The following is a 281,179-nucleotide window of genomic DNA, read 5'->3' on the forward strand; positions in this document are numbered from 1 at the left end:
TTTCGCACCAAAGTACGTTCATCTCTAGGAGACAGAAAGCGTCTACTCCAGAGCGGTATGACGGCTGCGTGGTCCCATGGTGTTAATACCTGCGTACTACTGTTTGTACAGATGAATGTAGTACCTTCAGGCGTTTGGAAATTACTCCCAAGGATGAACCAGACTTGTGGAGGTCGACAATTTGTTTTTCTGAGGTCTTGGCTGATTTCTTTTGATTTCCCCATGATGTCAAGCAAAGAGGCACTGAGTTTGAAGGTAGGCCTTGAAATACATCCACACTCAAATGATGTCAATTAGCCTATCAGAAGCTTCTAAAGCCATGACATAATTTTCTGGAATTTTCCAAGCTGTTTCAAGGCATAGTCAACTTAGTGTATGTAAACGTCTGACCCACTGGAATTGTGATACAGTGAATTATAAGTGAAATAATTTGCCTTTAAACAATTGTTGGAAAGATTACTTGTGTCATACACAAAGTAGATCTCCTAACCTACCTGCCAAAACGATAGTTTGTTTTAACAAGAAATTTGTGGAGTGGTTGAAAAACGAGTTTTAATGACTCCAACCTAAGTGTTTGTAAACTTTTGACTTCAACTCCAGGTTATGTTTCTTAATTTGTAGCATTGTGTGGCGATTTCCATTTATCCACATTGAAGAGATCAGCACAGCAGGGCCGCCGGCCAACATGTGGCAAGCTGGCATTTGTTTAGACTGATCTGTTCCCATCATAGACCACATATAGCCGTTTCTTACAGCTGATGTATTACTGTTATACCCCGAGTTTTACCTGTTTTGGTCTACCAGATCAGAACCCCCCCCCCACTCTGGGACCTATGGTGCCTCCTCTGAAATCACCACACAATGTTACAAATGACAAAATATATTCTATGTGTATGAACTACAAAGTTTTGACTTTACGTAGCTTGAATTCTCAAAACTTACACCACAATTTTTTATACTATCAACTTTTTTAAATATAAATTGGTGGTGCAGTGCAGCTGGCAGGCGGCTGCTACTACGAAAATTTCAGAATGTAGTCTAACAGGTAAAAACTCAAAACAAGTCTCAAATATAAGGAAAAAGTCTATACATTTCAGCGGATTCAAAAACATTGCTCTGCTATTACCATTTACTGTATACTGTAGGAGTGTTGAGCTCAACGAGACATTTTAGTTTACACTGCCCTAGCCCTCGAGACGTGAGCATTTCGCAAGTTCACACAACCGTATTGTTTCTCGAGAATCGATACCTCTCGAGAACCTCTCGAAAATGTCCCTTTGCTATCGTCAATGTGAAAACGGTTTTACATGAAGTGCTGCTCTCCTCTCTCTCCCCAGATAAACTCATTGTTAAGGGCTGTTCCACTTCTGTTCTCGACATGTAAAACACCTACAGTGCATTCGGAAAGTATTCAGACCCCTTGACTTTTACCACATTTTATTACGTTACAGCATTATTCAAAATGTTTTTTTTATCCTTATAAATCTACACACAAGACCCCATAATGTTTCCAAATGTATTAAAAATAAAAAACTGAAATATCACATTTACATAAGTATTCAGACCCTTTACTCAGTACTTTGTTTTAGCACCTTTGGCAGCGATTACATCCTAGAGTCTTCATGGGTATGACGCTACAAGCTTGGAACACCTGTATTTGGGGAGTTCGATTGGGTTGAAGTCCGGGCTCTGGCTGGGCCACTCAAGGACATTCAGAGACTTGTCCCAAAGCCACTCCAGCGTTGTTTGGCTGTGTGCTTAGGGTCGTTGTCCTGTTGGAAGGTGAACCTTCTCCCCAGTCTGAGTGCTCTGTACTTTGCTCTGTTCATTTTTCCCTCGATCCTGACTAGTCTCCCAGTCCCTACCGCTGAAAAACATCCCCACAGCATGATGCTGCCACCACCATGCTTCACCGTAGGGATGGCACCAGGTTTTCTCCAGACGTGATGCAAAGAGTATCTCATGGTCTGAGAGTCTTTAGGTGTCTTTTGGCAAACTCCAAGTGGCTGTCATGTGCCTTTTACTGTGGAGTGGCTTCCTTCTGGCCACTCTACCATAAAGGCCTGATTGGTGGGGTGCTGCAGAGATGGTTGTCCTTCTGGCATGTTCTCCCATCTCCCCTTAGGAACCCTGGAGCTCTGTCATTGGGTTCTTGGTCACCGCCCTGACCAGGGCCCTTCTCCCCCGGTTGCTCAGTTTGGCCAGGTGGCCAGCTCTAGGAAGAGTCTTGGTGGTTCCAAACTTCTTCCATTTAAGAATGAGGGAGGCCACTGTGTTCTTGGGGACTTTCAATGTTGCAGAATTATTTTTAAATTGAACATCTACACTGCAACTATTTCTGTTACCACCGCCCCCCTGCCAGTAATTATAGTAAGCTGCCGTTTAACTCCCTATACACCCTTACTGCACTGTACTTCACTGTACAGTACAGTGCAGTAAGAATATACATTGTCATCGGTACTTAATGTTTTCATTTAGTTCAAAGATGACTGTATATTATATTTATTCCTGCATCAAGGTCAATGTTAGACTGAGTTCATCTTCCGTTTATGTTTAACTATAGTGTTCCAACAAATAAGAGGAGGTGGAGTACCTGAGTTTGCACCAGGAAGAGGTTGATGTTTTTTGTTGTAGTTGTAGAGTTCTGGTGGAAGAGATACAGTATGCAGATAATTAGACGGAATGTTCCATGTTCCTGGAATGTTGTAACAAAGGACAAATTCTGAACATGTATCACAGGTAACACGGCACACATTGCGGTTAACAGGGGACCATTATACCATACTATAAAAAATAAGTTGAAATATAGAAGGCTTTCTCTAAAATTAACCAAATGATAAAATATGTGTCAGTACAGTATGGATGTGCTATAAATCTGAATTCAAGATCAGATTCCATGTGTTTTTTTGCTGCTTACACATTACGAAAAATATCAGATATCATTCATGGAAATAATTGGTAAATGATTGGAATCGTTTTTTTGCATTTGTCTAACAATAAGTTACGTCAGTTTGTTCATATGCCCCTAGCGGTGTAGGTGTAACAGAGTTAAGAATGTAAACTCACTCCACAGCTAGTTTGAAATGTTGCCGATGGAGCCATCCAAGAGGTATAACTTTTGTATGGCTCAATCGGTTTGCACATTGTCAAGGAGGGCGGTCAAGTGTGTTGCGAAGCAGAGGATCACTGGTTTGAGCCCAATATGCGTCAGGAAGCTAAGCTGAAGCGCAGCGCATTGACCCAGATTACACAGTTATATCTACTTTGCAGTGCATGCTTTTTAACCTGTGCTGCAGCACATAGAAAACATTTGAATCAGCTCAACTGTATTTCAGCTCAGTACATTTTGCATTAATTTAGGTCCTTCCCTCTTTGTTTATGTCTCCCTCCCTTTCCACAGAATGAGGCTATGCACTGTTGATAGATCGATAAACATGAATATAGATTATCATTCAGTAAGGTCAATTAATCAGTTATTAATTTACCAATTAGCATTAAAGCTACAGTCTGTTATAACAAAAAAAATGGCAACTTCACCACTTATTTTGGTATAAAGCTGAGGGATGGGGCGAGGGAAATGTGCCCCTCTTAAATGCATAGACGGCACTCCAGATGCAAGTACTGATCTTAGATTGAGTACACCTCACTTTTACATTTAACTATAGTGTTCCAACAAACAACAATCACCTGAGTTTGTAGTAGGTTAAGTAGCCTACATACATTTGTTTGTGTAATCTCAGCAAGCTTGCTTGCTCTTAGGCCAGGAACCCGGTAACTGGAGCACATGCATACAACACGGTCCACATCTTTTTGACTTATCATGTAAATACACAGTGTAGCAATTTCAGTAGTCTAGCTAACACTAAAGACATTCATTCATGCATTCATTTGTTAACTTCTCCCTCCCCACAGACTGAGGCAACTCTTTTGCCTATTTATATTAAATGTCAGAAGTAAAACTTGGAGTCAGCGATGCTATATTGTAGTAGGCTATTATTCCAACTACAATGTGGAGAAACAGTTTATTTATCTGCAGTTGAACTCTCCTTACTTATGGAGTACCACAAGGTAGGCTAGCTGTCTCGGGCCCCTTATGGTGCAATGCATCTGACATCTGTTAATTCAGTGGGTACATTTTTTTTATTGTATCAGTCAATTTTCAAACAAACGATTGAATAAATAATTGAGCGTTATCTTTATTATAATGCCCGCGGCTTTACCTGTTGTCAACTAGATGGGGAACTAAACTACCAGGATGGATTTTGACATGAAGAGGAATTGTAAATATTGTATGTTTCCATAATGACAATGTATTTGCAGACTGAGGTGAAGTGGCTGGCATTGAAACCTGCACCTGGAAATTGTATTGTTAACGCATAGAACATGATTTTAGACATGTTTGCTAATTATTTGAAAATTAAATACAGAAATATCTAATATACATAAGTATTCACACATGTCAATACATGCTAGAATCACTGTTGGCAGTGATTACAGCTGAGACTCTTTCTGGGTAAGTCTGTAAGAGCTTTGCACACCTGGACTGTACAATATTTAAACGTTATTTTAAAAATTCTTCCAGCTCTGTCAAGTTGGTTGTTGATCATTGCTAGACAGCCATTTTCGGGTCTTGCCATCTATGACTAAAGCCTGTGGACTTGTATGTCACTATTGCATTGCATTGGATATTGCATGGAATTGAATAAGGAGTTTCTTGTGTGCCCATGATTTGGTGCAATCATCTACATACAGTAAGTGACTCATTTGACTTGATATATGAGAGAGCGAGATGGGCACGTTCTACAAATGTACACTTTGGAATGAGCACTGCACGTGCCAAGAGATATCATTGAACAAATTATTAGTAGCTGACACTGTCTGAAAAGACCACTTGTCACCATGTTGTTAATTAGGTAAAATTAGTTTATATTGGATATTTGGTTATCTCGTGCCATGATAATGAAAATGACATATTCTAAATCAGGGGATGATGGACAAAAATCCACAGGTTTTATTTTTGGGAATGTTATTATATATATATTTTTTAGCTTTCAATATTTCAAGCAAAAAAAAGAGTTGGATTTTTGTTAATCCTCCCCTGATTCTGAATATATAATTTTGATAGTCATGGGACACTTTGTCTAAGAGCTATTGAACATTAAAAAACGAAATCATATTATAAAAATTAAAAAGGTGTGGCTTTTTCTCCATCCACCCCTGATTCAGAATACACCATCTTCATAGTCATGGCATGCTTGGTTCAATAGCTATTGAGAGAAAATCTAATGTTCCGAATATCCAATACAAAACCAATGTTACATTGGTCGAGTAGTTTACTTGTCCAGGCTAGTGTATGGTTTTCGGTGCGCAGCTGGTGACGTCCAGAAGAGGAGTGTTATTTATGTGGCGACCCCCACGTGCTGAAGGATGGTGATGATTAAAGTACAGTTAACCATGGGACCATCAACAGAATAGCGGCTTTGCTGGGCTGCAGCGATACCGCGGCCTCCAACCCGTTTCCATATTGGGCTCAATATAATTTGCCAAAGGGAGAAGTTGTGGGCGGAACAGCAGCACGTTAATTTAATGTTTTAATTTTTTCCCCCCTCCTGATGGATGAACAATGGAGAGTCCGTCAACAGAAATTTCTGGTGAACCTCCTCTTCGCCCCTGCGTTAGATCATTGTTGTTGATGCTGTTGTTGTGTAGGAGGCAGGGACGGACCTGATATTTTACAATTTCTCCTAGAAAAGACCGAGAACATCGGGTGTTCACGGCGACTCCGCGTTTTTCATCCCCTCTTAGTTCTGTAAGCAGCTGATGCTGGTTTTGCTGTCATCCAGCCGCTGATATGGTGAAATTCCCATCTCTAACCCCCTACTTCCCGCTCATCCGATTCCTGGTTCCTCTCGCTATCACTAACATAGCCATCGACCTCGGTGAACAGGCAAGTGTTACTATCATAGCTCTATTCTATGATTTTCTGATTGTCATGTCTGTGAATAACAATAGGTATAATAGTAATAAAACATTTCACAAAGACTCGTGTTTACATAGGCGGTGTGAATCCCACCTTGGTAGGCAATTTAACACCAGTCGCATTTCCAGTGCGCTTCGTTTTGAATTTTAGTCATTGGCAACCGGGACTGACATCCAGTGCTGTAAAGTACTTAAGTATAAATACTTGAGTAGTTTTTTGAGGTATCTGTACTTTACTTTACTATTTATATTATCGACAGTTTTTACTTTTACTTCACTACATTCCTGAAGAAAATGATATACTTTCTACTCCATACATTTTCCCTGACACCCAAAAGTACTCGTTTCATTTTGAATGCTTAGCAGGACAGGAAAATGGTCTAATTCACACACTTATCAAAAGAACATTCCTGGTCATCCCTACTGCCTCAGACCTGTCGGCTCACAGCTTCCTTTGTAAAATATGTCTGAGTGTTGGAGCATGCCCCTGGCTATCTGTAACTTAAAAAAATAAAATACATTGGTGCCTTCTGGTTTGCTTAATATAAGGAATTTGAAATGGTTCATACTTTTACTTTTGATACTTAAGTATATTTTAGCAATTACATTTACTTTTGATACTTAAGTATATTTAAAACCATATATTTTTAGACTTTTACTCAAGTATAATTTTAGTGGGTGACTTTCACTTTTACTTGAGTCATTTTCTATTAAGGTATCTTTTCTTTTACTCAAGTATGACAACTGGGTACTTTTTCCACCACAATGACATCTCCCTGTAGCCTAGTGGCAAAGCCATCAATTCCATACCATCAACCCCACAGTGTGTTTTCTGTCTTGAGGTGTAGCCTAACCTCATCATCTCTTGTGGCACCGTTTAGGTTGCTTGCCTACTAAGATGGGAACAGTCTCTGGGAAGCCATTGAAAATGGAGGGTTACACGAACAACGTTAGTTAGTGGATCACCTGTGTGCGTCAACAGCTGGCCATAGTATCAGCAAACATGTGTCAGGGCACATAAAAGAGTAGGACAATGCAAAACCAAAATGAGCTAGATGATTGTGCCGTTATGGATGGCCTGATTTGGCTACATGTGGCCTATAGTAGTAGTCACCCCCGAAGCGTACCTTGTTGAAACCCCCAAACTAATTTGGGAGATCAAAGTAGACAAGGCTCTAATTTCTTTTAAAGGGTCAATCTGTGATTGCTACATAAAAAAAAATTATCCATGATATATACCCATTGATTATTGAAGAATATAATTTAGCCTGGTTGAGGGCTGGATTTGGGAAACATTGCTCTACATAAGCTAGATCTTTTGCTTGTATGCCTACCATTTCTGTCTAGCAGCTTGTGCACAATACTAAAATGACAAAACAGGATATTTGAGGCAAGGGGCATTTCATGTGGAAATGGCTTAAGGACAACAAAGTCAATGTATTGGAGTGGCCATCACAAAGCCCTGACCTCAAACCTATAGAAAATTTGTGGGCAGAACTGAACAAGCGTGTGAGAGCAAGGAGGCCTACAAACCTGACTCAGTTACACCAGCTCTGTTAGGAGGAATGGGCCAAAATTCACCCAACTTATTGTGAATGTGATTAAATAAATATCGTTATATATTATAAAGTTGATGTCACAGTCATATAGCGGCACCTACATAAAGCTGTGTGACTCATTCATTCATTGCTTTGGATCAAAATAAATGAGTACCAACATTCTTTCTGATAGTCTTTAATAAAGAAATGTTTTGGTTAACCTGATCTGGACACCATGTACAGTATTATAATAGCCCATTACGTGACATGAGTCTCACTAGTGTTGAGTAATGTGCTGTTAAAAGTGTTGTAGGTCTTATTTATTTAAAGAGCATATTGAAGTTAGAAGCAATAGGATTTGAAGCATAAGCCTACAACTATTTCAGCACTGTTTCGCGCTGCTCTGAGACAAGCAAGGGGACTGGTCTTGATCAATCAATGAGATTTTTATTTTCACTTAATCTCCGTTTGGGTATTGGTTAGACTAAAATTATGGTGTAGAAAGGTTATGCTCTTACACGGAACCCAAGCCGGCTGCGCGCGTGTGCCATTGTGTGCCATTGTGTGCCATCGTGTGCCATCGTGCATAAATGTATTTTGTCCCCCCACACCAAACGCGATCACGACACGCAGGTTAAAATATCAAAACAAACTCTGAACCAATTACATTAATTTGGAGACAGGTGTCACGCCCTGACCAGTAATAGGGGTTATTTGTTATTGTTGTTTGGTCAGGACGTGGCAGGGGGTATTTGTTTTTTGTGGTTCAGGGTGTGTTTGTGTATGTGTTCATGTAGAGGGGGTATTTGGTTTATATGGTTCGGGGTGGTTGTTTATGTAGAGGGGTATTTGATTTATTAGTCCAGGGTTTTGGTTATTGTTCTATGTTAGTTTTTCTATGTTCTGTCTAGGTGTTTGTATTTCTATGTTTTGGTAATGGGGATTGGGGCCTTCAATTGGAGGCAGCTGTCTATCGTTGCCTCTGATTGAAGGTCCTATATTTAGGAGTGTTTTGTCATGGGATTTTGTGGGAGATTGTTGCTGTGTATAGCTTTGTGCCTTACCGGCCTGTTCTTTGTCGACGTGTTTTTTTGTATATGTGTTTGTTTTGGTTTTTCGTTCTTTATCCTTTAATAAAAGAAGATGAGTATACATTTTCCCGCTGCATCTTGGTCTAAACCCTACAACACCTGTGACAACAGGTCGAAAAGCATTAAGTATTTATGGCAGTTTAGCTAGCTAACTTGCACTTGCTAGCTAATTTGTCCTATTTAGATTGCTTGCTGTTGCTAGCTAATTTGTCCTGGGATATAAATATTGAGTTGTTATTTTACCTGAAATGCAAAAGAGAATCCCAATACCATGGGAACCGGAGGAGACTTAATAAGCAGGAATTGGATCGTCTCGCTGTGGTTCCCTGACACACGTATGTTGATAGGGGTGGTATTGTGGGTGACCCGGCTTATAGAGCACCCGTCCAACGCTCTAACGTCCATGGGAATGGAGAGGGGCTGAGTGTGGATGCCCAGCTCGGACGCCAGGGTAGTGTACATAAAGCTGTCATCTGTACCGGAGTCGATGAGTACCCCGAGAGATTTTGACTGGTTCCCCCACAGCAAGGTGGCATGAAAGGGGTGTGAGTAAGGGGAGAGAAAAAGTTATCTGTATGGCCCACCAGAGTATTCACTCCTACCGGTGAGCCTGGTCTTTTAGTGGACAGGTGGCCACTAGGTGCTCGATTCTCCATCGAAGCGTTCCGGGGGAGGTAAGCGGGGTTCCCGAGAAATCAGGGTGGCCGGTGAGGCGGCGCTGCTAAAAGCCGGGTTACTGAGGGGCTGGGAAGTTACCGTCGTGGTTGGCTGCCTGACAGACAACCCGCGGAATTGCTCCAGCAATGTGTTTAATGCTCGGTCATGGCATTCGGCCAAGGTCTGGAACCCGTCCATAAGACTATGAAGCAACTCCTCGTGCCTGCCAATGGTGGCTCCTTGGGAGGAGATGGCGTTGTGGATCTGGTCTGAGTCTGCTTGGTCAGTCAGGGCCAGTTCGTACTATCAAATTTCAGGAGAAGACCCAGATGTCTGCTTGGTCAGTCAGGGCCAGTTCGTACTATCACATTTCAGGAGAAGACCCAGATGCAGACCGTGTCAAAGTAACACAAGTTTATTACTATAACAGTGGGCAGGAAAAATGACAGGTCAAGGGCAGGCAGAGGTCAGTAGTCCAGATCAGAGTCCATAAGGTACAGAACGGCAGGCAGTCTCGGAATCAAGGCAGGCAGAGGTCAATAATTCAGGGTAGTGTGACAATGGTACAGAACGGCAGGCAGGGTCAGGGCAGGACGAATAGTCAGAACCGGGAAAACTAGAAAACAGAAAAAAACAGAAGCAAGAGGAAAAACGCTGGTAGGCTTGATGAACAAAACCAACTGGCAACAGACAAACAGAACACAGGTATAAATACACTGGGGATAATGGGGAAGAGCGACACATGGAGGGGCGTGGAGACGAGCACAAAGACAGGTGAAACAGATCAGGATGTGACATATTAGTGCACAATTGTTGCTTAAAATATCAAAGTGATGCAAAAGGGACTCATTTTGTGGAATGACCCAAGTATTAATCATGTTATTATGTGGATACGAATTAGAAACTGTTGTTGCTACCACTTTGGAATCACAAGTTTTTTTGTATTATATACAAAAGGAATTAGTAGTCATAAGCACTATAACAATGTAAATATGACTTTCAACCACTATTACGGATGAATAATAAAAACCCTAATGGAAAGGTTTGCTAAAAATAGTCTCACAATAAGCAATTATTGCCTTGATGGACTGGTTTTTCGTTTTGATCTTAATAGGTTCAGTTGTGCAATATATCGCTGGGGGTATTATAGTGTAAAATGTTACCTTGTCAATGCTCCTGTTATATAAAAAAGTTGTCTTTCAGTCTATGGGCTATTTTCTTCACTCTTTGGGATGAACTTGTCTTATTCATAGTTGGAAGGAGTCTACACCTAGCATGTCCTGTGAAGAGGTGTAGCAGTAATTAACATCACAAAAGCATCTTGTCTCTTACACCCATCACCATATCCCAAAATACAACATCCTAATTGGACACCTAGCAACCACGGACGTTATAGTTCATATTAATTAAACTCTCAGAAGAGAACAGCTGCTTTGATGGTGACACACACTGTTTGAGTCAACATTGTTTCCACATGTCAATGAAATTATGTTGAACAATGTGGAATAGACGTTGAATTGATGTCTGTGCCCAGCCGGTTAAATTCTTTCTTTGTGAACGGTGTTCACTCACTGCATTCAATTTGCTCACTCTAGGGAAAGTGTTCATGTTTGTTTGTCAGCACGTCAGTACTACATAGATTGGGCTCAGGTTATACCTTTTTCCCCGCCCAGTCATTTAGCTACACCGCTGCTAAATTGTTTCTGCCACTCAAAATAATTAAATAAACGTTTTTTTGTTGCTGACGTTCGCTCTGAGTTACAAGTTACACATCTTCCTGAAATGAACTTGTTCACAATTGTCCAATTTATCCATTGATACAGAGCATTCGGAAAGTTTTCAGACCCTTTCACTTTTTCCACATTTTGTTATGTTACAGCCTTATTCTAAAATTGATTAAATAGTTTTTTTCCCTCATCAATCTATACACAATACCCCATAATGAAAAGGCAAAAACAGGTTCAGACATTTTTGCAGATTTATTAAAAATACAAAACTGAAATAACATTTAAATAAGTATTCAGACCCTTTACTCAGTACTTTGTTGAAGGACCTTTGGCAGCGATTACAGCCTCAAGTCTTTTTGGGTAAGTAGTATGCCAAATAACCTTAATCATAGTTGCAGTTACTACAGGCACACAGACGACTTCCAAGTGAACCATCTCTTTCATTAACTGACAATGAAATACAGTAAGCACAACAACCAACATGCTTAACAGTCTTCAAGGACCAGAATAAGCAAATTCTTATTAGAATATGCCACCAAAGATCTAACTCTGCCTCCTTTGACTCCTATCCCAGGGGAGAACAGCAATCATCACTATTGCGATTTTGCCATGGTTCTGCCATTAGGTCACTATAAATTCAAACCACTGTAAATTCACATCTTGCTACTTCCTCTGTCTTTGCCAGTTGTCTAGAAAAGAGAAGTCACTCAATGACTTGAGATATTTCTGAAACAATGACATGCAGTTAATAGGGGGCACAACACACTTTACAAGAATAAAAAAGAGGAACAAAAGAAAGTAGAATAGGACGTATGTGGAGGGGCAATATCTACAACAGGATAAAAACAAACCAGCAGTTTTAGCAATTCTACATCTCAACTGTTAAAAAACCTAGATGTTTTGCGACTCTCTAAGCGCTGCTTGAGATTTGTTTTGCGAACATCCATGTTGTAACGTGTGAACCTGCAGACTTTAGGCATTTATAAAGGCTGTGAGTTATGAGCTGTTATAAATGCTTGGCCTGTCTAATGTACTATGGAGCGATTAAGGACACTTTAAGTGCATTCATAATGCATTATAAATAGTTAACTCAGAAGATGTGGAAAAAGTAGGGCCGGCACGCTAAATTGCTCCAACAATTTAGAGCGGGTTATGTTGATCCCTTTTTTACATTCAGCATCGCTACGTAGTATTCTTTCTAACAAAGATCTACATATATTTCTGGATGTTGTGTACTTTATCCCTGGAAATAATCAGAATTCATGTAAACATAAGTTTTCAAAACATAGCTTGTCCAAAAAAAGTGTTCTCTCTTGGCACAACTTGAGCATAGGGACAGGGTAAGTTGAGCCGCCTTGAGGTAAGTGCGTAATGGTGTTCTGTTACAGTGGGTGATGGTGCTGGTAGGCCAAAGTTTAATTCATGGAATTGGGGGTGTGGTATATTGTTTATCTTTAATGTATGCCTATATTCAGATTTAGATATCTCTGTTCAATATCACTTACCCTTCCATTTGTTGACCAGTTGTTTGGGACATTGATGTTGTTTCAGTGTGCCAATTCGTAAGCAGGTTCTCTGCATTTGAGACTACTATAAGCCCATGAAAATGATCTGTGAGATTCTTGATATGTTTGGCAAGCTCAGACTCCATATCATCAGATAAGACCTTATGTGCTTCTGCTATCATAGCCGCTCTCTTGCACAGGAACATCCCACATGAAAACAATACTACAATTTACTATAGAATACTACAATACTTAATATAGAATTAGGTAGTAAACAGTCTTATTGCTTGTGGGTAGAAGCTGTTAAGGAGCGTGATGGACATTTTTAAGTTTGTGCTTTTCTAAATAACCAATTTCTGTGTTCTATTCATGTGGTTGTCTAATAACCAATTTCTGTGTTCATGCAGGTGACGGATTGAACAAATCCTCACTATCAGTATCTGCAATTTGGCAGTAAGCCCAGCACCTTGTTTAGAGAAAGGGATATCTCAGTTTCAAGGTCTCAGCTTAGAGAGAAGAAGCATGGTGAGGTATTGGTGACCTGGTATTGGTCGGTCACATGAATGAAGCAAACGTATGTGATTAATTAATTATGAATCGATGAATAAGCTAAATCCGGCAAATATAACCTGTCTGTATATAAGAGAACTAACATGACTGCCCCAGGTGTAGCTCCTGATCAACATCTACTTGGTGCATTGAGTTTTCTTTAACCTTTATTTTACTAGGCAAGTCAGTTAAGAACAAATTCTTATTTTCAATGATGGCCTAGGAAACTGCCTTGTTCAGGGGCAGAACAACAGATTTTTACCTTGTCAGCTTGGAGATTCAATCTTGCAACCTTCCGGTTACTAGTCCAACGCTCTAATCACTAGGCTACGCTGGAACCTCTCCAGTGCGGATAATAAAGAATGGTTAATTTAACATTGAGTGTCTCTGTGTAGAATTTCCACGACAATTTGGCGTCAACGAACAGGATGATTTATTCTGCCTGGTGCATAGCAAGTAACGACGAGAATTGTTGATGATGCACATGGGGGAATAAGGGAGATTACCGTGTGTGTTCGGGAATAGTACTTAGTGAATGTGGATGTGAGAATTATGTGATTGTGAGATATGATGTATTAAGCTGATTTGAAATTTGGATTATAAATGGATTGAAATTATTACTATTAAGATTGAAATTTGCATAATAAGCTGATTGATTAAAATGTGGATATTAAGCTGATTGAAATTTGGATAACAAGAGACTGAAATATGTATAATAAGCTGATTGAAAATTGGATAATAAGAGATTGAAATTTTGCTATAACGTACTGAGTGAATTAGAGAGCCAGAAACAAAGACCTTTCTTCTGAAACTCGTCAGTCTATTCTTGTTCTGAGAAATGAAGGCTATTCCATGCGAAAGATTGCCAAGAAACTGAACATCTCGTACAACGCTATGTACTATTCCCTTCACAGAACAGTGCAAACTGGCTCTAACCAGAATAGATTGAGGAGTGGGAGGCCCTGGTGCACATCTGAGCAAGAGGACAAGTACATTAGAGTGTCTAGTTTGAGAAACAGATGCCTCACAAGTCCTCAACTGGCAGCTTCATTAAATAGTACCCGCAAAACACCAGTCTCAACGTCAACAGTGAAGAGGCGACTCTGGGATGCTGGCCTTCTAGGCAGAGTTCCTCTGTCCAGTGTCTGTGTTCTTTTGCCCATCTTAAACTTTTATTTTTATTGGCCAGTCTGAGATATGGCTTTTTCTTTGCAAGTCTCCCTAGAAGGCCAGCCAGCATCCTGGAGTCGCCTCGTCACTGTAATTTGAAGAAGTAAATGTTTCAATACAAGGTCAAATGATGAACAGAGGGATTGAGCATTAGGACTGATATTAAATTAGAGGCCGCCATCTGGTGTTTGGGTTAGAGATAAGCTTCCTGTGGAACAATAGATAGCCGCCAATGCTCACTAAACAAAAAACAGACTAAGGGACATAGTGGGGAAATTTGGGACAGAGGTATGAATATTAAGGGTAAGAGACGTTTTTGACAATTTCCAGTTATTATTACTCAATAGTTTGGGTAGCACCAGTGATTTAATAAGTAAGAATGTAATGTAATCTAAAACACTGATCTGTTTCCATTACGTGGAACTGTGTCCAGAATAAGTAGATCCAAGTAAACATTTAGGTACCGAATATTGAGCTGATAAGCTAGCACCAACTTTTTGAATTGTTCTGTGTCTCTCCCTTTGAGGGGCTTTGACAGGAGCCTTTTGTACCTCAACTTGGCGCTCTGGTACTGCTTGCCAATGCGGTAGCAGAGAGAACAGTCTATGACTTGGGTGACTGGAGTCTTTGACAATTTTTGTGGCCTTCCTCTGACACTGCCTAGTATAGAGGTCCTGAAAGGCAGGAAGCTTGGCCCCAGTGATGTACTGGGCCGTACGCACTACCCTCTCTAGGGCCTTATGGTCAGATGCTGAGCAGTTGCCATACCAGGTGATGATGCAACCGGTCAGGATGCTCTCGATAGTGCAGCTGTAGAACGTTGAGGATCTGGGGACCACATGTCAAATCTTTTCAGTCTTTCTGATTGGGAAAAGGTGTTGTCATGCCTTCTTCACAACTGTCTTGGTGTGTTTGGACACTTCTGAGGGGCCCCCGTGCGAGGGGATCAGCGTGGCAGATGTGTTGTTCCCTGCCCTTACCACCTCGGGGCGGCCAGTCAGGAAGTCCAGGACACAGTTGCAGAGGGAGGTGTTTAGTTCCAGGGTCCTTAGCTTAGTGATGAGCTTTGTGGACACTATGGTGTTGAACGCTGAGCTATAGTCAATGAACAGCATTCTCACGTAGGTGTTCATTTTGTCCAGTTGGGAAAGAGCAGTGTGGACTGCGAATTAGATTAATTCATCTGTGGTGCAGTATGCAAATTGGAGTAGGTCTTCTGGGATGATGGTGTTGATGTGAGCCATGACCAGCCTTTCAAAGCACTTCATGGCTACCCACGTGAGTGCTACGGGGCGGTAGTCATTTAGGCAGGTTACCTTTGCTTTTTTGGGCACAGGGACTATGTTGGTCTGCTTGAAACATGTAGGTACGACAGACTCGGTCAGGGAGAGGTTGAACATTTCAGTGAAGACACTTGCCAGTTGGTCCACGCATGCTCTGAGTAGACGTCCTGGTAATCTGTCTGGCCCTGCGGCCTCGTGAATGTTGACCTGTTTAAAGGTCTTACTCACATCGGCTATGGACAGCGTGATCACACAGTTGTCTGGAACAGCTGATGCTCTCATACATGCTTCAGTGTTGCTTGCATCGAAGCGAGCATAAAAGGTATTTAGCTTGTCTGGTAGGCTCGCGTCACTGGGCAGCTCTCGGCTGGGTTTCCCTTTGTAGTCCGTAATAGTTTTCAAGCCCTGCCACATCCGACGAGCGTCAGAGCTGGTGTAGTAGGATTCAATCTTAGTCCTGTATTGACGCCTTGCCTGTTTGATCGTTCGTCTGAGGGCATAGTGGGATTTCTTATAGCGTCCTGATGAGTGTTCTGCTCCTTGAAAGCGGCAGCTCTAGCCTTTGGCTTGGTGCGGATGTTGCCTATAATCCATAGCTTCTGGTTGGGATATGTACATACGGTCACTGTGTGGATGATGTTGCCGATGCCCTTATTGATGAAGCCGGTGACTGAGGTGGTATACTCCTTAATGCCATTGGTTGAATCCCGGAACATATTCCAGTCTGTGCTAGCAAAACAGTCCTGTAGCGTAGCATCCGCATCATCTGACCACTGCCTTATTGAGTCACTGGTACTTTCTGCTTTAGTTTTTGCTAATAAGCAGGAATCAGGAGGATGGATTTATGGTCCGGTTTGTGTGTGGAGTAAAGGTGGTCTATTGTTTTTTCCCTCTGGTTGCACATGAGACATGCTGGTAGAAATTAGGTAAAATTGATTTAAGTTTGCCTGCATTAGAGTCCCCGGCCACTAGGGATGAGAATTTTCCCGTTTGCTTATGGCTTTATACAGCTCGTTGAGTGAGGTCTTCGTGCCAGCATCAGTTTGTGGTGGTAAATAGACGGCTATGAAAAATAGATGAAAACTCTGTTGGTAGATAGTGTGGTCTACAGTACTTTATCTCAGATGAGCAATCCCTCGAGACTTCTTTAATATTAGACATCACGCACCAGCTGTTATTGACAAATAGACACACACCCCCTCCCCTCGTCTTACCAGATGTAGCTTTTCTGTCCTGCCGATGCACTGAAAGCCCAGCCAACTGCATATTATCCGTGTCGTCTGTCAGCCACGACTTGGTGAAACATAAGATTACAGTTTTAAATGTCCCGTTGGCAGGATAGTCTCGAACAGAGATCTTCAAGTTTATTCTCCAGTGATTGTATGTTGGCCAATAGAATGGATGGCTACCATTATCCAATAGAATTATATGGTCACTCCCACTAAGACCAACTTTGAATGGTTGATATCCCAGGCTTATACAGTGCCTTTGGGAAGTATTTAAACCCCTCAACCTTTTCCACATTTTGTTACATTACAGCCTTATTCTAAAATATATTAAATTGTTATTTTTCCTCATCAATCTACACACAATACACCATAATGACAAAGCAAAAATATATTTTTAAATTTTTCTGCTAATTAGTTACAAATAAAAACCTGAAATATCACTTTAACATAAGTATTCAGACCCTTTACTCAGAACTTTGTTGAAGCAACTTTGGCAGCGATTACAGCCTTGAGTCTTCTTGGGTATGACGCTACAAGCTTGGCACACCTGGAGTTTCTCCCATTCTTCTCTGCAGATCATCTCAAGATCTGTCAGGTTGGATGGGAGCGTTGCTGCACAGCTGTTTTCAGGTCTCTCCAGAGATGTTCAATTGGGTTAATTCCGGGCTCTGGCTGGGCCACAAAGACATTAAGAGAATTGTCCCGAAGACACTCCTGCATTGTCTTGGCTGTGTGCTTAGGGTCGTTGTCATGTTGGAAGGTGATCCTTTGCCCCAGTCAGGTTCTGAGCGCTCTGGAGCAAGTTTTCATCAAGGTTGTCTCTGTACTTTGAGAGAAAAGCACACTTGGGTACATTTGTAAACTATGCTTAGTTTAACCCTAACCTTGCCCCGAACTGCCGCTCTTATGGATCAGAATATAATGATGAAATTACGTGTCGAAAGTCTCCGATGGGGTCTCTGCTCATGGACCGAGTTCTGACTTCTCCTCTGATGGCGACACTTATTGTTACCGAGTATAATGGTAACAATCTCTGATTGTCCACACGATGCAAGTGTCCTTTCTCTTAGTGGTCTGTTTCCTCGCCTTTGTGCTGAAAGAGAGGTCTTCTGAGGACAGCTAATCAGCTGTGTAGATGGTTCCAGCGTGGGAATGAAAGCAGTGTAGCCACATGATTACTTGGAGAGTGGTAACCAGGTGGTCCTGCTTGAAATCACCCTCTTAGACACCGCTACTCATCCGTAGCATAGATTGTTAAAAGGTTCCTTTGTCTTCTTCAACCTCGTGTTGAGTTTTGGGTTTACAACTAACTGAGCCTTGGCTGCAGCTCGTGGTCACTTAGTCATAATGTTAATTCTTAACTCACATGTTTTATACCCTTGGGTCAGAAATGGGCATTTCCACCTTTAGGGCAAGTTCTCTGGGCGTAACTAGTTACGAGGCAAGGTCTGGATTTTACTCAGATCCAATTTAGACAACTAACTTCACATTTCATCTTTAAAAAAACATTCCCTTTGATCTGGACATTTTCCACACAACGTACAGCAAACATCATGTACATATTATGAAAACTCTTCAAGTTGATGTTTTCGTTATAACGTCGTCATTTAACTTTTAATAACATCACAAAAGTGACATTCATTTTCGTATTCCATCTATCGTCATTACTACCATTTTGGCTGACGAAACATATTGTCCCAAAGTCCATTTATTGCATGTTACTGTTCAGAGGTAGGTTCTCCATAGGCCCATCATACATTCCATTCCTCCACAGTGAGAGGACAAAGGGATTGTGTCTGTTGCTTTAAGATTTACAATGGGCGTGAGGTGTCATAAACCCCCCCACCTCCATACCTCTCGATCTCTCCCCCGCTGGTGGGTGTGAGAGATATCTCTGTAGGATTATGGTCCACGGTAACCTGACCCGCACAGGCCAGTCATGACAATATGGTATTGTGTGTAGATTGCTGAGGATTTTTTTATTGAATCAATTTTAGAATAAGGCTGTAATGTAACAAAATGTGGAAAAGGTCAAGGGGTCTGAATAACCTCCGACGGCATTGCATGTGCTGTGTGCGCAATAGCCTGGGGACGACATTACACCAAGAAACACTTACCTTGATGAAAGCCCCCAACGTGTTATTTGAACATGGCTTATTTCTGGTTGGGCCCAGTCTGGACTTTGACACATTCACCCTCTCCCCATCTGAAAGACCAGCCACAAAATGTTGGCACCATTGTAATAGATAGTAATCAAGCCCTGGTCTCCAACATGGGAACAGAAGAGGAATACCAATACTTAGTTTGAAGTGAGACACCTTAGGTCATTCAATACACATCCATAAAGACTATATATTGCATGACGTTGCACTTACTATAAAGTCAGACACCTTTGGTCATTCATAACACATACATTTCTTATCATATGACGCTGTACTTACTATGAAGTCAAACACCTTTGGTCATTCATAACACATACATAAATGCCTTGTATCATATGATGCTGTACTTACTATGAAGTCAAACACATTTGGTCATTCATAACACATCATTAAAGACTATCTCATGAATCTGTACTTCATTTAAAGTCAGACACCTTTGGTAATTGATAACGCATACATAAATGCCTTGTATCATATGAATCTGTATTTAATTTAAAGTTAGACATATTTGGTCATTCATAACACATACATAAAGGCTTAATGATGTTAACACAAATGTATTAACACTTAGGGAATTATCACTAACAGCTAAAACAAATAAACATTAAAGACATGTTTAAACCATCATTTCATTTTATTACATTTTTAAAACAATATACATGAAGTTTCAAAAAGTCCAGGAATGACATTACATTGAACACTACACAGGGCTGTGAACGACATAGCTTGTTCCTGAGCTGGCGGACTAATCGTTCTTGCCACTGCCTGCTGGAGGTACTGCATGTTGGTTCCAACCTTAAAGTAACAACAAAGAAAGTTAGCAGGCCTGTTAGGAAATGCCTTTGTCATACCATCTGAATAAGGGCATTTCTGTTCTGCACCAGAAATACTCTAAATGGGGAGATGGAAAACTCCATTCGATTAGTATTAGTATATTCCTCTTTCATTTACAAGTCTCATGACATGACTTTGAGATGTGGCTGTATTTATGGGGATTTTTATTTAGCTGAGCCTGCTAGCTAGCTAAATTTCGTTAGCTAGCTAGGAATTGCTGTGAAGTCACCGAAATTATTTGAAATAACAATTGAAATAGCTATGTAATCTAAATCAACATTTATGGCTTGATTCAAGCGGTCTCTGAACAGTTGACGTTGAGATGTGTCTGTAACATGAACTCTGTGAAGCATTTATTTGGGCTGCAATTTCTGAGGCTGGTAACTCTAATGAACTGATCCTCTGCAGCAGATGTAACTCTGGGTCTTCCTTTCCTGTGGCGGTCCTCATGACAGCCAGTTTCATCATAGCACTTGATGGTTTTTGCGACTGAACTTGTTCTGGATTTACTGACATTCATGTCTTAAAGTAATGATGGGCTGTTGTTTTTCCTTGCTTGTTTGAGCTGTTCTTGCCATAATATGGACTTTGTATTTTACCAAGTAGGGCTAATCTTCGGTATACCACCCCTACCATGTCACAACACAACTGATTGGCTCAAACGCATTAACAAGGAAAGAAACTCCACAAATTAACTTTTAACTTGAAATATTGTCTGATGAATTACATTTGATTATGTTTGATATAGAGGAAGTATATTACCATGTTAAATTACGATCTCTTTCCTAGCTTGATGACTGTGGTCATTTCTGCTGTTAGAATGAAAATAACTGGTTAGAAGGGTTGTGGGTCATGCTACATTATGTTGAAAATGCACGAAATTAGCTTTAAGTGGCAAGACACATTTTGGTGGGGGAGGACCCCAGACCCCCCGCCAGTTTCTGTCCCCCCCACCTCTTAAACCAAAGCTACGCCCCTGGTTACACAATCATTCATGCATAGTGACACACTATTAATGGCCATGCTCTTCTCTCTTTGGGATGTGTGTGGTGTCACGGCAACAGAATGGTGACAGTAGAGAAGCCTTATATCTAAACTGCACGAGATTGAATTTCACTCAACTTTATAGAATTTTCCCCGGTAGTTAACACTATCAATGTTTCCCTTTGCTGTGGTAATTGTGATTGAATCAATTATTAGCCACTTTCAATGCAACACACAGAGAAAAAAAAAACTATGTAAGACTTAGTATGCAAAACTAACTATGCAAGACATTTTGTTGTACGCTGAACGCATCAGAGTAGGATTCTATTGCATTGACAGGCAGGACTCAGGCCCATACTCTACACAGACCGGTGCCCCATAACCAATCAGCTGCAGTGTTGTATTTTGAGACAGGCTTGAATAAGCTAAGTAGCCAATAGGCAGAGCGTAGCATAGCATAGCATAATTTCTCTGATTCTCTTTAATAATGGTATGGGAATAATAATGCATTTTATTTTGTAAAGTGGTTTCTTGCATCAAACAACACAACAACATTTTCAGTCACCACCTCGTCTGAAGTACAAGTGGTGAAAAGATTCATGTCAAGCCCTGCATGTTTTGTTTTTTTAACTGTCATGGAATGTAGGGGCTCCCGAGTGGTGCAGCGGTCTAAGGCACTGCATCTCAGTGCTAGAGGCGTCACTACAGACCCTGCTTCTTCTTATTCTTTGGACTTCATATGGCGGTTGGCAACACACTTTAAGGTGCATTACCAACACCACCACCACCAGCTGGACGGGAGTGTGAACCACAGTTCTTCTTTCAATTACCCACGTGGGTATATGCTCCTAAAAACCAATGAGGAGATGGGAGAGGCAGGACTTTAGCGCCTGGCTACGCAGATACTCGTTGACACACGCGAGCAGTTTGGATGAAATTATTGAATAACATGTACGTGTACATTCATTTTCCAACTCTCGCTTACGTAACGCAAGTGGTGTGGTCAGCATGTCAGTGTTCACAGTAAACTTGCGGCGGAAGTTGCACAGAATATTCAAAGTTCAAGTTAGCTTTCAGCAGACCTGAAATTAGCTCAGTCCCTAATTTTCTTTTTGAGAAAACATTGTTTATATCCCTTTCATACTAAGACATTTTTCCGCCAATTTTAGCTAAAAGGTGTTGCCGGCATCAAAGCCAAAACTTGTATTTCCGCCTAACGACCTAGTAATATTTTTGGTAAAGTTCTGCCTGGATGATCATTTCAGCACCATTCTATTAGGACAGCTTTGATGTTTCTTTTCTCTTCACTGAATTTCCATTTGGTTAGGCTACAATTGGGCTGGGGAAATGTTAGCTAAGTTGAGGTGAGTGCTGCTCATGATCATCTTGTCTAGTTGGCTCATTTATTAGAACATTTTGCCTGCATGTTATGTAGTTTAACAAGTGGAGGGTAGGAAAGAGATGAAACGTGGATCAAGAAAGCATGGGTTATGTCTCAAAATATCACTGTTTTATATGACAGCGGTGACACAAGTTGTGTGGGAGAAATATTATTAGTATTTTATTCTATGTTTGTAAGGCCTGTTTGTAAGGGGGTAATATAAACATAGACCCATTTTTTTACAGGCAAAAAGCAGTATTAGTGTGACTGTGTGGTTCTGTGGTGTATGATATTCTATGGGGTGTAGTCTGTCTCATTTCAACATGTCACGTCCTGACCAGTAAAGGGGTTATTTGTTCTTATAGTTTGGTCAGTACGTGGCAGGGGGTATTTGTTTTATGTGGTTCTGGGTGTGTTTGTGTATGTGTTCATGTAGAGGGGTATTTGGTTTATATGGTTCGGGGTGGTTGTGTATGTAGAGGGGTATTTTATTTATTAGTCCAGGGTTTGGTTATTGTTCTATGTTAGTTTATTTCTATGTTCAGTCTAGTCGTTTGTATTTCTATGTTTAGCTAAATTGGTGTTAGGGCCTTCAGTTGGAGGCAGCTGTCTATCGTTGCCTCTGATTGAAGGTCCTATAAATAGGAATGTGTTTGTCATGGGATTTTGTGGGAGATTGTTTCTTGTTTTGCTGTATGCCTGATGAGACTGTCTAGTTAGTTTGTTTTTTGTATACGTTGTGGTTTCCTTCTTCACTAATAAAAAGAAGATGAGTATACATTTTCCTGCTGCGTTTTGGTCTCTTCCCTACGACACCCGTGACACATTTTAAATTTCGGACTGAATTGAGCTGAAATTAACCTCCCCTAACCCTGCAGAGTTGGACTTTATGGGAAATGTTCATGTGCTTATTAAACTCAAAAACATTGATTGTTTCTAATCTTAGTGTCACAACTCAGTTCTATACATCTGTAACCTGTTGATACTGATGAAGTACAGGTAAAGAGCTCAGAGTGACAGGGTGGTTTTGTCTTGACCTGTTAACAAAGAAATGTTTGGGCCAGTATCAGAAGAATGCTAATATTTGTCAGCAAGAGTTTAAGAAAAGCATGGGAAATAAACAGCCAAGGAAACAATTCAATCTCTGGTCCCATTTAACATTCAATGTACATACATGGTAGCGGCATAGAAATTGTAAATTAAATATACTTGTACATCTGAGGGTTCAAATCAAATGGTCCAATTATATTTAAAAGAAAAAAGCTACAATATACTGCATTTGCAAAGAATCACATTAATGCATTTCAAACATTTTAGCCTCACAGCCTTTGTCATAGCTCTGAGTTAGTCATGGTGGGGGCGATTTCAATACCTTGGTAACTGGAGCCTGTGGAATCCCTACTAATTCTGGTTTTGATATTAGGGTCTTTAGTTCTGGGCTGTGAGCCATGAAAGACATTTATTGTTCACTCAGAGACAGGTAGATGACGGAGGTTCTAATCCTGCAACAAAAACAAAACTGGCATTGTCTGAACTAGATTGCTTCCCCTGAAAAAGGCAGCAATAGTGTGGTGCATCACGACACTTGATAGGACCTGATATCTTTCAGCAAACAGACCGACGGCAATATACTATAAACCTATACTGTACCTGTAATCTTTGCCTATATAAGATTTGAAAACTGATAGTTGGCCACTGTAACACACTGTATGTGCTACACTGGGGCGTCACAAACTGCTTCACTGGAAGCAGAGCCCCAAGGTTTTTACATTTTTTATTAAACATATAAATACATTAATACTGGGATTGATACATACAATACGCTTTACAGACTTCAAACTGGAAATGACAAAGATTGTATACAAATAAAACAAAAATAAACTCTCTAACCAGATCAATAATAACCGTCCACAACCCGAGAGTCCTGCTTTGAGCTCTGTCGAGCCTCGCTGATGACGGTTCAAGTGAAGCAATAGACTGGAAGTTAGATAACCATGTACTCTTAAGGGGCAGATTGGGTGTAAACCCTGCATGTAATGGCAGCAAGCAAGAGCCTACAGTGAAGGACAGACAACTGAGTATCATCGTTTAAAATAAGAAGTGTAGGTGAAGCCATAATCTGAGTTCCAGTAATATTAGATGTCACAGGTGCCAGCTGCCTAAAAACTAAGAATGGGGGGACATTTCCAAGACATATGTAGTGTAGCATCTATTGAGTTGTTATTACATACAGTATATGACAAAAAGGATGATTAGATAAACGATTCCAAAGGAAGTTAAGAGGTGTGGTGTAAGTCCTATCTATGAGTTTGAAATGGAAGAGCTAGGTTTCTGAAGGAGAATAAAGTATTGTCCCATACCCTACACTCTTAGGGGAAAAAATGGTTCCAAAAGGGTTATTTCGGCTATCCCCATATGAGAACCTTTTTTGGCTCCTTCCATGTAGAACCCTCTGTGGAAAGTGTCTTACATCGAACCCAAAATGGTTCTAACTGGAACCAAAAAGGTTCCATCTGGGACCAAAAAGGGCTCTTCAAAGGGTTCTTCTATGGGGACAGCCGAAGAACCCTTTTAGGTTCTTAATAGCACCTGTTTTTCTAAAAGAGTATCCCACTGTCCCACAGCGCAGACACTGTAGGTCTGTCTGGTACTTACGTAATACATCTATTGTACAGATCTGATACCAAACCTTTAAACACAGACAGCCATTCAATAAAAGTGTGAGTACATAAGGGAGTATCTAAGGGAACTTTGCAGACACAAATTACTGAAGGGAGCTGCAGGTATAAATAATATGAAAAAGAGCGGTAAGATAGGTTTCCTTCAGGTCCTGGAAAGTACACAGACTACTATTGTCATAGATGTCACCCAGTATATGCACACTTTTAGAAGACCATCCTAGATTACGCAAAGGTTGACCTCCCAACATTTGGGCACGGTTGTTCCATTTAGGAGATGATGCTATATGTGATGGAAGGCAGGAACCCACAAAACACACACAATGTGTCATGTAGACCAATTTGGGTTTCCAATCTCTCCAAAAGAATGTGGTGATCGATGGTATCAAAAGCAGCACTAAGATATATGGAAGCAAAGATAAATGCAACCATCTGCACAAATAGGTCATTTTTAAAAATATATTCTATATTTTCTCTTCCACTCCTCTCATTCTCTCTCAACTCCTCTATTCTCTCTATCTTCCTCTCTCACAGGCTCTGAACAGGGGTATTGCAGCGGTCAAAGAGGATGCGGTTGAGATGCTGGCCAGCTACGGCTTGGCCTACTCCCTAATGAAGTTCTTCACAGGGCCTATGAGTGACTTCAAGAACGTGGGCCTGGTGTTTGTCAACAGCAAACGCGACCGCTCCAAAGCCGTGCTGTGCATGGTCACCGCCGGGATGATAGCGCTTATCTTTCACGTTCTCATTGGTGAGCTGATTTATCACAAGTTATAATAAGGCAAGACAGTTGTTCTAAGTTCATGAGGTGTATAATTCATATTTTTACTAAATCTATATATTTTATTAGTGAAATTACCAATGAGCTGCAGGGAATCTTTCATTTTTCCATGCTTATCTCTGCTTTCCTCTGTCTTTTACTGTATTTATTTACACAAAGTATCACGAGTCTGGATAAAATATAACCAAATATGGCATTCTGCATCTATATTCATATTTAGCAAGCTATACAAATGTTCTTAACACTAGAACCACTGGGCCTCAAGAGATCCCCCTTCAAGCTAATGAGCAGTCATTCTGTCTACAACAGTGTAATGAATACATTGCATATATGCTATCACAAAAATAATAATTTGTTTGTGTTTATGAAGGTAAGATTAGAATACGATTATTATAATTTTTTAATAACACAATAGCATTTTCTTTAGTTTGTTACTGTATGACATTTGTAAAAACAAACAAAAACACAAAACACCAACGTTCAATCAATGTTAATCTTCTAGTGCCTTCTTTACAACTATGAAGCAGAAAGCATATGTTTTGGAATACGGTAACAGCTTTTTTACAACTATGAAACAGAAAGCATATGTTTTGGAATACAGTAACAGCTTTTTTACAACTATGAAACAGAAAGCATATGTTTTGGAATACAGTAACAGCTTTTTTACAACTATGAAACAGAAAGCATATGTTTTGGAATACAGTAACAGCTTCTTTACAACTATGAAACAGAAAGCATATGTTTTGGAATACAGTAACAGCTTCTTTAAAAAAACATTTTTTTGTTTTAAATACCTCAACCACCAAGAAGCACAGTCTGCAAGAACCACGGTCAAATTATGAAAAGAACAACTATGAAACAGAAAGCATATGTTTTGGAATACAGTAACAGCTTCTTTACAACTATGAAACAGAAAGCATATGTTTTGGAATACAGTAACAGCTTCTTTACAACTATGAAACAGAAAGCATATGTTTTGGAATACAGTAACAGCTTCTTTTTATAACAAAATAAAAAAAAATACCTCAACCACCAAGAAGCACAGTCTGTAAGAACCACGGTCAAATGATGAAAAGAACAACTATGAAACAGAAAGCATATGTTTTGGAATACAGTAACAGCTTCTTTTTATAACAAAATAAAAAAAATACCTCAACCACCAAGTAGCACAGTCTGCAAGAACCACGGTCAAATGATGAAAAGATCAGTAGCCTTAACGTCACTATAAGTGCAAAGCGTGCTGATAGTCGGCCCGTAGCATTGTCACCGTCTTGTTCGAGCCAACCATGCTGTCCCTTCCTTGCTCCTGTTTCACACAGCAAAATCAATGGTGTACATTTATATTAACACAGATATTAAAAACAATCCTTAAAAAAATCTACCTACGGTCGAAATGCTGGGAAATATGCTAATGACCGTGTTTTTGATGGGACTGTTTTACTCTTCAAAGTGTAAAACAATAACTCTGGTTATTGACACCAATACTGTGGGTTAATATACACCACTGAGTGTTACTTTCACCCTTACATAGTGAATTTAACTCCTGAATCAGCACTAGGAATGTTAGACTGATGTCAATGGTGTGCGTACTGGGAGCGGAGTCAGGTGCAGGAGAGCAGAGAGTTGTGAGCAGGCGCACACTTTATTGAGGCAGGAGAAACCAACAGACGGACTCCACTGCGTCGAAACCTCCAGCCAATTGGCAACAGTGAAAAAAGCGCAAACAGTCACAATAATTATGTTCAAACAAATAAACATACCTCGTGATAAACACGGAACAAACGAATACCAGTCTAGCGCGTCAAAATTGACACGTAACACAAAACAATTTCACACAAAGACATGAGGAGGAAAATAGGAATAAATACATGTAGTGTGATTGGGGAATGAAAACCAGGTGTGAATGGAACAAGACAAAACAAATGGATAAATGAAAAATGGAGCGGCGATGGCTAGAAAGCCGGTGACTGTGACCGCCTTACGCCACCCGAACAAGGAGAGGAGCCGACTTCAGAGGAAGTCGTGACAACTGAATAATCAACACTGGCCAATTTGCTGTGCACTGTTTCATTTGGTGGTAGCCCAGTGGGCTTTTTTGCTCAATAGGCCTCAGGAGTAGGCTGGGGCTCAAAATCAGAAGAATAATCATCAGAGATGTCATAATTCATTTCTTCCCCACCATCTGAGTAGTTTTTATTCCGATTTTGTAAATTAAGCTCTCGCTGTGTACACCAAGTAGGCCAGAGTAGACTGATAAGTTAAAGAAATGGCATGCCCTCCTTAAACTGGTTATAACTACAGTTCTGTTTGTGATATTAAGATTCTAACAACGATGTTGTGCTATATAGACTTATTTAAGAAAAGTCAAGGACGGAGGGGGGTATGACTTAAATAATGGCAGAGTAATAAAATAAATACATTCATGAGCAGTCCAAATGACTGCTTTAGCCATTCTAGTGTTAAACTACTTTTCTCTCTGCATTACCAATGTTGGCATAACTTCACACTGAAAGAAACACTGTTGCAAATGCTCCAGACAGTACTCATCAAGCTTCTTTCTAGAGTCTCCATTATGTGAAAGAATGTTTCCCCATTGATAAGACTGAACACATTTTAATAGGAATGAAACCAGATGTGTCATAGGTTGTACTTTTCCTCCACAAACACAAACTCTGGTTATAAACACTCCACAGTGCGCAGAGTATGATATGAATGTACACCATGTTTACATTGAGATTCTTTCCACGTGACAATATTATTTGTTTCTTCTCATGGAAATGGGACATTTGCAATCACAAAACGAAAACATTAACAGAAAAAGATGCCTCTAATTCTAATGTGATTTTAACATTGAGCTCTCAGCAGTATTTTTTTTTTTAAACAACACTAATGTTTAAAATACCATGCCATCCTTCAAACTCAACTCTGGACCTCGACCTGTTTTTCATTTTTCCCCTCTAATCCGGGACTGATTTGGACCTGGGATACCAAATGTGTGTAATTAATTATCAGGTAGAACAGAAAACCAGTTGTCACGGTAGTCGTAGGATTGAGACCAAAACGCAGCGGGAAGATGTACACTCATCTTCTTTTATTGGGACAAAGAAGGAAAAACCCAAAACAAACACGTATACACAACACAATGACGAATAACAGGCCGGTAAGGCACAAAGCTATACACAGCACAATCTCCCACCAACTAACAGGTGAAAACAGGCGACCTAAGTATGACTCTCAATCAGCAACAACGAAGTACAGATGTTCCTGATTGAGAGTCATACCAGGCCAACACAGAAATACAAAACTAGAACAGCCCCTTAGAAATACAAACACAAGAACATACCCAACACCCCGGAACACATGAATCAAATACCCCTCTACAATACACACACACACACACACCGAACCACCTAAATCAACTACCCCCTCTACATCGACACTTACACCAATAAACCCCAGAAACTCTCTACACAAAATATCCCTCTATCTAAACACATACACAAAACCATGAAAACAAATACCCTCTGCCACGTCCTGACCAAACTACAATAACAAATAGACCCCTTTACTGGTCAGGACGTGACACCAGTAGGCTGGTGTCACGTCCTTCATATTCGTCGCCAAACCCACTGGCTCCAGGTCATCTATAAGCCTTTGCTAGGTAAAGCTCCGCCTTATCTCAGCTCACTGGTCACCATAGCAACACCCACCGGTAGCACGCACTCCAGCAGGTATATTTCACTGGTCATCCCCAAAGCCGACACCTACTTTGGCCGCCTTTCCTTCCTGTTCTCTGCTGCCAATGACTGGAACGAATTGCAAAAATCACCCTAGTTGGAGACTATATTATAGACTCCCTCACTAACTTTAAGCGTCAGCTGTCAGAGCAGCTTACCGATCGCTGCAGCTGTACACAGCCCATCTGTAAATAGCCCATCCAACCAACTACCTACCTCATCCCCATATTTGTTTTTGTTTTTCTGTTCTTTTGCACACCAGTATTTCTATTTGCACATCCCCATCTGCACATATATCACTCCAATGTAAATTGCTAAATTGTAATTACTTCGCCACTTTGGCCTATTTATTGCCTTACCTCCTTACTTCATTTGCACACACTGTATACAGATTTTTCTTTTGTGTTATTGACTGTACGTTTGTTTATCCCATGTGTAACTCTGTGTTGTTGTTTTTGTGGCACTTATCTTGGCCAGTTCGCAGTTGTAAATGAGAACTTGTTCTCAACTGGCCTACCTGGTTAAATAAAGGTGAAACAAATAAAAAAATATCCTAATATTACTTTGAAATTGTCCAGATAAAAATATTGTATTAATATTTAAGAATTATTAGATGATGCTTATCCAGACACACTTGTCTAAATTGACGGGTCATGTGAAAGAAATGCTATAACCACGTCAGCCACCTCTAGCTAAGTGGATGGGTCACTATTGTCTAGACATGTACACATGTTCATGAAACACAAAAGATGGCCGTAATCAACCCCAGACACAACTGGCTAAATAGATGGGACATGTAATCATTCTCTTGCAATGTGGAGTCTTTTGTTTAGACATGTAGCTAGCTAGCTAGCTAAACATTTAACCATAATCCCAACCCTTAGCTACAGTACAAACGGATTGTCATAGCTAGCCACCATGCAAGAAATGCAGCCTCCCTGTGGCTCAGTTGGTAGAGCATGGTGTTTGCAATGCCAGCATGGTGTGTGCAACGCCAGGGTTGTGTGTTCGATTCCCACGGGGGGCCCGTACAAAAAAAAGAAATGCATGAAATCAAATGTATGCATTCACTACTGTAAGTCGCTCTGGATAAGAGCGTCTGCTAAATGACTAAAATGTAAATGCTGGAGTATGAATCTGCAGGTAGCTAAAGCTAACCAACTAGGTTCAATGTTAGCTAGCTAATGTTAGGCTGTAACTAGCAATGCAAATGGATTTCTGCGATACGAATAATATTACCTCCAGGACAGCGGAGTCAATCACCACCTTCCGGAGACACCTGAAACCCCACCTCTTTAAGGAATACCTGGGATAGGATAAAGTAATCCTTCTAACCCCCCCCCCAAAAAAAGATTTAGATGCACTATTGTAAAGTGGTTGTTCCACTGGATATCATAAGGTGAATGCACCAATTTGTAAGTCGCTCTGGATAAGAGCGTCTGCTAAATGACGTAAATGTAAATTACTACACAGATCATGCACATAGCATTAGTTAGCGAGCCAGCAAGCTAACGTTCGCTAGCTAGCTAACAGTACATTTTAACTTGCAATGAAAACAACTTTTTGACTAAATTATAAACTTGTAATATATTACCCGTATAGATGGATTAACGCTTCACGGCAGTGTGTCTTGTCCATTTGGTTCGTAGCTAGCTTGTTTGGCCCGTTGTGTCAAGTCACTCTGGTTCACACTGACTGTGCAGAAAGTAGTCCATCACAACTTTTTCCCACTGATATTTGTTGATAGCGCCTGCTAAATTCAGGGCAGCAATGTAGTTGAGAGCAGGTGAAACACTTTTGCAGTTCTCCATGGCTAACGTTATATCTTTCAAAGAAGCTGCAATTGCTAGAATTATCTACACATACTGAAGAGCTCATGTTATAGACAGAAGTGGCAGACCAATCCGAACTCATCTCTCGGCATGTCCAGCCCATCCATTATTTCAGCCAATCATGGCTAGTGGGAAGGTTCCTGACTTTTTCCGTGGCTAAACAAACTATGCTGGTAATTTAACAATTTATTCACATTTACACAATATCTGACCTACCGGCTCGATTCGGTCTTGTGTAGAAACATTTGAAAGGGTGTTTTTTACATTGGATAAAAGTAGAGACTCAGAGATAGAAAATGGTTTAACATCCACTACAGTTGAGGAAAAATGGGAAAGTAATTCTGCTTTGAAAGTTGATAAACTCGTACCCCCACTTTTGAAAAAAATGACCCCTGAATGTTTGGTACACCTGCTGGAGATGTCTTCTTTGTCTACACCCATTCAGCATCGTTCACACCCTCTTAACTTAGCCCCATCCATCTCTTAAAGGATTCACGTGAGGCCATGTGCTAAACAGAGTGAGTAGTGTACTAAGGAAGGTTCCCGTGTTTTTTCGAGGCTAAACCAACTAGATTCATAATTTAACAATTGTATTTGTATTTACAGATGGCATACAAGTTTTTTAGTAAGGCATATGAATGTTCACATGTTCCAGAAGGCATTTCTGGAAAAAAAAAAACGCATTTTGATAAATAAAAAAAGTTTACGTTCAAATGGCTCTCCTGTGAAGTAGTGACGAGCGACCTACGCCCAGTTTCCTGAAACGAGTCACAAATGCAGAAAATCGCCAATCAAAATAAATGTCATACCACAGCGACCATGTTATTTTTATTTATTTATTTTTTATTTCACCTTTATTTAACCAGGTAGATAAAGTTGAGAACAAGTTCTCATTTACAATTGCGACCTGGCCAAGATAAAGCAAGCAGTTTTTTTTTTTTTAGCAAAATTAGCAAAATAATTTCACAACCTGTTTTCGCCTTGTCATTATGGAGTATTGTGTGTAGATTGTTTTAGGATATTTATTTTATTTGATCCATTTTAGAATAAGGCTGTAACGTAACAAAATGTGGAAAAAGTCAAGGGGTCTGAATACTTTCGTAAAGGCACTTTATGTCCGAACTCAAATCAAATAGGCTTCCCAAAAATTACATGGTTGCTGTGGTACAACGTTTATTTTGACTGGCGATTTTCTGTATTTATATAAAGTTTGTATGTGAAAACTATTTCTAAGATACATACCCACTTGGCACAGACGTCAAATTTAACATTTATTCCCAGTTTGTTCAATGTAATTTCCTTGAAATGACATGGAAACAACTTTGATTCAACCAGTGTGTCCAGGGGGTACTTTCAGTTTTTCCAAACCCACTTCACTCACGCATAAGAGGGAGGATTGCGCTGCTGGCACATGCACAGATCAAATATACCGTTGGAACTCCGACTAAGGTGATTAACTCCAATTAAACTGTCCTAATAATTTGAAATATTTCTCAGAAAACCAGGTGTTTTAATAGGTATATGCTTATTATGACCTTGCGCTGATTAAGAAGAGCAAGGTGTTTACATAACAAATACCATACTCTGCCTACTGCTATAATCAGTTCAATATCGAACAATTTTTTTATTTTTTATTTCACCTTTAATTAACCAGGTAGGCAAGTTGAGAACAAGTTCTCATTTACAATTGCGACCTGGCCAAGATAAAGCAAAGCAGTTCGACACTTACAACAACACAGAGTTACACATGGAGTAAAACAAACATACAGTCAATAATACAGTAGAAAAATAGGTCCATATACAATGTGAGCAAATGAGGTGAGATAAGGGAGGTAAAGGCAAAAAAGGCCATGGTGGCAAAGTAAATAAAATATAGCAAGTAAAACACTGGAATGGTAGATTTGTAGTGGAAGAAAGTGCAAAGTAGAAATAGAATTATGGGGTGCAAAGGAGCAAAATAAATAAATAAATACAGTAGGGGAAGAGGTAGTTGTTTGGGCTAAATTATAGATGGGCTATGTACATGTAACAGTGTAGGTTCCGTCCCTCTCTTCACCCCAACCCAGGCTCAAACCAGGGACCCTTGCACACATCAACAACTGACACCCACCGAAGCATCGTTACCCATCGCGCCACAAGAGCCACGGCCCTTGCAACGCAAGGGGAAACCCTACTTCAAGTCTCAGAGCGAGTGACGTCACTGATTGAAACGCTATTAGCGCGCACCACCGCTAACTAACTAGCCATTTCACATCGGTTACATACAGGTGCAGTGATCTGTGAGCTGCTCTGACAGCTGGTGCTTAAAGCTAGTGAGGGAGATAAGTGTTTCCAGTTTCAGAGATTTTTGTAGTTCGTTCCAGTCATTGGCAGCAGAGAACTGGAAGGAGAGACGGCCAAAGGAGGAATTGGCTTTGGGGGTGACCAGAGAGATATACCTGCTGGAGCGCGTGCTACGGGTGGGTGCTGCGATGGTGACCAGTGAGCTGAGATAAGGGGGGACTTTACCTAGCAGGGTCTTGTAGATGACCTGGAGCCAGTGGATTTGGCGACGAGTATGAAGCGAGGGCCAGCCAACGAGAGCGTACAGGTCGCAGTGGTGGGTAGTATATGGGGTTTTGGTGACAAAACGGATGGCACTGTGATAGACTGCATCCAGTTTATTGAGTAGGGTATTGGAGGCTATTTTGTAAATGACTTCGCCGAAGTCGAGGATCGGTAGGATGGTCAGTTTTACGAGGGTATGTTTGGCAGCATGAGTGAAGGATGCTTTGTTGCGAAATAGGAAGCCAATTCTAGATTTAACTTTGGATTGGAGATGTTTGATGTGAGTCTGGAAGGAGAGTTTACAGTCTAACCAGACACCTAGGTATTTGTATTTGTCCACATATTCTAAGTCAGAACCGTCCAGAGTAGTGATACTGGACGGGCGGGCAGGTGCAGGCAGCGATCGGTTGAAGAGCATGCATTTCGTTTTATTTATATTTAAGAGCAGTTGGAGGCCACGGAAGAAGAGTTGTATGGCATTGAAGCTCATCTGGAGGGTTGTTAACAGTGTCCAAAGAAAGGCCAGAAGTATACAGAATGGTGTCGTCTGCATGGAGGTGGATCAGAGACTCACCAGCAGCAAGAGCGACATCATTGATGTATACAGAGAAAAGAGTTGGCCCAAGAATTGAACCCTGTGGCACCCCCATAGAGACTGCCAGAGGCCCGGACAACAGGCCATCCGATTTGACACATTGAACTCTATCAGAGAAGTAGTTGGTGAACCAGGCGAGGCAATCATTTGAGAAACCAAGGCTATTGAGTCTGCCGATGTGCATGTACTGTAAATATACTCTATGTAATGTCTTATAGGTTATGGACAGGTGCAGTCAGGTGGCAGGAGGGGTGGAGTGCATGAACAGTCCATCCTGGATATGACAGAGTTTGCCTCAACCCATGGGTCCAGCAGGTAGAGTTCAATAACTACAGCCAGATGAGAGATGCAGGAGGATGGCACTCTTCTCATACCACTGTAGTGTATGCCAGGGTTTCTAAACACTTGTGATGTAGTGTTATTATATAGTAAATCACCTTTTGTCCCTTCGGAGGTGTTTGCCAACGCCTGAAGGGCATGGCAGCATAGATCAGCTACAGGCCCCTCTCGTCACAGATACTGGCCATTGACTTACAGATCTGACCAAGCTCCTATAACAAAGAAAGAGAGGGAGGGAGAGAGAGAAAGACTGCCACCATACAGTCATGGAAGCCAACAGTAAATAGACGGTTGAGCGTAGCTAATCAGAGATTATGATTCACAGCTAATTCACAAGGGGCATGTACCAGCATGGCACTGATTGGTTGACATTTCTCACTCAGGCCCAGGAGTAGACCATTGGCACTGTGGAAGGGGGCACCTCCTTACAACATACAAGACACAATATCAATGGTGGTTATGATAAGTGAATTCCAGGACAGACAAGTGATAGTATTTTCACCTTTGACCAGATCAAATATGACCAACCTGATTCAGGTGTCCTCCATTACTCTGAAACAGGACTGGTGTCTGGCCACTGCATCCTTGTCTAGTGATCGGCCATCATTATTTTTGCCCTAGAAAATACACAATAATGTCGTTGGAATGTTGTTTTGGGTTAGCTAAAGGCCTCAAATGCTAGGTAGCTAGCTACCACAGCTTCCTAATGCTAGCTTCTGTAGCTAGCTTGAAACATTATTGAAAACAACTTGGCTACATCGAACTTGTCGTCAGGTTTACTTGAATATTTGAGGTAGTTAGCTAGCAGGGATCTTACCTAGCCAGTTCGAGTTTAAACATTATTGAAAACAAGCTGGCTACATGAATCAAACATGTCATCAGTTTTGCTTGATTATTTAAGCTAGCTAGCTAACATTAGCTAGCCAGTTCGAGTTTAAACATTATCGATAGCAAGCTGGCTAACATTGCATCCTATCAAACCTGTCGTCAGGTGTAACATTAGCTATGCAAGTCTTCCTCTCTCTGACATATCACATTACACATTAGGGAGAGGCTATATATTTAGCTAGTTACATCACAGTATCATAGCTTGCCTGTCTCACTAGCATTATCAAATAATGTAGCTAACTAGCTAGCTATAACCAAAACGTACTCATTAACAACACACCAGTCTCAGCTTTGCTGGTTGACAGCCCGCAGAAGTAGTAGCTAGCGTCAGATGTAGACTAATCTCTATCCTGGCCATCTGCCAAAGATTATTGAACAACTTTATGAATGGCTATTTTTACTCGTATTTACAGAGTGGAATGCGCGTTGCACCACAATACTGCTGCTGTAGACTTGACAACATGATCCACATGGTTCTGAGCAGGGGGCATTAATACACCGTGTTGTCTGTGGGCAATTGACCATCATAGGTAAAAGCAGGCACGTAAGTAATCCATACCCAAACCCTCACAAAAACTGTTGTGAATCCTTCATTCTGTGACATAGTGTTGCCAACTCCTCAGTAAGGAAAGTAGCTATTGGCTGTCCTAAAAGTCGCTAGAAGTCGCTAAATGACATCACCTAATTTCCGTAATTGGCCATGTGCATGTAATTGTGATGGATGCTGTAGGAGAGAGTAATAACGTCGTAGGAGAGACAAAGAGTGACTAAAAAACACCCTAAATATGTTTAGAACTATAAATGAACTTTCTCTGTCGATTCTTGTTTTTTTTATGTCACAATTCCAACCCTCCTCCTTTATCCGGGCTTGGGACCGGCAAAGGTGACCCAAAAGAGACACTGGCGGAATTACTTCGTTTTTTATATTTTTTTAACATTTACATCAGCCATCAGCCAGCGAAGGCTTCCCGCATGCGCGATTCATTTGCAGTCTGGACACGAAGGGGTGAACATCTCCTGCTCTGACTGCAGCTGCGTGAGGACTGGGCCGCCTGTGAGTTGTTTGGGACGGGGGTGGGGCCCACGGCAGCACCCGTTGCTCGTTGAGAAGAGTAAGAACGATACCTGCTTTCACGTCAGAGTCTCCAAAAGTCTTCAATAACACCAGAAAAAGTCGCTAGATTTGTCGCTAGAGGGGTCTGAATACTTGCTAAATATAGCGACAAAGTCAAAAAGTTGGCAACACTGGACATACCCATATTTCTCATTATCTCAGTTTGGACGAAAATGACTTTGACTCAAAATATCCTATTTACACCTTGTAGTCAATTTTGACACTAGAATAAATGTTTCTGACTCATATTGATGCCACATAGGCCGTAGCTTTTTTGGTTCAGTCCCTTTAAAAAATATCAGATATTTATGTTCTGCATTTCAAGTACAGTGGGAAAGTGGAGAGGGTGGTAGCAGAAAGAAGAAGGCAACAGACAGGAAACTGGCAGAGGCAGGGCTCAAACTGCCGTGGCCAAGGGTGTAGCCTATACTGTGGTTCAGTCTGCAGTGCTACCACTAGACCAGACTCTGGCAAAACAGACACCTATATCTGACATAACTACAGACTGAAGAAAGTAAAGCCCTTAAAATAAACCAAATTATCTTAACTCTTGTGAACAAATAGATATAAGTGATTGTTTTCTCAAAATAGCTGTCATTGTAGGTTGATGAAGTGGGCAGAATAGTGCCTTGAGTTGCATGATTTGGCCTTTTGCCTCTATCTTAGTCATACTCACAAGAACTGACTGGGCAGAAAGTGTGTTATATGCAGGGTCACTTATAGTAAGGAAGGACTATTATCACATTTTCTCTTAATCATTCAACAGTGGTGCCCTGCTTTGAAGAATTGATAACGATTCAAGTTAAAAACAAGTTTTTAACCATGGTCCTTGTATGTCATTTATATTGTATATCAGTTAAAGTGCTAGATCTCAGTTTGAAGTGCTATGTATCATTATTACCAGCCTGTTCTGAGGAAATACAGTAAAGCACATAACCATAGAATTGCCAATTCCCTTACACCAAGCAAACTGTTACTTGAGTCATTTTAGTTCCGTATAGAACCATGACCCTTCCCTAAGAAACCTTGAGGAACCCTCTTTTCTTAGTGTATATCTGCAACGCTCACTATGTTGCACATTCCTGAATAACCTGTTTCCAGCTGACTGCAAACCATTCCTGGGGAACCTTTTTATTCCCCTAGTGACGATAAATCATCGGTCTGTTAATGACTGAAGCCCCTGAAGTGCTCTGACGTTTATCTCAATTTCCTTGTCCCATTAGCCTACACAGAATTGGGCTACTACATCATCAATAAGCTCCATCATGTGGACGATTCTGTCGGAAACAAGACCCGGCGGGCTTTCCTCTACTTGGCAGTGTTCCCGCTACTCGATGCCATGGTGAGTTGCGGCCTGCTGCCCGCTGGATTCTAGTTCCCTTTTAGCTTGGGAAATGCTTGACAGAGAGGCGGTGTTCTGACATTATGACCTATTACTCAGAATGCTCTGGGGTTTCCCCGAAGTACAGATCTAGGAACACCTTTCCTTCTCCCAATCCTAATCTTAATCATTAGTGGGTGAAATGCTAAACTGACCCAAGATCAGCGCCCAAGGGCAACTTCACCCTACTCGTTTAGTCTCTGGCTTGGGAAGTGCTTGACAGAAGTGGTGTTTTGTTTGACATTCTGACCTATCGCTGAGAACGTGCTACCTAGACAAAATATGCAATATATATACAATATATCTTAAAACCATGATGCTTTTAATTAGCATATCTGTGTTACATTGTATAGTGTGTGTAGTGTTTCTGGTGTAGTGTATCTAACAGCATTGTTGGTGTAGGATTACCTGTACTGTTATTTCCTATTTTTCCCAGTAGTATTAGTTATTTACTAACAGTTTGTGAGTATATTGCTGTTTTTCTTTAACCTTGGATGAAGTGTTCTGGTTTGTGTGCGACCCTGTAAAAATCTTTTTTGTAAATGTCACGGTATTACTGTTTAATCAAAAGTAACATACTGTATAAACTGAATACAGTAGAATACAAATTATATTGTATTGTGGGAAAAAAATGTAACGGGCTGGAAATATTTGATGTATTTTGGACATTATGTGAAACACAGTAACAGTTTACTTACTGTATTTGTGAATATTCAAAATAGAATGCCACACTTAAAGAACACAGGCAACAAAATCATAGCACATCCTCTGAAGCAAGAGAGAAAATGTTTTTGCAAATTGGTTCATTTGTTCCTGTTTTGTTATTTATATGCATTGCTTTGTTTGTGGGTGTGCTGTTTTATATTATAGAAAAATTATACAGTCAGAAAGGCACATCATACAAATAAATAATTTTCCACTGTTAAAGGCCCACTCAGTGTTTTATATACACTGAGTGTACAGAACATTAGGAACACCTTTTAGTGTAAGAGCTGTTTGAAAAAAACACCTGAGATTTCAGCCTGTTTTTGTGGGATGGAGTTTTGGCCTGCCTGGTGACATTTCCGCTCCCAGACAGCCCTAATTCCTTGAGAAATTGCTTGTTTAAATGGAAACCAATCACAGTAAGGTACTTAATTGTTACCCAGAAATGATTTGATATTGCGATAAAAACAGCTGCATTGGACCATTTAAGGTAAACCAAGCACACACACAAAATAGGAGCTACATGTAAAACGCAGGCCCTTTGTGGAAATGACTTACCCTCACTTAGCCTAAATTCAAACAACAGCCCCTATGTTTTGAGTGTTTTTAGCTGACTAGAAATGAAGTTATTGTTGAAGCAAGCAAGTGCCTTATGATGAGCCAGTTTGAAAAGAGTCTAGTTGTCTTGCATTGTTTGTGGACCACTTAGTGAATATCGGCTCCTACAGCTATTCGTTGACTACTTGTTGTAAATAATACAATGTTTGTCATTGTTGTTACAGTATGTAATAATGCATCAAATGAATTGTATCTGTCCCTATTGAAATAGATAACGATGAATCAAAAAAATTATCCATGGTCTGTTTGTCCTCTGTTTCAGGCCTGGACACATGCCGGTATTCTACTGAAGCACAAACACAGCCTATTAGTGGGCTGTGCCTCTGTCTCTGATGTCATAGCTCAGGTAAGAATCAGTTATCAATGGGTCTATTGATGAATTGTATTTAATATACATATTGTCATAGTGATTAAGGAGGGTTCAAAGCAGAGTATAGGGAGAAGTATGGACATTAGTTAATTTTGTACTGCATTATGCAATCTAGTAGCATTTGTTTTTACTATTTGCATTTGCTTGACTGTGTGCCTCAAGTATAAAAATCCTTATTTTATCATTGCAACTTAAAACAAGGACTTATATTAGCAGATCCTTCTACTTGAGATGGCTTTGAGAAGTTGTACAGTGATCAAAAGTGAATGTGTCATTCTGATTATCTGGTTAGGACATGTCAACATGTCTGCCTCTCTCTTTGTCTTCCTCTTACACCCACACCAACATTTTATCTGCCTCTTCTTTCTGCCATCCTCCCTCTCTCTCTCTCTCTCGCCAGATTGTCTTTGTGGCCATCTTGCTTCACAGTCATTTGGAGTGTCTGGAGCCTATGTTGATCCCTATCTTGTCCCTCTACATGGGGGCCCTGGTGCGCTTCACTATTGTAGGACTGGGCTACTACCGCAACATCCACGACAACATCCCAGAGTCCAGCGGGCCTGAAGTGGGGGTAGGTTATCTCAGGTCAGATGGGGTCAGGATGGGGTCAGGAGATTAACTGTGTATTTCTACAGTGGTCTGTTTGGATGTTAGAAATGCTTTGTGTAGAACATATATGATTATCCGTTATGTAGAATGGTGAATTGTGTCAACTCTATGTAGTACATTTCAATCTAAAACATTCTGAACGTTTCACCTCACTGAACACACCCCAGGTGTCAAAGTTAACAGTGTGGAGCTTCTGTATAAATTAACTACCTGAGGATGCATGATCTGTTAAAAATCGTTACAGTAAGTCACATTGCATGTCAATGCTCTATGGGTGTGATTGAAGGCAGAGACACATTATAAACAGTGGGTCATTCAGTTCATTGACTGTTGGTTCATCAGTGATATAATTAGTAGAATATCCAATTCATTTCAATATGACTTTTATAATCCCCAAGGTAAATTAAAATGTAAGGATAGAATAGAATATAATTGTAAAAAAGGCCATCCTGCTCCTCTCTACCCAACTTCCCCTCTCAGTCCCTTCAGTTTCCCTTAAGTCTCGTTAATTTGGCTGCTCATCCTACCTTAATTATTGCTCACCCATCATAGCCCTGCCATTCCCAACCAATCAGAGCGCTTGGAAATGCGCATCTGGACACTGCACCCGCCCACTCAGGTCAGAGTGTTATCGTCGTCTGAAGGGAGAATACGCCATGTTTCTGAGGACTTTTATTGTCGACAGTAACACGAATGTCCAAATGATGTGGGTGTATCTAAATAACCACAAGAATAAGATTCCAAGTCATTCGGATTACCAAAATCATATAAACATCTTCAAAGGAAACAGCTCCGAGGGCCCTCATCTCCTTCCTTTAGGCTGTCTCGTTGTTGTTGGTAATCAAGCCTATTACTGTTGTGTCGTCTGCAAACTTGATGATTGAGTTGAAGGCGTGCATGGCCAGGCAGTCATGGGTGAACAGGGAGTACAGGAGGGGGCTGAGCACACATCCTTGTGGGGCCCCAGTGTTGAGGATCAGCGAAGTGGAGATGTTGTTTCATACCTTCTCCACCTTGGGGAGGCCCGCCAGGAAGTCCAGGACCCAATTGCACAGGGCGGGGTTGAGACCCAGGGCCTCAAGCTTAATGATGAGCTTGGAGGGTGCTATGGTGTTGAATGTTGAGCTGTAGTCAATGAACAGCATTCTTATATAGGTATTCCTCTTGTCCAGATGGGATAGGGCAGTGTGCAGTGTGATGGCGATTGCATCGTCTGTGGACCTATTGGGGCAGTAAGCAAGTTGAAGTGGGTCTAGGGTGACAGGTAAGGTGGAGGTGATATGATCCTTGACTAGTCTCTCAAAGCACTTCATGATGACAGAAGTGAGTGCTACGGGGCGATAGTCATTTAGTTCAGTTACCTTTGCCTTCTTGGGTACAGGAACAATGGTGGCCATCTTGAAGCATGTGGGGACAACAGGCTGGGATAGGGAGAGATTGAATATGTCTGTAAACACACCAGCCAGCTGGTCTGTGCATGCTCTGAGGACGCGGCTAGGGATGATGTCTGGGCCAGCAGCCTTGCGAGGGTTAACACGTTTAAATGTCTTACTCACGTTGGCCACGGAGAAGGAGAGCCCGCAGGTTTTGGTAGCGGGCCGCGTCGGTGGCACTGTATTGTCCTCAAAGCAGGCAAAGATACTGTTCAATTTGTTTGGAAGCAAGACGTCGGTGTCCGTGACTTGGCTGGTTTTCCTTTTGTAGTCTTTGTAGACCCTGCCACATACAGTGGATGTTCCACTAAAAGTTTTGCGATTATGCTGCGGGACTTAGAGGTAATTTGTTGTTTAGTACGGTACCCTGCGTCACCACTTCATTGCTCCAGAACAGCGCAAGGGGGAGTTAGAGCACTGATTATACTTTTGGGTCCTACTGTGTCTCTAACTGACAATGAATGGCCGACCTAAACCTACATAGAAACTGATAATTGTGGACGACTTCAGTATTACTTACTAAACTGTTGTTACACTAAGGTTTTTATTATTTTATTTTGTTAGGATTATTTTGCTATTACTGTAGTACTGTAGGCCCCTCCCGACCAGTCACATTGTACAGCGCCCGAGTGGCGCAATGGTCTAAGACACTGCATAGCAGTGCAAGCTGTGTTGCTACAGATGCCCGTGTTGCTACAGATGCCCGTGCTGTCCTTGACTGGGAGACCTATGAGATGACTGTAGGTTTTTGGTTTCTCTCCCTCTAAAAACAGAAATAAATAATTCTAAAAAACAAACTGGCTTTATTTACAAATTAGTAACAATGTCTCACCCCATGTTCAAGAATGGCTTTTTCTCAGGCAACACTTTAAGGGGCATTGCACTAATTGCACTAATAATGGAGCTGACTAGGGAAACGTTCCCGCTGTTCTGTTCTTAGTGCCAGTCTGCACGTTCAAACTAAAACAATGTAACTAACAATGGCATCTTTATGCTTTCGTTAATAAAATAATGATAAAAATACTCGATGTTTATTTAGTTATGGATCCATAACAAATTACTATGGGAATAAATATCACTGAATTACAGAAATATCCTCCAATCCTCTATATGTAATTATTGGCGGAGAGTCATGTCATATTTTTCGATATATTGTTGGCCTACCGTATGTGACATGAGTCTCACTAGTGTTGAGTAATGTGATGTTAAAAGTGGTGTAGGTTTTATTTATTTTAAGAGCATATAAGCAATAGCAATAGCAATAAGCAATAGCCTACAACTATTTTAGCACCATTTCCCGCTGCTCTGAGACAAGCATGGAGACAGGTCTTGATAAATCAATGAGATTTTTATTTTCACTGAATCTCTGTTTGGGTATTGGTTAGACTAGAATTAGAAAATTAGGGTGTAGAAATGTTATGCTCTTAGTGTAACCTTTAACTAGGCAAGTCAGTTAAAACGTGTTTGGGCTACCCCCCCACTTCTCTCAATTTCCGCCTGAAGACATAACCAAATCTAACTGTCTGTAGCTCAGGCCCAGTAGCAAGGATATGCATTTTCTTGGTTTCATTTGAAAGGAAACACTCTGAAGTTTGTGGAAATGTGAATTGAATGTAGGAGAATATAACACAATAGATCTGGTAGAAGAAAATACAAGGAAACAAACATACGTTTTCTGGTTTTTATTGTTGTTGCACCATCTTTCAACTGAACAGGAACAGCCAAACATTCAGATAGGATGCTGGGGAGAATTTATATGCAGAACATAAGAGGGCAACAGTATCTGAGAAAAGTTTCAGACACATATCTTCAGGAATGAGCGAGCTACATGACATTGAGCATGAAGTCACCCAGGTGTCCCACACAAATGTACCCAAGTGGCCAAATTGGTACAGTGATACATTTTGATGTAAAAAACGATATACAAAATACAAAAATTATATTCTAACACACCCCTCAAAAAAAAGTAATTTTTTTTTTATAAAGATGACATTTTGAATTTTTTTAATAACAAGGGTAACTATTTACAGACATTCAATGTACAATATTGTGAGGACCCTCAGTCCTCTACACAAAACTGTGCTGCTGGTGCCATGGCCCATAGCAGTCTCTTTCTGCTGTAAAGCATAGAGTTACTGAGCAGGTGGTACATGTGATGGGGCATTTCCTGTGACAAAGGGCACAGCGTCGCCTCCCCACTGTGCCCTTTTTGCCCTGAGGCACATTCATGCCTGCAGAGATGAATTTGGGCAGGTGAACACCACTGGTTGAAGGAGCAGAAGAGGTAGAGGGGACAGAGGTAGAGGGGACAGAGGTAGAGGGGACAGAAGGTGCTGCAGTGGACTTGCTGTAGCCAGCAAGCTCCTGGATGAGCAGCTCTCGGAAGGCTAGCTGTGAGATGGGGGGCTTTCCACAGCTCTTGGCCATTTCCTTCTGTATGATGAAGGAATTCGCAATATCAATGAAATGATAGAAAAAAGTATTGTACCATTTCATGGTCTTGTGGAGCACATTATAGTAGCCTATCAGCGCATCTGACAGGTCTACACCCCCCATGCTCTTGTTGTAGTCCTTAATAGCTCCAGGAATGGGGACATTTTTGGCTGTCCATGCCCCAGTAGCGCCCTTCACACGCCTGATGACGTGATCTCCACTAAAGGACTTGTGGATACTGGAGCACATGACCACCTCTCTGGTATCCATCCACTTCACAAAGAGCAGGCCATCTTGGCAAATCCATCGCATGCTACCCCGCTCAGCCCGCTTAGGCATGTCGTTCTCCTTGGTTTTTGGAAAGCCCACTCTGTTGGGCCGAATGGTGCCACAAGCCCACACATCCAGCTTCTTCAGGTCTGTGAACAGGGTAGGGATTGTGTAGAAATTGTCCACAAAAAGTTTGTAGCCCTTCCCCAGCAGTTGAAAATCTAATAATGCCATGACAGAATCATAGCTGAGTCCCTTACCGGTCGCAAAACTGCTCTTCCCCTCATAAACAAAAAAATTGCACGTGTATGCACACGCAGAATCAGCCAAAACAAACAGTTTGTAACCCCATTTAGTTGGTTTGTTACGCATGTACTGTTTTTAGGCTGATTCTGGCCTTTGAGGCTACCATCCTCTCATCGATGGAAAGGTTCTGGGCGGGATGACAATAGGTCTTGCAGGCCTCAACCACACTGTGGTAGAGAGGTTTAATTTTGCAGAGCCTATCATACCCTGCTGTGTCTCGCTTCTTGTCGTTGTCCTCGTCAACTTCTGGGTCACTGATATGAAGCGCCCGTGAGATTGTCAGAAACCTTTTGCACGACATGACAGTGCAGGGGAAAGGCAGTTGATAGAGGGGTGCAGTTTTCCAATACTGTTTCAGAGTTTTCAGCTTCATTAGACCCATGTATATGACCATTGATAAATAACAAAAAAATATCTGACATGGAAATAGCCTCTTTTTTGCCTGCCTGCTTCTTAGCACCATATTTATTATTGTTGAAGACAAGGGAATCAATAACTGAAGATGTAAAAAACAGTTGAAAAAGTTGCATGGGGGTGTAGTTGGAGGTCATGTCCAGCTGAGCTCCTGGTGGCCTTTTCGGTCTGAATATTGGAGGTGGTGGGCCCACATCCTCCTCAAGCATAGAGTGCCAATGACCCTCCTCCTCTCTGATTGCTGGTTTATCTTTTCCCCACCTCCGCTTCTTTGTCACAGACTTCACACCTGGCCGGGCGGGGGTAGGTGTGGAGCCGGAGACAGCAGGGGTCCGGCTAGATGAACCAGCTCCTGTGGGGGATGGGCACCTTGGCAGTGGAGGCTCCCAGTCAGAATCGGAGGGACTGTGAAGACACAGACACACAGATTATATATAGAGTTGTGAACCCCATGTCTAGATAAAATACATGTAAAAATATCTTATATATACACAAACAGACACACATATTATATATAGAGTTGTGAACCCCATGTTTAGATAAAATACATGGAAAACATATATTAGATATTTTTTTTACATGTTTCTAATATATACAGACACACACTCATAATGTTTAGCCATGTATATGTATATATATATATATATATATATATATATATATATATATATATACTGCTCAAAAAAATAAAGGGAACACTTAAACAACACAATGTAACTCCAAGTCAATCACACTTCTGTGAAATCAAACTGTCCACTTAGGAAGTAACACTGATTGACAATAAATTTCACATGCTGTTGTGCAAATGGAATAGACAACAGGTGGAAATTATAGGCAATAAGCAAGACACCCCTAATAACGGAGTGGTTCAGCAGGTGGTGACCAAATCAAATCAAAATCAAATCAAATGTATTTATATAGCCCTTCGTACATCAGCTGAAATCTCAAAGTGCTGTACAGAAACCCAGCCTAAAACCCCAAACAGCAAGCAATGCATGTGAAAGAAGCACGGTGGCTGGGAAAAACTCCCTAGGAAAAACTCCTGAGAAAGGCCAAAAACCTAGGAAGAAACCTAGAGAGGAACCAGGCTATGAGGGGTGGCCAGTCCTCTTCTGGCTGTGCCGGGTGGATATTATAACAGAACATAGTCAAGATGTTAAAATGTTCGTAAATGACCAGCATGGTCAAATAATAATAATCATAGTAATTGTCGAGGGTGCAACAAGCACGTCCGGTGAACAGGTCAGGGTTCCGTAGCCGCAGGCAGAACAGTTGAAACTGGAGCAGCAGCATGGCCAGGTGGACTGGGGACAGCAAGGAGTCATCATGCCAGGTAGTCCTAGGGCTCAGGTCCTCCGAGAGAAAGAAAGAAAGAGAGAATTAGAGAGAGCATATTTACATTCACACAGGACACCGGATAAGACAAGAGAATACTCCAGATGTAACAGACTGACCCTAGCCCCCCGACACATAAACTACTGCAGCATAAATACTGGAGGCTGAGACAGGAGGGATCAGAAGACACTGTGGCCCCATCCGATGATACCCCCGGACAGGGCCAAACAGGCAGGATATAACCCCACCCACTTTGCCAAAGCACAGCCCCCCACACCACTAGAGGGATATCTACAACCACCAACTTACCGTCCGAAGACAAGGCCGAGTATAGCCCACAAAGATGTCCGCCACGGCACAACCCAAGGGGGGGGCGCCAACCCAGACAGGAAGACCACGTCAGTGGCTCAACCTACTCAAGTGACGCACCCCTCCCATGGACGGCATGGAAGAACACCAGTAAGTCAGTGACTCAGCCCCTGTAAAAGGGTTAGAGGCAGACCACAGACCACTTCTCAGTTCCTATGCTTCCTGGCTTATGTTTTGGTCACTTTTGAATGCTGGCGGTGCTTTCACTCTAGTGGTAGCATGAGACGGAGTCTACAACCCACACAAGTGGCTCAGGTAGTGCAGCTCATCCAGGATGGCACATCAATGTGAGCTGTGGCAAGAAGGTTTGCTGTGTCTGTCAGCGTAGTGTCCAGAGTAGTGCGCAGAGCATGGAGGCGCTACCAGGAGACAGGCCAGTACATCAGGAGACGTGGAGGAGGCCGTAGGAGGGCAACAACCCAGCAGCAGGACCGCTACCTCAGAAACAGACTCCATGAGGGTGGTATGAGGGCCCGACGTCCACAGGTGGGGGTTGTGCTTACAGCCCAACACCGTTTGGCATTTGCCAGAGAACACCAAGATTGGTAAATTCGCCACTGGCGCCCTGTGCTCTTCACAGATGAAAGCAGGTTCACACTGAGCACGTGACAGACGTGACAGAGTCTGGAGACGCCGTGGAGAACGTTCTGCTGCCTGCAACATCCTCCAGCATGACCGGTTTGGCGGTGGATCAGTCATGGTGTGGGGTGGCATTTCTTTGGGGGGCCGCACAGCCCTCCATGTGCTCGCCAGAGGTAGCCTGACTGCCATTACGTACCGAGATGAGATCCTCAGACCCCTTGTGAGACCATATGCTGGTGCGGTTGGCCCTGGGTTCCTCCTAATGCAAGACAATGCTAGACCTCATGTGGCTGGAGTGTGTCAGCAGTTCCTGCAAGAGGAAGGCATTGATGCTATGGACTGGCCCGCCCGTTCCCCAGACCTGAATCCAATTGAGCACATCTGGGACATCATGTCTCGCTCCATCCACCAACGCCACGTTGCACCACAGACTGTCCAGGAGTTGGCGGATGCTTTAGTCCAGGTCTAGGAGGAGATCCCTCAGGAGACCATCCGCCACCTCATCAGGAGCATGCCCAGGCGTTGTAGGGAGGTCATACAGGCACGTGGAGGCCACACACACTACAGAGCCTCATTTTGACTTGTTTTAAGGACATTACATTAAAGTTGGATCAGCCTGTAGTGTGGTTTTCCACTTTAATTTTGAGTGTGACTCCAAATCCAGACCTCCATGGGTTGATAAATTGGATTTCCATTGATTATTTTTGTGTGATTTTGTTGTCAGCACATTCAACTATGTAAAGAAAAAAGTATTTAATAAGATTATTTCTTTCAATCAGATCTAGGATGTGTTGTTTAAGTGTTCCCTTTATTTTTTTGAGCAGTGTATATATGTCATAAAATTAAAAAATATATATATAAAAAAATATATATATATATATATATATATATATATATATATATATATCTCCAAACAAATAATATTTGATATTATTAATTTCAAACAACGGCATGAGAGGTACTCACCAGTCCAAAATCGCGTCCTCTCCATGTAAAAACATTTCCTCAAACTGGGAGTCCAAACTTGACTCACAATCCGACTGCTTTTCAAGTAATTCTGTGTCACTATCTCTATCTATTTCATCAATTATGTCATGTACATCTGTATACCTGGACTTAGCCTTTGATTTTCCAGATTTACTCGCCATAATTTTATTGATGAAATAGCTGAAAATTATCTCGACTCAAAACTGCTACGCGCAAAACTGCTACGCGCAAACAAATGTGGCTCCTGCAGGTAGAAGTTTCAATGGCGAATGGCTGTGTTACGCTCGACTTTCGTTCAAGAGCTGGTCATCCCGGATATAACCATTAGATATTGCCGGTTACCTTAGCTCATTGGCTATCTACCAAGCTAGATTTCAAGACAATCAGTGGTCATTGGTCCGAAATACAGTCAATCAACGAAGCACTGGTCATATCATTGGCGCGCAATGAGGTCATTGTTTGGTGTTTTCAAATCAGTTCTTTTCGGTCAATACGTCCCGCAAAAAGTATGGCTGTGTTACTAACAAACAGAGGATTGCAATGAAACCAACCATGACTGGATAAACGTGTGTTTAGCGGGAGTAATTACATCGAATGCTTCGTCGAAAGTTGGAGTCGGAATTCATGACACTAGCTGTTTAGAAAATGTTTCGTGTTAAGCTATATAAATGTATTTTATCGAACAAACGACCATTTATTGTGAAGATTGGGCCTTTTGTATCACTAAAAGAAGAAGATCTTCAAAGGTAATTGATTATTTTATTGCTATTTCTGACTTTAGTGACGCTAATGCTTGGTTGGAAAAGGCTAGTAATGCTTGTGTTAGCCGGACGCTGTTCTCAGATTATTATAATGTATGATTTCGCTGCAAAGCCTTTTTGAAATCGGACACTGTGGCTGGATTAACGAGATGTTAAGCTTTTAAATTATGTAAGATACATGTATTTACAAGAATGTTTAATATTACGAATTGTGTATTTAGAATTTTTTCTCTCTGCTATTTCACCGGATGTTAGGCAGGTGGGACGCTTGCATCCCACCTAGCCCATAGAAGTTAAGAACAAATTCTTATTTACAAGGACAGCCTAACCCAGAGGGTTTTTCGTTTTTCTTGGAATAGAAACCCCATAATGTTAATCAAATGAATTAAGAAACATTTCTTAAAATCAGTCCCATATACTATGTTCTTACAAAAACAGGTTTTAAATTCTCTAGTATTGCCACTATTGAAGGCTATCAAATGCTTCTCAAAGATGCCGTCTGGTGGTCAAACTAGTACTAACGAGCGTTAATGGTACCAGTGGTTCACACTTAAATAACGTGCCATAGAATTCTCCGGCACCGTGCAAGCTGCGCTGCAGTACGCTGCAACTTTTAAAGGACGAACCACTGTACGTCTCTTGTCTAACCTGTTGAATTGCGACCACTTTGTCTCTATACTGACATTTCGCTTGTTTGATTGCCTTGCGGAGTGAATAACTACACTGTTTGTATTCGGACATATTCCCAGTCACCTTTCCATGGTTAAATGCGGTGGTTCGTGCTTTCAGTTTTGTGCAAATGTCGCCATCTATCCACGGTTTCTGGTTAGGGTAGGTTTTAATAGTCACAGTAGGTACAACATCTCCTATGCACTTGCTTATAAACTCACTCACCGAATCAGCGTATACGTCAATATTATTCTCTACCCAGAACATGTCCCAGTCCGTGTGATCAAAACCATCTTGAAGCGTGGATTCCGATTGGTCAGACCAGCGTTGAATAGTCCTCAGCACGGGTACATCTTGTTTGAGTTTCTGCCTATAGGAAGGGAGGAGCAAAATAGAGTCGCAGTCAGATTTGCCAAAACGAGGGCGGGGGAGGGCCTTGTACAGTATGCATCGCAGAAGTTAGAGTAGTAGTGATCCAGAGTTTTGCCAGTACTACAGTCAGTATGCTGATGGGCAGGGCGTGACAGCCCTGCCCTTCTTCCCGGAGAGATATTTATTCCTGTCATCACGACTCACAAAGAATCCAGGTGGCTCTACCGACTCCGACAGCATATCCAGAGAGAGCCATGTTTCCGTGAAACAGAGTATGTTTCAATCCCTGATGTCTCTATGAAAAGCAACCCTTGCCCGAATTTCGTCTACCTTGTTCTCTAGAGACTGGACATTATCAAGTAATATACTTGGAAGCGGTGGGTGGTGTGTCCACCTCCGAAGTCTGACCAGAAGACCGCTCTGTCTACCTCTTCTCCGGCGGCGTTGTTTTGGGTCAGCCTCTGGAATTAGTTCAAATGCCCTGGGTGGTTCGGACATAGGATCTGCTTCGGGAAAGTTATACTACTGGTCGTAGTGCTGGTCAGTTGACGCCGCTCTGATATTCAATAGTTCTTCCCGGCTGTGTGTAGTAACACTTAAGATTTTCTGGGCTAACAATGTAAGAAATAATACAAAAAAAACAAATTGCTGCAAAGTTTCCTAAGGACTAGAAGCGAGGCAGCGCTCTCTGTCGGCACTATCTTAAACAACAAGAGATACTGTATACTTGTTAGATAGTACTGCACTGTTGGAGCTAGAAACACAAGCATTTCGTTACACCCGCAATAACAACTGCTAAACACGTGTATGTGACAAATACAATTGATTGATTTGATTTGAGGGTACCAGTAACTTGGCTATATACACAGGGTACCAGAGATAGAACTTTAGTTACAATATAATATGACTTAATATTCCACCATATGATGGAACTTTAGTTACAATAGAATATAACTTTATTGTCCTCCATGAGATGGACATTTAGTTATAATGGGATTACTTTATTGCACAGTTGCATTTGGGAATGCTCATCACTTTCTCCCATGCCTCCCTCCCCCTTTCCCCATCGCCCGCAGGGGGACGCTACCATCAAGAAGATGCTGAATTTCTGGTGGCCCCTGGCCCTGATCCTGGCCATGCAGAGAATCAGCAGGCCTATCGTCAATCTCTTTGTCTCCCGGGACCTCAAGGGAAGCTCGGCTGCCACCGAGGCAAGTGTCCTACCGACCTCATATGAGGATTTTAAGCACACAACACACTTTCCCAGACTAGCAAGAAGGTGATATTCTGAACAATGTAGTAAGTGTCCCCCCACCCCAGAAAGCTTTTGGTTTTGATATGATCCAGTACATAATAAAAGTATAATCATCCATATACAAATATCATAGCGATCATGACATGTGAATGAACAAGCCTTTTCATACTTTGTAATATTTCTATATATAGTTACTATCAGTTTTAGGACAATTTACCCCAAATATTTCAACTACTTTATTACTTTACCCAAAATATTATGACATTAGTGATCGTCAAAATGTGTGAAATTGGCAAACGTCTAAATCAACATTTTGGCATTTTAAATTGTATTGGTCGGATGTTGAACCTTCTTCACCACACTGTCTGACCATTTCGGTTTGTCCGTGATGTGCACACTGAGGAACTTCTCCAATACTGTCCCATCGCTAATTGTAAAACGAAAAAAAAAGTTTTACTTCCGCACAAAATTACATCTTTACTTATTTTAGGCTTTGTGTAGGTCAAGTTCTTTATCGTACAGCTATGAAAGTTATACAAGATATTTAGAACCGCCTGCTCAATAGGAATCCAGCAATGTCTGTGTCATGTCTGTGTCTCAAACTGCTTTTCTAAGGACCGCCCCTTTGACGTGACAAAGAGATGAAAAAATGGATTGTAATGACGCAGCCAGCCACTGGATAGAGCCAGAGACACATTTTGTTTGTGTTCTGACCTATAAAAGGGTGGGAAATCAATAAAATAAGTAATGCAAACATATTATTAGTAATTACCTGTAAATCTAGTGCTCCTAAAAGGTTAAAATCATATGATTGGTGTTAGCAGGAGTGAATTTCCAACATTGTTAAATCCATGCGAGAAAGTTTGCAAGGGTGGAGAATTGGCATGCAACCAAACAAAGCTAATTCCTAACACCCTATCCCCTTACCCAGACGCGAAATTGAGTTTAGGTGCATCCTGTAGCCATTGATCATCCTTGACATGTTTCTACAACTTGATTGGAGTCCACATGTGGTAAATTTAATTGATTGGACATGATTTGGAAAGGCACACACCTGTCTATGTAAGGTCCCACAGTTGACAATGCAAGTCAGAGCAAAAACAAAACCATGAGGTCGAAGGAATTGTCCGTAGAGCTCCGAGACAGGATTGTGTCAAGGCACGGATGTGGGGAAGGGTACCAAAATATTTCTGCAGCACTGAAGGTCCCCAAGAACACAGTGGCCTCCATCATTCTTAAATGGCTAAACTGAGAAATTGGTGGAGAAGGGCCTTGGTCAGGCAGGTGACCAAGAACCTGATGGTCACTCTGACAGAGCTACAGGGTTTCTCTGTGGAGATGGGAGAACGTTCCAGAAGGACAACCATCTTTGCAGCACTCCACCAGTCAGGTGGAAGCCACTCCTCAGTAAAAGGCACATGACAGCCCGCTTGGAGTTTGCCAAGAGGCACCTAAAGGACTCTCAGACCATGAGAAACAAGATTCCCTGTTCTGATGAAACCAAGACTGAACTCTTTGGCCTGAATGCCAACCATCACGTCTGGAGGAAACCTGACACCATCCCTACGGCGAAGCATGGTTGTGGCAGCATCATGCTGTGGGGATGTTTTTCAGCTTCAGGGACTGGGAGACTAGTCAGGATCGATGGGAAGATGAACGGAGCAAAGTACATAGAGATCCTCGATGAAAACCTTCTCCACTAAGGACCTCAGACTGGGCGAACGTTCACCTTCTAACAGGACAACCCAAAGCACACAGCCAAGACAACGCAGGAGTCATTTCGGGACAAGTCTCTGAATGTCCTTGAGTGGCTCAGCCAGAGCCCAGACTTCCCTGATTGAACATCTCTGGAGAGACCTGAAAATAACTATTCCGCAACGCTCCCCATCCAAACTGATAAAGCTTGAGAGGATCTGCAGAGAAGAATGGGAAAAACACCAAGTGCAGGTGTGCCAAGCTTGTAGCGTCATACCCAAGAAGACTGCTGTAATCGCTGCCAAAGATGCTTCAATAGAGTACTGAGTAAAGTGTCTGAATACTTATGTAAATGTAATATTTCAGATTTTCCAAAAACCTGTTTTTGCTTTGTCATTATGAGGTATTGTGTGGAGATTGATGAAGGGAAAAAACGATTTAATCCATTTTGGAATAAGGCTGTAACCTAGCAAAATGTGGAAAAAGTCAAGTGGTCTGAATACTTTCCGAAAGCACTGTATGTATATATATTTACCCCAAAATATATAGGTGATTGGAAATGATGCAGACAGTTACACTGATGGAAGCTTCAATATAAACTCAGCAAAAAAAGAAACATCCTCTCACTGTCAGCTGTGTTTATTTTCGGCAAATTTAACATAAATATTTGTACGAACATAACAAGATTCAACAACTGAGACATAAACTTAACAAGTTCCACAGACATGTGACTAACAGAAATGGAATTACATGTCCCTGAACAAAGGGGGGGTCAAAATCAAAAGTAACAGTCAGTATCTGGTGTGGCCACCAGCTGCATTAAGTACTGCAGTGCATCTCCTCCTCATTGACTGCACCAGATTTGCCAGTTCTTGCTGTGAGATGTTAGGAAGGGTACCACATGAGGGAGGAGGATGCCTTCCCTGTAACGGACAGCGTTGAGATTGCCTGCAATGACAACAAGCTCAGTCCGATGATGCTGTGACACACCGCCCCAGACCATGATGGACCCTCCACCTCCAAATCGACCCCACTCCAGAGTTCAGGCCTCGGTGTAACGCTCATTCCTTCGACGATAAACGCGAATCCGACCATCACCCCGGTGAGACAAAACCGCGACTCGTCAGTGAAGAGCACTTTTTGCCAGTCCTGTCTGGTCCAGCGACAGTGGGTTTGTGCCCATAGGCAACGTTGTTACCGATGATGTCTGGTGAGGACCTGCCTTACAACAGGCCTACAAGGCCTCAGTCCAGCCTCTCTCAGCCTATTGCAGACAGTCTGAGCACTGATGGAGGGATTGTGCGTTCCTGGTGTAACTCGGGCAGCTGTTGTTGCCATCCTGTACCTGTCCCGCAGGTGTGATGTTCGGATGTACCGATCCTGTGCAGGTGTTGTTACACGTGGTCTGCCACTGCGAGGACGATCAGCTGTCCGTCCTGTCTCCCTGTCTTAGGCGTCTCACAGTTCGGACATTGCAATTTATTGCCCTGGCCACATCTGCAGTCATCATGCCTCCTTGCAGCATGCCTAAGGCATGTTCACGCAGATGAGCAGGGACCTGGGCATCTTTCTTTTGGTGTTTTTCAGAGTCAGTAGAAAGGCCTCTTTAGTGTCCTAAGTTTTCATAACTGTGACCTTAATTGCCTACCATCTGTAAGCTGTCAGTGTCTTAACGACCGTTCTACAGGTGCATGTTCATTAATTGTTTATGGTTCATTGAACAAGCATGTTCACCCAACTTATTGTGAAAAGCTTGTGGAAGGCTACCCTAAACGTTTGTCCCAAGTTAAACAATTTAAAGGCAATGCTATCAAATACTAATTGAGTGTATGTTGTGGCAGACCAGGGGGTTGGGTCAAGACGTTTACACAGATCAGACATGGACAGAATATGATTAGCTCGGTTTCAAGGGTGTTTATTTAAATAATAAATCAAAAAGAAAAAGGATAGGTCTCCCCCATGAGACCCTCTCCGGGATACCGTCTTCTGGGCTCCGGGTCTTGCTGTATTGTGTCAGGCACAAAAACTGAATTCCCTCCTCATACCTCTGCCAACATCCCCAACTAAACAGGAGACCTTTCTTCCCCCCCACTCCCCTTGTGTGCTGCCGTTCTCTCCCCCCCCCCCTCCCACTCCCCTTGTGTGCTGCCGCTGGCAGCTTTATGGGCCTTGCACAGCTGGTGAGCAATCAGCCCTTGATTACTCACCAGCTCCCAATCAGCCCCAATTAGTCCTGGCCGGAGAGCCCGTCCCACCTAGTCAACAGCCAGTGGAATCGCGTGGCGCAAAATACAAATACCTCAAAAATGCTATAACTTCAATTTCTCAAACATATGACTATTTTACACCATTTTAAAGACAAGACTCTCGTTAATCTAACCACATTGTCCGATTTCAAAAACGCTTTACAGCGAAAGCAAAATATTAGATTATGTCAGGAGAGTACCCTGCCAAAAATAATCACACAGACATTTTCAAAGCAAGCATATATGTCACAAAAACGAAAGCCACAGCTAAATGCAGCACTAACCTTTAATGATCTTCATCAGATGACACTCTTAGGACATTATCTTATACAATACATGCATGTTTTGTTCAATCAAGTTCATATTTATATCAAAAAACAGCTTTTTACATTAGCATGTGATGTTCAGAATTAGCATACCCACCGCAAACTTCCGGTGAATTTACTAATTTACTCATGATAAACGTTGACAAAAAACATAACAATTATTTTAAGAATTATAGATACAGAACTCCTTTATGCAATTGCGGTGTCAGATTTTAAAATAGCTTTTCTGCGAAACCACATTTTGCAATATTCTGAGTACATAGCCCGGCCATCACGGCTAGCTATTTTGACACCCACCAAGTTTGGGGCTCACCAAACTCAGAATTACAATTAGAAAAATTGGATTACCTTTGCTGTTCTTCGTCAGAATGCACTCCCAGGACTTCTACTTCAACAACAAATGTTGTTTTGGTTCCAAATAATTCATAGTTATATTCAAATAGCTCCATTTTGTTTGTGCGTTCAGGTCACTATCCGAAGGGTGACGCGCGAGCGCATTTCGTGACAAAATTTTTTGAAAATATTACATTACCGTACTTCGAAGCATGTCAAACGCTGTTTAACCTCTTACATCTAGACATTCCGCTAGCGGAACACCACTCCAATATCCAATGATAAGGCGTGGCGCGAAATACAAACTCCTCGAAAATCCGAAAACTTCCATTTTTCAAACATATGACTATATTACAGCATTTTAAAGACAAGACTCTCCTTTATCTAACCACACTGTCCGATTTCAAAAAGGCTTTACAACGAAAGCAAAACATTAGATTATGTCAGCAGAGTACCCAGCCAGAAATAATCAGACACCCATTTTTCAAGCTAGCATATAATGTCACAAAAAACAAAACCACAGCTAAATGCAGCACTAACCTTTGATGATCTTCATCAGATGACACTCCTAGGACATTATGTTATACAATACATGCATGTTTTGTTCAATCAAGTTCATATTTATATCAAAAACCAGCTTTTTACATTAGCATGTGACGTTCAGAACTAGCATTCCCACCGAACACTTCCGGTGAATTTACTAAATTACTCACGATAAACGTTCACAAAAAACATAACAATTATTTTAAGAATTATAGATACAGAACTCCTTTATGCAATCGCGGTGTCCGATTTTAAAATAGCTTTTCGGTGAAAGCACATTTTGCAATATTCTGAGTAGATAGCTCGCCATCACGGGCTAGCTAATTTGACACCCACCAAGTTTGGCCCTCACCAAACTCAGATTTACTGTAAGACAAATTGGATTACCTTTGCTGTTTTTTGTCAGAATGCACTCCCAGGACTTCTACTTCAACAACAAATGTTGGTTTGGTTCCAAATAATCCATAGTTATATCCAAATAGCGGTGTTTTGTTCGTGCGTTCAAGAAACTATCCGAAGGGTGATGCGCGATTGCGTATCGTGACAAAGAATTTCAAAATATTCCATTACCGTACTTCGAAGCATGTCAAACGCTGTTTAAAATCAATTTTAATGCGATTTTTCTCGTAAAAAAGCGATAATATTCCGACCGGGAGACGTCCTTTCCGTTCAAAGACTCCAAATCTAAAATGGACTCTTCACGTGCATGCGCGCAGCCATCTCATTGTTCTCAGATCGACCACTTACCAAATGCGCTACTGTTTTTCAGCCATGGACAGCAGAGTCATCATTCAACGTTCTGGCGCCTTCTGAGAGCCTATGGGAGCGTTAGAAAGTGTCACGTTACAGCAGAGATCCTTTGTTTTGGATAGAGATGACAAAGAAGGCCAAGAAATGGTCAGACAGGGTACTTCCTGTATGGAATCTTCTCAGGTTTTGGCCTGCCATTTGAGTTCTGTTATACTCACAGACACCATTCAAACAGTTTTAGAAACTTTGGAGTGTTTTCTATCCAAAGCTACTAATTATATGCATATTCTAGTTTCCTGGCAGGAGTAATAACCAGATTAAATCGGGTATGTTTTTTATCCGGCGTGAAAATACTGCCCCCTATCCATAACAAATTAACTGATCGTCTTTGGTTTGCAGCATTTGGACAAGAACATTATTGCTTTGAGTAACGTTCATCAAAACTGCCTGCATGTTATCAAATTGCACGCTCCTGTTTGTAGATAACTCAACAGATTTATCTAGTTTTGAGTGGACTACATCGTATTTGTCATGTGCACTCCCTCTCCGGCCTCTAGGTCAGCAGGCTGCTCGTTATGGCGTACACCTGTCCCCATCGTCACGTGCATTATGACACTCACCTAGACTCCATCACCTCCTTGATTACCTGCCCTATATACACTGCTCAAAAAAATAAAGGGAACACTTAAACAACACAATGTAACTCCAAGTCAATCACACTTCTGTGAAATCAAACTGTCCACTTAGGAAGCAACACTGATTGACAATACATTTCACATGCTGTTGTGCAAATGGAATAGATAACAGGTGGAAATTATAGGCAATTAGCAAGACACCCCGAATAAAGGAGTGGTTCTGCAGGTGGTGACCACAGACCACTTCTCAGTTCCTATGCTTCCTGGCTGATGTTTTGGTCACTTTTGAATGCTGGCGGTGCTTTCACTCTAGTGGTAGCATGAGACGGAGTCTACAACCCACACAAGTGGCTCAGGTAGTGCAGCTCATCCAGGATGGCACATCAATGCGAGCTGTGGCAAGAAGGTTTGCTGTATCTGTCAGCGTAGTGTCCAGAGCATGGAGGCGCTACCAGGAGACATGCCAGTACATCAGGAGACGTGGAGGAGGCCGTAGGAGGGCAACAACCCAGCAGCAGGACCGCTACCTCCGCCTTTGTGCAAGGAGGAGCAGGAGGAGCATTGCCAGAGCCCTGCAAAATGACCTCCAGCAGGCCACAAATGTGCATGTGTCTGCTCAAATGGTCAGAAACAGACTCCATGAGGGTGGTATGAGGGCCCGACGTCTACAGGTGGAGGTTGTGCTTACAGCCCAACACCGTGCAGGACGTTTGGAATTTGCCAGAGAACACCAAGATTGGCAAATTCGCCACTGGCGCCCTGTGCTCTTCACAGATGAAAGCAGGTTCACACTGAGCACGTGACAGACGTGATAGAGTCTGGAGACGCCGTGGAGAACGTTCTGCTGCCTGCAACATCCTCCAGCATGACCGGTTTGGCGGTGGGTCAGTCATGGTGTGGGGTGGCATTTCTTTGGGGGGCCGCACAGCCCTCCATGTGCTCGCCAGAGGTATTGCCATTAGGTACCGAGATGAGATCCTCAGACCCCTTGTGAGACCATATGCTGGTGTGGTTGGCCCTGGGTTCCTCCTAATGCAAGACAATGCTAGACCTCATGTGGCTGGAGTGTGTCAGCAGTTCCTGCAAGAGGAAGGCATTGATGCTATGGACTGGCCCGCCCGTTCCCCAGACCTGAATCCAATTGAGCACATCTGGGACATCATGTCTCGCTCCATCCACCAACGCCACGTTGCACCACAGACTGTCCAGGAGTTGGCGGATGCTTTAGTCCAGGTCTGGGAGGAGATCCATCAGGAGACCATCCGCCACCTCATCAGGAGCATGCCCAGGGGTTGTAGGGAGGTCATACAGGCACGTGGAGGCCACACACACTACTGAGCCTCATTTTGACTTGTTTTAAGGACGTTACATCAAAGTTGGATCAGCCTGTAGTGTGGTTTTCCACTTTAATTTTGAGTTTGACTCCAAATCCAGACCTCCATGGGTTGATACATTGGATTTCCATTGATTGTCAGCACATTCAACTATGTAAAGAAAAAGTATTTAATAAGATTATTTCATTCATTCAGATCTAGGATGTGTTATTTTAGTGTTCCCTTTATTTTTTGAGCAGTATATGTCACTCCCTTTGTTTCCTTCCCCAGGCATCATTGTTTCTGTTTCATGTCTGTGCATTGATCGTGGTTCTTGTTTTGTATTTTGTTCCGTTTATTTATTAACCCCTGTGCGGCCTCCGTCCCGTATGAAGGCTTTACAGCAAAAGCAAAACATTAGATTATGTTAGAGGAGTACATTGTAAAAGTAGCCACATAGCCATTTTCCGACCAACCACATGCATCACAAATAACCAAAAAACAGCTAAATGCAGCACTAACCTTTTACAAACTTCATCAGATGACACACCTAGGACATCATGTTACACAATGCATGCATTCTTTTGTTCGATAAAGTTCATATTTATATATAAAAACAGCATTTTACATCGGCACGTGACGTTGACTAACTATTTTCCCTCAAATGCATCCCGGGAAACAGTGCTACAATTTACTCAATTACTATTCGAAAACATTTTTTAAATGTAATATTGTCATTCTAAGATTTATAGATGAATATCTCTTGAAAGCACCTGTAATACCAGATTTAAAAATAACTTTACTGGGTAATCACACTTTGCGATAAAAGGGGATGCGATACTCAGAAAATGACCTAGTAAATACAGCTCTGCGCCATCTTGGAACAATCGCACATCACATCTAATCTTGTATACTATTGTCAATAATCCCTTACCTTTGGTTGTCTTCATCAGAAAGCACTTCCAGGAATCCCAGGTCCACAACAAATGTATTTTCGTTAGAAAAAGTCCATCCTTTATGTTCCATTAGCTTGTTGTTGTTAGCGCGTCTGAAGGCTAATCCAAATGCTCAGTCGGCCACGGGACAGCAATTTCGAAAAAAAACATTTTTCCCCCATTTAGGTTCGTTCAAACATGTCAAACGTTGTATAACATAAATCTTCAGGGCCTGTTTCAACAAGAGAGCCAATAAGATTCGAGGGGGACGTTATTCAAAACGTTTCGAAAGGAGGGGGTAGACAGGGCCGCCGGCGTCATAATGGTGATGGCCCTCCTCCTGTGACCAATTTCAACAGCGTGTCATTCTGTCAGTTTCCACAGTAGAAGGCTCAAACCACTTTGTAAAGACTGGGGACATCTAGTGGAAGCAATAGGAAGTGCTCAATGAACCATAGCTCACGGTGTGATTAATAGGCAAAGATGTGAAGTTGAGTCCACAATTCAGAATTCCACTTCCTGTTTCGATCGGTCTCGGGGTTTTGACTGCCATATGAGTTCTGTTATACTCACAGACACCATTCAAACAGTTTTAGAAACTTTAGGGTGTTTTCTATCCACAAGTATTCATTATATGCATATCCTAGCTTCTGAGTTTGAGTAGTAGGCCGTTTAAAATGGGCACTAATTTTTTTTTAAATGCGCTGTGGCGCCCCCTATCCTAGGGTAACGCCAAGAGGTTAAAACACTCACTCCCTGAACTTACTTGCTGACTCTCAGCGTACATTGTTATAGAATGACGCCTCACCAAAGGGAAGCATCAGGGAGTGTTTTTTTGTTGTTGATTTTTTTGGAGGTGATGTCGGGTCCGGGTGTCAAAACCAGAGCTACCTGGGAGGCCTCAGCCGGTTTGTCGTATTCCCATGCCTCGGCAGGTTTGACGGGTTCCCCTGCCTCAGCTGGCTCGATGGGTTTCCATACCTCAGCGGCATCAATAGGCTGCCATACCTCAACTGGCCAGACAGGCTGCCATGCCTCAGTGGGTTCGATAGGCTCCCATCCCACAGCTGGCTCGATAGGCTCCCATGCCTCAGCTGGGTTAACAGGTTCCTATGCCTCGATCTAGGCAACCGGGGAGGTCTCAGCCGGCTCATCAGGCTTTCACGCCTCATCGCGTCCGCTCCTGATCCCCGGGATCGTCCCTGTGGTTGGCGTCCTCCTGCTGGAGCCGAACGCGCCGGGGAGGGGGTACTGTCACGTATGCTCTTTCTCCGGCGCTCTAGGTCGCCATGCTCCCGCGCCTCAGCAGGATCGACAGGTTCCCGTATCTTAGCAGGGGTGACCGGTCTGCTCCTGTTCCCCGGGATCGTCATCTTGGTCGACGTCCTGCAGCTGTAGCTGCGCGTCGGAGATGGGGGTACTGTTAAGTGTGCTCCCTCTCCGGCCTCTAGGTCAGCAGGCTGCTCGTTACGGAGCACACCTGTTTATTTATTAAAACACTCACTCCCTGAACTTGCTTCCCGACTCTCAGCGCACATCGTTATAGTATTTAGTTATGGCTAAATTGAGTTGTTCCTTTAGGAAACAATTTTGTTGAAGAGTTTGTGCTCGTTCATCGTCATACGTTTTTGCAATTACTTTTAATTGTTCCGTTTTCAAACACAGTTCCTTGGCAAGCAAAATGTTTACATTTCCTGCTTTTGTCATTAGTTGCTCGGTTCACTCCAACTGTCCCTTCATATCAGCTATTTTGAGCACGTGCTTCTGCTGAGCCGATGCCAATCTCTGATGGCGATACAGAAGGGCTAAAGTGGAGAGAACCTTTACAATGCCTGCGCCCGATGGTAGATTTTTTGTAATGTTTTTCCGCTAATGGCATTATTAGGGTTTGTATCGCTGCTGAGGTCAGTGATCAATAATTTAATGGGTGATGGTTCACTAATTAGCAGGGGACTGGGAACCACCCCTTCTAATAGCTTGCACATTATTAAAAAAAATGTGGAGCTGCAAAAACGATTTTAGTCTATTTAAAGACGTTAATGAACCATCAATACTGGATCAGTAATGTGGGAGTTGGATGTGAATGAATTTGCAAAAGCACATTTATTTGATTAATCATAGGTTATTTGGTAATTCAACTTTAATTAACCTGAAAGCAATGCTGTAGCTAGGTTAATGTGGAAAAGTTTAAATTGTCTCATTTGTAGAAACCAATCAATTTGTATATTATTCAAAAGATCAATTTGAAAAAGCTAAGCCCTTGCAATTTTACCTCTTAGTTAAAATGAATGAGAACACGATATTCAATCAGGTTGGAATTGGTTGGATAATATACAAGTAACCACTTGTTACAAACATGATACAATGTTGGTTGTCACAGAGATAATTCAACAAAAAAAAATACTGCCGATTCTTCATCTCCAGGGGTCACTGATCACAGAAAGCTGAAATAAAACGCAAGTCGAAAGGAGGCGGAACTTCCATTTCCTAAGGCACACGGTGTTGCCGTGTGAACATAGAGAAAAAAATGCCTGCTCTCTCTTTGTTAGCTTTAGCATCTTGTGCAAGCTAATCCTACTTTGTACACTTTCAAGCACAACATAGGATCCCCTTAAACAAGGGAACGGTTTTACTAATAACGTCTTACGTTCAAACCCTTTCGGTGATATTTGTTTTACCGGAACGCACGGTAAACAAAGAAATACACCGTTGGTCTAATCAAATTTCTTTGACTGCCAGCTCATTATGTCTGGCTCAAGAAATGAATACTGACCGAGTCTACTCGCTCCTGAGATGCGAGTGACAGAAATAGCACGTTTGGCCCAACACTCTATTTCTCAAATTTCTATAATTAGCTGGATTGTGTCCTGGGCACTAGACATTTTATCACTAACCCTACACTGACTATGTCAGAGAAACAACACGGAGGAAACCTCTATGTATTGTTGAAATGGCAACACACACATCAACAATTCCTGTCTACAACTCCCATGGTGTATAACATAATCTGGGTGTATCATTTAATCTGCTTTTCAATTTCATATAGGCTGAATGCAACATGAAGGCCTCATTCTATCTTAGATTCCTCGCACGGGGGTATCATTATGTCGTGTCTTTGACTATCATTAATGTGATTGACTGTTATTTCATCGAATAATTACATACCACGTTAAATTATTACGCGAATAAATTACTCATGTAGCAATTAATTCAATTGTAATTTGGGGCACAACAGAAAAAGTTATTTAACGAGTTACTATCTCCCAACTAAACTCTAAAGATATAAATATATCTTACATCAGTCACAGTCAATTCTTATTTACCTTCTATCAGTCTCATTCTGAATGTTGCAAAATCCTTTGATATTTGCACAAAACCTAGCATAAATGATGAATCAGCGATATACAAATTGGCTTACCGTAAATTCCGGACTATAAGCCGCAACTTTTTTCCCATGCTTTGAACCTTGCGGCTTAAACAATGACGCGGCTAATATATGGATTTTTCCCGCTTTCAATTTTTTTTTTCCAAAAAAACACATTCTGTGATGTGCTCAGTTTTTTGGCGGCATGAAGCTTTCATTAGAAATTGCCGAACGGGTTAAGGTCAAACAGTGACGAGAGCGACAATGAAAACGATCCAATATCGGATGAAGCAATTCTGAGGCTATTCAACTCCGACACCGAAGGAGATGACTTCAGTGGTTTCAGTGCACAGGAGGAGGAAGATAGTGACCAATGACTTTCTTGGTAGGCTACTGTTTACTGCTATTTTTTATTTTTTGTTACAAGCCGTGTTTTGTTAAAGCCTATTTATTTTTGTTACAAGCCGTGCTTCGTTAAAGCCTATTTATTTTTGTTACAAGCAGGCTTCTTTTTTTTTCCTCTGAAGAAGCACGAATTGTGTGAAACGTCAGGAATTTTTTCATCCTAAATTTTAATCAAATAGAATCAAAAAGCAGAATGTCAAAACAGCAACGATATTAAATACACAGATAAGAACTTTGGAAGGTATAAAACAAACTTCAGATTTTTTTAAAGATATAGAATAGAAAAATATTAAAAGTTGTCCATTAAGTAATGGTTTTAAAACAATGATGATCATATTTAAAAAACGATGGCACTTATATACCAAGTCCTAGACTGTTTTCTAATGAGAATCATGAACGTTGAGTTGATAAACGAGATCCTTCCGAGTGGTTTCAGTCTGCCTTCTTGAAGAGTTGCCTGTTTATTTATTTTTGTTACAAGCCGTGTTTCGTTAAAGCCTGTGTAAAGTTCATTTGTTTCAATGTACCGGTAGGCACCTGCAGCTTATAGACATGTGCGGCTTATTTATGTTCAAAATAATATTTTTTTTTTAATTCAGTGGGTGCGGCTTATATTCAGGTGCGCTCAATAGTCCGGAAATTACGGTAATAATTTTTTTAGTAACTAAATAAATAATCACACAGAATTACATAAACACACAGAATAGTTTACCTATTGATTACTACGTAATGCAATGAAAAGTCTTTAATGGACTAAACTCGATTGTCACGCCCTGACCATAGAGAGCCTTATATTCTCTATGTCGGTTAGGTCAGGGTGTGACTAGGGTGGATTATCTAGGTTATTTTATGTCGATGTTGGCCTGGTATGGTTACCAATCAGAGGCAGCTGTTTATCGTTGTCTCTGATTGGGGATCATATTTAGGCAGCCATTTCCCCACTGGTTTTTGGTGGGATCTTATTTTGAGTTAGTGCATGCTGCACCTCTTATGTTACGGTTCGTTGTTAGTTTCCTTTTTGTTTTGTAAGTTTCACTTAATAAAATATGTGGAACTCAGAGCACGCTACGCCTTGGTCCGTCTCTCCACACAATCGTGACACCGATATGACGGCTTGGTAGACAATGGAAAGGGGTGGGGACAGATAAAGAGGGGAAAAGACAGAATGGGCCCACTACATACATACAGCTGAGAACTATGCTCATGGAAAAGTGAATACTTTGCACATGAACGGCCGCTCATTCGAAATAATTGCAATGTACATATTTACGTGTGTATGTCTTTGCTGTTTCTCTGTTGAAAACACTTGATCCGTCTGCGGAGTAATTTGACAGAAAGTCTCTGGTTTGTCCACCAGAGATCAAAATCTTTCGTAGTGTAGCTCTGTTATAATGGATACATCAGACGTACCAATGGTCGTTCGATAGGGAAATGTTCTCCTCTCGTCTTCGGTCGAGTTTCCTAGACTATTTTACATATACAGCTGCAGACTGTGAATGTGTAGTCTTGTAGTTTTCTTAACCATTTCAATGTGTACAGCTAGCGCTGTACGTAGCTGATCTGGTGGAGTCTAAACATTCGTGATGTCCGGTTCAACACCGTCCTCCTGCTTGGTCTATAGAGTGGTAGCCATTTCAATGTGGGGACTCCCATCCTTACGTTTTATTGACTAATGTAAATTTTGTCACAAGTCCTATTTAAGAACTCGGGGGAAAAAGTGACGTTCCCTCCTTTTGTCTTAATGTCTGTGCTCACATGGGCGTGGCCACTGACTTGGTTAAGACGTCATATGAAAAACAAATCTCTAATTTTGAAGGCTAACATCGCATTACATCTTCTCACAAATAGTTTAAAATTCAATCATATAACCCTAACCCCCAACATTTGGATGGGAATCTGATCACTGAAAAATATACACATTCAGAGATACAGTTATGTTGTTCTACTGTTCTTAGTTACATCACCAATTAGTAATGAATTTGACAGGATTGTTCTTTAAGTACCCACGGACCATTCCAAATGTTTTGGATTACAGAAATATTGTTTCATTATTCAACCTTTTGATGTTACCGTTTTCGTGGGAGGAATGTCCTTGTAACAAAGAGGTTTCTTCCCCTCAATCCTGCCAAACCCAAAGGCAGAGTTTCTATACGGTATTTACGACCGGTCATAAAACTGGTGGGGGAGAGAGGGGTGGGGAATCTGACACCTATGATCTTCACCCAACAGGGTAAGTCATGACACCTTGACGACAGCTTTGCACACTCTTGGCATTCTCTCAACCAACTTCATGAGGAATGCTTTTCCAACAGTCTTGAAGGAGTGTCCACATATGCAGAGCACTTGTTGGCTGCTTTCCCTTCACTATGCGGTCCAACTCATCCCAAACCATCTCAATTGGGTTGAGGTCGGGTGATTGTGGAAGCCAGGTCATCTGATGCATCACTCCATCACTCTCCTTGGTCAAATAGCCCTTACACAGCCTGGTGGTGTGTTTTGGGTCATTATCCTGTTCAAAATTCAATATTTTTTGCAGGTGCATGGTAACAGTTGAACAAGATGAAGGAAAAAGGAAACCGCACACTGCTCTTGATAGTATCACTGATCTTTAATAAGCTTACGTATCAGCCACACGGCCTTCGTCAGGGTCATGGTCCTGTTGAAAAACAAATTATAGTCCCACTAAGCACAAACCAGATGGGATGGCGTATCGCTGCAGAATGCTGTGGTAGCCATGCTGGTTAAGTGTGCCTTGAGTACTAAATAAATCACCAACAGTGTCACCAGCAAAGCACCCCCACAACATCACACCTCCTCCTCCATGCTTCACGGTGGGAACCACACATGAGAAGATCATCCGTTCACCTAATCTGCGTCTCACAAAGACATGGCGGTTGGAACCAAAAATCTCAAATTTGGACTCATCAGACAAAAGGACAGATTTCCCCAATCTTTTGTCCATTGCTCATGTTTCTTGGCCCAAACAAGTCTCTTCTTCTTATTGGTGTCCTTTAGTAGTGGTTTCTTTGCAGTAATTCAACCATGAATGCCTGATTCACGCAGTCTCCTCTGAACAGTTGATGTTGAGATGTGTTTGTTAAATCTAATAAACTTATTCACTGCAGCAGAGGTAACTCTGGGTCTTCTTTTCTGTGGCGGTCCTCATGAGAGCCAGTTTCATCATAGCTCTTGATGGTTTTTGTGACTGCACTTGAAGAAACATTCAAAGTACTTGAAATTTTCCAGATTGACTGATCTTCTTGTCTTAAAGTAACGATGGACTGTTGTTTCTCTTTGCTTATTTGAGCTGTTTTTGCTATGATATGGACTTGGTCTTTACCAAATAGGGCTATCTTCTGTCTACCACCCCTACCTTGTCACAACACAACTGATTGGCTCAAACGCATTAAGAAGGAAAGAAATTCCAGAAATTAACTTTTAACAAGGCACACCTGTTAATTGAAATGCATTCCAGGTGACTACCTCATGAAGCTGGTTGAGAGAATGCCAAGAGTGTGCAAAGCTCTCATCAAGGCAAAGGGTGGCTACTTTGAAGAATCTTAAATATAAAATATATTTTGATTTGTTTAACACTTTTGGTTACTACATGATTCCATATGTGTTATTTCATAGTTTTGATGTATTCACTATTATTCTACAATGTAGAAAATCGTAAAAATAAAGAAAACCCTTGAATGAATGAGTAAATGTGTCCAAACTTTTGACTAGTACTGTATGTACTTGTGGAAAACACTGTAACCTCCCACAACAGTTTTTTTTCACCCACGACAGTTTTTTTTCACCTGCTATGTTATGTTAGTAGAGTGAGAATACAGTATTTTGAATGAATGGGGCAGGTGTCTAAGTGAAGACCTGTGATGCCACAAACTATAAACAATGTAATGACCTTTTGCCATTTGTTATACATCCTTTTACTAACTATAGTAGTGGGTAACAATATAGTGAAGTATTTGTTTCAGATATCTGATCAGCTCGATAAATCTGCAACATCATGATGGCGTTCCAGGTTGTCATTTTTGCAATCATGTAGTGCAGATTACCAGATCTCACAATACCTGGAGAGTGATATAGCAATCTTAGAAGATGCACTTCAGCTCAACTTCAAGAAAGACAAACAGGAACTCTTACTTCTGACATGGTGGACTGGTCTATTGCTCTAAGTGTTTGGTTTCTGTGGTTTGGCCAGGCGGTAGCAGTACTGACTGCAAGCTATCCTGTGGGTCACATGCCGTACGGCTGGCTGACAGAACTTCGTACGGTCTACCCCGCCTTCGACAAGGTAAGACGAGGTTGTTTACATTAACTAGTAAGTAAGGCCACTGAGAGTGGCCAGGTTCCTCAACCTAATGACTGTTAAAGATTATATTAACATTAATGTGGGTAGCACAGAAATGCCTTGGTATTTACTTACACTGTAAAATTGTAAAACTACGAGGCCAGCTTTGTTGTATTCTTTCAATAAAGAGAAAGTGCATTGATACCACATATTTTCAAGTAAATACCAGGTAAATAGCAATGGAAACAATATTGTAAAATAAAGTGCTATCTTAATGTTTTTATGTAGGAGATGCTTCTCTGGGATGCAGTTTACAATGAGTTGGGCACAGTAGGGGCTGATTGCAGTGGTGCAGATACTTAGACCAGAATTCAATCAAAGGTGCGTTGTCGACAAGCAAGCTTAATTTGCCATGAATGTGATCTCCGCAAATGTCGGGGAAAATTGGCTTTAAAAAACGCATTGTCGGTAGTGCACTTAACAGCTTTGCAATGCACTTTTGAATGAATCCCTGCTTCAGTTCAGTGAATGTATTGTTAGTTTGTGCAAAGTTCAGCAGACTTCAATGCCTAGCTGTCCCCTTAACTCAACTGTCACTGTTCTTTATTGCTCCGTTTATACCAGTGTGACATTACTGAAACTGCAGTAAGTACACCACAGAAATATGATATACATAATTCCACTGCACCATGTATTTTGGGGGAGTCTGAAATTCATAGCGGACAGCTAGAATTACTGTGGCTCCCGCTGACATTTCAATATATTTATAGGTAAACAAAGGTGTGCTGAGCAGAGACCAACCTGCTCCAGGAAGTTTAAGGGCTGCTGTTAGGAAAGTCACTGTGTGGTTTACTTGTGCTGAGTCATACTAAGGTAGTTGCCTCTTCAGCCATGATTGAGCACAATATCAGTCCATGTTTTAACAATTCATTTTTAGGGGAGAGTACATTTTGTTGAGACATTGTTCTCATAACAATGTCATCGTTGGTTTTGATGTGGTATTACCTATGTTAACTATAGTTGTGAAGCCTGTTGTTACTGAACTAAACCAAAGTCTCACAATAATTCTAAATGTCATTTGTAAATCGATTCTATGGTTTATGTGAAGATTTAGGTCGGGATTCAATCAAATGCTTGTTGTCGACAAGCGCATTACACTTGACTTGTAAAGGTAATTTAAACATGAGCCGATATCCACAACGTGCCATGACTCCGATCTTCGTGAAAGTTGAGAAATTGCAACAATGCGCCTTTGATTTAATTCCGGCCTTAGCCTACTAAGTGCATTCACACCTGTCATGCTTGTTTGTTCTTCTTTGCCCTCAGAACAACCCCAGTAACAAACTGACCAACATCAATACCACAATCTCCAAATCCCACATCAAAAAGTTCACATTTGTCTGCTTTGCACTTTCTATTACGGTACGTTCAACCTTGATCTTTTGTGGATGGAAAAGAATGTGCTTGTATTGCTTTTAGGTCTTTAAAAAGCTTGCATTGTTATAACATGAGTGACTTGATGCGGGCCATAATTCTATGATAGTAGGTAGGTTTCTTGATGTAGGTTTGTAGTATTTCATTGTGGTTTTAGCTTTCAGAAATATGTTTGATGGAGTAGGGTGAAGTTGCCCCTAGACACTGATCTTGGGTCAGTTTTGCATTTCCTCAACTAATGGTTAAATGGGCCATATGCGATTACTAAGTCAATTTTTGACATTTTAAATTAATGATATATCCCCATTGATTCTTGAAGAATATAACTTATCCATGTCTCATGAGCTTTGTTCAACTGTCTTACCCCATCGGAACCCAAAATATTAGCTTGTTTTGCTCCATTGTTTGTAAACTATACAGTGCATTTGTAAAGTATTCAGATCCCTTGACTTTTCCCACATTTTGTTATGTTACAGCCTTATTCTAAAATGGATTCAATTGTTTTTTCCCCCTCATTAATCTACACATAATACCCCATAATGACAAAGCAAAAACAGGTTATTAGAAATTTTTGCTAATGTATAAAAAAAAAAAATGAAATATCACATTTCCCAGGTCGGTATTCATACCCTTTACACAGGGCTTTGTTGAAGCACCTTTGGCAGCGATTACAGCCTCGAGTCTTCTTGGGTATGATACTACAAGCTTGGCACAACTGGATTTGGGGAGTTTGTCCCATTCTTCTCTGCAGATCTTCTCAAGGTCTGTCAGGTCGGATGGGGAGCATTGCTGCACAGCTATTTTCAGGTCTCTCCAGAGATGTTTGATCGGGTTCAAGTCTGGGCTCTGGCTGGGCCACTCAAGGACATTCAGAGACTTGCCCCGAAGCCTCTCCTGCGTTGTCTTGGCTGTGTGCTTAGGGTCGTTGTCCTGTTGGAAGGTGAACCTTCGCCCCAGTCTAAGGTCCTGAGCGCTCTGGAACAGGTTTTCATCAAGGATCTCACTGTACTTTGCTCTGTTCATCTTTGCCTCGATCCTGATTAGTCTCCCAGTCCCTGCTGCTGAAAAACATCCCCACAGCATGATGCTGCCACCACCATGCTTCTCCGTAGGGATGGTGCTGGGTTTCTTCCAGAAGTGATGCTTGGCGTTCAGGCCAAAGAGTTTAATCTTGGTTTCATCAGACCAAGAATCTCCTGTTTTCGCTTTGTCCATATGTGACTCGTTTCAGGAATCTAGGCATATATTGCTTAGTAGAACTGCATAAGTGTTGCTCTCCACTTTCTGGAGGGCCGAGTTTTGAAATCAGAGTATGATAGCTAAGGAGATGGAGAAAACACCTGTCTCCAGATTACATCTTCAATCTAAGGGCATCCATGACAGAGAGGGAGAAGCATCCATCCATGTATATGGGTAAGATAGTCTAGCTAGCTACATTTTCAGATATTACACATTTCTAATTTTGTCAGAAAGTCGTTTTCATTTGAAGTTAAAGTGTACTGTTAGCCATCTGTGTAGTAATATTATTCATATCTAAGATCCATTTGCTTTGTTACTTATAGCCTAATCTTAGCTAGCTAACATTGAACCTGCAGGTTCATGCAGTGTGGTAATGTTGTAACGCTTGCTGTTGGAAGGATGGTTGGACCAACATGCAGCATGGGGTAGGTTAATCATATTTATTAATGATAACCAGCAACAAAACAAGAAAGAGAAACCAACGAAACGTACAGCTTTGTAGGGTTCAACAGCAACAATACAAAAAAACAAGATCCCACAAACAACAGGTGGGAAAAGGCTGCCTAAATATGATCCCCAATCAGAGACAATGATAGACAGCTGCCTCTGATTGGGAACCATACCAGGCCAACATAGAAATACAAAGAACTAGAGTACCCACCCTAGTCACACCCTGACCTAACCAAAATAGAGAATAAAAAGGCTCTCCCAAAGGTGCGGACTCCGGCCGCAAAACCTGACTATGGGGGAGGGTCCGGGTGGGCATCTTGCATCGGTGGCGGCTCCGGTTCGGGACGTAGACCCCGCTCCGCTCACGGATCCCTCCGCTTCCGTGGATCGTCGCCGGATGCTCCAGACCGTGAATCGTCGCCAGAGGCTCCGGACCGTGGATCGTCGCCGGAGGAACCGGACCATGGATTGTCGCCGGGGTCTCCGGACCGTGGATCGTCGCCGGAGGCTCCGGACCGTGGATCGTCGCCGGAGGCTCCGGACCGTGGATCGTCGCCAGAGGCTCTGGACTGGGAACCCCCACTGGAGGCGATGAGACTCAAACATGAGCTCATGTGCATCCTGTTTCCATTGATCATCCTTGAGATGTTTCTACAACATGATTGGAGTCCACCTATGGTAAATTCAATTGATTGGACATGATTTGGAAAGGCACACACCTGTCTATATAAGGTCCCACAGTTGACAGTGCAGGTCAGAGCAAAAACCAAGCCATGAGGTCAAAGGAATTGTCGTAGAGCTCCGAGACAAGATTGTGTCGAGGCGCAGATCTGGGGAAGGGTGCCAAAACATTTCTGAAGCATTGAAGGTCCCCAAGAACACAGTGGCCTCCATCATTCTTAAATAGAAGAAGTTTCGAACCACCAAGACTCTTCCTAGAGTTGGCCACCTGACCAAACTGAGCAATCGTGGGAGAAGGGCCTTGGTTAGGGAGGTGACCAAGAACCCGATGGTCACTCTGACAGTGCTCTAGAGTTCCTCTGTGGAGATGGGAGAACCTTCCAGAAGGACAACCATCTCTGCAGCACTCCACCAATCAGGCCTTTATGGTAGAGTGGCCAGACTGAAGCCACTCCTCAGTAAAAAGCACATGACAGCCCACTTTGAGTTTACCAAAAGGCACCTATAGACTCTGACCATGAGAAACAAAATTCTCCAGTCTGATGAAACCAAGATTTAACTCTTTGGCCTGAATGCCAAGAGTCACGTCTGGAAGAACCCTGGCACCATCCCTACGGTGAAGCATGGTGGTGGCAGCATCATGCTGTGGGGATGATTTTCAGCGGCAGGGACTGGGAGACTAGTCACGATCGAGGCAAAGATGAACAGAGAAAAGTGCAGAGAGATCCTTAATGAAAGCCTGCTTCAGAGCCCTCAGGACCTCAGACTGGGGCAAAGTTTCACCTTCCGACTGAACAATGACCCTAAGCACGTAGCCAAGACAACGCAGGAGTGGCTTCAGGACAAGTCTCAATGTCCTTGAGTGACCCAGCCAGAGCCCGGACTTGAACCCGATCCAACATCTCTGGAGAGACATGAAAATAGCTGTGCAGCAATGCTCCCTATCCAATCTGACAGAGCTTGAGAGGATCTGCAAAGAAGAATGTGAGAAACTTCCTAAATACAGGTGTGCCTAGCTTGTAGCGTCATACCCAAGAAGACTCAAGGCTGTAATCGCTGCCAAAGGTGCTTCAACACAGTACTGAGTAAAGGGTCTGAGTACTTATGTAAATGTAATATTTAAGTTTTTTGGGGGCCAGGACCAACTTTGGGAAACCCTGAGTTAGTGCATGGCTCCGTGTATGAATTTAAGAGTGGCTACATTTCTTCAGCCCCATCCCTCAAGTTTACCAGTAACAGTGGTAGGGAGACCACTTTGAGGGGTAGCTGATCCTAGATCCGTACAAAGGGGAAACTTCACCCCAGAGTGAGTTTGATTTGCATAGCAGCATATCCTGGATGGAGGAGCTAGAAATTGGCAGTGTCTTTTTCAGATTTTTCCTGTATAAAACAATAACACACATAATAAATACAATATAGACATCAAACTACACAGCCATATAGACGTAAATATACACCTTAATATACACATCAAACTACACATGTCAAACGCTCCCTGAAAGATTTCAACGAGCAAGCCTTTCTAATCGACCTGGCCCTGGTATCCTGGAAGGATATTGACCTCATCCCGTCAGTAGAGGATGCCTGGTTATATTTTAAAAATGCCTTCCTCTCCATCTTAAATAAGCATGCCCCTTTCAAGAAATTTAGAACCAGGAACAGATATAGCCCTTGGTTCTCCCCAGACCTGACTGCCCTTAACCAACACAAAAATATCCTGTGGCGTTCTGCATTAGCATCGAACTGCCCCAGCGATATGCAACTTTTTAGGGAAGTTAGAAACCAATACACACAGGCAGTTAGAAACGCCAAGGCTAGCTTTTTCAAACAAAAATTTGCTTCGTGCAACTCGAACTCTAAAAAGTTCTGGGACATTGTAAAGTCCATGGAGAATAAGAACACCTCCTCCCAACTGCCCACTGCACTGAGGATAGGAAACTCTGTCACCACCGATAAGCCCACTATAATTGAGAATTTCAATAAGCATTTTTCTACGGCTGGCCATGCTTTCCACCTAACTACCCCTACTGCATTCAACAGCACTGCACCCCCCACAGCTACTCGCCCAAACCTCCCCCATTTCTCCTTCTCCCAAATCCATTCAGCTGATGTTCTGAAAGAGCTGCAAAATCTGGACCCCTACAAATCAGCTGGGCTTGACAATCTGGACCCTTTCTTTCTAAAATTATCTGCCGAAATTATTGCAACCCCTATTACTAGCCTGTTCAACCTCTCTTTCGTGTCGTCTGAGATTCCCATAGATTGGAAAGCAGCTGCTGTCATCCCCCTCTTCAAAGGAGGTGACACTCTTGACCCAAATTGCTACAGACCTATATCCATCCTACCCTGCCTTTCTAAGGTCTTCGAAAGCCAAGTCAACAAACAGATTACCGACTATTTCGAATCCCACCGCACCCTCTCCGCTATGCAATCTGGTTTCAGAGCTGGTCATGGGTGCACCTCAGCCACGCTCAAGGTCCTAAACGACATCGTAACCGCCATCGATAAGAAACAATACTGTGCTGCCGTATTCATTGACCTGGCCAAAGCTTTTGACTCTGTTAATCACCACATCCTCATCGGCAGACTTAGTAGCCTTGGTTTCTCAAACGATTGCGTCACCTGGTTCACCAACTACTTCTCTGACAGAGTTCAGTGTGTCAAATTGGAGGGCCTACTGTCTGGACCTCTGGCAGTCTCTATGGGGGTACCACAGGGTTCAATTCTTGGGCCAACTCTTTTCTCTGTATACATAAATGATGTCGCTCTTGCTGCTGGTGAATTTCTGATCCACCTCTACGCAGACGACACCATTCTGTATACTTCTGGCCCTTCTTTGGACACTGTGTTAACAACCCTCCAGACGAGCTTCAATGCCATTCAACTCTCCTTCCGTGGCCTCCAACTGCTCCTAAACACAAGTAAAACTAAATGCATGCTCTTCAACCGATCGCTGCCTGCACCTGCCCGCCCATCCAGCATAACTTCTCTGGACGGTTCTAACTTAGAATTTGTGGACAACTACAAATACCTAGGTGTCTGGTTAGACTGTAAACTCTCCTTCCAGACTCACATCAATCATCTCCAATCCAAAGTGAAATCTAGAATTGGCTTCCTATTTCGCAACAAAGCATCCTTCACTCATGCTGCCAAACATACCCTCGTAAAACTGACCATCCTACCAATCCTCGACTTCGGCGATGTCATTTACAAAATAGCCTCCAATACCCTACTCAACAAGCTGGATGCAGTCTATCACAGTGCCATCCGTTTTGTCACCAAAGCCCCATATACAACCCACCACTGCGATCTGTATGCTCTCGTTGGCTGGCCTTCACTTCATAATCGTCGCCAAACACATTGGCTCCAGGTCATCTACAAGACCCTGCTAGGTAAAGTCCCCCCTTATCTCCGCTCACTGGTCACCATAGCAGCACCCACCTGTAGCACGCGCTCCAGCAGGTATATCTCTCTGGTCACCCCTAAAGCCAACTCCTCCTTTGGTCGTCTCTCCTTCCAGTTCTCTGCTGCCAACGACTGGAACGAACTACAAAAATCTCTGAAATTGGAAACACTTATCTCCCTCACTAGCTTTAAGCACCAGCTGTCAGAGCAGCTCACAGATCACTGCACCTGTACATAGACCATCTATAATTTAGCCCAAACTACTACCTCTTCCCCTACTGTATTTATTTATTTTATTTATTTTGCTCCTTTGCACCATATTATTTATATTTGAACTTTGAACTTTCTTCAAACTACAAATCTACCATTCCAGTGTTTTTCTTGCTATACTTTATTTACTTTGCCACCATGGCATTTTTTTGCTTTTACCTCCCTTATCTCACATCATTTGCTCACATTGTATATAGTCTTATTTTTTTTTTCTACTGTATTATTGACTGTATGTTGTTTACTCCATGTGTAACTCTGTGTTGTTGTATGTTGTCGAACTGCTTTGCTTTATCTTGGCCAGGTCGCAATTGTAAATGAGAACTTGTTCTCAACTTGCCTACCTGGTTAAATAAAGGTGAAATAAAATAAAATAAATAAAAACATCCATATAGATGTGAATATACACGTTAATATACACATCAAACTACACATCCATATGTATGTTAATATACACATCAAACTACACATCCATATAGATGTGAATATATACGTTAATATACACATCAAACTACACATCCATATAGATGTGAATATACACGTTAATATACACATCAAACTACACATCCATATGTATGTTAATATACACATCAAACTACACATCCATATAGATGTGAATATATACGTTAATATACACATCAAACTACACATCCATATAGATGTGAATATACACGTTAATATACACATCAAACTACACATCCATATGGATGTTAATATACACATCAAACTACACATCCATATAGATGTGAATATATACGTTAATATACACATCAAACTACACATCCATATAGATGTGAATATACACGTTAATATACACATCAAACTACACATCCATATAGATGTGAATATACACGTTAATATACACATCAAACTACACATCCATAGATGTGAATATACACGTTAATATACACATCAAACTACACAACCATACACAAAAAGCAAAACCCAATCATAAGGTTATAAGCAGGATGAATTCACAGCCAGATGTGCTGTCTGTACTGAACAGGTCACGCCATGAGATTGAGACCTTCATAAAGCCTTTATAAATCCGGCATACTGTAGATGCCTCACAATCTTTTATAAAGGTTTCATAAAGCCTCAATAAAGTATACTTAGTTTACCAAACAAGCTCATTGGGTGACCAACGCTTCAGTAGTCAAATCTGCATCATTCACTCAACCATCAGGGGCTGGAGAATGTGATGTTGTTTAGCCTCTTCAAATATATTTTTCCATAGGATTAACGTACAGAACCTCATAACACGAAAAACTGTTTTCCATCAGCAAGGTTAACCACTGAGTTAGCATGTTCTTATTATTTATGTTGACAGTTTTCTGTGAAGGTGAGTGGGTAATACAGTTATATAAACTGTTTACAAGGTGACACAACAGACCTTAGGAGATACTTATTTTCTTGTTTATTATTCAATGTGTCTTCATGCGGTCCAGGGAAGCGTTTATCAGAATATATTCAAACATGCCTTTTTACTTAAAATAAAATCCTAAATAGTAATAATATCTTCACTGTCCTACTATGATTGTTTATCAAAAGTGCTTGAGCAATGGAAGCAATTTGGTTCCCATTCTATCTGCAAGTGATTCATCTTTAGATTAGGGTTAGTTTGTGTGGAAGTCGATTCAGAGTTGAGATTAATAAGCCCCTTACACACAACACATTTGGCACAACGGTTGTGATACAACAAAAATAATCACACAAGCATTGTGGAGGCACCTCAAACTTTTTGTGTAAATATTTTATGGAGACAAACTCAGTTGTAACACAAAACACATATGTTGTATCACAACCATTGTGTCAAATGTGTTGTGCGTCAGTTGTACAGCCTAAGTGGGTACAGGGCCATAGAGCGGCTGGATATCTGTCACATATCCAGTTTTCACCATTACTAATGCACTTTGGTTGGATTATGACATATAGTGACAGTAGTCTATACCTTTTCTAGTACAGCAGAGTGGCTTTACCCTGCGAGGGGTGGAGTTGGGGCAGGCTTGTGTTCAAGCCAAGCAATAACACACCTGATTCATGAAGCCTTGATTGAAGACTAGGACTAGATGATTATTTGAATCTGGTGTGTTACTGCTTGTCTGGAGCAAAAGCCTGCACCTACCCCGGCCCTTGCAGGGTAAGCTTGCCCATTCCTTCATTATGGCAGACAGCAGGTGAAATGGTTGAGTTTCACAATTTTAGTTGATAAGGAGGGAAGATAAGCTATATTTGATATTTCCAAAACATTCATTCTCATTGTGATGATCAATTTAACACATTGAATATAGACTAGAGTTCATCTGACATTCCCATATGACAGACCCAAGGGAAGGTTAGTTGGAGAAAAGCTGAGAGCGTTGGGATCGTTTTGTGTCAAGGATGCATGATAAGCCCTCCTGTGGTATCCTCAGCCTTGTTGTTGTGGTGTATACTTTCCCTGTGGAGACCCTTCTTAATAATTCAACTTTCATAAGAGGTCATATGACTGACCAGAGGAAAATTAGGATAACTTTTTTTTTTTTTTTTAACTAGTCAGTTAAGAACAAATTCTTATTTACTATGACGGCCTACCAGAAGGCAAAAGGCCTGCGGGGACGGGGGCTGGGATTAAAAATAAAAAATAAAATACAAATATAGGGCAAAACACACATCACGACAACACTACATAAAGAGAGAGCCAAGACAACAACATAGCATGGTAGCAACACAACATGACAACAACATGGTAGCAACAGAACATGGCAGAAGAACATCATGGTAGCAGCACAAAACATGGTACAAACATTATTGTGCACAGAATGAAGAGATGGCGACAAAACGGTCCAGTTTAAGTGTTTTTTCCAGCTTGTTCCAGTCGCTAGCTGCAGCGAACTGAAAAGAGGAGTGACCCAGGGATGTGTGTGCTTTGGGGACCTTTAACAGAATGTGACTGACAGAACGGGTGTTGTATGTGGAGGATGAGGGCAGCAGTAGATATCTCAGATAGGGGGGAGTGAGGCCTAAGAGGGTTTTATAAATAAGCATCAATCTTGCGACGTGTATACAGAAATGACCAGTTTACAGAGTAGTATAGAGTGCAGTGATGTGTCCTATAAGGAGCATTGGTGGCAAATCTGATGGCCGAATGGTAAAGAACATCTAGCCGCTCAAGAGCACCCTTAACTGCCTATCTATAAATAACGTCTCCGTAATCTAGCATGGGTAGGATCATCATCTGAATCAGGGTTAGTTTGGCAGCTGTGGTGAAAGAGGAGCAATTTACGATAGTCTAGATTCAACCTTAGCCTGCAGCTTTGATATGTGCTGAGAGAAGGACAGTGTACTGTCTAGCTAACTTTTTCAGGAGGCAGATTCCTTGTAGAAAATCCCAGCTAGCTAGCTAGCTAACGTAGCTAGCAAGTCTCTGACCGTCTTTTCCATGTGGAAAAGAATGTTGTTAGCTAGCTATATATTTTCAGTGTCGGCGAATGGTCCTTTACGACGTCCAAACAAAGTTGTCATGTGGCTGTTGTATTTTGGGGATTCTGAGGAGGACATCTTCTCTGCATAGATGGAGGGGGCTTCAAAGGCCTCTGCATTTGGGTGGAGGGGCTGTGATACTCTCCTGCCATTGTTAGGCTCAAGAGTTTTCACACCTCACTTCAGTGCTAATTTCAGTCAGATTCTTTCCTAGCAGCTTGGTAGCTTAGTAGCCTTATTTATTAAGCTTTATATAACAAAATTACAGAGAGAATTATTGTCTTTTACTTTTTGGCTTCAGAAAGTAGGTTCAGACTGATCATTACTCACAGCGTTTTGTGTTGGATGGTATTTCCAGGTTCCACTGTGTTTCTTCTGCAGGTACTGCTATAGAACTGCTATTTGTCATACAGTGGTTTTAGCATTACATCTCTGTTGTTTGTGATATCGTCATCAATGTTGGTTTCATGCATATTATTGTTTAAAGTAAAAAAAGGATCTCATGTTGTACCTAGGCTGTTGACATATCAAACACTCTAGTTCCCCAAAGCCCCCTACTTTCAGGCCTCTTGTTTTAAGGAGAGCCTCGACAAGTCTCGACTCGTGTCTGTGACCCACACAAGTGGAGAACGTTTTTGCAATTCCAATGGTGTTTATTTTCCAGCCCAGGTCAGTGCTGTCTACACTCATAGAATTAGTGGTGACTTGCCTCCCGAGTGGCGCAGTGGTCTAAGGCACTGCATTGCAGTGCTAGCGGTGTCACTACAGATCCGAGTTTGATACCGGGCTGTGTCGCAGCCGGGCGCGACTGGGAGACCCATGAGGTGGCATGCAATTGGCCCAGCCCAGCGTCGTCCAGGTTAGGGGAGGGTTTGTCCTTGTCCCGTCGCGCTCTAGCGACTCCTGTGGCAGGCCGGGCGCATGCACACTGACACCGTTGCCAGGTGTATGGTGTTTCCTCCGACACATAGGTGCGGCTGGCTTCCGGGTTAAGCGAGCAGTGTATTAAGAAGCAGTGAGGCTTGGCAGGATCGTGTTTCAGAGGACACGATGTTAGTATTATATTAGAATATGTAATATGCATAAACATTCAAGGAACAGTTTCATTTGCAGTGTACAAACTGACATTTACACACACTAACGGGTGACCAAATATAACTATCTGAAAGCCACAACTCCAATAAGCCACACCTTCAATCTGATAAGAGTGCCACCTCTACAATATATTATTAGAAACGTTCAAAATTGAACCCCTACCATCACAAAAAGGTTCCGGTTCGAACCCGAACCCTTAATGAACCTATTTTCTACACAATTGGCTGGAAAGCCTCAATGCTTCAGGAAGCTTAGTTTCCCATCACTAATTAAAATGTGTCTGTTATCCGTCCACTGTGTCTGCATTGTGACCAGATTTCCTGGTCCCTTCCTTTATGCAAATTGTTTCACAGCTTTTCTTTCAAAAGAATATGATTCGTTTTAAATTGCAAGACACATATTGATGAAATCAGACAATGGTTCCACCTGTCAATGATTTTACAGGTTGGAGTAATGATGATTTAAATGGTTTCTCTGTCCAGATCTGTCTACACTTGTAAGGTATCCGGACACAATGTGTGTCTAACTACTTTCGGAGCTGGGCAGGATGATCTGATCACAATGTGTCTTTTGACTGTCTACACAATCAGAATGTGGACAAGATCATGACAAAGGACGCAAGTTAGAACCAAGTATAAAGAGGGCTTTTGTAAACAAAGTGTTGTCAGAGTGATGAACTCCATTTTAGGCGTTGTGGTCTAAGTAATGGAGGGCTATCTTTCCAGATCAGTTTATACCACCCTCATTCTCTGTGGTCAAGGTAATGACAAGGTGCCTCAAACAAACCGTTGCCCTAGGTATGGTATGTGCACGATGCTAGCATTCAGACCCCTTCCCCTTTTCCACTTTTTGTTACATTACAGCCTTATTCTAAAATGTATTAAATAACTTTTTCCCCTCATCAATCTACACACAATACCCCATAATGACAAAGCGAAAACAGGTTTTTACTACATTTTGAAAATGTATTAAAAAATAAAAACAGAAATACATTACTTACATAAGTATTCAGGCCCTTTGCTATGAGACCCGAAATTGAGCTCTGGTGCATTCTGTTTCCATTGATCATCCTTGAAATGTTTCTACAACTTGATTGGAGTCCACCTGTAGTAAATTCAATTGATTGGACATGATCTGGAAAGGCACACACCTGTCTATATAAGGTCCAACTTTTGACAGTGCATGTCAGAGCACAATCTGGGGAAGGGTACCAAAACATTTAAGTTTTTTATTTTTAATAGATTTTCAAACATTTCTAAAAACCTGTTTTTACTTTGTCATTATGGGGCATTGTGTGTAGATTGATGAGGGGGAAAAAACAATTGAATCAATTTTAGAATAAGGTTGTAACGTAACAAAATGTGGAAAAGGTCAAGGGGTCTGAATACTTTCCGAATGCACTGTACAAATGCAACAAGGTCCATTCATGTGTCGCTAGCGAGCACATTGCCCTCCCCAAATCCTAACCTTACCTTCACAACAAAACCATGGAACTGACCATTGATCAGTGTTTAGGCCAGAGTAATTTAACCTTAATCCTAACCCCCTGTGGCTTCAGACAGTGTTAACCCTGTGTTTGGTTTTGGCTGTCCAGCTCTTCCCCTACTGTATTTATTTATTTTATTTATTTTGCTCCTTTGCACCATATTATTTATATTTGAACTTTGAACTTTCTTCAAACTACAAATCTACCATTCCAGTGTTTTTCTTGCTATACTTTATTTACTTTGCCACCATGGCATTTTTTTGCTTTTACCTCCCTTATCTCACATCATTTGCTCACATTGTATATAGTCTTATTTTTTTTTTCTACTGTATTATTGACTGTATGTTGTTTACTCCATGTGTAACTCTGTGTTGTTGTATGTTGTCGAACTGCTTTGCTTTATCTTGGCCAGGTCGCAATTGTAAATGAGAACTTGTTCTCAACTTGCCTACCTGGTTAAATAAAGGTGAAATAAAATAAAATAAATAAAAACATCCATATAGATGTGAATATACACGTTAATATACACATCAAACTACACATCCATATGTATGTTAATATACACATCAAACTACACATCCATATAGATGTGAATATATACGTTAATATACACATCAAACTACACATCCATATAGATGTGAATATACACGTTAATATACACATCAAACTACACATCCATATGTATGTTAATATACACATCAAACTACACATCCATATAGATGTGAATATATACGTTAATATACACATCAAACTACACATCCATATAGATGTGAATATACACGTTAATATACACATCAAACTACACATCCATATGGATGTTAATATACACATCAAACTACACATCCATATAGATGTGAATATATACGTTAATATACACATCAAACTACACATCCATATAGATGTGAATATACACGTTAATATACACATCAAACTACACATCCATATAGATGTGAATATACACGTTAATATACACATCAAACTACACATCCATAGATGTGAATATACACGTTAATATACACATCAAACTACACAACCATACACAAAAAGCAAAACCCAATCATAAGGTTATAAGCAGGATGAATTCACAGCCAGATGTGCTGTCTGTACTGAACAGGTCACGCCATGAGATTGAGACCTTCATAAAGCCTTTATAAATCCGGCATACTGTAGATGCCTCACAATCTTTTATAAAGGTTTCATAAAGCCTCAATAAAGTATACTTAGTTTACCAAACAAGCTCATTGGGTGACCAACGCTTCAGTAGTCAAATCTGCATCATTCACTCAACCATCAGGGGCTGGAGAATGTGATGTTGTTTAGCCTCTTCAAATATATTTTTCCATAGGATTAACGTACAGAACCTCATAACACGAAAAACTGTTTTCCATCAGCAAGGTTAACCACTGAGTTAGCATGTTCTTATTATTTATGTTGACAGTTTTCTGTGAAGGTGAGTGGGTAATACAGTTATATAAACTGTTTACAAGGTGACACAACAGACCTTAGGAGATACTTATTTTCTTGTTTATTATTCAATGTGTCTTCATGCGGTCCAGGGAAGCGTTTATCAGAATATATTCAAACATGCCTTTTTACTTAAAATAAAATCCTAAATAGTAATAATATCTTCACTGTCCTACTATGATTGTTTATCAAAAGTGCTTGAGCAATGGAAGCAATTTGGTTCCCATTCTATCTGCAAGTGATTCATCTTTAGATTAGGGTTAGTTTGTGTGGAAGTCGATTCAGAGTTGAGATTAATAAGCCCCTTACACACAACACATTTGGCACAACGGTTGTGATACAACAAAAATAATCACACAAGCATTGTGGAGGCACCTCAAACTTTTTGTGTAAATATTTTATGGAGACAAACTCAGTTGTAACACAAAACACATATGTTGTATCACAACCATTGTGTCAAATGTGTTGTGCGTCAGTTGTACAGCCTAAGTGGGTACAGGGCCATAGAGCGGCTGGATATCTGTCACATATCCAGTTTTCACCATTACTAATGCACTTTGGTTGGATTATGACATATAGTGACAGTAGTCTATACCTTTTCTAGTACAGCAGAGTGGCTTTACCCTGCGAGGGGTGGAGTTGGGGCAGGCTTGTGTTCAAGCCAAGCAATAACACACCTGATTCATGAAGCCTTGATTGAAGACTAGGACTAGATGATTATTTGAATCTGGTGTGTTACTGCTTGTCTGGAGCAAAAGCCTGCACCTACCCCGGCCCTTGCAGGGTAAGCTTGCCCATTCCTTCATTATGGCAGACAGCAGGTGAAATGGTTGAGTTTCACAATTTTAGTTGATAAGGAGGGAAGATAAGCTATATTTGATATTTCCAAAACATTCATTCTCATTGTGATGATCAATTTAACACATTGAATATAGACTAGAGTTCATCTGACATTCCCATATGACAGACCCAAGGGAAGGTTAGTTGGAGAAAAGCTGAGAGCGTTGGGATCGTTTTGTGTCAAGGATGCATGATAAGCCCTCCTGTGGTATCCTCAGCCTTGTTGTTGTGGTGTATACTTTCCCTGTGGAGACCCTTCTTAATAATTCAACTTTCATAAGAGGTCATATGACTGACCAGAGGAAAATTAGGATAACTTTTTTTTTTTTTTTTAACTAGTCAGTTAAGAACAAATTCTTATTTACTATGACGGCCTACCAGAAGGCAAAAGGCCTGCGGGGACGGGGGCTGGGATTAAAAATAAAAAATAAAATACAAATATAGGGCAAAACACACATCACGACAACACTACATAAAGAGAGAGCCAAGACAACAACATAGCATGGTAGCAACACAACATGACAACAACATGGTAGCAACAGAACATGGCAGAAGAACATCATGGTAGCAGCACAAAACATGGTACAAACATTATTGTGCACAGAATGAAGAGATGGCGACAAAACGGTCCAGTTTAAGTGTTTTTTCCAGCTTGTTCCAGTCGCTAGCTGCAGCGAACTGAAAAGAGGAGTGACCCAGGGATGTGTGTGCTTTGGGGACCTTTAACAGAATGTGACTGACAGAACGGGTGTTGTATGTGGAGGATGAGGGCAGCAGTAGATATCTCAGATAGGGGGGAGTGAGGCCTAAGAGGGTTTTATAAATAAGCATCAATCTTGCGACGTGTATACAGAAATGACCAGTTTACAGAGTAGTATAGAGTGCAGTGATGTGTCCTATAAGGAGCATTGGTGGCAAATCTGATGGCCGAATGGTAAAGAACATCTAGCCGCTCAAGAGCACCCTTAACTGCCTATCTATAAATAACGTCTCCGTAATCTAGCATGGGTAGGATCATCATCTGAATCAGGGTTAGTTTGGCAGCTGTGGTGAAAGAGGAGCAATTTACGATAGTCTAGATTCAACCTTAGCCTGCAGCTTTGATATGTGCTGAGAGAAGGACAGTGTACTGTCTAGCTAACTTTTTCAGGAGGCAGATTCCTTGTAGAAAATCCCAGCTAGCTAGCTAGCTAACGTAGCTAGCAAGTCTCTGACCGTCTTTTCCATGTGGAAAAGAATGTTGTTAGCTAGCTATATATTTTCAGTGTCGGCGAATGGTCCTTTACGACGTCCAAACAAAGTTGTCATGTGGCTGTTGTATTTTGGGGATTCTGAGGAGGACATCTTCTCTGCATAGATGGAGGGGGCTTCAAAGGCCTCTGCATTTGGGTGGAGGGGCTGTGATACTCTCCTGCCATTGTTAGGCTCAAGAGTTTTCACACCTCACTTCAGTGCTAATTTCAGTCAGATTCTTTCCTAGCAGCTTGGTAGCTTAGTAGCCTTATTTATTAAGCTTTATATAACAAAATTACAGAGAGAATTATTGTCTTTTACTTTTTGGCTTCAGAAAGTAGGTTCAGACTGATCATTACTCACAGCGTTTTGTGTTGGATGGTATTTCCAGGTTCCACTGTGTTTCTTCTGCAGGTACTGCTATAGAACTGCTATTTGTCATACAGTGGTTTTAGCATTACATCTCTGTTGTTTGTGATATCGTCATCAATGTTGGTTTCATGCATATTATTGTTTAAAGTAAAAAAAGGATCTCATGTTGTACCTAGGCTGTTGACATATCAAACACTCTAGTTCCCCAAAGCCCCCTACTTTCAGGCCTCTTGTTTTAAGGAGAGCCTCGACAAGTCTCGACTCGTGTCTGTGACCCACACAAGTGGAGAACGTTTTTGCAATTCCAATGGTGTTTATTTTCCAGCCCAGGTCAGTGCTGTCTACACTCATAGAATTAGTGGTGACTTGCCTCCCGAGTGGCGCAGTGGTCTAAGGCACTGCATTGCAGTGCTAGCGGTGTCACTACAGATCCGAGTTTGATACCGGGCTGTGTCGCAGCCGGGCGCGACTGGGAGACCCATGAGGTGGCATGCAATTGGCCCAGCCCAGCGTCGTCCAGGTTAGGGGAGGGTTTGTCCTTGTCCCGTCGCGCTCTAGCGACTCCTGTGGCAGGCCGGGCGCATGCACACTGACACCGTTGCCAGGTGTATGGTGTTTCCTCCGACACATAGGTGCGGCTGGCTTCCGGGTTAAGCGAGCAGTGTATTAAGAAGCAGTGAGGCTTGGCAGGATCGTGTTTCAGAGGACACGATGTTAGTATTATATTAGAATATGTAATATGCATAAACATTCAAGGAACAGTTTCATTTGCAGTGTACAAACTGACATTTACACACACTAACGGGTGACCAAATATAACTATCTGAAAGCCACAACTCCAATAAGCCACACCTTCAATCTGATAAGAGTGCCACCTCTACAATATATTATTAGAAACGTTCAAAATTGAACCCCTACCATCACAAAAAGGTTCCGGTTCGAACCCGAACCCTTAATGAACCTATTTTCTACACAATTGGCTGGAAAGCCTCAATGCTTCAGGAAGCTTAGTTTCCCATCACTAATTAAAATGTGTCTGTTATCCGTCCACTGTGTCTGCATTGTGACCAGATTTCCTGGTCCCTTCCTTTATGCAAATTGTTTCACAGCTTTTCTTTCAAAAGAATATGATTCGTTTTAAATTGCAAGACACATATTGATGAAATCAGACAATGGTTCCACCTGTCAATGATTTTACAGGTTGGAGTAATGATGATTTAAATGGTTTCTCTGTCCAGATCTGTCTACACTTGTAAGGTATCCGGACACAATGTGTGTCTAACTACTTTCGGAGCTGGGCAGGATGATCTGATCACAATGTGTCTTTTGACTGTCTACACAATCAGAATGTGGACAAGATCATGACAAAGGACGCAAGTTAGAACCAAGTATAAAGAGGGCTTTTGTAAACAAAGTGTTGTCAGAGTGATGAACTCCATTTTAGGCGTTGTGGTCTAAGTAATGGAGGGCTATCTTTCCAGATCAGTTTATACCACCCTCATTCTCTGTGGTCAAGGTAATGACAAGGTGCCTCAAACAAACCGTTGCCCTAGGTATGGTATGTGCACGATGCTAGCATTCAGACCCCTTCCCCTTTTCCACTTTTTGTTACATTACAGCCTTATTCTAAAATGTATTAAATAACTTTTTCCCCTCATCAATCTACACACAATACCCCATAATGACAAAGCGAAAACAGGTTTTTACTACATTTTGAAAATGTATTAAAAAATAAAAACAGAAATACATTACTTACATAAGTATTCAGGCCCTTTGCTATGAGACCCGAAATTGAGCTCTGGTGCATTCTGTTTCCATTGATCATCCTTGAAATGTTTCTACAACTTGATTGGAGTCCACCTGTAGTAAATTCAATTGATTGGACATGATCTGGAAAGGCACACACCTGTCTATATAAGGTCCAACTTTTGACAGTGCATGTCAGAGCACAATCTGGGGAAGGGTACCAAAACATTTAAGTTTTTTATTTTTAATAGATTTTCAAACATTTCTAAAAACCTGTTTTTACTTTGTCATTATGGGGCATTGTGTGTAGATTGATGAGGGGGAAAAAACAATTGAATCAATTTTAGAATAAGGTTGTAACGTAACAAAATGTGGAAAAGGTCAAGGGGTCTGAATACTTTCCGAATGCACTGTACAAATGCAACAAGGTCCATTCATGTGTCGCTAGCGAGCACATTGCCCTCCCCAAATCCTAACCTTACCTTCACAACAAAACCATGGAACTGACCATTGATCAGTGTTTAGGCCAGAGTAATTTAACCTTAATCCTAACCCCCTGTGGCTTCAGACAGTGTTAACCCTGTGTTTGGTTTTGGCTGTCCAGCTATGCTTTTTGGTGTTCTGGACGCCTCACATCTCAGAGAGGATCCTAGTAGACATCATTGGTGTGGACCATGCCTTTGCAGAGCTCTGCGTCCCTCCACTGCTAATCTTCTCCTTCTTCCCTGTTCCAGGTAAGATCCAAGTAGGGAATCAGTGGAAATGGAATGTTTGAATTTATCACTAACGTAATGTCAACAGGAATGTATTTTTTGTTGTTGTCGACCCTAACATTAAAGGTAGACTCATCCTACACAGGAGGGAAACTTCCTGCTTATAGATGTCAAAAACAACTAATTTATACATGAAAAAAAAAAAAGTATTTATTTTACCATGACAGTGACCATCCGGGCTCACCTGACAGGCTGGCTCATGACTTTGAAGAAGACCTTCGTCCTTGCTCCCAGCTCTGTCCTGCGCATCATCGTACTGATCACCAGTCTCATTGTACTCCCTTACATGGGGTAAGTGAAGTGCACACTTCTGCTTTCACGGGTCTCACAAGTGTTCACTTCACTACTTGCCAATCTCTTGAGCATGGAGCTAGTGTCATTAGAATTATTTGAAAACCTCAATGCTGGGAGTGTGCACTCAATATCTCAGAACAAGTGTTCAACTTATCATTCACTAGGCTCAAAATTGGCCACTTCACCTTTGATTATTTTTATCTTAAGTGTATCTTTATCTTAAGTGTTCACTTCGTCAGTCACTAGTTTCAAATCTGTCCATTTTACCACCACTCAGTCCTGTTGTTTTCTTCTATTGTGAGAAGTGTTCACTTCACTACTCACTTTTTAAAATGTAAACTTTTTGGGCCAGTTTATCAGACACCGACTAAGCCTAGGCCAGAAGTAAAAAATGTTTTGATGGAGATTCTTCCATTGAGCTTGTTTTTTTTGTGGTTCTTTGTGGCTCAGTTGTTAGAGCATGGCGCTTGCAACGCCACGATCATGGATTTGCTTCCCACTGGGGTCACCCATATAAAAATTGTATGCATGCATGACTAAGTCGCTTTGGATAAAAGTGTCTGCTGAATGACATACATTTGTGGCCTAATATATTGGCACCCATGCGCATTTCTTAAATAATTCACAATTTCTTCTGGAAATTGAAAATAACTTTTAGTCTCCACACCATGTTATTGGATTTTCAACATTGCAGAACCAATTTTATTTTACAGCTTCCCCGCCTTGAATCCTCACCTTAATAATAATTAGTGGGGAAAATGCCAAACTGACCCAAGATCAGTGTTTAGGGGCGACTTCACCCTACACCAATCCGAGGCACCATTGCAATCATTGGCGCCACTTCCTGGACGTGAAGTGTTTTTGTGCAGACACGTGGGAAGGTTGTGGAAAAATGCATTGTACATCCGTGTGTGAACTAAGCACTAGTCTATAAAGTCACCAATCTACTTTTTGTCACGCTTCAGTGGACCTCATAACTTTGTGAAACAGTGGGACTATGTCCCAAATGGCACAGTAATCCTTACATAGAGCACTACTTTTGACCAAGGCCCATAGAGCTTTAGTCAAAACTTGTGCACTATGCTGTATAGGAAATATGGTGCCATTTGGGACAAAGTAATCCTTACACAGAGCACTACTTTTGACCAAGGCCCATAGAGCTCTAGTCAAAACTAGTGCAGTATATAGGAAATATGGTGCCATTTGGGACAAAATGTGGGTCAGTACAAAATAACTGCTGCATTGAAAGTGACCATGAGTTAGTTAACTATTTTGTGGAAAAAAATACAGTATAACTTTGCTTACATGAGGTTATCTGACGGTCTTTACGGGATGCGTCATTCAAGCATTTCGTTTATTTTCAGTAATACATATAGTAATACACAAGAAGTGCGAAATAGCCTCATGCTGGCTAACTGAAGGTGTATGAAAAGAGTGAGTGTGTGTGAGATGGTGGAGATGCAGTGGTGCAAAGTACATAAGTAAAAATACTTTCAAGTTCTATTTGTAGTTTTTTGGGGTATCTGTACTTTACTATTTATATTTTTGACAATTTTTACTTTTACTTCACTACATTCCTTATGAAAATATTGCACTTTTTGCTCAATACATTTTCCTTCACACCCAAAAGTACTTGTTACATTTTGAATGCTTAGCAGGACAGGAAAATAGTCAAATTCACGCACTTATCAACTGAACATCCCTGGTCATCCCTACTGCCTCTGATCTGGCGGACTCACTAAACACATGATTAGTTTGTAAATTATATCTGAATGTTGGAGTGTGCCCCTGGCTTTCCGTACATTTTTAAAACAAGAAAATGGTGCCGCCTGGTTTTCTTAATATAAGGAATTTTAAATGATTTATACTTTTACTTTTGATACTTAAGTATATTTTAGCAATTACATTTACTTTTGATACTTAAGTACATTTTAAACCAAATACTTTTAGACTTTTACTCAAGTAGTATTTTACTGGGTGACTTTTACTTTTACTTGAGTCATTTTCTATTAAGGTATCTTTACTTTTACTCAAGTATGACAGTTGGGTACTTTTTCCACCACTGTGTAGGAGATGCACCAAGTTAACAGTAGTAGTGTGTCAATTTCCACAGCAACCAGAAGTGTTGAAGCATGAGGCTAAACTTCTCCTCTGTTTTGGTCCCGTAGCTACCATGTTGTAGCAGCATGAAGCTGTGTGCGTACATGTCCTTGGCTTACATTGTAAGATGTGTATTTCAGGGTGCATGGAGCCAGTCTGGGAGTTGGGTCTCTCCTTGCCGGATTCCTTGGAGAGTCGATAATGGTGGCAATAGCTGCCTGCTATGTCTATCGAAAACAGGTAAGGTACACAGCATAAACCACATGCCGATCTGGGGCCTAATTTATAACACATTCTTGATAGTATTTGATAGTAAATTGTGTGTTTAACGATATCCATAGCACCAATCTGATTTATAAAAATATGCCATTTATATGGATTGTGCATGAAAATGTGGGATTTATAAATGAAACATGCTTATTTGTGACTAACACTTTATGGGTGTTTACAATACTTAAACCACATTTTTGCATATTTTAAGAAATTATCGTATACAGAAATCTACTATAAAAACTTAAAAACTTTTTAGAAATGAGCCCCTGATCCGCTAATGTTGCACCATAAATGAATCTGGATCAGGGGCTCATTTCTAAAATGTTCTTACATTTTTATAGTAGATGTCTGCATAAACTTACCAGCAAATGGCTACTTTTGCGATTCACTTGCAGTAAACCATGGGAACCCAACCTGATTCAGGACTCCACATAGACCCTAAATGCAGATGTTTCATAACAATAATACAAATATTTGCGCATTAGTCATCAAACCTGGAAAAGGCAATGGCATTGGAAATATTACTGTAATGCGATGCTACTGGCGGCAGGGAAGTCAGGCGCAGGAGAGCGGAAACTGATTTACAACGGTTGTGTTTAATAACCATAAACCACCGTCAACAGAATAATACAATCAATGGGTCAAACAAAACCCTGTAAATACCAGCATACCATGCACAAGCACTACAACAAACAATTACGGACAAAGACATGGGGGGGAACAGAGGGTTAAATACACAACATGTAATTGATGGAATTGGAACCAGGTGTGATGGAAGACAAGACAAAACCAATGGAAAATGAAAAGTGGATCGGCGATGGCTAGAAGGTTGGTGACGTCGACGGTCTAACGAACAAGGAGAGGGACCAACTTCGGCAGAAGTCGTGACAGTACCCCGCCCTTGACGCGTGGCTCCAGCAGCGCGTCAACACCGGCCTCGGGGACGACCCGGAGGGCGAGGTTCAGGGCGAACCGGACGGAGACGGTGGAACTGCTGCAGCATTGAAGGGTCCAAAACGTCCTCGACCGGAACCCAGCACCTTTCCTCCGGACTGTACCCCTCCCACTCCACGAGATACTGAAGGCCCCTCGCCCGACGTCTCAAATCCAGTATGGAGCGAACGGAGTACACCGGGGCCCACCCGATGTCCAGAGGGGGCGGTGGAACCTCCCGCACCTCAGACTCCTGGAGCGGGCCAGCCACCACCGGCCTGAGGAGAGAAACATGGAACGAGAGGTTAATACGGTAATTGGGTGGAAGCTATAACCTATAACAAACCTTGTTCACTCTCTTCAGGACTTTAAATGGCCCCACAAACCGCGGACCCAGCTTCCGGCAGGGCAGGCGGAGGGGCAGGTTTCGGGTCGAGAGCCAGACCCGGTCCCCCGGTGCGAACACCGGGGTCTCACTGCGGTGGCGATCTGCGTTCTTTTGGCGTGTCACGGCCTGCTGAAGGTGGACATGAACGGCTTCCCATGTCTCCTCCGCGCACCTGAACCAGTCGTCCACCACAGGAACCTCGGTCTGACTCTGATGCCAAGGTGCCAGAACCAGCTGGTACCCCAGTACGCACTGGAAGGGAGAGAGGTTAGTGGCGGAGTGGCGGAGCGAGTTTTGTGCCATCTCGGCCCAGGGCACAAACGCCGCCCACTCCCCCGGCCGGTCCTGGCAATAGGACCGCAGAAACCTACCCACATCCTGGTTCACTCTCTCCACCTGCCCATTACTCTCGGGGTGAAACCCTGAAGTAAGGCTGATCGAGACCCCCAGACGTTCCATGAACGCCTTCGAGACCCTAGACGTGAACTGGGGTCCCCGATCAGACACTATATCCTCAGGCACCCCGTAGTGCCGGAAGACGTGTAAACAAGGCCTCCGCAGTCTGTAGGGGCGTAGGGAGACCGGGCAGAGGGAGGAGACGACAGGACTTAGAGAAACGATCCACAATGACCAGGATCGCGGTGTTACCCTGTGAGAGTGGAAGATCAGTCAGAAAATCCACCGACAGGTGCGACCAAGGCCGCTGTGGAACGGGTAAGGGGTGTAGCTTACCTCTGGGCAGGTGCCTAGGAGCCTTACACTGGGCGCACACTAAGCAGGAGGAAACATAAACCCTCACGTCCTTAGCCAAGGTAGACCACCAGTACCTCCCGCTCAAACAACGCATTGTCCGACCGATCCCAGGATGACCAGAGGAGGGTGATGTGTGGGCCCAATAGATCAACCGGTAACAAACAGCAGACGGGACGTACAGATGCCCAGCAGGACACTGGACGGGAACGGGCTCTGCGCGTAATGCCTGCTCAATGTCCGTGTCCAGCTCCCACACTACTGGCGCCACCAGGCAGGAGGCGGGGAGTATGGGAGTGGGATCCATGGGCCGCTCCTCTGTGTCATACAGCTGGGATAATGCGTCTGCCTTTACGTTCTGGGAGCCTGGTCTGTAGGAAAGGGTAAACACAAAACGGGTCAAAAACATGGCCCACCTTGCCTGGCGAGGGTTCAGTCTCCTCGCTGCCTGGATGTACTCCAGATTGCGGTGGTCAGTCCAGATGAGAAAAGGGTGTCTAGCCCCCTCAAGCCAATGTCTCCACACCTTCAAGGTCTTGACGACAGCCAACAGCTCCCGGTCCCCCACGTCATAGTTTCGCTCTGCCGGGCTGAGCTTCTTCGAGACGAAGGCACAGGGGCGGAGCTTCGGTGGCGTACCCAAGCGCTGAGAGAGCACAACTCCTATCCCAGCCTCGGACGCGTCCACCTCCACTATGGATGCCAAAGAGGGATCCGGATGGGCCAGCACGGGAGCCGAGGTAAACAGAGCCCTCAGATGACTAAAAGCCCTGTTCGCCTCAGCCGACCACTGCAAACGCACCGGGCCCCCTTTCAGCAGTGAGGTAATGGGAGCCGCTTCCTGACCAAAACCACGGATATACTCCGGTAGTAGTTGGCAAACCCTAAGAACCGCTGCACCTCCTTTACCATGGTGGGAGTCGGCCAGTTACGCACAGCTGAAATGCGGTCACTCTCCATCTCCACCCCTGAGGTGGAAATGCGATACCCTAGGAAGGAGACGGATTGCTGGAAAAACAAGTATTTCTCAGCCTTGACGTATAGGTCATGCTCCAACAGTCGACCAAGCTCCCTGCGCACCAGGGACACATGCTCGGCGTGTGTAGCAGAGTATATCAGAATGTCATCAATATACAACACTACACCCTGCCCGTGCAGGTCCATGAAAATCTTGTCTACAAAGGCTTGGAAGACTGATGGTGCATTCATGAATCCGTACGGCATGACGAGGTACTCATAGTGCCCTGAGGTGGTACTGAAAGCCGTCTTCCATTCGTCTCCCTCTCGGATACGCACCAGGTTGTAAGCGCTCCTGACATCTAGTTTGGTGAAGAAGCGCGCCTCGTGCATTGACTCAATTGCTGTGGCTATGAGTGGTAGCAGGTAACTATACCTCACAGTGATCTGGTTCAGACCCTGATAGTCAATACACGGGCGCTGACCTCCCTCCTTCTTCTTCACAAAAAATAAACTTGAGGAGACGGGTGAAGTGGAGGACCAAATGTACCCCTGACGCAGGGATTCGGAGACATATGTTTCCATAGCCTCCATCTCCGCCTGTGAGAGGGGATACACGTGACTCCTGGGAAGTGCAGTGTCTACCAGGAGATTTATCGCACAATCGCCCCGTCGATGGGGTGGTAATTGCCGGGCAGAGAAGGCGAGAGGCAAATCGGTATATTCAGGGGGAATGCGCACGGTGGTGTCATGACGTTGCCCTCTGGGTTTTCTATGCACCATCCCCCTACCTACCTCCCCCTACCCAGGCTGCTGTGGTCAGAAGGCGGTCGTAAATTCCAAAGGGAATGTCCTGCCTCAGAGGCCACAGTTTTGAGACAGAGTGGGTTTTGTATAGAGAACAAAGGATTCTTCCACTTCACAGGATTGGAGAACCGAACGACATTTATGTTCTGGAGAAGGTATAAAAGATCGGTGAAGAATCCAGCTACGAACTGGTCCGTTTGGTACAATTTTGTGAAACTCATGAGAGAAAATACGTACATATTACGATGATAATGTTTATATAATAGCCTCAGCTATGGGACTTACATCTAAATGGCTGTATAAAATTAATGAATAAGGATAAAGCTATTTGGAAGATGTTGAGATGCTATGTACTGATGTTAATGTGAGAGAATTGTATTTCTGTTCAAAGCTTAACCTCTCTGGGCTATGTGGGACGCTTGCGTCCCACCTACTCAACAGCCAGTTGAATCCCGTGGCGCGTTATTCAAATACCTTAGAAATGCTATTACTTCAATTTCTCAAACATATGACTATTTTACAGCATTTTAAAGACAAGACTCTCGTTAATCTAACCACACTGTCCGATTTCAAAAAGGCTTTACAATGAAAGCAAAACATTAGATTATGTCAGCAGAGTACCCAGCCAGAAATAATCAGACACCCATTTTTCAAGCTAGCATATAATGTCACATAAACCCAAACCACAGCTAAATGCAGCACTAACCTTTGATGATCTTCATCAGATGACAATCTTAGGACATTATGTTATACAATACATGCATGTCTGTTCAATCAAGTTCATATTTATATCAAAAACCAGCTTTTTACATTAGCAGGTGACTAGCATGTGACTAGCATTCCCACCGAACACTTCCGGTGAATTTACTAAATTACTCACGATAAACGTTCACAAAAAAACATAACAATTATTTTAAGAATTATAGATACAGAACTCCTCTATGCACTCGATATGTCCGATTTTAAAATAGCTTTTCGGTGAAAGCACATTTTGCAATATTCTAAGTAGATAGCCCGGCATCACAGGGCTAGCTATTTAGACACCCAGCAAGTTTAGCATTCACCAAAGTCAGATTTACTATAAGAAAAATGTTATTACCTTTGCTGTCTTCGTCAGAATGCACTCCCAGGACTTCTACTTCAATAACAAATGTTGGTTTGGTCCCAAATAATCCATAGTTATGTTCAAACAGCGGTGTTTTGTTTGTGCGTTCAAGACACTATCCGAAGGGTAAATAAGGGTTACGAGCATTGCGCATTTCGTGACAAAAAAATTCTAAATATTCCATTACCGTACTTCGAAGCATGTCAACCGCTGTTTAAAATCAATTTTTATGCCACTTTTCTCATAAAAAAGCGATAATATTCCGACTGGCAAAGCCTGTTTACATTCAACGAGAGAAAAACTAAAAGCATGCTATCCACTCATGCACGAGCCTCGTCTAATGGCCCTCTGATAGAGCACTTGCCAAACGCGCTAATGTGTTTCAGCCTGGGCATTGAATTACGTCATTCAGCTTTTTCCCGGGTTCTGAGAGCCTATGGGAGCCGTAGGAAGTGTCACGTTACAGCAAAGATCCTCAGTCTTCAATAAACAGAGGCAAGAAGAACAACAACTTGTCAGACAGGCCACTTCCTGGTCAGAATCTTCTCAGGTTTTTGCCTGCCATATGAGTTCTGTTATACTCACAGACACCATTCAAACAGTTTTAGAAACTTTAGGGAGTTTTCTATCCAAAGCCAATAATTATATGCATATTCTAGTTACTGGGCAGGAGTAGTAACCAGATTAAATCGGCTAACGTTAGCTACCCAATTATGCTTTGCCAGTTAACATTAGCTTGTTTTAGACAAAACAGCAAAGTGAAAATTCTTACTCCTATAACTAAAGTCCAAGTAACATGATCATGTTAACTACAACATGTGTTAACCTCTATGGGACCGGCGGGACGAATTCGTCCCACCTACGTAACAGCCAGTGTAATCCTGTGGCGCGATTTTCAAAACGTTTGAAATGCTATTACTTCAATTTCTCAAACATATGACTATTTTACAGCTATTTAAAGACAAGACTCTCGTTAATCTAACTACACTGTCCGATTTCAAAAAGGCTTTACAACGAAAGCAAAACATTAGATTATGTCAGCAGAGTACCCAGCCAGAAATAATCAGACACCCATTTTTCAAGCTAGCATATAATGTCACAAAAACCCAGAAGACAGCTAAATGCAGCACTAACCTTTGATGAACTTCATCAGATGACACACCTAGGACATTATGTTATACAATACATGCATGTCTGTTCAATCAAGTTCATATTTATATCAAAAACCAGCTTTTTACATTAGCATGTGACGTTCAGAAAAAGCATATCCCCCGCAAACTTCCGGGGAATTTACTAACAATTTACTAAATTACTCACGATAAACGTTCACAAAAAGCATAACAATTATTTTAAGAATTATAGATACATTACTCCTCTATGCACTCGATATGTCCGATTTTAAAATAGCTTTCGGATGAAGCACATTTTGCAATATTCTGAGTAGATAGCCCGGCATCACGGGCTAGCTATTTAGACACCCACCCAGTTTAGCCTTCACCAAAATCACATTTCCTATAAGAAAAATGGTCTTACCTTTCCTGTTCTTCGTCAGAATGCACTCCCAGGACTTCTACTTCAATAACAAATGTAGGTTTGGTCCCAAATAATCCATAGTTATGTTCCATCAGCGACGTTTTGTTCGTGCGTTCTAGACACTATCAGAATGGTAAATCACGGTCGTGCGCATGGCGCATAACGTGACAAAAAATGTCTAAATATTCCATTACCGTACTTCGAAGCATGTCAACCGCTGTTTAAAATCAATTTTTATGCCATTATTCTCGTAAAAAAGCGATAATATTCCGACCGGGAATCTGCAATTAGCTAAACAGCCGAAGGAAAATACTGCACGGGGTCGAATCGGGCACGCACCTAATTCCATTGTCCTCTGATGGGCCACTTGGAAAAGGCGATAATGTGTTTCAGCCTGAGGCTGCCTCGTCATCGTTCAGGTTTTTCCCGGGCTCTGAGAGCCTATTGGAGCCGTAGGAATTGTCACGTTACAGCTAAGATCCTGACTCTTCAATAAACAGAAGCAAGAACAACAACACCTTGTCAGACAGGCCACTTCCTGCATGAAACCTTCTCAGGTTTTTGCCTGCCATAGGAGTTCTGTTATACTCACAGACACCATTCAAACAGTTTTAGAAACTTTAGGGTGTTTTCTATCCATATATAATAAGTATATGCATATTCTAGTTACTGGGTAGGATTAGTAACCAGATTAAATCGGGTACTTTTTTATCCGGCCGTGTAAATACTGCCCCCTAGCCCCAACAAGTTAAACTATCGATACAGAAGAATAACAAGTCTTTGATATTAATTACTAGTCTGCGGCTAGGTATTCGGTATCATTGAACGTGACAACCGACGAAACATCCATTCTATAACGACATTAATGAATGTCGCTTTGAAAGAACCATTCTAACCAAGCGAGAGAGAGAGAGGACGAAACTCTCCAACAAGGATCCCGACGACACACTGAGCGTAAATATGTATATTGATTGCAATTGTTCCCGAATGAGTGAGCGTTCATGTGCAAAGGATTAGCATATCAATTCTTAATATTTATCAACCCTGTAGTGTTTTCTATGCTGCCCCCACCCCCCTTGTTTGTTTAACAAGCCGCCATGCCGGTTTAGCCCACTAGGGCACATTCCTCAACCATTGCTTTGTAACGATACCTACTGTTTTGTATGCTTTCTGTGAATTACTTAGTTTAGTAAATAAATTATTTTAAGACAATTGATGTATGGATGACTTAGTGAAGACTGGGTTCGTGCAGATAACAACAATTTACAACGTTTGGAATGAGACTGACGCTAGGTAAAAATAAGTCATTAAATCAGAAGACTCATAGGTCAGATATGATATCTGGAAAGTTATATTAGGAAAATTATAACTTTGTAATCTGAATATTTTCCTTGGTGCCCCGACCTTCTAGTTAATTACAGTTACACGATTAATCAGTTAATCACGTAATAATAATTACAGAGAGTTATTTGATAAACATGTCTTCAGTTAATGATGCCACAGACACGACAGTGGAGACCTGGTCTGGACTTTCCACCATAGTAGCACCAACGGAAACCCCTAAACACCTCCCCGAGCACTCCCGCGACCACCCCGTGAGAGCCCTCTGTGGCCAAGAAACAGTGGGGTCATTACAAACTAACCAGGGTAGGCCTAGCATCACGGGAAACGCAGGAGAGTCAATAAGGAAGACTAATTCTCTCCTTGTTCCCCCCCTGCGTCACCATGCCCAGAGGAGCAGTGGCCTCCCTGATGAAACCTGACCCTAATGGTCGACTATCTAAGGTGTGAACGGGGAAGGGCACAGCCATGGGAACAAAGGGGATCCCTAAACTATGGGCGAACGATCCCAGCCGCGCCTGAATCGACGAGTGCCTTATGCTGGGAATGCGGGGAAAACTCAGAAAAACTGACATAGACAAACATATGAGCAACAGAGGGCTCTGGGTGAGAATGGTGCCGGCTCATCTGGGGTGACGCCAGAGCGCCCTGCCTGCTGCCTCGATCCCCAGAGGAACCAACCCAGCACCGACTGGCAGTGTGACCTCTGAGGCCACAGATGGTGCACGAGCTGGAACCCCCTCCGGTCTCCCTGCGCACCGCCCCTCCCAGCTCCATAGGTATCGGACAGGGGGTGCGGGGGGGATGGAACCAACAGACCCCGATCTGAACGTCCGCGGGTAGCCAGCAGGTTGTCCAGCCGGATGGACAGGTCCACCAGCTGGTCAAACGTGAGGGTGGTGTCTCTGCAGGTCAACTCCCGATGGACGTCCTCACGCAGACTGCAGCGGTAATGGTCGATCAGGGCCCTGTCATTCCATCCCGCGCCGGCAGCCAGGGTCCTAAACTCCAGGGCGAACTCCTGGGTGTTCCTCGTCTCCTGCCTCTGATGGAAGAGGCGCTCACCCGCCGCTCTACCCTCGTGCGGGTGGTCGAAGACTGCCCAGAAACGGCGGGTGAACTCCTCAAACTGGTCCAATGCCGCATCTCCCTTTCTCCACACGGCGTTGGCCCACTCCAGGGCTTTCCCGGTGAGGCACGAGACGAGGGCGGACACCCTCTCACAGCCCGACGGAGCCGGGTGGACGGTGGCCAGGTATAGGTCTAATTGTAGAAGGAACCCCTGGCAGAGGGTTCCTGGGGGCAGGGAGAGACGAATCCCACTGGGACCAGGATGAAGAGGGGCACTCAGTGGAGACCCCGGTTGTGCTGGTGGAGGCGCTGGAAGAACTCCCTGTCTCTCCCAGCGGTCCATTGTCTCGACAACGCGGTTAGAGCATTGCTACGTGCTCCCGGACGTTCTCCTCCACCCCTATACCCGGGGTACCTGCTCCTGCTGACTCCATAGTATTGGTCCATAATTCTGTAATGCGATGCTACTGGCGGCAGAGAAGTCAGGCGCAAGAGAGCGGAATCCGATTTACAACGGTTGTGTTTAATAACCATAAACCACCGTCAACCGAATAATACAATCAATGGGTCAAACAAAACCCGGTAAATACCAGCATACTGTGCACAAGCACTATAACAAACAGTTACGGACAAAGACATGGGGGGGGGAACAGAGGGTTAAATACACAACATGTAATTGATGGAATTGGAACCAGGTGTTATGGAAGACAAGACAAAACCAATGAAAAGTGGATCGGCGATGGCTAGAAGGTCGGTGACGTCGACCGCCGAACGCCGCCCGAACAAGGAGAGGGACCAACTTCGGCGGAAGTCGTGACAATTACTTTTATTTAACAGAGCAAAAATATGTTATACTGTATGTGGCTTGGTCACTATAAGACAAGTTATTGTTACAATTATCCAGTTGTAAACTCTCCTAAGAGAACCAAGTAAGAAAGAAAGTCATCATTATCAGTTATCACATAAAATAAAGATGAAATAAAAAATAAAACATTTTGTTCTGAGTGTTTGGCACTCAGAGGTGATAAATCATATTTTTCCTCCATGTAGAAAAAAAAGAAAGACACGGAAGTTGAAGAGGTGGGGGAAGGGGAAGAGGACTCAGCCCCAATGAATGATGTACGGCCCCGGCGACGAATGGACGATATCGTGGAGGAAGATGAGTGAGCCAAGACGGCTGAAGGACTCTTGAAGGACATGCTGGGGGATAGTACAAGGGAGTTCCCTTGTTTTACTGGGGCAGTTTTTCAATCGTTTTTGGCAGCCTGTTGATACCCCCCCTTTAACCGTACATGGTTTATGAGGTTTGGAGAGTACCTAAACAACACCCCTTTATGTTTAATCTGATTGCTACCAAGCCAGTGATGCATGGTAAAGATGCTAACTTGCACCAAAGCAAATGTTGCTCATTTTACTCCATATGTTCGCCAAACTTTTCTGTGCTGCCGTCTTCTACTTTTATGAGCTATTATGAGGAAACACATTTTTACTGTACTGTATAACTTCAACCGCTTGGAAAACATCTATTTTGTTTTACTTTGAATGTACAAGATAAATAATGTAGAATAAGTAATGATGCTGAGGTAGGTCTTTGTGTTGTGACCTTTTAACTTTTATTTCTTTTGGCTGTACACCAGCTGGGGAACAGTTTATGGTTCCCAATAATAAACAATAAAATAACAAATATGATATATTAACCACAGATTTCTATCAAAGTTGAGAATGAAAAAGGGAGTTTTAAATAGTTTCCTGGTGTGCGAGTGATGGCTTGGTACCATTATAAAACATTTATATTATAATGTTGTTGATGTAAAAAAAAACATGGTCAGTTTCTGTATAAGTGATGTTAACTGAAATGGCGGGTTGGGGGGGAGGGGGGGTTGACTGGACAACAGTTGTTTCTTGTTTTTATATCATGTCTGTTTTAGTATTCTTTTTTAATTTCAATCTCAGGATGTAACTCCATGATACATACCGCATGGTGGTGTCCAGTTGTTGATCCCCCCCCCACACCCATTCTGTATTATGAACTCTCTCCATTGCCGATGATGCACAAGTATTTAAAGGTGTCTGAAGCTTCTGTAAGTTTTCTATAGATTGTAGTGGATAGCGAAGTCTTACCAACTCATGGGGCCTTTTGTATTTAAAATATGACCGCTAAAGCCCTGTCCAGTGTAACAAGAGCAAATATGACTTCTCTTATTATTGTCTATCAACACAAAGGGCCAGTTCTATTCTACAATGATTAAAGGGTGATTCAGTCGTTTAATTTCCCTCTGAGAGTGTTTTTACTGTAGGCTAGTATTTTGTCCCCTTACATTCAGCAGCTGCTAAACATTTTCAGTTAGGCATTCAAAAGTTCCTTTCTACCTAAGGGCATCCACACTTTTGTGACTGAATTGCCGTAGCATGGATAAGCGTGGTCAGGGAACTCACTGTAGTTGGTTTTTGATCTGTACCTCATTTAGATAGGAAGCTATTGCAAACAAGGCTTATAAGTCATCTATATTATAATACCATAAAACACAAACTCATGGATTTGCGTCCTAGAAATTTTGAAAAGGTTTTCTTAATTTTGGGCTCAGAAGAGGCACATAGACCATGGGGTAGGCTACTTTAGATTCCACTGTTTGGTATTTTGGTTTATTTTTCCTGATTGTGGCGTGGTCGGTAACTGGAGATAGATTCTCTGAAGTGTCAGGAGACACTTTAGAGTCACTCTCCACCACCGGAGGTTGGTGGCATCTTAATTGTGGAGGACGGGCTCATAGTAATAGCTGGAACAGAAAAATGGAATGGTATCGAACTAAATTGATGCCATTCCATTCACTCCATCCCAGCCATTATTATGAGCTGTCCTCCCCTCAGCAGCCTCCTGTGCTCTTCACTAATCTATCATAGTGAGAGTCAGTCTCCACCAGTCTATTAGTCAATCATTCTGCACCAATCTATTAGGTCACAGACAGACTGGTAGGATTGTCGACCGTCTGCAAACCGATTCTACATGTAGAAGCAAGCAAAAACGATGCCCATCAGTTGCTATAACACACCGCGCCGACAGCAAGCGAACGGCGAACCAACAGCCCCTTACTGTGCAGACCAACAATCAATCTGCTGAGATTTCTCCTTTAGACTCATTCTCCATTAAACAAGCCCGGAGTCATAGTCAGTCTCCACCAATCTATCCCAGAGTCATAGTCAGTCTCCACCAATCTATCCCAGAGTCATAGTCAATCTCCACCATAGAGTTAGAAAGAGGACACAATTTTGCCATTATGGCATCTGTGACAGCATGGGCAGTGCCATTGAGGCTATCTCCATTTAAAGCAGTCAATTTTCTTTTTCTTTGTTTTTGGAAAAAGCGTAAACCTAATATCTGTGACATACTGCCACCTGCAGTGCTGGAGTCCTGAACCAAATCTTGTGTGTAATTAATTTATTGTCGCCACTAGATGGCGGTGATATATCCACTTAAAGCCATTTACGAAACATACGCAAACCATTTTGAAGAAGACAGCGCTCTATTGGCTGATTGCTTCCAACCCATTGGCATCCCCACCCAGTTGACTACTTTAAAATGTTGGAAGCCCTCAATGGCAAAGTCCATGTTATCCAATGTAAACTCAGCAAAAAAATAAACGGCCCTTTTTCAGGACCCTGTCTTTCAAAGATAATTCGTAAAAATTCAAATAACTTCACAGATGTTCATTGTAAAGGGTTTAAACACTGTTTTCCATGCTTGTTAAATGAACCATGAACAATTAATGAACATGCATCTGTGGAACGGTTGTTAAGACACTGACAGCTTGCAGATGGTAGGCAATTAAGGTCACATTTATGAAAACCTAGGACACTAAATAAGCCTTTCTACTGACTCTGAAAAACACCAAAAGAAAGATGCCCAGGGTCCCTGCTCATCTGCGTGAACGTGCCTTAGGCATGCTGCAAGGAGGCATGAGTACTGCAGATGTGGCCAGGGCAATGAATTGCAATGTCTGTACTGTGAGACGCCTAAGACAGCGCTTTAGGGAGACGGGACGGACAGCTGATCGTCCTCGCAGTGGCAGACCACGGAATGCACAATCGCTCCATCAGTGCTCAGACTGTCCGCAATAGGCTGAGAGAGGCTGGACTGAGGGCTTGTAGTCCTGTTGTAAGGCAGGTCCTCACCAGACATCACCGGCAACAACGTCACCTATGGGCACAAACCCACCATCGCTGGACCAGACAGGACTGACAAAAAGTGGTCTTCACTGACGAGTCACGGTTTTGTCTCACCAGGGGGGATGGTCGGATTTGCGTTTATCGTCGAAGGAATGAGCGTTGCATCGAGGCCTGTACTCTGGAGCGGGATTGATTTGGAGGTGGAGGGTCCGTCATGGTCTGGGGCGTTGTGTCACAGCATCATCGGACTGAGCTTGTTGTCATTGCAGGCAATCTCAGCGCTGTGCGTTACAGGGAAGACATCCTCCTCCCTCATGTGGTACCCTTCCTGCAGGCTCGTCCTGACATGACCCTCCAGCATGACAATGCCACCAGCCATACTGCTCGTTCTGTGCGTGATTTCCTGCAAGACAGGAATGTCAGTGTTCTGCCATGGACAGTGAAGAACCCTGATCTCAATTCCTTTGAGCACGTCTGTAACCTGTTGGATCAGAGGGTGAGGGCTAGGGCCATTCCCCCCAGAAATGTCCAGAAACTTGCAGGTACCTTGGTGGAAGAGTGGGGTAACATCTCACAGCAAGAACTGGCAAATCTGGTGCAGTCAACGAGGAGGAGATGCACTCCAGTACTTAATGCAGCTGGTGGCCACACCAGATACTGACTGTTACTTTTGATTTTGACCCGCCCTTTGTTCAGGGACACATTATTCAATTTCTGTTAGTCACATGTCTGTGGAACTTGTTCAGTTTATTTCTCAGTTGTTAATCTTGTTATGTTCTTACAAATATTTACACATGTTAAGTTTGCTGAAAATAAACGCAGGTGACAGTGAGAGGACGTTTCTTTTTTTGCTGAGTTTACATGGGTAGTAGTAGGTGAGTCAGACAGACAATATGGTTTTCATGCATCTAATTTGCTTATTTCTCAGCGGCGCCAACAGCAACCCGCCTCGGCCTCCTCACCTAATTGGCTATCAAGTTCAAAAAAGTTAAGTGAATCAGGTGGGAATCGGATGGAGAGTGAGTGTGTTGTTCAAGATGGATAAACAAAAGGCAAGACCAAGTGGTGCACAAAAACACAGCAAATAAACTTCATCGAATCAAGCTCGTAACAAATTACTGAAGATAAGCAAATCAGCAAAGCTACCACCTCGTCCTCGACTGACAAAATACCAGCGCAGGTGGAGGCCTACTTAAGCACCAGCTAGCACTAGCAGCCTCCCAGTCCCGATAAAGTCCTCACTGCCTGGGCCCATCCATGACTGTGGCCTTGCTCCTCCTCTTCTTCCTCCTCTCGAGAATAGTGACAGTTCCTCTAATGAGAGTGCCGGCCCTCCTCCTCCTCCTCCTCTCCCAGAAAACCAAGCTGATGACTGCTAAAGAACCAGCAGCGATAATGAGAGCAAACCCCCTTTTTGGGTAAGTCTCTAAGAGCCTTGCACAACTGAATTGTACAATATTTGTGTCCCATTTCAGGAAACTAGGCGTATGTCGCAAGTCACTATATATATATATATATATATGGGAGGCAGGCAAATACCTTTCACTGAGCTGTGTAATGACAGACTGACAGGGGTGAGACAATTAATTGTAATTTATCTTTTGTTGTTTGCAGGTGCGCTATCCTTCTGACCCTATACAGCCAGGTCCCATCTACCTTTTAACTTCTCGCAAGTGTGGCTTGTTTGGTGTATGCTGTGAAATAATACCACAACTAGTCAACTACTTGATTGATGAAGGCATGTCATCCAACAAAGGCAGCAGCGCAGTCATCATGTGAAGGACAGCATTGTGACGGGGGTCAACATTCCACAGCTGGTTGGACTAGAGGATGGTACAGTGCTGGTGGAAAGCTATGGCTGGCAACAACACCTGACTCCGTACTTCAGACCGCTGTCACAGATCAAGCAATACCAGCACTTCAGGTGAATATAATTTGCATTGCATTCTGAGGTTATTCTTCTTATCTAAACTTGGGGGGTGAATTGATGTTGTGCAAGGTTGTAATGTATTTTTTTTTGTTATTTCCTGTTTTACAGCTTCGACGGTCTGGAGCCTGGTGTTATTGTCGCCTAGGACCGTTCAGACTCAGTCGGGACCAGGTTTCAGCAGCTGCGCAACGCTGACATAGATGGGAGGAAGCTATCTCTGCACTAAGCTATCTCTGCACTTAGGGAAAACTGAAGCAATTATTTTTGTATCCAGACCTAAATTGTGTAGGTCGTCTGAAATCAGAATGGAGTTAGGAGGTGAGGTGCTGACTACTAAAACCTCTGTTGGCTACTTGGGATGTATCCTTGATGGAAGCTTAGGAGGTGTGAGCATGGCCAATAAGGTGCTAGGGAAGGTTAATGCCAGGACTAAGTTTTTGCCTAGAAAGTCCAAGCAGCTTGATAAGGACTCCATGAAAGTGCTAGCTACTGCCCTCATTCAATGCCATTTTGACTATGCTAGTACTTCCTGGTTTGGGGGCTTATCTAAACTTATGAAGGGGAAGCTCCAGATAGCCCAGAATAAGCTGATCCGGGTAGTATTGAAGGTGAGTCCACGTACTCACATAGGCAGGAGCTGCTTTCAGGAACTAAACTGTCTGCCTGTTGAGGCTAGGGTGTCTCAGATTAGACTAGGTTTGGTTTACAGGAGTATTTATGGTCCTGCGCCCAGATATCTAAGTGATTACTTTCCTCGTGTTAGGGATGCACACAATCACAGCACCAGATCAGGTGTTGCTGATGTGTGCTTATACAGGTTCAGTAGTAATGCTGGGAAAGGTACTTACCTGTACACCGGAGCCTCAGAATGGAATGAGTTGCCTCTGCCTATAAAAACAACGTCCTCTCTGGGCAGCTTTAAAAATAAAGTAAAAATATGTTTGATGTCCTCTGTGCCCATATGAATAACACCTATGATGTCTTCCCTGTGGCTCAGCTGGTAGAGCATGGTGTTTGCAACGCCAGCATGGTGTGTGCAATGCCAGGGTTGTGGGTTTGATTCCCACGGGGGGCCAGTACAACAACAACAAAAAATGCATGAAATGAAAGGTATGCATTCACTACTGTAAGTTGCTCTGGATAAGAGCGTCTGCTAAATGACTAAAATGTAAATGTAAAATGATGTAACTGGAATGACGAGATAGATGTTCTTCTTCTACGTTTTTGTTTTATTATTATCGTACTGTGTTCGATCTTGTCTAGCCATCTTGTGTCAAGAGGACCACAATGGAAATAAGTCCCAGACTTTATTGTGTGTTATCCTCTATGATTTTATTTATGTGAATGTATGGCTTTTAAGTTGTATGTGTGCTTGTTTTTTAAAATGGTCAAATTAATAAACTAAACTAAAAACTATGACAATTTAGTACTTTTTCCACCATTGGATGTGACTGTGGCAGCGTAGCCTAGTGGTTAGAGCGTTGGACTAATAAAGGTTGCAAGTTCAAATCCCCGAGCTTACAAGGTACAAATCTGTTGTTCTGCCCCTGAACAAGGCAGTTTCTAGTTCCTAGGAACTTGTTCTTAACTGAATTGCCTAGTAAAATAAAACTGGTGATTATAGCATTTCTTTCACATGACCCATCAATTTAGACAAGTGTGTCGGGTAAGCGTCATCTAATAATTATCAAATATTTTTATCTGGACACTTTCTGTTTATCTGGAATTTTTCCTTATTGTAGGCTACTACCACTTTTAGTCTTAATTTCAACACTACTTACTGTTTAACACATGACCTCACATGTGAATCCTTAAAGAAATGGGTGGGGCTGGCTTAAGAGGGTGTGAACAATGCTGAGGAGAGCTTTCCAGTAGGTACCAAAAAATTCAAAGGCCATTTTCTCAAAAGTGAGTTTACAAGTTTGTAAACTTTCAAAGCAGAATTACTTTCCCATTGTTCCTCGAAAAATGCAGTGTATGATATACCAAGTCTCTACTTTTATCCAATGTCAAAAAAACACAATTTCAAATTTTTCTACATAAGACCAATTTACATTTACATTTACATTTTAGTCATTTAGCAGACGCTCTTATCCAGAGCGACTTAATTTGAGCCGGTTGGTCACATTTGCACATTATTCTTTAAAAAATGTTTTCAAGCTCTGTGAAGTTGGTTGTTGATCATTGCTAGACAGCCATTTTCAAGTCTTGCCATAGATTTTCAAGACGATTTAAGTCAACACTATCTAGGCCATGGAGGAACATTCAATGTCGTCTTGGTAAGCAACTCCAGTATATATTTGGCCTTGTGTTTTCGGTTATTGTCCTGCTGAATGGTGAATTCATCTCCCAGTGTCTGTTGGAAGCAGACTGAAACAGGTTTCCCTTTAGGATTTTGCCTGTGCTTAGCTATATTTCATTTCTATTTATCCTGAAAGAAACTCCCTATTCCTTGCCGATGACAAGCATACCCATAACATGATTCAGCCACCACCATGCTTGAAAATATGAAGAGTGGTACGCAGTGATGTGTTGTGTTGGATTTTCCCCAAACATAACTCTTTGCCACATTTTTTGCTTTTTACTTTAGTGTCTTATTGCAAACAATTTTGTTTTTGAATATTTTTATTCTGTACAGACGTCCTTTTCACTCTTTCATTTCGGTTAGTATTGTGGAGTAACTACAATGTTGTTCATCCATTCTCAGTTTTCTCCTATCACAGCCATTAAAAACTGTTTTAAAGTCACCATTGGCCTCATGGGGAAATCCCTGTGGTTAGCTTCCTCTCCGGCAACTGAGTTAGGAAGGACGCCTGCATCTTTGTAGTGACTGGGTGTATCGATACACCATCCAAAGTGTAATTAGTAACTTCCCCATGCTTAAAGGGATATTCAACGTCTGCTTTTTTATGTTGACCCATCTACCAATAGGTGCCGTTCTTTGTAAGGCATTGGAAAACCTCCCTGGTCTTTGTGGTTGAATCTGTGTTTGAAATTCACTGATTGACTGAGGGACCTTACATATAATTGTATGTGTGGGGAACAGAGATGAGGTAGTCATTAAAATCATGTTAAACACTATTATTGCACACAGAGTGAGTCCATGCAACTTATTATGTGACTTGTTAAGCACATGTTTACTCCTGAACTTATTTAGGCTTGCCATAATTGAATACTTATTGACTCAAGACATTTCAGCTTTTAATTTTTTATTTATTTGTAAACATTTCTAAAAACATAATTCCACTTTGACATTATGGGTTATTTTGTGTAGGTCAGTGACACAAAATCTCAATTGAATCCATTTTAAATGCAGGCTGTACAACAAAATGTGGAAAAAGTCAAGGGGTGTGAATACTTTCTGAAGGCACTATAGCTATATATAGTAGGCTAGATTGCATTGTCTGCATAATAAAACAATCCCTAGTAAGCTATTGTTTTGACGGTGGACTGGTTGTATTATTTGGCATTAATAGACTGGTTTTACGCAGCACAAACTTTATATCCAAGCTGTGAGACGGCTAAGGTAGGCTACAGGCCAACAGGACAGTTGTATATAAAAACAAATCAGATTAGTACGCTGTTGCATCAAAAAAAAAAAATGCAATGTTTTGAATTTCACACTTTAATTACTAATACATTATTGCCGCCAGCCAGCATTCTAAATAGCAGCATTGCAACACCGTAGGCCTTTAGCTTTGTGAACCATAAAACGCTAGGCTTAACATGAGAAAATGACGAAAAGTAAACATGTTATAGGAGTGTCTCAGGCTAATGATCACAACTTCTATTATCATTTAACAAGGTTTAATAACAATTAGAAAGTTACATGGTTAGCTCCCATAGCTGTCAGCTAAGCTATCTATTAACTAGCCTATCTGTCTCAGTTCGGATTTTAACATTACTTCCTTTAATGAACATATGTTAGTTGTAGGACTACAATGAACTATGTAGTCAACAGGTAGCCTCCTTTCACGAGCTGGTCGTGGTTCTGCTTGATGTTCTTCTTGTGCTCTTGCTTCTGGCACATCTCCATGAACAACTTGTTTTTGACCTTGAATGTTCTGCTCTATTGAAATTAATATATTTTGGATCAGAGACATATACAAAAAAATGTACAATGTGGACCCAGAGGATATCACTTAAAAGTATTCATTAAAACACTTGTTTCCAAAGTGGTCCTCGATGGTAAAAATAATAACACATATAATGATTAAGAGGCAAGACAAAATTACAAACAACCATAAATACATTCATTTATATTGACATCCTAGAAAGTGGCATTATTCACTGCACTTTTCCCTAACCTTAAAAATGAACCATATTAATTTCACATTTTGTTGCAATCTACTGCAGAGATAGCCTGCAGAGTTCTGTCCTGCTATCCAGGTCTGTACCCAAACAATTTGAACTTCTACTTTAAAAATCCACCTCTCCAAAAACACTGGCACCCTCATAGATATCATCCTAACCAACGTGCCCTCTAAATACACCTCTGCTGTTTTCAACCAAGATCTCAGTGATCACTGCCTCATTGCCTGCACCCGTAATGGGTCAGCGGTCAAACGACCTCCACTCATCACTGTCAAACGCTCCCTGAAACATTTCAACGAGCAAGCCTTTCTAATCGACCTGGCCCTGGTATCCTGGAAGGATATTGACCTCATCCCGTCAGTTGAGGATGCCTGGTTATTTTTTTTAAATGCCTTCCTCACCATCTTAAATAAGCATGCCCCTTTCAAGAAATTTAGAACCAAGAACAGATATAGCCCTTGGTTCTCCCCAGACCTGACTGCCCTTAACCAACACAAAAATATCCTGTGGCGTTCTGCATTAGCATCGAACTGCCCCCGCGATATGCAACTTTTCAGGGAAGTTAGAAACCAATACACACAGGCAGTTAGAAACGCCAAGGCTAGCTTTTTCAAACAGAAATTTGCTTCCTGCAACTCGAACTCTAAAAAGTTCTGGGACATTGTAAAGTCCATGGAGAATAAGAACACCTCCTCCCAACTGCCCACTGCACTGAGGATAGGAAACTCTGTCACCACCGATAAGCCCACTATAATTGAGAGTTTCAATAAGCATTTTTCTACAGCTGGCCATGCTTTCCACCTAACTACCCCTACTGCATTCAACAGCACTGCACCCCCCACAGCTACTCGCCCAAGCCTCCCTCATTTCTCCTTCTCCCAAATCCATTCAGCTGATGTTCTGAAAGAGCTGCAAAATCTGGACCCCTACAAATCAGCTGGGCTTGACAATCTGGACCCTTTCTTTCTAAAATTATCTGCCGAAATTATTGCAACCCCTATTAATAGCCTGTTCAATCTCTCTTTCGTGTCGTCTGAGATTCCCATAGATTGGAAAGCAGCTGCTGTCATCCCCCTCTTCAAAGGAGGTGACACTCTTGACCCAAATTGCTACAGACCTATATCCATCCTACCCTGCTTTTCTAAGGTCTTCGAAAGCCAAGTCAACAAACAGATTACCGACCATCTCGAATCCCACCGCACCCTCTCCGCTATGCAATCTGGTTTCAGAGCTGGTCATGGGTGCACCTCAGCCACGCTCAACGTCCTAAACGACATCGTAACCGTCATCGATAAGAAACAATACTGTGCTGCCGTATTCATTGACCTGGCCAAAGCTTTTGACTCTGTTAATCACCACATCCTCATCGGCAGACTCAGTAGCCTTGGTTTCTCAAACGATTGCGTCGCCTGGTTCACCAACTACTTCTCTGACAGAGTTCAGTGTGTCAAATCGGAGGGCCTGCTGTCCGGACCTCTGGCAGTCTCTATGGGGGTACCACAGGGTTCAATTCTTGGGCCAACTCTTTTCTCTGTATACATCAATGATGTCGCTCTTGCTGCTGGTGAATCTCTGATCCACCTCTACGCAGACGACACCATTCTGTATACTTCTGGCCCTTCTTTGGACACTGTGATAACAACCCTCCAGACGAGCTTCAATGCCATTCAACTCTCTTTCCGTGGTCTCCAACTGCTCCTAAACACAAGTAAAACTAAATGCATGCTCTTCAACCGATCGCTGCCTGCACCTGCCCGCCTGTCCAGCATCACTTCTCTGGACGGTTCTGACTTAGAATTTGTGGACAACTACAAATACCTAGGTGTCTGGTTAGACTGTAAACTGTCCTTCCAGACTCACATCAATCATCTCCAATCCAAAGTTAAATCTAGAATTGGCTTCCTATTTCGCAACAAAGCATCCTTCACTCATGCTGCCAAACATACCCTCGTAAAACTGACCATCCTACCAATCCTCGACTTCGGCGATGTCATTTACAAAATAGCCTCCAATACCCTACTCAACAAGCTGGATGCAGTCTATCACAGTGCCATCCGTTTTGTCACCAAAGCCCCATATACTACCCACCACTGCGACCTGTACGCTCTCGTTGGCTGGCCTTCGCTTCATAATCGTCGCCAAACACACGCGCTCCAGCAGGTATATCTCTCTGGTCACCCCTAAAGCCAACTCCTCCTTTGGTCGTCTCTCCTTCCAGTTCTCTGCTGCCAATGACTGGAATGAACTACAAAAATCTCTGAAACTGGAAACACTTATCTCCCTCACTAGCTTTAAGCACCAGCTATCAGAGCAGCTCCCAGATCACTGCACCTGTACATTGCCCATCTATAATTTAGGCCAAACTACTACCTCTTCCCCTACTGTATTTATTTACTTTATTTATTTTGCTCCTTTGCACCATATTATTTATATTTTAACTTTGAACTTTCTTCAAACTACAAATCTACCATTCTAGTGTTTTACTTGCTATACTTTATTTACTTTGCCACCATGGCCTTTTTCTTTTGCCTTTACCTCCCTTATCTCACATCATTTGCTCACATTGTATATAGTCTTATTTTTTTCTACTGCATCATTGATTGTATGTTGTTTTACTCCATGTGTAACTCTGTGTTTTTGTATGTTGTCGAACTGCTTTGCTTTATCTTGGCCAGGTCGCAATTGTAAATGAGAACTTGTTCTCAACTTGCCTACCTGGTTAAATAAAGGTGAAATAAAAAAATTAAAAAATAAAAAATAAATCAGTCAACCTGCCATCCCAGAAGTGCTGACGTGATTTATGATTTGTGTAGGCCAGCTTTGGCCCAACCCATCGGTTTCTGGGACCAATCAGAAAGGTCAGAATGTGTTTGGATTCTAAAACATTTTGGGAGGAAGCAAATCCAGCCTTATCATGGAGAATAAACGTTAGTGGGCGTGGTATTTGCCTGAGCGATGTGGATGGGTAGCCAGGCAACCATTTGATGGCAAGTGCAGATAAAAAGAGAAAGATAGGAAGTGCCCTTCTCTCCTGCCCATCTTACCAGCAGATGCGAAGAGCTCACACACACATTTCGGTGGCACCTGCGGCTGCAGCCTCGTGGAGGGCGTTCCATCCATGGGGATCTCTACTGTCCACACTGACACCCCTCTGGATCAGAGACCGCACACGCCAGACGCTCCGGCACACTTGGTTACTCTGGACATTGTGTTGCGTTAAGACTTGGTGAAGTCCATCCTCCTTTCTTCTGTAACAACACTGACAAAATAGACAAGAGATGATAAGAGGATATGAAAGGTGAGGAGAGTAACAGATGAAAGCAAATCCACACGAGTGTGTAGACTAGGCAGAGGACACAAGGACAGCTCTCTAGTCCTTACACAGGAAAAGTAGCTCGCTAGCTATGTAAATGAGTTAATACAATAAAGACTCTGATAACTATTAATCTGTAGTACAATGTTAGCTGGTTAGCTATATGATAGCATATCTTTTATTCTTCTACACTTTCTTTTAAAATTGTGATATGCACTTCTGAAATAAATAAGAAGCATTTAGCTACCTTACAGTTAGCTCTTCAGTCAGTGTTGTTACCAAAATTGTTGGGGTTGAACTGGCTGCTACCGTACCGTACACACTTTTTTATTGCATGCTACCATTGGTCGAAAGTGAGAACTCAGCCCCAGGGAGCAAGAAGGGTCTGACAAGGGGGCATTTCCTGACAATGGGGCGTTCCCTGACGCCCCTTCTTTTTTCTTATTTTAGTCCCACGAACTACCCCGTACAGTAGGTGGGGGAAATACACCTTATAGGTTGTAGTCTGACAATAAACCTCAATGAAGAAAAAAAAACACCATATATTTTTCTGAGCCTTTGAAATCCTTTCTGCATTGCCAACTGCCATTTAAAAACCAAAGAAGAAGAAAAAGAAAGCCTTTATACTGAACACATCTTCTACCTGACTCCAGCGATCAACAGATCTAGTGCTCCGACATAATCAGAAGGTCAAATTTAGTTAGATAATCAATAAGATGTGCTATGTCTTACTTGTGTTTCGCATAATCATGCAGTAGTGCAGAAGTTCGCAGCGTGTATAACCGGTGAAAAACTTACTGAATGAAGCCAGTCTAGCTGCTGGCTTGCTTTGCATGTAAGCCTGTGAGACAAAATGACGGCCGCTATTTTTGTGTTACTATGCGTATAATCATCCATGCTTCCCACATTTTCATTCAAATTTTATTCACAGTGAACCTCAACACCAGGTAAGGAAGGGAGAAGTAATTGGAAGAGAGGGAGAGAAAGGACATGCAAACTCAATTTATCTTTTCTTGAATCATATCTCCTTGCCTTCTTTTCAGCTGTATCGATCATGTAAGTTGGGAGCAGTAATACTGAGATGAAATATTTGGCTGCCAAACTTGCTCCCACCATTATGAAATGTAGTGTTGTTCATTATTTCGCTTTCTTCATCATCCCAGAAACAGATCAGTGGGGGAAGCTATGCTCTTCTAACCTACACAGTGTAATGAACACGATGGGAGACAGAGAGCTGGTTTCAAGCGCAGGGCGCAGCATGTGTTTGTTGTAAAGGACCACAGGAGGAGGCAGGTAGCTGGGTCCAGGGGCAGGCTGAAGGTCATACACAGGGGTCCAAAAGGGCAACAGTACAGGCAGGGAAAAGGCTAGTAACATCGTCTGGGAGATCGGACAATAGGGTGATAACAGGAAATCCGATAATAATAGGGAATAGGCAAACGGCGTAGTTAGTGAGCAGGCAAAACTATCATACAGGGAAGGAGTAAATTACGGGAAAACCAGAGCTCCGAATAGAAGTGTGTCACAAAACAAACAATACCTCACAATGATGGGGTGCAAAGAACTGAACTAAATAGTGTGTGATAATGATCAGAATTCAGGTGAGTGGGATCTGGAGAGTGAGCTGCGTTCAGGGGATCTATGTGTTTGAGAGTGTGACCTGGAAAGTGGGCTGAAAAGTGAGCTGTGTTCAGGGGATCTACGTGTTTGAGAGTGTGTTGGAATCAGACGTTACACACAGTTTTCCCCACTGTCTATACATTTCAACACAAGATTTAAATATTTGTACACAATTCTAAAATGATTTAATTAAATTGATATGAAATAAATGTCTATTAGATTCAATCTTATTAAACTGAAGCGGAAAGACTGACATTCATTAAAATTGTGCTTATTTTGTTTCCCGCAGGTTACTCTGGGACTGGGAGAAGGGGGCATCTAAGGGGATTCTACTCGGACAACCCTCATCCGGGATTCTGCAATCAATTTTGCATGACTATGGATGGGTTCTGTGATTTACAAGCTCTCGCTCTCAAACGACCATAATTCCAATGGATATGTAGTGCAGGATATGAGTGGGTGTAATGGATGAAAACCCGTGTGGGGAAATGTACTATTTACTACAAGATGAAAATGAATTTATAGAAGGGGTGAGCAACCCAGTCCTGATTGTGGTAGTTCTGAGTGTCACGTTATTGACTTACACTGCAGAGATGATCAACAAAACCTTCACCCAGAGACCCAGGAGCATGTGTACGCTGTTCGGGAGCAGCTTCAGCAAACCCCCGCTGAGCCCAGGTTGCATTACTACACTGATATGTCCTGTCCAGTGTGCTTATATCAGGCTGCACTGCCGGTAGAAACCAACTGTGGCCACCTCTTCTGTGGTTCCTGTTTAATTGCATATAGGAGGTCTGGGACTTGGCTTGGTGCTATTAACTGTCCCATCTGTAGACAAATGGTTACATTGCTTTTCCTGCTCTTCCAAGACCACGCCTCACTGCAGCAGGTCCAGGATGGGCAAGCTGAGCCAATACTCATCTTGTAGGATCTCAACGACTACAACCGGTGATTCTCAGGCCAGCCCAGATCGCTCATGGATTGCCTGTGGGACGTCCCCACTCTGCTGCGCCACGCCTTCAGGGAGATGTTCTCCGTGAGTGGCCCCTTCTGGATGTTCTGTATTCATAGCCTGTGTCTGGTGAGGCCTCCCTGCTGGACTTCGTCCCCAAGGACTTGTTCAGCCTGCTAGGCTTCATGGACGACTCCTTTGTCATCTTGCTCCTCTTCATCTCCATCTCCATCATGTGGAGTTCACTAAATCTCCATCATGTACCACAAAGTGGTGACTCAGAGACTGGCAGGTTGATAAACAGCCACCGGACAGGAGTACGCAATCAATCCCATACCTCTTTATATCATGTCAGGTCAAAGACACTGTGAGGGTCAGTGCTCTTTTTCTATTGCTTTGGACTTACATTTACATTTACATTTTAGTCATTTAGCAGACGCTCTTATCCAGAGCGACTTACAGTAGTGAATGCATACATTTCATTTCATACATTTAAATTTAAAAAAAAAGATTCCATACTGACCCCCCGTGGGAATTGAACCCACAACACTGGTGTTGCAAACACCATGCGTTGCAAACACCATGCTCTACCAACTGAGCTACACGGAAGGCTAGATTGAAATTTTTGCAGATTTATAAAATAATAAAAACTGAAATATCACATTTACATAAAGATTCAGACCCTTTACTCAGTACTTTGTTGAACCACTTTGGCAGCGATTACAGCCTTGAGTCTTCTTGGGTAAGACGCTACAAACTTGGCACACCTGTATTTGGGGAGTTTCTCCCATTCTTCTCTGCAGATCCTCTCAAGCTCTGTCAGGTTGGATGAGGAGGGTTGCTGCACAGCTTTTTCAGGTCCTTCCAGAGATGTTCGATCGGGTTCAAGTCCGGGCTCAAGGACATTCAGAGACTTGTCCCGAAGCCACTCCTGTGGTGTCTTGGCTGTGTGCTTATGGTCGTTGTCCTGTTGGAAGGTGAACCTTTGCCCAGGTCTGAGGTCCTCGACCACTGTCTCCCTCGACCTTGAAGGGAGACAGTGGGAATTGCCCATCCGACGCCACTGCTACTGGTCCGTCTGACGCCGCCGCTATTTCGGCATTGTCAACTGGCCCGTCTGACAACGACGCAACTTCGGCAGCTGCATCGGGTCCTGATTGACCTGCACTGCGTTCCTGTGATCGTCCTCGAGACCGGTGTCGTTGCGGCAGCGCGTCGGGGGGGTACTGTCACCGATCCCTCTGGAACTTTCATTGCGCACACCTGGCCCCTATTCCCACTGATTGTATTTGTATATATGTGCCCTTTGTTCACCATAGTGCTGTCGATTTATTGTTACAATGTCCGTTGGTGCTGTGTGTTTTGGCTTTCGTGCCACGTGTATTGTGCAGATGATTACGGGTCTCGTCCCGGGTGATAATCATTTTGCGATTGTGTATTTATTCGAGGTAATCCTCGCTCTTTTGTTTGGGTCTCAACCCTGTGTTTTGTATAGTTTTTGTTTGGTCTTTGTCCATGTGCCTATACAATTTTGGTAAATAATGTACAATTTTGGTAAATAAAAACCCATATTACGCATTCCTGCGCCTGTCTCCCGACCCTTTATGCCAACGTGACCGGTGGAGTGCTACAGAAATGGTTGTCTGTCTGGAAGGTTCTCCCATCTCCGCAGAGGAACTCTGGAGCTCTGTCAGAGTGACCATCGGCCTCAGTTTGGCCGGACGGCCAGCTCTAGGAAGAGTAATGGTAGTTCCAAACTTCTTCCTTTTAAGAATGATGGAAGCCACTGTGTTCTTGGGGACCTTCAATGCTGCATTTTTGGGTACCCTTTCCCAGATCTGTGCCTCGACTCAATCCTGTCTCGGAGCTCTATGAACAAGTCCTTCGACCTCATGGCTTGGTTTTTGCTCTGACGTGCAGTGTCAACTGTGGGACCTTATATAGGCAATTGTGTGCCTTGCCAAATCATGTCAAATCACCTTTACCACAGGTGGACTCCAATCAAGTTGTAAAAACATCTCAGGGATGATCAATGGAAACAGGATGCACCTGATCTCAATATTGAGTCTCATAGCAAAGGGTCTGAATACTTATGTAAATAATATTTGTATAAATGTATAAAAACCTGTTTTTGATTTTGTTACCTTTCTTGCCTCGCCTCCAGACCGTCGTCGCACGGCTCAGGGGAGCCTTGACTTGCTGGCTCCAGGGCCAGAGAAATGTACAGACGCTCTGGGGTAATTCCCACATTTGGGGATCTTATCTGCTGCTAATGACGAGCTAGTCTGGAATTCCACTGAAGTAGTTAGCTTTTATTAAAACTTGTACATCATTTGAGGTAGTCCGAATGACAAAATAAAATAGTGGGCTAACGGAGTAATGTCACATCCTGACCATAGTAAGAGGTTATTTTCTACGGTAGAGTAGGTCAGGGCGTGACAGGGGGTGTTTTGTGTTTTGTTCTATGTTTTCTATATCTATGTTTAGTTCTAGTTTTCTATTTCTATGTTGTTGTTTTTTGGGTTGATCTCCAATTGGAGGCAGCTGGTCCTCGTTGGCTCTAATTGGAGATCATATTTAAGTAGGGTTTTTCTTCCTGGGTTTTGTGGGTTATTATATTTTGAGTAGTGTTTGTTTCTCTCTGCGTCATGGTTTGTTGTTTTGTCAATTCAGTTATTTATGTATTGCAAAGTTTCACGGATTTAATAAAATGTGGAACTACAACCACGCTGCACTTTGGTCCGCTCCTTTCGACAGCCGTGACAAGTAAAAAGAACATGGGTCAGAGTCCGGCTACATCCCCGTCACACACAATTGCATTCAAAACCAAAAGTTAACTTACTATGTTACCCATAATGCACTTCAGTGTTTTAAAGCTATACCCCTACTTTACCAACAATTTGTCATTATGGTGTATTGTGTGTAGTGATTGTGTGGGACTTAAAGTGTGGGACTTATTTCCATTGTGTTCCCTATTGTTTTACATAAATACATATACAATTACATACTGTAGATAGAGATGGAAAAAATGCTCAACCTCCAGATGAGTATGAGGGGGGAGTTTACGTACAATTCTTACAAGCTTGTTTAGCTGGTAGGTTATTCTTTAGATGTTTGGAGCTGCTGTTGAACCATGATGTGCAGGCATAATCAAAGTGACACTAGACTAGCGCACTTGCCAGAGTCTTTAGCATGTCTATAGGTAGGTTTTCATCCAATTGGTGACAGATTTTCATGCGAATATTCTAAATTCTTCATAAAAACAATATGCCATTTCAATGTTTAATTTAGGAAAATTTGGTGCCGGACAACATGACAGGGAAGGTTTTTATTTATTGGACATTTGAGAACCGACATGCATTTATTTATGTCAGATGGCTATTATACAGATATAGACATACAGAAGGAGGCTAATTCGTAAATGTTCAATCAGAATATTTTGTTTAAAGATAAGCATTATATTGTTAGATTATAGCAGTAACTCTGGTAGGCCTGAAACAGACTTCCTCACCTCAAGTTCAACTGTCGGAGTCAGTTGGAGTGCCGGGGCGCACTGCCATATCATAGGCCTGCAGTAGGTAAAGCTTAATAATAGCCCCACCATACCAAACCTTCACAAACTTTTCTAATCTTTATTAGGGTAATATCAGAAGCAAGTCAAGGAAAAAACACGCTACCCTCCCCTGTGCCCAATAAAAAAACATGCAACCCTCCCCAAAGCAAAAAAAAAGAAAGGTTTGACAATCCTCCCCTACCAGACGTAACTCAATTTCCGTTTTTTAGGACTACAAGCGTGACAAGCAAAGTCAAACACTTGTGAGAATGGTCTGTAATTGGGGCATAGTGTGTAGTTAAAGAAGAAAGCGGCAAATACACGACAGCTAGCGAGGTGTCAATGAGAAGAAAGAAGGGGCTTTGTCTGGGAATTAACCCTTGTCATGGACCGCCCACCTGTCAGCGAACGTCCCCTGGACTCTTGCTGCATTCGGACTACAATTGCCTCCCTGACGGTCTCTGGCTCTTAAAGAAGGTCTCTGGCTCTTAAAGACAATTGAAGAGGGCTGACCGCGGGCCAATTTAAAGGAATCCCCTGTCTGTGCAAACCGAGCGCACCCACTGACATCTTCCAAACAGTGTTGGTTTCCAGTAGCAACGCCTGCCAAACAGAAGAAAGATGGTCCTGAGTAAGTAGAGAGTTGGTTGGCTAATCCCGATAATTAAACCATTTTGTCACCAATGCTCGCAAGAAATATGGCTAGCGAGTCGTTATTAGACAAAATGGAATGACATTATGGTGCTGTCTTATTTTGTATTCTTCAACTAGCTAAGTTAGCTACTTAATTTGTTAACTTCAGTGATACAGGCAACCGAATAAGCTAGCTTGATAGGTAGCCTAGCTAGCATCAACGTGTCACTTGTTGTTTCTACTTTGGCCTACTACAGTAACGTAGCTATACCATTTGCTTCACCCTTTTTCCATAATCTACAGTCACAGAAGACATGGTACGACGTCGGGCAGAGCATAACAACTGCGAGATCCTTTCCTTAGAGGAGGTGTCTTTGCATCAACAAGATATTGAGAAAATAGAACACATTGATAAATGGTGCAGGGACCTCAAAATTCTTTATCTTCAAAACAATCTCATTCCCAGAATAGGTGATTCTAATTTCTTTACCCTTCCTCTTTTTTATATAATTGCAATGAAATTAACTTTACATTGTTTAATTTAATTTGGGCCTAATCTAACTACCCTATATTTTATATTTGTATTTCATTGACCATCAATGCAATTTCAATATTTAGAAATATGTATTTATTTGCTCTCCATAGAAAATGTATATAGATTGAAAAAGTTGGAGTATCTAAACCTTGCTTTGAACAACGTTGAACTGATTGAAAACCTGGAAGGTTAGTATTTTGTGCACATAGCCACTTCTACTATTTTACAACATTGTCCTATCTGTTTGTATTAATGTAGGCTAAGGAAATGACCAAAAGTCTGTTTTTAATAGCATTTCTCCTCAACCATAGTTTAAATTTACATAAAACAGATCCACCTGTACTTTGACTCTAAAAATAGCAATTCCATTCTGACTTTAGAGAATGAAATAGGCCAAATAGATCTTTACTCATACTATTCTTGCCTCCTCAACCGTTACAACAGGATGTGAGAGTCTCCAGAAGCTGGACCTCACAGTGAACTTTGTGGGCCGGTTGAGCAGTGTGGAGTCATTGAAGCACAACATCCATCTCCGAGAGCTTTTCCTGGTGGGGAACCCCTGCACTGAGTTTGAGGGCTACAGGCAATACGTTGTGGCTTCACTGCCCCAACTGAAGGTATCAGGAGGGATATAAAACAGAAATGTCAAGTTTTAATGTCACGTGCACAAGTACAGTGAAATTAAGATCATAAGTTCAAATCTCACTGATGCCGTGCCACAATAAAAAAAATAGATGCTTGCATTATTAATGCCTAAGCAAATACATTTCCACGTGTCCTATCTATGCTTGGAGTTCAAAACAATTAACCCAAACTAAACTAGCAGTGTTATTGAAACAAGTTCTCACTACTTTATTTAATTACCTTCAAATAACCTATAATTTCCATACTCAGAACGTTAATAAAAACTCTCAGGACAATTTTCAGGTAACCATCGTAAAATGTTCTCAGAACCACCCAACAACCTAAAAAGTAACATTTCCAGAACAGGCGAAATGTTCACTTCCTTTCTCTTAAAAAAAAAAAAATATGTTTTACAAGTCAGGAAACTTATGGCTTCATTCCCAGAACCAATTGGAAACCAAAAACTTCCAAGGAAGCAAATGTGCTAACTGGGCTTCAAATATACACTGAGTACACTAAACATTAGGAACACCTTACTAATATTGAGTTAGCCCCCCTTTTGCCCTCAGAATAGCCTCAATTCGTTGGGGTGTGGACTCTACAAGGTGTTGAAAGCGTTACACAGGGATGCTGGCCCATGTTCACTCTAATGCTTCCCACAGTTGTCAAGTTGGCTGGATGTCCGTTGGGGGATGGACCATTCTTGATATACACGGAAAAATGTTGAAGTGGAAAAACCCATGAGCATTGCAGTTCTGGCACCTACTACCATACCCCGTTCAAAGGCACTTAAATCTTTTGTCTTGCCCATTCACCCTTTGAATGACACACATGCACAATCAATGTCTCAGTTGTCTCAAGGCTTAAAAATGTTTTAACATGTCTCTTCCCCTTCATCTGAACTGATTGAAGTGGATTTAGCAAGTGACATCATAGTATCCCTGCACATTGTAAATATGGTACTTGAACTGACCCAGTATATAGTATGCTTACTTACTTTATCCTGTTCATCTTCTTATTTTTATATCTTGTGTGTTTTTGTTCTACCTTTACTTTTTTTGTATTATATTGTTATTAATTACTGCGCTGTTGGGGTTAGCACTTGCAAGAAAGGCATTTCACTGTACTTGTGCATGTAACATTGAAACCTGTATTCATCTGGTAAGTCTGTCATGAAAAAAGCAGGTGTCCTTAATGTTTTGTACACTGCCTTTAACAGATACTTTTATCCAAAGCGACTCACAGTAGTGTCCATGCATTTTCTTAAAAGATATGCACAAAAACACATACACACACACACACACACACACAAAATCACTAGTCTAGCATGCACTTGCTCGCCTGGAGATAGCCTAGCATGGTAGGGGAAATATTTTTTACATTTTTTGCAGTATCTGGATGGGAAAGAGATTGGCAGGTCGGAAAGAATCCGAGCCAGACAAGGCCTAGATGAGGTAAGGAGGCGGATTCGGCAGCAGGAGCAGGATTACCTGCGGAAGAGAGCGAGTGAGAAAGAGGAGGCCCAGAGAGAGGGAGGAGAGGCGCAGCGGGGGCCGAAAAGGGAAAGCCGCTCCTCTGCTAAAGCGAAGATTCCTGGCTTTGATGGTCGCTGGTACACTGACATCAAAAACACCATGTATGTTCAAGCTTTCCACCTTGATTTTATTTTATGTAGAACAGCAAGGATAACTGGTGTATCTGTGGAGTGACCCTAACCTCATCTGAAGTTATTGAATTCAGTTGGCCCGATACTGTATTTCAGTTCTATCAATCACTCCGTTTATTTAAATGTTTTTAATAACTCTGAAGAGTTTGGTTTATTGATCTATAGCCCTGTGCCTGAAGAAAACAAGGAGATACAAGGGAGAGAGGAGAAAGAGAAGACAAGCTGCCTTTCTTCAGAAGACCAGGAGAGGGAGTTTTGGGAGAAACCTTGTGCCTATACTCCAGAGTCACGCCTGGAGGCTCACCGCCACCTTGACGAGAAGAAAAAGGCAAAAGAAAGGTAGGAAAACATCTAACAATTCTAGGGAGAGCGAATGTTTTTGTAATGTTACTCGTAATGCTCCCCTACTGTTTGAGTGTACAGTTTTCCCTTAGTTAGAATGTTCCCCTATCTATATTATCAAAAACCTTAGCATGTTTTGCTGTTAAAGTTAGGAGAGCATTCACTTCATATCAAGCAGAACTTATCTTGAATGTGGTTACAATGTCCTCAGAATATACAACATGAATGTTATAGATACGTTTTATGGGTTTGTAGCATGTGTCCACTTTTCTGAGGGTTAGGAGAATATTCCATCAACGTCCCACAAACATACACAGAACATTGTTGCCATGTTCTCAGAATATAAGATATTAATGTTCTCGACACATTTCATGAGAACGTTGCAGGAAAATGTGTCTGTATCAGTTGTCAGTCAGGATGTCGACAGTCCCAAAGAGTTGTTCTCCCCCACAAAGAAATATTAATTTCACATCACACCTTGTTACTGTTGCTGAGCCAATCAAGGCCCTGATTGGTGAACCACTGATAGCTTTTTGTCTGTTGGCAAGGTTTGGGATACTCTCACACACAGTGTTTTCAACTTATATTTTTATTTTTTATTTCACCTTTATTTAACCAGGTAGGCAAGTTGAGAACAAGTTCTCATTTACAATTGCGATCTGGCCAAGATAAAGCAAGCAGTTTGATACATACAACACAGAGTTACACATGGAGTATAACAAACATACAGTCAATAATATAGTAGAAAAATAAGTCTATATACAAAGTGAGCAAATGAGGTGAGATAAGGGAGGTAAAGGCAAAAAGGGCCATGGTGGCGAAGTAAATACAATATAGCAAGTAAAACACTGGAATGGTAGATTTGCAGTGGAAGAAAGTGCAAAGTAGACATAATGGGGTGCAAAGGAGCAAAATAAATAAATAAATACAGTAGGGGAAGAGGTAGTTGTTTGGTCTAAATTATAGATGGGCTATGTGCAGTGATCTGTGAGCTGCTCTGACAGCTGGTGCTTAAAGCTATTGAGGGAGATAAGTGTTTCCAGTTTTAGAGATTTTTGTAGTTCGTTCCAGTCATTGGCAGCAGAGAACTGGAAGGAGAGGCAGCTGAAAGAGGAATTGGCTTTGGGGGTGACCAGAGATATACCTGCTGGAGCGCGTGCTACAGGTGGGTGTTGCTATGGTGACCAGCGAGCTGAGATGAGGGGGAACTTTACCTAGCAGGGTCTTGTAGATGACCTGGAGCCAGTGGGTTTGGCAATGAGTATGAAGCGAGGGCCAGCCAACGAGAGCGTACAGGTCGCAGTGGTGGGTAGTATATGGGGCTTTAGTGACAAAACGGATGGCACTGTGATAGACTGCATCCAATTTATTGAGTAGGGTATTGGAGGCTATTTTGTAAATTACATCGCTGAAGTCCAGGATCGGTAGGATGGTCAGTTTTACGAGGGTATGTTTGGCAGCATGAGTGAAAGATGCTTTGTTGCGATATAGGAAGCCGATACTAGATTTAATTTTGGATTGGAGATGTTTGATGTGAGTCTGGAAGGAGAGTTTACAGTCTAACCAGACACCTAGGTATTTGTAGTTGTCCACATATTCTACACACTTTGAAATACATTATTACATTGTGCATGTTCATTTATACAGTAATTATTATTCAACATGGGTTACACCAAATTTGAGGGATTTCTGTACAGTTGTCTAATGTTAGCGGGGCACAGTAGCCTGTATTAATGATACTCCTGAATCGCAATGATCAATAAAAGTTTTTGTTGAGTGTACTTTTAACAGAGCTCAGATTTACTTCGAAGTGCATTCCCCCTATTGCTTAATATATGTTAGCTTTGCCACGTTCACCTGCTAGTCGGAACTAGGAAACTCAGAAATGTTTGACTTGATAACTGGTTGTAGTTATACATGTGCCGCGTTCAACGAATTAACAAGTCGTAAATTTCCGAGTTTCCTAGTTCCAACTAGCATGTGAATGCAGCACTACAACACACCTATCTGATCTAATTAAAATGAGTTTATCATTGAAAGATGGGAATTTGTAGGATTTCCCTTTAGCACAAATTATGAACATATTTCCACTATGTAATAAATTATTATTATTATTTATTAATCCTAGAGGTTATAGCTGAGCATCTCAAAGAGAACTCTCCATAGGGGGAATGCACTTTGAAGTAAATCTCAGCTCTGTTTAAAGTACACTCAAGAAAATGTTTATTGATCATAGTGATTCAGGAGTATCATTTAAACAGGTTAACATGCCCCACCAACATTAGACAACAATTCAGAAAGCCCTTAATTTGCTGAAATAAGTAACTAAGATCAATGATGAGAATATATTAAGATAAACTGATACCTGCCAAGGACATGGCGGCATAGCAGGAAGATCAGAGTACTGTGAACCAAGAGGTTGTGAGTTCAAATCCCAGGTGAGGACATGTTGAGTAATAATTACTGTATAAATGAACCTTCACAATTTAATCATATGTCAGTTGAAAGTGCTGTTTGTGTGTGTGTCCCTAACTTTGCCAACAGACAAAGAGTTGTGAATGGATCAGTGGTTAACTAATCAGGGCCTTGATGGGCTCGGCAGCAGTGACAAGGTCCGATGTGTATTGATTTTACATTTTATTTGTGGTCTTTGGGACCATCAGGCGACATCCTCATAACTGATAAACAGAAATGTTCCTGCAACGTCCCATGAAGCGTGTCTAGAACATTAATATCTTATATTCTGAGAACATGGCAACAATGTAATGTGAATGTTTGGCGGGACGTTGATGGAATATTCTCCTAAAGACCTAATGAGACTCTTAACGGAACATTCTCTGAAGTTGTGGTGACGTTTGTTGATAGCTGGGTACACTCATCTACAAATAATCCAACATGTTATAGGTCCCCACTCTCTGTCCGTCCGTCTATCATATACAGTGCATTCGGAAAGTATTCAGACCCCTTGACTTTTTCCATATTTTGTTACGTTAGTCTTATTCTAAAATGGATTACATTTAAAAACATTTTTTTTTTTTGCAATCTACACACAATACCCAATAATGACAAAGCAAAAACAGGTTTTTAGAAATGTCTGCAAAATACAAAACTGAAATATTACATTTCCCTACTTATTCAGACCCTTTACTCAGTACTTTGTTGAAGCACCTTTGGCAGCGATTACAACCTCTAGTCTTCTTGGGTATGACACTAGAAGCTTGGCACACCTGTATTTGAGAAGTTTGTCCCATTCTTCTCTGCAGATCCTCTCAAGCTCTGTCAGTTTGCAAGTGTAGCGTCTCTGCACAGATATTTTCAGGTCTCTCCAGAGATGTTCGATCGGGTTCAAGTCTGGGCTCTGGCTGGGCCACTCAAGGACATTCAGAGACTTGTCCCGAAGCCAATCCTGCATTGTCTTGGCTGTGGGCTTAGGGTTGTTGTCCTGTTGGAAGGTGAACCATCGCCCCAGTCTGAGGTCCTGAGCGCACTGGAGCAGGTTTTCATCAAGGATCTCTCTGTACTTTGCTCCGTTCATCTTTCCTTCAACCCTGACTAGTTTCCCAGTCCCTGCTGCTGAATAACATCCCACAGCATGATGCTGCCACCACCATGCTTCACTGTAGGGATGGTGCCAGGTTTTCTTCTTACGTGTCGCTTAGCATTCAGGCCAAAGAGTTAAATCTTCATTTTTATCAGACCAGAGAATCTTGTTTCTCATGGTCTGAGAGTCCTTTAGGTGCTTTTTGGCAAACTCCAACTGGGCAGTCATGTGCCTTTTACTGAGGAGTGGCTTCCGTCTGGCCGCTCTAACGTAAAGGCCTAATTGGTGGAGTGCTGCAGAGATGGTTGTCCTTCTGGAAGGTTGTCCTTCTGGAAGGTTCTCCCATCTCCCCAGAAGAACTCTGTCAGAGTGACCATCGGGTTTTTTGGTCACTTCCCTGACCAAGGCCCTTTTCCACCAATTGCTCAGTTGGCCAGGCAGCCAGCTCTAGGAAGAGCCTTGGGGGTTCCAAACTTCTTCCATTTTAGAATGATGGAGGCCACTGTGTTCTACGGGACCTTCAATGTTGCAGAAATGTTTTGGTCTCGGGGCTCAATTGACACTTCCTTGGACCTCATGGCTTGGTTTTTGTTCTGACATGTGCTGTCAACTGTGGGACCTTATATAGACAGGTGTGTGGCTTTCCAAATCATGTCCAGTCAATTGAATTAACCACAGATGGACTCCCAAGTTGTTGAAACATCCCAAGGATGATCAGGATGCACCTGAGCTCAATTTCGAGTCTCATAGCAAAGGGTCTGAATACTTATGTAAATAAGGTATTTCTGTTTTGATTTTAATACATTTGCAAACATTTCTCAATCTGTTTTCGCTTTGTCATTTTGGGGTATTGTGTGTAGATGGATTAAAAAAATATTTTACAATAAGGCCGTAACAGAACAAAATATGGAGAAGGGGTCTGAATAGGGGATGCACAATATATCGGTGAACATGTCGGAATCGGTCGACATTAGCTAAAAATGCCAACATCTGTATCGACCCGATGTCAAAACTGATTTCAAAGCTGACGTGGATAATTATATGACATAGGTACATGACATAATGACGGCACGTAAAATTTAGCGCTACACCTGCAACACAGCATTCTTAACCTAGCCCAGAATGTCTGCTGTGTGAAAGAGTAAGAACATTTCAGCGAGGCAAAATCCATTAAAGCCAAGATAATGGTATTCATTGCACTTGACAATCAACCGTTCTCTGTTGTGGGTGATGTTGGCTTTCCCCGACTGGACGAGCACCGGTACACACTACCAAGTGTGCTATTTTTTTTAAAGATGTTGCCCTACCGGAGTTACACAGTAATAGTGTCACTGCTATTAGCTTCAAGACATACTATGGAATGCCGTTTGGGTCTTTACGTGTCAAAAAATATACAGTAGCACTATCAAAGCTGTACAAAAAAGTCTCTAAACACCGGCCACGAACGATGTGTTTACAATACCACGTTGATAATAAAGCATCATTTGTTCGACCACAACTTTTGCGGTAGCTAGCTTTAGCTTGGTACCTAGCTAGCACCAATACAACCAGCCTGAAAGCAATGACCAATAGAAACTGCAGTCATTTTCATTATTCTTAGCAATGATTTAGGAATCCTTGTGAGTAAGTATTAGCTAGGTTGCCATTTGTTGTTCACCTATTGAAATTGAACTTCATGAAAATAAATAGCTAGCCAGCTACTTAACCCTGTTGCCCAAAAACGAACGTTATAAGCAGCCAGCTAGCGTCATCTGGCTAGTGAGGCTCGACCAGACCGGGTTATGTGTTGTGAAGCTAGCCACAATAAGGATTAGGCACAATAGTGGAATTTGCGGTTTGCCTTCAAAATAAAAGTCTGTCATTGACAGTGATGCAAATTAATTCAAATAGTAGAATTATGCCATACTTTTATTTTGAAGGCTAACCTCAAAGTCCACGATCTTGGCTAATCCTTATTGTGGCTAGCTTCACATAGATGGGTCTGACCACCATTAATCAAATAAGAACTGTCTTATAAATGAGGGTTATTTTAGATGATGACACCTAGCTATATAGTTAGCTAGCTGTCAATTTGCTATGTTTTTGGGGAAGAACATTGTTTGCATCCAAACGGCTAGCTTTTTTTTTTTTAATGACCAGGATCATAGCATCAACTAATCGTTGTGACATATGAAATACGAGTGATACTGTAATCAATGTGCAATAACTACGTACAAAAATGTATTAATGCGTTATTATGTGACGTGCAGTCATATTCAGGTCCTGATTAAAGCTAGCTACCACAGAAGAGGACTGGCCACCCCTCATAGCCTGGTTCCTCTCTAGGTTTCTTCCTAGGTTTTGGCCTTTCTAGGGAGTTTTTCCTAGCCACCGTGCTTCTACACCTGCATTGCTTGCTGTTTGGGGTTTTAGGCTGGGTTTCTGTACAGCACTTTGTGATATCAGCTGATGTAAGAAGGGCTATATAAATAAATTTGATTTGATTGGTCAACAAGCGTATTGGACACGTCAAAATATGTTATTTGACACGCAAAGACAAAAGACCAAACGGCGTTCCATAGTATGAGAAATCCTGGTTGAGAATGAATCAAATGAAACCGCACAGCAAGTAAGTGAAAGAAATAGGTTTTGTTTATGTTTTACTGGTAATGGGGACATACGTAAATGCCAACAAAATAGCTTTTTGGTGAGTGCGGTGTGTGTGTGTGTGTGTGTGTGTGTGTAACCTTTATTTAACTAGGTAAGAACAAATTCTTATTTACAATGACGGCCTACCCCGGCCAAACCCGGATGAGGCTGGGCCAATTGTGCGCCGCCCAATCACGGCCGGATGTGATACAGCCTGGATTCGAACCAGGGACTGTAGTGATGCCTCTTGCACTGAGCCTTAGACTGCTGCGTGTGGGTGTGTGTTAAGCATTCTAGTACAGTTAAATAGTTAAGGCCGCTAAAATTTTAAATATCTTTTTTTGGCAAGGAAAATATCGGGTATCGGCCAAAAATCTCATATCGGTGCAACACTAGTCTGAATACTTTCCGTATGCACTGTATCTATCTCATTTTTTGACTCAATATCATGGAGGGCTGGCCCCAACCAAAAAAGATATTGGTCGACCGAGAGTCGTCTGTTCCCTCGAACATTTTAAAACGTATGTTTTTCCCTTTTGTTAGGTTCTGACAAACAGAGTAAAAAACTAACAGACAACTAGTCAAAGCTCAAACCAAGTTTATTCACCCAGTGGGTCAAACAGCTGAAAAGACAGACATGTTTCCACCAGCACAAGTATTTATACCCTCCTATTAGGCGGCGTGTCCTCCTTGCACATCTAGACAGCCAATACATATTTGTTGCTAGTCAGGAAGTTGTGTGTGATGTGTGTGTAATAAAACTATTCCTTCTCACTTCATCTGACCTGACCTCGGCCCACATTCCTCACTAATCCATAGCTATCCAACCTTATCAGTGACCGCAACCAAGTGATTGCCTTTTCCCTCACTTAGTAACTTTCCAGACCCATCTCTTATGCAACCTCCATTGACACCACCAATCATTCACTTCTAGTATAGCAAGTATTTCAACCTAGAATCCAACAGTCCCCCCTTTTTGAATAGTACCTCCATACTGTTAAACATTATATAACCTTTGAAATTACTTATAAATGAACAGAAAACAAAATATGATTAACATTCTCAGTTGATTTGTATGTTTACTTATGGTCTCTGATCTATAATCACACTATGCACACTCTTATTTCCCCCTTGTCGTCGTACAACTGATAATGACATTTCAGCTGGAGCTTTTGACTTTCTCCCTTGCTTCCTCCGGGTTCCTAAGAGCGTGACAGCACAAGACTTGAAAAGCAAAAAGAAACACAAAACATACCAATTATTAATAATGCGAAAAGTTATGCATAATTATCTATGCAAAGAAAAAATGAAGTTTGATAACATGACAATTCCTACTCTCTCTTCACCTGACACTATGCCTCCAGGATACTTTTCTGCTGGACTCCACAAAAACTAAGGTCCTAAAAAGCCTCCTCATGCTTTCACCCCGTCTTCCCCTGTTCGGCCACAGGTTACAAAAGGTGCTCTAATGCTGTATCATTTTCACTTCGCTCCCCATCTCCTTCCTCCATGACCACCCGATATACAGGTGCGGTGGCCTAAATCAACTTTACCTAATTTTGAGGTAAAACAGCACTGTACACATTTCAACTTCAATGTCCTCAGAAGGTGATATCCCAGCAATGCTACCAAGGTAACCCCTGCTACCACTGACACTGGCCATGATGCATACTTCAAAATACCCCTCATTTGCGCTGTAGTCCAGTTCCATGCTGTTATTATAGCATCCTTCACCACTACTACAGCTCCTTCAGTTACTGTCCCTGCAGCGACTGCTGTGAGAATAGCTATTGCATTGAATCTGTCTCCTGCTCCTGAACTCCTATTGTCTTTGTGTTTCACTGATAGATCTAGGACTGAACCATTCAGGTACTCCCTACCTGTCTCCTATTGTCTTTGTGTTTCACTGATGGATCTAGGACTGACCCTTTTTAGATACTCCCTACCTGTCTCCCAACTCATACCCAGTTTTCTAGTCACCAACCTCTCCAATGACATCCTATATTCTGCTACTGCTACCTGTGCATAATATTTTCCTATGGTTAGGTACACTTCTCTCATCCCAAGGCCGTTCTACACCCCACCCCTTTTTGAACACCCTCATTACTGTGTGAACTTTTGGTCCCACATAGTTGATAAGCAGCCACCTTCTGACACTTTCCGTTTACCGTCACTCGGTCCCGATCTCTTCTGGGACATATGTCAAATGTTTGCTGGAGGTTAGGAATGGAGGAGAGATTAGTGGTGTTGGAAGAGTCAAATGTTTCTTAATCAAACTGCAGGTGATGTGATGCTGTTATTACAGCAAACTTCCCTTCCGGTGAGGTATACAGGGTTCTGTGGCCTTATTTTCAGGTGTTGTACCTTCTTCGACAAACTCCTCATTGAAAGTTGGCAATAGTGTCTGAAATGACAACACTATTTCTGCTACTCCCACCATGATCTGGGTATGAGTGACATTCAACTTGACTTCATAGTCGTCTCTATTGTGCACAGTTAGCTGTCCTTCCTCTCCTACGAGCTATCACTACACACAGAGGAGCCTTCCCTATAGCTCAGTTGGTAGAGCATGGTGTTTGCAACACCAGGGTTGTGGGTTCGATTCCCACGGGGGGCCAGCACAGGAAAAAAATAAAAAATTGTATGAAATGTATGCATTCACTACTGTAAGTCGCTCTGAATAAGAGCGTCTGCTAAATGACTAAAATGTAAAAAAATGATATCGTTCCCTGGAGGCTCTTTTACCCACTTCCTTAATTTATTAGCCACACAAGTCTCTGCCCCAGTCATGTTAAATTTTACTTTCCCAATTCCCTGTAACGTTAACACCTTGGTTTTTGGGACTCCATAGAATGCACTGATATCGGTCCTGCCAGAATCTGCAACTAACACTCTGCAGGACTGACCCTTGACCCCCTCATCATACAATTTACACTGATGGATTTCTGTTTGTCACTAGTTCAGCCCCTAAATGAGTCTAAGTATGCCTTCATTCTGACGCTTGACCGTAAGAAGTTTTTTTTCCCCCCATATTCACGCCTTAGGTTGTTGGGGTAATTATACTCTGGACAACATCTATCTTTCCCCATGTTTGTGGTCTACTGGTGTCTAAAACTTTCCCTGACCTCTTCACTCCCTTAGTTTCTGTACTAAAGGGCATCACTGGGGAATAGAAACGAATTTTACGCGATAGCACTTCCCCCACACTATCCTTTACTGCTCTATCGTCAGCAACGGTAGTGTCAACGTTTTCAACCTCCAGATGTTTTTGTTCTGGTAGCACTAGTCTGAAAGTTATCAACTGACCTTCAGCTGATCTAGAACCCTGGCACATCATGTCCATCTGAGGCAAAAGAGAAAATCTAGTTTTGTTCTTTAGACTCATTACGTTCCTTCCACACTCCTGTCTGTAATGCAACTACACCTTGTTCTGAACAGCCTATGTCCAATGTACTAGTCTTGTTATCAAGTGGCTCCACCCAGATCACCATACCTTTGTGATTAGTGACCTGTCTGGTATCTGTAGTGTTATACTGACTCTACCTCAGTGCATTCTCGTGTCCTCATTTGGCGACCCATTCTATGCGAATTGTCAATCTATCCTTTTTACATGGTGCATTAACCATTTAAAGCAACTGACACAAACTATGGCGGTTATAGTAGCTCCCAGACCCAACACAACTGCTTGACTACAATGGAATCTACTCTTCCTCTCTCTCTCTTTAGCTCTACTTCCTTTATCATAGCGTCTTCCGGCTCACCCATTATGCAGCTGGATCTCGTTTCACGTGAGAAGTGTGAACCTAGAGGCTGTGGTCTTCACCGCTGCAGGTGCTGTAAGGAGTACCGTGTGTGTGTGTGGTCCAGACAAACACCGTCCCAACACCCCCGCCTGGTAGATCTTGATGTACACTCGATCTCCAGGATTCAGCCCGTGCTTTCGGTTATCTCCTGCCACCTGCTCCTCATGTGCTGCTTTCACCTGGGTATATACACACTGCCATGCATGGGTCATTTTCTGACAATAGGACAACAGACTCTCATTATTTCCAGATCACTAATTTGTGACGTGTGAATAACAGCTCCTGGTACTCTCATCGGTCTCCCAGTTACCACTTCATGTGGTGTGAGTCCTGTGGTAGCGTTAGTTGACACCCTCATTGACATCAGTACCACGGGTAAATTCGAAACCTGATGCTCAACGTCTTGGCCAATTTATCCTTAATGGAACGGTTCTGACGCTCCTTTTATCCCCACTGTTTCCGGCCTATATGGACAATGAAAGGCTTGTGCGATTTCCAAAGCCTTACATACAGCCTGTAGCACTTTGGAGGTGAAATGTGTCCCTTGATCCGCGTCTAGTGTCCGGAATAAGCCCCATCTCTATCACTTTCCTTAACAATGTTTGTGCTGCAAAGTTCGCTGAAACTGAGGAAGTTGCAAGTACTTCTGTCCATCTGGAGAATCTGTCCACCACCACCAATGCATGGGTCTTCCCCCTGCTTTGAGGGAGTGGCCCTATAAAGTCTATCTGTAATGATGTGAATGGTCCAGCAGGGGTTGCTGTCGGGCAGGAGTAGGCATATTGTAGGTGCAATATTATGTTGGGCACATATCACACATCTTTTAACCCAGTCCCGAAATGTTTCTAATACGCCCTTTCCCCACCACGTCGTCTTGAACTGGGAGTACATGTTCACAGCCAATTGATGTGTTGGTCCATGATACATTTCAGAAAGAGTAATATGTATCCAGCTTGGTGCTACTGGTCTTCCAGTGGTCGTATTATACCACAAACCGTCAGTGTCTACTTGGCACTCATGATCTAACCACTCCCACATTTCTTTCTTGTTAGTTTGCTGCTGTAAATCTTTTAGACAGAGAATCCCAGCTTTGGGATTTACAATATTTACATGTGGTTCCTTAACACCTTCTCTTAGCCGTTTTGTCTGCTCGGCGATTCCCTATGTCTATTTTGTCTGTACGACAAGTATGAGCTTCACATTTCGCCACTGCTAATTTACTGGGTAGCTGACACGCTTCTAATAATGCCTCTACCTCATGTCCCTTTTTTATTGGTGTTTCTGTCGCCGTTAACGTGCCCGTTGTGACCACAATGTGCCGAAATCATGAACTACCCCAAATGCATATTGAGAATCAGGGTATATTGTAACATTCTCCCCTTCCGAAAACTTACAGGCCTCGGCTAATGCGTATAACTCCGCCCCCCGGGCTGAAACAGAGGCTGGCAGTGGGCCAGCCTTTACTACACCCCTGTCATTTACACACAGCATACCCCGTTACTCTCTTCCATTCTATAGTCAGGTAGCTAGAGCCGTCTGTATACAATACTTGTCCCGATTCCAGTGTTGTCTTTTGCAAATCAATCCGAGGCTTTGGAGTAATTTGATCTGGGTCAAATACAGTACCAGTCAAAAGTTTGGACACACCGACTCATTCCATGGTTTTTCTACATTGTAGACTGTGAAATAACACACATGGAGTCATGTAGTAACCAAAAAAGTGTTAAACAAATCAAAATCTATATTATTTGAGATTCTTTAAAGTAGCCACCCTTTGCCTTGATGACAGCTTTCCACACTCTTGTCACCATGTCATTGGATTTAGGTTAAAAGTTGGGTGGAAAAAGACAATGTCCTTATGTGATGACTTTTTGCAAATCCAATCAGTTTTCCATGTTTATTCAACATCATATAGATTTTTTGGGGGTCGAAATGACGTAGGACCAATGTTTATTCAACCAGTGCCAAATTGGGGGGGGGGGTTTCAAGTGATCTGATGAATGTAGACTAAACAAGGTCCCAAATGGCACCCTATTTCATACATAGTACACTATTTTGGTATAGACTCTGGTCCAAAGTAGTGCATTATGTACGAAATGGGGTGCCGCCAAGGGCCTTATTAAGAGCCAACAGGTAGGCTGTTACTCAATATTCTGAATGGAGTTGTTGTTAGGATGAGAAAGTGTATGCACTGCAGCCTCAATTAACCTAGCTAGCTAGCTCATATAATGGCCTTTCAAAGATGATGAGGGAAAAAAAAACCTGCATGTTTTTGGTTTGTATTATCTTTTACCAGATCTAATGTGTTATGTCCTCCTATATTACTTTCACATTTCCACAAACTTCAAAGTGTTTCCTTTCAAACGGTATCAAGAATATACATATCCTTGCTTCAGGTCCTAAGCTACAGGCAGTTAGATGTAATTTTTTGGCGAAAATTGGAAAAAAAAGTTTCCAAGCCTTAAGTTTTTAAGAGGTTTTTAACCGTATTGATGCAGTCAGATATAACTACTTTTGATATTGTCACCATGTGTTTTAGCAAAGCCAAATCCTAACTTGAGATAAGCTCACAGAACTTTCAATTTGCTTGTAGGTCTTTGTTGAAGTTAGTGGGAGAGTTGTGTGGACGTACACACTTGTATCTCAAGTTAAGATTCAGGCCAATTTACTACGCCAACATTTGTCTCTATCTGTTGAAGATTCTGTTTTCTGCTTAATTTGGGGGGGATTATTGAAGGTACAGTACAGCGATTCCTCCTTTAAAAGTTGCGAGCTTACACTGCGGGACTTAGAGGTACCCAGCATCATGGCTTCATTGCTCCAGACCAGGGGGAGTTAGAGCACTCATTATTTTATTTATTTATTTATTTATTTCACCTTTATTTAACCAGGTAGGCAAGTTGAGAACAAGTTCTCATTTACAATTGCGACCTGGCCAAGATAAAGCAAAGCAGTTCGACAACATACAAAAACACAGAGTTACACATGGAGTAAAACAACATACAATCAATGATGCAGTAGAAAAAAATAAGACTATATACAATGTGAGCAAATGATGTGAGATAAGGGAGGTAAAGGCAAAAAATGCCATGGTGGCAAAGTAAATAAAGTATGGCAAGAAAAACACTGGAATGGTAGATTTGTAGTTTGAAGAAAGTTCAAAGTTAAAATATAAATAATATGGTGCAAAGGAGCAAAATAAATAAATACAGTAGGGGAAGAGGTAGTAGTTTGGGCTAAATTAAAGATGGGCTATGTACAGGTGCAGAGATCTGTGAGCTGCTCTGACAGCTGGTGCTTAAAGCTAGTGAGGGAGATAAGTGTTTCCAGTTTCAGAGATTTTTGTAGTATCACAATTCCAGTTGGTCAGAAGTTTATATACACTAAGTTGACTGTGCCTTTAAACAGCTTGGAAAATTCCAGAAAAGGATGTCATGGCTTTAGAAGCTTCTGATAGGCTAATTGACATCATTTGAGTCAATTGGAGGTGTACCTGTGGATGTATTAACTTCTTGGGGCTATGTGGGACGTTAGCGTGCCACCCGTGGCGCACCCTATCAACAGCAGGTGCATTTCAAGAGCGGCAAATTTGAAACCAAATAAATGTAAAAATTCAAATTTCTCAAACATACAACTAACTTACACCCTTTGAAAGATAAACATCTCCTTAATCTAACCACGTTGTCCGATTTCAAAAAGGTTTTACGGGGAAAGCATAAAGTTAGGTTATGTTAGGAGAGTACATTGACAATAGCTGTGTGTAATGCATTGTCGATTCAAAGACAGGCGTCACCAAAACCATAAAATCAGCTAAAATTATGCACTAACCTTTTACAATCTCCATCAGATGACACTCCTAGGACATTATGTTAGACAATGCATGCATTTTTAGTTCTATCAAGTTCATATTTATATCTAAAAACAGCGTTTTACTATGGCGTTGATGTTCAGGAAATCGTTTCCCTCCAATACCGGCAGTCAAGTCATGACAACAAAATAATTAATTAATATTAGAAAACATTGGTAAAATATTATATTGTCATTCAAAGAATTATAGATTTACATCTCTTGAACGCAATGGACTTGCCAGATTTAAAATTAACCTTACTGGGAAATCACACTTTGCAATAATCTGAGCACTGCGCCAGAAAAATACGCATTGCGATACAGACTAACCGCCATGTTGGAGAGATCTAAAATCGAAAATACTATGTAAATAATCCATTACCTTTGATTCTCTTCATCAGATGTCACTTCCAAAGAATCCCAGGTCCATAACGAATGTAGTTTTGTTCAAAAAAGCTCATCATTTATGTCCAAAAACCTCCGTGTTGTAGCACATGATCTAAGCCAGCCGGACTTCACTTCACTTCACTTCACGAACGGAAAAAATATATTTACGTTCGTTCAAACATGTCAAACGTTGTATCGCATAAATCATTAGGGCCTTTTTTAACCAGAACATGAATAAAATTCAAGGCGGACCATTGGGTTCTCTTTTAAAACGTTTCGGAATGAGAGTACCCACCATCAACTCGCGCGCAAGGTGTCTAATGGGCCATCGCCGTTCCAAGGCTCTTCTTCAGTCAGATCTCAGAGTAGAAGACTCAAAACACTTTGTAAAGGCTGGGGACATCTTGTGGAAGCAATAGGAAGTGCCAAAACATTCCTCAGCCCCTTTGTTTTTCAATGGCATAGGTTTAAAGTCAATTCAACACATCTTCCTGTCAGAATCTGTCTCAGGGTTTTGCCTGCCAAATGAGTTCTGTTATACTCACAGACACCATTCAAACAGTTTTAGAAACTTTAGGGTGTTTTCTATCCATATATAATAAGTATATGCATATTGTAGTTACTGGGTAGGATTAGTAACCAGATTAAATCGGGTACATTTTTTTATCCAGCCGTGAAAATACTGCCCCCTATACCCTAACAGGTTAAGGTCTACCTTCAAACTCAGTGCCTCTTTGCTTGACATCATGAGAAAATCAAAAGAAATCAGCCAAGACCTCAGAAAAGAAATTGTAGACCTCCACAAGTCTGGTTCAGCCTTGGGAGCAATTTCCAAACGCCTGAAGGTACCACGTTCATCTGTACAAACAATAGTACGCAAGTATAAAAACCATGGGACCACGAAGCCGTAATACAGCTCAGGAAGGAGACGCGTTCTGTCTCCTAGAGATGAACGTAATTTGGTCTGAAAAGTGCAAATCAATCCCAGAGCAACAGCAAAGGACCTTGTGAAGATGCTGGAGGAAACGGGTACAAAAGTATCTATATCCACAGTAAAATGAGTCTTATATCGACATGAAAGGCCGCTCAGCAAGGAAGAAGCCACTCCTCGGAAACCGCCATAAAAAAGCAAGACTACGGTTTGCAACTGCACATGGGGACAAAGATTGTGCTTTTTGGAGAGATGTCCTCTGGTCTGATGAAACAAAAATATAACTGTTTGGCCATAATGACCCTTGTTATATTTGGAGGAAAAAGGGGGAAGCTTATAAGCCAAAGAACACCATCCCAACCGTGAAGCACGGGGGTGTCAGCATCATGTTGTGGGGGTGCTTTGCTGCAGGAGGGACTGGTGCACTTCACAAAATAGATGGCATCATGAGGTATGAAAGTTGTGTGTGTATATATTGAAGCAACATCTCAAGACATCAGTCAGGAAGTTTAAGCTTGGTCACAAATGGGTCTTCCAAATGGACAATGACCCCAAGCATACTTCCAAAGTTGTGGCAAAATGGCTTAAGGACAACGAAGTCAAGGTATTGGTGTGGCCATCACAAAGCCCTGACCTCGATCCTATAGAAAATTTGTGGCCAGAACTGAAAAAGCGTGTGTGAGCAAGGAGGCCTACAAACCTGACTCAGTTACACCAGCTCTGTCAGGAGGAATGTGACAAAATTCACTCAACTTATTGTGGGAAGCTTGTGGAAGTCTACCCGTAAGGTTGGACTCAACATAAACAATTTAAAGGCAATGCTACCAAATACTAATTGAGTATGTAAACTTCTGACCCACTGGGAATGTGATGAAAGAAATAAAAGGATGAAGTAAATAATTCTCTCTACAACTATTCTGACATTTCACATTCTTAAAATAAAGCGGTGATCCTAACTCACCTAAGACAGGGATTTTTTACTGTTATTAAATGTCAGGAATTGTGAAAACTGAGTTTAAATGTATTTGGCTAAGGTGATATGTACATTTCCAACTTCACCTGTGTATATATATATATATGTGTGTGTGTGTGTGTATATATATATATGTGTATGTATGTATGTATATATATATATATATATATATATATATATATATATATATAATGTATATATGTATGTCTACACTGCTCAAAAGCAACACTGATTGACAATACATTTCACATGCTGTTATGCAAATGGAATAGACAACAGGTGGAAATTATAAGCAATAAGCAAGACACCCTCAATAAAGGAGTGGTTCTGCAGGTGGAGAACACAGACCACTTCTCAGTTCCTATGCTTCCTGGCTGATGTTTTGGTCACTTTTGAATGCTGGTGGTGCTTTCACTCTAGTGGTACCATGAGACGGAGTCTACAACCCACACAAGTGGCTCAGGTAGTGCAGCTCATCCAGGATGGCACATCAATGCGAGCTGTGGCAAGAAGGTTTGCTGTGTCTGTCAGTGTAGTGTCCAGAGCATGGAGGCGCTACCAGGAGACAGGCCAGTACATCAGGAGACGTGGAGGAGGCCGTAGGAGGGCAACAACCCAGCAGCAGGACTGCTACCTCCGCCTTTGTGCAAGGAGGAGCAGGAGGAGCACTGCCAGAGCCCTGCAAAATGACCTCCAGCAGGCCACAAATGTGCATGTGTCTGCTCAAACGGTCAGAAACAGACTCCATGGGGTGGTATGAGGGCCCGACGTCCACAGGTGGGGGTTGTGCTTACAGCCCAACACCGTGCAGGACGTTTGGCATTTGCCAGAGAACACCAAGATTGGCAAATTCGCCACTGGCGCCCTGTGCTCTTCACAGATGAAAGCAGGTTCACACTGAGCACGTGACAGACGTGACAGAGTCTGGAGACGCCGTGGAGAACGTTCTGCTGCCTGCAACATCCTCCAGCATGACCGGTTTGGCGGTGGGTCAGTCATGGTGTGGGGTGGCATTTCTTTGGGGGGGCCGCACAGCCCTCCATGTGCTCGCCAGAGGTAGCCTGACTGCCATTAGGTACCGAGATGAGATCCTCAGACCCCTTGTGAGACCATATGCTGGTGCGGTTGGCCCTGGGTTCCTCCTAATGCAAGACAATGCTAGACCTCATGTGGCTGGAGTGTGTCAGCAGTTCCTGCAAGAGGAAGGCATTGATGCTATGGACTGGCCGGTCGTTCCCCAGACCTGAATCCAATTGAGCACATCTGGGACATCATGTCTCGCTCCATCCACCAACGCCACGTTGCACCACAGACTGTCCAGGAGTTGGCGGATGCTTTAATCCAGGTCTGGGAGGAGATCCCTCAGGAGACCATCCGCCACCTCATCAGGAGCATGCCCAGGCGTTGTAGGGAGGTCATACAGGGACGTGGAGGCCACACACACTACTGAGCCTCATTTTAACTTGTTTTAAGGACATTACATCAAAGTTGGATCAGCCTGTAGTGTGGTTTTCCACTTTAATTTTGAGTGTGACTACAAATCCAGACCTCCATGGGTTGATAAATTGGATTTCCATTGATTATTTTTGTGCAATCTCCATAGAAACATTGGCAGTAGAATGGCCTTACTGAAAAGCTCAGCTTTCAACCTGCCACCTTTCCAACAACAGTCAAATTTCTGCCCTGTTAGAGCTGACCCAGTCAACTGTAAGTGCTATTATTGTGAAGTGGAAACGTCAGCCATAAAGTGGTAGACCACACAAGCTCACAGAACGGGACCGCCGAGTGCTGAAGCGCATAGCGAGTAAAAATCTTCTGTCCTCGGTTGCAACACTCACTACCGAGTTCCGAACTGCTTCTGGAAGCAACGTCACTACAAGAACTGTTCGTTGAGAACTTCATGAAATGGGTTTCCATGGCCGAGCAGCCTCACACAAGGCTAAGATCACAATGCCAAGCGTCGGCTGGATTGGTGTAAAGCTCACCGCCATTGGACTCTGGAACAGTGGAAACTCGTTCTCTGCAGTGACGAATCATGCTTCACCGTCTGGCAGTCCGACGGACAAATCTGGGTTAGGCGGATGCCAGGTAAACGCTACCTGCGTGAATGCATAGTGCCAACTGTAAAGGTTGGTGGAGGAGGAATAATGGTCTGTTTCACCCTGACAATGCCCCCGTGCACAAAGTGAGGTCCATCAAGAAATGGATTGTTGAGATCGGTGTGGAAGAACTTGATCTGCCTGCACAGAGCCCTTTGGGATGAATTGTAACGCCGACTGCGAGCAAGGCCTAATCGCCCAACATCCGTGCCCGACCTCACTAATGCTTTTTCCCCACAGCTTTGTTCCAACATCTAGTGGATAGCCTTTCCAGAAGAGTGGAGGCTGTTATAGCTGCAAAGGGGGGACCAACTCCATATTAATGCCTCTGATTTTGGAATGAGATGTTCGATGAGCAGGTGTCCACATACTTTTGGTTGTGTAGTCTGTGTTTTTCAGCCAGCGGCGGAATCTAGTTGATGACCCTGACTACTGCGTGTGTTATTCAGACTCTTCACACAGAGGTAGCATCCTAATAAGCCCTCATCCCTTCCTGTTTCTCGTGTACAGGTAAAATCAAGCTTAATTAATTTGCCCGCCATGTTGTTAATTAATGGTGGCCCACTCACCCTACAGGTGACCCATTTGCTGTGGTTTTAATTGGGTGTGTGTGTGTTGTAGGTCTGTATTTCTCCCTGCTGCTCTCTCTCTCCCTCTCTGTCTTTTGGTGTCTTTCATGCTCTCTCTCTCTCCAACGTTATTACAGCATATTTTAAACGCTTTGTCTATGTCCCAAATGGCACCTTATTTCCTTTATAGTGCACTACTTTTAACCAGGGCCTATAGGGCTCTGTTCAAAAGTAGTTCACCATATAGGGAATAGGGTGCCATTTGGGATGCAGCCTCTAACTTTGCCACAGGCTGCTGCCACAACCACTGGCCCAAAACACACAACAGAGAGTCAGGCCTACAGTCAGCCTAGAGCTTTATTTAATAGGGCAGTCAAGATATTTGTTGAGTTACCATAATTTCCGGACTATTAAGCGCACCTGAATATAAGCCGCACCCACTGAATAAAAAAACAAACATTATTTTGAACATAAATAAGCCGCACATGTCTATAAGCCGCAGGTGCCTACCGGTACATTGAAACAAATGAACTTTACACAGGCTTTAACGAAACACGGCTTGTAACAAAAATAAATAGGCTTTAACGAAACACGGCTTGTAACAACAATAAATAGGCTTTAACGAAACACGGCTTGTAACAAAAATAAATAGGCTTTAACGAAACACGGCTTGTAACAAAAAATAAAAATTTAGCAATAAACAGTAGCCTACCAAGAAAGTCATTGGTCACTATCTTCCTCCTCCTGTGCACTGTAACCACTGAAGTCATCTCCTTCGGTGTCGGAGTTGAATAGCCTCAGAATTGCTTCATCTGATATTGGATCATTTTCATTGTCGCTCTCGTCACTTTCATCCGGAGGCAAATCCCCCGCTGAGCCCTCTTCAACATGTAGCAGTCCAGCCTTTCGAAACCCGTTGATGATAGTGGATTTTTTGACAATGCTCCACGCTGTCAGGACCCACTGGCAGACTTGACCATAAGTTGCTCTTCGCATGCGGCCCGTTTTAGTGAAGGATTTCTCCCCACATGTCATCCAAGCTTCCCACTGAACACGGAGCGCCACCTTAAATGCACGATTTACACTGATGTCGAGTGGCTGCAAGTACTTTGTTGTGCCCCCAGGAATCAGGGTGACAAAATAACTACCGTAATCAGAATGATGGGAAGTTTGAGAGCGCTCGATTTAATATGAACAGTAAACAAAAAAGTTGTTTGACCTTAACCCGTTCGGCAATTTCATTGGTCTAATGAAAGCTTCATGCCGCCAAAAAACTGAGCATGTCACAGAATGTATTTTTTATTTTTTTTTTAAATTGAAAGCGGGAAAAATCCATATATTAGCCGCGTCATTGTTTAAGCCGCGAGGTTCAAAGCCTGGGAAAAAAGTTGCGGCTTATAGTCCGGAAATTACGGTACCTTAAATTAAACACAGTCTCAAATAGCTGCCTGTCCCTTTTTTGATAGCCGGGCATTGGCACACATTTCAGCAAATAAGCGCATGTTTCAAATAAACGGTGAGTGTAAATGCATTGTTTACGAGGTTACCATGGACATGTGCTTTAATGTATTTTCTTTTATCTGTCATCGTTGCCAGCCATGAGGCCACCAAAAGGAAAACACTATCAAATTCAAGCTACTTGTACCGCTCTCCAAGGTGCTGAAGCGGGGTGTATGATTGGCAGCCTAGTCTGATCTGTGATGGATTTGATATTATAATGTTTATACTGGTATATACAGTGTGGTAGTCTTTTCAACATTTTATTGAGCAAAAGCTGTGCGCGTTAAGGAAATAGAGGCCTGTCTCTAATAAGCAGCAGTTGTGTTCATTGATTTAGAGTAAATAATTGCCCAGGCTATTAATTGAAGTTTCACATGTACTCATTTAATTACAGTAAAGGTATTTAAAAGATTGGACTCAAAAATCATTATCTGAAAGGGCTGAGGGAAGATCATAGATAGCATACATGTTTACTTTGTCAGGACTTGTTGAGTTGCAGGTATGATACGCTTTTGCTGATGAGACTTGATATTTGATGATGTTTGGAATCATCCCATTTTCTTGCATCATATGTTAATTTGTAGATTTTAAAAGATCAAGATATAGACCTAAGCAGGGCTCTACAGTGTGACCATTTTGGTCACATATGCTCCTAAACATTATGCTGTGCGCGCCAAAAAATGTATTAACAATAACACAAAATAATATATTTACAGTATATACGTGAAAAAGTATTGGCCCCTTTCAAAATGTTTATACTGAATGTTATCAGATCTTCAACCTATACCTAATATTAGATAAAGGGAACCTGAGTGAACAAATAACACAACAATTACATACCGAATTCATTTATTTCATAAAGTTATGCAACACCCAATGCCCCTGTCATGACTGGTGCATTGGTCAGCTTACCATGGATCACAGGCCTACAGAGACATCTCTCACTCCCGCAGATGGGGAGAGGGATTGATTGGGGTGGGGTGGGGTGGGGTGCGTGGGGGTGGGGGGGGTTATGACACCTCACGGACATTGTAAATCTTAAGGCAGCAGACGAATCCTTTGTCCTCTCAGTGTGGAGGATTGGAATGTATGGCGGGCCTATGGAGAATCTACCTCAGATCGGTAACATGCAATAAATGGACTTTGGGACATTATATTTCATCAGCTAAAATGGTGGTTACAATGATAGATGGAATATGAAAATGAGTGACGTTTATGTTATTAAAAGTTAAATGACGATGTTATAACGAAAACATTGTAACTTGAAGAGTTTTCATAATATGTACATGTTTACATGCTGTGCGTTGTGTAGAAAATATCCAGATCAAAAAGAATGTTTTTGTAACAATGATCTATGATTTTAGTTGTCTACCGAGATCATAGTACATGGTGATAACTTGCCTCATATCTAGATACGCCCCAGAGAACTTACCATAAAGACGGAAACGCCCCTTTGTGACCCGGGGGTATAAAACATGTCAGTTAAGAATTTACATATCGAAGAGATACTCAACGGAGACCTTCAACAAGTAATTACATCATTATAATTCTGACCCATAAGAGCGGCAGTTCGGGGCAAGGTGTTAGGGCTAAACTAAGCATAGTTTACAAATGTATCCAATTGTGCCTCTCTCGCTCTCAACACGTGTCATATTGTGTTGGTCTGCTAGGGACCTGTTTCATTGCATGACGTTCTAATCAATAGCCAGGACTGTTTATATCTCATATTATGATTTAGCTTGTTAGTAAATAAATAATCAACTGAATTGGTGTGGTACGGAATGATTTAGTGAGACCTGGGTTTGTGCAGATTTATGAATTATGTGACGTTCAGGATGAGACTGATTAGGAAATTAATTAGTGACTGCTATGAAATCGATATTCTGATATTCTTTGAGTTAATTTGGGAAATGGTAACTCATTAAACAAACTTTTCCCATGGTGCCCCAGGTTACTGAGTTAGTGGTTGGCTGATTTAATTTAATCACGTGATTTATAAACACAGTTAATTATTCGATGAATAGCAGTCGTCACATTAATGATACGTCACGACAGCCCTGTGTGAAAAAGTAATTGTCCCCTTACACTCAATAACTGGTTGTGCCACCTTTTAGCTGCAGTGACTCCAACCAAACACAGGAGGTAGCCTAGTGGTTAGAGCATTGGGCCAGTAACCGAAAGGTTGCTGGATCGAATCCCCGAGCTGGCAAGGTAGAAATCTGTCGTTGTGCCCCTGAACAAGGCAGTTAACCCATTGTTTCCCGGTAGGCTGTTACTGTAAATAAGAATTTGTTCTTAATTGACTTGCCTGGTTAAATACAATTTTTTTTTTTATCCTGTAGTTGTTGATCAGTGTCGCTGTGGAGGAATTTTGGCCCAGTCTTCCATGCAGAATTGCTGTAACTCAGTGACATTTGTGGGTTTTCAAGCATGAACTGCGCAAGTCCTGCCACAACATCTTAATTGGGATTAGGTCTGGACTTTGACTAGGCCATTCCAAAACTTCAAATATGTTGCTTTTTAGCTATTTTCATATACACTTGATTGTGTGTTTTGGATAATTTGTCTTGCTGCGCTTCAGCTTACAGACATGGCCTGGCATTCTCCTGTAGAATTCTCTGATACAGAGCAGAATTCATGGTTCCTTCTATTAAGGCAAGTCGTCCAGGTCCTGAGGCAGCAAAGCATTCCCAAACCATCACACTACCACCACCATGCTTGACCGTTGGTATGAGGTTCTTACAAGATCTGATAACATTCACTATCAAAAAGATGTAAAAATAGAGAAAATCAGAAAGGGGGCAAATACTTTTTCACTGCACATATACATTATTTATTTATATTTTTTATATTGTGTATTGGTGTCACGGGCCGTTCCAAAATCACTCTCTAACGTTTTGTTTGCACCTTGTTCAGTCATGTTACCTCATTAGCTAGTTTTGGTTACTTTACCAGTATATCCAAACATTTTGGGGGTACGAAAAGAAAAGGGATAGCTTCTTCAGAAGGTCAACGATCATAGCAATGAATAAATTATATATTGCATGTAATCACTGTGAAACTTCAAACTTAAAGAGACAGTGTAAAATGTTAAATGTAATGTTTCAATAGGTGGTACTTTTACACACTGTAGAAACCTAATATTCCACAAATGACTTTAATTTCAATTACCTTTTTTAGTTGAGTTTTTAGCGCACAACCTGTGCTTCAAAAGTAGCTAGAATTCATATAGGCTGTCTCTTAATCAATTAAAACAATGATCTATTCTGGTACTTCTACATTTTATATTGTGCTCCTAACTTTTTTTTTACAGTAAATTGGGAGCACCAGTGCTACCAATGAATTAGTTTTTATTTAGAGCCCTGGGACTATATCAGCATGCTTAGTTTATTGAATGAGTGCAGGATGTTTATTTCATTCAATGTTGTTTCTTAATTGATTTCTCTCATGCAAGAGAGTCAAGTTACTTGATTTACCTTGAACAGGAAAAAGGGAGAGAAAGTACCTATACTTTGTGTTTGTATATTAAGCTTTGGGTATCTGAGGTAACGGTAACAACTGTGCCTTGAAAAGAGGAAGTCCCTATCAAATGGTGGGGGGGTAAAGATCTTGTGCTACAATTACTGTCCCAACCTCTTATCTGGTGTTCCCTGGCTTTGTACATTTTCCAATGCGTCATAGTATGCTGACGCTTACCATGAAAACATGACTACACACTGATCAACTTCCAAATATGTAGGCCTATCAGGGGAACTCAGACTAAATGTTGTCCAGGCATACAATCAGGATAATAGAACATTACAGTTTCCTTATACACAGTTCTCACGGTGCACTGACTTGATCCACGTAGTCATCCTGTCAGTGTATTGTCAGGAAAGATTAATTTCCTGCCTCTTAAGGGGGATTATGGGTGTGTATCCCAAATTGCACCCCATTTGTACCCCAGTCCACTACTTTAGACCAGGATATGGTCCATAGGGCTCTGGTCAAAAGTAGTGCACTATATAGGGAATGGGTTTCCATGCAAAAGGACCTGGCAAAACTGGCCATAAGTTTTCAAGTCAGGATTAAGACCTCGTTGCTAATGCTCGGGCACACCAATGACCAATAATCAAGCTTTATTTATACAGCACATTTCAGACATTGAATGCAACACAATATTATTTTCAGGAGAAAAAAAAGTCATAAAAAAATGAAAATAAAAGCAGAAATATTTACTATGCAACAAACATAAGAAAATGACACAAACTGAACAACTCAAAACACCCTAAGGAAAAGCAAAGCAAAAAAAAATGTTTTATGATCTCTCTTAAATATGTCTACAGTTTCAGCCCCCCTCAGGTTCTCTGGCAGGCTATCCCAAAGGTTGGGGGCATAATAACTAAAGGCTGCCTCTTGGTTCTAGGCTTTGGGATAGTTAAAAGGCAAGTGCCAGAGAACCTGAGGGACCTACTGGGTACATCACTTAAAAGCATGTCCGACATCAATCGTGGATTGATTTAAAAACCAATAGAATAATCATAAAATGAATTCTAGAACTCACAGAGACCTTTAAAACCGATGTAATGTGAGCTCTCCGTCTGGTCTTGGTCAGTATCTGTGCTGCAGCATTCTGTATGTTTTGCAGTTAACCAATGACTTTCATTGGTAGACCAGACAGGAGAGCATTACAGTAGTCATGCCTGCTTGTAGTAAAAGCATGGATCAGTCTCTCTGTATCAGCCTGAAAGGGAAACGGCCACACCTTGGCAATGATCCACTGGTGGTAAAAAGCTATTTTGGTCACATTCCTAATGTGTGATTTGAAAGGTTTTTTTTTTTCTTTATTGCCCGTGAATGAAAATGTGCAGCTAGATTCTCTCTCTGTGCTTTGGCACCGACAATAAGTTCCTCGGTCTTGTCTTGATTTAGCTGGAGGAAGTTGTGAGCCATCCAATTATTGAAATCACTAATACAATCTAATAATTTATCCGTATATCTAAAATCCTCTGGTGACACAGAAATGTAAAGTTGTGTATCGTCTGCATAGCAGTGAATATCAATGCTGTGCTTTCTGATAACTCTGCCAAGGGATAACATAAACTGAACAGTACCGGACCCAAAATTAAACCTTGTTGAACGCCACATGATATGCATGCTATCCAATCGTCTCAGATCTACAGGAGCAGCTACTGGCTAGGGAGAAGGGGTCAAGGGTTGATTTGGAATTCAGAACACCTAATTTCTTCCTGCATTTGCTCAGGAAACACCCCAGACAAGGAGTCAAATGTAAATTATGTAGATTTAGATTTTTTCCCACTTAGCGAAGAAACAATTGCACGCTTAGTCAGTATAGTGTTTGGTGTGTGTGCATGGCTGAATGCAAAGGCGCTTGCTAAGTAGCTGTCTGAACACATTGTGCTCACATAACCTGCCAGTGGAGCTGTCAACACTGCTGTGCTGCTGACTCAGCTGTTTGACTGATTCTCTGGCCCAAAGTTTTATAGTGAGGAGAACAGGACCTCATCCTTTAACTTTGAGAAGTCAGCATGATGTGAAAAACAGGAAGACAGAAAAGGGAGAAAGAAAGAGAAATATGGTGGTGGAATGTAACGATAAAGGGTATTTTGAGTTAGAGCCCCTCCACTGCTGTCTTGACAAAGTGCTCTTTGTGTATCTTTCATAGTTAAGTCTTTGAATCTTTCCAACTGTACACTCTCCTTCTTTCCCCTTTCTGTTCTCTCTCTCTCTCCACGCCCCAACATTTCTCCCTAAAAAAAAAAGTTGTGACCCTGGGTCATCCACAAACCCAGTGTTCTGATGAAGACCTGAGTTGTCAGTTTGAGAATCGAGAGGGCAGGTGATTGATGGGACGTCCCTGGCTGATGAAGCTGTCAGCTGTGTGTATCCTGCAGTTCTTCTGCACGGTGATATACTGTAGTATATAACGGTCAACTCCCCGCAGGGTGCTAAAGGACCAGTGCTAGCTGTCCTTGACCAGCAACTCTCATGAATAATCCGCTGCTGGGCTAGCCTAGTGTGTGTGTGTGTGTGTGTGTGTGTGTGTGTGTGTGTGTGTGTGTGTGTGTGTGTGTGTGTGTGTGTGTGTGTGTGTGTGTGTGTGTGTGTGTGTGTGTGTGTGTGTGTGTGTGTGTGTGTGTGTGTGTGTGTGTGTGGGTGCACACTGATGTTTGTCTAATAGAGCCAGGGGGGTTTCTTTTCTACCTAGGGTTTTGACACTGTGTATATTCTGTTCATGCAATGATTGGTTATACAAACAGATCTGCCACAGTATAGGGTAGCAGGTAATTTCATCAGTGATATTATTAGTTACAGCTGGGTCCAGCAGGCAGAACTGGATGACCTCTGAAATGACCTAAGTCATGGTAAAAGTTTAATGTTTCTTGTTTTTTTACTCAGACACACCACAGCAAAATATGACAAATTTGCATGATGTTTCAATGACGTCTCGGCCATGAAAATAAGACGTCTTTACCTGGTTGGGATTTGACATCTCTACCAGCAGAAAGCCAGTTTACACAACCATGCCAAATGTTGCCCACTGCAGAGTTTGCTTGCCTTCCATCTCTACTGTGCGTGTCTGCATAGAGTGTGTTCGCCTGTAATGCTTTTTGAAACATCTGTCATAAATGTCCCATTCCTAGTTCTGGGATATTGGGTCTCACCTTCATCTCGATGGCTCCATAACTCTGAAGGTGTAATTTGCATTCAGTCAGCCCAGAGAGCTCCCTCCCACCCTGGTTCATGCTTTGCTTCTCCCTGCAGGAGGACTGTGAAGACGCCCAAGGCCCCGAGGACTCTGATCACACCCAATGGACGGGTGATGAATGTCAATGAACCCAAGTACGTATGTGGGGAATGGCAGGGGGATACAGTACACACACACCCACACTGTGGTTTTCTCTCGCACACGCACGCACAGATGCATTAACACACAAAGGGCTCTATTTTCGGCTGGCGTTAATTCCTGGATCCGCAGTTGCTTTTCCCAACAGAAGGCGCCTCACTGCTTGTGTTGAAAGAGAGGAAAAAATATAGTTTGAACGAAAACATGGGGGTTTAGCTCAGCCATAGCCGCTGGGCTGGCCTTGGGGAAAGGTGTGTCTTTGCACTAAATCCCACCCACTTAAATGACCTTCATCGTGCCTCGCTCTGGGAGCCAGTGGAGTGAGAGGAAGCCTCTCTAGCTGCTACTACTGCAACCAAAGTCAAACACAGCAGACATAGCCAACACGCACTAACAAGTGACAGTCATAAATAAATGGTTCTCCTGTTCAGGTCAGTGTTGACATTGTTGCCTTTATAATCAAGTTAGCAGAGTTGTGGACTCGAGTCACATGAGTTGGACTTGAGTCTGACTCAAGTCACAAATTTGATGACTTGAGACTTGGCTTGATAGAAAATAAAATCACTTGAGACTTAACTTGGACTTGGAGCCTTGGGACTCGACTTTGACTTGAAACTGATGACTTGAAATTATCTGGCCATGTTTTGTCTCAAATTTTGTAGCATAGAGTCCGTGGATTATTCTCCACGCAGCCAGAGACAGTAGCCGCAACATCGCCCTTGCAAAAAAAAATTGCAACAGATTGGCTAGTGAAACACACACTCAGCCCTTTGATTGGACCAGCAAACTGTCAAACAACACAGGTCGGGTGAGCTAGCAAACAGATTGCTGATTTGCTGTGTACGACAAATGTAAAATTGTAGGGAGAGAGGATTCCCGTAATAAATAAATATGTAACTCCAAAAATTGTTTGCGGATCAAGAATATTAACTGTTTACTTTGCAAGCTCTCCAGCAATGGGGCATCAAGCAACAATTACTAGCCTACTGGTCTTTTGGTATGTCAAAATTGCTTGAAATTGATAATTTACAAAGTATGAAGTATATGAAGTTAGCATTTGGAATTTGTTGTTAAAATGTATTATTACTGTGCGCTCTCCAAACTCCCACCAGTGGAGAGCACTTTGTTCTCTTGTTGAAATGCTTGCTCTTGCTTTCTTTCACACGTTTAAATGCATATGTGGTAAATCTATATTCCTTCTACTCCTACAATAATTGCTAACATTTCAACACTCCATCCCCGTAACGTTTAATGCAACACTTAAACATTTCGGTTTCATGTTTGATACGATACATTTTCATTTAGCCAACCATTTCTTACCCTCTGAGTGGGCGCAAGTGCTTATATGTACTTGTTTGAGGTCCTGTTAGACTGATTTGGTTTCTCAAGGGAAGACTGTGCAGTCTGGCCCGCTACCTGTCTCCTTTCAAATAGGACAAGTTAAAGGCTGATGCAGAGGCTATTTCTTTTGGTCTATTGCCTGTATATATTTGGATGATATGGTGCTTTCACCATTGGATCACCAAGATCTGTAAATAAATGTACACTCTGAGCATGTCAACCTGCCTTGCCTTTTGCTGATTTCCTGCCCTTACAGACTGCTACAAGGTCCCTATGTTACAATCAAAATGTGTTGTAGACAAAATAATGAAAGGGGCTGTCTGGTATCCTCAATAAATAGACAGATCTGTAGTTGAACAAGTCATTGCATGTACAGTGTATTCGGAAAGTATTCAGACCACTTCCCTCTTTCCACATTTTGTTACGTTAGTCTTATTCTAAAATTGATTAAAATATATATATATCTTCATCAATCTACGCACAATACTCCATAATGACAAAGCGAAAACAGATTTAGACATTTTTGCTAATTTATCAAAAATAATAAACAGATACCTTATTTACATAAGTATTCAGACCCTTTGCTATAAGACTCGAAATTGAGCACCGGTGCATCCTGTTTCCATTGATCATCCTTTCTACAACTTGATTGGAGTCCACCTGTGGTAAATTCAATTGATTGGACATGATTTGGAAAGGCACACACCTGTCTATATAAGGTCCCACAGTTGACAGTGCATGTCAGAGCAAAAACCAAGCCAGGTCAAAGAAATTGTCTGTAGATCTGAGACAGAATTGGGTCAAGGCACAGATCTGCCGAAGGGTACCAAAAAATGTCTGCAGCATTGAAGGTCCCCAAGAACACAGTGGCCTCCATCATTTTTAAATGGAAGAAGTTTGTAACTACCAAAACTCTTCCTAGAGCTGGCCGCCCGGCCAAACTGAGCAATCGAGGGAGAAGGGCCCTGGTCAGGGAGGTGACCAAGACTCGATGGTCACTCTGACAGAGCTCCAGAGTTCTTCTGTGGAGATGGGACAACCTTCTACAAGGACAACCATCTCTGCAGCACTCCACCAATCAGGCCTTTATGGTAGAGGGACCAGACAGAAGCCACTCCTCAGTAAAAGGCACATGACAGCCCGCTTGGAGTTTGCCAAAAGGACTCTCAGACCATGAGAAACAAGATTCTCTGGTTTGATGAAACCAAGATTGAAGTCTTTGGCCTGAATGCCAAGCGTTACAACTGGAGGAAACCTGGCACCATTCCTACAGTCAAGCATGGTGGCATGCTGTGGGGATATTTTTCAGCGGCAGGGACAGGCAGGCTAGTCAGGATTGATGGAAAGAGGAACGGAGCAAAGTACAGAGAGATCCTTGATGAAAACCTGCTCTAGAGCGCTCAGGACCTCAGACTGGGGTGAAGGTTCACCTTCCAACAGGACAACGACCCTTAGCACACAGCCAAGACAACGCAGGAGTGGCTTCGGGACAAGTCTCTGAATGTTCTTGAGTGGCCCAGCCAGAGCCCGGACTTGAACCCGATCTAACATCTCTGGAGAGACCTGAAAATAACTGTGCAACGACGCTCCCCATCCAACCTGACATTGCTTGAGAGGCTCTGCAGAGAGGAATGGAAGAATATGCCCAAATACAGGTGTGCCAAGCTTGTAGCGTCATACCCAAGAAGACTCGAGGCTGTAATCGCTGCCAAAGTGGTTCAACAAAGTACTGAGTAAAGGGTCTGAATACTTATGTAAATGTGATATTTCAGATTTTTAACACATTTGCTAAATTTTCTAAAACCTGTTTTTGCTTTGTCATTATGGGGTTTTGTGTGTAGATAAAAAAAAAAGTATATACATATAGAAAGTCAAGGGGTCTGAATACTTTCCGAATGCACTGTACAGGTAGAATATTCATTCATTTCATTCTGGTGTATAGTTCACACTAGGAATAAATGCTGTACTGTATATGCTGGAATGGCAAACATAGCAAACTATTTTGGTCATTTCTCAACCATATAATTATTGAATCACAAAGCATAACAAAAAAGTTAATATAGCATTGCCTCTCTCAGAATTGTACATAACCACACCTTGTACAGCCTCAGGTTCTCTCAACCAGATCTCTGAGAAATATATGTTTGTGTGATGTTACTGTACTGAATTTTATAGCTGGATGCATTGTCTGAAGTAATCATGGGGTGAAGATTCTGCCAACCACCTAGCTAGCTAGCATTATCATCAACAAACCATATCTACATACTGTCATGTCAACAATCTACACATCTATCTTTAGCTGGCTAGCAAATGTTAGTTGAAACAAAGCATTTGGGCATCTTGTGAGGTTCATGCATTTTAAATGATGTAACTAACTAGTGTAGACTACTTATTAGTAAATCATTAGAATACAAGTCACAAGCTATCGAGCTTAAGTTTGCTTATAGCTATATTGTCTAACACAAAGGTTAGCAGCTATCAGGCTAACTTGATTAAAGGCAAAAATGTCAACACTTACCTGAACAGGAGAACGTTGGCCACTTATTTGTGACTTTGTCACTAGTTCGTGCATGTTAGTTGGGTCTGCTGTGTTTGAGCCTGGCGGCAGTAGTTGGGTTGGTAATTTACCTGTCTTATATCAGCTTCTTTGCGTTGAGGTGGCAGGGGTGGAAATATCTGAGTTGTGTCCTAAAGTTTGGTTGTGCGTTAAACCCTCCATAGTCTGTTGCCTTGTCTGTATTATACACCCACGGGGTGCAATTATGGTGCCTGTATTTAGACACAGCCTGTTTTTAAAACACTTCTTCTTATTATTATTATTATTATATATTTTTTGATTGAAATTATACACTGTCTTTTTAGGCTTGTGAATTTAATCTTGCTTATTGACCAAGTTTGGCATGTCCATGTCTACACTGCAATTTACATTAGGACCTAGGCCAGGCCCTATATCAGTGTGAATGCTGTAGCTTATGTTTTAACGATGTATATTGACCAAGTTTGGCATGTCCATGTCTACACTGCAATTTACATTAGGACCTAGGCCAGGCCCTATATCAGTGTGAATGCTGTAGCTTATGTTTTAACGATGTATATTAAAGCAATGCAATCATAACAATGTGGACTGCAAATATATTCAACATATTTAGCAAATATGGGGCAGGCTATTTAACGAACTAGGCTATAATGGACTAACATTCGAATTGGAGTTGATGAGAACACAATACATAAAATACTATAAATACACAACTTGAATCAACCACATATTTAGCCATGGAGCATGTTCTGATTAGCCAGTGAGGGACCAAGCCTCGACACACCCACAACTTGTCTATTCATCAAAACCCAGCCCTTTCGCGCCACCGGCAGCTACTGCGCCCATAATTTCTGTTGTGAAAATAGCAAAAATATTTCTGACACGCCCCCGAACCTATAACGCTACCGCCAGCACTGAAATGTACCATTGCATTAGGTTTGTTAAAATAGTTTCCAAATACTTCACGCCTGCTGACTGACATGGGCACACACACAAACACACACATTTTGTATCACACAAATACTGCACAGAAAGTCACTGATATATATATACACACACACACAGAACCACCGTTTTCCTCACACACATCCCTATAGAAAAGTTGTCCCGAAAAACAGTTGTCACAGGCTCAGATTTGAGGCTCTCTGCCACCATGTTTATCTTTTTATTTAACTAGGCATGTCAGTTAAGAACAAATTCTTATTTACAATGACCGTGCAGGGACGGGGGCTGGGATTAAAAATAAAAAATAAAATAAAAATATAGGACACATCACGACAAGAGAGACACCACAACACCACATAAAGAGACCTAAGACAACAACATAGCATGGCAGGAACACATGAAAACACAGCATGGTAGCCACACAACATGATAACAACATGGTAGCAACACCACATAGCAGCAGCACAACATGGTAGCAGCCCAAATCAGGGTACAAACAACAGCACAAAGGTCAAGAAGGTAGAGACAACAATACATCATGCGAGTAAGAGTGTCCATGATTGAGTCTTTGAATAAAGAGTTAAAACGGTCCAGTTTGACTGTTTGTTGCAGCTCGTTCCAGTCGCTAGCTGCAGCGAACAGAAAGAGGAGTGACCCAGGTATGTGTGTGCTTTGGAGACCTTTAACAGAATGTGACTGGCAGAACGGGTGTTGTATGTGGAGGATGAGGGCTGCAGGAGGTATCTCAGATAGGGGGGAGTGAGGCCTAAGAGGTTTTTATAAATAAGCATCAACCAGTGGGTCTTGCGACAGGTATACAGAGATGACCAGTTTAGAGTAGTATAGAGTGCAGTGATGTGTCCTATAAGGAGCATTGGTGGCAAATTTGATGGCCGAATGGTAAAGAACATCTAGCCACTCGAGAGCACCCTTACCTGCCTATCTATAAATGACGTCTCCGTAATCTAGCATGGGTAGGATGGTCATCTGAATCAGGGTTAGTTTGGCAGCTGTGGTGAAAGAGGAGCGATTTACGATAAAGGAAACCAAGTCTAGATTTAACCTTAGCCTGCAGCTTTGATATGTGCTGAGAGGACATTGTACCATCTAGCCATACTCCCAAGTACGTCAACAGTGAAGAGGCGACTCCGGAATGCTGGCCTTCTAGGCAGAGTTGCAAAGAAAAAGCCATATCTCAGACTGGCCAATAAAAAGAAAAGATTAAGATGGGCAAAAGAACACAGACACTTGGCAGAGGAACTCAACCTAGAAGGCCAGCATCCCGGAGTCACCTCTTCTGTGCTAACATAATTGCAAAAGAGTTTTCTAATGATCAATTAGCCTTTTAAAATGATAAATTTGGATTAGCTAACACAACGTGCCATTGGAACACAGGAGTGATGGTTGCTGTAGATATTCCATTAAAAATCAGCCGTTTCCAGCTACAATAGTCATTTACAACATTAACAATGTCTACACTGCATTTCTGTTATTTTAATGGACAGAAAATTAGCTTTTCTTTCAAAAACAAGGACATTTCTAAGTGACCCCAAACTTCTGAACGGTAGTGTACATAGTGTACACACTTTTTTTTTCGAATATACCTTTATTATTCCCCGCAAACCCTCCCACCTCTCCTGTAATTGGAATGAACTAATAAACAACAACACTTAGGCTTCTACCTTAAGTTTATACATACTATACACATTTTACAGACACAATCCATTTTACAATAGTTATATTTTGTTTGTTTTTAGTCCTGGCCTTCTTCTATTTCTGATGTCCATCCAGTTTGATTTCTATTTGTAACTGTGCTATTTCACAAAATATCTGAACCTATAGACATTTTACAGACCCCGTATGTTTTACATTGGTTACCTTGTTTTTATTAGTCCCACCCTTCAGCTCCATTCAACCCCTCCCATCTATCTCTTAACACCATTCAACTGTGCTGTGATGCTTCACAAAAGCACTGAAACTTTCTATTCTCATAGCTTCTACAGATTGTAAATTGAAGATAAACATCTTTGCTAAAATAATTATTATATTATTGATTGACTATGACTTTTCAAATCACCCAGTATTGCTATCTGCAGCGTTAGTTCTAGGTAAATGTTGCAATTGTTCAGCCATTCCTGGACCTGAGACCAAAAACCAGCTACAGATGGACAATACCAAAATAAATGATCAATTGACTCTGCCTTCTCGCAGCAAAATCTGCAGAGCTGGGAAGATTGTATTCCCCATATAAAAAATAATGATATTTTGGAGATTATTTTGTTTTCAAATAACCTAAAGTGAGCAGTTGTAATCTGAATAAAGGGAAAAAGGCCATTCTGGAATATTGGATGAGACATTTTTACTAATTTACTAGAGAACCATTTTGGATTTAAGTATAACTTTTGTATGACTGATGCCTTTAGTGAGAGGTCTAATGCTTTAATATTTAATAATTTCTGCCCTCTGAATTCATATTCGTTATATATGTAATTTTGTCTGGCTTGCCATTCCAAATAAAATGTAATATTTTTTGTTCATATAATTTAAAAAGCAGGTCACTAGGTGTAGGCAAAGCCATAAGCAAATAGGTAAACTGTGATATGACTAAAGAGTTAATCAGGGTGATTTTTACCCAAATAGACAGGTATTTTCCTTTCCATGATAGCATGAGCTTATCTATTTTTGCTATCTTTCTATTAAAATGTATTGGAGTGAGATCATTTCTTTCATTCAGGATATGTATACCGAGTATGTCCACATCCCCGTCAGACCATTTTGTTGGTAAACTACACGGTAATGTAAAAGTTTTTTTTTTTTTGTGATCCAATACATAATATAGTACACTTTATCATAATTTGGTTTTAATCCAGAGAGGTTAGAAAAAGTATCTAGATGCTCTATGAGGCTGTGGAGGGATTATAATTGTGGTTTTAAAAGAAAACATGAATCATCAGCGTACAATGACACCTTTGTTTTTAAGCCAGGGATTTCTAATCCCTTAATATTTTTGTTGGATCTAATTTTAACAGCAAAAAATGGCGATGGCAATAATAAATAGATGTGCCGATAGTAGACAACCTTGTTTTACTCCTCTTGACAGTTTAAAACTTTCTGAGATGTAGCCATTATTTACTATTTTACACCTAGGGTTACTATACATAACGTTAATCCATTTTATAAGAGATTCTCCAAAATTGATGTATTCCAGGCATTTATATATAAACTCCCAGTCGTACTTTATCAAGAGCCTTTTCAAAATCAGCTATGAAAACCAGGCCTGGTTTCCCTGACATTTCATACCATTCTGTCACGGATGTCGTAGTGATGAGACCAATGGCGCAGCGGGTTGCGTGCTCAACATATTATTTATTAAAGACGTGAACACAAAAAAACAAGAAATTACAGAAACACGTCAGGAACAGTTTTGCAGGCTAACAAAACGCAGTGCAAAAACAACTACCCACAACTAAACAGGTGAAAACAAGCACTTTAAATATGACTCCCAATCAGGAACAACGATGAACAGCTGTTCCTGATCGAGAGCCACACAGACCACAAAGAAATATACAAACTAGAAACCTAGAACACAAAAACCCAGAACATACACCAAAACCCCGGAACACATAAATACAACACCCCTCTACATACACAACCCCCCGAACCACATAAAACAAATACCCTCTGCCACGTCCTGACCAAACTACAATAACAAATACCCCCTTTACTGGTCAGGACGTGACACATTCTATTGTTTCCAGTACTTGTCTTGTATTATCTCCAATATATCGTCCATGTAAAAAACCTGGTCTTCAGGGTGCCGCTTGCTTGGGGATGCCCCTTGCTTAGTGGTGTTGCAGACTCTGGGGCCTTTCAGAACAGGTGTATGTCCATTACATGAAATCCAAATAAAAATCAATTTAAATTACAGGTTGTAATGCAACAAAATAGGAAAAACGCCAAGAGGGATGAATACTTTTGCAAGTATGTATGTTGTATGATTCCCAATTGTATGCCAATTGGGAATCATGGGGATGATTAGGGCTGCAATTCAATTTGATTGCAGGTTATCGGAATTACATATTTAAAAGGCAATATTTCCCCCTTCGTGAAGATCGCATTTACGGTAAATGCTGCATATGTCTGCGCAATCAGAAATTGCCTTTATAAACTGCAATGCTTATAACCCACGATCAGATTGAATCCTGCCCTACATGATTGAATGGGGCCAGGCTGGGAATTTGTCCAGGACACTGGAGTTAACGTAAGAGCAGGGGTGTTAACAGGACACAGGGGTTAACACCTCTGCTCTTTTTAACATCCCATCCAAAAGACGGCACCCCATGCATGGCAATGGCCCCTTCACTGCCCTGGGGATTGGGATCTCATTAGACCAGTGACTGAAGTATTGGGATCTCCATTGACCGTGACTAAGCAGGACTAACTACAGCCTACCACTATTGTACAGACCAAGGCCATCGATGAAGGCAGGTTATCGTCCGCTCTGTATTCCACCTCACACATTGGACCCGAGTCTCAACCTCTGTCACCCCAAGGGGACACTGTAATGGTGTTTGTGACCATAATAGGCATTAAGGACAAAGGAGCATTCTGTCCAGCTGTAGCTGAGTGTGCTCTGTAATATAATGTAATTGACTCTGGCTCATGAGAGCAGCGCCACCCCAAAAAATTTAAACATACCCTGTCAGTAGATCCATCATGTTCAAAAAAAGGGTCACAGGTCTACCCTCCTCAGTTTCCTTACATTATACATTATACCTCAAAAACTGCTGGTTGGCGGTGATTGGTACATTAGCTCGGCCATCGTTCTTGATCATTTGGGCCGTCTGTCTCACAGAACGCGCTGGTGGCTTCCATTCGCTTTGAGTGTATCTAGGTGGATGGGTGTGGCGGATGGGGCAATGCAAGAGGTTCTAAAACATAGCTGATTTTATTTCTAATTTGTCTTATTACATTTAGCTATGGTATGATGTTGTGAGATGGGCAGTGTAGTTTATGGTGATGTGGGTGGTAGATCCATGTATATTATTCAGATCCATGTATATTATTCACTCAATGGCCAGTTTATTAGGTACGCCACCCTGTTCACAAAAATGGTTTGCTCCTACAGACAGTGAGTCACGTGGCCGTGGCTTGCCAAATAAAGCAGGCATTGAGGCATTCAGTTACTGTTTGATTGAACGTTAGAATGGGCAAAACGAGCGTGGTATGATCGTCGGTGCCAGGCTCGCCGGTTACAGTATCTCAGAACGGCCAGCCTCCTGGGCTTTTCACGCACACGACAGTGTCTAGGGTTTACCAAGAATTGTGCGTCAAACAAAAAACATCCAGTCAGCGGCAGTCCTGTGGGCGATAACTGCTCGTTGATGAGAGGTCGAAGGAGAATGGCAAGCTAACGGGTGAGCCACAAACAGGCAAATAACATCACAGTACAACAGTGGTGTGCAGAACGGCATCTCGGAACACACAACTCCTCAGTCCTTGTCACAGATGGGCTATTGCCGCAAACAACCACACCGGTTCCTCTCCTATCAGCTAAAACCCCCTTCCTACCTGATGTCAATGGTACAGGCTGGTGGCGGTGTAATGGTATAGGGAAAGTTTTCCTGCAACACCAATTGAGCAACGTTTCCATGCCCCAAAGAATTCAGGCTGTTCTGGAGGCAAAGGGGGGCCCAACCCAGTACTAGATGGGTGTACCTAATAAACTGGCCACTGAGTGTATGTCTCTGGTCTTAACACTTAATCACAATCTGTGTGGGTGCACCTACACCTGGCATCTTTAACATTTTGGAAGGGGAGGGGTTTATTTGACGCATAGACTTGGAGGCATTCAGAGGGGAAGGTTTGTGGACTTTGGTCTGCTGCCAAAGAGGATCCGCCTTGGTTCCGCCACTCACACTAGGCCAAACATCTCAACCTCTCCCCCTAAAACCAAATTGAAAGCTGCTCTGAGACCAGCACTCAGGCGAGATTTGGTTTTGGGTTGCTGAGATAAGGATATACCAAGTTATTCAAGATTTGTAAATGTTTCCTTACTGGACCAGAGTGCTCTGGAGTTTGTATATGTACTTGAGTTGACCTGAGTCTTCATGATGAGTGATATGAGTTCCACACTAATGGGTCAGTAGCATGTACAGTAACACTTGGTCTAAGCATTGAGACCAATGCAGATCAGATAACATGGTGTAGTGGCATTTGTTTCAAAGAGATGTTTGTGACTTGGCCCACACAAGAGTCACTTTGGTAAGTTATACATCAATGGTCTATCTAATAACAATATGATCCGTAGGCTGGATTTCAATCTCACAGAAGATGGGGACAATAACACCATTGTCTTGGATCTGGAAGTCTACAGGTTGGTATAATTGTTTAAAACAAAACATGAACATTTCTCATGTCCAAATAGACTTACCTTATATACAGTATCCCCGTGTCAAAATGGAATTCCTTTTGTATGCAGGCATATGGACACTTCCCTGATGGATGTTGATGTTCAACCAACGTACGCCCGAGTGACTGTCAAAGGAAAGGTACTCCCTCACATGTTGGATATTGTATGTTGCAAAGTCTGAGTTGTAATCAGCTAGCTAACTTCTGTTTATCATGAAGATATGTTTTTAGGAGAACGGAATTCTGCTGTCCTTTCATATTTCATTGTTGTACAGGCGTAAGGCACACTCACATGACTCGTGCAAGAACGACTTTGTGCAGGGCCAGCCATTGTATTTCAACGGAGTGAGAGCGAACCCAGCAAGCACTGTGGCTTGCATAAATCAAGTGAAAGGGCCTATAGAAAGGATTTGAGATGGGGAGACAGTTGAGAGGGATGAATGGTGAAGAGGTGAACTGGGGGATTGAACATTGGTCTCCACGAGCAATATGTGTCCTGAAGGTGGCAGCACTACTGCTAGACCGACCTGTGGCCCATCTAACATGACTATTGATACACTTTTCAAATGCCAAATTTAGGTCACAGATAAGGATTTAGTATCGTAGTTCAATTGACCTTACTTTCTAAAATGCTCCTTTCTTCCTCACCAATCTGTGTATGTCAAGGCTATTCCTCTTTTATTTTCTTTGCTGCTATAACATAGGCTGTTGTTCTTCAGTTGCCGTTCCACAGACTCTGTGTTGCTTAGCGCATCGTCATGTCATATGTTTACATATTAGCGGGAGCACGCGGAAATATGCAGGGAAGAATTCGCACTTTTTACAAAGAGTGTTGATGGGCGCCTACGATTCCAACAGCTAGTCCTCCTACACGCTGCATTGGGTAACAGTGGGAAGTCGCCAGGCAGACTGCAGGCAGCCGTTCCAGTGCTGCGATTACACTCTGAGTTATGGCAGCCTGGCAGTATTTTTCGCAGGCGGTACATTTGTGAGATGCAACAGGCTTTTTTTTCCTCACTCTTTTAGTTTTAGAAGTGTCAAAACAAGTCTGAAATCCCTCCAGTGTCATTCTGGTCTCTCATTACCTCATGCTTGTACAACACAATCACACTAAATCACAAATGCGTGATTAGTTAATTCAGCAAAATGTAATTCATCAAAATGTTAAACATGCCACTAAAATGATGATGAAAGGAACTGCAATCAATGCATTCAGAAGATATTGGATCTCCAAACATTTGTTAAACTACGGTCGGTAGGGTCATTCCACTCAAAAACCTTTGATTTAATCTAATTAATATTCTATCAGAAAGAGCAGATGTTTTACTTCATAATACATGTTTTGTGCAACAATTGGTAATTGAATGCAAGCATCACAAAAAATTTGAAATTGTTAAACATTTCTAGCCTGTCTATTTATTTATGGGTAACAGGGTTGACATGTTATGCTTGACAGTTTTTCACCATAAAATGTCCAAAAAGAGTAGAACCAGCTCACCTGCTTTTACTCTATGATTTAACTATTAGATGTTAAATGTTTCTTTCAAATTTGAATGTTTTTATTTTTACAATTTAATAGTTTCACCATATTAATAACGAGAGTTCAGTTCATGTAACAGGGTTGACCCTAAAATGAGGGACAGATGTAAATGAATCACATTAAATAAATAGTAATCTTCAGAAATAAATTGATCAATGCAACAAAATAACTAGGGCTTTACAATGATGGTGAAACTTGGAAATATGTTGGGATTAAGTGGGTTGAAATCTTCCTAGAAGTCAGAGGGTGCACGGACGGACGTGTCAAAATGCTGAATTTGGCACTTTATCAAGCCTTTATTCGTATAAAAAATCGGATTTATTGAATTGTCCATGAAGTCTCTATATTAAAGGGCACTTTATTTAATATAACAGGCTTTTAATATTCAATATTGGTGTACAATTTCTACTTAAAATATCAAAGGGACGCAAAAGGCACTCATTTTGTATGACCCAGTATCTGATAGTCTCTGTTAGAGCACTGCAAACTTTTAAAGGTGCAGTGAGGTCTTAAAGATTCTGATTGTAAACAAATGGGTCGGTTTTGGCAAATGTAAATGCCACTGAGTTATTTGAATATTGTGGTAACCGCCACCAAAACAGCCACAGTGTAACTCAGTGGCAGTTACATTTGCCACAAACTACCCTCCTTTTTACATTTTACGTGCCTCACTGTGGGCGGAAATAGAGATTAAGTAGTGCACCTTTAAGAGGAAAGTAAGTTATGGCACCTCAGCGTGAGGTGATTTTCTGCCTATGAACTCTAAGTTTTTAGAAACATCATCCATCCAACGTTAGTTAGCGAACTGCCATTTTTGCCATCCATCAGACTGACATCTAATTTCCATAAGGGGGAGTAGTGTGCCATCACAAGGAGTGAATGTTTATCTTTGTGTCTGGTCATGGTCATAATTCCTTACAGCACATTCGGAGAGGTGCAGTCAGGCAATCTCACGCAACCAGGCCAGAGTGAACTTTAAGCCTGATTAAACAGCTGTTTGGGGATCAATAAATTCCGGGACTGTAATTTTGTTTTTGTTAGATTTCTTTTAATCTTGGAGGATACAAATGAGGATGATGAAATGTTGGCAGTTTTCCTGAGTTTGGGGTTCTTGCTCTCCAGCTCAGGTGCATTTCAAGCTGTTAGCCTATTTATGAATCAATGTTTTATGCTAAGTGTTGTTGGTCTGATTGGACCCCAGGTGATTTATCCGACGATACATCACATCACGGAATGACGGAGGCCTTTAAAATCCGTTATTAAAATTAACTAATTTAAGGATCGGAGGAAATGTATCTGAAGAGTCATTCGGGGTGGTTATATCAAGTCCACTTTACAGTTTGACGACCTGTTACACTCTGAGAGTTACAGGGACTCTAGTTTTAAGTTTTAAGTTTTTTTTCTATTTGGTCTAGTTTTGGTGGAATTAGGAGTGATTGATGAATTCAAGTGTTGCACAGTGAGATATTCAGCAAACTTTTCCAACTCTTCCCGTAACTCTATCTATAAAAAGCCCAAATAATGATTAAAGTCATTTGACATACTGTAACTTTGTCGGTGTAGGAACAGGGCATTAATCTTAGTAATTAAACTTGTGAATAATTTACACCACAGATTTTTCAGCTGGTGCTGCCCGCAGAAGTGAGGCCTGACAGCTCGACAGCGAAGAGGTCCCAAATCACCGGCCACTTGGTCCTCACAATGCCAAGGGTATGTAGTCAAACCTATCCTGGTCCTCACAATGCCATTGGTATGTAGTAAAACCTATCCTGGTCCTCACAAAGCTAAAGGTATGTAGTAAAACCTATCCTGGTCCTCACAAAGCTAAAGGTATGTACAGTAGGGTGCTGTCTTTTGGATGGGACATTAAATGGGTGTCCTGACTCTGTGGTCACTAAAGATCCCATGTCACTCATTGTAAGAGTAGGGGTGTTAACCCCAGTGTCCTGCCTAATTCCCAATCTGGTCTTCATACCATCATGGCCACCTAATCATCCCCAGTTTACAATTGGCTCATTCCTTCCCCCTCCTCTCCCCTGTAACTATTCCCCAGATCGTTGCTGTAAATGAGAATGTGTTCTCAGTCAATTTACCTGGTAAAATAAGGGTCAAAAATAAATAAATAAATGTAGTCACACTTATCCTGGTCCTCTCAATGCCAAAGGTATGTAGTCACCTATCCTGGTCCTCTCAATGCCAAAGGTATGTAGTCACCTATCCTGTTACTCACAATGCCTAAAGTATGTAGTCAAACTTATTCTGGTCCTCACAATGCCAAAGGTATGTAGTCACCTATCCTGGTCCTCACAATGCCAAAGGTATGTAGTCACCTATCCTGGTCCTCTCAATGCCAAAGGTATGTAGTCACCTATCCTGTTACTCACAATGCCTAAAGTATGTAGTCAAACTTATTCTGGTCCTCACAATGCCAAAGGTATGTAGTCACCTATCCTGGTCCTCACAATGCCAAAGGTATGTAGTCACCTATCCTGGTCCTCTCAATGCCAAAGGTATGTAGTCACCTATCCTGTTACTCACAATGCCTAAAGTATGTAGTCAAACTTATTCTGGTCCTCACAATGCCAAAGGTATGTAGTCACCTATCCTGGTTCTCACAATGCCTAAAGTATGTAGTCAAACTTATTCTGGTCCTCACAATGCCTAAAGTATGTTCTGTATTCCTCGTATCAGTGCATGATACTATAATATATTTAAGAGATACAGTATACCGATGACGTAATCTCTTTGGAAACAGCATGTCATTGTGTATTATTAACCCAGCATTTTAATCACTTACACCTAAAATGTGAAGTGGCATTGACCTCAATTTGAACCCAATGCATCCACATGGAGACTTTTAAATTCCTTAGGTACATTTACTTCAATTCGTGGAGACTTTTAAATCCCTTATACAGTTACTTAAATTCATGTTTGATGCATGAATATGTGCAGGAGTTAAATGAGAGTGCATGTTGATACAAAGATAGATACCCTTCACTGATAGACGTGTGTCGTGGTTAGTTTGAAACATACACCAGCGTCCGGATACATTTTAGTGAATGAGACCGTTTTCCAACTATCATGTACAGTGCATTTGGAAAGTATTCAGACCCCTTGACTTTTTCCACAGCCTTATTCTAAAGTGGATTACATAATTGTTTTCCCCTTATAATGACAAAGCGAAAAACTGGTTTTTAGATTTTTTTGCAAATGTATTACAAATAAAAAAACAGATACCTTATTTACATAAGTATTCAGACCCTTTGCTATGAGACTCGAAATTGAGCTCAGGTGCATCCCTGTTTCCATTGATCATCCTTGAGATGTTTCTACAATTTGATTTGAGTCCACCTGTGGTAAATTCAATTGATTGGACATGATTTGGAGAGGAACATACCTGTCTCTAAATAAGGTCCCAAAGTTAACAGTGCATGTCAGAACAAAAACCAAGCCATGAGGTCTAAGGAATTGTTTGTAGAGTTCCGAGACAGGATTGTGTGGAGGCAAAGATCTAGGGAAGGGTACCAAAACATTTCTGCAGCATTGAAGGTCCCCAAGAACACATTCTTAAATAGAAGAAGTTTGGAACCAACAAGACTCTTACTAGTTGAGCAATTCGGGGAAAATGGCCTTAGTCAGGGAGATGACCAAGAACCCGATGGGCACTCTGACAGAGCTCCAGAGTTTCTCTGTGGAGATGGGAGAACCTTCATAAAGGACAACCATCTCTGCAGCACTCCACCAATCAGGCCTTTATGGTAGGGTGGAGAGACGGAAGCCACTCCCCAGTAAAATGCACATGACAGCCGCTCTTAGAGTTTGCCAAAACGCACCTAAAGGACTATCAAACCATGAGAAACAAGATTCTCTTGTCTGATAAAACCAAGATTGAACTCTTTGTCCTTGAATGCTAAGCGTCATGTCTGGAGAAAACCTAGCACCATCCCTACGGTGAAGCATGGTGGTGGCAGCATCATGCTTTAGGGATGTTTTTCAGCGGCAGGGACTGGGAGACTCGTCAGGATCGAAAGATGAACAGAGCAAAGTACTGAGAGATCCTTGATGAAAAACTGCTCCAGATCTCTCAGGAGCTCAGACTGGGTCGAAGGTCCATCTTCCAACAGGACAACGACCATAAGCACACAGCCAAGGCAACACAGGAGTGGCTTCGGGACAAGTCACTGAATGTCCTTGAGTGGCCCAACCAGAGCTCGGACTTGAACCCGATCGAACATATCTGGAGAGACCTCAAAATATCTGCGCAGCAACGCTCCACGTCCAACCTGACAGACCTTGAGAGGATCTGCAGAGGAGAATGGGAGAAACTCCCCCAATACAGGTGTGCGAGGCTTGCAGCATCATTCCCAAGAAGACTCGAGGCTGTAATCGATGCCAAAGGTGATTCAATAAAGTACTGAGTAAAGGGTCTGAATACTTATGTAAATGTGATATTTCAGTTTTTTTTTTTTTGCAAGAAAACAACTGTTTTTGCTTTGTCATTATTGGGTATTGTGTGTAGATTGATGAGGGGTAAAAAACTATTTTATCAATTTTAGAATAAGGCTGTAATGTAACAAAATGTGGATAAGGTCAAAGGGTTTGAATACTTTCCGAATGCACTGTACATCTAGCTGGTGTTTCTTTGCATCGGCAGAACAGAAGAGGTAGTGTGTGTCTTTCTTGACAACAGCTTGTCACAACACAACTGATTGTCTCAAATGCATTATCAAGGAAAGAAATTCTTCAAATTAACATTTAACAAGGCACACCTGTTAATTGAAATGCCAAGAGTGTGCAAAGCTGTCAAGGCAAAGGGTGGCTAATTTGAAGAATTTCAAATGTATTTTGATTTGTTTTACAATTTTTTGGTTACTATATGATTCCATATGTGTTATTTCATTGTAACGGGCGTCGTAAGGATTAGACCAAAGTGCAGCGGGAACGTGTATACTCATCTTCTTTATTAATATTGAAAGAAGGAAAAAGCAAAATAAACACGTATACAAAACAACAAACGACACTAAACAGTCCTGTCAGGTGCACAGACACAAAACAGGAGACAACTACCCACAAATCCCATAGAAAAAACACCCCTCTTAAATAAGACCTTCAATTAGAAGCAACGAGGAGCAGCTGCTTCCAATTGAAGGTCAACCCCATTAACTAAACATAGACATAGAAAGACTAGAACTAACATAGAAATAAACTAACAAGAACATAGCCCAAAAACCCCAGAATACTCTAAACAAACACCCCTCTTACATAATAACATAACCCAACAAACCCCGAACCACATAAAACAAACACCCCCTGCCACGTCCTGACCAAACTATAATAACAAATAACCCCTTTACTGGTCAGAACGTGACATTCATAGTGTTGATGTCTTCACTATTATTCTACAATGTAGAAAATAATAAAAAATAAAGAAAAACCCTTGAATGAGTAGGTGTGTCCAAACTTTTAACTGGTGCTGTCCATATTCCAACCAGAAGCCGTGTATTACAGGCAACATCCGCGCTGAGCTAAAGGCTAGAACTGCCACTTTCAAGGAGTGGACACTAATCCGGAAGTTTATAAGAAATCCTGACACAAATCATTGTCGCCATTTTTTCAGATTTTAGACTGTGGCGATATAATTTATGATTGCAGCTGCCATTGTATTGAAGCCACAGGATGCTGTATATCATATTGCATTATGCTTCATTACGGGTGATGGGTTCAGCAGACATCACTGTACTCTGTATGATTAAGAAGACTGTCCCTCTTTGAAGTCTCGCAGATCGATGCATTGCATTCTTTTTTGTCTAAAGCCCTCTTGTGTAAACTACCAACGTACCTCACTTCTCTGGTAGCAATCAGACACAATCTCAGTTAAATCTAGAGATCCTTTTGATCTCGACAGAGTTGGGTAAATCTGCCTTTAGCTGTTTAGCACTTTGCTTGTGGAATTGTCCACAGAATTCACTGAAATTGAATGAATTGGTGCATCTGAAGCAGTTCAGACAGCTATATGAGTACCTTTTTAAGGAAGTAAAAAAAAAAAAAATGATTCTATGGTTGATCTTATGTTTTTTTTACCCCTTTTTCTCCCCAATTTCGTGATATCCAATTGGTAGTTACAGTCTTGTCCCATCACTGCAACTCCCGGACGGACTCGGGATAAACGAAGGTCAAATGCCATGCTTCCTCCGAAACACGAACCCTGAAGCCAACCGCACCAATGTGTCGGTGGAAGCACCGTAGAAAGAAGAGAACATGCATTGTAAATAGACTTAAGGTCTTTGAAAAGCACTGACCTTTTTCAGTAAAAACAACTTGTACTGCAGTGTTGAGGTTAGGATCTTGATTAAAGGGAGTTACATCCAAATAAAGAAGGGCAGGTGTTGTTGTTGTTGTTGAGCATCTCTCCCTGTTTCTATAAATGCCATATAGTTAACTTATACAAAGCTGTAACGATTGTCGTGCAGGAAGGAAGAAGTGGACCAAGGCGCAGCTGGGAGCGAACACATGTTATTTATTACAGACTGAAATAACACGGTCAAAACAGAGCATAAACGTATCGTTACTGCTCCAACAAAAAGAGACAACAACCCACAAACATCGTGGGGGGAAAAGGAACTTAAATATGATTCCCCAATCAGAGGCAACTAGCGACAGCTGTCTCTGATTGGGAATCGACATAACCCAACATAGAAATACGCCCCAAAGCAAGGCTATACCAAAACATAGAAAATAAACTATAGAAATGCCACACCCTGACCAAAATAGAAGAGTTCACCTGGTCAGGGCGTGACAGTACCCCCCCCTCCAACGGTGCGTACTCCCGGCGCACCAACCTAAAGTCTATTAGGGGGGGGGACCCGGGTGGGCGCCTCACCCTCGGTGGAGGCTCTGGCCCCGGGCGTGTTTCTCCCCCTGCCTCCACCCTAGCCCTACCCCTCTGGCCCGGACTGGACCACGGTGAGCGGCATGCTCAGGCTCCGGAGCGGAGCCGCCGACCGGAACAGGACTGGTCACCGGTGGACCGGACACAGGCCGTGCCGGACTGTGGACACGCGCCGTGGGCCTGGTGCGGGGGACAGGGACGGGCCGGACAGGACCGGGGACACGCACCACCAACCTGGTGCGGGGAGCAGGGACGGGCCGGACTGGCCTGGGGACACGCACCACCAACCTGGTGCGGGGTGCAGGGACGGGCCGGACTGGACTGGGGACACGCACCACCGGCTTGGTGCGGGGAGCCGGGATGGGCCGGACAGGACTTTGGACACGCACCACTAACCTGGTGCGGGGAGCAGGAATGGGCCGGACAGGACTGGGGACACGCACCACTAACCTGGTGCGGGGAGCAGGGACGGGCCGGACTGGACTGGGGACACGCACCACTGGCTTGGTGCGGGGAGCAGGGACGGGCCGGACTGGACTGGGGACACGCACCACTAACCTGGTGCGGGGAGCAGGAATGGGCCGGACAGGACTGGGGACACGCACCACTGGCTTGGTGCGGCGAGCAGGGATGGGCCGGACAGGACTGTGGACACGCACCACTAACTTGGTGCGGGGAACAGGGATGGGCCGGACAGGACTGGGGACACGCACCCCTAACCTGGTGCGGGGAGCAAGGATGGGCCGGACTGGACTGTGGACGCGCACCACATTCGCCCGGCAAGGGCGAGGTGCTGGCACAGGATGTGCTGGACCGTGACCGCACACCGGCGACACAGTGCGCATAAGCGGCGCCGGATATCCTGGACCGAGGAGGCGCACTGGAGGTCTGGAGTGCACAGCTGACATCACCCGTTCTGGCTCAACGCCCACCTTAGCCTGGCAAGTGTGGAGCGCTGGCACAGAACGCACTGGGCTGTGCAGCCGTACCGGAGACGCAGTGCGCGTCCTCGGCGCAGGATACATCGGACCGAGAAGGGGCACCGGAGGCCACGAGCGCTGAGCCGGCACAACACGTCCTCGCTGAACACTCCCCCTAGCCCGGCAAATGTGGGGCGCTGGCACAGAGCGCACTGGGCTGAGCAGGCGCACTGGCGATACCGTGCGCACCTCTGCCACCCAAGGCTCTTCCTCCACGCTGTCCCTACGCAGGTCCTCCAGGACCTGCCACATCTCTGCCTCCTCCTTCGCCGTTATCCCCCACGAGAGCAGTGGTCTGGGCTCTTCCTCTGCCCTTCCGGACCACCCCATTAGCCCCCCCAAAAAAATTTCTTGGGGGTGTCTTCCGGGCCTCCTCGACCGCCGCCTGCGACTCCTTCCACCGGCTGGCATCACCTCCTCGACCTGGGAATCCTTCCGCCAGGGTCCTTTCCCCGACATGATCTCCTCCCAGGTCCAGAACTCCTTCCCCTCGCGAGCCCATCTCTCGCGCTCCTTATCCTCCCGCTGCTTGGTCCTGGTTCGGTGGGTTGTTCTGTAACGATTGTCGTGCAGGAAGGAAGAAGTGGACCAAGGCGCAGCTGGGAGCGAACACATGTTATTTATTACAGACTGAAATAACACGGTCAAAACAGAGCATAAACGTATCGTTACTGCTCCAACAAAAAGGGACAACAACCCACCGAACCTCGTGGGGGAAAAAGGAACTTAAATATGATTCCCCAATCAGAGGCAACTAGCGACAGCTGTCTCTGATTGGGAATCGACATAACCCAACATAGAAATACGCCCCAAAGCAAGACTATACCAAAACATAGAAAATAAACTATAGAAATGCCACACCCTGACCAAAATAGAAGAGTTCACCTGGTCAGGGCGTGACAAAGCGATACAAAGCTAGAGGAAAGATCACAATGTAGTCTTTCACCAGTATCAATGGAATTAGCAAAGGATCTTCTGCAAATAAGAGTATCCCAAAGATCATCTTTAGCACTAAAATAATTTTAAGTCCATTGGTAAGCAATGGCCTTAACGCTGAAGAGGGTCTTAATGTTTTTGGGAAACTCTGCCCTTATTTGCAGAAGTCAACCATGAATTCTGCATCTATGATATGTTCTGATGGAAATACATATTTTTGTAGGCTCAGGGTGAAATCAAAATGACAACACCTCGTCCTCCCAAAGTTTCTCAAAGCAGCCACACACCTGAAGAGAAGACAAGGTAATCACTCCCATTTATTTAGATGATCCTCCTTTGTTTTAATGCCAGATGTTACCCTTTAAAGGTGACATTATACCAGGTTAATTAATAAGTACCATTGTACAAACTTGTAACAGTGTACACTATGGTCCTGTGTAGCTCAGTTGGTAGAGCATAGGGCTTGCCACCTGCTACTGGTAGGTTGCTTTGTATAAAAGTGTCTGTTAAATGGCATATGTATTAAAACATAATTTTCTGATTAGTAAGTGTAGGTGGCTTTTTGTGTAAATACTGTATGCAAAGTGAGAGCAAAAACTCCCATAAAGGGAGGAATTTACAGGGTTAATCCATTGGATGTGAAGTCGCTGACCTTGCCAAAGCATTGACTCAAATGCCCACTACTCTGGTATAGAATAAGCACCAAACAATGCATCCAGCAACGCTATGCTAAAAGTAAGCATACTTTTCATGACTACTGTCTTCACCCCGCATTTAGAATGCACACATCTGCTAGTGTTATGGCTCTCAATCTTCCACATTGACTGTCCTAAATGGCACCCTATTCCCTTTATGGTGCACTACTTTTGACCAGAGCCCATTGGATTCTGGTCCAAAGTAGTTATATAAGGAATAAGGTGCCATAGTCCCCCTTGTTGATGCCAGCTAGCTGTATATTAAACACCCACAATGCTTCGCCTGAGCCACTGTTAAGATGAAAGTTGGGTTACGTTCCAAATGGCACCATATTCCTTATGAAGTGCAGTACTTTTTAACAGAGCCCTGGGCTCCATATTAATGAGTGCATTTCCTACAGGCACAGGTTACCTTGACATAAGGATAGGCTTTATACTTTATACACTTTATACAGAGTGGTTCGAAATTGCCCCTAAGCTCTGGTCCAAGGCCAGTTTTATTTCTCAACTCCAAAAGGGTTGAAGTTTGGATACGGGTTCGGAAAACTGACACAGGAGCTGTCCAGACCTGGGTACCAATACTATTTGAAATGTTTGAAAGTGTTTGGGCGGTGTTTGTACTTCTTGGACTTTTCTAATGGTTCCATTGTAACAGATAAGCTACATCAGAGTAGCAAAAGTCTTTGAAATGATTTAAGATAGTTGCTGGAACCGTGCTGGGTTCAAATACTATGAGAAATGCTTATCCAGGCCAGTGCAGTACAGCTTGGCTTTGCAGGGACCTGTAGTGTGAAATTCAAGTTTTTTTTTTTACAGTGAAATGCCTTTCTTGCAAGCTCTTATCCCAACAATGCAGTAATCAATAATTGAATAGAATTTTTTTTTTAAGGTAGAACAAAAAAACGAGAAATTAAAATAAGAAATGAGAAGAACACGAGAGAGTAAATAAGCATACTATATACAGGGTCAGTCAGTTCCAGTAGCATATTTACAATGTGCAGGGATGCTGGAGGGATAGAAGTAGATATGTATAAGGGTAAGGTGACTAGTCATCAGGATATATGATAAACAGAGTAGCAGCAGCGTATATGATGATTGTATGTAAGTGGGTGTGTGTAAAGTCAGTATATAAATGTATGTGCATATTATGTGCGTATCAGCAAATTATGAAGTGAGTGTTTGTGTGTGTGTTGGAGTGTCTGTGTGTGTGAGTGTGTAGGCCCCTGTGACAGTGCAAAAATAAAATAAAATGCAAAGGTCAACTCAGATAGTTTGTGTAGCCATTTGTTAGCTATTTATCAGTCTTATGGCTTGGGGATAGAAGCTGTTTAGGAGCCTGTTGGTGTCAGACTTGATGCACCAGTTCCGCGGAAGTAGAGAGAACAGTCTATGGCTTGGGTGGCTGGAGTCTTTAACGATTTTCCTGGCCTTCCTTTCACACCGCCTGGTATAGAGGTCCTGGATGGCAGGGACCTCGGCCCCAGTGATGTACTGGGCTGTCCGTACCAGCCTCTGTAGCGCCATATGATTGAGGGCGGTTCTACTGCCATACCAAGCAGTGATGCAGCCAGTTAAGATGCTCTCAATGGTACAGCTGTATAACTTTTTGAGGATTTCAGGGCCCATACCAAACCTTTTTAACCTCCTACTAATGTTACTGTCCCCACTACAACAACAAAAAATACTTAAATACATGTAATATATGGCCGACCAATGGCTTTAAAGCCTCACAATGGCCAATACATAGCATCAACAATTCAGGGTTTATATACATAATTGGTTGAAACAAAAAACGTCAAGTGTCCTTGGCTGATCTCCAGTCGACGACTAGTTTGGCTTCCTCACCTTGCCTTGAGGTGTGCTGCCTCTTTAACTGGCTAACTGCCACTTTTCCATTTTACAACTGGTTCCCCAGTCCTTGTCCTTCAGCTGGTCCCATCAGAAGCCACGGGAGTGCGGGCTAATTCTATGCGTTTAAATTAGCATTTTGTTGAATGTGTAAGTGACTTAGGCACTAACATTGCAGGGTGATAGGTGAATGAGCGCTGCTTGGCACTGAGTTATTGCCCCATTTGGACCTGATTAGATCTGACATTTAACCCACACTGAGGTTGCGGCAGCAAAGGAGGCAGTCAGCGTGAGAGGAACTGAGGGCCATGATTGTGTTGCAATAGCTTTGGTATCACTAAGCAGGGCAAGGCAAGATTCTAATTCACATTAAAGGTAATTGTCAGCAATGGAAAAGGTAGGTATGTGGGGATGTTACAGCAGTTTCCATCAAAACAAGTTTGATTGTGTATGAATTTCGAGAAAAATAGTAAATGTCTACCCAAAAATACATACTTTCAATTTAGCACTCACTGTAGTTGTTTAACCATGTCACTGCAGTCAATTACATTAATTATGATTGATTGTTTTATTTAACCAAGAAAATACCCTTAATGTTAGAAACCTCTTTTTCGAGGGGGACCTGGAAAGATGTCAACAAAAAGTACTCAGCGTGTACACGTAACACAAGAACACAATGACATTTTCTTCTATTACAGCTTTAAACTAAGACAGCGACACCCTATCCTTCAGTTTGAAGTATTTTTTTGAAGTTCGTTCCAAGACCCAGGAGCATTGTAGGAGAAGGATTATTTCCCCATTTTAGTCCTTGCCCTAGGAACTGTGAATGAGAGCACTGACTGAGAGCGGAGGGTGTAGGATTGTGATGTTGTTGCATTAGTTGGGAGCAAAGATATGTAGGGAGTAATCCAAGCACGGCCTTGTAGTCAAATATGTACCCGTGCTTAAAGGGTAGGAAGCATGAGTTTTTACTCACCAAAGTAACAACACAGTGTGGTAAATTTTTTTGTATTTGTAGTCACGGTCTGGTTACCTATTACTACAAACATCAAATAAAATGTTATTGGTCACATACACATATTTCCCAGATGTTATTGCGGATGTAGCGAAATGCTTGTGTTCCTAGCTCCAACAGTGCAATAGTATATAACAATACACACAAATCTAAAAGTAAAAGAATGGAATTAAGAAATATATAAATATTACATTGAGCAATGTCGGAGTGACATTGACTAAAATACAGTAGAATAGAATACAGTATATACATATGAGATGAGTAAAGCAGTATGTAAACATTATTAAAGTGACTAGTGTTCCATTATTAAAGTGGCCCGTGATTCCAAGTCTGTTTATAGGGCAGCAGCCTCTAGGGTGCAGGGTTGCGTACCCGGGTGGAAGCCGCCTAATGATGGCAATTTAACAGTCTGATGGCCTTGAGATACAGTAGAAGCTGTTTTTCAGTCTCTCGGTCCCAGCTTTGATGCACCTTTACTGACATTGCCTTCTGGAAGATAGTGAAGTGAACAGGCCGTGGCTCGGGTGGTTGATGTCCTTGATGATCTTTTTGGCCTTCCTGTGACATCGGGTGCTGTAGGTGTCCTGGAGGGCAGGTTGTTTGCCTCCAGTGATGCGTTGGGCAGACCAGTCTGATGGCCGGTGCAGTTGCCATACCAGGCGGTGATACAGCCCTACAGGATGCTCTCAATTGTGCATCTGTAAAAGTTTATGAGGGTTTTAGGGGCCAAGGCAAATTTCTTCAGCCTCCTGAGATTGAAGAGGCGCTGTGTAGGTGGACCGTTTCAGATCGTCAGTGATGTGTACGCCGAGGAACTTCAAGCTTTTCACCTTCTCCACTGCGGTCCCGTCGATGTGGATAGGGGCGTACTCCCTCTGCTGTTTCCTGAAGTCCACAATCAGCTCCTTTCTTTTGTTGACGTTGAGTGAGAGATTATTTTCCTGGCACCACTTTACCATGGCCCTCACCTCCTCCTTGTAGGCTGTCTCATCATTGTTGGTAATCAGGCCTACTACTGTTGTGTCGTCTGCAAAATTGATGATTGAGTTGGAGGCGTGCGTGGCTAGGCAGTCATGGGTGAACAGGGAGTACAGGAGGGGGCTGAGCACGCACCCTTGTGGGGCCCCTTTGTTGAGGATCAGCGAAGTGGAGGTGTTGTTTCCTACCTTCACCACCTGGGGGCGGACCATCAGGAAGTTCAGGACCCAGTTGCACTGGGCGGGGTTAAGACCCAGGGCCCGAGCTTAATGATGAGCTTGGAGGGTACTATGGTGTTGAATGCTGAGCTATAGTCAATGAACAGCATTCTTACATAGGTATTCCTCTTGTCCAGATGGGATAGGGCAGTGTGCAGTGCGATGGCGATTGCATCGTCTGTGGATCTATTGGGGCGGTAAGCAAATTAATGTGGGTGTCAGGTAAGGTGGAGGTGCTAGATCCTTATCTAGCCTCTCAAAGCACTTCATGATGACAGAAGTGCTACGGGGCGATAGTCATTTAGTTCAGTTACCTTTGCTTTCTTGGGTACAGGAACAATGGTGGACATCTTGAAGCAAGTGGGGACAGCAGACTGGGATAGGGAGAGATTGAATATGTTCGTAAACACTCCAGCCAGCTGGTCTGCGTATGCTCTCAGGACGTGGCAAGGGATGACGTCTGGGTCGGCAGCCATGCGAGTGCTAACACGCTTAAATGTCTTACTCACGTCGGCCACAGGGAAGGAGAGCCCACAGACCTTGGTCGCGGGCCGCGTCGGTGGCACTGTGCTATCCTCAAAACGGGCGAAGAAGGTGTTTAGCTTGTCCGGAAGCAACACGTCGGTTTCCGACGTGGCTGGCTTTCCTTTTGTAATCCGTAATTGTCTGTAGACCCTGCCACATATAGTACCGGTCAAAAGTTTTAAAACACCTACTCATTCAAGGGTTTTTCTTATTTGTTCTATTTTCTACATTGTAGAATAACAGTGAAGACATCAAAACTATGAAATAACACATATGGAATCATGTAGTAACCAAAAAAGTGTTAAACAAATCAAAAAGTATTTTATATTTGAGATTCTTCAAATAGCCACACTTTGCCTTGATGAGAGCTTTGCACACTCTTGGCATCCTCTCAACCAGCTTCATGAGGTAGTCACCTGGAATGCATTTCAAGTAACAGGTGTGCCTTAAGTGTTTGAGCCAATCGGTTATGTTGTGACAAGGTTGGGGGGGATATACAGAAGATAGCCTATTTTTTAAAAGACCAAGTCCATATTATGGCAAGAGAAACGACAGTCCATCATTACTTTAAGACCTGAAGGTCAGTCAATATGGAACATTTCAAGAACTTTGAACGTTTCTTCAAGTGCAGTCGCAGAAACCATCAAGCACTATGATGAAACTGGCTCTCATGAGGACCGCCACAGGCATGGAAGACCCAGAGTTACCTCTGCTACGGGGGATAAGTTCATTAGAGTTACCAGCCTCAGAAATTGCAGCCCAAATAAATGCTTCACATAGTTCAAGTAACAGACACATCTCAACATCAACTGTTCAGAGGAGACTGTTTAGTCAGGTCTTCATGGTCGAATTGCTGCAAAGAAACCACTACTAAAGGACACCAATAAGAAGAAGAGACTTGCTTGGGCCAAGAAACACAAGCAATGGACATCTTTGTAAATTTGTCCTTTGGTCTGGAGTCCAAATGTAACATTTTTGGTTCCAACCGCCGTGTCTTTGTGAGATGCGTTGTGGGTGAACGGATGATCTCCGCATGTGTATTTCCCACCGTAAAGAATGGAGGAAGAAGTGTTGGGGTGCTTTGCTGGTGACACTGTCTGTGATTTATTTAGAATTCCAAGGCACACTTAACCAGCACGGCTACCACAGCATTCTGCAGCGATACACCATCCCATCTGGTTTGGGCTTAGTGGGACTATCATTTCTTTTTCAACAGGACAATGACCCAACACAGCTCCAGGCTGTGTAAGGGGTATTTGACCAAGAAGGAGTGTGATGCAGTGCTGCATCAGATTACCTGGCCTCCACAATAACCCGACCTCAACCCAATTGAGATGGTTTGGGATGAGTCGGACCGCAGAGTGAAGGAAAAGCAGCCAACTAGTGCTCAGCATATGTGGGAACTCCTTCAAGACTGTTGGAAAAGAATTCCAGGTGAAGCTGGTTGAGAGAATGCCAAGAGTGTGCAAAGCTGTCATCAAGGCAAAGGGTGGCTGTTTGAAGAGTCTCAAATGGAAAATATACTTTGATTTGTTTAACACTTTTTGGTTACTACATGATTCCATGTGTTATGTCATAGTTTTTATGTATTCACTATTATTCTACAAAGTAGAACATAGTAAAAATAAAGAAAAACCCTTGAATGAGTAGGTGTTCTAAAACTTTTGACCGGTAATGTTACGTCTCTTGTCTGAGCCGTTGAAATGTGACTCCACTTTTTCTGTTTTTACATTTTTCCTGTTTGATCATCAGATTATTCTTGATTTAATCTTTCCTTTACATATACTAAATAATAAATGTGTGAAATGTGTTTTGATTTAGAATGCACCATTATCATGCACCTGTCTCAACAGGGGCAGGGGAATAAAATACATGTCGTGTATGCACCTAAATATCAAATGGAGGAGGCTTTTCCCTTGGTTCATGTTCATGCCAGCCAGGTAGGCTATACTCTTGTTGTAAAGAAAAGCAATGTGCTTAATATTAGGAAAGTTGAGAAATAAATCATGTAGGCCTAGCCTATAGAAAGCTGATGGGAACCTCTTCTTTTTAATAGAGGCCATCACTCTGTTTTCTCACGCAATTACATAGCCGATAGAAATGTTGCACAACATGAGCTCATATGAAGTGTTTGATTAGATATGCCATCACATTTACATTGATGTCAGAGTGATTAGAGGGACAATAGAATGCTGAGTACCAGGCAGTTAGTTTGGTAGGCTGCTAATGACCGTCAGCAGCATCAGAGCTTGAAAAATCCTACTTGACTGCCATCATGACTCGTGACCACAGGTGTGTCGGTAATATGGTCACCACAACAGCCCTAACCGCAGTAAAATTCCGCAAGACCGTTGACTCACAAGTAATATTCTCTTATGCACTGTACATCCGTTGGTATGACCCAACTCGCTAATGATCGTCAGGTCGCTAATGGCCTGGTTTTCAGGGCTCTATTGTCCTTCTAACCACTCTGACATCAATGCAAATGCAATCAAAAATTATAATCAAAACAGTATGTGCTTTTAAAACTCACCTCGCTGTGATTGATCAGTTTGAAGAAAGAAGTTAACAGGTTGAAACTGACTGGAAAACATGTATTTTCAAAGCCTGACACAATAAAATGGACACTGCTTTCTAAGGTGATGATTAATTTAAAACATGCATGCATATTAGAGCTTATGAATATGCATAGGCCTACTGTATATATGAGCCCAAGACAAGAAAAAAATAATTTATTTAAAATAATGATTGTGTCATTATACAATACATAGCCTACTGCATTTTATGCATGGCAGAATAACATAAAAAAAATATATATATGATTTAAGATAATTGGTATAGCCTACAGTATACTCCAAAATTAAACAATTTATAGTAATCGCGTTTGAGTGTGGACTGTATTATTATGCATACTAGATGGATGGGTTACCTTATGCTACTTTCCAAACATTCTATACATGAGCATGGAGAGAACATATAGGCCTAGGCGATGTTGTTGGTTCAATGATTGTGCAGGGCGGCTTACAGAGGTAGTCTACAATTACAGTGAATTTGTTTTGGATTTTGAATAGCCTAGTAATAGGGAATTTTTATATTTTCATAATTAACCTGTCTGGGAACCTGGGACGCTTGCGTCCCACCCTAGTCAACAGCCAGTGGAATCGCGTCGCGCGAAATACAAATACCTCATAAATGCTATAACTTCAATTTCTCAAACATATGACTATTTTATACCATTTTATAGATACACCTCTCCTGAATCGAACCACGTTGTCCGATTTCAAAAAGGCTTTACAGCAAAAGCAAAACATTAGATTATGTTAGGAGAGTACCCTGCCAAAAGAAATCACACTGCCATTTTCAAAGCAACTAGCATGCATCACAAATACCCAAAACACAGCTAAATGCAGCACTAACCTTTGACAATCTTCATCAGATGACACTCCTAGGACATCATGTTACACAATACATGCATTTTTTGTTAGATAAAGTTCATATTTATATGTAAAAACAGCATTTTACATCGGCGCATGACGTTCAGAAAATATTTTCACTCAAATGCTTCCGGTGAATTAGCGCTACAATTTACAAAATTACTATTCAAAAACATTGTTAAAATGTAATATTGTCATTCAAAGAATTATAGATTAACATCTCGTGAATGCAACCACGTTGCCAGATTTAAAAATAACTTTACTGGGAAATCACACTTTGCAATAAACAAGGTGGTATGCTGAGAAAAATAGGCTAGGCGATACATGTTAGCGCCATCTTGGAACCATCTAAAATCAAATATACTATTGTAAATATTCCCTTACCTTTGATTATCTTCATCAGAAGGCACTTCCAGGAATCCCAGGTCCACAACAAATGTAGTTTGTTCGAAAAAGTTAATAATTTATGTCCCAATAGCTCCTTCGTGTTAGCGCGTTCCGAAGGCTACTCATAATGTACGAGGCGCGCTGGACTTGTCATCACGAATGTGCAAAAAATACACTGCTCAAAAAAATAAAGGGAACACTTAAACAACACAATGTAACTCCAAGTCAATCACACTTCTGTGAAATCAAACTGTCCACTTAGGAAGCAACACTGATTGACAATACATTTCACATGCTGTTGTGCAAATGGAATAGACAACAGGTGGAAATTATAGGCAATTAGCAAGACACCCCCAATAAAGGAGTGGTCCTGCAGGTGGGGACCACAGACCACTTCTCAGTTCCTATGCTTCCTGGCTGATGTTTTGGTCACTTTTGAATGCTGGCGGTGCTTTCACTCTAGTGGTAGCATGAGACGGAGTCTACAACCCACACAAGTGGCTCAAGTAGTGCAGCTCATCCAGGATGGCACATCAATGCGAGCTGTGGCAAGAAGGTTTGCTGTGTCTGTCAGCGTAGTGTCCAGAGCATGGAGGCGCTACCAGGAGACAGGCCAGTACATCAGGAGACGTGGAGGAGGCCGTAGGAGGGCAACAACCCAGCAGCAGGACCGCTACCTCCGCCTTTGTGCAATGAGGAGCAGGAGAAGCACTGCCAGAGCCCTGCAAAAGGACCTCCAGCAGGCCACAAATGTGCATGTGTCTGCTCAAACGGTCAGAAACAGACTCCAGGAGGGTGGTATGAGGGCAAGACGTCCACAGGTGGGGGTTGTGCTTACAGCCCAACACCATGCAGGACGTTTGGCATTTGCCAGAGAACACCAAGATTGGCAAATTCGCCACTGGCGCCCTGTGCTCTTCACAGATGAAAGCAGGTTCACACTGAGCACGTGACAGACGTGACAGAGTCTGGAGACGCCGTGGAGAACGTTCTGCTGCCTGCAACATCCTCCAGCATGACCGGTTTGGCGGTGGGTCAGTCATGGTGTGGGGTGGCATTTCTTTGGGGGGCCGCACAGCCCTCCATGTGCTCGCCAGAGGTAGCCTGACTGCCATTAGGTACTGAGATGAGATCCTCAGACCCCTTGTGAGACCATATGCTGGTGCGGTTGGCCCTGGGTTCCTCCTAATGCAAGACAATGCTAGACCTCATGTGGCTGGAGTGTGTCAGCAGTTTCTGCAAGAGGAAGGCATTGATGCTATGGACTGGCCCGCCCGTTCCCCAGACCTGAATCCAATTGAGCACATCTGGGACATCATGTTTCGCTCCATCCACCAACGCCACGTTGCACCACAGACTGTCCAGGAGTTGGCGGATGCTTTAGTCCAGGTCTGGGAGGAGATCCCTCAGGAGACCATCCGCCACCTCATCAGGAGCATGCCCAGGCGTTGTAGGGAGGTCATACAGGCACGTGGAGGCCACACACACTACTGAGCCTCATTTTGACTTGTTTTAAGGACATTACATCAAAGTTGGATCAGCCTGTAGTGTGGTCTTCCACTTTAATTTTGAGTGTGACTCCAAATCCAGACCTCCATGGGTTGATAAATTGGATTTCCATTGATTATTTTTGTGTGATTTTGTTGTCAGCACATTCAACTATGTAAAGAAAAAAGTATTTAATAAGATTATTTCTTTCATTCAGATCTAGGATGTGTTGTTTAAGTGTTCCCTTTATTTTTTTGAGCAGTATATATATTTACGTTCGTTCAAACATGTCAAACGTTGTATAACATAAATCTTTTGGGCCTTTTTCAACCAGAGCTTCAATAATATTCAAGGCGGACGATTGCATTGTCTTACTAAACGTTTCGGAATGAGAGGGTACCCATGGGCGTCTGCGTCATAGTAGTAATGGCCCTCCCCCTATGACCAACTTTCCAAGCCTCTCTTTTGGTCAGTTTCTACCATAGAAGACTCAAACCACTTTGTAAAGACTGTTGACATCTAGTGGAAGCCTTAGGAAGTGCTAAATGAATCCTAACTGGTTTCATAGGCAAAGTGTTGAAGGTGATTCCACAAATCAGATTTCCACTTCCTGCATGGAATCTTCTCAGGTTTTGGCCTGCCATATGAGTTCTGTTATACTCACAGACACCATTCAAACAGTTTTAGAAACTTTAGAGTGTTTTCTATCCAAATCTACTAATTATATGCATATTCCAGTTACTGGGCAGGAGTAGTAACCAGATTAAATCAGGTACGTTTTTTATCCGGCCGTGCAAATACTGCCCCCTATCCCCAACAGGTTGTTAATAAGCTGACACATTACCTTTAGCTACAGTATCTCACCACTGTGCGTTTCCATCTCCTACCCGCTCTCCTTCATTCCTTTCTCGAGCTCGCAGAGTGCGGGGCTGTCAACAGTTTCATTAAATATGTTTTCGTTGTGTTCCTGAACAGATTTGACTTGGTTTCCCAAATTAAGCACTGGGTAGCTTCAGGAATAGGATTGGAGAGCCCATGGCATACAGAGTTTGTGTGGAATATCACCTGTCGCGCAGCAAGCAGCTGCATGCGCTTTAAACAACGGTTGATGTGTGGGGTGAAATAACTGGAGTAGCCTACTTGGTGAAAAACAAACAAGCGGGTAAGTGGCCTCCATTCGCTTGCTATTCGAGTGCATACAGATTGCATATTATTTTTTCCCCTGCCCCTGTTCCTGCCCATTTGATAATGTGCCATTCTAAATCGAAACAAATTGTACATATTAGTACAGACGAGATTAAATTGAGAATAGTCTGATGGGTGAAAATATGATCACTTGATGGGTGAACAGAGTGTGCAGCCTAAGGCAAGGAACAGATCGCAAGCTTTTTTTGAAATCTTTTCAAATCAATAGCCTATAGTCGCATCATGCAGCCCATACTGTATATGTTTTGATTTCTAAGGTTTGTATCACAACTAAAGTTGCCAAATAACTCTATAGTACCTGTTTAAAATGATCACTTTTACGCTCAGCATAGCCACCTCATATGCGCCCTTGCTCCGGAATGGAAAAAATATCCTTTCTATTTGATTTAGCCAAGTTCAATTATATTCTTCTTAATATAAAATCATATAATATAAAATAATGGCACAGGTCTTATAAACATATTGTGTCTGTTAAATGAACAAACCTACAGCCTAATGGCACGGAGCATCGCCAGATAACATACAGTAGGCCAACTCATATTCTGTTCTTCTGAAATACATTTTCTTTATATGTTGCTTGTATGCATGGAGGCCTGGAGATGCTAAATGTGTTTATGTTAATTAACGGTCAGTTCCTGTGAGACCGGCAGTCTTTGCATGACAATAACCCATAACCAGCTGACCCAATTTTATGACCACCAGAGCCCTATCCACAATGCACTATTTCTCAACGACATATGCTACCTAGCTAGTTCCAACCGACTAACATTCGCTAGTAGCCATGCTAGCATGTAATTACATTCCAAACCAAGTGTGGGCACTGGTGAGCTACTATGTACACTGCTCAAAAAAATAAAGGGAACACTTAAACAACACATCCTAGATCTGAATGAAAGAAATAATCTTATTAAATACTTTCTTCTTTACATAGTTGAATGTGCTGACAACAAAATCACACAAAAATAATCAATGGAAATCCAATTTATCAACCCATGGAGGTCTGGATTTGGAGTCACACTCAAAATTAAAGTGGAAAACCACACTACAGGCTGATCCAACTTTGATGTAAAGTCCTTAAAACAAGTCAAAATGAGGCTCAGTAGTGTGTGTGGCCTCCATGTGCCTGTATAACCTCCCTACAACGCCTGGGCATGCTCCTGATGAGGTGGCGGATGGTCTCCTGAGGGATCTCCTCCCAGACCTGGACTAAAGCATCCGCCAACTCCTGGACAGTCTGTGGTGCAACGTGGCGTTGGTGGATGGAGCGAGATATGATGTCCCAGATGTGCTCAATTGGATTCGGTTCTGGGGAACGGGCGGGCCAGTCCATAGCATCAACGCCTTCCTCTTGCAGGAACTGCTGACACATTCCAGCCACATGAGGTCTAGCATTGTCTTGCATTAGGAGGAACCCAGGGCCAACCGCACCATCATATGGTCTCACAATGGGTCTGAGGATCTCATCTCGGTACCTAATGGCAGTCAGGCTACCTCTGGCGAGCACATGGAGGGCTGTGCGCCCTCCAAAGAAATGCCACCCCACACCATGACTGACCCACCGCCAAACCGGTCATGCTGGAGGATGTTGCAGGGAGCAGAACGTTCTCCACGGCGTCTCCAGACTCTGTCACGTCTGTCACATGCTCAGTGTGAACCTGCTTTCATCTGTGAAGAGCACAGGGCGCCAGTGGCGAATTTGCCAATCTTGGTGTTCTCTGGCAAATGCCAAACGTCCTGCACGGTGTTGGGCTGTAAGCACAACCCCCACCTGTGGACGTCAGGCCCTCATACCACCCTCATGGAGTCTGTTTCTGACCGTTTGAGCAGACACATGCACATTTGTGGCCTGCTCGAGGTCATTTTGCAGGGCTCTGGCAGTGCTCCTCCTGCTCCTCCTTGCACAAAGGCGGAGGTAGCGGTCCTGCTGCTGGGTTGTTGCCCTCCTACGGCCTCCTCCACGTCTCCTGATGTACTGGCCTGTCTCCTGGTAGCGCCTCCATGCTCTGGACACTACGTTGACAGACACAGCAAACCCTCTTGCCACAGCTCGCATTGATGTGCCATCCTGGATGAGCTGCACTACCTGAGCCACTTGTGTGGGTTGTAGACTCCGTCTCATGCTACTACTAGAGTGAAAGCACCACCAGCATTTAAAAGTGACCAAAACATCAGCCAGGAAGCATAGGAACTGAGAAGTGGTCTGTGGTCACCACCTGCTGAACCACTCCTTTATTGGGGGTGTCTTGCTTATTGCCTATAATTTCCACCTGTTGTCTATTCCATTTGCACAACAGCATGTGAAATGTATTGTCAATCAGTGTTGCTTCCTAAGTGGATAGTTTGATTTCACAGAAGTGTGATTGACTTGGAGTTACATTGTGTTGTTTAAGTGTTCCCTTTATTTTTTTGAGCAGTGTACATCAACGAATGAGAAACAATATACAGTGGGGGAAAAAAGTATTTGATCCCCTGCTGATTTTGTACGTTTGCCCACTGACAAAGAAAGGATCAGTCTATAATTTTAATAGTAGGTTTATTTGAACAGTGAGAGACAGAATAACAACAAAAATATCCAGAAAAATGTGTCAGAAATGTTATAAATTGAATTGCATTATAATGAGGGAAATAAGTATTTGACCCCCTCTCAATCAAAAAGATTTCTGGCTCCCAGGTGTCTTTTATACAGGTAACGAGCTGAGATTGGGAGTGCTCCTAACCACAGCTTGTTACCTGTAAAAAAGACACCTGTCCACAGAAGCAATCAATCAATCAGATTCCAAACTCTCCACCATGGACAAGACCAAAGAGCTCTCCAAGGGTGTCAGGGACAAGATTGTAGACCTACACAAGGCTGGAATGGGCTACAAGACCATCGCCAAGCAGCTTGGTGAGAAGGTGACAACAGTTGGTGCGATTATTCACAAATGGAAGAAACACAAAAGAACTGTCAATATCCCTCGGTCTGGGGCTCCATGCAAGATCTCACCTCGTGGAGTTGCAATGATCATGAGAACGGTGACGAATCAGCCCAGAACTACACGGGAGGATCTTGTCAATGATCTCATGGCAGCTGGGACCATAGTCACCAAGAAAACAATTGGTAACATACTACGCCGTGAAGGACTGAAATCCTGCAGCGCCCGCAAGGTCCCCCTGCTCAAGAATACATATACATGCCCGTCTGAAGTTTGCCAATGAACATCTGAATGACTCAGAGGACAACTGGGTGAAAGTGTTGTGGTCAGATGAGACCAAAATGGAGCTCTTTGACATCAACTCAACTCGCCGTGTTTGGAGGAGAAGGAATGCTGCCTATGACCCCAAGAACACCATCTCCACCGTCAAACATGGAGGTGGAAACATTATGCTTTGGGGGTGTTTTTCTGCTAAGGGGACATGTCAACTTCATCGCATCAAAGGGACGATGGACGTGGCCATGTACTGTCAAATCTTGGGTGAGAACCTCCTTCCCTCAGCCAGGGCATTGAAAATGGGTCGTAGATGGGTATTCCAGCATGACAATGACCCAAAACACACGGCCAAGGCAACAAAGGAGTGGCTCAAGAAGAAGCACATTAAGGTCCTGGAGTGGCCTAGTCTGTCTCTCACTGTTCAAATAAACCTACTATTAAAATTATAGACTGATAATTTCTTTGTAAGTGGGCAAACGTACAAAATCAGCAGGGGATCAAATACTTTTTTCCCCCACTGTAAATTCATGCAAAAAGCTTTGTGTGTTTGTTAGTGGTAGTCGAGCGAGTGAGTGAATGTTATTGTAGTTTTCGGTCGTTCGTCGCTAGTGCAGTAATACCCACATAGTGCAGTAATACCCACAAGGACAGGGTTATGACTCATTTGTGGCCCAAAAACAAGACTCTAGCTTTGAAGTGGGACCGTTTTTTTCCTGTATGCAGTGCTTATTCCAGCCCAGAAGATTTCAATGTATTAGTATAACAAGTGGAAGGCAGGATTCGGAATGAGACTCTGACTGAAACCAGGTGCTGTGTCGAGCGTGAATGTCAAGCCTGCAACCTTTATTTCCTACCAACCTGCTGGCACATCACAAGTGTCAGCAGTGTTGGAGATAAACCGGGTAAATTCAATGTGGATTTACCTCACAATATCGGTATTGGATTATCTGACTCTCCCTCGGCCAGTGAATTGATCTCTCCCTCTAAAGGCTCTTCTTTGACTTTGGTAGCTAACTCAGCCGTCAATCAGTGAGTCTCTGCTCTCTACTTTATACACTACATGCTTCGCTTTTTAGCACGGGGCATTATCATTTTGAAACAGGAAAAGTCCTTCCCCAAACTATTGCCACGAAGTTGGATGCACAGAATCTTCTAGAATGTCATTGTATGCTGTAGCGTTAAGATTTCTCTTCACTGGAACTAAGGGGCCTAGCCCGAACCATGAAAAACAGCCCCAGACCAATATTCATCCTCCACCAAACTTTACAGTTGGCACTATGCATTCAGGCAGGTAGCGTTTTCCTCGGCAGTGAGTGTTGCAAGCAACGTTAGCAGGCTAGTTGGCCAGCAACCTTGCAAGCTGATTTGTAACAATAAGTTCATGAAGTATTTGCTTGTAAGTTGGCTGAATATTGTATTGAAACCAGTAGTCATGAGTTCAAACGATTTGGTTTAATTTGAAGTTATGCATTTTAAGTTATTTCTGTTGGAGTTTACATTCTAGGGAATAGGCTGGCTTGCTAGGTCCTCCATATTACGTCACACCCCACAAATGTTTTTCCGGCATTACTTTGGCATTCTTCCGAAATTCTGATCAGTTTTATTTAATAACTAGAAAAATTGAAAAGTGAGGTGTAACATTGCATTGTAAATTTTGATGTGTATTCTTATGCGAATCCATATGTTACATGTGGTTACGTTTATGCTACCTACCCTTTAAGTCTTCTGGTATGAAAGGAGGGCCACTTCACCATAGTGCACAGTGATGGGTGAGTGGTCTTGCATTAGTTATGAACCTTAGTGCTCCGTGATACACAGCATCCAGCACCTTAAGGTTACTGGCGGAGGATCGCATGTAATTAAAATGTCATCACAATCCAATACGGATAAAAATGCCCCTTGCACAAGATCCTAACTGACATAAAAATATAAGATTTGTTCCTAAAATAGAAGTCAAATATTCACAGTACTGTTTAAAATTGAGCATTTCATCTAACCAGATGCCTAGGTACTTATAAGAAGATACCATTTTGATTAGTTGGCCATTTAGAATTACAGAGTTAAAGAACTATAGAGGTAATTTATTGAAACGTGACCCCTGAGCTTACATTTGACATTTTAGTCTCTTATCCAGAGCGACTACCTTGAAGTGCTGTGCATTTGATTGGTTTCTTTCGCAGTGTTTACTTTTCCTCTAACTCCTAACCCCATACATCACGACCCAAGCAGTTAAAAGTTGAATCTAATTGCTTTGCCAATAACGTGCGTTTCTCAAACCATTAGTCTTAGTCAGCGGACATCATAACATTACAATACTTCCTCATTCTGATTATAAGGGTAAACAGCAGTGGCCGTATTCCACTGTTGACTATTCTTCAGACTTGCTCATTATATGAGTGTCGGCATTTACCTATTACACAGCCCATTACAGGAAGCCATTTTGAACTCTCCCTAACTAGGAGTGCGTTATTAGACCACTCTCAAACTAATGGTGCCATCCGTCTCCCACAGGAAAGGACTGACATCTGGGTTTACCTGTGTGTTACGAAGACAAGTGTTGGCTGAATTTAGACCAGGCTTACAGGTGTCATTAATCTTGCCTTGATCCCTCATAATTAATTTACTATGGATTAGCTCACACCCTTCCAATAAGTAAGCTGTCAATTAAGGAAAACTAAAAGTGAGGAAGAGCACCGCAATCACCTTTTTGATGCAGGTGTAACTCCATTTGATCCTCTCTGTTCTTGGCTTCTTTTATCTAGATGTAATTTGATTTGATTATTTTAAGAGATTGAGAGCACGCAAACAGGCCCACATGCAACCACATCTACTTCAAATCCAATTTGGTATAGATTCCTGGCAGGTACTGAGGCTAACCAGAACTTTGTGATGCTATTACCAAGCCCCATTTTGATGACAATGCAATTTTGCCGGCCAGTCACCGAAGCAGAGATTGATACCTTCTGAAGTCCTCATTCAAGCCACATATTTCTTCTTCTCCCTAAGCGACCTTGTGACCCTGGTGCTTTTCCTGCACCCGCAAACCAGCCATTCATATCAGAGAGCGCCGAGGCAATTAGAAACTCACGTTTCGGTTTTGTTATCCACTGGCTTCATTTGCCCGCCAATTAATTGAGTTGTGAAATGCGAGGTGTAATGAAGTGGTGACGGGTCCCTCCTCCACCGTAGCACCGGGGCGTTTATGTCATCGGCTGCACAGCGAGATTAAATTATAATTGCCTCGCTCTTCCTGGTAAATCAGTCCCCTTTCATTTCTCTGCGTCCCACTGGCATTGGCCACCCTAACTGCCACCCCCTTGCTACATTGGTAAATGATGTGTTGTAAGTGAATGTGGTGGGGCTTTCTTTAAAGCAGCTTAATTCTGTCAGAGGGGGAAAAGGTCAAGTCCTGTCTGCATTGTTATCGTGGTAATGAGCTGGCCAATCAAAATGCTGCCCGCCTTGGCATTTAATTAGATTTATGGGGGGGGGGGGATATTAAGTGTAAATGGTGAAAGGGTGAGGGCAGATGTTGGATTCCAGGCTACAAGATTTCTACTGCTGGTTTTGGAAGCAAGTACATGCACCACAGTGAATCAAATCAAATTTTATTGGTCACATACACATGGTTAGCAGATGTTAATGCGAGTGTAGCGAAATGCTTGTGCTTCTAGTTCCGACCATGCAGTAATATCTAACAAGTAATCTAACAATTTCACAACAACTACCTTATACACACAAGTGTAGAGGAATGAATAAGAATATGTACATATAAATATATGGATGAGCGATGGCTGTGTGGCATAGGCAAGATGCAGTAGATGGTATCGAGTACAGTATATACATATGAGATGAGTAATGTACGGCATGTAAACATTATATAAAGTGGTATTGTTTAAAGTGACTAGCGATACATTTATTATATCCATTTTTTAATTATTAAAGTTGCTAGAGATTTGAGTCAAATGTAAAATGTGTCTGGAAGTAGCTAGCAAAATAGCCAACGTTAGCCATTTAGATTTGGTTGCTTGACTGCTGTTAGGTCAGAACGCTCGGATGAACCCTACTCGTCGGCCAGTGTGTCTAGTGTGCGCTCTGAACACTCCGAGACCGAAACGCTCTGAATTTACAAACAGTCAATCTGACAACGCTCTGAGTTTATGAACGCCCAGAGCACACTCTGAGCACACTCTGGCTCTCCAGATTAAATTGACGAACACACCCCGTAGTATAAACCAGACATTTTTGGTGGCCTCGCATGTGAATCCTTAAGGGGATGGGTGGGGCTAAGAATTTAGAGGGTGTGAACGATGCTGAATGGGTGTAGACAAAGAAGAGCTCTCCAGTAGGTGTGCCAAAACATTCAACGACCATTTTCTCAAAAGTGAGGTTACAAGTTTATCAACTTTCAAAGCAGAATTACTTTCCCATTGTTCCTCAAAAATGCAGTGTATGATATACCATTTTGTAGCTCGGAGACTACTTTTATCCAATGTATAAACACAATTAGTAGTGTATTGAACTCTTTGGCCTGAATGCCAAGTGTCACATCTGGAGGAAACCTGAATGTATCCCTATGGTGAAGCAGGGTGGTGGCAGCATCATGCTGTGGGGAGGACTGGGAGACTAGTCAGAATTGAAGGAAAGAGGAACGGAGGAAAGTACAGAGAGATCCTTGATGAAAACCTGCTCCAGAGCGCTCAGGACATCAGACTGGGGCGAAGGTTAACCTTCCAACAGGACAACGACCCTAAGCACACAGCCAAGACACCACAGGAGTGGCTTCGGGACAAGTCTCAGAATATCCTTGAGTGGCCCAGCCAGAGCCTGGACTTGAACCCGATTGAACATCTCTGGAGAGACCTGAACGTAACTGTGCAGCGACGCTCCCCATCCAACCTGACAGAGCTTGAGAGGATCTGCAGAGAAGAATGGAAGAAATTCCCCAAATACAGGTGTGCCAAGAAGGTAGCGTAATACCCAGGAGAACTTGAGGCTGTAATTGCTGCCAAAGGTGCTTCAACAAAGTACTGAGTAAAGGGTCTGATACATTTGCAAAAAATGTCTAAAAACCTGTTTTTCTTTGTCATTATGGGGTATTGTGTTTATTTTATTTTAGCATAAGGCTATAACGTAACAACATGTGGAAAAAGTCAAGGGCTCTGAATACTTTCCGAATGCACTGTAAGTAGCAAATGTTCAACTTTTGTCTTTCTTTCCTTTCGCTCTTTGAACTAACTACTCACCACATTTTAGCTGTAGCTTATGCTTTCAGTACTAGATTCATTCTCTGATCTTTTGATTGGGTGGACAACATGTCAGTTCATGCTGCAAGAGCTCTGATAGGTTGGAGGACGTCCTCTGGAAGTTTTTCAAAATTACTGTGTAAGTCTATGGAAGTGAGTGAGAAACATAAGTCTCCTAGGTTTTGTATTGAAGTCAACATACCCAGAGGAGGACGGAAGCTAGCTGTCCTCCGGCTACACCGTGGTGCTACCCTACAAAGTGCTGTTGAGGCTACTGTAGACCTTCATTGGAAAAGTGTGTTTCAATCAATTATTTGGTGACGTGAATATATTAAGTTAATAGATTTTTTTATGAAATTCACTGAGGAGGATGATCCTCCTTTTCCTCCTCTGAGGAAGCTCCACTTATGTGATTGCAAAATCCAATGCTACAAACAGAAAGAGTAACTTTAATATGATTCATAAAACAAAAATTGATACGATCATTAACAGGGTTCTTCAATAATTATGCATTATAGTTTGATGTGCGTTTGATGTCTAGCTGCTTATTTACATGGGGACATTATCCCACAACATCATCTGGTTCAGGAAAGGGTTTTCTGAATGACAGTCAAGTGATAGAAGTTTTGTGATATTGCACACGATTTAACAACAGCCAAAGTGCATGAATTAATTTAATCTCGGGGATTGACAGAAAATGTTGGTGTCTATGTTGTTACGGTGGTCAAGATGATTAGCCTACTTCGAAGGACAATATTTAATCAAGATTCCTGAGGTAAGATTGCGGTCCATGATCGTATGCTCAGTTTTAACTCGGGGAAAACAATCAGGAACGTGAAAATGGTTGTTTATTCGTTTTTGAATATAAAACCAAAAAACAACTTTATATTTTGTTGTTCAAATGTGGGTGGGGTTAAATGTGGAATGCCTGGTCAAGTGCACAGCCAACACTTCCTTTCCTTTTAAAGGATGTCACCCTTCTAATTCCATTCTGTTAATCTATTAATTAATTAATTGAGACATCTGTGGCATTTTGTTGTGTGACAAAACTGCACATTTTACAGTGACCTTTTATTGGCCCCAGCACAAGGTGCACCTGTTTAATGAGCATGCTGATTAATCAGCTTCTTGATATGCCACACTTGTCAGGTGGATGGATTATCTTGGCAAAGGAGAAATGCTCACTAACAGGGATGTAAATATGTTGTTGTAAACATGTTGCGTTTATATTTTTGTTCAGTCTATAAATGCTGTTGGTTATCTTTTTTATTATTCTGGAATGTTTAGCATGGCTATACATGATAGAGACGTTGACTAAAGCACAAACAGAGCTGGCTACTAGGCATGACAAAGAAACATCGAGGTGAGTGCGTTGGAAATGCTTTGACAGTTAATCTGTTTCTGTTCTATGGGTGGCACTGTGTGCTCTTTTTAGGATGGATCCCAATCTCTCAAAGACCCTAAGATCCAGGTGGACAGGGGTGGTCTGCCAGTCACTAGGACGACAACCCAACTTATAATGGGGGGAGGTTTTAGCGGGTGGAATTGCATGGTACAGCTACAGTATATTGATACTCAATCATTATGGTACTTTTTTATGATAAGTATACAAACATATATTATGATAAATATTATGATAAATAGTTTCAATTCTATCTCATTATAAATGGTGATATAAGTATAGGCAGTTTATAATTGTAATGGTTTATCAGATAATAAGAAAACACGATCAGTATTTACCTGGCTAAAAGGGAAGGAATATAATCTAAATTGTTTACAGGAAAATCATTCAACAAGTTCTGTGGAGAAAGCACTGGAGGGGGCAAAATATACTTCTCCCATGGGCAAAGAAACTCAAAAGGGGTGTTGATATTAATTAACAATAATGTTGATCCTAATGTGCGAATTGTTCAAACAGATCCTCAAGGTAGATGGATTATTTGAAATATGTTATCGGACCATAAACAGATTTGGCTCAATAATCTCCAAATAATGATGAGCCACGCTTCTTTGAAAAAATATATAAAATAATTTGTCAAGCCTACAAGCAATACAAGATATAAGCAATACAATACAATAATATTATGGTGGGAGATTATAATACAGTTTTAAATACCTCAATGGACCATAAAGAAAATCACACTACAAACTATCACCCTTGTGCACTCAAGAAAAAACAGCCTTCCCTGTAGCTCAGTTGGCAGAGCATGGTGTTTGCAACACCAGGGTTGTGGGTTCGATTCCCACGGGGGGCCAGCACAGAAAAAAAAAAAAATGTATGAAATTGTATGAAATGTATGCATTCACTACTGTAAGTCACTCTGGATAAGAGTGTCTGCTAAATGACTAAAATGTAAAATGTAAAATCACATATTATGGATACATTGGAACTAGTGCATATATGGAGGCTTAACTATCCTGACATAGTATGATATACAGTCGTGGCCCAAAGTTTTGAGAATGACACAAATATTAATTTCCACAAAGTTTACTGCTTCAGTGTCTTTATATATTTTTGTGAGATGTTACTATGGAATACTGAAGTATAATTACAAGCATTTCATAAGTGTCAAAGGCTTTTATTGACAATTACATGAAGTTGATGCAAAGAGTCAATATTTGCAGTGTTGACCCTTCTTTTTCAAGACCTCTGCAATCCGCCCTGGCATGCTGTCAAATAACTTCTGGGCTACATCCTGACTGATGGCAGCCCATTCTTGCATAATCAATGCTTGGAGTTTGTCAGAATTTGTGGGTTTTTGTTTGTCCACCCGCCTCTTGAGGATTGAACACAAGCTCTCAATGGGATTAAGGTCTGGGGAGTTTCCTGACCATGGACCCAAAATATCGATGTTTTGTTCCCCGAACCACTTAGTTATCACTTTTGACTTATGGCAAGGTGCTCTATCATGCTGGAAAAGGCATTGTTCATCACCAAACTGTTCCTGGATGGTTGGGAGAAGTTGCTCTCGGAGGATGTGTTGGTACCATTCTTTATTCATGGCTGTGTTCTTAGGCAAAATTGTGAGTGAGCCCACTCCCTTGGCTGAGAAGCAACCCCACACATGAATGGTCTCAGAATGCTTTACTATTGGCATGACACAGGACTGATGGTAGCGCTCACCTTGTCTTCTTCAGACAAGCTTTTTTCCGGATGCCCCAAACAATCGGAAAGGGGATTCATCAGAGAAAATGACTTTACCCCAGTCCTCAGCAGTCCAATCCCTGTACCTTTTGCAGAATATCAGTCTGACCCTGATGTTTTTCCTGGAGAGAAGTGGCTTCTTTGCTGCCCTTCTTGACACCAGGTCATCCTCCAGGTGTGAGTGCAGATGCACTCACACCTGCCTGCTGCCATTCCTGAGCAAGCTCTGTACTGGTGGTGCCCCGATCCCGCAGCTGAATCAACTTTCGGAGACGGTCCTGGCGCTTGCTGGACATTCTTGGGCGCCCTGAAGCCTTCTTCACAACATTTGAACCTCTCTCCTTGAAGTTCTTGATGATCCGATAAATGGTTGATTTAGGTGCAATCTTACTGGCAGCAATATCCTTGCCTGTGAAGCCCTTTTTGTGCAAAGCAATGATGATGGCACGAGTTTCCTTGCAGGTAACCATGTTTGACAGAGGAAGAACAATGATTCCAAGCACCACCCTCCTTTTGAAGCTTCCAGTCTGTTATTCGAACTCAATCAGCATGACAGAGTGATCTCCAGCCTTGTCCTCGTCAACACTCACACCTGTGTTAACGAGAGAATCACTGACATGATGTCAGCTGGTCCTTTTGTGGCAGGGCTGAAATGCAGTGGAAATGTTTTTGGGGGATTCAGTTCATTTGCATGGCAAAGAGGGACTTTGCAATTAATTGCAATTCATCTGATCATTCTTCATAACATTCTGGAGTATATGCAAATTGCCATCATACAAACTGAGGCAGCAGACTGTGAAAATGAATATTTGTGTCATTCTCAAAACTTTTGGCCACGACTGTACATGGCGGAGGCTCAATCAAGCTAGTCATCTTGACTACTTTCTTATGTCATTCTCGCTGGCACCAAAAGTAAAAAAAAAAGTGTTGATAGGGGACAGAATGCGGTCGGACCATCAAAAAGTTGCCATTTACATTACTCTTACAAAATTTCCACGTGGGCGAGGATATTAGACATCTTATCAAAGCCTATTGGAGACTACATGTTTTTAACCAGAACAGAATCATTTATAACTTGCTTTTTCCGACATAATATGTGTAAAGCAGATCCTCTTATTGTATGGGACACTTTTAAATGTTAAATTAGAGGCCATGCAATTCATTACAGATCTTTAAAACACAAGCAATTTAAGTCCAAATAATTCATATGTGACCCGATTCAGGAAAGTAGGCGTATGTCGCAAGTCACGACTTCTCAGGAGAGCCGTTTGAACGTAAAACATATTTTTTTATCAAAACGTGTTTTTTTTTGGCAGAAATGCCTTCTCAACATACTTGTATGCCATCTGTAAATGCGAATAAAATTGTTAAATTACAAAGCTTGTTGGTTAAGCCACAGAAAATAGCAGCAACCTTCCCACTAGCCATGATTGGCTCAGATAATGAGTGGGCTGGACAAGCCGAGAGATGAGTTCGGATTTGTCTGCCATGTAGAAGGCTTCTGTCTATTTGAGCTCGTCAGTCTGTGTTGGTAGTCCTGTAAAACCCAGCTTTTTGTAATGAATTGTGTAATGGAGCTGCATAAGTGTTGCTCTCTACTTTCTGGAGGATCAGGTTTTGAAATCAGTGGAATTATAGTATGATAGCTAAAGAGATGGAGAAAACCCCTGTCTCCAGATTACATCTTCAAACTAAGGGCAATGGTGGTATGGCATTCCTGAAAGGGAGACGCGTCCAGCATGCATGATGATGTATAAAGGTAAGATAGTCTAGCGTTAGCTAGCTACATTTTCAGATATTACACGTTTCTAATTTTGACAGAAAGGGGTTTCATTACGTAACCTGACGTGTGATCTTACACTTTGTTTACCTAGCTAGGTTCATTGTTTACCTATTCTAGCTATCTACTTGGTGTACTGCTAGCTAACTTTAGCTGGCTGGCTCCCTAGCTGACATTATTATTTGTATCCCAGAGCCGTTTGATTTTCTAGTTAGAGCCTAATGTTAGCTAGCTAACAATGAACCTGGTTGGTTAACTCCCACCACTGTGGCATTGTTGGCGCTGTGTTCATTGTTGTTTAACTAGTTAACGTTACGTGATGTGTCATGTTACGCTTTGTTTACCTATCTAGGTTCATTGTTTACCTAGCTAGCTACATGTCTTAAGCTAAAGTGTACTGTTAGCTAGCTAGCTAACGTTAGCTGGCTGGCTCCCTAGCTGATGTTATTATTTGTGTGTACAACACCCGTTGAGTATGGCCGGTGTCAGTAAACGTCTGCAAAAAAGCGTAATGAAATTGTTGCCAGCAGATCTGGTTAGGCTGTTTTCATGTTATCTGTAGGTAAACAAATCATTGGCCAGAGCGTCAAGTGTGTGCTCCGAGATCGAAATGAGATGGGTGGGGCTAAAGTTTAAGAGGGTGTGAATGATGCTGAATGGGTGTAGACAAAGAGCTCTTCACTAGATACCAAAACATTCAAAGGCCATTTTCTCAAAAGTGAGTTTACAAGTTGATCAACATTCAAACCAGAATTACTTTCCCATTGTTTGTCAAATGCAGTGTTTGATATACCAGTTTGTAGCTCTGAGTCTCTACTTTTATCCAATGGAAAAAACACCATTTCAAATTTTGCTACATAAGACCGAATCCAGGTGGTGAGTCACATATTAAGAAAGAAAATAGAGGGACAAACACTACATATCGATAGCAATAAAAACTGTACCATAGAGGCACAGAATGTCAGGAAAAACTAAAAGAAATAGAGAAACTTATTCAAGAAAGATCAAGTGTAAAATATTATTACAAAAATAAGCAAACTGGATGGAATATGGGGAAAAGTGCACCAAATAATTGTTTTATCTTCAACATGCTACCAAAAATAATTTACTGAAACTTGTTACAAATGGAGTCACCCATGATTTTGAAGGAGGAAGCAAAGTTCTTTAAGCATATGTTTTCGTTTCAGTCTCCTCCATCTCCACTAACCGAACATCTTGATGCATTTAAAGCCTTTAAGTCTGGGGAAAACTCCAGGGCTGGATAACAGTTGAGACATAACAAAGCTTTTTTGATGTACTCAGGACTCTTTTTAGCATGTTTTAACCACTGCTATAAAAAATGTAGATTATCAGATACTCAGCAAGAACGCCTGATTTTATTATTACTGAAACAGGCCCCAAGCGGTGAATATAAAGATCCATCCCATTTAAAATATTGGAGGACCCTTATACTTCAGTGTTGTGATGCAAAAATTCTAGAAGAATGCATAGCGCTAGATTGAAAAGCGTCATATAGACGAGATATCAGTTTGCCTGCGGTGGGGCATTTTTTTTATGCATCCGTCAAATTATGCATCCACCTGCCCGCCCGTCCAGCATCACTACTCTGGACGGTTCTTACTTAGAATATGTGAAGAACTACAAATACCTAGGTGTCTGGTTAGACTGTAAGCTCTCCTTCCAGACTCACATCAAACATCTCCAATCCAAAGTTAAATCTAGAATTGGCTTCCTATTTCGCAACAAAGCATCCTTCACTCATGCTGCCAAACATACCCTCGTAAAACTGACCATCCTACCGATCCTCGACTTTGGCGATGTCATTTACAAAATAGCCTCCAACACCCTACTCAATAAACTGGATGCAGTCTATCACAGTGCCATCCGTTTTGTCACCAAAGCCCCATATACTACCCACCACTGCGACCTGTACGCTCTCGTTGGCTGGCCCTCGCTTCATACTCGTTGCCAAACCCACTGGCTCCAGGTCATCTACAAGACCCTGCTAGGTAAAGTCCCCCCTTATCGCAGCTCACTGGTCACCATAGCAGCACCCACCTGTAGCACGCGCTCCAGCAGGTATATCTCTCGAGTCACCCCCAAAGCCAATTCCTCCTTTGGCCGTCTCTCCTTCCAGTTCTCTGCTGCCAATGACTGGAATGAACTACAAAAATCTCTGAAACTGGAAACACTTATCTCCCTCACTAGCTTTAAGCACCAGCTGTCAGAGCAGCTCACAGATCAATGCACCTGTACATAGACCATCTATAATTTAGCCCAAACAACTACCTCTCCCCCTACTGTATTTATTTATTTTGCTCCTTTGCACCCCATTATTTCTATTTCTACTTTGCACTTTCTTACACTACAAATCTACCATTCCAGTGTTTTACTTGCTATATTGTATTTACTTTGCCACCATGGCCTTTTTTGCCTTTACCTCCCTTATCTCACCTCATTTGCTCACATTGTATATAGACTTATTTTTCTACTCTATTATTGACTGTATGTTTGTTTTACTCCACGTGTAACTCTGTGTTGTTGTATGTGTCGAACTGCTTTGCTTTATCTTGGCCAGGTCACAATTGTAAATGAGAACTTGTTCTCAACTTGCCTAGCTGGTTAAATAAAGGTGAAATAATTTTTTTTTAAATATGGAAGGTTTAGCCTTCCCAAATGTCGGAAGATGTTTTCTAACATAGTCTCTAATCTGTAGGTATCTGAAAAAGTTACTTCTGGGAAGATTATAGGTTTCCCTCAACAAATCAAAGGAGGCAAAGGTCCCTTCTATGTATAGATCCCCTATGGTATTGATCCCTCCATTCTCCCCATTGCTCAAAGGTGTTATCAAGGTTAGAGGGGGCAAAGGAGGGATTCCTGGCAATAGGAAGCAGGAATGATATTGTGTAAGTTCAAAGTAGACTTTAAATTGCTTCCAGATTCGGACTGTGCTACGTATAATAGGATTGTTACTATAAAGTGACATCTCCAAATTGACAGGCGACAAAATCACAGCGCCAATAGAGAACGGGTGGCAATCCTCACGCTCCATACTAAGCCAACTGGATGACGGAAGTGCATCATCCAGTCAAAGCGTAACAGCCCGGAGGTTAGCAGCCCAATAGTAAAATATAACATTTGGGAGAGACAATCCTCCTTCCATCTTGGATTTACAGAGGTGTTTTTTTACCTATCCTGTGTGTTTTATAATCCCAGAGGAATGGATTGATAATTGAGTCCAATTGTTTATGAAATGACTGAGGTATGAATACTGGGATGTTCTGGAATAGGTAAAGCAGTTGTGGGAGGAAGACCATTTTAATGGCATTAATTCTTCTGAGCAATGAAATTGGGAGAGTTCTTGAGTTTGCCTTGAGTTTTTTCATCAGAAGGGAGAAATTCTCTTTAAATAGTGAGGGGTGTTGTTTGGTAACTACAATTCCTAGATAGGTACATTTTTCTTAAGAAGTTCTAACCAAGAGGTGTTTTGCAACCGTATAGGCATAATTCGCTCTTGTTCCACTTTATTCTGAACACCGAGAAGGTACCAAACAAATTAATCCAATCAAGAATAGCTGGAATACTAGATTGGGGTTATGTTACATAGAGGAGAATGTCATCTGCGTATAGTGAAATCTTATTTAGAGTATCTTTAGTATTATAGCTGTGTATTGCTGCATGAGATCTGATTGCCTGAGCGAGAGGTTCAATGATTAAGAGCAAAAAGCAGAGGCGACAACGCACAACCTTGCCTTCTCCCTCTATAATGGTTAACCTCTTACATCTAGACGTTCCGCTAGCGGAACACCTGCTCCAATATCCAATGATGGGCGTGGCGAGAAATACAAACTCCTCTAAATGTTTTGCGAAAGCAAAACATTACATTATGTCAGCAGAGTACCCAGACAGAAATAATCAGACACCCATTTTTCAAGCTAGCATATAATGTCACAAAAAACAAAACCACAGCTAAATGCAGCACTAACCTTTGATGATCTTCATCAGATGACAACCCTAGGACATTATGTTATACAATGCATGCATGTTTTGTTCAATCAAGTTCATATTTATATCAAAAACCAGCTTTTTTACATTAGCATGTGACGTTCAGCACTAGCATACCCCCGCAAACCTCCGGTGAATTTACTAAATTACTCACGATAAACGTTCACAAAAAACATAACAATTATTTTAAGAATTATAGATACAGAACTCCTCTATGCACTCGATATGTCCGATTTTAAAATAGCTTTTCGGTGAAAGCACATTTTACAATATTCTCAGTAGATAGCCCGGCATCACAGGGCTAGCTATTTAGACACCCAGCAAGTTTAGCCTTCACCAAACTCCGATTTACTATTAGAAAAGTTTGATTACCTTTGATGTTCTTCATCAGAATGCACTCCCAGGACTTCTACTTCAATAACAAATGTTGGTTTGGTCCAAAATAATCCATAGTTATGTTCCAACAGCGGCGTTTTGTTCGTGCGTTCAAGACACTATCCGAATGGTAAATAAGGGTCACGCGCATGGCGCATTTCGTGACAAAAGATTTCTAAATATTTCATTACCGTACTTCGAAGCATGTCAACCGCTGTTTAAAATAAATTTTTATGCAAATTTTCTCGTAAAAAAGCGATAATATTCTGACCGGGAGTCGTTGAGTCCGTTCAGAGACGATAAGAATAAAAACATGGTCTCGTCTCGTGCACGAGCATGAGTCCCTTTGTCCGCTGATAGACCACTTAGCAAAAGCGCTCGTGTGTTTCAGCCAGGGCTTGTAATACGTCATTCAGCTTTTTGCCGCCTTCTGAGAGCCCATGGGAGCCGTAGGAAGTGTCACGTAACAGCAGAGATCCTTTGTAATGGATAGAGATAATCAAGAAGGGCAAGAAATGGTCAGACAGGGTACTTCCTGAACAGAATCTTCTCATGTTTTGGCCTGCCAAATGAGTTCTGTTATACTCACAGACACCATTCAAACAGTTTTAGAAACTTTGGAGTGTTTTCTATCCAAAGCTAATAATTATATGCATATTCTAGTTTCTGGGCAGGAGTAATAATCAGATTAAATCGGGTACGTTTTTTATCCGGCCGTGAAAATACTGCCCCCTATCCATAACAGGTTGAATCGTGGCGACAATGATTGGTTTGTGAGTATTCTTGCACATGGGTTCCTATATAAAAGCTGGATCCATTTTGTGAACCCATCTCCAATATTGCATTTCTGAAGGACCTTGAATAGATAGGACCACTCAACTTGGTCAAAGGCCTTTTCGGCGTCCAGAGATATAACGGCAATGTCCACTTTGGGTAACCTCTGAGAATACATAATGTTGAAGAGGCGCCTGAGATTGAAGAATGAGTTTCTGTTAGGGATAAAGCCGGTCTGGTCCGAATGGACCAATTTGCCCACTAATGTGTTAAGCCTATTAGCCAGAGTTTTTGCTAAAACCTTTTTGTCTATATTTAGGAGAGATATTGGTCTGTATGACCCTACCTCTTCCGGATCTTTACCCTTTTTATGAATAACTGTAATATACACCTCATCCAAAGTAGGTGGGAGAGCTCCATCCTCATTGCCCTAAACCAACATTTTGTGCAGGTAGGGAGAGAGCATGTTGCTGAATGTTTTATAGAATTCACCAGGGAATCTATCTGGGCCTGGGGTCTTGCCACTCTTTAAAGATGTAATTCTTTCTCGAATTTCTCCAAGAGATTTTTCCTTATTCAGGAAGTTGGAATCTTCCTGGTTCAGGGCAGGGAGATTACAGTCCTCCAAAAAGTTTTGCATAATTAAGGGGTTAGGATCTGCTTTAGATGACGGAATCTGTCATTGATGTCCTTGGGGGAAGAGAGTAAATACCCCAGTTGCAGATTTAACTTTGTGAATCATTCGGTCACTCTGATTTTAAGTTGTCTGGCAAGTAATTTGTGTTGTTTGTCACTAAATCCTAAATATTTTTGCTTGGCAGGGAGAAAAGATTTAGCAATTTTAGCTGAGAGAATCTGATTATATTCAAATTTGAAAGTGGTCATTTTTTTATGTTTCTCCATAGATGGATGACTAGCATTCTCCCTATCCAGTAAATGAATTTGTCCTTTCAATTCTACAATTTTTTCTCTGTTTTGCCTACTTCTGAAAGGAGATGATACAGCCTCTCAAATAAGCCTTCAGTGTTTCCCACGTTAATGCTGGGGAAGTCTGTGTTGTCATTGTTATCAAAGAAAAATGTAATTTGGTCTTAAAGATGTTCACAGAATGTTGGTTCTGTGAGGAGCTGAGGATTCAACCTCCAGACCCTCTCATTTGATATGATGTCACCCAATCTCAGGGAGAAGGTGAGTGGACTGTGGTCAGAGATGATAATATCATGATACCTCACATTACATGTATAAGGGAGTAATTTCGCATCAACCAAAAAGTTGTACATTCGGTATAAACATTGTGAACATGTAGGTATTCTACCCGGCGTATATTTTGGATCTATCCAAATATTGGTCTAGCACACAATTAAGGTCCCCCAATGACCAGGTTAGTATGGGAGAAATCTGGAATCAAGGCAAGGACTCTTTTGAAAAATGTCAGGTTATCAATGTTTGGCCCATAGATATTCAGTAGAGTTACATAAGTAGAATGGATCTCTCCTATTACAATCACAGAACGACCCTCTTTATCCACAATAGTGTTTTAATGTAGAAAGGAAATTCCTTTCCGTACCAGAATCGCTGTGCCTATCGTTTTGGCGGAGAAGTTAGAATGATGCACTTGACCCACCCACCTACGTTTAAGTCTGCTATGAGAATAGTTTTTCAGATGGGTTTCTTGCAAAAATATAATATCAGATGAGAGTGCTTTCAAGTGGGCTAGGACCTTGCCTCTCTTAATTGGTTTGTTTAAACCCTTGACATTCCAGGAAGTAAATGTAAGCCCCGCCCCCATAATCCTAACTCAACATTACTACCCTGCATGAATCTCCAGGTTTAATGTTAGCTAGCTAACATTAGGCTATGACTAGCAATGCAAATGGCTCTGAGATACAAATAATATTACTACAGAGATCATACACGTAACGTTAGCTAGCTAGACAGCCAGCTAACGTTAGCTAGCCAGCTAACGTTAGCTAGACAGCTAACAGTAGACTTTAACTTGAAATGAAAACGACTTTCTGACAAAATTGGAAACGTGCAATATCTGAAAATGTAGCTAGCTAGACTATCTTACCCGTATACATGGTAAGACGCTTCTCCCTCTCTGTCACAAATGCCATGGTTGCCCTTAGTTTGAAGATGTAATCCGGAGACAGGTGTTTTATACAACAGCCTTCTGTGTGTTCTCTTTTCGACTGTCTGCATATTTGCAATCAAATGCCAGAATTTTCTGCATCTCCTTAGCTATCATTCCACTGATTTCAAAACTTGGTCCTCCAGAAAGTGGAGAGCAACACTTATGCAGTTCTGCTACTGGATATCTTTTCAATAAATCCACGTTAGAAAGGATTACCTACACATGCTGACCAACACATGTTATAGACAGACGCATGCTACATGGCAGACCAATCCGAACTCATCTCTCGGCATGTCCAGCCCACTCATTATCTCAGCCGATCATGGCTAGCGGGATGGTTGCATGTCTTTTTCCGTGGCTAAACCAACTAGGCTCGTAATTTGACATTTTTATTTGTATTTAAAGATGCTATACAAGTTTGTTATGAGGGCACATGAAAGTTCACATGTTCCAAAACACATTTTGATTTAAAAAAAAGTTTACATTCAAATGGCGCTCCTGTGAAGTAGTGACGCGCGACATATGCCTAGTTTCCTGAAATGAGTCACAAATTGTCTGACGGTGAAGTGGATATACTCGGTATTCATATCCCAAAAGAAAGAAATGATCTCACCACAATACATTTTGATAGAAAGTTAGCAAAAATAGATAAGATCTTGCTACCGTGGAAAGGAAAATACCTGTCTATTTGTGGAAAAATCATCCTGATAAACTTTAGTTATATCCCAGTTTACCTATTTGCTTATGGGCTTGCCTAAACCTAGCGACTAGTTTTTAAAATCAAAAAAATAAAGGGAACACTAAAATAACACATCCTAGATCTGAATGAATGAAATAATCTTATTAAATACTTTTTTCTTTACATAGTTGAATGTGCTGACAACAAAATCACACAAAAATAATCAATGGAAATCCAATTTATCAACCCATGGAGGTCTGGATCACACTCAAAATTAAAGTGGAAAACCACACTACAGGCTGATCCAACTTTGATGTAATGTCCTTAAAACAAGTCAAAATGAGGCTCAGTAGTGTGTGTGGCCTCCACGTGCCTGTATGACCTCCCTACAACGCCTGGGCATGCTCCTGATGAGGTGGCGGATGGTCTCCTGAGGGATCTCCTCCCAGACCTGGACTAAAGCATGCGCCAACTCCTGGACAGTCTGTGGTGCAACGTGGCGTTGGTGGATGGAGCGAGACATGATGTCCCAGATGTGCTCAATTGGATTCAGGTCTGGGGAACGGGCGGGCCAGTCCATAGCATCAATGCCTTCCTCTTGCAGGAACTGCTGACACACTCCAGCCACATGAGGTCTAGCATTGTCTTGCATTAGGAGGAACCCAGGGCCAACCGCACCAGCATATGGTCTCACAAGGGGTCTGAGGATCTCATCTCGGTACCTAATGGCAGTCAGGCTACCTCTGGCGAGCACATGGAGGGCTGTGCGGCCCCCCAAAGAAATGCCACCCCACACCATGACTAACCCACCGCCAAACCGGTCATGCTGGAGGATGTTGCAGGCAGCAGAACGTTCTCCACGGCGTCTCCAGACTCTGTCCCGTCTGTCACGTGCTCAGTGTGAACCTGCTTTCATCTGTGAAGAGCACAGGGCGCCAGTGGCGAATTTGCCAATCTTGGTGTTCTCTGGCAAATGCCAAACGTCCTGCACAGTGTTGGGCTGTAAGCACAACCCCCACCTGTGGATGTCGGGCCCTCATACCACCCTCATGGAGTCTGTTTCTGACCGTTTGAGCAGACACATGCACATTTGTGGCCTGCTGGAGGTCATTTTGCAGGGCTCTGGCAGTGCTCCTCCTTGCACAAAGGCGGAGGTAGCGGTCCTGCTGCTGGGTTGTTGCCCTCCTACGGCCTCCTCCACGTCTCCTGATGTACTGGCCTGTCTCCTGGTAGCACCTCCATGCTCTGGACACTACGCTGACAGACACAGCAAACCTTCTTGCCACAGCTCGCATTGATGTGCCATCCTGGATGAGCTGCACTACCTGAGCCACTTGTGTGTGTTGTAGACTCCGTCTCATGCTACCACTAGAGTGAAAGCACCGCCAGCATTCAAAAGTGACCAAAACATCAGCCAGGAAGCATAGGAACTGAGAAGTGGTCTGTGGTCACCACCTGCAGAACCACTCCTTTATTGGGGGTGTCTTGCTAATTGCCTATAATTTCCACCTGTTGTCTATTCCATTTGCACAACAGCATGTGAAATTTATTGTCAATCGGTGTTGCTTCCTAAGTGGACAGTTTGATTTCACAGAAGTGTGATTGACTTGGAGTTACATTGTGTTGTTTAAGTGTTCCCTTTATTTTTTTGAGCATTGTATATATATTGCACTTTATAAATGCCTTTATTTATTTAACCTTTATTTAACTAGGCAAGTCAGTTAAGAACAAAGTACACATTTTACAATGACGGCCTACCCCGGCCAAACCCTCCCCTCACCCAGACGACGCTGGGCCAATTGTGAGCCGCCCTATCAGACTCCCGAGGGCGGTAGTGATACAGCCTGGGATCAAACCAGGGTGTCTAGTGACGCCTCTAGCATTGAGATGCTGTGCCACTCGGGAGCCCCTATTTATATAATGAATATGAATTCGGATCGCAGAAATGTAAAAATATTAAAGCATTAGAACTCTCACTAAAGGCTTCCGACATATGCTTAAATCAAATTTTATTTGTCACATGCGCCGAATAAAACGGGTGAAATGCTTACTTACAAGCCCTTAGCCAACAATACAGTTAAGAAAATATTTACTAAATAAACTTAAGTTAAAAAAAGTTTACACAATAAAATAATATTGAGGCTATATACAAGGGGTACCGGTACTTAGTCAGTGTGCGGGGGTACAGGTTAGTGGAGTTTTTTGAGGTAATATGCACATGTAAGTAGGGGTAAAGTGAATATGCATAGATAATAAACAGTGAGTATCAGCAGTGTAAAAAAAGGGGGGGGTCAGTGCAAATAGCCATTTGATTAACTGTTTAGCAGTCTTATGGTTTGGGGGGTAGAAGCTGTTAGAAGCTTGAGCCTTTTGATCCCTGACTTGGCGCTCCGGTATTGCTTGCCGTGCGGTAGCAAAGAGAACAGTCTATCACTAGGGTGGCTGGAGTCTTTGACAATTTCTAGGGATTTCTTCTGACATCACCTGGTATAGAGGTCCTGGATGGCAGGAAGCTTGGCCCCAGTGATGTACTGGGCTGTACGCACTACCCTCTGTAGCATCTTGCAGTTGGATGCCGAGCAGTTGCCATACCAGGCGGTGATGCAACCAGTCAGCTCTTGATGGTGCAGCTGTCTAACTTTTTAAGGATCTGTGCCCTCTTCCATGACTGTCTTGATGTGTTTGGACCATGATAGTTTGTTGGTGATTTGAACACCAAGGAAGCTCTCGACCTGCTGCACTACAGCCCTGTCGATGTGAATGGGGGTGTGCTCGGCCTTCCTTTTCCTGTAGTCCACGATCAGCAAATTTATCTTGATCACGTTGTGGGAGAGGTTGTTGTCCTTGCACCACACTACCAGGTCTCTGACCTCTTCCTTACAGGCTGTCTCATTGTTGGTGATCAGGTCTACCACCGTTGTGTCGTCGGCAAACTTAATGATGGTGTTGGAGTCGTGCTTTGCCACGCAGTCGTCGTGGGTGGACAGGGAGTACTACAGGAGGGGACTAGGCACACACCCCTGAGGGGCCCGTGTTGAGGATCAGCGTGGTAGATGTGTTGTTGCCTGCCCTTACCACCTGGGGGCATCCCGTCAGGAAATCCATGATTCAGTTGCAAAGGTAGGTGTTTAGTCCCAAGGTGCTTAGCTTAGTGATGAGCTTTGAGGGCACTATGGTGTTGAACACTGAGCTGTGGTCAATGAACAGCATTCTCATGTAGGTGTGCCTTTTGTCCAGGTGGGAAAGGGCATTGTGGAGTGCAATAGAGATTGCGTCATCTGTTGGGGCAGTTGCAAATTGGAGTGGGTCTAGCCCTGCCACATCCGACGAGCATCAGCGCTATTGTAGTAGCATTCAATCTTATTCCTGTATTGACGCTTTGCCTGTTTGATGGTCATCGGAGGGCATAGCAGGATTTCTTATAAGTGTCAGGGTTAGAGTCCCTGGCTTCTGGTTGGGGTATGTACATACGGTCACTGTGGGGACGATGTCATCGATGCACTTATTGATGAAGCCGGTGACTGATGTAGTATACTCCTCAATGCCATCGGATGAATTCCGGAACATATTCCACTCTGCGCTAGCAAAACAGCCCTGTAGCTTAGCATCTGCATCATCTGACCACTTCTGTATTGAGCGAAAATATTTGATTTTCGCACACCAGCTGTTATTGAAATATGGACACAGACCACCACCCCTTGTCATACCGGAGGTAGCTGTTCTGTCTTGCTGATGTACGGAAAACCCAGCCAACTGTATATTATCCATGTCGTTGTTCAGCCCCGACTCGGTGAAACATAATATATTTCAGTTTTTAATGTCCCATTGGTACGATAGTCTCAAACGCAGCTCATCTTGTTTGTTGGCCAATAGGATGAATGGTAGAGGCGGGTTACCCACTCGCTATTGAATTCTCACAAGGCACCTGGCTCTGCTTCCCCTGTATCGGTGTCTCCTCTTCATGCGAATGACAGGGATTTGGGACTGGTCCGGGGGCAGCACTAAATTTTTCGCATCCGACACGTTCAACAAAACATCTTAATCCAGTTGGATGTAAATAATCGCTGTTCTGATTTCCAGAAGCTCTTTTCGGTCATAAGAGATGGTGGCAGAAACATTATTTACCAAATAAGTTATAAACAATGTGAAAAAACACACAAAATAGCACAGTTGGTCAGGAGCCCGTAAAACATCAGCCATCCCCTCCGGCGCCATTCTAAGTGCGAACTGGTTCTCAAACAGATTAGTATGAATGTCTCACCCCATGTTCAAGAATGGCCTTTTTCCCTTTATTCAGATTACAATCTCTCACTTTTGGTAATTTATTTAGAAAATCTCCATAATATCGCTATTTTTAAAACAAAGTTGGTTGCAATTTCAGTTTATTCCACCAGATTAAACAAAATAAATATTGCAACAAATATTATGGTTAAAGTCAAATATACTAATTGATAAAAATAAAAAATTCAGAACAGTATAATCTTTGTAAATGCATTAAAGACCAAAATTGGCTAAAGAAAATTGTTGTAAATAAAAAGTATATCCGTTTTTTATTTATTGACCAAAAAATGTACAGCTGTGCCATATAGATTGCAAAATAGTGGGGAAGATATTTTTGATGTACCGATTCCATGGCACATGGTTTTGAACTGATTCACAAAACGATGCTTGATTCAAAATTCTTGCAACCAATATAATGTTATATATATATATATATATATATATATATATATATGGGGGATAAACTATCCCAGCTCTGCAAATTTTGCTGCGAAGAGACAGAATAATGAGAGAATTTGTTTTGGTCCTGTCCATATGTAGCTTGTTTTTGGTCAAAGGTTCAGGAATGGCTGAAGAATTGACACATTTACATGGAGCTAACTCTGCAAATAGCACTGCTGGGTGATTTAAAAAAATCTATCGATCAATAGTATAATAATACTCTTACACTTTTAACAAACGTGTTTATCTTTCATTTACAATATGCAGAATCTATGAGAATAGAAATGTTCAGAACTTTTGTGAAACAACATAGTTGAAAGATTAATGGCAAATAGAAGGAGCGGTTGAGTGGGACTAAAAACATACAAAAGATAACTATTGTAAAATATACTGTGTCTGTAAAATGTATTTCGTATGTATAAGCTGGAAGTAGAAGGCTAAGTGTTGTTGTCCATTAGTTTACTCCAATTAGGGGAGGGAGGGTAGGGTTAGGGGAAAATAATACACCACCATTCAAAAGTTTGGGGTCACTTAGAAATGTCCTTGTTTTTGAAAGAAAAGCAATTTATTTTTCCATTAAAATTACATCAAATTGATCAGAAATACAGTGTAGACATTGTTAATGTAAATGTTCATGCATTTCAAGGCTGCATTGAGACAATGAATTTTCAATGACCCAAGCCCAGCTCAGATAATCCCTACCATTGTGTCGCTGAGTTGTTGGAATGCTGCAGCAAATGTACATTATCCCAAGGGTGTTGACAGTCACAATGTAAGTAACCTAACTCCCTGAATACCTCTGTCAATCCTACAGCTATTGTATACAGTAATCATGTGCCTATGAACCAGAGTTATACTATTAGCACTGAGGCGGTGTGCCCTAGTAGGAAGTCCGATGTGTGCAGCTCACCCTGCACTATCAGCTCAAACATAAAAAACATTGTCATGTCTACAACTGATAAGCTTAAGAAACAAGGTTCATAAAATCAGTAACTTACTAGTAACAAATTACATTCATATTCTGACTCTGAAACTCACATAGATCATACCTATAATGATACAGTTATAATACTATGAGCATTTCTCCTTTGCCAGGATAATTCATCCACCTGACAGGTGTGCCATATCAAGAAGCTGATTAAACAGCAGGATCATTACACAGGTGCACCTTGTGCTGGGAACAATAAAAGACCACTCTAAAATGTGCAGTTTTGTCACGCAACACAATGCCATGGAATTCTCAAGTTTTGAGGGAGCGTGCAATTGGCATGCTGACTGCAGGATTGTCCACCAGAGCTGTTGCCAGAGAATTTAATGATAATTTCTCTACCATAAGCCGCCTCCAACGTTGGCAGTTATACTACTAGCACTGAGGCGGTATGCCCTAGTAGGAAGTCGGATGTGTGCAGCTCACACTGCACTATCAGCTCAAACATAAATAACATTGTCATGTCTACAACTGACAAGCTTAAGAAACAAGGTTCATGAAAGCAATAACTTGCTAGCAACAAATGACATTCATATTCTGACTCTGAAACTCACTTAGATAATATATTTAATGATACAGTGGTAGCAAAACATGGTTATAACATCTACAGAAAGTACAGAAATGCCAATGGGGCAGTGTTGCGGTCTATATTTAGAGCCACATTCCTGTAAAGCTTAGAGAGGATCTCATGTTAAATACTGTTGAAGTAATATGGCTACAGGTTCACCTGCCTCACCTAAAGCCCATTATTGTGGGAAACTGCTATAAACCACCAAGTCCTAACAATCAGTATCTGCATAATATGTGTGAAATGCTTGATAATATATGTGATATCAACAGAGAGGTATATTTTCTGGGGGACCTAATTATTGACTGGCTTTCATCAAGCTGCCCAATCAAGAAAAAGCTTCAAACTGTAACCATTGCCTGCAACCTGGTTCAGGTTATCAGTCAACCTACCAGGGTAGTTACAAACAGCACAGGAAGGAAATCATCAAAATGTATTGATTACATCTTTACTAATGCTGCAGAAATGTGCTTGAAAGCAGTATCCAAATCCATCGGATGTGGTGATCATAATATAGTAGCCATATCTAGGAAAACCAAAGTTCAAAAGGCTGGGCCTAATATAGTGAATAAGAGGTCATTATTATTATTGTTGTCTATCAACCATGACAAGCCACCTGGGTCAGACAACTTGGATGGAAAATTACTGAGGATATTAGCGGACTATATTGCCACTCCTATTTGCCAAATCTTCAATCAAAGCCTACAAGAAAGTGTGTTCCCTCAGACCTGGAGGGAAGGAAAAGTCATTCTGCTACCCAAAAATAGTAAAGCCCCCTTTACTGGCTCAAATAGGCGACCAATCAGCCTGTTAGCAATCCTTAGTAAAAATTTTTTTTTTTTTTTTTTTGACCAGATACAATCCTATTTTACAGTAAACAAATTGACAACAGACTTTTAGCACGCTTATAGGGAAGGACATTCAACATGCACGCCACTTAGATAAAGGACTGATTGGCTGAGAGAAATTGATGATAAAAAGATAGTTGTAGCTGTTTTGTTAAACTTCAGTGTGGCTTTTGACATCATTGATCATAGTCTGCTGCTGAAAAAACGTATGTGTTATGGCTTTACACGCCTGCTATAATGTGGATAAAGAGTGCTGTGTCTGGACTATCATTAAATGTGAAGACTTATTTATATAAAATAATTTCTCTAGGTTTAATTATTACGCGATTAAACTAATCATGTAAACATTAATTAACTAGGAAGTCGGGGCTCTACAGAAAATGTTGAGATTACAAAGTTATAATTTTCCAAATATAACTCTTCAGATATTTTAATATTTGATCAATTAGTCTTCTATTAATGAATTATTAATTTGTTACCTCATTAGTCTCATTCCAAACGTGGTAAAATTATTGGTTATCTGCAAGAACCCCAGTTTCTATAATGAACCAACAATATACAAATTGGCTTAATTATTTATTTACTAACTAAATAATCACAGAAATACATAAAACAAACAGTAGATGTTGGTTACTAACAATGATAGAAAAGTCCCTAGTGGGCTAAGCCGATATGACGGCTTGGTAGACAAAGAAAAGGGGTGGGGACTGAGAAAGACGTTTTACATTTTAGTCATTTAGCAGACACTCTTATCCAGACGCTCTTATCTTATTTTTTTTTTTTATTATTTTCCCGTACTGGCCCCCCGTGGGAATCGAACCCACAACCCTGGCATTACAAACACCATGCTCTACCAACTGAGCCACAGGGAAGGACAAAATGGATTCACTACACACAGTCTATAATTATATTCATTGAATTGCTAATCCTTTGCACATGAATGGCCGCTCATTCGAGAATAATTGCAATTTATATATTTACGCCCGTTTGTCGTTGTTGTCTTCTCTGTTGGAATCCTCAATCTTCCTGTAGATTTCATCAGAGTCTCTGGTTAACTTTCCCAGAAGTCACAATGTCTTTTGTGGTTGTACTTCAGAGTACCATTCGGAAATGTTCTCATAGAATAGATGCTTCGGCAGTTGTTGGTATTCTTGTTCTAGGTTTACGTAATTTCTAGCTGCAGACTAGTAATTCGTGTCATCTTGAATTTGCTCTTATTCTGTAGTGATCGATTAGTCTCAGAGTTTAACCATTTCCAGCCATGTAGCCAAAACTACAGCTGTATGGTCTCCGTGGCCTATAGAATTGTAGCCATTCCAACGTGCAGACTCCTGTCCCGGCATTCTCTGACTTCTTAACCATTCTAGATGTCTGGCTTACTGTGGGTCTCTTTGGCATGAAATGTACATTTTGTAATGGCTGGTTTTTATACTCTGGAGTAGAAAAGGTGGTTACATGACCCCAACGTAATGTCTATGCTCCCATGGGCGTGGCCACTGACTAGGTAATCTTTATATGAAAATCCATACTCTCATTTAGAAGGTTAACATCACATTACATCTTTTCAACAACAGGTTCATATTTAAATCACGTACATTTCACAATATTTACATGTAAACCTGACAGCTGGGAAATGTACACTTGAAGAGATACAGTTATGTGTGTTTCCTGTCTTTCATAAGATCACCAGATGAAACACACTCAACATGACTGTCACTTAAGTGTCCACGGACCATTCCCACATTCTCAAAAGTAGAAATATTGTTTAGTTCTCCCATCTTGGGGATTAGGAGTTTTGAACTAAGAGAAGCTCTTTGTTCTGGTGGACTCTCTCCCCCAAAACTGCATGGAAGTTTCTACCAGGTATTTATGATCTGTCGTAAAGCCATAAAACTGTGGAGAGAGAGGGTGGGGGCTATGCTCCTCCCCCAGGGCACATCATGACAAGAGTTACCTGTCTAACAGAACACAGAGGGTGTACTTTAATGGAAGCCCCTCCAACAAATTCCGGGTAGAATCAGGAATTCCCCAGAGCAGCTGTCTAGGCCCTTTACTTATGTCATGGCACTAGCTTTGAGTAAAGCCAGTGTGTCTATGTATGCGAATGACTCAACACTATACACGTCAGCTACTACAGCGAGTGAAATCACTGCAACACTTAACAAAGAGCTGCAGTTAGTTTCAGAATGGGTAGCAAGAATTGTTTGTCCTAAATATTTCAAAAACTTAAAGCATTGTATTTGGGACAAATAATTCACTCAACCCTAAACCTCAACTAAATCTTGTAATGAATAATGTGGAAATTGAGCAAGATGATGTGACTAAACTGCTTGGAGTAACCCTGGATTTTAAACTGTCATGGTCAAAACATGTTGATGCAACAGCAGCTAAGATGGGGAGAAGTCTTTCCATAATAAAGCCATCCTCTGCCTTCTTAACAACATTATCAACAAGGCAGGTCTTACAGGCCCTAGTTTTGTCGCACTTGGACTACTGTCCAGTCATTTGGTCAGGTGCCACAAAGAAGGATTAAGGAAAATAACAATTTGCTCAGAACATGGCAGGGCAGTAGGGGTGGCACTTAAATGTATGCATGTCAATCTCTCATGGCTCAAAGTAGAGGAGAGATTGACTTCATCACCACTTGTTTTTGTAAGAAGTAGTGACATGCTGAATGCACCGAGGTGTCTGTTTAAACTACTAGCACCCATGCATATACCCCATTAGACATGCCACCAGAGGTCTCTTCACAGTCCCCAAGTCCAGAACAGACTATGGGAGGCGCATAGTACTACATAGACCCATGACTACATGGAACTCTATTCCACATCAGGTAATTGATGCAAAAAAACAGCTAAAAAAACAGATTAAAAATACATCTTATGGAACAGCAGGGACTGTGAAGAGGCACAGACACGCGCATACAAATACACATGCTAACACACACACTCTACACACATGTACACATGGATTTTGTATTGTAGATATGTGGTAGTAGGGTAGTGGCCTCAGGGAAAACACACTTAATGTATTGTGAAACGTGTTATGAAATGTAATGTCATGTAATATTTTTAATTGTATATAACTGCCTTAATGTTGGTGGACCCCATGGAGATCCTTCATAAATACAAATAACTTGAGGCTATCTGCCGTCCATAAAGTGATGTGTGTCCTGCCGTGGAGTATTTATGTGTGTGTAATGTACTCTTTGTGTTTGTAATATGCATTATGTGTAGTATTATAAACTGTGCATACTTAATAAATAACACACATGCATTATTTAGCACTTCCCTGACTATTACATTTGGTTCTCTGGTACCAGTCAAGAGCAGCAGTATAATGAAAGTATTTGATGTACACATTTGGAAGGAAGGAAAGATTTATTTTAAGGACGCCAGCCATAATTGTATAAATCCTTTCCATATGGGTTGGTTAACTTGGTATTTGTTCCCATTATAGGAAGAGGTTGGAGGTGAATCCCAGTAAACACTCGGGGATCGACTTGGCCAACATTGTCCCACGAGAGAACAGGGCTGGAGAGCAGACCTCCTTCTATGATAACTTTGTGGACAACCCAGATGTTCCCCCTTTGATGTGAGAGTGAAAATCAAAAATTGGTCTGACAAATTTGTGAACACATTGATCTTCATATCATCTGACATCAATGTAAAAATATATTTAATACAGTAAATGCAAGATATGTCTATCCAGCAGATCTGTTTGAATGTTGTGCAAGTCAGAGATGCTCATAGATGTCAGTACAGTATATCATTGTGTATTAAGTTATGATGGTAGTACCACAAACCTTCCTGTACGTGTGTTTAGTTGCTCTGTGGTCCATTTTTATTTGAACTGACTTATATCCTTTCCTGTTTACATTGGTGATGTTCCCCACATAAAAAATAATATAGTTTAGTACACACTGTAGTATCTCTCGATTTATTTGTAGTACTTACTATAGAATAGTGTAGTATACTGTAGAATACTTTATTAAATACTACAGTATTATCTGCATACAAAAAACACTATAGTAAATACTACATTATTTAATTTGTATATACCCTGCCCATTCTCGTCCTCCATATCACAATTTGTACCACCCATGAGTAAGAAACCTACATACCAAGTATTGTGTTCCAGACAGGTTGTAGAAAAGAGTAGAAGTGCTGTTCAGAGTCCAGGTTACAGGTTATGGAAAATGTGTTTTTATTATTTCTCTAGTAGGTTTTCTAAAGGGGAAAGCCTCTACTTCTACAGTATGTTAAAGATAAAACAAAAACACTTCAGTAAATAGTACAGTCCTTAAAAACACTACAGTAAATACTACAGTATACTACAATCTGCAAAAACATGACATTACATTTACATTTACGTCATTTAGCAGACGCTCTTATCCAGAGCAGCTTACAAATTGGTGCATTCACCTTATGATATCCAGTGGAACAACCACTTTACAATAGTACATCTATATCTTTTTGGGGGGGTGCAACTCTCGCTCTCTTGAAGACGGAAGGGACGTAGCCAGCGGTCAAGGATGAGTTGATGAGCGAGGTGAGGTAAGGGAGAAGGTCTCCGGAAATGGTCTGGAGAAGAGAGGAGGGGATAGGGTCAAGCGGGCAGGTTGTTGGGCGGCCGGCCGTCACAAGTCGCAAGATTTCATCTGGAGAGAGAGGGGAGAAAGAGGTCAAAGCATAGGGTAGGGCAATGTGAGCAGGACCAGTGGTGTCGTTTGACTTAACAAACGAGGATCGGATGTCGTCAACCTTCTTTTCAAAATGGTTGACAAAGTCGTCCGCAAAGAGGGAGGAGGGGGGGGAGGATTCAGGAGGGAGGAGAAGTTGGCAAAGAGCTTCCTAGGGTTAGAGGCAGATGCTTGGAATTTAGAGTGTTAGAAAGTGGCTTTAGCAGCAGAAACAGAGGAAGAAAATGTGGAGAGGAGGGAGTGAAAAGATGCCAGGTCCGCAGGGAGGCTAGTTTTCCTCCATTTCCGCTCGTCTGCCCAGAGCCCTGTTCTGTGAGCTCGCAATGAGTCGTCAAGCCACGGAGCAGGAGGGGAGAACCGAGCCGGCCGGGAGGATAGGGGACATAGAGAGTCAAAGGATGCAGAAAGGGAGGAGAGGAGGGTTGAGGAGGCAGAATCAGGAGAATGGTTGGAGAAGGATTGAGCAGAGGGAAGAGATGATAGGATGGAAGAGGAGAGAGTAGCAGGAGAGAGAGAGCGAAGGTTGCGACGGCGCAATACCATCTGAGTCGGGGGAGAGTGAGTTGTGTTGGAGGAGAGCGAGAGGGAAAAGGATACAAGGTAGTGGTCGGAGACTTGGAGGGGAGTTGCAGTGAGATTGGTAGAAGAACAGCATCTAGTAAAGATGAGGTCAAGCGTATTGCCTGCCTTGTGAGTAGGGGGGGACAGTGAGAGGGTAAGGCCAAAAGAGGAGAGGAGTGGAAAGAAGGAGGCAGAGAGAAATGAGTCAAAGGTAGACATAGGGAGGTTAAAGTCAATTCAGAATTGTGAGGGGTGAGCCATCCTCAGGAAAGGAACTTATCAAGGCGTCAAGCTCATTGATGAACTCTCCAAGGGAACCTGGAGGGCGATAAATGATAAGGATGTTAAGCTTGAATGGGCTAGTGATTGTGACAGCATGGAATTCAAAGGAGGAGATAGACAGATGGGTCAGGGGAGAAAGAGAGAATGTCCACTTGGAAGAGATGCAGATTCCAGTCCCGCCACCCCGCTGACCAGATGCTCTCGGGGTATGCGAGAACACGTGGTCAGACGAGGAGAGAGCAGTAGGAGTAGCAGTGTTTTCTGTGGTAATCCATGTTTCCGTCAGCGCCAAGAAGTCGAGGGACTGGAGGGTAGCATAGGCTGAGATGAACTCTGCCTTTTTGGCCGCAGACCGGCAGTTCCAGAGGCTGCCGGAGACCTGGAACTCCACGTGGGTCGTGCGGGCTGGGACCACCAGGTTAGAGTGGCAGCGGCCATGCGGTGTGAAGCGTTTGTGTGGCATGTGCAGAGAGGAGAGAACAGGGATAGACAGACACATAGTTGACAGGCTACAGGAGAAGCTACGCTAATGCAAAGGAGATTGGAAAGAAAATTAACTAAACAACTGGGGGAGCGAGAGAGCAGGGCCTCCCTCACTAACCATTCGCTGAAACACTCAAATATAACTATTCCAACTTCCACTTTAGAAATTATAATTGATGTAAACTACAGTGGTTCAATGTTTCCAGGAATAGGCTCAAACTTAGTTTATTCAGCTAGATAACTTGGTACAGTACATTAATTACTATATACTATAGTTTCCTTTTACTAAGTCAGCAAAAACACTACAGTAAATACTATATTATTTATACCATAGTATACAGTGCATTTGGAAAAGTATTCAGACCACTTCACTTTTTCCACATTTTTTATTATTCTAAAATGGATTAAAAAATTAAACTCATCAATCTGCACACAATACCCCTATAATGACAAAGCAAACAGGGTTATTAGAAATGTTTGCAAATTTCTCAAAAATAAAAACAGAAATACCTTATTTACATAAGTATTCAAGCCCTTTGCTATGAGACTTGAAATTGGGATCAGGTGCATCCTGTATCCATTGATCATCCTTGTTTCTACAACTTGATTTGAGTCCACCTGTGGTAAATTAAATTGATTGGACTCTATTTGGAAAGGCACACACCTGTCTATATAAAGGTTCCACCATTGACAGTTCATGTCAGAGCAAAAACCAAGCCATAAGGTCAAAGGAATTGTCCGTAGAGCTCCAAGACAGGATTGTGTCGAGGCACAGATCTGGAGAAGGGTACCAAAACAATTCTGCAGCATTGAAGGTCCCCAAGAACACAGTGACCTCCATTATTCTTTAATGGAAGAAGATTGGAACCACCAAGACTCTTCCTAGAGCTGGCCGCCTGGCCAAACTGAGCAATCGAGGGATAAGGGCCTTGGTCAGGGAGGTGACCAAGAACCTGATGGTCACTCTGACAGAGTTTCAGAATTTCTCTGTGGAGATGGGAGAACCTTCCAGAAGGACAACCATCTCTGCAGCACTCCACCAATCAGGCCTTTCTGGTAGAGTAGTTAGATGGAAGCCACTAAAATGCACATGACAGCCCGCTTAGAGTTAGCCAAAAGGCACTTAAAGGACTCTCAGACCATGAGAAACAAGCTTCTCTGGTCTGATAAAATCAAGATTGAACTCCAAGCGTCACGTCTGGAGGAAACCTGGCACCATCCCTACCGGGAAGCATGGTGGTGGCAGCATCATGCTGTGGGGATGTTTTTCAGCGGCAGGGAGTGGGAGACTTGTCAGGATCAAGGGAAAGATGAATGCAGCAAAGTACAGAGAGATCCTTAATGAAAACCTGCACCATAGCATTCAGGACCTCGGACTGGGGCGAATGTTCACCTTCCAGCAGTACAACAACACTAAGCACACAGCCAAGACAACGCAGGAGTAGCTTCGGGACAAGTCTCTGAATGTCCTTGAGTGGCCCAGCCAGAGCCCAGACTTCAACCTGATCAAACATCTCTGGAGAGACCTGGAAATAGCTGTGCAGCAACCCTCCTCATCCAACCTGACAGAGCTTGAGAGGATCTGCAGAGAAGAATGGGAGAAACTCCCCAAATACAGGTGTGCCAAGCTTGTAGTGTCACACCTTTGGCAGCTGTACTCGCTGCCAAAGGTGCTTCAACAAAGTACTGAGAAAATTTATAAAAACCTGTTTTTGCTTTGTCATAATGGGGTATTGTGTGTAGATTGATGAGGGAAAAAAACAATTTAAGCAATTTTAGAATAAGGCTGTAACTTAACAAAATGTGGAAAAAGTCAAGGGGTCGGAATACTTTCCGAATGCACTATAGTATTGTTTCATGTGAATCCTCCCTCAGTTGCCTACTAAAGCACATTTTTCTTCACAGTGAATGCTGTCCAAACTAAATTAAGACTTCCGGGGGATTTATTTTGTTCCTGTAACCCCAATAAAGTCCCTCTTTTCTTTTACTTCAATTGGTACATCCATTTTTGTACTTTTTAATTAAAGCTGAATTATGTTTTGCGCGACCTGACGTAATTCAGATAGAAATATGAGTTATAAATCTGTCATTCTTATCAAAAGCGAGTCTGATACGATATAGAAAAAAATATGAGTTATAGATTGGCCATTCTCATTAAATGCAAGTTTGATATATGGTAGCTCTATTCTTCCTATCCTTAAGTGTCACGTACTCCCTCTCCGGCGCTCTAGGTCACCAGGCTGCTCATTATTACGCACACCTGTCACCATCGTTACGCACACCAGCGCCTCATCAGACTCACCTGGACTACGTCACCTGCCTGATTACCTTCCCTATATATGTCACTTCCTTTGGGTCCTTCCCCATGTGTTTCAGTTTCATGTCTGTGCGTTGTTTGTTTTATACACTGCTCAAAAAAATAAAGGGAACACTAAAATAACACATCCTAGATCTGAATGAATGAAATAATCTTATTAAATACTTTTTTCTTTACATAGTTGAATGTGCTGACAACAAAATCACACAAAAATAATCAATGGAAATCCAATTTATCAACCCATGGAGGTCTGGATTTGGAGTCACACTCAAAATTAAAGTGGAAAACCACACTACAGGCTGATCCAACTTTGATGTAATGTCCTTAAAACAAGTCAAAATGAGGCTCAGTAGTGTGTGTGGCCTTTTTGTTGGAAGGTGACGGCTGGTCCAGGTGCTGCTGCTGGAGCAACCGAGGATGCCTCAGCCGGCACATCAGGTTCTCAAGACTCGGTTGGTTGGTCAAGCGTCTGTTGCCAAGTCTACCGAGGTGCCTCAACTAGCTCGTCAGGCTTTCGTGCCTTAGCTAGCTCGCCAATTTCTCGTGACTCGGCAGGCTCCCATGCCACAGTCGGCTCGACAAGTTCCGGCGCTTCAGCCGGCTCAGGTTCCTGTGCCTCAGGCTGCTCATTATTACGCATACCTGTCACCATCGTTACGCGCACCAGCGCCTCAGACTCATCTGCACTCCACCTGCCTGATTACCTTTCCTATATATGTCACTTCCTTTGGTTCCTTCCCCAGTTGTTTCAGTTTCATGTCTGTGCTTTGTTCGTGTTTCTTGTTTTGCATTATGTTTTGTTTATTTATTAAATTCTTCACTCCCTGAACTTGCTTCTCGACTAAACATTAAGTTTAGCTTTTGCACTTTCAGTTATGTATACCAGCTTCAAACCGCTGAAAATACAATCTTTTTGGTTATCGAAAATATATTTCAGTGGTTTAGAAGGTTTTAAATGTCAAACTGAAATTGGGTGAACATTTTAGAATTTCAGCAACTGGTTTTAGAATTTTTGCCACTGATTCTTGAAGAATACAACTTTTAAATGCCTCATGAGCTTACTTCAACTACTCTATCAGAACCCCTATTAGAAGCTTATTTTACTCCATTCTATAAAACAATGTAATTGTAAACAAACACTGTCTAGCTTAGAAACATGGTTAAAACTATAATTTTGATTTCATGGTCAGTCCTTGCATCTATAGCACCGTCTTTAAATTTGAGTGGTTATATTTCTCCATCCCCAACCCACAACTGTTTACCAAAACAAGTGGCGGGGTTGACGGTTTTGTTATTCTTTGAATCCCAGATTGTAACTTTAACAGAAAAATGTGTGTAATGTTTGTAGAAAACACCAGACTTCCCCAATTGAATTCTGAACTGCTGTTCGTGAAGAAAAAAAACGTGCCCTTTGCAAAATGGAGCTTAATGGAGCCATATTATTTATTCCTAAGTAATGGGAACACTCTTTGATATGGCAGGTCTATGAAGATTGCTGGTATTGCCTGTACGTAGTTTTTTTCCTGAATTATTTTACAATCTAATGAGGGAGACAAAACAATGACGATTACATTTGAAATATGCCCACTCCGCTTCATTTGCTATCTGAGGCACCCACATCTTGATTAGTGATATTTAGGAACTAATTTAACCCTAAGTGTCAACTTTGGGAAAAGATTCAGTGACTATTGTTTTTAAGCAAAGGCTCCCGAAGTCAACTCGAAACAGTAGGTTTTCATCCCAACCCACTTCATTTTGCCATTTAATTGACTCTAAGGTCTCGATTCAAACTGTATCGCAGAACCAATACAGGAAAACAATTCAAGTCAAATATATTTTTAAATACAAACTTTTATTTTATCATTTGTTAAAATTAACTCTTCGGTTTAATTTCAGAAAATGAATTACAGAACACATCAGAACAAATGAACTGGCATGACAAGCCATCTCATGGGAGGCCAAAAAGCACTAAAACAAAGCCACGCCCCAACAAGCCACGCCTCCAAGTCTTCTAATAGGCAGCCGCCACTACAATATATTTTATCAAAATAACGTTGTATTGTACTTGACACATACCAAAAGCACTAACATGCATTATTTTTTAACTACAAACATAATGCATTATCGGTCATGTAGTGAGTGACTCCATGTCTTTCATGTGCATATGAGAAATATATAAACAAACTTGACAAGAGCATTGCAACCAACATCCAACGGGCAGAACTTATGTGTACTGGGTCATTCCACAAAATGATATGTAGAAAATTTGAAATTATGCTTCAATACAGAATTTTTAAAGCCTGTGCCTTTTAATATGGAGAATTCAATACATCTGATTTTAATTCCCTAACCCCCAAAAATACCCCAAATTTTTCGTGATGTGGTGAAACTATTCCTTTACATATTAATTTCAAAAGAAACATTGAACATCTAATAGTCAAACCATAGTGTAAACGTGGGTGAGCTGTTTCTACTCTTTTTGGACAGTTTCTGATGTTTTGTGGTGAAAAACTGAGCGGGCTAGAAATATTTTAAGACTTTAAATTTTTTGTGAATCTTGCATTCATTTGCCCCTCCCTGTCGCACACAACAAGCTTCCATTCACCTTTTCACAATGGGATTCATAGATGACAAGTAATTATCAGTTGGAGGCCCATTCAAGTGAATTTTTCCCATATGTGGAAAATGACCACTTGCTTACGAACGCACCATAACACCGCTAACCATCTGCCGTATAATAACACTCAATGGAAGCACGAGACATGGACTTACACTTTGACATATTGTGGAGCTTTGAACAATATTTTTGTTTTAATCGATAAAAAATAAAATATAATAACGAACAGCGTAGTGCCCGATTTCTGAAGAGAGGTAATTACTAATGTAAAAAATATATATTGAGATGGGAAAAGGGAAAATGTGTTTTGTATGAACTTCAACATGTGCTCTTTATGACAGAATATTAAAATTAGGTTGAATCCAAAAACATTTTTTACACACCATCACAATTTAAACTATATCACTTACCATGTTTCCTTCCACCGTTTTTGTGCGAGTAAAGTCATACCCCATAAAAAAAAATCATGACAGCTGTGATGGAAAAAGGAAGTTTTGGTGCAATTTCATACAATGAAAAAACATAAACGCAACATGTAAAATGAGCTGAAAAAAGAAATCTCTGAAGTTTGACATAGGCACAAAATGGTTAACTCTCAAAAAATGCACAAATTTGTTTACATCCCTGTTAGTGAGGATTTCTCCTTTGCCAAGATAATCCATCCACCTGACAGGTGTGGCATATCAAGAAGCTGATTAAATAGCATGATCATTACACAAGTGCACATTGTGCTGGGGACAATAAAAGACCACTCTAAAATGTGGAGTTTTGTCACACAACACAATGCCATGGAATTCTCAAGTTTTGAGGGAACGTGCAATTGGCATGCTGACTGCAGGAATGTCCACCAGAGCTGTTGCCTGGGTCTGAGCCGCCTAAGCCTCCCACCATTAGCTCTGACAAATTGAGAACCCTAGTCATTGGTGACTCCATTACACGCAATATTAGACTTAAAAATAATCAACCAGCACTGTTTTACCACGGGGCTACCAACGTAAAGGCTAATCTGAAGATGGTGCTGGCTAAGGCTAAAACTGGCGAGTGTAGAGAGTATAGGGATATTGTTATCCACATTGGTACCAACGATGTTAGGATGAACAGTCAGAGGTCACCAAGCGCAACATAGCTTCAGCGTGTAAATCAACATAGCTTCAGCGTGTAAATCAGCTAGAAAGATGTGTCGGCATCGAGTAATATTCTCTGGCGCCCTCTCAGTTAGTGGGAGTGCCATCACTAACATTGAGTGGCTGCTGCCAACATACTGACTCAACTCCACCCACTTTAATAATGGAGAAATGTATGTAATCAATTTATCACTAGCCACTTTATATTATATAATGTTTACTTACCCTACATTACTCATCTCTTATGTATATACTGTACGCTATACCATCTACTGCATCTTGCCATCTGATGTAATTAAATGTATCACTAGCCACTTTAAACAATGCCACTTTATATAATGTTTACTTACCTTACATTACTCATCTCATATGTATATACTGTACTCTATACCATCTACTGCATCTTGCCATCTTGATGTAATGTATCACTAGTCACTTAAAATAATGTCACTTCATATAATGTTTTCATACCCTGCATTGCTCATCTCATACGTATATACTGTACTCTATACTATCTACTGCATCTTGCCTATGCCGTTCGGCCATCACTCATTTATATATTTGTATGTACATATTCGTATTCATTCCTTTACACTTGTGTGTACAAGGTAGTTGTTGTGGAATTGTTAAGTAATATAACCTGTTAGATATTAGTGCATGGTCGGAACTAGAAGCACAAGCATTTCGCTACACTTGCATTAACACCTGCTAACCATGTGTATGTGACAAATACATTTGATTTGATTTGAGTGATGAGCTCTACAGCCTTCTTCACGGAGTTCCCTGAATTCCTATCGGACCTTGTAGTCATGGCAGATGGTGATGGAAAAGTCCACAGAAGGCTTTCTTTCGGAGCCATCATTGACTCAGTGGGTTTTGTCCAACATGTCTCTGGACCTACTCATTGCCACAGTCATACCCTGGATCTAGTATTGTCTCGTGGAATAAATATTTTGGATCTAAATGGTTTTCCTCATAATCCTGGACTATCGGACCACCATTTTATTACGTTTGCAATCACAATAAATAATCTGCTCAGACCCCTACCAAGGATCATCAAAAGCTGCGATATAAGTTCTCTGACAACCCAAAGATTCCTAGATGCCCTTCCAGACTCCCTCTACCAACCCAAGGACGTCAGAGTACAAAAATCAGTTAACCACCTAACTGAGGATATACATTTTACCTTGCATAATGCCCTAGATGCAGTCGCATCCCTAAAAACAAAAAGTATTGTAAGCTTCCACCAAACTGGAAGTCTTCCGACTAGCTTGGAAAGACAGTACTGTGCAATATCAAAGAGCTGCTGCTCGATCATCCTATTTTTCCAACCTAATTGAGGAGAATAAGAACAATCCACTTTTTTTATACTGTCCCAAAGCTAACTAAAAAGCAGCATTCAACAAGGAAGGATAGCTTTCACTTCAGGATCAACAGAGACACAGGATTTAAAAACTTGAGTGTCTCTTGACACATTCATGAAAAGAGTCATGGCCTCTGAACCGTCAAGCTGCATACTGGACCCTATTCCAACTAAACTACTGAAAGAGCTACTTCCTGTGCTTGGCCCTCCCATATCAAGCTAGCGGGGTTTTCTTGAACGCAGCCCGCGACGCGGTTAGCCATTGTGGCTGGGACCGCAGATTATCCCGGGTTTGTGGCTGTCTAGATCCCTGCTGTTTGTTGTTTTCAATCTTCCCTGTGACCTGCCCTGTCTGGAACTGTGAGGAGTAACAGCTCACCTACGTTGCTAGCTAATGTGACAAAGACCAAAGCCGGCAGGAGTACCGTTGAGGGCAGTGGTGTCTCTCTATCACACCTGAAGGATATTTTAAACAAACAAAAAGAGTCCTACAAGCATTTGTTACAACAACAAGAAAATAGCTTCAAATGTTTTGTCCAAATACTTATGGATTCTACTATTAAAAGAATGGACGACCTGACCAGAGAGGTCCAGGACCTGAAGAACAGTTTGCAGTTCTCCCAGGGTCAGCTCGATGAGTTGAAACAGGAGAATGGCAAGATGACAGCAATCTGTAAGTCATTGAGAGAGGACATCAGTTCTGTGTGTGAATCCATGATAACAATGACAGATTGGTTGTAGAATGAATTGCAGAATCTCCACATGATACCTGGATGGAGTCTGAGGACAAAGTGAGGGAAATGATCTGAGAAATTGAAGATGGACCACAGGAAGATTGAGGTGGAGCGTGCCCACAGGACTGGGAAACCCACCACCGGCCCAGGTGATAGGCCCAGGACGATAGTAGTCAAGTTCCTGAGGTTCAAGGACAAGGTAGCTGTTCTGGAAAGAGCCAAGAACTTGAGAGGAACGTATATCTTCCTCAACGAGGACTATCCTGAAGCTGTGCGCCAAAAGAGGAAAGAACTGATCCCAGCTATGAAAGCTGCCAGAGCACGTCAGGACATTGCTTACATCCGCTATGACAGGCTCATTGTCCACCCTCCCTCCCAGAAGCCTGGAAGGGATGAGAGAGCCAAGCCTTTGGGTTCGTAGCTTCAACCCCGCAGCGCACACACACACACACACACACACACACACACACACCAATTGATTAATGGACTGCTGTAACAGCCGTAGAAGGGAGTAGACCAAGGCGCAGCGTGTTGCGCTCATATTCGTATTTATTATACTGACACAATATAAACAAAACAAGAAAACGACAGCCAGCAGTCAGGACACTAACGACTAAACAGAAAATAACCACCCACAAAACACAAATGAAACACACAACTAAATATGGCCTCCAATCAGAGATAACAACAAAAAGCTGCCTCTGATTAGAGGTCATTGACAAAACTAACATAGACATAGAAAAACGGCATAGAAATAGAAAACATAAACCAAAAACCCCGAAACACACTAAACAAACACCCCCTGCCACGCCCTGACCAAACTACAATAACAAATAACCCCTTTTTACTGGTCAGGACGTGACAACTGCTGAATGTATATTTTTGTTTGCTCTTTTAGGTATTATGTCTATTTCTGATAAGCTACCCAGGAAAGGGCTGGAAATAGCCCATATTAATATAAGTAGCCTTAGAAACAAGGTTAATGAAATCAATAACTTGCTAACATCAGATAACATTCATATATTAGCCATTTCTGAGACTCACTTAGATAATTCATTTGATGATGCAGCAGTAGCAATACAAGGATATAACATCTATAGAAGAGACAGGAATGCTTATGGGGGAGGTGTTGCTGTATATGTTCAGAGCCATATCCCTGTAATGCTTAGAGAAGATCTTATGTCAAGTGGTATTGAAGTGTTGTGGTTGCAGGTTCACTTGGCACATCTAAAGCCTTTTCTTTTGGGGTGTTGCTATAGGCCACCAAGTGCTAACAGTCAGAATCTAAATAATATGTGTGAAATGCTTGATTGTGTGATGTAAACAGAGGTCAACTTTCTTGGGTACCTGAATATTGACTGGTTTTCATCAAGCTTCTTACTGTAACCAGTGCCTGTAATCTGGTTCAGGTTATTAATCAACCTACCAGGGTGTTTACAAACACTACAGGAACAAGATCATCCACATGTATCGATCACATTTTTACTAATACTGTTGAACTTTGTTCTAAAGCTGTATTCGTACCCATTGTATTCAGTGATCACAATATAGTGGCTATATTCAAGAAAGCCAAAGTTCCAACAGCTGGGCCTAAATTAGTGTATAAGAGATCATACAAAAGATTTTGCTGTGACTCTTATGTGGATGATGTTAAAAATATTTGTTGGTCTGATGTGATTAATGAGGAGCATCCAGACGCTGCACTTAATGAAATTGCTTCTTCCAGTTATTGATAAACATGCACCTGTTAAGAAACTGACTGTTAAGGCTCCATGGGTTGATGAGGAATTGAAAAACTGTATGGTTGAAAGAGATGGGGCAAAAGGAGTGGCTAATAAGTCTGGCTGCACATCTGACTTTCTGCAAATTGAGAAATTATGTGACTAAACTCAACAAAAAGAGGAAGAAACTGCATTATGAAGCCAAGATCAATGATATAAAGAATGATGGAAAAAATCTTGAGTACTTTAACTTCTTACATCTACACGTTCCGCTAGCGGAACGTCTGCTCCAATATCCAATGATGGGCGGGGCGCGAAATTCAAACTCCTCTAAATCCGAAAACTTACACTTTTCAAACATATGACTATGTTACAGCTATTTAAAGACAAGACTCTCCTTTATCTAACCAAACTGTCCGATTTCAAAAAGGCTTTACAGCGAAAGCAAAACATTAGATTATGTCAGCAGAGTACCCAGCCAGGAATAATCACACAGCCATTTTTCAAGCTAGCATATCATGTCACATAAACCCAAACCATATCTAAATGCAGCACTAACCTTTGATGATCTTCATCAGATGACACACCTAGGACATTGTGTTATACAATACATGCATGTCTGTTCAATCAAGTTCATATTTATATCAAAAACCAGCTTTTTACATTAGCATGTGACGTTCAGAACTAGCATTCCCACCGAACACTTCCGGTGATTTTACTAAATTACTCACGATAAACGTTCACAAAAAGCATAACAATTATTTTAAGAATTATAGATACAGAACTCCTCTATGCACTCGATATGTCCGATTTTAAAATAGCTTTTCGGATGAAGCACATTTTGCAATAATGTAAGTACATAGCCCGGCGTTACAGGGCTAGCTATTTAGACACCCACCCAGTGTAGCCTTCACCAAAATCACATTTCCTATAAGAAAAATGTTCTTACCTTGCTTGTTCTTCATCAGAATACACTGCCAGGACTTCTACTTCAATAACAAATGTAGGTTTGGTCCCAAATAATCCATCGTTATATCCAAACAGCGACGTTTTGTTCGTGCGTTCTAGACACTATCCCAACGCTAAATCTCGGCCACGAGCATGACGCAAAATATGACAAAAAATTTCGAAATATTCCATTACCGTACTTCGAAGCATGTCAACCGCTGTTTAAAACCAATATTTATGCAATTTATCTCGTAGAGAAGCGATAATATTCCGACCGGGAATCTGCCTGTCTGTAAACTGAGGAAAAAACCAAAAGCCGGGGGCGGGGCGTGTCACGCGCCTAAGGCTTAGTCCATTGACTGACCACTCAGCATTTGCTCTCGTGTGCTTCAGCCAGGGCTTTGAATGACATCATTCCTGTTTTTCCCGGGCTGTGAGACTCCATTGTTGACGTGAGAATTGTCACGTAAGAGCAGAGATCCTTTGTAAACGACAGAGATAATAAAGAAGGGCAAGAAATGTTCAGACAGGGTACTTCCTGAACAGAAGCATCTCAGGTTTTTGCCTGCCATAGGAGTTCTGTTATACTCACAGACACCATTCAAACAGTTTCAGAAACTTTGGAGTGTTTTCTCTCCAAAGCTAATAATTATATGCATATTCCAGTTTCTGGGCAGGACTAATAATCAGATTAAATCGGGTACGTTTTTTATCCAGCCGTGAAATTACTGCCCCCTAGATGTAACAGGTTAAGTGAAATTATGAGCAGAAAGACAACTCCATCTTTCATATAATCAGATGGCTTATTAATCACAAAACCATTTGACGTTGCCAATTATTTTAATGATTATTTTATTGGCAAAGTCGGCGAACTTAGGCAGGAAATGCCAACAATGAACAGTGAGCAATTGTATTCATGCATTAACGTTTTAGTGATAGGGGGCAGTATTCGGAAATTCGTGATGAATGACATGCCCAAATTAAACTGCCTGCTACTCTGTCCCAGAAGGTAGAATATGCATATTATTAGTAGATTTGGATAGAAAACACTCGGAAGTTTCTAAAACTGTTTGAATGATGCCTGTGAGTATAACAAAACTCATATGGCAGGCAAAAACCTGAGAAAAATCCAACCAGGAAGTGGGAAATCTGATGCTTGTAGTCTTTTCAAGTCATTGCCTATCTAATACACAGTGACTTAGGGTTCATTTTGCACTTCCTAAAGCTTCCACTAGACAGTCAACAGTCTTTAGAAAGTTGTTTGTGGCTTCTATGGTGAACAGAGAGCGAACAAAGGAAGTTGGAAGTTGTTGACTCAGGAAAGGACATAACTTCATTGGCGTGCGTTCACGTGAGAGTTAGCTGTGTTCCATTACATTTTTCAAGACATTGGAATCGTCCGGTTGGAATATTATTGAAGTTTTATGTTAAAAAGGCCCTAAAGATTGATGCTATACATCATTTGACATGTTTCTACGAACGTAAATATAACTTTTTTAGACTTTTCGGCGTGAAATTTTCATCGCGCTGGGATTCCTGAGAGTGCATTCTGATGAAGATCATCAAAGGTAAGTGAATATTTATAATGCTATTTATGATTTTAGATGACTCCAAAATGGCGGGTATCTGTATTGCCTGCTGTTGTTTTCTGAGCGCCTTACTCAGATTATTGCAAAGTGTGCTTTCCCCGTGAAGCTTTTTTGAAATCTGTCACAGCGGTTGTATTAAGGAGATGTTTATCTATAATTCTGTGAATAACAGTTTAATATTTTATCAACGTTTATGATGAGTATTTTTGTAAATTGTTGTGCTCATTGACCGGAAGTTTTGGAGGCAAAATATTTTCTGAACATCACACGCCAATGTAAAAGTTTTTTTTTTAATATAAATATGAACTTTATCGAACAAAACATACATGTATTGTGTAACATTGAGTCCTAGGAGTGTCATCTGATGAAGATCGTCAAAGGTTAGTGCTTAATTTTAGCTGTATTTCTGGTTTTTGTGACGCCTCTCCTGCTTGGAAAATGGCTGTGTGGTTTTTCTTGTTTAGGCTCTGTCCTAACATAATCTAACTTTATGCTTTCGCCGTAAAGCCTTTTTGAAATCAGACAATGTGGTTGGATTAAGGAGAAATGTACCTTTAAAATGGTGTAAAATAGTTGTATGTTTGAGAAATTTGAATTATGAGATTTTGTTGTTTTGAATTTGCCGCCCTGATATTTCACTGGCTGTTGATAGTGTGTGCCGCGGGTGGGACGCTAGCGTCCCACGTAGCCCAGAGAAGTTAAAAACTAATAATGAAAGAAAAGCATTGCAAGTTAGAATTTTTTTAAGTTAGTGTAGGAGATGTGGAATAATTTATATTATCAATCAATAATGACAAACCTCCTGGCATTGACAACTTAGATGGAAAGCTGAGGATGGTAGCTGACTCTATAGCCACTCCTGTCATATTTTTTAATCTGAGCCTAGAGGAAAGTCTTTGTCCTCAGGCCTGGAGGGAAGCCAAAGTAATTCCCCTACCCAAGAGTGGTAAAGTGGCTTTTACTGGTTCTAACAGCAGACCTATAAACTTGCTGCCAGCTCTTAGCAAACTGTTGGAAAAAATTGTGTTTGACCAAATACATTGCTACTTCTCTGTAAACAACAGACTTTCAGCATGCTTTTAGAGAAGGGCACTCAACATGTACTGCACTGACACAAATGACTGATTGGTTGAAAGAAATTGATAATAAGAAGATTGTGGGAGTGGTAGTGCTAGATTTTAGTGCAGCCTTTGATATTATTGACCATAACCTGTTGTTGAAAAAAACTTGTGTGTTATGGCTTTCCAACCTCTGCCATATTGTGGATTCAGAGCTATCTATCTAATAGAACTCAAACGGTTTTCTTTAATGGAAGCTTCTCTAATGTCAAACATGTAAAGTGTGGTGAAACGCAGGGCAGCTCTCTAAGCCCTACTCTTTTCTATTTTTACCAATGACCTGCCACTGGCATTAAACAAAGCATGTGTGTCCATGTATGCTGGTGATTAAACCATATATGCATCAGCAACCACAGCTAATGAAGTCACTGAAACCCTTAAAAAATAGTTGCAGTCTGTTTTGGATTGGGTGGCCAGTAATAAACTGGCCACCCAATCATCTCTAAAACTAAGAGCATTGTATTTGGTACAAATCATTCCTTAAGTTCTAGACCTCAGTTGAATCTGGTAATGAATGGTGTGGCTGTTGAACAAGTTGAGGAGGCTAAATTACTTGGCGTTACCTTAGATTGTAAACTGTCATGGTCAAAAAATATGGATTCAATGGTTGTAAAGATGCGGAGAGGTCTGTCCGTAATAAAGAGATGCTCTGCTTTTTTGACACCACACTGTAAACAGGAAGTCTTGGATAGAATGCTTCCCGTCTGCACAACTGCTTGGGATGCAGAATATAAAGTTTTTACCATGGAGATAAATTCTTTACCAAAACCAGAGGCCTCCAAAACACACCATAAATAGTTCCATTCTACCCTATCCAAAGGCTTTTTCTGCATCCAAACTAAAAAGTGCAGCAGGGTCTGGGTCGTTTTCGGACTCATTTATGATATGGAATAGACATCTAAAATTGTCTGAGGCTAAGCGACCCTTTATAAACCCAGTCTGATCATCGCTGATTAGATTTCGGACAAGCAGTTCCAGTCTGATGGCAAGTACCTTTGCAAACAGCTTGATCTCTGTTGTAATAAGGCTTAATGGACTATGACTTTTACAGTCCAGGGGAGATTTTCCCTTTAACAAAACTATAATCAGTGAGGTGTTTTGGTCTCTATGGAATTCTCCATGTTTTAATGCATGATTGATAAAACCAAGAATTAGTGGCCCGACAATATCCCGTATTTCAAGAAACAGCTCAGGAGGGAAACCACCAAGTCCTGGTGATTTGCCTCTTTTCATAGATGTTAATGTACTCCTGAGTTCTTCAAAAGTAAGTTGGGAGTCAAGGAATCCAGATTGCTCTCTGTCACGTTGGAAGGTCCAATGATGATAAGAAGTGTGTCATCTTACTATGATCAGGGTCCGCCTCTGTCGTATGTAATTGAGAATAAAACTGCCTAAACGTATCTTTAATGTCTGACAGGTCATGTGATATCTTACCAGATAGTGTTTGAATTTTATTGATACAAGAAAAAGCCTCATTTTGCTTAAGCCTTGCAGCCAAAAGTCTACTAGCTTTCTCCCCTTCAGAATAGTATGTTACTCTTGTGCGATGCATTATAAATTCTGCTTTAGATTGTAGTAAAGTGTTAAACTCATGTTTCAATGCTGTTAACATCTTCCCCTTTTGCACTGTACATTTTTTTCTGCTCATTTTCAACAAGAGCAATCTGTTTTTCCAGGTCTACTACTTTTTTTTTTACTGCGAGTTGAATTAAGATGTGAGGCAAACGAGGTACAGTTTCCCCTCAAAAAACATTTTGTCACCTCCCACAGTGACTGAGGGAATGTAGCTGTCTTTGTATTAAACAAAAAATATTTCAAATTTGATGAAAGTTGTGTCAAAAAATCCTTATTCTGCAGCAATGTTGTGTTAAATCGCCATCTTCTGGCACCTTTCTGTTTGGAGCTGTCAAGTCAGATACTATACAGGACAGCTCTATGGTCAGAAATGACTATGGGGAGCAGCTCAGTTGTCTGAATACATATATCTCTGTTTATATAGAGATATTAAAATATGGAGTCTATCCGCTCCATGGTCAGATATGACTATGAATGGGGTGCGATGACTCTTGTAGTTGTCCTCAGCTGCAAGGCATGCCTTTGCTTCCTCCACAGTATGGAATTCTTGGACTGTTCCATTTTTCCTGATCTTCAAGATGGCTGAGTATATCAGTAACGGGCGAAGTCCTCTTGCTGTCGTTTGACTTGGTCGAAGGATTTCCTCTTCAGTGTGGTTTTGTTGCTGTAGTCTGGGTAGAATGCCAGATTGGATCTCCCATGTCTCGGTGGGTTCTCGAGGGCTCTGGTTCCCCGCAGAATATCCACTCGGTCCTCATATCTTAACAGGCAGAATATGAGGGTGCAGGGACGGCCACGTGGTCAGACGAGGAGAGAGCAGTAGGAGTAGCAGTGTTTTCTGTGGTAATCCATGTTTCCGTCAGCGCCAAGAAGTCGAGGGACTGGAGGGTAGCATAGGCTGAGATGAACTCTGCCTTTTTGGCCGCAGACCGGCAGTTCCAGAGGCTGCCGGAGACCTGGAACTCCACGTGGGTCGTGCGGGCTGGGACCACCAGGTTAGAGTGGCAGCGGCCATGCGGTGTGAAGCGTTTGTGTGGCATGTGCAGAGAGGAGAGAACAGGGATAGACAGACACATAGTTGACAGGCTACAGGAGAAGCTACGCTAATGCAAAGGAGATTGGAAAGAAAATTAACTAAACAACTGGGGGAGCGAGAGAGCAGGGCCTCCCTCACTAACCATTCGCTGAAACACTCAAATATAACTATTCCAACTTCCACTTTAGAAATTATAATTGATGTAAACTACAGTGGTTCAATGTTTCCAGGAATAGGCTCAAACTTAGTTTATTCAGCTAGATAACTTGGTACAGTACATTAATTACTATATACTATAGTTTCCTTTTACTAAGTCAGCAAAAACACTACAGTAAATACTATATTATTTATACCATAGTATACAGTGCATTTGGAAAAGTATTCAGACCACTTCACTTTTTCCACATTTTTTATTATTCTAAAATGGATTAAAAAATTAAACTCATCAATCTGCACACAATACCCCTATAATGACAAAGCAAACAGGGTTATTAGAAATGTTTGCAAATTTCTCAAAAATAAAAACAGAAATACCTTATTTACATAAGTATTCAAGCCCTTTGCTATGAGACTTGAAATTGGGATCAGGTGCATCCTGTATCCATTGATCATCCTTGTTTCTACAACTTGATTTGAGTCCACCTGTGGTAAATTAAATTGATTGGACTCTATTTGGAAAGGCACACACCTGTCTATATAAAGGTTCCACCATTGACAGTTCATGTCAGAGCAAAAACCAAGCCATAAGGTCAAAGGAATTGTCCGTAGAGCTCCAAGACAGGATTGTGTCGAGGCACAGATCTGGAGAAGGGTACCAAAACAATTCTGCAGCATTGAAGGTCCCCAAGAACACAGTGACCTCCATTATTCTTTAATGGAAGAAGATTGGAACCACCAAGACTCTTCCTAGAGCTGGCCGCCTGGCCAAACTGAGCAATCGAGGGATAAGGGCCTTGGTCAGGGAGGTGACCAAGAACCTGATGGTCACTCTGACAGAGTTTCAGAATTTCTCTGTGGAGATGGGAGAACCTTCCAGAAGGACAACCATCTCTGCAGCACTCCACCAATCAGGCCTTTCTGGTAGAGTAGTTAGATGGAAGCCACTAAAATGCACATGACAGCCCGCTTAGAGTTAGCCAAAAGGCACTTAAAGGACTCTCAGACCATGAGAAACAAGCTTCTCTGGTCTGATAAAATCAAGATTGAACTCCAAGCGTCACGTCTGGAGGAAACCTGGCACCATCCCTACCGGGAAGCATGGTGGTGGCAGCATCATGCTGTGGGGATGTTTTTCAGCGGCAGGGAGTGGGAGACTTGTCAGGATCAAGGGAAAGATGAATGCAGCAAAGTACAGAGAGATCCTTAATGAAAACCTGCACCATAGCATTCAGGACCTCGGACTGGGGCGAATGTTCACCTTCCAGCAGTACAACAACACTAAGCACACAGCCAAGACAACGCAGGAGTAGCTTCGGGACAAGTCTCTGAATGTCCTTGAGTGGCCCAGCCAGAGCCCAGACTTCAACCTGATCAAACATCTCTGGAGAGACCTGGAAATAGCTGTGCAGCAACCCTCCTCATCCAACCTGACAGAGCTTGAGAGGATCTGCAGAGAAGAATGGGAGAAACTCCCCAAATACAGGTGTGCCAAGCTTGTAGTGTCACACCTTTGGCAGCTGTACTCGCTGCCAAAGGTGCTTCAACAAAGTACTGAGAAAATTTATAAAAACCTGTTTTTGCTTTGTCATAATGGGGTATTGTGTGTAGATTGATGAGGGAAAAAAACAATTTAAGCAATTTTAGAATAAGGCTGTAACTTAACAAAATGTGGAAAAAGTCAAGGGGTCGGAATACTTTCCGAATGCACTATAGTATTGTTTCATGTGAATCCTCCCTCAGTTGCCTACTAAAGCACATTTTTCTTCACAGTGAATGCTGTCCAAACTAAATTAAGACTTCCGGGGGATTTATTTTGTTCCTGTAACCCCAATAAAGTCCCTCTTTTCTTTTACTTCAATTGGTACATCCATTTTTGTACTTTTTAATTAAAGCTGAATTATGTTTTGCGCGACCTGACGTAATTCAGATAGAAATATGAGTTATAAATCTGTCATTCTTATCAAAAGCGAGTCTGATACGATATAGAAAAAAATATGAGTTATAGATTGGCCATTCTCATTAAATGCAAGTTTGATATATGGTAGCTCTATTCTTCCTATCCTTAAGTGTCACGTACTCCCTCTCCGGCGCTCTAGGTCACCAGGCTGCTCATTATTACGCACACCTGTCACCATCGTTACGCACACCAGCGCCTCATCAGACTCACCTGGACTACGTCACCTGCCTGATTACCTTCCCTATATATGTCACTTCCTTTGGGTCCTTCCCCATGTGTTTCAGTTTCATGTCTGTGCGTTGTTTGTTTTATACACTGCTCAAAAAAATAAAGGGAACACTAAAATAACACATCCTAGATCTGAATGAATGAAATAATCTTATTAAATACTTTTTTCTTTACATAGTTGAATGTGCTGACAACAAAATCACACAAAAATAATCAATGGAAATCCAATTTATCAACCCATGGAGGTCTGGATTTGGAGTCACACTCAAAATTAAAGTGGAAAACCACACTACAGGCTGATCCAACTTTGATGTAATGTCCTTAAAACAAGTCAAAATGAGGCTCAGTAGTGTGTGTGGCCTTTTTGTTGGAAGGTGACGGCTGGTCCAGGTGCTGCTGCTGGAGCAACCGAGGATGCCTCAGCCGGCACATCAGGTTCTCAAGACTCGGTTGGTTGGTCAAGCGTCTGTTGCCAAGTCTACCGAGGTGCCTCAACTAGCTCGTCAGGCTTTCGTGCCTTAGCTAGCTCGCCAATTTCTCGTGACTCGGCAGGCTCCCATGCCACAGTCGGCTCGACAAGTTCCGGCGCTTCAGCCGGCTCAGGTTCCTGTGCCTCAGGCTGCTCATTATTACGCATACCTGTCACCATCGTTACGCGCACCAGCGCCTCAGACTCATCTGCACTCCACCTGCCTGATTACCTTTCCTATATATGTCACTTCCTTTGGTTCCTTCCCCAGTTGTTTCAGTTTCATGTCTGTGCTTTGTTCGTGTTTCTTGTTTTGCATTATGTTTTGTTTATTTATTAAATTCTTCACTCCCTGAACTTGCTTCTCGACTAAACATTAAGTTTAGCTTTTGCACTTTCAGTTATGTATACCAGCTTCAAACCGCTGAAAATACAATCTTTTTGGTTATCGAAAATATATTTCAGTGGTTTAGAAGGTTTTAAATGTCAAACTGAAATTGGGTGAACATTTTAGAATTTCAGCAACTGGTTTTAGAATTTTTGCCACTGATTCTTGAAGAATACAACTTTTAAATGCCTCATGAGCTTACTTCAACTACTCTATCAGAACCCCTATTAGAAGCTTATTTTACTCCATTCTATAAAACAATGTAATTGTAAACAAACACTGTCTAGCTTAGAAACATGGTTAAAACTATAATTTTGATTTCATGGTCAGTCCTTGCATCTATAGCACCGTCTTTAAATTTGAGTGGTTATATTTCTCCATCCCCAACCCACAACTGTTTACCAAAACAAGTGGCGGGGTTGACGGTTTTGTTATTCTTTGAATCCCAGATTGTAACTTTAACAGAAAAATGTGTGTAATGTTTGTAGAAAACACCAGACTTCCCCAATTGAATTCTGAACTGCTGTTCGTGAAGAAAAAAAACGTGCCCTTTGCAAAATGGAGCTTAATGGAGCCATATTATTTATTCCTAAGTAATGGGAACACTCTTTGATATGGCAGGTCTATGAAGATTGCTGGTATTGCCTGTACGTAGTTTTTTTCCTGAATTATTTTACAATCTAATGAGGGAGACAAAACAATGACGATTACATTTGAAATATGCCCACTCCGCTTCATTTGCTATCTGAGGCACCCACATCTTGATTAGTGATATTTAGGAACTAATTTAACCCTAAGTGTCAACTTTGGGAAAAGATTCAGTGACTATTGTTTTTAAGCAAAGGCTCCCGAAGTCAACTCGAAACAGTAGGTTTTCATCCCAACCCACTTCATTTTGCCATTTAATTGACTCTAAGGTCTCGATTCAAACTGTATCGCAGAACCAATACAGGAAAACAATTCAAGTCAAATATATTTTTAAATACAAACTTTTATTTTATCATTTGTTAAAATTAACTCTTCGGTTTAATTTCAGAAAATGAATTACAGAACACATCAGAACAAATGAACTGGCATGACAAGCCATCTCATGGGAGGCCAAAAAGCACTAAAACAAAGCCACGCCCCAACAAGCCACGCCTCCAAGTCTTCTAATAGGCAGCCGCCACTACAATATATTTTATCAAAATAACGTTGTATTGTACTTGACACATACCAAAAGCACTAACATGCATTATTTTTTAACTACAAACATAATGCATTATCGGTCATGTAGTGAGTGACTCCATGTCTTTCATGTGCATATGAGAAATATATAAACAAACTTGACAAGAGCATTGCAACCAACATCCAACGGGCAGAACTTATGTGTACTGGGTCATTCCACAAAATGATATGTAGAAAATTTGAAATTATGCTTCAATACAGAATTTTTAAAGCCTGTGCCTTTTAATATGGAGAATTCAATACATCTGATTTTAATTCCCTAACCCCCAAAAATACCCCAAATTTTTCGTGATGTGGTGAAACTATTCCTTTACATATTAATTTCAAAAGAAACATTGAACATCTAATAGTCAAACCATAGTGTAAACGTGGGTGAGCTGTTTCTACTCTTTTTGGACAGTTTCTGATGTTTTGTGGTGAAAAACTGAGCGGGCTAGAAATATTTTAAGACTTTAAATTTTTTGTGAATCTTGCATTCATTTGCCCCTCCCTGTCGCACACAACAAGCTTCCATTCACCTTTTCACAATGGGATTCATAGATGACAAGTAATTATCAGTTGGAGGCCCATTCAAGTGAATTTTTCCCATATGTGGAAAATGACCACTTGCTTACGAACGCACCATAACACCGCTAACCATCTGCCGTATAATAACACTCAATGGAAGCACGAGACATGGACTTACACTTTGACATATTGTGGAGCTTTGAACAATATTTTTGTTTTAATCGATAAAAAATAAAATATAATAACGAACAGCGTAGTGCCCGATTTCTGAAGAGAGGTAATTACTAATGTAAAAAATATATATTGAGATGGGAAAAGGGAAAATGTGTTTTGTATGAACTTCAACATGTGCTCTTTATGACAGAATATTAAAATTAGGTTGAATCCAAAAACATTTTTTACACACCATCACAATTTAAACTATATCACTTACCATGTTTCCTTCCACCGTTTTTGTGCGAGTAAAGTCATACCCCATAAAAAAAAATCATGACAGCTGTGATGGAAAAAGGAAGTTTTGGTGCAATTTCATACAATGAAAAAACATAAACGCAACATGTAAAATGAGCTGAAAAAAGAAATCTCTGAAGTTTGACATAGGCACAAAATGGTTAACTCTCAAAAAATGCACAAATTTGTTTACATCCCTGTTAGTGAGGATTTCTCCTTTGCCAAGATAATCCATCCACCTGACAGGTGTGGCATATCAAGAAGCTGATTAAATAGCATGATCATTACACAAGTGCACATTGTGCTGGGGACAATAAAAGACCACTCTAAAATGTGGAGTTTTGTCACACAACACAATGCCATGGAATTCTCAAGTTTTGAGGGAACGTGCAATTGGCATGCTGACTGCAGGAATGTCCACCAGAGCTGTTGCCTGGGTCTGAGCCGCCTAAGCCTCCCACCATTAGCTCTGACAAATTGAGAACCCTAGTCATTGGTGACTCCATTACACGCAATATTAGACTTAAAAATAATCAACCAGCACTGTTTTACCACGGGGCTACCAACGTAAAGGCTAATCTGAAGATGGTGCTGGCTAAGGCTAAAACTGGCGAGTGTAGAGAGTATAGGGATATTGTTATCCACATTGGTACCAACGATGTTAGGATGAACAGTCAGAGGTCACCAAGCGCAACATAGCTTCAGCGTGTAAATCAACATAGCTTCAGCGTGTAAATCAGCTAGAAAGATGTGTCGGCATCGAGTAATATTCTCTGGCGCCCTCTCAGTTAGTGGGAGTGCCATCACTAACATTGAGTGGCTGCTGCCAACATACTGACTCAACTCCACCCACTTTAATAATGGAGAAATGTATGTAATCAATTTATCACTAGCCACTTTATATTATATAATGTTTACTTACCCTACATTACTCATCTCTTATGTATATACTGTACGCTATACCATCTACTGCATCTTGCCATCTGATGTAATTAAATGTATCACTAGCCACTTTAAACAATGCCACTTTATATAATGTTTACTTACCTTACATTACTCATCTCATATGTATATACTGTACTCTATACCATCTACTGCATCTTGCCATCTTGATGTAATGTATCACTAGTCACTTAAAATAATGTCACTTCATATAATGTTTTCATACCCTGCATTGCTCATCTCATACGTATATACTGTACTCTATACTATCTACTGCATCTTGCCTATGCCGTTCGGCCATCACTCATTTATATATTTGTATGTACATATTCGTATTCATTCCTTTACACTTGTGTGTACAAGGTAGTTGTTGTGGAATTGTTAAGTAATATAACCTGTTAGATATTAGTGCATGGTCGGAACTAGAAGCACAAGCATTTCGCTACACTTGCATTAACACCTGCTAACCATGTGTATGTGACAAATACATTTGATTTGATTTGAGTGATGAGCTCTACAGCCTTCTTCACGGAGTTCCCTGAATTCCTATCGGACCTTGTAGTCATGGCAGATGGTGATGGAAAAGTCCACAGAAGGCTTTCTTTCGGAGCCATCATTGACTCAGTGGGTTTTGTCCAACATGTCTCTGGACCTACTCATTGCCACAGTCATACCCTGGATCTAGTATTGTCTCGTGGAATAAATATTTTGGATCTAAATGGTTTTCCTCATAATCCTGGACTATCGGACCACCATTTTATTACGTTTGCAATCACAATAAATAATCTGCTCAGACCCCTACCAAGGATCATCAAAAGCTGCGATATAAGTTCTCTGACAACCCAAAGATTCCTAGATGCCCTTCCAGACTCCCTCTACCAACCCAAGGACGTCAGAGTACAAAAATCAGTTAACCACCTAACTGAGGATATACATTTTACCTTGCATAATGCCCTAGATGCAGTCGCATCCCTAAAAACAAAAAGTATTGTAAGCTTCCACCAAACTGGAAGTCTTCCGACTAGCTTGGAAAGACAGTACTGTGCAATATCAAAGAGCTGCTGCTCGATCATCCTATTTTTCCAACCTAATTGAGGAGAATAAGAACAATCCACTTTTTTTATACTGTCCCAAAGCTAACTAAAAAGCAGCATTCAACAAGGAAGGATAGCTTTCACTTCAGGATCAACAGAGACACAGGATTTAAAAACTTGAGTGTCTCTTGACACATTCATGAAAAGAGTCATGGCCTCTGAACCGTCAAGCTGCATACTGGACCCTATTCCAACTAAACTACTGAAAGAGCTACTTCCTGTGCTTGGCCCTCCCATATCAAGCTAGCGGGGTTTTCTTGAACGCAGCCCGCGACGCGGTTAGCCATTGTGGCTGGGACCGCAGATTATCCCGGGTTTGTGGCTGTCTAGATCCCTGCTGTTTGTTGTTTTCAATCTTCCCTGTGACCTGCCCTGTCTGGAACTGTGAGGAGTAACAGCTCACCTACGTTGCTAGCTAATGTGACAAAGACCAAAGCCGGCAGGAGTACCGTTGAGGGCAGTGGTGTCTCTCTATCACACCTGAAGGATATTTTAAACAAACAAAAAGAGTCCTACAAGCATTTGTTACAACAACAAGAAAATAGCTTCAAATGTTTTGTCCAAATACTTATGGATTCTACTATTAAAAGAATGGACGACCTGACCAGAGAGGTCCAGGACCTGAAGAACAGTTTGCAGTTCTCCCAGGGTCAGCTCGATGAGTTGAAACAGGAGAATGGCAAGATGACAGCAATCTGTAAGTCATTGAGAGAGGACATCAGTTCTGTGTGTGAATCCATGATAACAATGACAGATTGGTTGTAGAATGAATTGCAGAATCTCCACATGATACCTGGATGGAGTCTGAGGACAAAGTGAGGGAAATGATCTGAGAAATTGAAGATGGACCACAGGAAGATTGAGGTGGAGCGTGCCCACAGGACTGGGAAACCCACCACCGGCCCAGGTGATAGGCCCAGGACGATAGTAGTCAAGTTCCTGAGGTTCAAGGACAAGGTAGCTGTTCTGGAAAGAGCCAAGAACTTGAGAGGAACGTATATCTTCCTCAACGAGGACTATCCTGAAGCTGTGCGCCAAAAGAGGAAAGAACTGATCCCAGCTATGAAAGCTGCCAGAGCACGTCAGGACATTGCTTACATCCGCTATGACAGGCTCATTGTCCACCCTCCCTCCCAGAAGCCTGGAAGGGATGAGAGAGCCAAGCCTTTGGGTTCGTAGCTTCAACCCCGCAGCGCACACACACACACACACACACACACACACACACACACACACACACACCAATTGATTAATGGACTGCTGTAACAGCCGTAGAAGGGAGTAGACCAAGGCGCAGCGTGTTGCGCTCATATTCGTATTTATTATACTGACACAATATAAACAAAACAAGAAAACGACAGCCAGCAGTCAGGACACTAACGACTAAACAGAAAATAACCACCCACAAAACACAAATGAAACACACAACTAAATATGGCCTCCAATCAGAGATAACAACAAAAAGCTGCCTCTGATTAGAGGTCATTGACAAAACTAACATAGACATAGAAAAACGGCATAGAAATAGAAAACATAAACCAAAAACCCCGAAACACACTAAACAAACACCCCCTGCCACGCCCTGACCAAACTACAATAACAAATAACCCCTTTTTACTGGTCAGGACGTGACAACTGCTGAATGTATATTTTTGTTTGCTCTTTTAGGTATTATGTCTATTTCTGATAAGCTACCCAGGAAAGGGCTGGAAATAGCCCATATTAATATAAGTAGCCTTAGAAACAAGGTTAATGAAATCAATAACTTGCTAACATCAGATAACATTCATATATTAGCCATTTCTGAGACTCACTTAGATAATTCATTTGATGATGCAGCAGTAGCAATACAAGGATATAACATCTATAGAAGAGACAGGAATGCTTATGGGGGAGGTGTTGCTGTATATGTTCAGAGCCATATCCCTGTAATGCTTAGAGAAGATCTTATGTCAAGTGGTATTGAAGTGTTGTGGTTGCAGGTTCACTTGGCACATCTAAAGCCTTTTCTTTTGGGGTGTTGCTATAGGCCACCAAGTGCTAACAGTCAGAATCTAAATAATATGTGTGAAATGCTTGATTGTGTGATGTAAACAGAGGTCAACTTTCTTGGGTACCTGAATATTGACTGGTTTTCATCAAGCTTCTTACTGTAACCAGTGCCTGTAATCTGGTTCAGGTTATTAATCAACCTACCAGGGTGTTTACAAACACTACAGGAACAAGATCATCCACATGTATCGATCACATTTTTACTAATACTGTTGAACTTTGTTCTAAAGCTGTATTCGTACCCATTGGATTCAGTGATCACAATATAGTGGCTATATTCAAGAAAGCCAAAGTTCCAACAGCTGGGCCTAAATTAGTGTATAAGAGATCATACAAAAGATTTTGCTGTGACTCTTATGTGGATGATGTTAAAAATATTTGTTGGTCTGATGTGATTAATGAGGAGCATCCAGACGCTGCACTTAATGAAATTGCTTCTTCCAGTTATTGATAAACATGCACCTGTTAAGAAACTGACTGTTAAGGCTCCATGGGTTGATGAGGAATTGAAAAACTGTATGGTTGAAAGAGATGGGGCAAAAGGAGTGGCTAATAAGTCTGGCTGCACATCTGACTTTCTGCAAATTGAGAAATTATGTGACTAAACTCAACAAAAAGAAGAAGAAACTGCATTATGAAGCCAAGATCAATGATATAAAGAATGATGGAAAAAATCTTGAGTACTTTAAGTGAAATTATGAGCAGAAAGACAACTCCATCTTTCATATAATCAGATGGCTTATTAATCACAAAACCATTTGACGTTGCCAATTATTTTAATGATTATTTTATTGGCAAAGTCGGCGAACTTAGGCAGGAAATGCCAACAATGAACAGTGAGCAATTGTATTCATGCATTAACGTTTTAGTGATAGGGGGCAGTATTCGGAAATTCGTGATGAATGACATGCCCAAATTAAACTGCCTGCTACTCTGTCCCAGAAGGTAGAATATGCATATTATTAGTAGATTTGGATAGAAAACACTCGGAAGTTTCTAAAACTGTTTGAATGATGCCTGTGAGTATAACAAAACTCATATGGCAGGCAAAAACCTGAGAAAAATCCAACCAGGAAGTGGGAAATCTGATGCTTGTAGTCTTTTCAAGTCATTGCCTATCTAATACACAGTGACTTAGGGTTCATTTTGCACTTCCTAAAGCTTCCACTAGACAGTCAACAGTCTTTAGAAAGTTGTTTGTGGCTTCTATGGTGAACAGAGAGCGAACAAAGGAAGTTGGAAGTTGTTGACTCAGGAAAGGACATAACTTCATTGGCGTGCGTTCACGTGAGAGTTAGCTGTGTTCCATTACATTTTTCAAGACATTGGAATCGTCCGGTTGGAATATTATTGAAGTTTTATGTTAAAAAGGCCCTAAAGATTGATGCTATACATCATTTGACATGTTTCTACGAACGTAAATATAACTTTTTTAGACTTTTCGGCGTGAAATTTTCATCGCGCTGGGATTCCTGAGAGTGCATTCTGATGAAGATCATCAAAGGTAAGTGAATATTTATAATGCTATTTATGATTTTAGATGACTCCAAAATGGCGGGTATCTGTATTGCCTGCTGTTGTTTTCTGAGCGCCTTACTCAGATTATTGCAAAGTGTGCTTTCCCCGTGAAGCTTTTTTGAAATCTGTCACAGCGGTTGTATTAAGGAGATGTTTATCTATAATTCTGTGAATAACAGTTTAATATTTTATCAACGTTTATGATGAGTATTTTTGTAAATTGTTGTGCTCATTGACCGGAAGTTTTGGAGGCAAAATATTTTCTGAACATCACACGCCAATGTAAAAGTTTTTTTTTTAATATAAATATGAACTTTATCGAACAAAACATACATGTATTGTGTAACATTGAGTCCTAGGAGTGTCATCTGATGAAGATCGTCAAAGGTTAGTGCTTAATTTTAGCTGTATTTCTGGTTTTTGTGACGCCTCTCCTGCTTGGAAAATGGCTGTGTGGTTTTTCTTGTTTAGGCTCTGTCCTAACATAATCTAACTTTATGCTTTCGCCGTAAAGCCTTTTTGAAATCAGACAATGTGGTTGGATTAAGGAGAAATGTACCTTTAAAATGGTGTAAAATAGTTGTATGTTTGAGAAATTTGAATTATGAGATTTTGTTGTTTTGAATTTGCCGCCCTGATATTTCACTGGCTGTTGATAGTGTGTGCCGCGGGTGGGACGCTAGCGTCCCACGTAGCCCAGAGAAGTTAAAAACTAATAATGAAAGAAAAGCATTGCAAGTTAGAATTTTTTTAAGTTAGTGTAGGAGATGTGGAATAATTTATATTATCAATCAATAATGACAAACCTCCTGGCATTGACAACTTAGATGGAAAGCTGAGGATGGTAGCTGACTCTATAGCCACTCCTGTCATATTTTTTAATCTGAGCCTAGAGGAAAGTCTTTGTCCTCAGGCCTGGAGGGAAGCCAAAGTAATTCCCCTACCCAAGAGTGGTAAAGTGGCTTTTACTGGTTCTAACAGCAGACCTATAAACTTGCTGCCAGCTCTTAGCAAACTGTTGGAAAAAATTGTGTTTGACCAAATACATTGCTACTTCTCTGTAAACAACAGACTTTCAGCATGCTTTTAGAGAAGGGCACTCAACATGTACTGCACTGACACAAATGACTGATTGGTTGAAAGAAATTGATAATAAGAAGATTGTGGGAGTGGTAGTGCTAGATTTTAGTGCAGCCTTTGATATTATTGACCATAACCTGTTGTTGAAAAAAACTTGTGTGTTATGGCTTTCCAACCTCTGCCATATTGTGGATTCAGAGCTATCTATCTAATAGAACTCAAACGGTTTTCTTTAATGGAAGCTTCTCTAATGTCAAACATGTAAAGTGTGGTGAAACGCAGGGCAGCTCTCTAAGCCCTACTCTTTTCTATTTTTACCAATGACCTGCCACTGGCATTAAACAAAGCATGTGTGTCCATGTATGCTGGTGATTAAACCATATATGCATCAGCAACCACAGCTAATGAAGTCACTGAAACCCTTAAAAAATAGTTGCAGTCTGTTTTGGATTGGGTGGCCAGTAATAAACTGGCCACCCAATCATCTCTAAAACTAAGAGCATTGTATTTGGTACAAATCATTCCTTAAGTTCTAGACCTCAGTTGAATCTGGTAATGAATGGTGTGGCTGTTGAACAAGTTGAGGAGGCTAAATTACTTGGCGTTACCTTAGATTGTAAACTGTCATGGTCAAAAAATATGGATTCAATGGTTGTAAAGATGCGGAGAGGTCTGTCCGTAATAAAGAGATGCTCTGCTTTTTTGACACCACACTGTAAACAGGAAGTCTTGGATAGAATGCTTCCCGTCTGCACAACTGCTTGGGATGCAGAATATAAAGTTTTTACCATGGAGATAAATTCTTTACCAAAACCAGAGGCCTCCAAAACACACCATAAATAGTTCCATTCTACCCTATCCAAAGGCTTTTTCTGCATCCAAACTAAAAAGTGCAGCAGGGTCTGGGTCGTTTTCGGACTCATTTATGATATGGAATAGACATCTAAAATTGTCTGAGGCTAAGCGACCCTTTATAAACCCAGTCTGATCATCGCTGATTAGATTTCGGACAAGCAGTTCCAGTCTGATGGCAAGTACCTTTGCAAACAGCTTGATCTCTGTTGTAATAAGGCTTAATGGACTATGACTTTTACAGTCCAGGGGAGATTTTCCCTTTAACAAAACTATAATCAGTGAGGTGTTTTGGTCTCTATGGAATTCTCCATGTTTTAATGCATGATTGATAAAACCAAGAATTAGTGGCCCGACAATATCCCGTATTTCAAGAAACAGCTCAGGAGGGAAACCACCAAGTCCTGGTGATTTGCCTCTTTTCATAGATGTTAATGTACTCCTGAGTTCTTCAAAAGTAAGTTGGGAGTCAAGGAATCCAGATTGCTCTCTGTCACGTTGGAAGGTCCAATGATGATAAGAAGTGTGTCATCTTACTATGATCAGGGTCCGCCTCTGTCGTATGTAATTGAGAATAAAACTGCCTAAACGTATCTTTAATGTCTGACAGGTCATGTGATATCTTACCAGATAGTGTTTGAATTTTATTGATACAAGAAAAAGCCTCATTTTGCTTAAGCCTTGCAGCCAAAAGTCTACTAGCTTTCTCCCCTTCAGAATAGTATGTTACTCTTGTGCGATGCATTATAAATTCTGCTTTAGATTGTAGTAAAGTGTTAAACTCATGTTTCAATGCTGTTAACATCTTCCCCTTTTGCACTGTACATTTTTTTCTGCTCATTTTCAACAAGAGCAATCTGTTTTTCCAGGTCTACTACTTTTTTTTTTACTGCGAGTTGAATTAAGATGTGAGGCAAACGAGGTACAGTTTCCCCTCAAAAAACATTTTGTCACCTCCCACAGTGACTGAGGGAATGTAGCTGTCTTTGTATTAAACAAAAAATATTTCAAATTTGATGAAAGTTGTGTCAAAAAATCCTTATTCTGCAGCAATGTTGTGTTAAATCGCCATCTTCTGGCACCTTTCTGTTTGGAGCTGTCAAGTCAGATACTATACAGGACAGCTCTATGGTCAGAAATGACTATGGGGAGCAGCTCAGTTGTCTGAATACATATATCTCTGTTTATATAGAGATATTAAAATATGGAGTCTATCCGCTCCATGGTCAGATATGACTATGAATGGGGTGCGATGACTCTTGTAGTTGTCCTCAGCTGCAAGGCATGCCTTTGCTTCCTCCACAGTATGGAATTCTTGGACTGTTCCATTTTTCCTGATCTTCAAGATGGCTGAGTATATCAGTAACGGGCGAAGTCCTCTTGCTGTCGTTTGACTTGGTCGAAGGATTTCCTCTTCAGTGTGGTTTTGTTGCTGTAGTCTGGGTAGAATGCCAGATTGGATCTCCCATGTCTCGGTGGGTTCTCGAGGGCTCTGGTTCCCCGCAGAATATCCACTCGGTCCTCATATCTTAACAGGCAGAATATGAGGGTGCAGGGACGGCCACGGTTATTATTGCCACTGTAGATTCGGTGTGCTTGTTGAATTTCAATCTTCCTCCCTTTGTAGCAATGGTATCCGGTATTTGGTAGATTCTTCTGAAGAGAACCTTTTGGGTCAGAACCCTCTGTGGTTTGTTCCAGGCCCACCAGACGTATGTTCAGTCTCCTCTCTCTGTCTTCAAGCAACGTAATTTTCTCCCGCAGTTGCTTCACTGCATCTTGACAGGTGGCTATGTCGTCTGTAGCAGCCCTGGCGCTAACCTGCATCTCATCACCAGAGCTCCAGAGACTTGCATGTGACAGATTGACTGGCTATGTCATTTGGGAGTTTTAAGATAGACGTGTTGGAGGCTTCCACCATATCCTTAATTATTTAATTTCTCCCGAAAGCAGTTCCTCCAGGGATTCCTTAACTGCTTGTTTGACCATTTCCTGCATCGAAGTTTGTTGTTGATTCAGAGCCTTCAATATTGCGGAGTTGGATGTATCCTCGCTGGTTTTAGTTAGCTCGGTGTCTTTCTTTGTTTGGGACGCTTTTAGGCTTTCCTGTACCTTAGTTGAGTGCCCTCGGTTGCGTGGGTCCATGTTACTAAGCATTTTGAAGGTTCAGAGGCCAGTTGTCATGAATTTGATGGATTTTGAACTTTTGAGATGGCACTCAGACCTACAAGTGCATCTCTGCCAAAAGGCCACCGGAAGTCCTTTGCTGTATTAATAGTTGATGAAAAGTCGTGACACTGGGTTGCTTGGTGAGGGTTGTGGTGGACTAGACATACATTTATAACTCTCTTTTAAGAGACCAATGGCCCCTATATTTCCTAACAACGTAGATTGATGATATTCCATATAAATGGTATTTATGCAAAAGAGTATAGAAAAATGGTTTACACTTTGATTTTCGCAAATTGAATTACATTTGTGAAAAAACGTATATACCCACAATACATTGCGGCTTTGATGTCAAGAAGAGAGGGGCCTAGTGTTTATCGGCATGCATGTTTGGGCGAAATGTGAGAAGATATGAAGAAAGCTGGACCGCTTCATGAGGATATGGCAGGCAGACTGGGTTAGGGGAACACCTGGCGCTTCAGTCATATGCAGGGATCACTTTGTCCCAAGCAATTACAATGGTTACCAACAGTAAAAACCGGTTCTGTGCCCACAGTCAATATAGCCTCCAAGTCCACTGACACCACCGGTGTTACTACTGCAGGTGGCTTCGGTGAATCGGGTAAGTAGGTAGAACTAAAGTGCCCAAAGAGTTTTGTTATGTTATGTTTCTAGTAGAGGATAAACTAAGAGCCAGCTATCTAAGTGCACCGGGCCATGCAAAACGAACTAGCCCATGGATCTAACATGGTGTTTTGGGATGGAATGAGCTAGCTAGCAAGCAAGCTACAACAAATCCATCAACAGAATACTGCACGTTTTGCAGAAATAAATTATGAAATACCAATCGGATAAATGTCATTGTTTATTTCAAGGTATGTCTTTATTTTTGCTGAACTGCCTGATCTTTATTGGCCAATATAACTTGCAGGATATCATGGTGGCCAATGTTTGTTTTAGCCATTATAACTGGATTTACTGCTGCTAATAATAGCACTCAGGTTAGCTTGTGGCTAGCTATAGCTACCAACAACAGAGTTTTAGCCTGTGTGGTTATAGACGTTCAATGTCTACTATGATGGTAAAGGTTTATCTTGATTTTATGTAACTATATGAAAAGTGAATTGCTAATAATTGATGTGTTTCAAGGATTCTAGTGGTTAGCTGGTAGGGGTAAACCAGGAGTGTAAATGGGGCTATGCTAAAAATCTGCGAGTTGTATAATTAAAACACTTTTTTTTTTTTTTTTTGCTGATACAGAATTAAGAATTTATAGGATATGGTCAGATGATAAGTTGGCTTTATTCAGAGTGCCAAAATATTTTTTCAAAAACAATAGGAGTATTCGGTATGATGTTGGTCTTCTCCGTTTTATGTGGACAATGGCTTCACTCCTGCTCGTGTAGTGCTCCTCTTTGTCACTTTTACGAACGCTTATCCATCAGAATTTAAAATCCTAAAATACAAACGAATGTCTTAATAGTACTTTTAGTTTGAAGAATCAATGTCTAACAGCAAGCTAAATCTGCTATCTTTCCTGTACCCCTTTCTTGCAATTGAATGACCAACATGCCCTCTAGTGGCCTCATTGGTGGAATGTTATTCATATTTTTCATCATTAATCAACTTTTCTTTAGGCAGAAAATCTGGTGTTTCTGTCAAACGATTTTGTTATATTTCAGGCTTCTGTGATGTAATATTGGAAGGCCAACTCAAAATGTAATACATTTCAACTCTGACATGGTCCAGGTGTCTTGTTTTTTAAGCCCATAACCATGTGTGTGAGGTGTATGCTTTTGTTCCAAAGTAGATTTGTTTAAGACTACCAAGAAACACTGTTACCCTGATTTAGCTCACTGCAGTAAAAGGTTTAAACAGTCATTTGAAAATGTATGGTAGGGCCCACTCCCATAAGACTGTCCAATTTTAGCACAAATGTGAATGGGAGAGCGGGCCTATAGTACTGTGGACATGGTAAGTCAAATGATTGCCTTTTCAATTACAGGGTTGTACATACAGTTCTGTCAAGGACCAGCAGAAGACCCAGATGGGGACAGTTTCGAAGTAACAAAAGTTTATTACAAAAACAGGAGGGCAGGCAAATGACAGGTCAAGGGCAGGCAGAGGTCAGTATTCCAGGGTGGTATAACAAGGTACAGAACGACAGGCAGGCAGGCTCAGGGTCAAGGCAGGCAGGATGGTCAAAAACCGGGAAAGCTAGAAAACAGGAACTAGAGACAAGCAAGAGCACAATTTTTAAAATAAATAAAATAAAATGCTGACGAAACAAAACAGCAAAGACAGAACACAGGTGTAAGTACACTGGGGATAATGGGGAAGATGGCTCCAGGTGGTGGGGTTGGCAGAGACAGGGCAGCAAAGAGTCGTCTCCAGGTCTTGATTGGCTCTCTCCGACTGACCGTTGGACTGAGGGTGGATCCCGGAGGACAGGCTGGCCGACGACCCAAAGAGAGTGCAAAACGCCTTCCAGAATGAGAACTGAAGACCCCAATAGAAGACCATGTCCACCGGGAGTTCATGGATCCGGAAGACGTACTGCACCATGAGCTGGGCCATCTCTTTGGGTAGCTTGGGGAGAGGAATAAAGTGGGTGGCTTTGGAAAATCAGTCCACTAGTGTCAGGATGGCAGTGTTGCCATCAGACAGGGGAAGACTCCTGACAAAGTCCAGGGATATGTGAGACTAGGGACGGTGAGGGACAGGCAGTGGTTGAAGGAGACCAACCGGAGCTTCCCGAGGCATGACCAGATATTCGTAGTGACCGCTGGTCATGTTGAAGGCAGTCTTCCACTCGTCACCCTCCCGTATCCACACCAGGTGGTAGGCATTTATCACATCCAACTTGGAGAAAACGCCCTGGAGCGGCTCAAAGGCCAAGGCGATGACTGGTTGCGGTTCTTCACCATGATGTCATTGAGACCCAGTAGTCGATACACGGGCGCAGGGTTTTGTTTTTCTCCACAAAGAAGAACCATGCACTGGCGGAAGGACAGATACGCCCTGCAGCTAGGGAGTCCTCGATGTAGGTCTCCATAGCCTTGGTCTCTGGACCCGACAGAGAGTACAGTGGTCCCCAGGGTGGTGTGGTGCCTGGGAGAAGGTCGATCCCGCAGTCATGGGGTGTGGTGGAAGTGAAGTGGCCTGGGCCTTACTGAAATCCTCCCAGAGGTCCTGGTACTCCGCGGGAATGGCGGAGAGGTCCAGGGCAACTTCCGAGCCCGCCGGAAAGACGTTCCAGGGGAAGGCTGCGCTGACTTTAGGCAGTGTGCGTGGCAGAACGGACTCCAGCCCATGATAGCAACAGCAGTCCAGTCAATAAGGGGATTGTGTCGATGGAGCCAAGAGAATCCCAATACCACAGGAACCTGAGGAGACTTAATCAGCATGAATTGGATAGCCTCGCTGTGGTTCCTTGACACTCGTAGGTTGATGGGAGTGGTATTGTGGGTGACCCAGCCTATAAAGCGCCCATTCAGCGCTCTAACATCCTTGGGAATGGAGAGCGGCTGAGTGGGGATGCCCAGTTCGGGCGGCAGGGTAGCGTCCATAAAGCGCTCATCGGTACCAGAGTCGATGAGTACCCGGAGAGATTGACTGGTTCCCCCACAGCAGGATGGCATATAAAGGGGTGCGAGTAAGGGGAGAGGAAAAGTTCTCTGTATGGCCTACCAGAGTACTCTGCCCTACTGGTGAGCCTGGTCTTTTAGTGGACAGGAGGACACAAAATGACCAGTAGTCCCGCAATACAGGCAACTCTTCGTGTGAAGCTGGTGTAGACGTTTGGCTAGGGAGAGCCTAGCTCTGCCTAGCTTCATCAGCTGAAGTGAATCGGCAGACTTCGGAGACTTTCGGGGGAATTTGGGTAGCCTTGGGTCCTCTTGGCAATGGAGAGGTCGGGGGCTTCCGGGATGCCTCGGAGATGAGATGGAATCTTTGGGAGGGCAAGTGGAATCGGACCTCCTCCTTCCTATGTTCCCATAGCCACCCATTGATCTGGGTGGTCAAGGCAATGAATGTGCGAGTCGAGATCCGTCGGTAGTTCTAGGGCTGCTAGTTCGTCCTTAACCTCCTCCAATACTCGGAATGTGTCGAACAGTGATTCCGGGTTCCAGGCACTCAGCTGCCAACGTGCAGAAATCCACTGCATAGTCTGCCACACTGCAGGAGTCTTGCTGGAGTAACTTCCGGGCAGTCTCTCTCCCGGACAATGGAGAATCAAAAACCTTCACCGCCGCCACAAACTCCTCCAGACTGAAGCATACAACCGACTGTTGTTACCACACGGCCGTAGCCCAGGCGAAAGCCCTCCCAGACATCATCGTGATGAGGTACGCTATCGTCGAGCGGTCCGAGGGGAAGGAAGAGGGTTGCAGCTCGACGATGACAGAACACTGCTCGAGAAACTTCCGACAGGTTCTCGACTCTCCAGCAAAGAGTTCCGGAGGAGGTAAGCAGGCTCTTGGGAAACCGCATTGCTAACAGCTGGGTTACTGAGGGGCTGGGAGGTTACCGTCGTGGTAGGCTGTCTGACAGACAACCCACAGAATTGCTCCAGCAAATTGTTCAATGTGCAGTCATAGCATTCGGCCAAGGTCTGGAACCCTTTCATAAGACCACGAGGCAACTTGGCGTGGCAGAGCTGGTCCGAGTCTGCTAGGTCTGTCATTGCCAGTTCGTACTGTCAAGGCTCAGGAGAAGACCCAGACAGTTTCAAAGTAACAAAAGTTTATTACAAAAAGGTGGCAGGCCAACGACAGGTCAAGGGCAGGCAGAGGTCAGTAGTCCAGAGCAGAGTCCGAAATGTACAGAATTGCAGGCAAGCTCAGTGTCCGGGCAGGCAGAGGTCAGTAATCCAGGGTGGTATAACAAGGTACAGAATGACTGGCAGGCTCAGGGTCAAGGCAGGCAGAATGGTAAAAAACTTGGAAAGCTAGAAAACAAGAAAGAGACAAACAAGAGCACGTGGAAACTGCTTGTATGCTTGACGAAACAAAATGAACTGGCAACAGAAACAGAGAACACAGTTAAAAGTACACTGGGGATAATGGACGACACCTGGAGGGGGGGTGGAGACAAGCACAAAGACAGGTGAAACAGATCAGGGTGTGACAGTTTTCATCCAAATGATTAGTCAAATCCGCCCACCGCCGATGATTAAGTATAAATAGTTAGTGTATCAAGCCAGAATCAATCTATTCTTAGAACGATTAATGTTATTCTTAGTAAAGGCTGTGTGTGTGTGTAATAGTTGATCCATGGGCAGATAGAAGATTTTCCACACATTTAGATTTATCCTGTAAATCAATCTTCTTCTGGAGGCAGCTTTGCAGAATGGTCACTAGCTGGCACATCTGATTTTAGAAACCTTGGATAATCTTAACCACATTGCTAATCCTAATGCCTAACCGTAACCTTAAATTAAGACAATAAAGCTAATTTGTTTTCATTAATTGTTACGTTATAGCCAATTTTGACTTTGCAGCTGGCCTATCAAAGGGGAAATCGCTCGGTTGTGTGTCCAGGACAAGACTCATGACAACAAATGCAAAAGTGCATGCCAGCAAGTGACCACTCTGCAGCGCTGTCTCCAGATAAAAGATGAATGACTGAAAACACTACTGCTGAGTGGAGCCAGCTGACAAGTACAAAAAGGCATCTTATTAATTACTCTTCTATATCACACTATTGCTATTATGGTTGATGGTTTAATAGCTAGAAGATGAGGGAGCATAGTTAGGTAATTACCTCTCGAATGGTTATTGTATGCTACTGATTAACAAGTAGCCTACTTCTCTGTAGCCTACATTTTTCATTTATTGAATGAGATGGTGTTGTAATTATGGGAATTACAAGCTGTCTGTTTTATTTCATAGTACTTTTCCAGAACTATTAACCATATGACATTCATATTAAAATATGAATATATCATATTTACCTAATTAGATGCTCATAATTATTTCTGTCCTTTGTCAATAATATAGTGGCTATTGGATTACTGAGTAAATACTAAGGAAAAGGTTCACAAAAATAAAACACTGCCTGTTTAACATTGTTAGAAATGGAGGGTGTCTTTCCTCTCTGCAACACTTTAGTGCAGCATCCATTGTATTCAAGAGGGCATTCAGGGCAATTAAATAGCCCTTTCATACAAAACACCTAGTCATGATTCCTGCATTTTCACAGACCCTGTAACCAAAATACAGGCACCGGGGTCTGTGAATGGTTCTCTGCTTTTTTGCAGGTAAATTCATTAGCACTTCCATTGTTTAACAGCAGGATAATTGTCCTATTCTCTGGGGCTCAAGTGTGTGTGTGCGTGTGTGCAAGCATGCTTGTGTGTGAACACAATGTTCCTTGACCTGGACAAACATGCAGACAGAAGTTACAGCCTGTGCTCTTTTAGCTGTCAACAGAGAAGATGGCCTACAGTGTAAAGCACATAACTGGCCTTGGAGTAAATTCTCAGAACCTTGTCTCCCTTTCACACCCTCCTTTTAATGAAACCTGTCAATTTTTGGATGTCATTCATCCACAGTGGCAAGAAAAAGTATGTGAACCCTTTGGAATTACCTGGATTTCTGCATAAATTTTACATAGACGAACAAGGTATGCTAATAACACATTGTATTTCTCTATATTGAATACATCATTATGTTCGAAAAAGTATGTGAACCCCTAGGCTAATGACTTCTCCAAAAGCTAATTGGATTCAGGAGTCAGCTAACCTGGAGTATAATCATTGAGACGAGATTGGAGATGTTGGTTAGAGCTTGAGAGTGCTATTTGAGTGCTATTCACAAGAAGCATTGCCTGATGTGAACCATGCCTCGAACAAAAGAGATCTCAGCAGTCCTAAGATTAAGATTAGTTGCATAAAGCTGAAAAGGGTTACAAAAGTATCTCTAAAAGTCAGTCCAAGGTAAGACAAATTGTCTATAAATGGAGAAAATTTCAGCACTGTTGCTACTCTCCCTAGGACTGGCCGTCCTGCAAAGATGACTGCAAGAGCACAGCGCAGAATGCTCAATGAGGTTAAGAAGAATCCTAGAGTGTCGGCTAAAGACTTCTGTAAGATGCTAACATCTCTGTTGACGAGTCTACAATACGTAAAACACTAAACAAGAATGGTGTTCATGGGAGGACACCATGGAAGAAGCCACTGCTGTCCAAAAAAAAAACATTGCTGCATGTCTGAAGTTCGCAAAACAGCATCTGGATGTTCCACAGCGCTTCTGGCAAGATATTCTGTGGACAGATGAAACTAAAGTTCTGTTTGGAAGGAACAGACAACACTATGTGTGGAGAAAAAAAAGTCACAGCACACCAACATCAAAACCGCATCCCAACTGTAAACTACGGTGGTGTAAGGAATGACGCTGGAGAAGAGAAGTATGTACGAGGAGTTGACATTAATTAGGAAAGGACATGCAACAGGACAGGAACAGCGTCAGAACTGGGAAACACAAAGATGGACAACAAACAATGCAGCAGCGGGGAACTGACAAATATAGGGGAGGTAAACAGGTGATTTAGTGAGTCCAATATCGCTGAACCGCGTGACGAGGGAAGGCAGATGTGCGTAAATGATGGTGGCAGGAGTGCGTAATGCAGGGCAGCCTGGCGCCCTCAAGCGCGGAAGAGCAGGAGCAGGCGTGCCAGGTGGAGGGAGCATCATGGTTTGGGGTTGCTTTGCTGCCTCAGGGCCTGGACAGCTTGCTATCGTCAACGGAAAAATGAATTCCCAAGTTTATCAAGACATTTTGCAGGAGAATGTAAGCCTGTGTCCGCCAATTGAAGCTCGACAGAAGTTAAGTGATGCAACAGGACAACAAACCAAAATACAGAAGTAAATCATCAACAGAATGGCTTCAACAGAAGAAAATACGCCTTCTGGAGTGGCCCAGTCAGTCCTGACCTCAACCCAATTGAGATCCTGTTGCATAACCTCGACATACCAAGAATATTGTGGAACTGAAACAGTTTTGCAAAGGGGAATGGTCCAAACTTCCTCCTGACAGTTGTGCAGGTCTGATCCACTACAGAAAACATTTGGTTGAGGTTATATGGGCCTGCCACCTGCCCCGTCTTTTCTATTTTGGTGGCAGTAGCCTCAGAGAGAGGTGGACGAGTAACTGGAGGGTTGCTGGTTCAAATTTGGTGCAAGTGTTGTTTTAACTGTTATTTTTATAGTCATTATTTCTTAAACTTTTTTTGGGGTGGGTGAGGAGGATTATTTAAAAAACTGTTTGAAGAGGTAGGGTTTCAGATGTTTTCAGAAGATGAGCAAGGGCTGCTGTCCTAGCTGATTCCACCATTGGGGTGCCAGGACAGAGAAGAGCTTCAAATCAAATGTTAATGGTCACATACACATGGTTAGCAAAATGCTTGTGCTTCTAGTTCCAACAGTGCAGTTATATCTAACAATTATCTTATACACACACACCCACACGTGTAAAGGGATGAATAACAATATGTACATAGTATAAATATATGGATAAGCGATGGCTGGGCGGCATAGGCAAGATGCAGTAGATGGTATAGAGTACAGTATATACATATGAGATGAGTAATGTAGGGAATGTAATCATTATATAAAGTGGCATTGTTTAAGGTGACACATGTATTACATCCAATAATTAACTATTAAAGTGGCTAGAGATTTTAGTCAGTATGTTGACAGCAGCCTCTCTATGTTAATGATGGCTGTTTAACAGTCTGATGGCCTTGAGATAGAAGCTGTTTTTCAGTCTCTCTGTCCCAGCTTTGATGCACCTGTACTGACCTCGCCTTCTGGATGATAGCGGGGTGAACAGGCAGTGGCTCGGGTGGCTGTTGTCCTTGATGATCTTTTTGGCCTTCCTGTGACATCGGGTGCTGTAGGTGTCATGGAGGGCAGGTAGTTTGCCCCCGGTGATGCGTTGTGCAGACCGCACTACCCTCTGGAGAGCCTTACGGTTGTAAGCCGAGCAGTTGCCGTACCAGGCGGTAATACAGCCCGACAGGATAACCTCGATTGTGTATCTGTGAAAGTTTGTTTTTGGTGACAAGCCAAATTTCTTCAGCCTCCTAAGTTTGAACAGTTGCTGTTGAGCCTTCACCACGCTGTCTGTGTGGGTGGACCATTTCAGTTTGTCCGTGATGTGTACACCAAGGAACTTAAAACTTAAAAAACTTCCCGTCGATGTGGATAGGGGGTTGCTCCCTCTGCTGTTTCCTGAAGTCCACGATCTCCTTTTGTTGACGTTGAGGGTTATTTTGAGGTTATTTTCCTGACACCACACTCCGAGGGCCCTCACCTACTCCCTGTAGGCCGTCTCTTCGTTGTTGGTAATCAAGCCTACCACTGTAGTGTCATCTGCAAACTTGATGATTGAGTTGGAGGCGTGCATGGCCACGCGGTCATGGGTGAACAAGGAGTACAGGAGAGGGCTGAGAACACACCCTTGTGGGGCCCCAATATTGAGGATCAGCGGGCTGGAGATGTTGTTTCCTACCCTCACCGCCTGGGGGCGGGCCCATGAGAAAGTCCAGGACCCAATTGCACAGGGCGGGGTAATGACGAGTTCGGAGGTAACTATGGTGTTAAATGCTGAGCTGTAGTCAATGAACAGCATTCTTACATAGGTATTCCTCTTGTCCAGATGGGTTAGGGCAGTGTGATTGTGTCGTCTGTGGACCTATTGGGGTGGTAGGCAAATTGGAGTGGGTCTAGGGTATCAGGTAGGGTGGAGGTGATATGATCCTTGACTAGTCTCTCAAAGCACTTCATGATGACAGGAGTGCTATGGGATGATAGTCATTTAGCTCAGTTACCTTAGCTTTCTTGGGACAGGAACAATGGTGCTCCTCTTTAAGCATGTGGGAACAGCAGACTTGGGTAGAGATTGATTGAATGTCCGTAAACACACCAGCCAGCTGGTCTGCGCATGCTCTGAGGACGCGGCTAGGAATGCCGTCTGGGTCAGCAGCTTTGCGAGGGTTAACACATTTAAAATGTTTTACTCATGTTAGACAGGGTTAAGGAGAGCCCACAGGTTTTGGTAGCGGGCCGTGTCAGTGGCATTGTCCTCAAAGCGAGCAAAGAAGTTATGTTTGTCTGGAAGCAGAATGTCAGTGTCTGCGACGGGGCTGGTTTTCTTTTTGTAATCCGTGATGGACTGTAGACCCTGCCACATACGTCTCGTGTTTGAGCCGTTGAATTGCGACTCTACTTTGTCTCTATACTGACTCTTAGCTTGTTCGATTGCCTTGGGGGGTATATCTACACTGTTTGTATTCAGCTTGGACTGGCTTGAGCGGGATCTGCCCTCCCGTAGAGGTGGGAGTGCCAAGAGACCTAAAGTGACATAAGAGTACTCGGGTTGAGGTGTAGGGTTTGAGCATAGCCTGAAGTAGGGAGGATGCAGTTCCTCTTGCTGTTCAGTAGGTAAGCACCATGGTCTTGAAGTGGATGCGAGCTTAAACTGGAAGCCAGTGGAGTGTGCGGAGGAGCGGGTGACATGAGAGCTTGGGAATGTTGAAAACCAGGCAGCTGCTGTGTTCTGGATAAGTTGCAGGGGTTTGAAGGCACAAGCAGGGAGCCCAGCCAACAGAGAGTTGCAGTAGTCCAGACAGGAGAGAATAAGTTCCCGGATTAGGAACTGTGCCACTTCCTCTGTGAGGTAGGGTCGTACTCTACGGATGTTGTAGAGCATGAACCTGCAGGAGTGGGTCACTGATGTTTGCAGAGAACAACAGGGGGTTGTCCAGGGTCATGCCAAGGTTCTTTGCACTCTGGGAGGGCAACACTGGAGTCGTCAACAGTGATGGAAAGATCTTTGAGCGGGCAGGCCTTCCCCAGGTGGAAGAGCAGTTCCGACTTGTTGAGCTTGAGGTGGTGGGCCGACATCCAAGTTGAGATATCTGCCAGGCACACAGCGATACGTGTCACCACCTGGGTGTCAGAAGGGGGGGGGGAGAAAACTAGTTGAGGGTCATCTGCATAGCAATGATAGGAGAGACCATGTGAGGATATGACAAAGCCGAGTGACTTGGTGTATAGTGAGAAGAGGGCCTTGAACAGAGCCCTGGGGGACACCAGTAGTGCGAGTATATGGAACAGACACAGATCCTCTCCACGTCACCTGGTAGGAGCGGCCTGCCAGGTAGAATGCAATCCAAGAGTGTGCATAGCCTGAGATGCCCCGCCCTGAGAGGGTGGAGAGGAGGATATGATGGTTCACGGTGTCAAAAGTAGCAAATCTAGCAGGATGATAACAGAGTAGAAAGAGTCTGCTTGGCAGTGCTGATAGCCTCCATGACACAGAGAAGAAGGCTCTCTCGGGATATACTTTCCCTGTCCATACAGCCATCTGCGTTCTCAGTACATTGCACAGACAGGAATAAAGAACTCTGGGGATAAGAAAGGTGGGGGTGTATGCTTCATGATTAACTACTCATGGTGTGATTGAGATAAACAGAAAATCAAGTCCTTTTCTTCACCCAACCTAGAATACCTCAATCAAATGCTGACTATTACCTCCCAAGATAATTATTTTAGGTTATAGTCAGACGTGTATATTCCCCCTCAAGCTGATACCACAACAGCCCTCAAGGAACTACACTGGAAACCACAAATCCTGAGGCCACATTTATTGTAGCAAGTCTGGCCATTTTGAAGTCCGAGGGCACGCAGGCGTTGGTCAGGGATGAGTTGATGAGGGAACTGAGAAGGTCTCCAGAGATGGTCTAGAGAAGGGAATGGGGTCGAGAGGGCAGGTTGCCGGGCGGCCAGACCTCACAAGTCGCAGGATGTCATCTGGCGAGAGAGGTCAAGGCATAGGGAGGTTCTGTGTGACTGAGACCAGTGGACTCAATAGGCTGAGTGATTGAGTAGTTGATGTCTTCAACCTTTTTTTCATATTGGTTGACAAAGTTGTCCACAGAGATGGAGGAGGAGGTAGAAAATAGTTTCCTAGGGTTAGATGCAGAAGCTTGAAATTTAGAGTGATAGAAAGTGGCTTTAGCAACAGATACAGAGAAGGTAGAGAGGAGGGAGTGAAACGATGATAGATCCTCCATATGTTTAGTTTTCCTCCATTTTCTGTCCGTTCTGTAAACTTGCAATGAGTCACTCATTCACAGAGCAGGAGGGGAAGATTGAGCTGGCCGGGACGAAAGGGGACAGTGCAAGTCATAGGATTTTATTTAACTAGGCAAGTCTGTTAAGAACAAATTCTTATTTACAATCACGGCCTAACAGGGAACAGTGGATTAACTGCCTTGTTCAGGGGCAGAATGGCAGATGTTTACCTTGTCAGCTCGGGGATTTGGTTACTGGCCAAACACTCTAAGCACTAGGCTACCTGCTACCCCAATAGGATGCGGAAAGGGAGGAGAGTAGGGTTGAAGAGGCAGAATCAGGAGAGAGAAGGATTAAGCAGAAGGGAGAGATGATAGGATAGAAGAGGAGAGAATATTGCGACGGCACATGACCATCTGGGTAGGGGCTGAGTGGTTAAGGTTGGAGGAAAGGGTGACAGAAACGGAAACGAAGTAGTGATCGGAGATTGAGATTAGATAAAGATGATGTAAAGCATATTTCCTCCCTTGTGATTTGAAGGGGATTGGGAAAGGGTGAGATTAAGAGGCAAGGATGGGTTAAGAGATTTGGAAATAAATTAATCAAAGGCAGATGTTTGGAGGTTGAAGTCACCAAGTACAAAAAGCCATCATCAGGAAATGAGTTTATCAAGGTGTCAAGCTCATTGAGAAACTCTCCGGGGCACCTGGTGGGCGATAGATGACAATGTTAAGCATGAGTGTACAAGTGGCAGTGACAGAATGGAATTCAAATGAGGGAGAAGAGAAATTTCTCCTAAGTGGAGATTGAGTAGACCTGTGCCACCACGACAAATAGATGCTTTCAGACTATGAGAGAAAACAGTCAGATGAAGAAAGAGCAGCTGGAGTAGCGGTGTTCTCTGGGGTGATTCATGTCTCCACCAGGGCGAAAAAGTCAAGGGACTGAAGGACAGCATAGGCTGAGATGAACTCGGCGTTCTTGACTGCAGGTCGGCAGATTCAACCGCTGCCAGAGACCTGGATTTCCACATGGGTTGTGCGCGCAGGGTACACTAAATTGGAAGGGTTGCAGCCAAGGGGTGGGGAGCATCTGTAAAGCGTACAGGGAGAGGTGCGACATGACATGACATACACACACACGTAGGCTCGACCCTAGTTTATGTACTGCCTGACACCTGGAGTTGGAAGACGCAGGACAATGCCAAAGGACTAGTCAGCCCTTCCTCCCTCTGAGTTTTTCACTGTTACAGTATTCAGAGGACTGCCTATTGAATGTGATAGAATAATACTATAGTATCCATGTTTGGTATCTACAGTTCCAGTTAAAAGTTTGGACACACCTACTCATTCAATAATTTTTCTTTATTTTTACTATTTTCTACATATGAAACTATGAAATAACACATGTAGTAATCAAAAAATTGTTAAACAAATGAATATATATTTTATATTAATAGATTCTTCAAAGTAGCCACCCTTTGCCTTGATGACAGCTTTGCACACTCTTGGCATTCTCTCAACCAGTTTCATGAGGTAGTCACCTGGAATGTATTTCAAATAACAGGTGTGCCTTGTTAAATAGTGTAATTTCTTTCCTTCTTAATGTGTTTGAACCAATCAATTGTGTTGTGACAAGGTTGGGTTGGTATACAGAAGATAGCCCTATTTGATAAAAGACCAAGTCCATAATATGGCAAGAACAGCTCAAATAAGCAAAGAGAATTGACAGTCCATCATTACTTTAAGACAAGAAGATCAGTCAATCTGGAAAATTTCAGTGCAGTCGCAAAAACGATCAACCACTATGATGAAACTGGTTCTCATGAGGACCGCCACAGGAAAGGAAGACCCATAGTTTCCTCTGCTGCAGAGGAAAAGTTAATTAGAGTTAACTGCACCTCAGATTGCAGCCCAAATCAATGCTTCACAGAGTTCAAGTAACACACACATCTCAACATCAACTGTGAGGACACGGCGCGAATCAGGCCTTCAAGGAAACCACTACTATAGGACACCAATAATAAGAAGAGACTTACTGGGGCTAAGAAACACAAGCAATGGACATTAGACTGGTGGAAATCTGTCCTTTGGTCTTATGAGTCCAAATTTTAGATTTTTGGTTCCAACCTACTCTGTGTCTTTGTGAGACACAGAGTAGGTGAACGGATGATCTCCGCATGTGTGGTTCCCACCGTGAAGCAAGGAGGAGGAGGTGTGGGGATGCTTTGCTGGTGACAGTCTGTGATTTATTTAGAATTCAAGGCACACTGATCCAGCATAGCTACCACAGCATTCTGCAGCGATACGCCATCCCATCTGGTTTGTGCTTAGTGGTACTATCATTTTGTTTTTCAACAGGACCCAAAACACACCTCCAGGCTGTGTAAGGGCTATTTGACCAAGAAGGAGAGTGATGAAGTGCTGCATCAGAGGATCTGGCCTCCACTATCACCTGACCTCAACCCAATTGAGATGGTTTGGGATGAGTTGAACCGCAGAGTGAAGGAAAAGCAGCCAACAAGTGCTCAGCATATGTGAGCACTCCTTCAAGACTGTTGGAAAAGCATTCCAGGTGACTACCTCATGAAGCTGGTTGAGAGAATGCAAAGATGTCTTCAAGGCAAAGGGTGGCTACCCTTTTGAAGAATCTAAAATCTAAAATAGATTTTGATTTGTTTAACAATTTTTTGGTTACTACATTTCCATATGTGTTATTTCAAAGTTTTGATATCTTCGCTGTTATTCTACAATGTAGAAAATAATAAAATTAAAGAAAAACCCTAGGTGTGTCCAAAGTTTTAACTGGAACTGTAGATAACAAACATGGATACAGGGACTGTTTTCATCTATAGTATTATTCTATCACATTCAATAGGCAGTCCTCTGAGTACTGTAACAGTGAAAAACTCAGAGGGGGGAAGGGCTGACTAGTCCTTTGGCATTGTCCTCCGTCTTCCAATTCCAGGTGTCAGGCAGCACATAAACTAGGGCCGAGCCTACGTGTGTGTGTGTGTGTGTGTGTGTGTGTGTGTGTGTGTGTGTGTGTGTGTGTGTGTGTATGGCATGTCAGGTTGGGTACCATATCAGCAATATTATATATGTTACTATACAGTATACTATTACTAAAATATGTAGCAATATTAATAGAATTACTGTGCAAATTGATACATAGACATATTTTCTAATCTTATCCTTCCCATTCTGCCACTCCTCCGCTCTGCCCTGGCCCTTTTTCTGCACTGTCTGAGACTTGTGCTGTCATAGCAACCTGCCATCCCGACCCATTTATTCTGTATACTCCATAGCAACCAGTCCCTTATCAGTCCATTATCCATAGCAACCTGACCTGTGAGCCATGTTACACCCTTCTCCATAGCATGAAGTGGAATGAAAAAGGTGCCGGTACTTATCTTAATTCTACTTTAGAAGCCTGTTAGAGATGTTATTGTATAAGAGCTGCAGTAGAAAATGTACTTACTATTACTCAAATATAAAGCACTGGTCCATCGCAACATGTCCACTGTCACTCATCTGTCTAGCAACCTGATCCACTGGGCTAAAGATGGAACAGCCCACCTGACATAAACCCGAAAAGCTGTACTGCCCTATGGCCAGTCCGTTTGTGTTGTGCACCTGCATAACAGACTTCAATGACTACCCATGAAGCGCTCATAGTGAACTATATTTTATGTGAGGTGGACAAACTGTGAGAGCGCTCCTCTCTAGAGTTCAATTGTTCACTCAAAGAGTGGCATAGTATGGACTTGGACTGGCTTGGGAATTCCATGGGGTTTAATTGGCTACAAGCATTTTAAAACATATTTCATATCGTTTGTATAATACAATTACACAACCAAAGGAAATAATGATATCAGAATGTAGAATTTGTAAATTAGCCTAAAGGAGAAATGTTGTCATAGGCCATGTTGTCTACTCATTCAGAGAGTCACGACTGGATAAACAGTGCCCACTGGGCCCACGCTGGTAGAATCAACGTTATTTCAACGTCATTTTGTCAACGTATTGTGACGTGGACTCAACGTGGAATATACATTCAATTTGAAAAAGATCATCAACCAGTACTGTTTTCATCTCATTTTAAGCAGCGTTATAAACATTGAAAATAGGGTAAAACTTCAACTTAAAGACATTGAGCTAACCTGACAGGTTGATACATCAATCTAATTGAAACATAATCATCAGAACTATGGATACGTGGAGATTGCATTGAAAATTCCACATATAAAAGTTCAATCTTTTTCATCCTGTATGCCTTCAGAAAGTATTCAAATATTTTCTTGTGTTACAGCCTGAATTTAAAATTGATTCAATTGAGATGTTTCGTCACTCGCCAACACACAATACCCCATAATGTCAAAGAATTATGTTTTTCCCAAATAAATTATGAAAATGTATTAAAAATGAAAAGCTGAAATGTCTTGAATCAATAAGTATTCAACCCCTTTGTTATGGCAACCCTAAATAAGTTCAGCAGTAAAAATGTGTCACTCTGTGTTTAACATGATTTTTTAATTACTACCTCTGTACCCCACACACAATTATCTGTTAGGTCCCTTAGTCGAGCATATGTACACTACCGCACATTTTTTGTCCATTAAAATAAAATAGGTCAGAAATACAGTGTAGACATTGTTAATTTTGTAAATGACTATTGTAGCTGGAAACTGCAGATTTTTTTATAGAATATCTACATAGGCGTACAGAAGCCCATTATCAGCAACCATCACTCCTGTGTTCCAATGGCACATTTTGTTAGCTAATCCAAGTTTATAATTTTAAAAGGCTAATTGATCATTAGAAAACCTTTTTGCAATTATGTTAGCACAGCTGCAAACTGTGGTTCTGATTAAAGAAGCAATAAAACTAGCCTTCTTTAGACAAGTTGAGTATCTGGAGCATCAGCATTTGTGGGTTCAATTAAAGGCTCAAAATGGCCAGAAACAAAGAACTTTCTTCTGAAACTTGTCAGTCTATTCTTGTTCTGAGAAATTAAGGCTATTCCATGTGAGAAAATGCCAAGAAACTGAAGATCTCGTACAATGCTGTGTACTACTCCCTTCACAGAACAGCGCAAACTGGCCCTAACCAGAATAGAAAGAGGAGTGGGAGGCCCCGGTGCACAACTGAGCAAGATGACAAGTACATTAGAGTGTCTAGTTTGAGAAACAGACGCCTCACAAGTCCTCAACTGGCAGCTTCATTAAAAAGTACCCGTAAAACACCAGTCTCAAAGTCAACAGTGAAGAGGCGACTCCGGGATGCTGGCCTTCTAGGCAGAGTTCCTCTGCCCAGTGTCTGTGTTCTTTTGCCCATCTTAATCTTTTCTTTTTATTGGCCAGTCTGATAATTTGTTTTTTTCTTTGCAACTCTGCCTAGAAGGCCAGTACCTCGGAGTCGCCTCTTCACAAATATTGCAACTGCAACAAAATATGGCAAAGCAATTCACTTTTTGTCCTGAATACAATTCAAGTCTAACACAACACATTACTGAGTACCATTCTCCATATTTCCAAGCATATTGTTGGCTGCATCATGTTATGGGTATGCTTGTAATCGTTAAGGACTGGGGAGTTTTTCTAGGATAAAAAATAAATGGAATGAAGCTATTCACAGGCAAAATTCCTAGAGGAAAACCTGATTCAGTCTGCTTTCCACCAGACACGGGGAGGTGAATTCCCCTTTCAGCAGGATAATCAAATCAAATCAAATTGTATTTGTCACATACACTGAATACAGGTGTAGACCTTACTGTGAAATGCTTAATACAAGCCTTTAACCAACAATGCAGTTTAAAAAAAAAAACATTTGCTAAAATGTAGTTTAAAAAAAAAGTAGTTAAGAACTTTGCTAAATAAACTGAAAGGAAAAATAGCGTGTGTGTGTGTGTTGGACTGTCAGTGTAGTATGTGTGAGTGTATGATGAGTATACATTGAGCCTGTGCAAGAAATAAGAAAAAATATAATAGGGGGGTCAATGAAAATAGTCCGGGAAGCCATTTGATTAACTGTTCAGCAGTCTTATGGCTTGGGGTTAGAAGCAGTTAACTTCTTAAGGGCTGGGGGCAGTGTTCGGAAATTCGGATGACTGACGCGCCCAAAGTAAACTGCCTGTTACTCAGGCCCAGAAGCTAGGATATGCATATAATATGCATATAATATGCATATAATATGCATATATGGCATTGGATAGAAAACACTCTGAAGTTTCTAAAACTGTTAGAATAATATCTGTGAGTATAACAGAACTGATATGACAGGCGTAAACCCGAGGAAAATCCATCCATAATTATTTTTGTTGTTGAGGTGACCACCCATTGAAATCCTTGTTTATGGGAGATTCAAAGGAATACCTCCCAGATTGCAGTTCCTATGGCTTCCATTAGATGTCAACAGTCTTTAGAAAGGGTTTCAGGCTTGTTTTTTGAAAAATGAGCTGGAATTTGTAGTTTTTCAAAGTGCCTGTAATTTGGACTGTAGTCTTGTGGCGCACGTGGATGAGGGCGTGCACTTCATTATTTATCTCCAGTAATGAACACACTATTCTCTGTCTTAAATTTGTATAGTTTATTTCCATATTAGGGTACCTGAGGATTGATTAGAAATGTTGTTTGACTTGTTTGGACGAAGTTTATTGGTAACTTTTGGGATTCCTTTGTATGCATGTTGAACTAGTGGAACGGGTGGATTACTGAATCAAACATGCCAACTAAACTGACTTTTTAGGGATATAAAGAAGGACTTTATCGAACAAAACTACAATTTTATGTGTAGCTGGGACCCTTGGGATTGCAAACAGAGGAAGATCTTTAAAGGTAAGTGATTTATTTTATTTCTATATCTGACTTTTGTGACGCCTGTGCTGGTTTGGAAAATGTTTTTAATGCTTTTGTGTGTGGGGCGCTGTCCTCAGATAATCGCATGGTATGCTTTCGCCGTAAAGCCTTTTTGAAATCTGACAAAGTGGCTGGATTAACAAGAAGTTAAGCTTTTAAATGATGTAGGACACTTGTATGTTCATGAATGTTTAATATTACGATTTTGTAATTTGAATTTGGCGTGCTCCAGCTTCACCGGATGTTGTCGAGTTTGATCCCGATAACGGGATTTGTGCGCTAAGAGGTTGGAGCCTTTTGGTCCCAGACTAGGCGCTCCAGTACAGCTTACCGTGTGGTCGCAGAGAGAACAGGCTATGACTTGGGTGGCTGTAGTCTGTGACTATTTTTATGGCCTTCCTCTGACGCCACCTGGTATAGAGGTCCTGGATGCCAAGCAGTTGCCATACCAAGCGGTGATGCAACCAGTCAAGATGCTCTCGATTGTGCAGCTGTAGAACTTTTTGATGATCTGAGGTCCCATGCCAAATCTTTTCAGCCTAGGCATTGTTGTGCCCTCTTCACGACTGTGTTGGTGTGTTTGGACCATAACATGTCCTTCCTTAGTGATGTGCACACCAAGGAACTTGCTCCACTGCAGCCCTGTCGATGTGAATGGAGGGCGTGCTCGGCCCTCCTTTTCCTGTAGTCCACAATCAGCTCCTTTGTCTTTTTCACATTGTGGGAGAGGTTATTGTCCTGAAACCACACTGCCAGGTCTCTGACCTCTTCCCTATAGGCTGTTTCATAGTCCTTGGTGATCATCTGCAAACTTAATTATGGTGTTGGAGTCGTGTGCAGCCACGCAGTCATGGGTGAACAGGGAGTACAGGAGGGGACTACACGTGCACCCCTTAGGGTCAGCATTGCAGATGTGTTGTTGCCTACCCTCACCACCTGGGGGTGGCCCATCAGGAAGTCCAGGAACCAGTTGCAGGGGGAGGTGTTCAGTCCCAGGGTCCTTAGCTTAGTGATGAGCTTGGAGGGCAGTATGGTGTTGAACACTGAGCTGTAGTCAATGAAAAGCATTCTCACCTACAATTGAAGTCGGAAGTTTACATACACTTAGGTTGGAGTCATTAAAACTAGTTTTTCAACCACTCCACAAATTTCTTGTTAACAAACTATATTTTTGGCAAGTCGGTTAGGACATTTACTTTGTGCATTACACAAGTAATTTTTCCAACAATTGTTTACAGACAGATTATTTCACTTATAATTCCCTGTATCACAATTGAATTGAATTGAATTTTTTTTACATATACTAAGTTGACTGTGCCTTATAAAAGCTTGGAGAATTCCAGAAAATGATGTCATGGCGTTAGAAACTTCTGATAGGCTAATTGACATCATTTGAGTCAATTGGAGGTGTACCTGTGGATGTATTTCAAGGCCTACCTTCATACTCAGTGCCTCTTTGCTTGACATCATGGGAAAATCAAAAGAAATCAGCCAAGACCTCAGAAAAAAATTGGAGACTTCCACAAGTCTGGTTCATCTTTGGGAGCAATTTCCAAACACCTGAAGGTACCACGTTCATCTGTACAAACAATAGTATGCAAGTATAAACACCATGGGACCACGCAGACGTCATACCACTCAGGAAAGAGACATGTTCTGTCGCCTGGAGATGAACGTCCTTAGGTGCGAAAAGTGCAAATCAATTCCAGAACAACAGCAAAAGACCTTGTGAAGATGCTGGAGGAAACGGGTACAAAGTATCTATATCCACAGTAAAACGAGTCCTATATCGACATAACCTGAAGGCCGCTCAACAAGGAAAAAGCCACTGCTCCAAAACCGCCATTAAAAAGCCCGACTCTGGTTTGCAACTGCACATGGGGACAAAGATCGCACTTCTGGTCTGATGAAACAAAAATAGAACTGTTTGGCAATAATGACCATCGTTATGTTTAGAGGAACAAAGGAGAAGCTTGCAAGCCGAAGAACACCATCCCAACCGTGAAAAATGGGGCTGGCAACATCATGTTGTGGCGGTGCTTTGCTGCAGGAGGGACTGGTGCACTTCACAAAATAGATGGCATCATGAGGCAGGAAAATTATGTGGATATATTGAAGCAACATATCAAGACATCAGTCAGGAAATTAAAGCTTGGTTGCAGATGGGTCTTCCAAATGGACAATAACCCCAAGCACACTTCCAAAGTTGTGGCAAAATGGCTTAATGACAACAAAGTCAAGGTATTGGAGTGGCCATCACAAAGCCGTGATCTCAATCCTATAGAAAATTTGTGGGCAGAACTGAAAAAGCGTGTGCGAGCAAGGAGGCCTACAAACCTGACTCAGTTACACCAGCTCTGTCAGGAGGAATGGGCCAAAATTCACCCAACTTATTGTGGGAAGCTTGTAGAAGGCTATCCGAAACGTTTGACCCAAGTTAAACAAATTAAAGGCAATGCTACCAAATACTAATTGAGTGTATGTAAACTTCTGACCCACTGGGAATGTGATGAAAGAAATCAAAGCTGAAATAAATCAATCATTCTCTCTACTATTATTCTGACATTTCACATTCTTAAAATAAAGTGGTGATCCTAACTGACCTAACAACAGGGAATTTTTACTAGGTTTAAATGTCAGGAATTGTGAAAAACTGTGTTTAAATGTATTTGGCTAAGATGTATGTTAACCTCCGACTTCAACTGTAGCTGTTCCTTTTGTCCAGTTGGGAAAGGGCAGTGTGGAGTGCAATAGAGATTGCGTCAACGGTGGATCTGTTGGGGAGTATGCGGATTGGAGTGGGTGCAGAGTTTCTGGGTTGATGGTGTTGATGTGATCCATGACCAGTGTGGTATCGCAGGAGGTCTAGAGGGGTAATAGAGGGGAGGTACGTGATGCAACATTGGCTCCCTCTGCTGGGAGTACATGAGCTGGGCACCACAACACGGATAGCTCCAAGTGGAGGTAATTAGGGAAAAGTGCCAACCAGCTGTGGAGGCCACATAAAAGGAGCACTGTGGCACACCGCGAGAGAGAACTGGTAGAGACCGACGCATAGACAAAGCTGAGAAGAAGGACCGAGCCAAACCTACGTGATTTTCTTTATGTTTATTTTATGGCCTAGTAAAGTTGTGTTTGTGGTCTAAAACCTGCGTCTCTGTGTTAATCTCTGCACACTCAACCCAACACCCCATGGTTTACCACACCTAGCCTTTCAAAGCATTTAGACAGGTTACCTTGGCATTCTTGGGCACAAGGACTATGGTGGTCTGCTTGAAACATGTAGGTATTACAGACTGGGTCAGGGAGAAGTTGAAAATATCAGTGAAGACATTTGCCAGTCGGTCAGAAAATGCTCTGAGTACACGTCCTGGTAATCAGTCTGAATGTTAACCTGTTTAAAGGTCTTACTCACATCAGCTACGGAGAGCATGATCACACAGTCTTCTGGAACAGCTTGTGCTCTCATGCATGGTTCAGTGTTGCTTACATAGAAGGCATTTAGCTCATTTGGTTGGCTTGCGTCACTGGGCAGCTCGTGGCTGGGTTTCCGTGTTAGTTTGCAAGCCCTGCCACATCCGATGATTGTCAGAGCCTCCATTCATATGAAGAAGAGATGCCATTACAGAGGTCTATGAGCCGAGTGCCTGGCGAGACTGCATTGTCGAGTAGATAATCCACCTTTACCCTACATTTTACTGGCGAACATGTAATCATTGGTGAATAAACTGGAGCTCCGTTTGAGATTATCCTATCAACGGTTGGATTAAAAACTGCAATATCCTATGTTTCAATGAGTCTTGGCTGATCAATAACATGGATAATATACAGTTGGCTGGGTTTTCTGTGCATCGGCAAGACAGAATAGCAGCCTCTGGTTAGATTGGGGGGGGGGGGGTGTAGTGGTGTGTGTCTCTTTGTCAACAACAGCTAGTGCGCAATCTCTAATATTAAGGAAGTCTTGAGGTTTTGCTCGCCTGAGTTAATTACCTCATGATAAGATGTAGACCACACTATCTACCAAGAGAGTTCTCATCTATATTCTTCATAGCTATTTACCACCACAAACCGATGTTGGCAACTAAGACCGCACTCAACTAGCTCTATAAGGCCAAAAGAAAATAAGAAAATGCTCATCCAGTGGTTTGGGACTTTAATGCTGGCAAACTTAAATCCGTTTTAGCTCATTCCTACCAGCATGTCACAGGTGCAACTAGAGGAAAAACAACTCTAGATTACTGTAATGGATATGCAGGGAGAAAAAGGTGTACATTCACTCGCAGAGCGCAGCAGGTGTTTATTTCGCCTTCTCAGAAGGCAGGAATCGTGATCACAGGCAGGCAATTCTCATACACAGGTAGGCAAACAGGCAGGTGAATCAAAACTAGGACTGAAGGCTATAACTGGTTCTCACAAACGAGCTAGGAAAAGGCTTAGAGAGCCAAAACGAACAATACCTCACAAAGGCACAAACAGAATGAACTGAACAAATAAGGAACTGATGAGACCAGGTGAGTAACTAACACAGGTGAAATCAATTAACAAAAATGAAAGACGGGGCTACATTCAAGAACACAAAGAAACAGAACACAAGGTCCTTCGCCCTCCATTTGGCAAATAACCTAAAACACAATGCCAAATCTACACTGTAGTTGCTTACCAAGAAGACAGTGAATTTTGCTGAGTGGCCGAGTTACAGTTTTGACTTAGATCTACTTGAAAATCTATGGCAAGACATGAAAGGGGTTGTCTAGCCTCCCTGGGCGAGTCAACAGCCAGTGGAATCGCGTGGCGTGAAATACAAATACCTCAAAAATGCTATAACTTCAATTTCTCAAACATATGACTATTTTACAACATTTTAAAGACAAGAAAGACTCTCGTTAATCTAACCACATTGTCCGATTTTAAAAAGGCTTTACAGCGAAAGCAAAACATTAGATTATGTCAGGAGAGTACCCTGCCAAAAATAATCACACAGCCATTTTCAAAGCAAGCATATATGTCACAAAAACCAAAACCACAGCTAAATGCAGCACTAACCTTTGATGATCTTCATCAGATGACACTCCTAGGACATTATGTTATACAATACATGCATGTTTTGTTCAATCAAGTTCATATTTATATCAAAAAACTGCTTTTGACATTAGCATGTGACGTTCAGAACTAGCATACCCACCCAAAACTTCCGGTGAATTTACTAAATTACTCATGATAAACATTCACAAAAAACATAACAATTATTTTAAGAATTATAGATACAGAACTCCTTTATGCAATCGCGGTGTCAGATTTAAAAATAGCTTTTCGGTGAAAGCACATTTTGCAATATTCTGAGTACATAGCTCGGCCATCACGGCTAGCTATTTTGACACCCACCAAGTTTGGGGCTCACTAAACTCAGAATTACTATTAGAAAAATTGGATTACCTTTGCTGTTCTTCGTCAGAATGCACTCCCAGGACTTCTACTTCAACAACAAATGTTGTTTTGGTTCCAAATAATCCATAGTTATATTCAAATAGGTCCGTTTTGTTCGTGCGTTCAGGTCACTATCCGAAGGGTGACGCGCGAGCGCATTTCATGACAAAAAATGTCAACATTTTCCATTACCGTACTTAGAAGCATGTCAAACGCTGTTTAAAATCAATTTTTATGCTATTTTTCTCGTAAAATAGCGATAATATTCCAACCGGGCAACGTTGTATTCATTCAAAGGCTGAAAGAAAATATTTGAGAATTCTCGTGACCGCGCATCTCAGTCTCACTGTCCCCAGGCTGACCACTCACAAACTCTCCTGCTGTTCTTCGCCCAGAGACAGCAGACACCCCATTCCACGTTCTGGCAGTTTTAGAGAGCCAATGGAAGCCTTAGAAAGTGTCATGTTACAGCACAGATGCTGTATTTTCGATAGAGATGCAACAGAAGGACAACAAATTGTCAGATAGGGCACTTCCTGTATGGAATCTTCTCAGGTTTTTGCCTGCCATATGAGTTCTGTTATACTCACAGACACCATTCAAACAGTTTTAGAAACTTTAGAGTGTTTTCTATCCAAATCTACTAATTATATGCATATTCTCGTTTCTGGGCAAGAGTAGTAACCAGTTTAAATCGGGTACGTTTTTTATCCGGCCGTGCAAATACTGCCCCCTAGCCCCAACAGGCTAGCAATTATCAACAACCAATTTGACAGAGCTTGAAACATTTATAAAAAATGTTGCACAATCCAGGTGAGGAAAGGCCTTATCCATAAATACTCACAGCTGTAATTGCTGCCAAAGGTGCTTCTACAAAGTATTGACTCAGAGGTGTGAATACTTATGTACAATGCATTAGGAAAGTATTCAGAACCCTTGACTTTTTCCACATTTGTTACGTTACAGCCTTATTCTAAAATTTATTAAATAAAACATTTTCCTCATCAATCTACACACAATACCCCATAATGACGTAGCGAAAAAAGGTTTTTCGATTTATTTGCAAATTTATTACAAATAAAAAACAGAAAAACCTTATTTACATAAGTATTCAGACCTTTTGCTATGAAGCTCGAAATTGAGCTCAGATGCGACCTGTTTCCATTGATCATCTTTAAAATGTTTCTACAACTTGAATAGAGTCCACCTGTCAAATTAAATTGATTGAACACGATTTGAGAAGGCACACACCTGTCTATATAAGGTCCCACAGTTGACAGAGCAAAAACCAAGCCATGAGGTTGAAGGAATTGTGTGTAGAGCTCAGAGAGAGGATTGTGTCGAGGCGGAGATCTGGGAAAGGGTACCAAAACATGTCTGCACATTGAAGGTCCCCAAGAACACAGTTGCCTCCATCATTCTTAAATGGAAGAAGTTTGTAACCACCAAAACTCTTCCAAGAGCTGGCCGCCTGGCCAAACTCTGACAGAGCTCCAGAGTTCCTCTGTGGAGATGGGAGAACCTTCCAGAAGGACAAACATCACTGCAGCACTCCACTAATCAGGCCTTTATGGTAGAGTGGCCAGATGAAATCCACTCCTCAGTAAAAGGCACATGAGAGCCCGCTTGGAGTTTACCAAAAGGCACCTAAAGGCCTCTCAGACCATGAGAAACAAGATTTTCTGGTCTGATGAAACCAAGACTGAACTCTTTGGCCTGAATGCCAAGCGTCACGTCTGGAGGAAACCTGGCAACATCCCTACGGTGAAGAATTGTGGTGTCAGCATCAAGCTGTGTGATGCTTTTCATCGGCAGGGACTGGGAGACTAGTCAGGAAAGGGAAAGATGAATGGAGCAAAGTACAGAAAGATCCTTGATGAAAACCTGCTCCAGAGTGAAGGTTCACCTTCCAACAGGACAACAACCCTTAGGACACAGCCAAGACAACACAGGAGTGGCTTCTGGACAAGTCTCTGAATGTCCTTGAGTGGCCGAGCCAGAGCCCGGACATGAACCCGATCTAACTTCTGTGCATCGACACTCCCCATCCAACCTGACAGCGCTTGAGAGGATCTGCAGAGAAGAGTGGGAGAAACTCCCCAAATACAGGTGTGCCAAGCTTGTAGCATCATACCCAAGAAGACTCAAGGCTGTAATCGCTGCCAAAGGTGCTTCAACAAAGTACTGAGTAAAGGGTCTGAATACTTATGTAAATGGGATTTTTTAAAAAAAATTTAAATGTCTAAAAACCTGTTCTTGCTTTGTCATTATGGGTTATTGTGTGTAGATTGATTTTGAAAAAAAACATTATCAATTTTAGAATAAGGCTGTAACGTAACAAAATGTGGAAAAAGTCAAGGGGTCTAAATACTTTCTGAATGCACTGTAGCTAAATCCACTAAAGAGGAACAATGGGTACATATTGAAGATCTGCATGCTCATAACCAGAATCTTTTCACGTGTCTATTTTCAAAGGATAAAGCTAAGAACATTAACAACTTCATAGTTAACAACACTATAACAATATGGAAGAAAATCAAACGTATTCTATAAGAAGCAATATCACTCCATAAAAACACAACCATATAGAACGATCCTTGGATAGCTTTCCAGAATTCACCGATAAATTGGTCCACATGGAAAACTAAAGATATAGTAACCGTAAATTACATGGTAATAGTCAATACATTTATTTCCATGACAGAATGAAATTGAAATTTTGGACTGACCAATGTAGATATTTTCCAATACATGCAACGTAAAAGTTTCTTATCAAGAATTTTCGATTTGAAATCTTTTGGACATCAGAGCAATCTTGAGGGAATCCTATTTGAGTCAGAAAAATACATTCAAATGATAGGTAAAATACACAAAACCTTGCAGAGAGCCGATCCAACTGAGATTCTTTTAGAAAAATCTAAACTATTGGAACCAAGACTTAAGAACTGATATTGGCACAAGATGGAAGGAATGTTGGAACTTAACTAACAAAATTACAGTTAATGAAAATGTATGCTTAATCCAGTATAAACTGATGTATAGAATTGTATTACACGAGACAAAATTCACAACTTCTACAGCACAAACGGCAGAGTCATGTCTTAATTGTAAAACTAACAATGGCTCAATAATCCATGCCTTTTGGGAATCAAATCAAATTGTATTGGCCACATACACATGGTTAGCAGATGTTATTGTGAGTGTAGCGAAATGCTTGTGCTTCTAGTTCAGACAGTGCAGCAATATCTAACATGTAATCTAACAATTCCACAACAACTACCTAATACACACAAATCTAAGTAAAGGAATGGAATAAGAATGGCAGAGCGGCATAGGCAAGATGAGATGAGTAATGCAAGATATGTAAACATTATTAAAGTGGCATTATTAAAGTGACCAATGATTTCAAGTCTATATGAAGGCAGCAGACTCTCTGTGTTAGTGCCTGTATGGCCTTGAGATATAAGCTGTTTTTCAGTCTCTCGGTCACAGCTTTGATGCACCTGTACTGACCTCGCCTTCTGGATGGTAGCAGGATGAACAGTCTCGAGTGAGCCATGTTTCCCTGAAACAAAGAACGCTACAGTCTCTGATGTCTCTCTGGAAGGCAACCCTTGCTCGGATTTCGTCTACCTTGTTGTCAAGAGACTGAACATTGGCGAGTAGTATGCTCGGGAGCGGAACGCGATGTGCCCGTCTACGGAGCCTGACCAGAAGACCGCTCCGTCTGCCCTTTCTGCGGTGCCGTTGTTTTGGGTCGCCGGCTGGGATCTGATCCTGGGTGGTGGGCCAAACAGAGGATCCGCTCACATCAACACTATCATCCCAGTCACCCTGGACCCACTCCATTTCATATTCCGCCCCAGCAGATCCAGGATGAAGCGATCTCTATTACACTCCACACTGCCGTTTCCTACCTAGATAAAAGGAACACCTATGTGAAAATTCTGCTCATTGACTACAGCTTAGAGTTCAACACCATAGTGCCCTCCAATCTCATCACCAAACCAAGGACCCTGGGATTAAACACCTCCCTCTGCTACTGGATCCTGGACTTCCTGACAGGCCGCCCTCCCAGGTGGTGAGGGTAGGCAACAACACAGCCGCCACCCTGACCCTCAACACAGATGCCTCTCAGGGATGTGTGCTTAGTCCACTCCTGTACTCCCTGTTCACACACGACTCCAACACCATCATTAAGTTTGCAGACAACATGACGGTAGAAGGCCTGATCTCCGACGACAATCAGACGGCCTACAGGGAGGAGGTCAGATACCTGGCAGTGTGATGCCAGGATAACAACCTCTCCCTCAACGTCAGCAAGACAAAGGAGCTGATCATGGACTACAGGAAACGGAGGGACAAACAGGCCCCCATCCACATCGACGGGCCTGTATTGGAGCAGTTTGAGTTCCTCTGTGTCCACATCACTAAGGAATTATCATGGTCCACACACACCAACACAGTCGTGAAGAGGGTACAACATCGCATCTTCCTCCTCAGGAGGCTGAAAAGATTTGGCATGGGCCCTCAGATCCTCAAAACGTTTCTACAGCTGCACCATTGAGAGCGTCTTGACTGGCTGCATCACCACTTCGTGTGGCAACTGCTTGGCATCTGAACTAATGGCACTTCAGAGGGTAGTGGGTATGGCCCAGAACATCACTGGGGCCGAGCTCCATGCCATCCAGGATCTCTATACCAGACGGTGTCAGAGGAAGGGCTTAAAAATTGTCAGATTCCAGCCACCCAAGTCATTGACTGTTCTCTCTGCTACCGCACGGCAAGCGGTACCGATGCACCAAGTCTGGAACCGAACAGGACCCTGAACAGCTTCTACCCCCAATCCATAAGACTGCAATATAGTTACAGCACAAAGCTCTCTTGTTGTTAAAGTGTAAGGGACAAATAAAAATGTACATAATCGTTACCTGGAGGTGAATGGGGGAGGTTCATGTTTTTTCAATTTCAGTCAAGGGTAGGGTTTAGTATTTTTTTTAAATCTAGTCCAGGGGAGGGTCATGTAATTGATGAAATGTTTATATTTCTCAGCGTTTTAGAGTTAGTTGCTTATTGGGCTATAAATATTGATGTGTGCCTGATGCCGCCCCTCATCTCTGATTCTCTGCTGGGCGCACAATATCAATTGCGCCTATAGGCTATTTAATGCGATCTCAATCAAATGATCCAAAGCATATAGTCTATAGGCTACGAAGAACATGCTCGGAGAAGCATAGAGCAAAGTTATATTTCTAGGATAGCTGCTGGGATGGTGTAAATAAAACTAGGCTGCACTGCAGACTGTAATGAATATTCTAACACTGAGCCCCAGCCTGCTCTGCTCTTCCTGATCAAAACGTTTTTGTGTGCGGCTTAACCAATGGCTGTGATGAGTAGGGTTATGGTGGCAGTTCAGGAGGAGAGTCAAAGGTTTCCTCCGAATTTTTTGCTGTTGATTAGGCCTTTGTTCTGTTCAGTTAGAGAAGGAGAGCGCGAAGATTAAAGGGAGGACTGGAGGGCAAATTTGTTAGCTTGCTACTACTATAATAGACTGTATTTAAAACAATATGTTTCTTGCCCATTATGTAGGCCTATTTAACAGAGTTATTGACCTCACAATAAGCCAGAATCGAGAAACTTACATTGTGGTGCTGAAACTTGAAGCAGCAGCCCTGGCACAATCAATCAGAAATGGACAGCTCATGCACTCTAAAAAGAAAAGTTTCCTGGAAGATCTTTTAGGGGTTCTTCAAATTGAAACTTTGGGGGAACCTCTAAAAAAAAACTTTAAAGGTTCCTTGAATCACCCCAATATTCATTATTATTATTAGTCAGCATAACAACAATAACACAATATTTTTATGAATTCAAAAATGTAAATATAGCTCCAAGTCCAGTATCCCCTTAGTATCCATAGCCATAATGATTTTTCAATGCATGGTGATCAAACAGGTTTCCAGTTATATTCATCAGCGGTGTAGGGAGGGTGAAGTCTCTGAATACAAACATACTAATTATACAGGTAATTAACAAAACGTGCACACGGCAGTATTCATTCATACCTTGGTTTTTGTGGTAAATGTGGATTTTTTTTTTTTTTCATACACATACCTTGTGCATAATGTAGAGACCTCTGGGATCTTCATTTAAGAGGTCAGGGAGGAGGAAGATGGCTGCTGTGACTGAGTTCTATAACGTTTTAGAGAAACCATTAAAACAAATTTACATGTAATCTGCATAACATTATGCGACAAACCAATACCAATTGTACATACATTTCTGTGCCTCCTCGTCAGAATACCTGCAGACACAGAAACACACAAATAGGTGGGCAGTTCAGTCATCTGCGCCCAATGCAGCAATTGCCTTCTACATATTCTAACCTCTTTGTTGATGGACATCCATTGAATTGTGTCCATTTTCTATTTTAGAAAGAATTTTAAAAGGGAGAAAGTGCCAAACACAGTAATTTGCACAAATATGAAAAGATAGGTGGTTTCACCATAAAACAATATCAATTTAGATTATACAAGGGAGAAACCTTACCTTAAATTGAGGAGATCTTAAAAAAATTCCATGAAGTGCCTGCACCTGCTGTTTTCTCAAATTCAAATCCACATTTTTCAGTTGGGCAGTTAGGGTCCTGCAAGAACCCCCAAGAACTAAGGAGGTTCCTCGATAAACCCAACCTCTTATGGAGCTCTTGGAAGAACCTTATGGAGACATTTTTCAGTGCCAAGAACTCTAAGGTTCTTCGAAGAACTATGAGGATCTTAGAAGAATCCTTGTTGAACCCATCATTTTTTTTGCGTGTAGCCAACTGATGCAGCACAAATGTGCAACATTGTAGCCCACACGTCAGACAAGAAATGTGTGCTGTTATTGTAGAGCCAATATAGCCTACAATGGCCATGATCTGTTTTTGATTTATGATTGAATACGTGTTATGCTAAATTATTATGGACTTACTGTGCATTTTCAGTTCATCTGCATTTGCTTTGCATGTAGACAGTCTCTTCCATGAAGCTGCATCGCCTGATAACATGTCGCTTTACACAAAAAGGATCAAACACATTTGATGTGTCATAGTGGTCTCTGACTTGTGGTCAGACTCGCTCAGGTGGACTTAAACTTACACATTTTTTCAA

The 281,179-nt window shown here is 42.0% G+C and overlaps 2 protein-coding genes and 1 pseudogene across 6 annotated transcripts; all 3 read left to right on the forward strand.

Annotated features, from left to right (window-relative positions):
- The first annotated feature begins 5,375 nt into the window (after positions 1-5,375).
- On the forward strand, positions 5,376-102,077 carry ankhb (ANKH inorganic pyrophosphate transport regulator b). 2 transcript variants are annotated; one of them, XM_029703934.1, is made up of 12 exons: positions 5,376-5,947; positions 25,302-25,518; positions 37,824-37,942; positions 39,567-39,650; positions 40,075-40,245; positions 51,291-51,425; positions 68,222-68,314; positions 69,638-69,733; positions 88,090-88,219; positions 88,426-88,549; positions 90,793-90,892; positions 100,861-102,077. In XM_029703934.1, exons 1-12 carry the CDS (start codon positions 5,852-5,854, stop codon positions 100,975-100,977), a joined length of 1,482 nt encoding a protein of 493 aa, XP_029559794.1. In that variant the 5' UTR covers positions 5,376-5,851; the 3' UTR covers positions 100,978-102,077. The 2 variants fall into 2 exon arrangements, with proteins under 2 accessions (XP_029559794.1, XP_029559795.1); XM_029703935.1 differs by having other exon boundaries at positions 88,450-88,549.
- A 13,538-nt stretch (positions 102,078-115,615) lies between these two features.
- On the forward strand, positions 115,616-116,400 carry LOC115157752 (E3 ubiquitin-protein ligase RNF170-like; annotated as a pseudogene).
- A 3,492-nt stretch (positions 116,401-119,892) lies between these two features.
- On the forward strand, positions 119,893-216,327 carry dnaaf11 (dynein axonemal assembly factor 11). 4 transcript variants are annotated; one of them, XM_029703937.1, is made up of 12 exons: positions 119,893-120,287; positions 120,593-120,760; positions 120,935-121,012; positions 121,269-121,372; positions 122,840-123,084; positions 123,280-123,453; positions 150,499-150,576; positions 161,713-161,778; positions 161,884-161,953; positions 164,968-165,063; positions 172,382-172,461; positions 215,867-216,327. In XM_029703937.1, exons 1-12 carry the CDS (start codon positions 120,278-120,280, stop codon positions 216,003-216,005), a joined length of 1,308 nt encoding a protein of 435 aa, XP_029559797.1. In that variant the 5' UTR covers positions 119,893-120,277; the 3' UTR covers positions 216,006-216,327. The 4 variants fall into 4 exon arrangements, with proteins under 4 accessions (XP_029559797.1, XP_029559798.1, XP_029559796.1 ...); XM_029703936.1 differs by having other exon boundaries at positions 119,894-120,287; positions 121,269-121,441; XM_029703938.1 differs by lacking the exons at positions 172,382-172,461; positions 215,867-216,327 and adding an exon at positions 169,473-169,691 and having other exon boundaries at positions 121,269-121,441.
- Positions 216,328-281,179: the final 64,852 nt, after the last annotated feature.

This window comes from Salmo trutta, chromosome 21, assembly GCF_901001165.1.
Source record: "Salmo trutta chromosome 21, fSalTru1.1, whole genome shotgun sequence".
Taxonomy (NCBI): Eukaryota; Metazoa; Chordata; class Actinopteri; order Salmoniformes; family Salmonidae; genus Salmo; species Salmo trutta.

Bases quoted from the DNA above. Each gene is read 5' to 3' on its own strand.
- ankhb (XM_029703934.1), top strand. From the start codon at position 5,852: ATGGTGAAATTCCCATCTCTAACCCCCTACTTCCCGCTCATCCGATTC. The intron at 25,519-37,823 runs GTGAGCTGATTT...TTGTCCCATTAG, and splicing joins TATCTTTCACGTTCTCATTG to CCTACACAGAATTGGGCTAC. The intron at 69,734-88,089 runs GTACGTTCAACC...TTGGCTGTCCAG, and splicing joins GCTTTGCACTTTCTATTACG to CTATGCTTTTTGGTGTTCTG.
- dnaaf11 (XM_029703936.1), top strand. The intron at 150,577-161,712 runs GTACGTATGTGG...TATGATCCGTAG, and splicing joins ATGAATGTCAATGAACCCAA to GCTGGATTTCAATCTCACAG. The intron at 161,779-161,883 runs GTTGGTATAATT...TTTTGTATGCAG, and splicing joins TTGGATCTGGAAGTCTACAG to GCATATGGACACTTCCCTGA.